The following is a 267,392-nucleotide window of genomic DNA, read 5'->3' as shown; positions in this document are numbered from 1 at the left end:
TATAAATAAAAATTTGCCTCCTCTATGAATCACATAACTATGATGAGACTTATGACATAATTAATTTTTATAATTTGTCTCTTGAGCAGTAGATTGTGGACTTTTGCATGGCCTAGGCCCAATTTCATCAATCTGCGTTTACAACAATATTGTTAAAAATTAGACATCCAGTGTACATAAAGAGGAAACTAATGCCAGAAGATTGTTGTTCAATGAAATACAGAATGAATGTAAAAGAATATGTGTTCAGCCCTAGTTGTTCATAATGTGCTATACACACCATCATGTTATTGCCCTTATTCTTAACATATATTTTTTCCTAATTCAATGTTTTATATATCAAATAATATAGTCGGTTTTCATTATTGCTTTCAAGTTTTATATTGTATCATTGTTTTCAAATATCCACCAGTGAGTAACCAGTAATCCAGTAAAGGTTCTTGGGAGATCTGCGAGACCCCAAGAGGGGCATAACTCTTAGGATTAAAGTTAGTGCAAAGTAAGACTTTCTCAACTCCTAACCCCAGCTCCCGCCTGGTGGCCAATTCCAGGTTGTGGGCAGTGGGGGTGTTCGCAGCCAGGCCGGGCCAGGCCGGGCCGGTGTACTGGTCTTCACCGGGCGCGACGATCCAGACCGACCCGGTTCTGCGGAAGGGCCTCGGGTGGAGCGGTGAGAGCGGAGTCCTGCGTGTCCGAGCCGGGCAGCTGCTGCTCCGCACAGTGCCCCGCCTCCGCCCGGTAGTTTGGAGAGAGAGCAAGAGGGTGTGTTTTCGTTCAGTGAAAACATTCTGTTGCTTAAGGGAAAGTGTTTGGTGGGGAGAAAGATAAAGCCGGTTCTAAATGTTGTTTGTTCTGTAGGCTGCGTTATTTTGGGTCTTTTAGAGGGATGGTCCCTGGGTGACCCAACTTGAAGAGTTTTCTTAAACTCTCAGGTGGAGGAGAAATTTAGTGCAGTTAGTGGATTGTGGAAACAGTGGCAACCTTCCACCCCACCCCACAGGTTGGCGTTAAAGTTTGATAAAGCATGTAATTTCTTGATTACTCAGGTTTTGAAGATGATTTTTATTTCCAGTGTGTTCCAGGACCAGCTGCATCATTTGGTTGCTGTATAAAGTGCTTTATTTTAGGTTAGCTTTTTGACTTCCCCATAGTGCAGTTAAAGACCTCAAACTGTGTTTAAAAGCTTTGGATTGAAATTTTTTCCTGAATGTTTTGGATGCTTATAGACTAATTTGATAATTTAGAAAATATCCGAGTATTTCATGTCAAGGATGGTTTCTTTTCTTTCCTTTGTCCCTTTGACTTATGACTGTGGAACCAGGCGTAGTTTTGTCCCGTCTTCTGTTTGGTCTGGATGATACTTTGTAGGTAGAATTCTGCTTTACACTTCATAGTGTTCATTTGCCAGAGAAACATTTCAAGTTAGGAGTTTCTAGTAGATGTTTAGTTTAAACTATTGTAGATACAGACCCTCTATAAGGGCCTTTCCTTTAATGTCTGTATTTATGTTCTACATATGGCTTTAACAAATCACTTTTCTCTCTGTTTTCACTTTTTGTTACACACTGATTTCTATGAGGTGGTAAAATAAGACAAACCACGTGAGGCAGTTTAAACTGCCGATGAGTAATAGTATGTATGACATCCTTTGTTTTTCATCATGAAACAGTAAGAACAGAAATTGGTGTGGCCTGATCATCGAAGAAAAGGTAAGTTTACTTTTTATCTTTGTGGGCTAAGATCCTTGTTAAACAAAAGTTTTCTAAATTCAGAACTCTAGAGTCATCTACAAAGTATCATTTTGAGTTAAACATTGGTTAAAAGGCTACTTAGTTTTTGATGTTTGTTTTAAGCAGAATTTTTTCAAAAAGATTTAGAACTCTTCCATTTTAAAATTAGTGGTTAAGGTTGTAGCTTTTGGGTACATGGAGATAACTGTAATTTTATTTAATATATAATATTTTTATCTACAAGTCAGAGCTATTTATGGTCCAGTTTGCAAGAAGTTTATATGAGGGTGATGTGTAGAATAGAACACATTCAAGTTCTCATATGAGAGGATGAACATGTTTGTGTAGATTAGGAGACACTGTAGTGAATTTTTAGGTACAGAGTCCTTTTTCAGTTGTTCCACCATCCAATTTGTCAATCACTGAATTGCATTCATTTTTCTTGCACTTAATGTGAGGAGGGGGAAGATGGAAAAGAGAATTAATGTGTTTAGACTCACAAAACTTAACTTCCCTAATGCCTCCATTTCTAGCACATGCCCCAGCCTGTGCTGCATTTGTAGGAAGACACCATAAATTTTCTAGAGTTCAGTAAGTGTCTGTATAGACATGTACTCAAATATTTACAAATGCTTTTCTTTGTTATTTATAACCACATTAGAAATGTATTGGAACTGCCATGATTAGGTGTAGCCCAGTTAATTTTTATGTATGTGTGAGTATTACTTTTTTAAAAAATACATTGATGAGTTACTGTCTTTTCTTTTTCTCCTTAAAAAAATTAACTTGTGTGTTTGAGAGGTCAAAGGGTATTTTAACTGTAGCAGTAAATTCAGTCCCATGTTTTGGTTTAATGAAATCATACTTTAAATGAACTTTAGATTATGATATTTTTTTTAGATTGAAAAATCTGGATAAATGCTTTGCTCCACGCATTATATAGAAATCCATTTTCTGGAAGTTTGGCCAAAAGTTAGAAAAGTATCAAAGCTTAAGTAAGCTGTTTCACTTCTACCAGCAAGTAAGGGTCTGTGAAATTACTAAGAGACAGACTTTTTTTTGTCTTTAGCTTTAACGGGCTTGGACTCTTCAGCTTTTTAACCTGAGATTGACAATCCAGTTAGCTGTCTCATTTTAAGAAGGCCCATTTCAAGCCATCCCCTACATTAACAGTACCTTCCCTGTGTATGTGCAGGGCCTCTCTGAGTAGCAGGGTTTGAGGGAAGTGGGCATGACAAGCACCTCTCAGTTTTCTGATCTACTTTTTATAACTTGCTGAAGGTTTTCCAGGGTGTTTATTATCTGATATCTTTTAATTTATCCTACAGACTTGCAGGGTAGGGCAGTCAGTGTAAGGGACATTTCTATGATGTCTGCTGTGTATCTGGTACTGTGTTAAAAGCATCACTTTTCAACATTTATGAGAGAGTGGTGATGTTTTACATTTGAAGGAGCAGGCTTGAAGAAATAAGTTTTCTATCATCATGCCCATGCTAAGTGGTGAACTAGACATTCAGACCCAAACCAGTTTTATCTCAAAGGCTGAGCATTTTATTCATTGCCTCTCATACCCCTTTGAAAGCAGTTTTCATGTTTTAGCCTAAAGGTGGCCTCTGGACTGAACCACCTTAGAGATGTGCTTTGTTGATATGCAATGTCTTTGAATTTCAACTAGTGATCAGCATTGAAAAATTGGAAAATTTCTCGATGAGGCTTATGGATTTCTGTATTTTTAGGGATGATTTGAAAATCCAGTCACTGGCCAGCTGTGTTCCCACCGTTTGGAGCAGAGAGGTGGGGCAGTAGCTGCCCTTTGTAGATCGGGCTCGTGCAGTCAGCGCGGTCCCCCTCGTCCTCACTGGTGATGTGCTTGGTCTGCGGCACTGATGTTCTGTTACCTGCCTCACTGTTTGTAGTTGTGTTATTCACGTCTCTGCCCCAGCTTCACCTTGCATGGGTGATTCCAACCTTTAAAAAATAAGTTTTTGGACTGTCACCACTTATCCAACTTCTAATATATTGTTTGTAATTCTCAATTTTTTCAGAAGTCCTAAAAATTTGTTAATAAAACTGTAGCATACATAATGCTTTTTACCCAGCATTAGGTTATTAGATATTTTTAAAATCTTTGTTTTTATAGTAGTAACAATTTAAAAGTTCTAAAGAATGATGATTATAATTTTTCCACATATCTTCATCTAAGTGAGCAAATAAAAAACCACTTCTTTTTTTACTGGGATGAGACTCACAAAAAAAGTAATTGATTGAAGATTATATAAATATTTGTTTCTTTTAAGAATGGGTTATAAAGATATCACCACACACTAGTCAGAATGACCATCATTAAAAAGTCCATGAATGATAAACTCTGGGGAAGGTGTGAAGAAAAGGGAACCCTCTTACACTGCTGGTGGGAATTCAGTTTGGTGCAGCCACTATAGAAAAACAGTATGGAAATTCCTCAAAAATACTAAAAATAGACTTACCATGTGATCCAGCAGTCTCACTCCTGGGCATGTATCCAGAAGGAACTCTAATTGGAAAAGATACATGCACCCCACTCTTCATAGCAGCATTATTTACAATAGCCAAGACATGGAAACAACCTAAATGTCCATCAACAGATGACTGGATATAGAGGTTGTGATATATTTATACAATGAAATACTACTCATCCATTAAAAGTGATATAATAGTGCCATCTGCAGCAACATGGGTGGCCCTGGAGAATGTCATTCTAGTGAAGTAAGCCTGAAAGAGAAAGAAAAATATCACTCATATATGGAATTAAAAAACAAAACAAAACAAAACACAAATGAACTAAATGTAAAACAGAAACAGGCTCACAGACATAGAATACAGACTTGTGGTTGCCAGTGGAGAGGGAGGTGGGAAGGGATAAACTGTGAGTTTGAGATTTGCAGATATTGACTGGTACATGTAAAATAGATAAACAAATTTATACTGTATAGCACAGGGAACTATATTCAATATCTTGTAGTAGCTTATGGTAAAAAAAAAGAATGTAAAAATGAATATATGTGTATGTTCATGTATGACTGAGGAATTTTGCTATGCACCAGAAATTGACACAACATTGTAAACTGACTATACCTCAATAGAAAGAAAGAAAGAGAAAGAAAGAGAAAGAAAGAAAGAAAGAAAGAAAGAAAGAAAGAAAGAAAGAAAGAAAGAAAAAAAGACAAATAAAAAGGGTTGAGAGAAAATCATGTAGAAGATGGTCAGTGAAGATCTAACACACATATCATAGACATCCCTGAGGACAAAAACCAAAGCAACAAAATGGAACAAATATTAAAAACGGTATCTCAAGAAAACTTTGATGAAATGAAAAATGGAGTGTATATATATACATAAAGCCTATATCACATGCCTGGAAAAACTGACCCAAGGTGGCCAACACCAAGGACTATTGTAGTGAAAGTATTGGACTTTAAAGGAGAAGGAAAATCCCCTGTGTGTCTGAGCAGTGTGATCAAGGACAGAAAATCTGATCGCCAGCGGGAAGGAAGTGCAAATGAAGGATTCTGTGCCATTTCAATCTTCCGAGAGTAAAGGCTGCGGGCAAGAACTCCAGGAAGACTGTTCCTGAGAAGCAGCTTCTGGGGTGGAGGTGTCCCCTTGGGGCGCCCTCTGAGCAGAGAGCATCTCTGTGGGGTGGGGGTGAGTGAGCCCTCCAGCGCTTCCTCAGGATCCAGCGGCTGTCTGGGATCGGAGGCCCCCAGGGGCCCTTCCTGCAGCCTGGCTTGTTCTGGGTCACATTATCTTCATTGTCCTTGGTCTTACATGCTTCAGATTAAAAACATTGGTTGAGGCTTTGATCGAGACCCATGCTGCCCAGTACAAGTAGAATATGGCCATCGAGATTGTTTTAAACATCACATTAGAAAAGGAAAAAGAAATAGGGGACATTAATTTTAATAATCTGTTTTATTTAACCCACTATGCCCCCAAATGAACAGTTCAACATACAATAATTATAAAAGCACACTGACGTGGGTAGCTTACGTTCTTTGTTTTCACGTTCAGTTTCTGAAATCTTGTGTGTGTCTCACACACGGTGCACCTCAGTTCAGACCAGTCATGTTCCCGTTGCTGTATGTGGCCAGTGGCTGCCGTGGTGGCTAGTGCAGACCTGGACAGGTTTCTGGACAGTCAGTGTGACAGCCTGGGAGGCTGGCTCTGAACGTGCTGGCCTCTCTGTGGTGAGGCTATGCTTTGGAATACCTTCAGGCACCTTAGGGATGCTGACTCAGGCCAACACCTGAGGACACACAGCCTGCCAGCAGGTGGCTGTGGACACATCCCAGTGCTCTCTGCCCTGTGAGGAGGTTGGACGCCAGCAGTGGACAGTGGGGAGGTGACCACAGTGGTGAAAGGACAGTGGCCCCAGGGGGCAACTGTGAAAAAGAGGGCATTGCAGGAGCAGTGGAGAGGACGTGCTGAATTGGGATGTGGGCAGCACGCGCAAGTCCCCTGCCAGGCCCCCGTGTGCACTTGGCCTAGCCCTCGGGCCGCACAGTGCAGCCCTTCACCACCCACACCCTGGTCTGTCCACCCCGCCCCCCACCGCTGCTCATGTAGGGGATGGAGCCTGCTGTGCCAGGCCCGGTTCTGTCCTCACACCTCATCTCTGGTCCAGTAGGAGCTGGATGGCCTCCTGGAAATCAACCGCATGACCCACAGGCTGCTGAGCAGGTACCTGACTGGACAGCTTCGACGCCGTGTTCTGGGAGGCCAGCCACAACGTGTCGGCGCCCCACGGGAGAGCCACCCTCTGCATCCTCCGCATCTTCTGGGAGCTCAGCTCTGGCTTCCCGCCCAACTGCTGCTACAGTGGCTCCGCCAGCCCATGAGCTCACCACCTCAGGGATGGTGCTGGGTGCCCCTGCCAATGGGCACCTAGCAGGATGGTCCCAGGGTCTCCACCCTGCCCCCTGTCCCCCATCATTTCCCACATCCAGGGTGCTCAGGCCCTCCTGGTCTCCCATGTTTTCAGGTGCAGCCTTGGGCTGGCCCTTGGGAGTGTGGCGTGGTCATGGCTCGTGCAGACCACGTGGCGGGGCTGGGGCTCCCGTCCGGAGCACCCCCCGTGGCTCAGGGTGAACCCTGTGCTGCACGCTGACGGTGGCTGCGGGGTCGGCACTGCCTGCACACTTTGAAGCCTGCAGATGTTGGAACGTCCTGGGTGCCTCTCTTTCCGTTGGTTCTACTCTGAGATGTTGGGGAACGTGAGGATCAGCTGGTCAGCCACCATCCCATCCACCTTCCATTTCACTCATATTGAGCAGCACAAAGCGACCCACTAGGTGGGTGGCATGGCTGCTGGCCGCAGGGTCATGCAGTCCCACCTTGTGATGTGGCCCACGTCCTGGGGTGGCCCTGGGGTGGCCCCTGCACTCTGGACGTCCACTTGCCTGAGGCTCGTCCTCTCTGTGCCCTGTTCTGTGTCAGCACATGCAGGAATGTGCGTGTATGTAAGAGTGTGTGAGTGAGTAATAGTGAGAGAAGTGGGGAATATGAGTGATGGTGGGTGTGTAAGAGACAGTGTGTGTGTGTGTATGTGAGCGTCTGTCTGTCACTGCTTAAAAATAAGTGTCTTTGGCTTTTACTTTGCTTCATTACTGCATCTGAACATCCCACCACATGTTGGCTTAATCACGGCTGACTTCTAGGCCTAGATTTTTGTGTCTTGATCCAGAGAAGCTGAGCTTTGACCCTGAGGGCAGAAGAGAGTCTCTCCTGCAGCCTGATCATAACTGTTGGTGCCCTCGTCTGTCTGGGACCCAGCGTTGCTTTCCTTGTGGGGAGGCAGGCCTGTTCCTGGTGTGTGGAGCTGTGCATCAGAGCCGTTGGCCCAGCCCCGGGCAGCAGAGGGGACATGTGGCTGTGGCCACAGGGGCCACAGGTGGAGGAGCCTCCTTGGGTCGGGGGTCCCCATGCCTGGCTGGGCATAAGCCACAAGAACCAAACTTGAGAGACCACTCATCCCTGTCAGCTCCGAGTGCCCACTTTTTTTGAAACAGGTGTTTTTAAAGTTGTTATAGAGTTAGAATTAACTGAAAAAATATTTTTATTATACAAGTAATTCCCCATAATTATAGAAAAGCTAGAAATCATATATATATTTATATTTATATTTATTTATATTTATTTATATTTATATTTATGTAGATGGAAATAATTAAATTACTAATGATTTCCATTGTAAAAATGTCTTCTAGAGTTTTTGCCATATGGTCAAAGAAGATGTACATTTTTTATTTTGCAGAAATAGTAGTTATTAGGCATACTGTTAAATACACATTTTTTTCCCACGTGATCTCAAAGGAGAGCACACCCTGATAGCAAGGGTATATACGTGCTTGTTGTGCTTCTGAATATCTGTTTAAGTCATGGGCATTGTTTGCAAGATGTTCATTGCTTAGGTTAGTCCATTTGGAACCTTTGGAATGAATTTCTATTATGTCCCTTAAATCATTTTTGCCCAGTGCTTAGAACCAGCATCTCCAAAGGTGAAACACAACAGAACCCAGTGTTGGCAAGTCCAGAAAATACGTTATAGTGGGGGCAGGGGGTGGGGAGCAGAATCAGGCAACACGGGAGCTGATTTTTGGGTATTACTTTCAGTTGCATTTTTGATTGTCTAGTGTTTTGTCTCCCTTTTAAGGGATTCCCAGAGATCTTGCAAAAGGAACAGTTGAAATGTTCCCTGGGCCCCCTTTGTGCCCATTGCACTGCATGCACACATCGCCCATCTGTCCTGGTCATCTTGGTGACAATGATTAAGAAGGGCTGAGTCCTCATAAACACCAGGAGCTATGGAAGGACTGCGGGGTGGTGGTGGGGCAGGTGAAAATGACATAAGGAGGAATGTTCAGCACGTGCTGTAAACTCTTCTGTTGAATCACTGTTTTCTGAAAGATACTTCGGGCATCTGGATGAAAGCTGGGTAAGGAGTGTGGAGTTAGGGAAAGAGATTCTGAGGCTCTGCCCTCTGAGCTGGGCCCACGTTGGTGCCCTCACCCCAACTGTGGCTGATGCTAGGGAACAGCCCCGCTGTCCAGGGCCGCCTGTCCTACTGGTGGCAGGAGCCCTGATGTCAGAGCCAAGGTGGTCAGAACTCAGGTCAGAACCTCTACCCTCAGTTCCCTGAGCCTGCCCAGCATGAGGTCTATGCCATGTTGGTGAGCAGAAGGCTGCCTTCACCTGGTGGTGTGCTGGGAGCCCGCGGGCGGGTCTGCAGAGCCTGCCCAAAGTCCAGGCACCTGGAGGCCAGGTGATTGCTCGGGAACCCAGTGTCATGTGTGTCAGAGCTGCAACCTTGGCATGTGTGCTGGCTGGGACCAGTGTGATATGACCTCGGCCTCCTCGGGCCCAGAAACCTGGGATGCAGTCAGGCAGGCACACAACAGAGCAGCTCTGGGGTCCTCTCCCTTCCATCAGTGTCGTCAAGAGCCATTCTGTATTTTTAGGTCTTCTGGTGGAACCCTTAACACTTCATTAGCTGGAAAAGGCGTTTTCTGTGTCCAGGCTGAAAACAGCAGTTTCTGCCTCAGAGTTTCCTGAGAGCTGCTTGCAAAAGACCAGGGCTCCCTTTCTTGTTGGCATGTCTGCTTGTTTTGCTTCTCATTCCTGATGCATGAGTTATGCCTGGTGGCTCTGAGAGGATGCTTAGGTGGCCTGAGACTTCAGTTTAACCTGTACAGCATCTCACTGTGACAATACTGTAGCCTTGGCAGTAAGCCAGCAGTTGGGCTCAGAGTCGCCCTCTGGCTGGAACAGCACCAAAGGATGATGTGTCCTGAGTGGGGTGTGGTGCACCACGAGGCTGTCCCACCACTGGCCATGCTCAGGATGGTGGCTGCCAAGTTTCTCTGCTGGCGTTGTACCATTTTTCTGTTTGAAGTTGATAAGTAATTTATAAGGAGATAATTTGAGACGTTAAATAACTTGCTCCTTGTTAACACTTGACCCACTGATTTCAGCACCTGTTGGTGATTCTCACACAAAGCGGTTGTCACTGCGGTGGCTGAACAGTGGTGATGTGGGGGTGTTTTCATTCCATCTCCAGGTAGTAGTTGGCATTCTGCTGTGTGCACTTGTCAGTGTTTATTTGTTCATTTATTATGAGCGAGGACTCAGGGATCCTAATGCGGGGTTATAATCTGTTACTGGCAGGACTTGATTCTGTGTCTCAAGTCAGCCGTGTTTTGGCTGGTGGGATCCCCTCTCGCCTCGTCTCTGTGTCTTCTGGGCTGTCCCCAGGGTTCTGAAGCCCTGTCCTACTTTCTGCACTGCAGGAGCTTCCAGGTTCATCTTGGAATTCTCCTACCTTATCCTTGAAATCTGCAATTCACCAGGACTCCTTTTAATGGAGAATATTTTAAAATTAAGCCAAGCCTGGGTGTTAGGTGTGTCCTCACCTCTGGCCCCTCTGGGATTCTGGGAAAGGACTTCTCTTGACTTGACTTGTGGTGTGGCCAGCGGTCCCTGGCCTGCAACCACATCACTCCAGCCTGTCTCTGTCTCTGTCTCTGTCGGTACATGGTGATTTCCTTCTGTGTCTCTGTCCTCTTCCAGTGAGGACATGAGACCTGTTGTATTGGATTAAGGGCCCACTCTGCTCCAGAATGACTTCATCTTGACTAATTACATCTGTAACAACCCTGTGTCTGAATGAGCAGATTCTGGGAGGCTGGTGATTAGGGCTACAAGTTCTGTTTTGGGGGACACAGCTAACCCCCTAATGTTTACGTGCGTCTCCTTCTGTCCTGCTTTCTGTCTGTCGAAGCCATGAATTCACACTGTGGTCATCAGTTTCCACTCAGCACTGCAGGCTTCAGTTCCATTTCTGTAACTTCCTTCTACACTGAGGTTTCTTGTTTCATCATTCTTGGTGCATTCCCTCATTTGCTCAGTTCTAGACGTGCAGAAAGTAGCTTCAGAATTACTGACCCTACCCACTGCAAAACACAAACCTACTAACTGGAATTCAGTATTTGTTTCCATTTTTTTTGGTCTTTCGATTTAGAAATACATATGGTCAAAATATGGTGTTTAACAGTTGTCTGGGGGGAAGGGTATAGGTCAGTGGTAGAGTGTGTGCTTAGCATGCCCGAGGTCCTGGGTTCAATCCCAGGACCTCCATAAAATAAACAAACAAACAAGCAAACAAACCTAATTACCCCCAAAAAATGTTGTTTAGGATATTGGAGTAAGTTTGGATTTACTCTTTTTGCCTTAAAAAAGTGAGACCCTGGACACAATTTATGAAACAACTGTTTTCACCGGATGTTCCCCTGAGGCAAAGGAAATGAGGGGTGTGAACTCTGTGACTTCCCTGGCTTTCTGCCTGGAAGCACTTTGGACATCTTGTTCAGTGGAGGAGACAGATTGGAAATTGAGGAAGCCAAAACAGCTGGAATTTGCAAGGCAGAGTATGGGAAAGGACAGAGGTACACAGAGAAACAGCTCCTGAGACCAACCTAGGTGCCCTTTTAAGTCTTTGCTTGAATTTTAATCTCCATACACAAGACAAGGAGAGGAGGAGCTGCTGTAGATGGACTAGTTCCCAGAGCTCACTGGGCCTTGCCCGCAAGAACAGAGAAACCTCACTGAGTACCCGGGCACTCAAGAGAGTTGCCAGAAGGGCCTGTCTTAGTACCAGCCCTAGGGGAGTGTCTGCTGCACACCCTGACAGGTCATGAAAGGATCCAGCTGACTTGCAAGCAGTTTAGCCATCTGCCCACAAACACTCAACACTCTTTAAAGGGTGAGGACAAAATCCAGCCACTCAACAACATGCTGCTTCTGTGCAAATGTTCTCAGTGCTGCGGGGCGCTGTCCTCCCCTCAGATGCACATGTTCATTTTGTGCGCTGGTGTCGTTTTGACAGTTACATCCTTGGTTAATTTCTAAAAGTGAAATATGTGTTAGTCAAGGTCTTAGAATTTAGTAATGAGCACATCTGTATTTTTGTAATCGATGTATAGTTGTTTTGCAATGTGCTAGTTTTCAGCTGTACAGCATAGTGACTCAGTCACATATATGTTTATTTATCTGTTCTTTTTCAGATTCTTTCCTACTATAGGTTATTCTAAGGTATGAATACAGTTCCCTGCATTATACAGTAGTGCTTTTTTGTTATCTATTTTACATACAGTAGTTAGTATCTGCTAATCCCAAACTCCCAATTTGGCCCTCTCCCCACTTCCCCTTGGGTAACCACAGTTTGTTTTCTATGTCTGTGTGAGTCTATTTCTGTTTTGTATATAAGTTCATTTGTATCTTTTTTTTAGATTCCACATATAAGTGATATCATGTGACATTTGTCTTTCTTGACTTCACTTAGAATGATGATCTCTAGGTCCATCCATGTTACTGCAAATGGCATTATTTTATTCTTTTTTATGGCTGAGTAGTATTCCATTGTATAAATATATCTCATCTTCTTTATCTATTCATCTATCAATGGACATTTAGGTTGCTTCCATGTCTTGGCTATTGTATATAGTGCTGCTATGAACACTGGGGTGCATGTGTCTTTTCAAGTTAGAGTTTTCTTCAGATATATGCCCAGGAGTGGGATTGCTGGATCATGTAGTAACTTTATTTTTAGTTTTTTAAGGAATCTCCACACCATTTTCCAGTGGTTGCACCAAACTACATTCCCACCAACAGTGTAGGAGGGTTACTTTCATATTTTTTTAATCATGCTTCTTTGCAAAAGTTTTACATGTTTAAACAAACCCTTCCAATTTGAAAGTGTTAGCAGATTTTGACATTTCTGCTTTAAAATCCAAGCATTTGATTTTCAGTGGCTCCTAATCCATTACAAAGCCACAGTCTCTTGGCCCAGCAAGTGTGGTTATAGACTCACCTTCTGCTAGCACATAAACAGTGACCTGAGTGACCACTTCACTGCCCAAGTCTGCCTTCCTGCTCCTGTCCCCACATCACTGCTATGCCCAGAGGATTAGCCAGGCCCGAGTGCCTGGTCATTCCCAGTTGTCAAAGGACTGAATTAGGCTTGAGATGTTCTGGTGCCACTTTTGGAGACTGTTTACGTGCTAGACGGCCCTGGTGTTCTCACTCTGTTCCTCGACTTTGGATACATTTCTCATACGTTAGAGTATTTGTGTCTCAGAACTTTCCTGTGTGATTATTACATCAGTTAATTGGGAGGAAGCTTAATTGATGAGTGATAGGAAAGTTTTGAATTTTAAAGAACTACCATTAAACTTTTGGTTTCCTTCCTTCCCTTCCTTCCTTCCTTTCTTTCATCTCTCTTGTCTAGATTTGTTTAAATAATATTACCATTCTCTCAAGAATTTCAAAGAGATAAACAGCCAAATGCACAACCCCAGTATTTGCATGGATTAAAGTTAGGTTCTTTTGTGTTTATATTTTAAAGTTTAGTTTGAATCATTTTAGTTGCAGTAATTTAAACTTATCACACCACATATTAAATGTTACAGTTCCCTTCTGTTCACCCCTTTCTGACAAGTAATGAGCTGGGGCAGCCTTCTGGCCATGGGGTGGGTGGACCCAGCCTCACCGCCGGCACTAATGGAAGTGAGATGATTGGCAGATTTAAAACTTCAGAACATCAAGCCAAGAAAATGTGTGAAAGAGGCTTGGGGACACATCTGTGACAGGGGGGTAGGGGGCCCAGCCAGGCGTGACATCTTGAAGGGAGGAGATGAGGTGGGAGAGGGCAGGTGGGAAACAGCTGACACCCAGAGACCACAGGCAAGCAGGCAAAGGACACCCACTGGCTCCTGAGATGAGGCACGAGTCTGGGCTGAAGGTGGCCAGGTATGCAGCAGCAGGGATGACATTAAGCATTAGTATTGTGAGTATTTAAAGCCCTCTTACAATTGATGAGAGACATTCTGTAGTAAAATAAAGAGCCAGATGCAATGAGCAGACCTTTCCCCAAAATGTAGCGGAAAAATAAAAATAGACCTCTAGCCTCACCAGTGATTGAAGAGAAACATATGATAGCAGTGAGAGTAATTTTTCCTCTCAGACCAGAAAAGGCTAGGGGAGTAAAACTGCCTTAAGTGTGGCCGCTGGAGTGCATGTGAGACCGTGTGATTCGGGGCAGCCATCTGCCAGCGCTCACCAGTATTTAAATGTTCTCTCTCACTGGTGGGAATCCAGACCCCTGAGGAAATAACTCACTCAAGTACAAAGTAAGATCTGTTACTGGTGTAATATACCACATCCTCAGGAAAAACATGGTGGCAAACTCACTGGCCACCAAGAGCACTAGAACAAGGTACTGTCCAGGGGATGCAGCTCCATCACTGAAAAGGAGCATGCAGACCCTGCTGACAGGTCATGGGGCGCAAAGAAGTCAGCCTTCAAACAGAATGGTCCTGAGAGGAGGGTGCCGTCAGGGAAGGATGGGCTGGTCGGTTTCCCCAGGTCTGCACAGCCTCTGGCTGGCATCCTTCAGGTCTCTGGAGGATGCAATCCTGGGGAGAGGGCCTGTGGGGTGGTTCTGAGAGGCCCCCCAGAGCTGCTGCCCACCGTGGGGTGAAGGGCCCCTCGGCAGCATCTCCAGGAGCGCTTGCACACAGAGACAGCAGTGTTTCTGCTTCTGTGAGACAAAGTCATGAGTCCACCAGTCCCGAGGCACTGGGGGTCCCCCTTCACACCCTCCGTGTCCACAGGTGGCACTGCAAGCCACCTGCAAAGCAGGTGTCCACCTGGAGGGAAGGAAAGAACAGATCGTTCTTTTTAAAGCAACCAGTGGTGACTGAACTTGACCTTAAGGATTCCAGCCTGTTTGAGAAATTACATTTGTGTCATTTGTATTCTCCCAACCTAAACCAGGACTGTTTGTTAGAGTGTTTGGACTCACAAAAAAGTCTAACAAGTTTGCATGAGCAACACTGATGTGGACTGTTCCTCTTACATGACACTTGTTTTGAGGATCAAAAAGAGGCGGAATGCCACAGCCCGGGGCCGTGGAGCTGAGCCGTGCTCCTCGTGAGAAGGCGCCGTCCCCGCCGGGCGAGGTGCGCCGTGCAGCTGCGGCGCTCGCCCCTGCGAGGCTGTGGGACACACGGGAACCCGATCCTTTCTTTTGTTAGGAGTGGTGAACTTGAGTTAGTGTCTCATGGGGATAAAACCGACTTAGCTGGGGGCCCCTTATGTGATGTCTGGTTACTTCTTGGTAGTGGCACCGCTCTGAGTGAGCGCTCTTGAGCGGATCACTGATCCTCTTTCCTGTAAGTGTCCGCAATTCCCAGTTGAAGACGCACAGTGTCGGGGCGTTAGAGAACCCAGGGCAGGTGGCTAGTGAGTCTGGAGCCCGCGTCCTCTGGTTTCCGGGAGAGACATTGGGCGTGCCAACACTGCTTCTTGAATTGAGCTGGGAGGTTCCCCTCAGAGTCTGAGTGTTTTACAGCAGACGTTTTAGAATTTCACCCTCTCCAGAGGCGGTGCCTCCTTCCCTCCCTCTCAGTAGTGACATCTCTCTGGTTGTGTTGTCCCTGGGATGTGCCATCCTTGGGGTGACTGAGGTCACCAGGAAGCCAGAAACTGGTCAAGGGGAGTGGGGATTAGGTGTCACTGAGCCCCAGGTCCCAAGCAAGTCAAGGTGGCTTTGGGAGTGAATTTTCTCACTTGTAACACGAGGCAATTTGATTTCACTCATGGTTTTGCTTTTCAAGCATTACAACTTATTATCAAGAAAAACCTGACCCAGAATCCCAGCATTGAAAGCACCGTTGTGCTTTGAGGAGGGATGGGGGAGGTGGTTGTGTCTGAGCCCAGGATCAGGACATGGTCCTTATGAATCTAATAGGGTCATAGGCGTGGGTGTGGGACAGGTGTTTGACAGTGTTTCCGCCGTGGTCAGCCTGGCATTTGATCATTGGTTTAGACTCAGACTTCATGTTGTGGGAGTCCCAGGACCACCTGTACATTTGATAATTCTCCACACGGACTCACAGCTGAGTTTATTATGACAAATGGACACAGAACAGGCTCAGTGAGGTGGAAAGATGCAGAGGTGGTGACAGAAGTGGATGCAGGCATCCCGTGGTCCCTCATAGGTGTCACATGGTACCAGGGATGCAGAGTGTTCCTGCCCCAGAAAGAGGAGCCCACAGAACACCTGGGGCCAAGGCTCTCACTAGGGGGCAGAGGCACAGCCACCTGTGTGACCAGCCCACATCACTGAAACCCCGGAACCCCCAGAAGGAGAGGAGCTCCTAAACAATCACTGTTTCTGTGAACAACGTAGACAAGCTTGTATGGCATGGCTGTGTCCCAGGTGTAGAAAACAGCTGTCAGTCGGTAACAGAGGCAAGAGTCCATGGGCTGAGTTCCCAGGGGTTGCAGGCTGGCATGTTTGGGACTGAGCAACCAGGCCTGCTGTGCTGAATTTTTATAATCCTTGCTGTCCTGATGGGACTCTCCGTGTATGTAGAGGAAATATTTAAGGCAGTTATAAAAGGGGAAGGGGGAAACATACAGGGACCTAAATGGAGGTCAGAGTGCTACGCTGCACTTAAAGTGGTACCATGCTGATAGCAGCGGACTGTGGTGACTTACATGATGTGTGACGTAATAGCTGGAGCACCCCAACAGACCTGTGCCAGAGGTGCTGTCAGAAATGCCACAGGCAAGCCAAAGTGGAGTCTCAGATGTGTTAAAGTGACCCGCAAGAAGACTGAAGCAGAGCCTACTTAAATACCAGTAATCACGTTGTGTGTAAATGTATTAAATGCCAGTGGTCTGAAGACAGTTACAAGGTAGAGATGGGCAGACTGGATTAAAAACATGACTATATAAGAAGCTCACTTCAAGTTAATAATACACATAGGTTGGAAATAAAAGGGTGGAAAAGATGTATCATGCAGACATTAATTAAAAGAAAGCAGGAGTAGGGGAGAGGGTGCAGCTCAGTGGTAGAGTGTGTGCTGAGCATGCATGAGGCCCTGGGTTCAACCCCTAGTACCTCCATTAAATAAAGAAACAAACAAATAAATAAATCTAATTACCTCCCCACTAATAAAGAAAGAAAGAAAGGATGGATGGAAATAAGGAAGGAAGGAAGCAGCAGTAACTGTATAAATGTAAGATAAAGTAGATTTTAGAGCACAGAATATTACCAGGGATGGGGGAATATGACATAATGATAAAAAAAAAAAAAAGTCAAGCAAGAAAATACAGCAATCCTAAATGTTGATGCACCAAACAACAGTTTCAAAACACTTGAAGCAAAAACTGATGTAAGTGGAAGGAGAAGTGAACAACTGCACAATTGTAACTGGAGAAGTCAGCCTTCCTCTCACTTAGTAATTGAAAGAGTAAGTGCACAGAAAGTCAGCCAAACACCTTCAACCAACAGGATACTATTGACATATACAGAACACTTCACCCAACAACAGTAGCACGCAGATTCTTTTTAAGTGCCCATGAGCATTCTCCAAGATAAACCATATCCTAAAAGAGACCTCAACAAAATTTTAAAAATTGAAATATTACAGAGTGTATTATCTGACTACAGTGAACTCAAACTAGAAATCAGTAACAAAAAGATGACAAGAAAATCTCCAAACACTTGCAGATGAACACATTTCTAAATAAACCTTGGGTAAGAGGAAGACTCAAGGGAAATTTTTTAAAAAGACATTGAACTAAATGAAATGCAAATATATCAAAATGTGCAGGGTGCAGCTAAAGAAGTGTGTGAGGGAAATGCCTAGCACTGAATGCTTGCATTAGGAATCTCCATGCTGAATGTGTGCTCATGTCCTTAGACAAGCTTGGAGGTCCCCTCTTATAGGAAGCCACCCTGATTACCTTTCCTACTAGCCCACTCTGCATCCCTGAGAATGCAGCTCCCCTACCCCATCAGAGTCTGTCCTGGATGTCTCCCCAGGAGACTGGGAGGAGTTCCATGGGGGCAGCAAGGAGGCTGTAAGGTAATTTCATTTCTCCTTGCAGGACCTCAAAATGCTTTTGCAGGACCAGCAGTTTAATAAATGTTGAAAACCAAATGGTTTTGTTTTCCTTCTGTTTTAGCAAGTTTGTTTTCATGTTTTCAGGTTGAAATCATAGATACCAGTAAGGGGGGTCTAACAGGTTCTCCAGATCCCTCCACCCAAGGGCCCTGCGTACTCATGCACTTTGCCAAGCAGTTCCTCCTCTTCACATGCACGTAGGGGCTACTTTGAATTCCCCGAGACTTCATCAAGCACTGACTTTCTCTGTCCCCAGCCTTTGAACCTGGCCTACTCGGGCATTTACGGCAGCTGCCGCAGCTTCGTGGGGGCCCCTCTTCCAGATCGTCTGCCAACTGCGGGCTTCCAGAGCATCACAGTGGTCAGGGAGGAGCTGCTGCAGGGGGTCAGGAGCCTGGTGTGTGCCCCTCGGGTGTGTGGCCTTCCTGGGGGGGGAATTCTGCACCCATTTCCTGGGGTGAGTGTAGTGGGGCTTTCCTTTGCAGCCAGTGATTCTCAATCCTGGGTCATCATAGGGCATTTTATGAACAGACACCTTTTCCCAAGTCCCTGTCACACCTTGGCCCGTGGGGCAGTGGAGGCTGGTGGCTGACATAGCCCTTCTCTCTCAACTGCAAGGCACGATCCTGCAGTATGAAGAGATGCTGATGGAAGTGATGTGCGAAGTCTGCCAGCTGCCTCGGCACAAGTATGGCTCTCCCAGTGAGCACAGCACCTCCTTGGGTGCATGGGGGGCAGGGGCAGTGTCAGCCTGGCTGCAGGGAGGGAGACCGAGTGGGCAGTCACTGACAAGTTTCCGATCTGCTTTCCCTGCTGGGAGGAGGTGGGGGCCAACCAGAGCCTGAGTGTCTGCAGCCTTTCAGCCAGGAACAGTCATGCAGGAGAGTGTGTGGGGGTTGTGGGGCGGGGGTGACAGGGCTCTGAACCCTGTACACCTCCAGCTCTTCTGCAACATCCGGATCTTGAACATCACTGACTAGGGAGGGGTGGGGAGCTCAGCTGCCAGGTCCAGCTACCCACTGGGCTTGACCGGCCCAGGCCTGGGGGCAGCTCCACGCAGGGTGCAGCCCGTCTGTCACACTGATTGGCTGGCTATAGTGCCCTGGGGCAGGGGTGCCCTGCAGGGTGCCAGACCTGCATGGCCTGAACAGCACTGGTTTGGGGGTCCCCACACAAACAGCCTTTCTTGATCTCAGAAAGCCTCGTCCTTGATAAAACTGGACTGCAGGAACCCTTGTCTTGTACAAAACTGCCTTTTGTCTCATATCCATTAATACTTCCCTGAGAGCTGGATGACTGCCTTGCTAAGTGACTTGGGCCCAAATGTGGACCACCCATGGGAGACTGCTCTGACTGGCAGTCGTCTGGTGAGGCTGAGCCCCCAGGGCTGTTGCTGGTGTCTTGGGAGATGGCGAGGTGACCCATTCGGCCGTTGGGGAGGGGAAGGACCATCAGTGAGCCTGGCTCAGGAGCCTGAGTCCATTGTCAGAAACAGATGGTAACACTGGGGTCATAAAAGTGGTGCTCAGATCCTGGCCAGAGGGGGACATTTTTAATGTCGGAGATGAAGCCATTTAGGCCAAATCCAGAGCTGGTCTGGGGCAGAGCTGTGGACATCAGGGCTATTCCCTACATGTCCTCATTCCACTGTGTGGCCAGGCCCATGGCACCTTGTGCACCTTGTGTAGATGACACTGTGTTGCTGGGGACACCCTGCTCCTTAGTGCCCATTGGGGGGCTACACATGAGAAGGAACATCCCTCTGGGAGGGTCTGAGCTCATGCTGGGTGATGTGGAGATCTGGGGGGTGGATGGGGTGGGTGGTGGACCACGAGAAGAAGGGATGGCCTCTTGGGTGGTCAGGGACATGGGTCCTTGTGGATCAGCACTCAGGGCTGACTTGTTGGGGTGAGGGATTTGAAACCTCTTAAGTCTCTGACTTTGTCCCTCTCGGGGTTGTTTTGGCTTTTCCACATCTTCTGTGTGATCACCCATTCCGGAGTCAGCTCGGGGAGTTCTGACTGGGTCAGCACTGAGTGTAGGACTGAGTCAGGGGCACTGACTCTCTGTCCAGGCTTCACGCCTTGTGTCTTTTCCTGCCACATCACAACATCCAGGGCCTCCAGGACAGAAGCGGAGATGTGCGGTCTTGCTCAGGAGCCCTGGGGGAAGCTGTGCGGATGTCACCACTGAGTAGGAGTTTAGCTGCAGGGCTTTCCTGGATGTCCTTTATCGGATTAAGTGCACACCCCTCTGTGCCTGTGAAGTGAGTTTTATCAATTACCTTTCCTACCTCTGCTGGACACGATGCCTCCTTGGAAGATACAGGCAAACCTGGGAGACATGGCGGGTTTGGCTCCAGACCTCCGCAAAGAAGTGAGCCCCATGACTTGTTTGGTTTCCCAGGGCATGTAAAGTTATGTTTACACTAGACTGTAGTCTGTTAAGTGCATAATAGCATTATGTCTTAAAGAACGTATACACCATAATTAAAAAACACTTCATTGCTGAAACATGCCAACCAACATCTGAGCCTTCAGCTAGTTGTGACCTTTTGGCATAGTAACATCCAAGACCACTGATCACAGGTCACCCTAACAAATATAATAATGAACTTTAAAATGGGGGCAGGGTACAGCTCAGTGGTAGAGTGTGTGCTTAGCATGCACGAGGTCCTGGGTGCAATCCCCAGTACCTCCACCTAAAAACAAACTAAATAAATAATTGCCTCTCCATTTGTCTAAATAAATAAATAAATACATTTTAATTAAAAAAATAGAAAAGCATTCAAAAATTAAGGGAGGAGGGTATAGCTCAAGTGGTAAAGTGTGTGCTTAGCATACACGAGGTCCTGGGTTCAATCCCCAGTACTGCCATTACAAATAAATAAATAGATAAACAAATAAGTAGATAAATAAGTAAATCCAAGCCCTCAAAGCAAAAACAAAAAATAATATAAGAAAAAAAACAAAAAAAATTTAAGTTTAGTCTATTGTAAGTATGACCACGATGTGTCGCAGAGGCGGGAAGTGAGCAGATGCTATTGGAAAAATGGCACCTGTAGACTTGCTCGATGCATGGTCACCACAAACTTCAATGTGCAAAGCACACAGTGTCTGCCAAGCACAGTAACACGAGCTCTGCACAGGGCTGACAGAGACAGAGGCTCTGGAGCTGAGGCCCAGCCCAGGTGGTGCTGGGGTCAGGAGACGAGTGGCCATGCCCATATGGGCATGGTGGCCATGTCAGAGAATGCTCCCAGCCAGGTACCCCAGGTGGCACCCTGGGGCATCTCCTGCTCCTCAAGCCTTCCCCAACCCCAGACTCACCCTCTACCAACACAGGCATCCTGGAGTTCTTCCAGCTCCAGCTGAAGGACGTCGTTGAGTATGCGGAGCTGAAGACAGCATGCTTCCAGAACCTGTGGGAGGTGGGCGACGCCATCCTCTCCTGCCTGCCCGGCCAGCTGAGCCTGGTGGGCGCCCAGCCCTGCCCGGGTCCTGCCAGGCCCCACCCCGGGGGTGATGGGAGAGGGAAGGATTTAGAGGCTTGATTTATTGGGATCATTAATCAGGGAAGGTGAGCAAGTATTTTCTTCTTGACTATTTAGACTTTAATTTGAATTTGTTTCCTACAATCGAAAAACAGAAAAACATTCAAATTAAAAGTAAACTTTTTTTTCCTATTTGGAAATAGAATTTTTAAGCTTTAACAAATCATGGCATCATTTCTTTTGGTTCCTGTGCTATTTTTATCTCTACATATGATGTTATATTTCTCTCTATATATATTTCTAAAAACTACTACTGAATTTTTTCTATTTGTTCTATTCAAAACCCATTTTATTAAATAAAATTGGAAATTTTGAAAAAATCATTAAAAAAAGAAAAACAGGTATGAAATGGAGCTCATTGTTAAAGAATGGTTTACTCTGTGAGCATCAACAGAATGTTTTATTATACAGTAATTGCTGCTTCTAAATGAACCTATGTGACATACACGTAATGTGTAGAGCACCGTTGCCCGGGAGCGCTGTCTGTGATGTAGAGTTCAGAGCTGAGGCTGTCGAGCCCTCGAAGTGCGGCTCCATGTGACAGGAGAACTGATTTTTAAATTTTATTGAATTTCAATTATTTTACGTTTAAATCGCTGCACGTGCCCCATCCCTGCTGTGTAGAGAGACTGATAAAACAGACACTAGGAGCCCCCCATCACTAAGAAATCACATGTGGGACACCTGCTTTCTCCACTGATTGCCTCTGGTGTCATTTAGCCTGTCCCTCTGTCCCCTGTAGGTCATGTCTGCTGACAGCTCTGAACTGAGGGCCTAGTGAGTGTGACACGGGCTATCATGGGCTTCACTCTGCATTTCCCTCAGGACTGAGGAGCAGGGCATCTTCCCTGCTGCTAAATGCTCCCTTCTTGTCATGTGTCCATTTTACTATAATTTGTGTATCTTCTGTGTTACATTTGATGCACACACCTCTCCCATTTGTGGCTTGAGTTTTCACTCAATGTATTTGATAAACTGACACTCTTTGAATATAGTCACTTTTTTTCATGGTTAACACATTTTGTATGTCTTAAAAGAAGTCCTTTGCTACTTAGGAGCCATGGAGATATTCTTGTGTATTTCCATCTACACATTGCAGGTTTTGCTTTCTACATTTCAGTTCTAATCCTTCTGGGGTTGGTTTTGGTGTCAGATATGAGACGTGGAGGGAGTTTTTTGTCCCTCCCTGGGGGGTGACCAGCTGTCCCTCCTCCAGCAGCTGAAGGACAATGCCTCTCCTTGCTGGTCCCTAGGGTTACTCTGTCACCCTACAGCTCCCAGTGGATATGCTGCTCTGTCTCCTGGCTTTCTTTCATGTCCCACTGGTCTGTGCATCTGTCCCTGGCTTCCAACTCATAGTCATGCATTGTAGCTCTAACTTCAGTCCTGACGCCTGACAGTACTTGTTCCTGACCATATGTCTTCAAGCACCTTCTGCCACTTCGTGGATCCTGTTTCTGCTTTGGAAGGATTAGAATCAGCTTGCCAAATGGGTTAAAAAAAAGCATATTGGGATTTCAGTGGGAATTGTGTTGCCTTTCTAGACCCATATAGGGAGGTCTTTGCTCTGTTGCTTCTTTGGTGTTTATTTGTGGGGAGGTAATTAGGTTTATTTATATATTTTTAGAGGCGGTACTGGGGACTGAACCCAGGACCCTGTGCATGCTAAGAACATGCTCTACCACTTGAGGTGTCCCCTCTCCTCCTGCTCTGTTGCTTCTTAAAGCAATCTCTTGTCACGAGGGCCCTGTCATATTGGCAGAGGCAGGGTCGTGTTGTGCAATGACTGAGACAAGTGTACCCTGTACGCTGTGCTGGACATGACAGTCATACTGCCAGGCCTGTAGAGGCTGGCTGTGCCACGGTACTGGCCACCTCACATGTGTGTCTGCAAAAATCAAAGTGTGCTGGGTACAACCTCTGGTCAGGATCCACATCTTCCAGGTTTCCTTCTGCGGCTCTGCTCCCAGGAGACCCTTTCCAGAGAGAGGGGACTCCCAGGCCCTCATTGTCCTGCCCCCTGTGACTCGCATGGCCACCTTAACCTGCAGCACCGGTGGCGGGGAGGTGGCGTGTGGCTCCCTGAGAAGCTGCTGTCCAGGGCAGCCTTGCCCCAGGAACAGCTGAGGGAGAGCTGAATCTTCATCCTAAATACATGTGAATGTTTTATAACCAAATAAGTTAGGGAATATTCCTTTAAATAGTAGTCACTTATCATGAAATTGAAATGTTAAATATAGGAAAGTTCCCCTCACATGTGGCTTTTGTGAACACACACATAAAGCACAGCCTCATCCATGTGTATCCAGATCTGAAGGAGCCCCTCGGTCACTGGCCCCAGGGCAGGGCTGGGGCCACCCTGTGGAATTGATCGGATTAGTGGTGGGGACTCCTTAGAGGCTGCTGTCTCTTCTGGTCCTGCTGCCCTTTTAGGAAATAAGATTAACTGTCAAAAGCTTTTCCTTTACAAAATAGACAATGTCAAGGATGTCTTGTATGAACAAAAAATAATTATGGAACCAAACTCCTAAATTAGGTGTTTGGGACTAACAGTTGCACATGGCTATATCTAAAATACATAACCAACAAGGGCCTCTTGTACAGCACAGGGGACTGTATTCAGTCTCTTGTGATAACCAATAATGGAAAAGAATCTGAAAAAGAATAGAGATAAATATGTATAACTGGGACCCTTTGCAATACACATGAAACTAGTGAAACCTGTAAATCACTACACTTTAATTTTTAAAAAATTCTAGCTTTCAGATGATTGATTTTCTTGAGCAACTCTTTTCTTGCTGACGTTTCATTGTTCTGTCTAAAATAACTGAAGATGGGTTGGGTTCACTGGTGATTAACCTACAAATGGGTAACCTTGATGATAAAATAATCTTTGTACATCTCATTACAGTATAAGGTAATGTAATATAGCACAATAATATAATACAATAAAATAATTATATTCTGTTCCACAGTAGAAAAATACATGGAACCACAGGAGTTTGAAGCTGGAGGGGCAGAACTCATCACTTATCAGCTGAAAGGAGTTGTCAGAGAAACACTTGGACATTTGTTGGCTTCTGGAAGGAGTGTGATCCTGTATTAGACACTTCAGAAAAGAAGGAGGAGGGTATAGCACAGTGGTAGAGTGGGTGCTTAGCATGCAGCAAGGTCCTGGGTTCAGTCCACAACACCTCCAGTAAAATAAATAAATCTAATTACCTCCCCAAAATAAATAAATAAATAAATAAATAAATAAATAAATAAATAAATAAATAAATAAATAAATAAATAAAATAGTAATGAAAAATACTTTAAAAAGAAAAAAAACCTTGGAAAAGAAAAATCTGGGACCGATGAGATCCTCACCTGCCCAGACCCTTAAATTCTCGTTGTCTATCCCTGTACACAAGCATAGCCTTTCCGAGGTGTCTGGGACTCTCAAAGGCCCCCCAGCCTTGGGAGACAGGCCCCCACAGTGGATGGACCTTCCAGCTCTCAGGAGGTGAATGAGGTCTGGGCTTCGCTACCCACTGACACACATCCTTGATGTCTCCTTCCTTATGACATCTGGGCCTGGGTCTCAAGTCTACACCATGTAATTACTCCCCTGAGTGAGGAACTGGGCATCTAGAAAAGATGTTATGAATAGCTGTCAGTTGATCTTAAAGCTTTGACTTATGAGTGGATGGCTGCTTCCGAAACATAGATAAAAAGACGGCCTGCAGCCAAGCTGAGTACAGTCTCCTCAGCTCCAGTCTGGAATTCTGCACTGTTGCTTTGGTCCTTATAGAAATAGGGGTAATGTCTTCCAGTTGGTCCACCGGGTGGACTTTGGAAGGTGGAAGATGCTTGGATCCTTGCACTCCATCCCATCACATCCAGACTCCAGACACTGACCTCTCCTTGGTGGTTATTTTCATGTCTCCAAGGAAAGTGGTGGTAAAGTACGTTTGGCATCCACGTGGGCTCCCACTAATATAGATGGAGATGTTAAGGGTGGATGTGGCCTTCTAATTGCCACAAATTAGACAAATGGGTTCACCTTCCCCCAGCTGCCGGGGACACCATGCCTGTGGTGAGACCCCAGGGTGGTTGTGGCCCTGGCTCACACCGGGAATTTGTTCAGTAACCAAAAATGTCGATCTTGCTCTGAATCTCTGCCTTAGATAGATGCTTCTTATAGCTTTCTAGAGAAGGGTTGTTTCATTTTGTTTTTCAAATTCTGCCATCTAAACCCAATCTGAAATTTTTGGTAATGTAGTTTATTCTTTTTAACTTGTATGTGTGTATACTTGTTAAACTTTTTGTTTTACAATAGTTTTACACTGCTTTGTTTTGTTTTGTTTTAATTGATGTATAGTCAGTTACAGTGTGTCACTGTCTGCTGTAAGGCATAGTGTCCCAGTCATACATTACATACATATATTCATTTTTATATTATTTTTTATTAAAGGTTATTAGAAGGTATTGAGTATAATTACCTGTGCTGTACAGAAATTTGTTTTATCTATTCTTATATATAGTTAATGTTTGCAAATCTCAAACTCCTGAATTTATCCCGTCTCAGCCCCTATTTCCCCACCACCAGTAATAGAAGATTGTTTACTAAGTCTGTGAGTCTGTTTCTGTTTTGTAGATGAGTTCATTTGTGTCTCTTTTTTCTTTTTTTAGATTCCACATATGAATGATATATGGTGTTTTTATTTCTCTTTCTGGCTTATTTCACTTAAAATGATGCTCTCCAAATCCACCCACATTGCTGCATGCTTGTTTGTTTCTAATGCTGACTTTTATAGCCACTCACTATCTTTCTGTGGTTTGGTTTGGGGGCAAAAATTTGAGATTGTTGGCTGTGGCAGCAGGAAGCAGCTTAGATGGCTGGATGGCCCGTCTGGTGGGGCACTGCTGGTAGGCAGGTGCTTTACCACCGGTAGAGACCCCTGTCTGTGTGGCACTGTCCCTGTGATGCCACCCATTGGCCGGGCCACTTTCTTGCACTCAGTCACCTTCCAAATGCCCTCCTGCCCTGTTGGTGCAGGCTGGCCGATCACCCGTCTCCACTTTGCATTTTTCGCTTGACAGTAAGTATGTCCTGGAGATCATAGCACATGAGTGGTGACATTCCTCTACCTTTCTGTAGATGCATCGGCTCCCACAGACACCACCTTCATTCCTGTTTGCAAGCTGTGCCTCACCATCTGACGCTCTCCTTCCTTGAGTATGTCCCCCACAACGCACACACACTCCTAGTGTGGGAGGCCCAGGAACAGCTCGTGTTCTGGTGGAGCTGGGGATGGCTGGCTGAATGCTGCATTAGGTGTCTGTTAGGTGACAACAGGACCCTCACCTGTTGGGGACAGAAAGCCTTCTCTCCCTCCTCTTGGTCTTAGCTTTGCTGTCACCTTGGGGGAGCTCCTCAAGGGAAACTCTTGACAGTCATAAGTTTTGACTCTCTGATTTCTGTTTAGTAAACTGCTTTATTATGGTTTCAGGTTAGATGGAGAGTTGAGCCCTGAGGTGAAGTCATCATAGTCGGGGGAGCCCTCCCCTGTTTGTGGGTCCCAGACTCGGGAAGGGTGCCCTGTGCTTGACCATCTGTGGATGCACGGTGGGGCTTTGGGAGTTCTGTCACCCCTATGATGCTGGAAGTAAATTTTTCTCCACATTGGGTTCTCCTGGATGTGCCTTGCATGGTGTAGAGTGTTATCACCTATCTAAAGGAGCTGGTGACCCAACAGCACATTCAGGGCCACTGCTCAGAACTTTGGGGCTCTAGGGACACTGGTGCCATCCCTTCCTCCTGCCTCCTGCCCTGTTTGCACAGAAAGTGCCTTCTTTCTACCTGTGCAGGGATGGCTGTCGGACCATCAATTCTGGAAAGCAAAGGCCACGTTCGGGGCTGTGTTTGTGCATGTCCACATTGAAATTAGTCAAAAGTAAGTAAATTGAAAATGCAATTCCTTAGCCAAGGACTTGATCACCACATGTGGCCAGCAGCTACCTCAGTGGACAGCAGAGAACATTTCCACCAGCCCCAAGACTCCATTTATTTTACACTAAATGACAAAGATGTGCCTTGTTTTCAGCACTGATTTCTTTGTCCATCTTTGCTGTGAGATAAACTACCTAATGCGAACTTCTCTGTTCTGGTCTTTAGAAGTATGTGACCTGATGCACACAGCCCCTTTCCAGAACATCTTGCCAAGAGTCCACATGAAAGGTGAGCCAGTGTCTTCTGACTAGGGTGGGGACATACATCTGTGTGGCCAGATGACTCAAGGCCAGTTTTGTTTTGAGTTTAGTGCCTGTTCATTGGGGTAATGAGGAATTTAATATAGTTAAGTGAGTACTGAATAACTGAAGTAGTTAGGGCTGAAATGATGTATTGGGTGTGTGTCAGAAAAGCTTGGGTAGGGGGAGACGGTACAGCTCAGTGGTAGAGTGTGTGCCTAGCCTACACAAGGTCCTGTCTTCAATCTCCAGGATCTCCATTAAAATAAATAAGCTCCCCCAGGAAAAACCCACACAGAATCACATAGGAGCAGGGATGTTGAGTATCTGTCCAACAAGAGTGGCAGGAGCTAGTGATCCTTGCAGCAGATGGGCACTGAGGGTTCACTGTCCTATGCTCTGCGTTTGATTACTTTGGATTTTTCAATACATTGCTGGTTGGATTTGCATTTCTCTAATTATTGGTGAAGTTGAGCATCTTTTCATATGCAGTTTAAAAAACAATGACAATAACAAATACTGGTGATGTAAAAGAAAAGAGTAAATCTGACTCCACCTTAGATCTGTTCCTTAAGCTTTAACCCTGTGCCCGGTCTCCCAGGCTTAGCCTTGCAGGCTCTGCACCTTTTGTAAAACAATGTTGCCTGTAGCCTGAAATAGACAGCAGAGCCTGTTCTTGGGGTGCTGACCTTTAAGGATGTTGGCACTTCTACATTCCTATAAAGATAACAAGCTGCAGACTAGAAAGCAACATTTGTTTTGTTGGAGGTTTTGCAGGAGCACCATGACCTGGCACACGTGGACAGCTGCAGGAACAAAGTATTCCTACACCAAGAAGTTTACAACAACTAACACACATCCAACCCTGCCTTTTTTTTTTTTTTGGTATAAAATGATCCTGTATTCTGATTAGGGGAGGATAGATCTCCAAGGCATTAGTCCACCATCCTCCCAGTCTGCCGGCTTTCCAAATAAAGTTGCCATTCTTTGCCCCAACACCTTATCTTTTGATTTATTGGCCTGTCATGTCATGAGCAGAGTTTGGACTCAATAACAGTTTCACATGTACAGCAAAGCGATTCAGTTATACATATAAATACATATATATTTCTTCTCTTCAGATTTTTTCCATTATATGTCATTACAAGACATTGAACATCATTCCTTGTGCTCTACAGTAGGACCTTGTTGTTTATCTTTTTATATAGAGTCATATGTATCTGTTAATCCCAAACTCCCAATTTATCCCTCCCCTACCCTTTGCCCTTTGGGAACCATAGTTTGTTTTCTGTTTGCAGGAGGCATTTTTAGAAGCAGATCCAGTGAGCTACAGGGAATGCACATTTAACACTCTGGTAGATATTGCCAAATGGCTCTTCAAAAAAGACCGCACAACTTCACACACCCACCAACAGCATATGGGAGTGCCTTGCCAACACTGTACATCATCAACCTTTTCCATTTTTGATAATCTGAGAGGACAGGTTCTCACTGTTGCTTTAATTTGCCTTTCTTTTGTTAGGATTGAGGTTGGGTATCTTTCTGCCTCCCCATCCCAGAACACATACACATCCTTGTTCATTGGTAAATGCACATACAGAAAAAACAAATTTCTACTGTATAGCACAGGGAACTATATTCAATATCTTGTAGTAACCAATAATGAAAAAATACGAAAAGGATGTATGTGTACATGTATGGCTGAAACATTAGGCTGTGCACCAGAAGTTGACACATTGTAACTGACTATACTTCAATTAAAATTTTTTTAATTAAAAAAAGAAAATACACATACAGAAACGTGCACAAAGCTTTATTTTACATGTGCGGCAACCATCAGGCCAAGAAACATAACATGGAATGTGACCAGCACCCCAAAGTACACCTTGCCACCAAGCTCCTCTCTGATAATAAGCCCCTCCCTCCCACAGAGGTAACCACTATCTTGTGGTCGCGCCCAAACAATACAGTCTATTTTGGCATACATTTGAATTTTATATGGATGAAATCATATTACACACGTTCTTTGGGGTTGGATTTCTTTTGCCCCGTGTTATGTTTGTGAGATTCATACACTGTTGCATGGTGATTTGCTATCATTTCACACGATTAAAAATCATTTCAAATTCTCTCTCTATACTGGGGGCTGGGGGGGTCTCCTCTCTCCCTTCAGTGTTTCATTGGTGTTGTAAAGTCTCCCCACATTTCTAGGCAGAGAAGTGAAGAAGGTGGGAAGGGGGATGCGAATTGGGAAGAAGCTGAGGCTAAGAGATGCCACATAGCCAGTAGGTGCCAGCCCAGATTCACATCCATGACTGTCTGACACCAGAGTCCAGGCTCACTGCCCCATCCCAAAGAGATGAAGCAGCTTCATACAGACCAAGAGTGTCCAGGGTGACCTGGGCTCCATACAGGGCACACCCCGGACAGCAAGGATTTTAGGGATGCAGAAGAGAGAGTTCAGGGAAGGCTTCCTGGAGGGAGCAGCAGTTGACCATTGCTCTAACCCTTCTTCTTCCCTAAGGCCTCTGCCTCTAGCCCAGGGTGGGGGGCTCCAGATGCTCTCACCTCTGGGCAGTATCTTCTTGGAAATGACTTCTGTTTGCCTGGTCCCATATGGGTCCTGAGACAGGTTAGAAGGTGGATGCCATGCGCCTGTGCTGGGCTCCTGGGAGCCCTGTTGTGACTTACCCTCTGCCCTCCCTTTGTAGACACAGCCCTGGACTGTGACCTGAACTGTGAAGTCAGGCAGGATAGTGGATTTGTGGACAAGGCAGGGGATCTCTGGCTGGGCCCAGAATGGGGGATGGAGCTTGGAGCTGCTCTAGGCTGGGTTAAGATGGATGAGGCCACTCAGGCATCCCCCTGCCTCCCGGCTGATGCTGAGGTCAGGGGGGCCAAAGAGGAACCAGGCATGGCTGGGCGTCTTTCACTGGGAGAAAAATCATCACCAAGAAGCTTCAAGCACACAGGTGCCCAAACCTTCCTTTGAAGGGAAAAGTCATTCTGGATTTTCAGTCTAGATTGGGGGTCAGCAAATATTTTCTGCAAGAGCAAGCTAGTAAATATTTGAGGCTTTGAAAGCCATACTGTCTCCACTGCAGTTACTTGGTTCTGCCACTGTGGGATGAGAGACCTGCAGGCAACATGGAAGCAAAGGGATGTGACAGTGTTCCAATAAAAGTTCACTTAGAAAAACAGGCAATGGCTGAGCTGAATGTGGCCCTTGGACAGTATCATGTCATGCCCCTAATCTAGGTGAAAAAGGAAATCTACCAAGGATGAAACTAAAAGCTTTGGGCTGGACTGTGGTGGCACTTAATGCATTAGGAGTTCAGAGAAGAAAAGTCAAGATGGCCTTTGTGAGGAAGGAGGACTCACTTGAAGTCCACTTGAGCTGGACTCCAAAGCGAGGCCAGAAGGAGGACATTCCAGGTGCGGGGACAGCAGGCACCAAGGCCTGGAGGGAAGAATGGATCTTACAGTCAGGAAGTTACCTAAGGAAAGAGGATGCTGGCTGGAGACATAACATGGACATCCATGAAAGACAGCAGTGTAGTTGGACTTGATGGTGTGGGCACTAGGAAACCATTTCCATTTCTTGAGCAGGAGTGGACCTATCCTCAGAGGGTGGGGAGAAGATGAAGAGATGGGGTTCAGGGACTGGCCAAGGGGACACCGGGGATGGGTGCTGGTCTGGTCTGAGACCCCACCACCAGCTCTGCTTTGCCATTGGCAGCAGAAGTGGGTCTGGGGGCCTGGTGGGTATGGAGCCATCCTGCTGATGGGCTGTGCCAGGGACAATCTGAACTGTGATGACCAGGACAACTGTGACCAGCATGTGCACTGCCTGCAAGGTGAAGGGGGTGATGGGGCAGCTTGCGTTCCTGGATTCTCAGCATCACTGCTCAGCTACCCTGCAGGGATTCTGACCTACGTGAATGGCTCTGAAGGCAGAGCTCAGGGCCAGAGTTTCAGCTCCTGATACATCATGATTTTCCTTCAAACCTACCTCAGACTGGCAGCTGGCCCTCCACAGTATCCCCAGTACCAGTGGGCACACACGCCAGGGCAGAGCTCTGGACATGGGCTGACTCACCTTTCTCATCCTCTAGGGGAGTGGAGAAGGCCAACATTACTTAAGCACCTACCATGAGCTGGACCTTTTCCCAGAACTCCCTAACCATCCAAGCTGGAGGGCAGCATCTCCCCAGTTCCGAGGTGAGGATGCTGAGGCCCAGAGGGTAGGAGGTCCCTGGAGGCACTCAGCTAGTCTGTAACAGATCCAAGGTTTCCTATTCCAACACCAAATCCAGCCTCCTCCCCGGGTGCTCTAAGTTCCTTGCTCTAAGGATCACAGGGATTGAGGATGGTGGTCAGAGGGGTCCTCAGTTCCTCCCCCCCGCTTTTGGCCAAGATTCAAGTAATTGCCTGTGGTGAACATTGCTGGGGCTTGGCACATGGGGTCTAATAACTACAGGATTTAGAGGCTCTCAGGACTGGAGGGGTGTGTGGCCCCTACAAGATCCTGAACCTTCTGGCTGAGATGACAACATCAGAGCCAGAGAGTGGAGGGACCCAATGCAGGAGGGAATGTCCAGGAGGAGAGCTGGGGGACAAAGGGGCTTTGATGCATCTGCCTGGAATTGCTTTCTCATCACCCACAACTTCAGCCTCACCTCTGGCAGGTATTGGGTGCCTACTGCAGGCCAGGCACCATGACAGGCATGTCACATGGTTCTGTCTTTCATCCTCATAGCCTGAAATCAGTCCTATGGAAATGTTATCATCCCCTCTACAGCTGAGGAAACTGAGGCCCAGCGAGAACAGTAACTTTTCCAGGGATGTCCTCACCTGGTAGATTTTGAATCCCAGCCCAGGCTGTCTGACTCCTGAACTTTGCACTAACTCTCTCTAATAACAGGAGCTGAGAGTTCTTGGGCATTTCCTATGGGATCAGTTTTTTATGTGGATTGTTTCAGAGCTACATGATCATCCTCTGATGTATGGACCTGTGTGGTCCTCATTTTGCAGGTGAGGAAACTGAGGCAGCTCAGAAAGGTGAAGGGCCTAGGCCAAGGTCACAGAATCCAAGTTTCCTAGGCTCAAGTTGAGGCTTATTCTGAATCCTGCCAAGAAAATAGAATCCCTAAAGCCTGCCCCGTCCAAACTCCTCATTTGATGACTGGTGAAATGGAGATGCAAAGGGGAGTGGAGGCTCACCCAAACCCTACAGTAGTCACTGGCCACAATGGGACACAGGTCTCCATGGGGTCCCTCACATATAGTTCCCACTTTACAGATGGGCCAATTGAGGCATGGAAAAATAAATGACACAGAGAAGACTAAAGGAGGAGTCAGGGTGGTAAACCCAACTTCAGTGCACAGAGATTCCTGAGGTCTCCTCCCCTCCCTGCCAGATCCCCCAAGACCTGTTTGGGGGCAGGCTCTTGGCTTCAGCCAGTTTGACCCTGGGCCAATTGCTCTACAAGTTCAGATTCTTTGCCATTCCAGCCATGAGACCCTGCCCCTGGCCTATGTGGTGCTCTACCTCACCTGTGTTGGTAAGTTGAGGGGTATTGGCCAAGGGCAGTGTGAAATTGGTGCAGGGTTAAATACAGACCAAAGGAACAAATAGGAAACCAGGACATAGACTCAGGCTCATCTGATTGTCAGGTGACATTCAATGAACTTGCAGCCTCACCTCATATCATACTGAAAAATAAATTTTTCTAGTGATTACCAGTAGGAAGAGGGAAGGCAGAGGGGCAATGTAGGGGGGGAGATTAAGACGTACAAACTATTAGGTATAAAATAAGCTACAAGGAAGTAAAAGGCTTCTGTCTTGGTGATGGTTTGAGCATAAACTCACAACATGGCCCAGTCTCTGTGCCAAGGGGTGAGCACTGTGAGCTTTCAATGTGTGTTGCTGCTTTAAACATACACCTGCATTTTACCAATGAGCAGTGAAGGGGGTCATGCCTCAGCCTGGGGTGCTGTCACAGTGACTCTTGGCCCAGAGCAGTGGGACCAGATGGCCTCCCAGGTCTCCACCCCACCTTGGGATTCTAGCTCTGATCCTGAGCCCCAACCAGCATTCCTGACAAGGAAGGAGTCAGAATGTTCAATAGTGCTGTGTAAAATGCTTTGTACATAAACCAAGTTGAGATCAAAGGCCCCTTGCTGACTCCATCAAAAGAGGGGTTCAGACTCTCCTAGCCCATCAAATAAGGTTTGGGACTCCAAGCACCAAAGGTCCCCAGACTGGGCTCTCAGATGAGGTGCCAGCTTCTGAAAGCCAGCCAACAGAAATCAGAAAATCAGAGGGCCACAGTGACCCATGCCTCCCCATTTCTGGCCCCACCTGCTTTCAGTTTTTCCAGCTACTCCCTCCACAAGCCTTATTTTTGGCCTGGACATAGAAGCACTCAGGACTGGTCCAAGACCCATTGCCAGAGAAAGAGGTGGCCTGGATCCAGGCCAGGTAGTTCCCTGCATTGAGCTGGCTCAGCTTGGCCCTTCCATACTTCCTGTACTTCTGTCTGAATACCCATTCCCACTGATCCTGGTGAAATAAAACACATGTGTCAATTTCCCACAAACATGTGAGGACCAGGCAACTTCCCACCTAACAGTGACCTTGATTTGCAGTAAAAGGGGAAAAGCCAAGTCTTACATCGTGGCAGTCCTCTAGTAACTCTAAGCACACCCAAGTTAACCAACTCTTATCTTTTTAACCAAAAAGAGTTCCAGAAAGATTAAATTATTAAGCACAATATAGTCTAGGTTGAAAAATCATTTTATGCAACAAAGTAGTGCTTTGAGGGTGAGAATAAGCCAGCTACTTGCACACTCTGAGAATTCCTCAGGGAGTGTGGAGCCAGGAGGAAGACCTAAATTCTGACAGACTTACCTCCTTACTTTATTGTTTAAAGTCCTAAGCTAACCAGGTGCTCTGTGTCACAGTATAATATCTGATACCACCTGTAATGGAAACACCCGGACACGGACCACTGCCCCTGTCTTACCTCAACTTATGGTCCATGTTTTATTTCATACACTAGAAGCAATCCATTGGGATTCTCAGGTTCTAGACACTTTAAGAAGATGGAGTTCTCAGGCCTTGGCTCCCAGGTCATCAATCCAGGAATGTCATCTCTTCCTACTGTGCAATAACTGAAACAAGTGATAAAGCAGGATTCTGGTCCCCAGGGAGGAACCGAAAAACACCAGCCTAACTTAAGAATACCCTCTGCACCGAGACATGCAGGACTGTGGACAGTGGCCACGTTGATGCCTCCTGACTGGCTGTGTGCCCACAGCAGGGGTTTTGGAATTGGAGCGATCTAGTAACCTGTCAATCTAGTGACCTAGCAATCTAGTCTCCCCTACCCAAGACCCTCCTGTCCGCCCCTCCAAAGAAAAACCTACTATCAAGTATAGGAAAACAGTCTCAGCAACTTGAGTCACTTATCTCTGGTCCTTGGCTTCTATGTGATGCTGTCAAAGCCAAGCAGCATTGAAAAAGTGCTGATAATGACAGGCTGTAGATTAAACAACATGCTACTAAAACACCAATGGCTCAATGATGAAATCAAAGTTGAAATTAAAAATATACCTTGAGACAATTGATGATGAACACACAACCACACAAAATTTATGGGACAGAGCAAAGGCAGTGCTAGAGGGAAGTTTATAGTGATACAGGCCTTCCTCAACAAAGAACAATCTCAAATAAGCAAGCTAATCCACCAGCTAAAAGAACTAGAAAAAGAAGATTGAAAAAAACCCAAAACTCAGCAGAAGGAAGGAAATAATAAAGATCAGGGAGGAAATAAATAAAATAGAGATTTAAAACACAACAGAAAAAATGAATCAAACCAGGAGCTGGCTTTTTGAAAGAGTAAGTAAAATCAACAAACCTCTGGCCAAGCTCACAAAGAAGATAAAAGCAAGAGCACAAATAAGCAAAATAAGAAAGGAAAATAGAGAAATTACAACAAATAACATAAAAATACAGAATATCATACAAGAATATTATGAACAACTATATGGAAACAAAATGGATAACCTAGAGGAGATGGACAAGTTTCTGGAAACATTCGGTCCACCAAGTTTGAATCAAGAAGAAACTGACCACTTGAACAAACTGATCACTAGAAATAAAATTGAATTAGCAATAAAAAACCTCCCTACATATAAAACTCCAGGGCCAGACAGCCTCACTGGAGAATTCTACCAATCAAGGAGGAACTCACATCAGTCCTTCTCAAACTCTTCCAGAAGATTCAAAAGGAGAGAATACTCCCAAACGCATTCAATAAAGCCATCATCACCCTGATACCAAAACCAGGCAAAGACACTACCAAAAAAGAGTATTATAGACAAACATGACTGATGAACATAGATGCAAAAATCTTTACCAAAATATTACCAAATAGAATCCAACAGCACATAAAAAAGATTATATACAATGACCAACTGGGGTTCAATCCAGGGATACAAGTATGGTTCAACATACGCAAATCAGTCAATGTAATACATAACATCAACAAGAGAAAGGATAAAAACCACATGACCATCTCAATAGATGCAGAAAAATCATTTCATAAAATTCAACACCAATTTATGCTGAAAATTCTCACCAAAGTGGGTACAGATGGAACATATCTCAACATAATAAAAGCTATACATGACAAATCTACAGCCAGCAGAGTACTCAATGGTGAAAAACTCAAAAGCTTCTCACTGAAACCTGGGACAAGACAAGGCTGCCTACTATCACCACTCCTAATCACAAGAGTCTTGGAAGTCCTAGCCACAGCAATCAGGCAAGAGAGAGAAATAAAAGGGATCCAAATTGGAAAAGAAGAGGTAAAAGTCTCACTTATGTAGATGACATTATACTATATACAGAAAACCCTAAGATGTCCAGACAAAACTACTAGAACTAATCAAAGAATTCAGCAAGGTAGCAGGTTACAAGATTAACATTCAAAAATCAGTTGCATTTCTTTACAGTAATGATGAATCAACAGAAAAAGAAAGTAAAGAAACAATCCCCTTTAAAATAGCACCCAAAGTAATAAAATACCTAGGAGTAAATCCAACCAAGGAGGTCAAAGACATATACATGGAGAACTATAAAACACTGATGTAGGAAATTAAAGAAGACTTAAAAAAATGCAAAGATATCCCATGCTCCTAGGTTGGAAGAATCAATATTGTTAAAATGGTCACACTGCCCAAGGCAATCTACACATTTAATGCAATCCCTATCAAATTACCCAGGGCATATTTCACAGAACTAGAACAAATCATAATAAAGTTTACATGGAATCACAAAAGACCCAGAATTGCCAAAGTATTACTGAAGAAAAGGAAAGAGGCTGGAGGAATAACTCTCCTAGACTTCAGAAAATACTACAGAGCTACAGGAATCAAGACAGCATGGTGTTGTACAAAAACAGACATACGGACCAATGGAACAGAATAGAGAGCCTAGAAGTGAACCCACAAACTTTTGGTCAACTACCCCTTAACAAAGGAGGCAAGAACATACAATGGAATAAAAACAGTGTCTTCATCAAATGGTGTCGGGCTTGATCTCCAGAATATATAAGCAGCTCACACAACTTAATAGGAAAAAAAAAACTCATCCAAAAATGGGCAGAAGACCTAAACAAGCAATTCGCCATTGAAGAAATACAAATCAATAGACACATGAAAAATGCTCAGTATCACTAATTATCAGAGAAATGCAAATCAAAAGTACGATGACATATCACCTCACACCAGACAGAATGGCCATCATTCAAATGTCCACAAATGAAAAATGCTGGAGAGGCTGTGGAGAAAAGGGAACCCTCCTACACTGCTGGTGGGAATGCAGTTTGGTGCAGCCACTGTGGAAAACAGTATGGAGATTCCTCAAAAGACAAGAAATAGACTTACCATATGACCCAGGAATCCCTCTCCTGGGCATAGATCCAGAAGGAACCCTACTTCAGGATGACATCTGCACCCCAGTGTTCATAGCAGCACTATTTACAATAGCCCAAACATGAATACAGCCTAAATGTGCATCAACAGATGACTGGATAAAGAAAGAGTGGTATATTTATACAATGGAATACTATTCAGCCATAAAAACCGAAAACTTAACGCCATTTGCAGCAACATGGATGCTCCTGGAGAATGTCATTCTAAGTGAAGTAAGCCAGAAGGAGAAAGAAAAACACCATATGAGATTGCTTATGTGGAATTTAAAAAAAACCAAAACCAAAACCAAAATCAAACCCATAAATACAAAACAGAAACAGACTCATAGACATAGAATACAAACTTGTGGTTGCCAAAGGGACTGGGGTTGGGAAGGGACAGACTGGGTTTTCAAAATTTGTTGATACTGACAAGCATATGTAGAATATATAAACAAGATTACACTGTATAGCACAGAGAAATATATACAAGATCTTGTGTTAGCTCACAGCAAAAAAAAAATAACAATGAATATATGTATGTTCATGTATAACTGAAAATTTGTGCTCTACACTGGAATTTGACACAATATTGTAAAATGAGCATTACTTAATAAAAAAAGTTAAAAAAAGAAATACATAAAAAAGAGTCAACTCTTGCAGCTTTGCATGAATGTTCTATTGTTTCTTCTATGATATTAACTGATATTTATATTTTGTAGCTTGTGCACTGAGGATATTGGGATAATTCTCTTTCCAAAACACTGAAGCTTTGTATGAGAGTTTGTGTTTGTTGTCTCTGTAGCTCTCAATTTGTATACTTGTTTACATCCTTTTTTCTGGATTGTCTCCTTTCTGTCTTGATTTTTTAAGTATGCAGACTTTACCATATGTATTTACCTGATTGTTATACACAGCAGATGATTAATTTGAGTAATGAATAACTGAATAATATAATAGCTAAAAGGTTTTTAAACAATATATTTTGAATTCAAAATGTCTAATTTTAAGATATATGTGCCTAATCCTTCATATGATGTAATACTTAACTGGGAACTTTCATTAATTTAAAGGATATTTTTGGCTCATTCAAACGTTTTGCAGCTTATGCATTTTGACAGTTTATCTCATACTTGTCTGCTAATGATCATTGAATGTTGAGAAAAATTCAAGGGGGTTATAGCTGATCACAGACATAGCATTCACAAGGTCCTGGTTCAACCCCCAGTACCTCCATTAAAAATCAATCAATCAATCAATCAATCTAATTACTTCCCCCCAAAATTAATATAAAAAATAAACAGCAACATAAAAAGGAAAGGAAGTATGTTTTAAAAATATTGAGAAATAAGCAACATGTAATATTTAGGTCCTATTAAAAGTTTAATTAAAACTGTTATTGCTTTATGGTTAGATAGCTGTACTTTTCCATTTACATATATCAGCTTTTTGGCTTGTGAGGTCATTCAAATTTACAATGACAGTTTAAATCTCCATGTTCTACAGTTGTGGCTGAGAAATACAGTCAAAAAAGAAGGAAAGCTTTTCCATTGAAATAATTATTGCAGGAGTTGATGATTCTTGGGACTCTAATTCGAGGTTAATAAGTCATAGGGACATATTTTTGAAGTTTTTAACCCAAATCACCTAGCTAAGCCACAGAGCTGAGACAGTTGACACCGAGTGTGTGAGGGTGGCAGAGGTTTGGCTAGGAAGTCACCCTACAAAGGACTTGCTCCTGATTCTGTGCTGTCTTACAACTACCACATCAGGGGTGGAGTGTTTGAAGGGCTGAAGCAGACATCGTGTTGCTGGTGGACAGATCATGGACTTTTGGCTGAGCAAACTTTAGAATTGTGAAAAGTTTTATTTCTGGCATTGTGGAAGTCTTTGAGTTTGGCCCCAAAATAGTGCAGGTTGGTAGGTCTGACAATATTGAAGACATTTAGATATTTCCATTATGCTCTTTGATATACGCTAACACCAATGGTGTCACTTTAACCCTTGCTAAGTATAGTGGGGGTCTCAGAACACAGTGTCTGTTAAATGCTCACAGAGACAAGAAGAGCTTGTTGCAAGCTGTAGCAAACTTACCTTGCAAAGGAGGCAATACCCTCACAGGTGAGTCAAAGTGATCTGGTGCACTTGGAGCTCTTGCTTGCAGTCAAAGCTTGTGGCTAGATAACCATGTGATGGATTATCTTTTAAAAATTCAATGAGGTATGATTTTGAACTTCATTCACCAACAGAGCTTCAAGACCCAAGCTGGCATGAGGGCTCGAGATCGAGAAATTGGTGTTCTCATCACTGATGGAAAATCCCAAGGTGATGTTGAGACATCATCAAAGAAACTGAAGGATGAATGTGTGCAGATGTTTGCTATTGGTGAGCACTGAAAAGACTAGCTGTGCCCTCAGGGCTTGCACATGTGCTGAGGATCATTGTGTAGTTAAAAATATTTTCTGAAGCATGGGCGAACAAGCAAATGCATTTTCCCTATGACATAATTTATCAAAATGCTGTGCCAGGAAGTTAATGAACTTTCTTCTTTTCTCCTTGTAATGGGCCAAAACTCTGTGGCTTATTGGAAGACAATAATGAATCAAGAGAACAAATGTACTATTAATAGGACTCAGGAAAATTTCTGTTCATTTTTCCACAGCACCATGTTTATTTTTGATATCTGTTTTTTTACTTTCCAGAAAAAACATTGGAGGGACATTTTTTGGTGGGTAATTGGTGCTGGAAGCACTTAGGAGAATCTAAACAAAGTTGTCTTTGGTTAATATTAATTTTTGTTTTTATTATATAGCTATAAATATACATATTTATAGGTATGTAATCATTTGATTATTGAGGAAAATCATATAAACATTCTTGTTAACATCAAATATATAGGTATAGCCCATGAAATGTTGGCTTTATTCCATTGATTTTTTTCTTAGACTTTTTTTTAATTTGTATGCATCTATTTTTTACAAGGTGTTAAAAATGCTGATGAAGCTGAGTTAAAGATGATTGCAGCAGATCTCAATGATACCCACACATACAACATGGCAGATTTTGAGTCCCTCTCCAGGATCATGGATGACCTCATCATCAACTTGTGTGACAGTGTCAAAGGACCAGGTCAGATTAGCCCAGGGTTTCTCATCCTCAGCACTATTGGTGTTTTGGTCCAGATAATTCTTTTTTGGATGGAGGGAGTGGATTCTTTCGTGCATTGTGAGATGTTTAGCAGTTTCCCTGGAGTCTGCCCACTGGATACCAGTAACATTACCTGAGTAGTGATGACTAAAAATATCTTCAGAATTTGTCAATGTCTTCTGGGGAGAATACTGCCCCCAGTTGAGAATCATTGGTTTAGTCCCTGCCTTTTTTTTTTCTTTTCCTGTTGGCATCAAACTATAAATGACTTCTAGCTTATTTGAGGGTAATTTCTTTGCTGGTATGTATCTACTTTCTGGTAAAGCATCTTCACTCTATGTAACTCTTAAGCTAGTATTGGTTTTTCACAGATATTGTTTTCTAAAACTTGCAACCTTTTGTTTCTGATTAGGAATGGAAGTGGGATCTTACATATGATTTGTTTTGCCCCAACTACTGATGACCACATTTGAAACTTTGCACTTATAACCTCTAAATATAAATACAAATTATAATTTTAGAGCTTGGACTTTTATAAAGGATGTCATCTCTCTTTATCAGTGAAGAAACAGATTTCAGGAAGTTAAATTACTTACTCAGGGTCAAATTGTTAAAGTTGTTTATAGAATTCCTTTTAAAAAAAAGGTAGCTACTGATAAGGAATTAAGATTTAGAAATAAAATTATAGAAATGAATTTGTAGTAACAAAGGGTAGTGTGAAATGATTATTTTCTGTGTAAATCATTAGACAAAACATGGTAAGTACCAAATTGAAGGTTTTTGGAAAATTAATGATAAAAATCATGGCTCATGTTATATGATTATAATTTCTTTTAAATATATGTAGATTATAGTAAAGGCTGTCTTTCACTAATTTATCCTGGTTTTGGAAAGTTGGAATGCATTTAACAAAGTGGGAAAAAAGGGTCACATGCTTTGGGTACTGAGGATAGATTAATTTGAATGTTTCTTGTAATTCTGTCTCCAAAATTTTGCAGATTTTCTTTTTGGACTTTGAACAACAGACTGACATTTTCCCTGGAAAAAACATATCAGCCAAGAAGCCAGATACTGTAGGTTTCTGGCCCTAGATTAGCTAAGAGAACTATAGTTTTATTTAGTTAGAGACAACTTGGAGTGTCAAAGAAAATATCTTTTATCTATTTTCCTTTTTTTTTTTATTATCTACTGCGTAATAGTGCCATTCATTTAGTTTCCCACACAGTAAAATTGCTTGATAATTTTGTGCAATTAAGGTTAGGATACTAAGAATGGAAATGCTTTTCCCCAGTTTTGGCTTACAAAAAAAATAGAATGGGCTTATATGAGAATGAAAGTCCATGCTTATGGAGTCATTGGATTAATTCTCCTATAATTATTATTTGGAACATCTTTCTAATGGTCATATTTAAATGAATATTTCCATTTTTCATTAATATTTATTACAAATATTTTTCTGTATTAGTCATTTTACCTATGATGGTTTCCACAGAGAAAACAATCAAAGGCAATAGAATCTTCCCAAGTTTTAGGAAATGTGGTTATTCTTCCTCTGTCTTGAATGAGAAAATGGTTAGCTTCCTTTATCACGGAATTAGATCTTGTCAGGGAACTAGATATGAATAAGAAATAGTTCTGTCCTCATAGAGCATAAGTTATAGTTAAGGAGATAAGACATGGATATAAATAATATTCAAAATGCCCTCAAAATGATAATGAGTGTAGTGAACTTGGGTGATGCCAGTAGTGATAGAGGCAGTGTAATTGTCAGGACTCCAGTTGTCATTTATTGATACATGTACCAGGTTAGATAGAGGAGAAAGTATTAAAGGATGATCCAGAGGTTTTGAGCTCTAGGTGACTGGTGAACTTGTGGTGCCATCCGGAAAAGGGGGAGTAAGCTTTAGGGAGAGAGAGTGAGCTCAGGGTTGAGTCTTCTGAGGCTGAGGAACCCTTTGAACACCCATTCAGAGAGGACTTCTGGGCATTGGGCCTCTAAACTGATTTACTGTGACTAATTAGCATGTGAAAGAATGTGTGTAAAAACTTCAAATATGGAGAGGAAAATATTTTAACTTAATTTTTTTTGAAGTATGATTTTTTAAAAATTGTTCATTATTTTGGGACTTTTTGGTGGAGGAGGTAATTAGGTTTGTTTATTTATTTTAATGGAGGTACTGGGGCTAGAACCCAGGACTTTGTGCATATTAAGCATGAGATCTACCACTGAGCTATACTCTCCCCCCACTTCAACCTAATTTAAGTGTCAACACCTTGCTTAAAACTGAAAACAATGTTTGCACTTTATTTCCATGAGTAGGTGGCTTGGAAGCACCTTCTAACTTAGTCATTTCTTAGTGAACCCATCATACTTTGAGAGTGAGCTAGACACCTACTTCTGATAGTGTGCATAGATATGAGGTGGAATCCTACTCAGTTTCTGGAGGGAAATGGCAAGAAGTGAGTAGGCACCACCTACAGTCCCCTTCTTCCTGATCCAGAGATCAGGTCCTCCTTGTTAGGACCCTGAGAACAGTGCTGGATGAGGAGCAAGAGGAATGGGGAGGGGGACAAACTGAGTCCAGGGTGCTTTGCATTTCTTGCTAGGCAGGCACTTCTAATTGGGCTTAATTAGAGGCAAAGAGCTTGGCTTAAATTCTTATGGTTTCTAAGAATTGCAGAATAGCAATACAATTTTTAATTAAAATTTTATTGAAGGATGCGTAATTTATTCATGAGTTTATACAAGAATCATAGAAGAGGAAGGGAACATTGAAGATGATCTAGTTTTACCCATGCATTTCACAAATAAAGAAGCAACAGCTGGGAGAATAAATTGTGTGAATTGTCCAAGATCTCATTGTAATCTGGTGGTTACCAAAAAGAAAAGACAAGGGCCTCATTAAAATCTAATTTCTAAGCTCATTGCAGTTAACAGCTTCAATGTGATTATAGTAGAAAAGAGAAGTGATGATAACCTAAGTTGTTTTTATTTTTTTAACTTTCCCCCTAGTTTTATGAGAACCAGTTGGAAAGTGATACAGTCATGAAAGATCTGAAGCCAAAAACTGATTATGTTTTTAGTGTGTCTTCAGTGGTAGAAAAATGAATACAGTGAGCCTCTGAAGGGCATAGAAGAAACCTGTTAGTCTGATATTTAAAAAGATCTTCTCCTTGATTTATTTTTTAAGATAAAGAAGTGGAAGCCTATGTGGGATTTTTGTCAGAATTCTGAAGCATTCTTTTATTCAATATCCATTCAACACACATTTACTGAGTGTGGTGTTTGTGCTCAATAAATACTGTGTGGTTTCTGCTTTTACTGTCTGGTCTTGCAGTCACGGGTCCCCACTGGTGGAATGGGTAGTCATGGCCACAGATATCTCACAGGGAACAGTACCTTTCTCAGTTATTCACTTTTTCCTTAACATTTTTAGAATTACTTATAGTTTATTAATGAAATCAGAGCTGTTAACACCCAAAATCTCATTTGCTCAGACATCTAAATATATAAATTTTACTCTCACCATGATCTATTTACAAGTAGTTCTCTACTTCTTAACAGAAGATACCATGTGGGGAGTGAGTCTAGGACTGTCTGGAAGAGCAGCTGTGCAGGAGTAACCAGGTTCAGTGCTGCACATGGCCAGATCTTCAGGCTGGCAGTGAGATTTCCCTCTTTATCCCCTGTGTTTTGGACTTGGGCCTTTGCTAGAGAAGATCTGATGGATTTGGCTTTGAGTAGAGCTTTGGGGCAAGGTGTTTCTCACTTCTCTTCCCAGTAGGGTTTCTGAAGCCATATGAAAATACCCTTTTCTTCTCCCATCTCCTTGTCTGGTCTCCAGGAAGGAGGGAGGCCACTTATAAGAAGGAGTGGATGTAACTCTCTCCAAGGCAAGAACTGACCCTACTCACTGCCCAGTCTGTTAGGTCCTTATCTCTTATTTCCTTTCATATTAGACCATCAGAGGTGGAAAATAATGTATATCATAATGGACAAGATTAATCTGATAATTCCTTAAAACTTTAAACTTAAACTTTGAACAAAAAGTAGAAAGATGTGTGGGTGTTATGTGGAAAGGAGACTGTAAACACTTTACTCTGCCTCATGGGCTGATCTTCAAAAAGCCCATCATCCCCTAAGTTTCACTTATTAGTATAAGGTGCTCTCATTTAAAATGTTTTAAAAAGAAAGATGAAATGAAATATTGTATTGTTTTTTTTTAATGTATGAAATCCTATGATTGAAAAACAAAAATCATCAACTTAAAGATTTTCCAGAAAAAGGGATTGATATCTCAGGAGGTTGGTCTCTGTCTGCCATATGGACTCACTGGAATGCCATTTTAAATTTAAACTTCTTTTCTTTATGAAATAGTTATAACATGCTGTCCCTGAGTATGAGGTGGAGATAAACAATGAGCTTGGGGTTTTGTTAGCAGAAAGTAAAGGATTATATTAACTCCCACTGATTACTCACAGCAATCCCTTCTCTATTTTGTGCATACAAATATCAATAATTAAGTGAGGAAAAAAACAATTTAAAAGTGAGCAGAGTAAAAGGAAGTAGACTGATATCTGCTTTTGCATTCCTACAGTGCCAGTCCCTGTAGTCAGCCTCAACCTTTATGACATTGGCTCTACCACCAGGCAGGTCCAGTGGCAGCCAGTGGGAGGGGCTACACCTTGTTATATGAACTCATCAATGCCACAGAACTGACCAAACCCAAAGAGGTGGGAAATGTTTATTTCTTTATCATTGAGTCTTCCTGAGACTTCACTGTTTTAGAGTCTCCATGAAATAGCAGTTACTTACAAACTCATTTATAACTTTACATGCAAAATAGAAAAACAGCAGGTTAGATTTATGGTCTGTGACACATCTTAGCAAATATTAGCACAAAAGAGGAAAGGCAGTTCAGAGAAGTAAAAAATAAATGTTGTGTTATGTACATGTTTATGGACAGATAAATGGATAAAGAAGATGTGGTATATATACACAATGGAATATTACTCAGCCATAAAAATAATGAAATAATGACATTTGCAGCCACATGGATGGACTTAGAGATTATCCCACTAAGTGAAGTATGTCCGACAGAGAAAGATACATATCATACGATATCTCTTACATGTGGAATCTAAAAATGATACAAATGAACTTATTTACAAAACAGAAATAGACTCACAGATATAGAAAACAAACTTATGGTTACCAAATGGGAAAGAGGGGAGCAATAAATGAGTTTGTGATTAGCAGATGCACACTACTATATATAAAAGAGATAAACAACAAAGGCCTACTGTATACACAGGGAAGTATATTCAATATCTTGTGATAAAGTATAATGGAAAAGAAAACAAAATTCTACAAATCAGTGTTACTGGCTGTCTCCAATTAGTGGAAACATTTAATTTGAATATGTTATTTACTTTCAATATGTCCATCTGCAGATGTGTGTGTATAGCTGACAGTGAATGATGTGCAGCTGAGTGAACTATTTCCCAACAAAGAGTACATAGTCATCTTCCAGGCCATCCTGTATGATCTCACCAGTGACCTTGTCACCACAATGGAGGTCACCTGTAAGACATCACTAGCTTTCCTTCTTCCCTTATTTCTGTGAACATAATGTTCTTTAGGCTTTTTCTTTCACCCAATGATGCTAATAATAATTTGATAATGTGTGCATAAGTTATAGGGTTATTAATTACTGCAATCAAGTTTGGGAATTAAGACTATCTCTAGACTTGTGGCAGCATCTTTCATTGGTTCTAGGATTTGCATTTATCTTTCCATATTAAACACACTTGATTTTGAGATGTATCTTACAGTCAGCAGTGTCTTACAATTGTTCTTGGTGAGGTGTCGATCAGGGAGTAAGATAGAAAAGAATGGTGTATCTTATAATCAATTTTGTTGTAGATACATGAAAGATATGTATGTAGCACTGGTGAGGCAGGAATGTTGGGTGAGTGTAATTTTGGTGGAAGACATTAAGTTTAAGATCAAGGTGTTCCAAGTTCTTCTTCTTGAAGTAGAAACTCTATGGCCCATATGAATAGTCTCTTTCAGTTAAGTAAATTATCAATTAATTAAATGTCAAAGTATATTGATCATCTATGATACTCCAGTCCTGTGCTTAGGTGTTAGGAATGAATAATACAAAGCAATATAGAAGATGCAGGCTCCTTCATGATTTGCACTTCTTGTCTGTGTGTTATTCAGCCCTTTTCATGTTTCTGGTTTGTTTTAGTAGCATTTAGGTTATTTTTCTTGAAAAGTGACAGTGATTATATTTAGGACCCTTGCCTTGCCTATTTTTGTTTCTTGCTTCTTGAGGTGGGCACTCTGGGATGGCTGACTTGGCTTAAATGTTGAGAGTCTCAGTTACATTTCAAAGGAAATTAAGATGTTGGAAGGAAACTTCAAGAAAGATAGGGGATGATACAGAAGCATGATGAAGCAGAAAAGAGGCACCTGCAAGGTGGGGCAGGAGACATTCACTGACAGCAAATAATCATCTTATATATGTTGGATCCTGTCAGGAGCTGATGGTTTGTGGGAATGGAGTGATGGCAGGTGGGAAGAGTGGGGAGCCAGCCAGGGATGGAGACATTTTCTGGGAGTGCTGGGAGAAAAGTCCCAAGAGTCATGATGGGGTTAAAGTTGAATGTGGTTCTAGATTGGGATATGGGGCTGGACTGCAACAGCAGAGGATGGGAGGGCACATAGATGAAAATATGGAAGGGATGGAGGTGCAGAAACATGAAGGTGTAGACAGAGATTCAAGAAGAGAGATATATAAAGCTGAAATGAGAGAAAAAGAAAATTGGTCAAACAGCCACCTTGAAAAAGTAGGATATGTTTCAGAGAGCAAAAGAAAATCTCCAAGAGGTTCAAATTTCAAACTCCCAATGAAATGTTAGGTATCTTGATTGTGGTGGTGGCTTCATAGGTGTACATACCTGTCAAAATTCATCAAATTATGCATTTAAAATATGTGTAGTTTACTGTACAGAAATTATACCACAATAAAGTTGTGGATTTTTCATTGGGATTTTCTTCTGTTTAGGCATCTGTGCTGAACTCCAGCTCATCTTCATTCTTCACTCTTGTAACCATTTGTTTTTCTATCACATTCTTAAGGGAGCATATCACTGATTTTGATTTCTCTCTTAACTGCTTTAACTATCTGATAAACATGGGCTATACACTTATAGTGAATTATGCTTTATTAGAGCTGAGCAGAAAGTAAGAACTTATTTAAATACAGTAAAAGAAATTTAACATAGAGAAGTTAGAGTTGTAATAAAAATTTAAATTTATCCTATTTCTAAGAAGCCTTCTTAAGAAGAATCCAGCTGCACCTGGTAGAATCATGGTACTTGTATAATCACAACCAGTTTGTTATTTTGCTGCACACCTTGGTATTTTCTCCAAACAACTTTTTGAAATCTTATGTGGATGCTTTAGAGCTTTGTCATTGAGAACCACATCTGCACCTAATTTGTCATGCATCTCCAGTGCCTTTGCCCAGTGCTTGAGACCTGAAACTCCAAGATGTGTCTCACAGCACCAGGAATGTTTTATGGGAACCTGCCCCTGGAAAAGTGTGTAAATATATTGTCCACTACAAAATATCAGAAGAGGATGTCAAAGAGGTAGGTTGTGATTAAAATGGGTTTAGAAATACTTGCTTTCTTAGTAGGTTTAACAAAAGAATCTAAACAAGCATAGATGACAGCATATTTTGCATACTTGTCATTTTGTTGATCTAGTGTTGAAAACTTGTTATATTATACATTAATAAAACACTGTTTGAGTATTGATACTATATTGGGCTGTCTCACATTTTGTTTATAAATGTTTTGCTGTGTGATATTAATCTCAAAAACATTATATAGATGGAGTTATAGAATCTATAGATAGAGTTATAGAATCAGGATGGTGTTTCCCTGTCATCCAGATGCCTATATGGTGCTCTGCCATCTATGAATGACTAAAAATTGTCATAATGATGTTTCCAAAAATGAGAGCTAGTAAGGGGATACTGGAAAGAGGTGGAGTGTGTCAGGTAAAAGAAGGACAGAACAGTTGAGTAGGACAAAGGGAAAGCATAAATAGAATATTTGAGGAAAGTCCCTTTGGGACCGAGCAGTTCTGAGATGATAATGGGTGTGGAGAGCTGTTTCCATGACAACCTGCCTCCAAATGGGAGCAAACTGAGGGGCTCCAACAGAGAATGGATTTAAAACTCATGTTTGCCAGAGGGGCCATTCATGTAAAGGTCTCAGAAACATTTTTGGAAGCTAGAGGTAGTTTCTGTAATCACTCAGTTATGGACTGTGTTGCTCCTTTGGATTGTCCAAAAGCTCATTTATGCATGTGAACAAGTTCATCTCATTCTGGGATTCAATTTCAAAAGCAGTACAATGACCATTGGGTCACACAGGGTTCTTGTGCATAATAAATAAGCTAATGCACAGGAGAATTTCTCAGAGAGAAATAAGGCAGTGATGTAAAGGGAGACAGGGGCAGTCATCATTTACCAGACAATAGTGCCAGGCACAGCTTTAGTCCATGCATTTTGGGGCTCTCTTATAGGTAGAGGTGGACAGGCCATAGGCCAGCATGAGTCTTAAAGACTTCTTCTCACAGACCGTGTACACAGTCAGCATTTCTGCAGTGTGTGATGAGAGGGCTCCCCAAGGGACTGCCCAGGAAACCACCCGTGAGTTGTGCTTGCACTTTATTGATCATTGGGAAACTATTGCTAAACCTCCTTGGTTACTTCATTTCTTAATGTTATTTTTGCTTGGATTTAATAATGTTTGGTTCCTAGACTTTTTTTCCCCTTATTTTCTTCCCATCTTCTATCTTTGTTCCTTTTATAATTTCTCTCCTATTATTCTACATGCCACTGCCACTCATTCTTCTTCTAGATATTTGACTGGTGTGTGTGTGTGTGTGTGTGTATGTGTGTGAGTTGTGTGTGTGTATTTGTAGGGGGGTGGAAAGAATATTCTTGATGTATGTTGGACATTACCTCTGGAAACCATGAATTAGTTATCAAATGTTTTGAGATCTTCCTATATGTGAAGTGTCATCAGGACTAACAGAATCTTAGAATCTTTGCCCTCAGTAGTTTGTGATTTTGTTGTGGAGATAAAAGGTAACAATACATAAGATCATGTAAAAAAGGTGAGATGCATGAAGCTTAGAGAGAGGGGAGACTTCCAAAGTGGAAAGGTCAAGAAGATGCTGGGCACATTCCTGGGCCCCACCTTCCCTGCTCCATTCTGAGGCCACTTCAAGGAATGTCCCTTTCTCTCCCTCTCAGGGTGCTTGCATGGAATTTAACCTAATTATCATTACCTGTTGGTCTTTTTCTATCTGTTTGACTTTCCCCTTCTAATGAAGGCAGAGACTTGTTTATTTTTCCTCAATTTGTGTTTCCAGTTTCTGTCCCAGTGCTCAGCATATAATTTCCTAATTCAATCATGGTTAAGAAATTGAGGTCCAGAACCAGCTAGGTTCCCCAAGATATATCATGGAGGCCACAAAAATAACTCAGAATTTTCTAGTAGCCACATTAGAAAAGGTAAAGAAAAAAATGAAATGAATTTTAATAATGTGTTATATTTTACCCTGTATATCCAGAATATTAACATTTTGACATTTATCAGTATCGTAATTATTAATGAGATATTTTACATTTTTTGGTAATAATTTTATCTTTGAATCCACTGTGTCTTAATTTGCACTTAAAGCACACCTCAATTCAGATGCCACATTTCAAGTACTCAATGGCTACATATGGCTGGTGGCTCCGTGAACAACACAAGTCTACAGAATTTAAATGATTTGCCCAGTTTCACCCAGGAAGCTAGTAGTGGGATCAGTGCTATAGTCTGGAACTTTTCCTTTCTATCAAGCAACTCCCTCATGGAGGCTTAGAAACTTCTCCTTTGGTGCCCAGCTGTCTACACATGATTAAGATATCTTGTCAGGTGTCCCAGCCTGCTCCTGAACATCAGACAGTACTCACTTCTGCTCTTTTCTGACTGTATAATATCTCTTAGCAACTTCAATTGCCTTCTTGACAACAGTTCTTACCTGAAAGGGTAGTGGCTAAAGATGGAAATGTGTTCACATGAGAAGACTGACAGATTTTTCATAAACATATCAGGGGTGGTCAAAAGAAGAAAAAGTCAGGAAGAAAGACCAGTGGAAGCAGATCATTTAACATACCAAATGGTTAGTTTCAATGTATGTTTGTAATCCTCAAGATTGCCTAAGTACTTTTAGATACATCCAAAATGCATTCCTAATGGCTGGTTTGCTTTGCAGTTGTGCTCATGAAAGTGGTACCAGCCTCTTGATCTCAATGGGCCTTTTAATTGTAACGATTAGAAACAAAATTTTTGATGGCTCTGGGTCTTGCGTATTTGGCTTTGATTACCAGGAGGTGGAGAAATAATTGACAATGAAAGCTCTGAACTGGTGGCAGACATTCCAGATTGCTTGAGCTGCAAACTAACTAGACAACTGGTCAGTGTCAAGGCTCTTAATTGGGGTTTCAGCTGTCATCAGCACTGCAGGGCTATTCCTGTCTCTAGATAGAGTCCGTACAGTCAGCTGCACATTGTGTTTAAGGTGAGTGATCTATAGGAAAAGCTTATGTGAATTACTTAGATCATAACATTGTATGGACCATGAAGGTCCATGCACTCTGTATATTGTGGGCTAAAGTTTGCACTTAATGGGCATTGTGTGAAGGAGTCCATGGTTTTTCTTAGATTCCCCAAAAGTGTGAGGTGCAAAGTGATTAAGAACCACTGAGTTAAAATAGTGTGACTAAATGCAAGTTTTTAAAAAAAATCACTATTTTTAGTAGAATATAAATAGTAACCTATTGTATCGATAAAATGCTTACAATTTCAGAACTCTGTCTTATATTTAACTTTCAAATGAACTGAATTGGTAAGATACTTGGTTCTAAGCCATGTCATCAGCCAGTTTCCCTGTGTCCATTAAAAGAGAACAAGGCAGTTTGATTAAATGCAGTTTGTAGATCGCCTCCAAAAACATCATCCTGCCTTTTCTCATAACAAGCACTGTGCCAGCCCCAACCAACCTGCAGATTACTGAAGTAACACCAGAGATTTTCAGAAGGACTTGGGATCATGGAGCTTCTGATGTGTCGTTCTACAGAATCACCTGGGCCCCTTCTGGAAGCTCAGATAAGATGGGGTTAGTGTTAACTTTTTCTTTCTCTTCCCTTTTTCTTTTTTTTTTTTTGAATGAATTGAGTTATTCTTAAACATTTTTTATTGAGTTATAGTCATTTTACAATGTTGTGTCAATCTCTTTTATTTTTAAGATCCCATTTCATTATAGAAAAACTTGTTTGAAATATAGATTACCTCTGTTGTCTGAAAAGCTGAATGGAGCTCTTTCTACTGTTTTTGGATTCATGCAAGAACTATAGGAGATGGGGAGTTTATCACAAGGGAGTGGTGAAATCCCTGGGTACAGTTACTCTGACCTGGTTACAGTTCTTTTATACCCCTCCCTCCACCCTCATGGGCACCATGCTCACAGACAGGCAAATAACTCTATTGTGTTTATTTATTTAGGATCATGCAGTGAACTCAGGAATCTGAGAGTCTTTGGGGAGACAACCAAAAGCCTTTCTGTAGACTGGGATCATATTAATGGGTCAGTTCATTAATACAGGGTCATTTTTTCTTCTGCCATTGGTGACCCAGGTGATGAATATGTGAGTCTGATGTTCATCTAAGCATTTTGTAACCTCTTGCCTGATTGGAGGGTGAAATTAAGGTTTCTTCTTTAGGCAGTCCTGTGATGAGAGTTGAGTCCTTGACTCATGTGACAGTCACATTTTATATGACTTTCTCTGACCTGGACAATCAGAATCCTCCCCAGCTTGAAGATGGTGACATGTGGCTCTGGTTGACGATGCAGTGGGGGCCAAGGCTGATGCAGGAGGCCTGGAGCCCCCATCGGAAGTCCTGACCAGGTACTCTCCCACAGCAGGGGGTACTGTCACCTCACTGATGGTTCTACCTCCTGCATCCTGTCCTGGGGCCCTGCTGGGATGCTCTAATCTGGACCTGTATCAAGTTAGTTGCCTTTCAGAAGGTCTGTCATCTTCCAGGGCTTATTTTTATTCATATTCTCTGCTTATTTTTCTGTTGGTTCTTTGTGTTTTTCTTACATTGATTTGAAGATCTATTTTTAAAATTTCTATTACCCAGAGGCCCTGGGCTCAGAGGCACGGGATGCCTGTTGGCCAGGGCCAGCATGATGCTAGTGCCAGCTGCACAGGGAGGCTGATGTTGGGCCCCTGCCAGCCTGTGCACATCACACTGCAGCCTGGGTTGGACCCAACCTGGCTGGGGAGACCTCTCATCCCCTGAGGTGCAGGTAGGCCAGGCCCCATGAGGCCTAAAGAATGTTTTTTAATGTGGTATAATTTAGTCTTTTATTGATTCTTATCTCCTGCAGATACTTGTTTCCCAGTCTTGTGTTTGTAGGTTAATTTTATTTTCTGTTTGTTTCTTGCTCATGCAGAATAATCCAGGTGATTTTATATACTGATACTCAATCCAGTAACCATGGCTTAATTTATTTACTAATTGTAAATGTCTTTGGATTATGGTGGATTTTTCATGCATATAATAATGCCATGCACACACAATGACAGTTTTCTTGCTTAAAATTTTATTTTTATGTCTCCTATTTTGTTGTTGTTGTTATATTGCATTATTATTCCAACAATGTCTTCAGTATAGTATTGAGTAGAAAAGGTGAAAGCAGGCATCTGGTTCTGGTTACAGAGAAAAATATTGAAGAGTTTTCTTCAATATTTGCATATTAATTATATTGTTTGTTATTTTTACCAAGTTCACACTCATTCTGTTCTTTGCACAACAGGCCAATAAATCAAGAGACAAGTTGTTGGGGGCAAGGAATAGGGACTTTATTTGGAAAGATGACTGACTGAGAAGATGGCCAACTAATGTCCTAGAGAACTCAAGAGGAGTAGAGATACACAGAGTGAACTTTTTAGCAGGGAGCTGGAAAATATAAAAATATCCAAATAGAGTTGAAGAATACAATCACTAAAATGATTTTAATGATCACATACACTAGAAGGAAACAAGAATAGACTAAATGAAGCAGAAGAATGGATTAGTGAGCTAGAAGACAAATTAGTGGAAATCACTACTGCAGAACAGAAAAAAAAAAAAAAAAGAAAAGAAATGAGGATAGTTTAAGAGAACTCTGGGACAACATGAAGCACACTAACACTTGCATTGTAGGGGTCCCAGAAAGATAAGAGAGAGAGAACCTGAGAAAATTTTGGAGAGATAATCACTGAAAACTTCCCCAACTTGGGAAAGGAAACAGTCACCCAAGTCCAAAAAGCACAGATTTGCACACAGGATCAACCCAAAGAGGAACACACCAAGGCACATAGTAATCAAATTGACAATTAAGGATAAGGATAAAATATTAAAATTAGCAAGAGAAAAGAAACAAAATACCATACAAGGGACCTCCCATAAGGTTATCAGCTGATTTCTCAGCAGAAACTCTACAGGCCAGAAGGGAGTGGCATGACGTATTTAAAGTGATGAAAGAAAAAAAAAATTACAACCAAGAATACTCTATCCAGCAAGGCTCTTGTTCAGAATTGATGGAGAAATCAAAAGCTTCACTGATAAACAAAAGCTAAAAGAATTCAGCACCACCAACTCAGCTTAACAACAAATTTTAAAGGAACTTCTCTAGTCGTGAAACCATAAGAAAAGAGAACAAAAGAAGGAAGAGAATTAAAAAACAAAACAAACAAACAAAAAACCTACAAAAGATTGCTTTGGCAGTTTGGGGCCTTTTATGGTTCCATATAAATTTTGAAATTGTTCTAATTCTGTGAGAAATGTTGTGCATTTTATCTGTAGATTGCTTTCAGAAGTGCAACAATTTTTATAACGTTGATGCTTCCAATTCAAGAGCACAACATATCTTTCTGTTTCTTTGCATCATCTTCAATTTCCTTCATCAGTGTTTTACAGTTTTCAGAGTATAGATAACCTCTTTGGTTAAGTATATTTCTAAGTATTTTGTTGTTTTTGATGCAATGGAAATATTTATGCCAGTTATATAATTCTGGTTTTTGAAGTGAAAAAAAAAGTGAATGAAAGGCCACAAATGGCAAAATATCCTTTCTTATGGGTGAGTTATATTTCATAATGTATATATGGTGCATCTTCTTTATCCATTCATCTGTTGATGTGCACTTGGGATGTTTTTGTGTCTTGGCAATTGTAAATAGTGTTGCTGTTAATAGCAGGGTGTATGTAGCTTTTTGAATTAATTCTTATTTTGTATTATCTTTATTCCTTTAATGATTATGTAGGTTTAAAGTGCCAAAGCTCTAAACAATCTTAGAGATGATGAACAGTACATATATGTAAATTTATACATATATATATATCCATTAAAAACAGCTGATAGTCTTATGAATGATTTCCTTTTATGTGACACTTTCCTTTTTTCTTGCTACCTTTAGAATTCTGTCATTGTCTATAAATGTTGTTTTTTGAATGATGATATATCTTGGTGTGGGTCGGTTTGAGCTGATCCCATTTGGGACTCAATGATTCCTGTGTCTGGATATCTGTTTCCTTTTTCAGATTAGGAAAGTTTTCAGCCATCATTTTATCAAATGTTTTCTTACCCTTTCTCTCTCTTCCTTCAGGGACTCCTATAATGTGAATGTTGGTATCCCTGATGCTGACTCAGAAGCCCCTTAAACTCATGTAACATGCTTTTCTTCTTGTATTTCTGATTGGGTGTTTTTTTCTGATTGGGTGTTTTCCATTATTCTATTTTCCAGTTACTAATGGATCATTGGTATTGCCCAATGTTCTATATTACCTACAGTTCTCCCCTGATTGGTTCTTTTTTATATTTTCTAGTTCTTTTTAAAAATTCTCTGTGTTCATCTGTTCTTTTTCCCAGTTCAGTTATCATTCTTATTACTATTGCTTTGACCTCTTTGTCAGGTAGATTATTTATCTCTTTTCATTATGGTTATTTTCTGATTCTTTCATTTAAAACATGTTCCTGTATCTTCTTATTTTAACTTTCTATATCTCTGTGAAATTAGATGAAACAGATACCTGTCCCAGAATTAAAGGTGTGTCCTGTGTGAGAGCATGACTTTGCAGTCTTATGTGCCCAACAGATTTTTGGAGAAGAGTTGGATATGAAGTGAACACAGGCTGTCATCTTCCACCAGGATGTGCTGGCAGCACTGAAAAGAGTTGGTAGGGCTGGAGTTAGGGAGACTGGAGCCAGTTTCAGGTGCAAGCAGGGGTTTCTCTGCTCAATGACTGTTACAGTCCTAGCAGGGGTCACACAGGGTCCTGTGGGGCTGGAGCAGAATCTCCATGGTAGTTGGGTTCTCCTGGGGTGATGGCAGTCTCTGCTTTGGTTTGGGATGTGGCTGAGGCCTGAGAGCTTGCAGTGGCCCCGTGTACTGGTTTTACATTTTTCCCACTGTGCACGCCTTGCCTTGAGGGTGGGTCAGGGCCAGAGAGATTAGGGACACACCACTGAGCTAGTCCCACCCCCTCTCAGTTGTGGAAACACAGGAAATTGAGTTCTCATGATGATAGTCTCTGCCCTGGTGCTAGTATTGCTTCTTCCAGAGTGTGTGCAGGGACACTCTAGCAGGCAGTGACTGCTTACTGTCTTTACAGAGGCAGGACCATATCCAGGCCAGCACAGTTTTCTCCCATTGTGTGCACTGTTATTGGCAATGGAAGCCTCTGCCTGAGAGGGAAGCAGCACCAGAACAGGGAGGGCTGGAGCCGGAGCCTGGTGTAGTCTGGTGGGCCCGCTTGAGCCACCCCTGCAAGCTGGCCAGAGCCCCAGGTAGTGTTCAGTCTGCTGTTTACCTGCTGTGACTGGCAGTCAGCAAGTCTCTGCAAGGCTCTTCAAGAGCAGAGCCTCTTTTTTTACAGTGCTCCAGTAAACCCACTGGGTTTCAAACCAGCTAAAGGGCTCATCATCTCAGTATTGAACCCCATTCCTGGGTGCCTGATATATGGTTCAAACCCCTTAATCCTCTGGGAGGACCTCTTAGCCTGTGATACCCTTTTATCATTAGGTTCCCCACTATGAGTGTTGGTACTGACCAAATCATTTCTCCTCCCTTTTCACCCGACTCTGTGTGGCTCTTTCTTTACAGCCTTGGTTGTAGAAGAGCTGTTCTGCTAGTCTCCAGATCAATTTTTTAGTGAGATTCACTCTATATGTAAGTGTAATTTTAATGTGTTGGTGAGAGGAGGTGAGCCCAATGACCTCCTACTTTGACATCTTGATCTTTTTCCTCCACAATCTAATATTTTTATTAAACCATATTTACAGTATATAGGCACCTAAGTAATTTTGAGGTTAAATGATAAAAGTAAAAGGAGTAGTAAAGATAAGGTTATGAAGTCATCTTTTTGTATAAATGATGGTTTACCATTATTAAAATGATACATTTATTTGCCTCATTGTATAAGTAACATATAAAGGGAATATAGATGAGTAATACCTTTATTAACTCCCATTAGAGTAGTAGCAATGTTAGGCCATGAGAGTGATGTCAATACAAATGGTTCTCCAATTAAATTGTTTGCTAGGAGCCATCATGCTGCTACTAGTGGAAGGCATATTTGTGGTCTACAAGCTAGGATTATCGTTCAGCTGTAATAATGTTCATAGTTTGAATATGCTAGGCCAAATGGTATTGATAATGTAAGGCTCTGGGTGATTATTAGGGCTGTAGCACACTTATAATTTCATGCTGTTTGAGTATTAATGACTACAATAACTAGTGCTGGGGGGCTGATGGAGGACTATGCGATGAGCAATTTTAAGTCTGTTTGGAATAGACAGATAGAGCTTGTTATGATTATTCCTTATAAAGATAGTATAAGAAAAGGATATGTCATTAATTTTCCAAGGGCTTTAATACTATAAATTGTAGTATGCCACAACTGCCTAGTTTGAGTAGTATAACTGCAAGTGCTGTGGACCCAGGAATGGAAACTCTAATTATGATTTTGTTAATCAAAGATGTAGGTCCTAAAGGGGTATACTTACCATAAATGCTTTTATATATGTCAGTCGTAGGAAAATGCTAGATTAAAAAATGGATGCTGTCTAAGGTTAGTACTGAGTTACTAGAAAATGTAGTGAACTTATAAGATTCTGGATAAAAATTAGTGCAATGACAAGTGGAAGTGATCCAAGTAGTATATACAATAAGAAAATCTTGAAGTTAATCAGCTTGCCTGATTTTCTCAGTGGGTAAAAAATGATAAGGGTTTTGACAAATTTTTTTTTATTAAACTACATAATGTGATCAATTGTGAAGTGTGAAATTTTAAGGATATTTATAATAAGATTAGCATTGTGATAATAGAGATTTGGTGGTTAATAATTCTTTGGATAGATGAAATTGGCTGGCTATGTGTATTTGTGGAAGAAGACAAGTTGTTGATGCAAGTGGAGGCACTAATACATAGGAAGGTTAATGAAAAGTGAAGGCTAGTATCATTCAGTTGATTCAGAAAGAATAAGCTGATAAGGCATGTTAGTAGGCCAGAAGATGTAGTATTAATTCAGAGGATATAATTTTTGATAATCATATTAATGGTATTAATATAATGTTTGGAATAATGAGTATATTTTGTGGTTGGCTTTATTCCTTTAATAACTATGTAAGTTGAAAAAGCTAAAGTCCTAAATGTCCTTAGAAACAGTGAACAGCACATATATGTAAATTAAGAAATATATGTACAGTAAAAAAAATAAGAAATGAGATATCAAACCATGAAGGACATGGAAGAAACTTAAAAGACATATTACTAAGTGAAAAAAAAAACAGTCTGAAAAGGCTACAAACTGTACAATTCCAAACAAATGACATTCTGGAAAAGGCACAGCTACAGAAACAATAAAAAGATCGTGGTCTCCAGGGGTTTGGGGAGAGAGAGGAAAGAGGGAGGAATGAATAGATGGAGCACAAGAGATTTTTAGGACAATGAAATTATTTTGTATGATACTGTAGTGATGGCTACATGTCATTGTCATTATACATTTGTCAAAACCCATAGAATGTACAACATCAAAAGTGAATCCTAGTGTAACTATGCACTTTGGTTGATAATAATGTGTCCATGTTCATTCATTGATTGTACCAAATATTCCACACTGATGAGGGATGTTGAGGTTAGAAGTGTATATTGTTGAATAGTTTTTGTCACTTATATTATTTTATTTACAGGAAAGATGCAATTCATTTTTCAAAATACCACAGTGGGATCAATTCAAGAATGATAGGTATAAAACTATGGTTTGACATGCAAATTTTGCAATATTATCCATAATATAAACCTGGTCATGTAAATATTAGGGTTGTTTGATTAAGGTATCATGAAAAGGCATCTTTTTTAGGCCTAAGAAGAAAACTGCCCATGAATGTATGACATCTTCAGATGAAATTAATATTTGGATTGTTATTTCTGTAGCTAAAACTGGTAGATTATTCACCTGCAGTAGTTATTATTTTCATAGATTTAAGTCTGATATAGAAATTACCTAGGAACTGAGGTTTAAATCCTAATTTGTATGTCATAGCTTCATCATTGATGACCCTCATAGTAAAGAAATTAGTATTAATTCTGTCTAAAATATGAAGAATTTCTAGTGATATTTGTGTAGTTAAGATCAGGATAATGGCTGTTAGAAAAATTCAAAATGTTTTACTTCCTGTGCATGTAGTGACCTTTTGATAGCTAATTTTGTTGTTAACATAAGTGAAATAATGTAAAGGACTAAGGAGCTATTCAGGAAAACAATTATTACTGAATGATCATGAAAGTGCAAAGGTGTGCATCTTGGAGACATCGCTGCAATGGATATGCCATAGAGATGTAAGAGTTTGAACCTATGCTCTAACTTTAACCAAGTATATAATTCTTACTAGAATCTCAATTTTTGAGAAAAAGTGGTTATGATTTTAAGTTGAAACTATTTGTAGGAGGTTTTAATTCCCTAGTTTCTTATTTTAAATTTATGTAAGTAGGCCTTTCAAATGTATGATATGGTGTGGGATAGCCATATTTTCATTAGAGATTAGTAGTTGTTAATTCTACTATTGATATTTCTCCTTTAGAAGCAAATGCCTCTCAAATGTTACAATTATTAATATTACTGCTGTGAATGAAATGAATGAACCTACGGATGAGATAGTATTTCATATTGTATATGGATCTGATTAATCAGAGTAATGTCATGGTGTTCCTGAAAGTCCAAGAAAGTGTAATAGGAGGAAAGTTATGTTAACACCTACAGATAACATTGTAAACTGAATTTTTGCTCAGGTTAAGAGTATAGTCTGAAAATAATGGGAATTAGTGAACAAAACCTCCTATCATGACAAATACTGCTCCTATTAATAAGACATAATGAAAATGTGCTACTCCGTAATTTGCATTGTGGAGAACAATGCCCAAGGATGAATTAGATAGAGCAAGTCCTATCAGATATCCTAATGTAAATCAGAAAATAAAGCCTAAGTCTCATTATGTGGCTCATGATCATTTAATATCACCTCCATTGAGGGTTGCAAGTCAGCTAAACACTTTTCCTTCTGTAGAAACATCAACAATTAAGGTCACTTATGTAAAATATGCTTCTGTGTCAACATTGATGTCTACTGTGAATATATGATAAACTCATACAATAAAGCCTTAAAAAAAAAAGAAGTGGATATTATAGCTAAAACTTTAACTGTATGTCCAAAAGGTTCTTTTTCTTCTGAATTATATGTAACAATATATGAAATCATAAATGTTGATATAAAATTGCATCTCCTGTACCTCAAAGAAAGTAGGATTTAGATTGTGGTCTATTAATAATATAGAAATTCCAGCTGCTAAGCCTGGGAACAATAGTAGTAATGATAAGACTGTAAGTGGGACTGGTCAAACAATTAATGATGTTTGATAATGAGATAAGACTTGTGGTTTAACATTAATAATTGTAATAAAATTGATAGCAGCCTTAATTCAAAAATACATCCTAAATGTACAGAAAAATTGTTAGGTCAGTGGAAGGTCCTGCATGAGCTAGATTATCAGCTAGAGGGGAGTGTATGGTTCAACCTATCCCACACCTGCTTCAACCATTGATGATGTAAGCAAAAGTCCAAATGATGGAGAGAGTATTTGAAACAATCAGGTGCTCCTATTATTAATGAAACTTAGTTTATGAATCCTCCAATTATGATAGGTATAAGTATGAAGAAAATTATTACAAATGTGTGGGTGGTTATTACTACACTATAGATTTGGTCTTCTCCTAGTAAAGCTCCAGGTTAACCTGGATTGGCATGGATTAAAAGGCTTAAGCCAGTACCTGCCATTTCAGCTCAGACACTAAATAGTGGATAAAAAGTGCTGATATCCTTATGATTAGCTGAGAATAAGTAAAATGACTGAAAAAGCAGACTTTACATTTAAAGACAGAGATTGAGCCTTCTTTTTGCCATGCTCTGTAGTGAGTGTAATTGAACTGCAATTTCAAAGGAGCAGATTCAGTTCTGCTAAGGCTTCTCTTGCTTTTTTCCCCTTGAAACCAGTTGATTAGAGTAATTATCTATTAATTAAAATATTGTGGAGTCAAAATCAAGAACTCTAGCAATGATTTAGCTAAAGAAAATGTTAACTTTGTATTCAGTTTGTGCAGGATAAATTTTAAAATCATTTTTCAGAAATTAATTGGATTTGCTTAGAGTTTGAAGGCTCTTGAACTATGCTAACAGAAAGTCTTAGACCATTACTGATAAAAATTGATTTTAGAGGAAGAAGTTATGTCAGTATTAAAATTAGTGGTGATAAAATTATTCCTTTCATTTTCCCAAATTGCAGTTGATCTTTATGTTGTTTATTGATGGAGATATCTTTAATGATGTGAAGTGGGTTAATTTATGTAGAAACATGTTAAGTGGTACTGTAATAAATGTTAATGTTGGTAAAATGTCCCTATGTTTTGTTGTTTCTTGAATGATTATCCAGAACTATTAGATCTGGGTCTGTGATCATGATGATCTGAAGATCACAAAGATCGAGTGAGGAATGAGTGATCACCAAAGGCTTTCTTTCCTTTATGACACTGAGAATGTTTAATGCAGTGAGAGTCTTCATGTCCTACAAGTGTCTCTGTATGGGTAATCGACTTCCAATGTGTAATTGGCTGAATTGCTTCCCCATTAAAATTTTTTCAGTGTAACCTGAGTTTCCTTCTCTAAATTAAAGCTGTTCTCCCCACTTTCTGCAGTGAGAATTAACCTCTGTATAGTTTTCTTTTGCACACTAGGTCTGGAGCTTTTCTGAAGGCCCATCCAGAGTGACTACAGACCTGTATTTTCTTGACAATGGGAATGTGTTCTTGTTGAAGGGATGCATTATCAATGACATATTTTTGTATTGATTGAAAGTAGTTTCTTTTCTGTGTAAGTTCTTTGGTTTAAACAAAAGCTAGCTTTCTACCTGCTGCTTTTCTTACATGTGTTACATTTATATGATTTCTCTACAATTAGATGGATATGGATATTTTTCTTCCTTCAGGTCAGTTGTGTTTTGATAAAAACCTAGTTGTTTAAGGTAAGGTAAAACAGTTTCTCTTGAGAGCAGGACTTAAGGAGAACAGAATATTCTGACTTATTTCAAAATAGTTACTTTCCTTCTCCCCTGCTTGAAGCGCAGCTCATTTTCTCCACTTTTCAGTGTGAGAACCTTGTAGGAAAGGATCCTGGCCTCACAGAGGAGATAAACCTCACCAATCAGCTAGTCCACAAATTTGGTACTTCTCTTGTCTTTGTGCTGATCCAGGCTGCCATCTTCATTCATAGTGGCCCCCAGGGAATTACAATGTAACAAGACCCATCAATGCCTTGAGGCAGATAAGATAGAAGTCACTCTGTTGTATAGCAGCCAGAAAAATGAATGTTCTAAGTGTGTTACTGAGTCTAAACTTGTTCTGTTTGCCAAATGACAGGCCTATAAAACAGGGGATGAAATGTTGGGGCAAAGAATAGTGACTTTATTCAGAAAGCTGGCTGAGAAGATGGCCAACAAATGTGCTGTGAACTATCTTCCCCATGCCAGAATTCAGTCTCCTTTAATACTAAAAACAGAGAGGGTATGCATGGTTGTTGTAAACTTCTTGGTGTAGGAATTCTTTGTTCTTGGAATCCTTTGTTCTTGCAGCTGTCCTTGTGGGTCAGGTCATGGTGTCCCTGTAAAACTCCAACAAAATAAAAGTTATTTTCTATTCTGCAACTTGTTAACTTTATATGAATGGAAAAGTACTAATATCATTAAAGGTCAGAGCCTTGAGAATAGGCTCTCCTTTATATTTCATGCTATTGGCAACATTGTTTTACAAAAGGTGCAGAATCAGCAAGACTAAGACAAGGAATAAGAGCACAGGGTTACAGTCAAAGGAACACATCTAACATGGAGTTTGATTGTTCTTTTCTATTACAAGTGTGGCCAATTTTCTCTTCTCCTTAGGTAGAGGCTGGGAACCAGAATTTTTCTCCCACTCACTCTGTATTATGGTGGGGAGAGAATCTGTGAAAAATGCCTGAACCCTTGTTCAGACTGCACACATTTTCAAAACAATGATTTGTGCTTTGTCACTCCTGGGGGCCTAGTGATTGTTGGGTTCTGTCATATCGCAGATGTGGGTAGGTTAGCTGGAGGCTTGAGTCTGTCTCTGGAGCTAGCTGGGGAAAGAAGCTGCATTAAGTACCCACCTGCCCCGTCAAACTCCCAGGGGGCTAGGGATTGACTTTCTCCTCATTTCCAGAGATAGGCAAATTAGAAGAGAGATCCTTGCACAGCAGCTGGTAAAGTTGGAGCAGTAGATGTGAAGTGAAATGTCTTCCAGGAATGATCTGTGATCTTGAATTTATTCTTGGATGAGTGAGGGAGAGGAGTCACAGGAGAGTGATTGAGACTGATTAATAAAAATGAACAAACAAAAAGTTTGATTCCTTCTCTGTAGACACTGAATGTGACTAGTGAATGTGGGGCCCTCTAAACTCCAAAGAAACAGGTGCCAGAAAAGTCAGAGTAATAGGCATATGGACCTTCTCATTCCAGGATAAGCTGGAAGACTTTTCCCTTCCCCCTCACCACAAACACATCCCCACCACACTGGAGCATGCTGGAGGAAGGAAAAACAGAAAGTGCCTGCTTGCCCATTCAGGCTCCCAGAGGACCCCGACTGCTCCCAGATACAGGCAATTTGAAATCTGACTTTCAGGGAGCATTTGGGATAGTTGGAACATTCCATGTGCTGTCTGCACACATCCAGGGAAACACTGGAACCTGAGAGTTTTGCCCACTTGCTCGGTGCTGAGTTAGGAGGAACGGCCCTTGGATGTGCTTGCACACCCATTTAACACCACTGCTTTCTTACCTGTGGTTCCCTGGGGTACACATGAATGATGAGCCCACTGAGCTCCTTGAGTAAGTGATTTAGGGACCAGTCCCTCAGAAGGCAACTATAAGTGTGGGCACCAGAGATGCTTTGTTCCAACTCTGTGCTCTGTGCTCCTTAGAAGATGAGAGTTGGGGCTGCATCCTGAGTGTAAGGCTCAGTGCTGGGCACTGGGATTATGGCACAGGTGTATCTCAGTTTTTCCTAACATTTGGATATTTGCCCAGCCATCCAGTGTGTAGGAGAATGCACTAGTTTTTAGATGTCTCTCACAGGAAAGTGATTCTCATGTAGCTTTTATTTAATACATCCATGGGAGTGGAGAGGAGACTCTAATTCCACCATTGTGTTGATGTCCCAAATATACATTTTTAAATGGTTAACATATTGAATTTTATGTTATGTGATTTATATCTAAATAAAAATAATTTTAAAAACAAATAGAAAACAAAGTTCAAACCATTGTTGCCAGTAATGGGCACCAGCTTATAGATGTAAACATAGCAAGAAACAGTAAATTAGCATTAAGGAAGTGACATTAAGGTGACAGAAAATCAACCAAGTGGTATTGGTGCTTTGCACTCACCTTGTGGAGCCAAGAAATAACTCATTTTGGCTTCAGATGTGCATGTGGTGCACTTCTCCATCATCAAGACTTACATGTCACTGGCAGTTGACAAAATTGGCAACATTTTTCTCTGGAAAAACAAAAGGAGGGGGAGAGTATAGTTCAGTGGTGGAGTGTATGCATGCTGTATGCAAGAGGTCCTAGGTTCAATTCCCAGTACCTCCATTAAAACAAGTATATAAACCTAATTACCTCTCCCTCCTCAAAAGAGTATTACAAAATATATATGTATATAAATAAAAGGAAAAGCAAAACATCAATAACATATTGACTTTTATGCTAAATAACAATAAAAACTAGACCCATTATAATAACTAACATAATATCAAGTACTGGAATGATATAGAGCAACTTGAGCTCTTAGATTGAAGATAAGATGTTATAATGATACAAGCATTTGGAAATATTAATTTAATCACACACCATTTGTGTGAATCAGTAATTCCTGCCCCCCTCCCCAGCTTTTACCCATAGAAAAAATAGTTTCACAAAAAAAAATGATATATTTATAGCAGCTTTTTCCCTCATTCTTTCCAAACCTGGAGACACATTAAATATCTGGTAATAGGAGAATGGGTAAACATAGTACAGCCCTATATAGTTTTAAAGTGGAACATTCAGGGTTGAAATGGGTCATAATTTTATAAATGATTAAATCTCATAAAAATCATGCTGAGAGCAAAGGTGAGTTAGGGGGATAATCTGTCTTATTGAAAACAAGAGCCTTATTTACAAATTTTAAGCTGAACCCCCACCTCTCCTTTCCTTGTTCAGCTTCCTGAATCCTGGCAGCCATGCTCAGTATTGCCAGATAGGAGGTTGCAGAACACTTGTGGGATATCTGGAGCTGTCCAACTCAAAGACATTCAGATCCATATGCATCTCCCTAGTTAATACAGAGTAGAACCCTGAGAGATCCAAGTCATCATGCAGGCACATAGCTTTCATATTCAGCTGATTCCTACCAAGCACACAAGCACGAATGGGCAGGAGAGGACTATGTGACATATGCGGACCTCTTCTAGCATGAAAGGGAAAGGGAAAAAACATGGAAGAGTGGTATCAAAGGAACAGGAAGAAAATGAATAGATCATAGAAAAATATGAAATAAGGTTTATATTAATATATCTTAAGTAAATAGAAAAGATAGTGTATCCAATCAGAACTATAATTTACATATAGAACAGCTATACATCAGTAAATATACTTAAATGTATGTACAGTTATATGTGCATATATAATATTCATAAGTACATGGTTGCACAACCACTCAGAAACTTCCACCAACAGGCTTGTTATGCTCATTTGCAGCTCTCCATATCTGCATGGAATAGGAAACTCCTGATCTATTTGGAGAATTTGAACACAACCACTTGGATTTATGCTCCCTAGAAAAGGCTCCCAAAATGCACTCTCAATACATATATCATCTTCAGATATTCCCATAACACAGCACCACAAATGGTTTTATTAACAACTTGACTTTTAAGACAGTTTAGAAAATCTCCCTGTGCTCCCTGGCCCACTGTCTCCCACAGGATACATTAGATTAAAATTCACATGCAGTGTCATCATCTTAGAGCCCTGGGAATACTGGCCTTTTCTCACAAGAGTGGTTAAGTAGCAGTGAGTGCATTGTCCTGCATCTTGGTTTTCACCTTGGTTTTATGTGGTAAATATATTCTTGTTTTGAAGATTGAATGAGAAAATCCAAAAAATGTATGTGTTTTTATTCCCTCCTCATGCCTGGGTTGGGCAGTTTCTGGGTACTTGCTGGGCAGTTTAGGGAGACTCTTGCCGCTTGCATGGGCTCTGGCATTCTGGCTAAAAATACTGAAACCCAGCATTGGGAAGTGGAAGGTAATGGATGCAATGATTCATAGGATGATAGTGCTGGAATTTACTCTCAGAAGCATAAGGAAAGGTGGGTTTTCTTACCATCCCAACAACACTGGATAGTAAAGGAAAAACAGCACCTGGAGGAAAATTACAGAGTTAAAACCCAGTCAAAGCCTGAATCTCCTTGTCAAACATGGATTGACATCATTTTACAAGAGCCAAATGAAGATAAGTATTTCTTTTACCATGACTGTATGTAATGGTTCAGACTATGTTCCTCATTTCTCTCAAGGGCCCTGTAACTACCTGAGATGTCTCTTCCTTTGTTGTGAAATGGGACCAGGGTGGAGATTCTGTACAACTCAAGCCCCAACACCTGGGGACAGACACAGGGAGTGTGGCCATTTGTTTTCTTGTTGATGCTGGGAAATCTAATTTGACCTGTGAGCACAAACAGGTCCCTGGAGTTTATCTTGTGAAATTGACTGAGTCCTTGGACTACTTCTCTGCTAAAATAACTTTACTCCCCACTGACCCTTCATATAGATAGCTGCAGTTGTGATGAATTCCTGAGCCTGAGACCTTTGTAATAACCTCAGTACTCGGAATTTTTACTCTACTGTCATGGGACCTTGTCTAAAGTCTCCTTCCAAATAGTCTCATTCCACTTCCCATCTAAATTTTCTCCTCTGCCTTCATCTCCATTTCTCTGGATGACACAATCTCTAGTGCAAATGCTTACATAGGAATTCTCATGGATCATGTCTCATGGTCTCTGTCTATATGATTTTTCCTGGATCCAATTCCATCTCTCTGTCTCCAACTTCACTGCTTGCTTTGGTACAGCCACCACTGTCTTCATTCTCAAAACGTTGTCTTGGCCTTCCACCTGATTTGCCTTTTCCAAAGTGGTAGCACTGTCCTTTTAAATAGAAATAAAATTTTTATTTGTAATGTCAGCTCCCTCTTTCTTCTGACCCCTGATGGTCTATACCTCCACTTCTGCCATATGCTCATTGCATTCTTGCCCTCTGGATTTTGGCTGACACACCCAACCACGATGATCAGTGTTATATGACCTGTATTGTCCCAACATCACACGAGGCTTCTCTCCAAATGTATACAATGATTAAGTGTCCCCTGGTCGTGGGCACCTTAAAGAGCCACTTCTACCAAGACTACCCCCAATTCCACTGTTTCACCCTTCCCTGTTTCTATTATTAGTAAAACTTATCACCTCCTGACATGCCATGTCTCCTTTTTAACTTGAGTGCTCAGAATCTTCCTTTCCTCCCTGAAGTGTTAGCAAAATGAAGATGTTGATTTTCTTTTTAGTTTTAATTAATCTTCTCCAACTCAAGCACAATTTTATTTATCAGTTTTGAGGCAATATTATTTACTTTATCTTGATGTTGTCTCTGTCATTTACCCATGTGATTTCCTCCAGGTCTAAAGTATTATGTCCTGCTTCCCTTCTACCATAATCAAATCTGGTTTGTGCTCAATGCTTAGTGAGAGGACATCATTTGTGAATAAAGATAACAACTGTGAGGCTCAGACTTAATTATGTGAGTGAAAAACCCTTGAGAATTCCTTAGATTGCACTGAGGAGTGAGTGCAAGATAGTGAGTGAGAGATGGGGGCCAACATTGTGGAGGTTCCCCCAAAATTGTCCAGTTGGATGTCTTCTTCATCAGAAAACTCATATTGCAGAATTCTTGCAGTGAAAGGAAACAATCTCCACGTAATTTATCAAGTTTATTTTTTTATTTGTAACAATTGTTACATTAGAATATAGATTTTAAATAAAAATTTCTTTTTATGAAAACCATTTAATTCCATTTGAAAGGTAATTATTAAGAAGGGACAAGATGGCAGAGTAGAAGGATACTCTTAGCTCACCCTCTCCCACAAATACACCAAGACTGACATCCATGAACCCACCTAACCAATCAGAAAACCTGCTGAACTTTGACAGAACATCGCCTTCTTCAAAAGACAAAATATGCCACTAATCTGCTAGGAGAAAAGGAAAAAAAAAAAAAAGAAAGAAAAAGCAAAATAGTGCAGGACCTGTCCCATGGGAGGGAGCATCAAAGGAGGAATAGTGCTCACTTGCTGGATCTCCCCCTCTCCAACAGAAGGGTCAGCAGGATGGAAGAGGAACCCCAAAGTCTCAGATCTGCATGGAATAGCCCTTGTCTGACAGAACTAAGTTAAATGGGCACAAAGGGTCTCTGCAACCCCCATACATAGGTGCAAACTGACAGGGGCGGGACAGGACAGAATGCCCAAGCTGGGAGGAGGACTCAGGACAACTGTACAGAGGCAACCTCAGGGGACTGCTGTGTGCTGTGCCATATGGCCAGGAGGGTATACAGAGCAGAACAACATGGGCCGCCCATAAAATACAAAAAAAAAAAAAAAGCAAACCATCACTGCTGGTGTGCCCTGGGAGGAGGGGTGCCATAACGTTTGTCTACACAGACCTGCAGCACCATTATTGGCATGTTCTCAGGAGAAGAGAGGTAGGACTGAACAACACCCAAAATATCCCCAGGTGTGCACTGCCCAGGTGGAGGCGGGGTCAAAACCTGAATCAGTACCTAGGGGCTTTGCAACCACATAGGCGAGCTGAGATTTGTTTACAGCCCCAGGCAGATAGAATCACTCTGCCCTGGTGCCTCTATGAACTCCGGCCTCTAAGACAAACCAACAAGTAGCAGTATTTTGGCACAGAGCAGGGACAAGGGCTGGTGCGGCTATTTTCCCTGAGACCGTCTAAGGACCTGACATGAAGTGGGGAGTGGCACTGATTGGGGAAGCAACTTTCCCGCCTAACATGCACAAGGGCTGTGCTGGACCTTGGCTTCCAGAGGGAGCTTGACCCACCTGTCTACCATGCCCTAGCGTAGCACAAAGATGAGGAATTGGGAGAAGATGGGACCTGCCTGCTGACCAACTAGGGGAGCAGCACAAACAAGGGGCCTGTTTTGAGGGCCTCTAGAACCAGGGAATGGAGTTCATGCAGCAGGCGGAAGATGGGGTGACAACAAACAAAAGAGAAAGAAAGCCCCATTCAGTAGCCAGGGCAGGCTCTGGCTACCAGATCACTGGCCACACCCACAACCAAAGGGATAACAGGCAAAAGGCACAGAAGGAAGACCTGGCAACCACCCATACTTAAGAAGGAACTCTCGACAAAATTATTAAGAGCACACAGTCTCCATGGGAATGCATCCTTTTTTCTTTTCTTTTCTGTTTTCTTTTACTTTTTAAAATTTTACTTTCTTTAAAATTTTTTATGTCTCTATTTTTAATCCCTTTTAAGATTTTCTTTAAAACATACAATTATTATTATTATTTTTAATTTTTCTCAAATTCATTTTTATTTCTATTTGTTCTGTTATGAGTCATACTCTATATTCAAACTTTTATTACTTTTTTGTTTTTTTTTAAGTTTCAACTTGATTTTTATTTCTCTTTGTTTTATTCTGCTATTGAATATACTGTTTTCAAAAAAAATTTTATTCTAATTTTTTTTGGTTTTATTTCCACCTTTCCTTTAGATAAATAAATAAATAAGCCAAGCAACAACCCCTTAAGGGCCATAGTAGATAACTGATACTCAATAAGATAGTGCCAGAGAGATATAAGTAAAATGAAAAAGCAGAGGAACCACTCCCAATTAAAAGGACAAGATAAATCTGGTGAAAGAATGATCAATGAAATTTATTTTGATAGTCTAATAGATCATGATCTCAAAAAAAAATGAGTGATTAAAGTGCTGAAGGAACTAAAAGAGATTGTGTACTGAGACATAGAATATATCAAAAAAGGATATTGAAATTATAAAGATGAGGCAAATTAAAACTGGAAAACTCATTTGCTGAGATGAGAGCTGAGATAAAAGTTGTAAAAAGTAGGCTAGATAATGCAGAGGAATAAATAAGTGACTTAGAAGACAGGACAAAGGAAATCACCAAATCAGAACAGCTGAGAGGAAAGCAAATAAAAACCAATTAAAACAATATAAGGGACTTATGGGATGTATAAAATATATCAATCTATGCGTAATAGAGGTCACTGAAAAAGAAAGAGCAAAAGGGGTTGAAAAGGTATTTGAAGAAATCATGACTGAAAACTCTCCAAATCTAAAGAAGGAATCAGATATACAAGTACAGGAAGCACAGAAGGTCCCAAACATGAAGAACCCAAACAGACCCACACCAGGACATATTATAATCAGGATGGTCAGGATTAAGGATAAAGAAATGATTCTAAAAGCACCAATAGAAAAGCAAAGAAAGAGTTAGTTACAAAGGAACCCCCATAAGGCTTTCAACTGATTTCTCTACACAAACACTACAGGCCAAAAGGGAGTGGCAAGATATATTCAAAGACCTGACTGAAAAAAAGATGCAACCTAGGATACTTTATGCAGCAAAGCTATCCTTTAGAATAGAAGGAGAGATGAAGAACTTCACAAACAAGCAAAAACTAAAACAATTTAGCAACACTAAACCTATGCTAAAAGAAATATTGAAAGGTCTACTCTAAATAGAAAAGAGGCAGGCTGCTACAGAAAGGAGAAAACCATAAATGGAAAGGTGAAAACTACAATGACTTACAACAGAATAAACATGAAATTGTAAAAGAGGACATCTAAATCATTAAGGGTGGGAGAGGGGAGAATGAAAATATACAGTTCTTTTTTTCTTTTTACTTTTCTTTTTTTGTTTGTTTTGTTTTGTTCTTAGTAAGATGGGTTTGAGCATATATTACTACATGTTTAAAACAAACAAAGTAACGAGTTAATATACATAAAAAACAGAGTAACCACAAGTAAAAAACTAACTATAGAGACACAAAATCTAAAAAGAAACCAAGATAATACAAAGGAAAATTATCAAAACACAAAAAGAAAAATAAAAACAGAAAAAAGAGGAAATAAAAAATAATCTGCAAAACTAAGTTCAAACTGGTAATAACACACATCTATCAATAAGTACTATAAATATCAATGGACTAAATGCTCCATTCAAAAGACATAGAGTGGCAGGCTGGATAATCTACAGTATGCTGCATACAAGAGACCCACTTTAGGGAGAAGGACACACATAGACTGAGAGTGAGAGGATGGAAAAAAGATATTCCACATAAATGAGAATGACAAGAAGGCAGAAGTAGCAATACTGATTTCAGACAAAATAGACTAACAGGAAGGCCATAAGGAAAGATAAAGGACATTTTACAATGAAAAAAGGAGTAATACAAGATGAGGATATTATAATCATTAACAAATATGCACCCAATATGGGATCACCTAAATACATAAAGCAAATACTAACCAATTTAAAGAGAGAAATTGATGAGAATAGAATCATTGTAGGAGATTTTAACACCACATTAACATCACTGGACAGATGTTCAAGAGAGAAAATTAATAAAGCAATAGAGAAATTAAATGATGCCATAGAAAAATTAGATTTGGCTGATATTTTAACATTATCCCCCCAAAATAGAATATACATTCTTTTCAAGTGCACATGTAACATTTTCTAGGGTAGATCATGTTCTCCGGAAAAAAAGAAACCTCAACAATTTTAAGAAGATAGAATTATTTCAAGCATCATTTCTGACCACAATGCCTGGAAACTAGAAAACAACTACAGAAAAACAAAGGAGGAAAAAATGACAGCATGGAGATTAAACAACATGCTACTAAAAAATCAGTGGGTCAATGATGAAATAAAAAATGAAATTAAAAATACTTTGAGACAAATGGCAATGAAAACATAAGCACACAAAATCTAGGGGATGTAGCAAAGGCAGTGCTAAGAGGGAAGTTTATAGCGATACAGGCCTTGTTCAAAAAAGAACAATGTCAAATAAACAATTTAACCTACCATCAAAAAGAATTAGAAAAAGAAGTGCAAAAAACCCAAAAGTCAGCAGAAGGAAGGAAATAATAAATATCAGAGATGAAACAAATAAAATAGAGATTTTTAAAACACAATAGAAAAATATCAAACAAACCAATTATTTTGAAATAGTAAACAAAATTGACAAGTTTCTGTCCAAGCTCATGAAGAAGAGAAATGACAAAGCACAAACAAGCAAAATAAAAAAGGAAAATGGAGAAATTACAACCAATATCACAGAAATACAAAATATCATATGAGAATGCTATGAACAATTATATGGAAACAAAATGGATAATCTAGAAGAAATGGACAAGTTTCTGAAAAATACAGTCCACTAAGACTGAATCAAGAAGAAACTGACCACTTGAACAAATCAATCACTAGAAATGAAATTGAATTAACAATAACAACAACAACAATAGTAATAATAAAACATTCCTACAAATAAAAGGCCAAGACCAGATGGCTTCACTGGGGAATTCTATCAAACATATAAAGAAGAACTCACACTGGTCCTTCTCAAACTCTCCCAAAAGATTGCAAAGGAGAGAATATTCCCAAACTCATTGTATGAAGCCACCATCACCCTGATGCCAAAACCAAAGACTCTACCATAAAAGAGAATTGCAGATCAATACCACTGATGAACTTAGATGCAAAAACCCTCAACAAAATATTAGCAAACTGAATCTAACAGCACATAAAAAAGATCATACACCACGATAAAGTAGGGTTCATCTCAGGAACACAAAGATGGTTCAACAGATGCAAATAAATCAGTGTAATACACCACATCAACAAGAGAAAGGACAAAAATCACATTATAATCTCAATAGATGTAGAAAAAACATTTGATAAAATTCAACATCCATTTATGATTAAAAAAAAATTCACCAAAGTGAATATAGAGGGAACATATCTCAACATAATAAGAGCTATTTATGACAAACCTACAGCCAGCATAGTTCTCAATGGTGAAAAACTGAAAACATTCCCACTAATACTGGGACAAGAGAAGGTGGTCCACTCTCACCACTTCATTTCAACATAGTCTTGGAAGTCCTAGCCACAGCAATCAGACGAGCAAAAGAAATAAAAAAGATGCAAATTGGAAAAGAAGAGATAAAATTGTCACTATATGCAGAAGACATGATACTAGAGGCCAGCAGGACAGAGGGGGAGCACCTGAGGCTCAGATCTGTATGGAACAGGCCTTGACTGGCAGAACTAAGTTAAACGGGCACAAAGGGTCCCTGCAACACCCAGCCCGAGATGTGAGTCAGCAGGTGGGGGAAGAGACAGGCTGCCTGAGCTGGGTGGAGAACTAGGACAGCTGAACTGAGGCAGCTCCAGGGGACTGCAGGGTGCTGCACGCCATTGATGAGTGGGTACACAGGGCAAAACAACGTGGGCCCTCCATAAAACAACATGACTGACGTGCCCTGGAGGGAAGGGTGCCATACCCCAATCTCTGAAAACCTGTGGAAGATTTTCGGGTGAAGAGAGGCAGGGCTCAGGCACAGCTGCCATATCCTCCTGTGCTTAGTACCCAGGCAGGGGCAGTGTTGAAACCTGACTCCAAGACTTGTTTACAGCCAGAGGCTGATAAGATCTTTCTGCAGGGGTACTTCAGAGAACTCATGCTGCTAAGACAAACAAGGAGCTGAATTTTGGCATGGAGAAGGGGTGAGGCTACTCTGTGGTCTTCACTGAGCCCACCTATGAAGCATGGACCCGAGGCAGACCAGGCAACTTGACACAGTAGGGGAGCAACTGGCACTGACAAAGGGCAGGTGGCCACCGGTCTTCCTCGCAGGAAAGCAGCACCTGATCATGGTGTTGGGAGGGGGCATGATCTGCTTGCCTACCTTGCCTGAGTGCAGCATTGGAAGGGGGAGTGACCCATCCAACCACTATGAAAAAGAGTAACACCTGACCACAGTGTTGGTAGGGCGCATGATCTGCTTGCCAACAGGCACTGGGAGAAGCACAGATGAGGGGCCCAATGGAGGGCCTCTGGAAACAGCAAGCTGAGTTTGTGAAACAGGGCAAAAACAGAAAGACATCTATAAAATCATTAAGATTACACAGTCTCCAAGAGAAACTCACCTTTTCTTAAAATCTTTTTTCTATTTTCAATGACTTTTTTAATTTTTACATTTTAAACAATTATATATGCATCCAGTTTTAATCCTTTTTAAAATTTTCTTTTAAAATATTTTCATTACAATTATTTTTTAAAAATCCACCCATTTCATTTTTATTTTTCTTGGTTTTGATCTCCTGTTATTGATTATATACAGATATCAATTTTTTTCTCTTTTCTCCTTTCTAAAAATTTTTAAAAGAAGTATTAACCCATTTGCTATTCTGCTTCAATTTGCTCTTCTATTATTGAGTATACACTGTTTTCAAAGCTTTTTTCTTCCTTTCTTATAAAATTCTCTTTTTATTTTATCCTTTTTTATATGTTCCATTTACTATTACCATTTAAGTTTTTAATTATTAAACAGTTGTATATGCTTCCAGTTATAAAACCCTTTAAATATTTCTTTAAAATATTTATAATATTATTATATTTAAAAATCCAACTCATTTCATTTTCATTTCTCTTGGTTTGATCTCCTGTTAATGATTATACACAGGTTTCAAATATTGTTTTGTGCTATTTTTCTTTTTTTTAAAGCTTTTTCAAAAAGAAGTCTCAACTCGATTGCTAGTCTGTTAAAATTGCTCTTCTATTATTGGTAACACATGGTTTTTAAACGTTTTATATTTCCCTTATTTTAAAATTCTTTCCCTCTCTTTTTCTTAAGTTTTATTCCTGCAGAGGTGTTAGATAAATAAATAAACTCCCTAAGGACCACAATAGATAACTGATAATCCATAAGCCACAATGCCAGAGAGATATGAGTAACTTGAAGCAGAGGAACCACTCCCAATTAAAAGAGCAAGAGAAATTCCCTGAAAGAACAATCAATGAAATAGACATTGATGGCCAACTAGAGTGAGATTTCAAAAAAGGAGTTATCAAAGAACTGAAGGAACTAAAAGAGATAATGTTAAGAGATATAAAATATGTCAAAAATGAAACTGAAGCTATAAAGAAGAGCCAAGGAGAATTGGTAAGCTCATTTGGTGAGATGACAGCGGATCTAAAGTCTGTGCAAAGCAGATTAGATAATGCAGAGGAATGAATAAATGACCTAGAAGACAGGACAACAGAAAGCACCCAATAAGAAAAGCTGAGAGAAAAACAAATAAAAACAAATGAAAACGACATAAAGGAATTATGGGATAATATAAAGCATGGCAATCTACACATAATAGGGATTCCAAAAGGGGAAGAAAGAACACAGGGGATCGAAAAGGTATTGGAAGAAATCATGACTGAAAACTTTCCAAACTTAAAGAAACAGATATCCAAGTACAGGAATCTCAGAGGGTCCCAAACAGGAAGAACCCAAACAGACCCACACCAAGACATATCACATTAAGATGGCCAGAGTCAAGGATAATAAAATGATCCTAAAGGCAGCAAAATAAAAACAAAGAGTGAGTTACAAGGGAACCCCATTAGGCTCTCAGCTAATTTTTCTACACAAAAACTACAGGCCAGAATGGAGGGGCAAGATATATGCAAAGTCCTGAATGAAAAAAAAGATGCAGCTTAGGATATGTTATGCAGCAAGGCTATACTTTAGAATAGAAGGAGAGATAAAGAATTTCAAAAACAAGCAAAAACTAAAAGAGATTAGCAAAAATGAACCCATGCTAAAAGAAATATTGAAAGATCTACTCTCATTAGAAAAAAGCAGGGTTCTACAGAAATGAGAAACTCATAACTGGAAAGGTGAAAACTACCATGAATTACAAATAGAAATAACACAAAATTGTAAAAGAAGACACCGAAATCATTAAGAGTGGGAGAGGGGAACAAGAAAATATAGAGTATATTTTTCTTTCATTTTAAAATATTTTGTTCATTGTAGGATGAGTTTGAGATTATATTACACTCTGTTTAACAAAAAGTTATGCTAATGGGCTAATAAACTTACAAAAAATGGTAATCACAAGAAAAAACTTATAAGGGAGTCACAAAAACTAAATAAAAGCCAAGATACAAACAAAAATTACCAAACCACAAAAGGAAGAAAGGAACAAAGAGGAAATACCAAATCAACTGCAAAAATAAGTTCAAAATGACAATAAACACACATCTATCATTAATTATAGTAATTGTTAATGGACTAAATGCTCCAATCAAAAGACATAGAGTGGCAGACTGGATAATAAAGCAAGAACCTTCAATATGCTGCATACAAGAGACCCACTTTAGAGAGAAGGGCACATATAGATTGAGGGTGAGAGGATGGAAAAGGATATTCCATGCAAATAGAAAAGCCAAAAAACAGGTGTAGCAGTACTAATTTCAGACAAAATACATTTTATAACAAAGGCCATAAAGAAAGATAAAATGGACATTTTATAATGATTAAAGGAGTAATACAAGATGAGGGTATTACATACATTAATATATATGCACCCAATATAACAACACCTAAGTACATACAACAATTACTAACAGAGATAAAGGGGGATATTGATGGGAAAACAATCATAGTCAGAGATTTTAACACCACATTAACATCACTAGACAGATCTTCCAGACAGAAAATAAATAAGGCAACCAAGAAATTAAATAGTACAATACAAAAATTAGAATTGGTGGATATTTTCAGAGCATTGCAATCCCCACAAAGTAGGATAGACATTCTTTTCAATTGCACATGGAACATTTCCTAGGATTGATCATGTACTTAGGCACAAAAGAAGCCTCAACAACTTTTAGAAGATAGAAATTATCTCAAGCATCTTTATTGACAACAGTTCCATGAAACTAGAAATCAACTACAGAGAAACACAGAAGAAAAAAAGGAAAGCATGGAGATTAAACAAATTGTACTTAAAAAAATGGATCAATGATGAAATCAAAGTTGAAATTAAAATATATCTTGAGACAAATGAAAATGAAAACACAACCACGCAAAATATATCGGACACAGCAAAGGCAGTGCTAAGAAGGATGTTTATAGTGATACAGGCCTTCCTCAAAAAAGAACTATCTCAAATAAGCAATCTAACCCACCAGCTAAAAGAATTAGAAAAAGAAGAGCAAAAAAAAAAAAAAAAAACCCAAAAGACAACAGAAGGAAGGAAATAATAAAGATCAGGGAGGAAATAAATAAAATAGAGATTAAGAAAAAATAGAAAAAAAATGAATCAAATCAAAAGATACTTTTTTGAAAGAGTAAATAAAATCGGCAAACCTCTGGACAAGCTCACAAAGAACAAAAAAGAGAGCACAAATAAGCAAAATAAGAAAAGAAAATGGATAAATTACAGCAAATAACATAGAAATACAGAATATCATATGAGAATATTAAGAAAAACTATATGGATCCAAAATGAATAACCTAGAGGAGATGGACAAATTTCTGGAAACATACAGTCCACCAAGACTGAATCAAGAAGAAACTGACCACTTGAACAAACTGATCACTAGAAATAGAATTGAATTAGCAATAAAAAACCTCCCTACAAATAAAAGTCCAGGACCGGACAGCTTTCAATGGGGAATTCTACCAAACATACAAAGAAGAACTCTCAAACACTTCCAGAAGATTGAAAAGGAGGGAATACTCCCAAACTCATTCTATGAAGCCACCATCACCCTGATACCACAACCAGGCAAAGACACTACCAAAAAATAGGATTACAGACCAATACCACTGATGAACATAAATGCAAAAAATCCTCAGCAAAATATTAGGAAATAGAACCCAAAAGCACATAAAATATATTATACAACATGATCAAATGGGGTTCATCCCAGGGAGACAGGGGTGGTTCAACATACACAAATCAATCAGTATAATACATCACATCAACAAGACAAAGTACAAAAACCACATGATCATCTCAATAGTTGCAGAGAAAGCATTTGATAAAATTCAACACCCAGTTATGATAAATATTCTCACCAAAGTGGGTATAGAAGGAACAAATCTCAACATAATAAAAGCTATATATGACAAACCTACAGCCAGCATAGTACACAATGGTGAAAAACTGAAAAACTTCCCACTAAAATCTGGGACAAGACTGCCCATTATCACCCCTCCTATTCAACATAGTATTGAAGGTCTAGCCACAGCAATCAGGCAAGAGAGAGAAATAAAAGGGATCCAGATTGGAAAAGAAGAGGTAAAAGTCTCACTTATGCAAATGACATGATACTATATACAGAAAACCCTAAAAGGTCCACACAAAAACTACTAGAACTAATCAAGAATTCAGCAAAGTAGCAAGTTATATGATTAACGTTTATAAAATCAGTTGCATTTCTTTACATTAATGATGAATCAGCAGAAAAAAAAAGTAAATAATACTCCCCTTTAAAATAGCACCAAAAGTAATAAAATATCTAGGAATAAATCTAACCAAGGGGGTGAAAAATTATACACAGAAAACTAAACCATGGTGAAGGAAATTAAAGAAGACTTTAAAAAATAGACAGATATCCCATGCTCTTGGATTGGAAGTATCAATATTGTTAAAATATTCATACTGCCCAAGGCAATCTACAATTTTAATACAATCCCTGTCAAATTACTAAGGACATATTTCACAGAACAAGAACAAATCATAATAAAATTTACATGGAACAACAAAAGATCTAGAATTGCCAAAGCATTACTGAAGAGAAAGAAAGAGGCTGCAGGAATAACTCTTCCAGACTTCAGACAATACTATAGAGCTACAGTCATCAAGACAGCATGCTACTGGTACAAAAATAGATATATAGACCCATGGAACAGAATAGAGAGCCCAGAAATGCACCCACAAACTTTTGGTCAACTCATCTTCGACAAAGGAGGCAAGAATATACAATGGAATAAAGACAGTCTGTTCAGCAAATGGTGTTGGGAAAACTGGACAGCAGCATGTAAATCAGTGAAGCTAGGCCACTCCCTTATACCATACACAAAAATAAATTTAAAATGTATTAAAGACTTAAACATAAGACAAGATACAATAAGCCTCCTAGAAGAAAATATAGGCAAAACATTATTTGACATACATCTCAAAAATGTTCTCCTAGAACAGTCTACCCAAGCAATAGAAATAAAAGCAAGAATAAACAAATGGGACCTAATGAAACTTACAAGCTTCTGCACAGCAAAGGAAACCATAAGTAAAACAAAAAGACAGTCTACAGATTGGTAGAAAATTTTTGCAAATGAAACAGTTCATACTACTTAATAAGAAAAAATCAAACAACCCAATCCAAAAGTGGGCAGAAACCTAAACAAACAATTCTCCAAGGAAGAAATACAAATGATCAATAGGCACATGAGAAAATACTCAATATCACTAATTATCAGAGAAATGCAAATCAAAACTTCAATGAGGTATCACCTCACACCAGTCAGAATGGCCATCATTGAAAACTCTACAAATGATAAATGCTGGAGAGGGTGTGGCTAAAAGGGAACCCTCCTACACTGCTGGTGGGAATGCAATTTGGTACAGCCACTGTGGAAAACAGTATGGAATTCCTCAAAGGATTAGGAATAGACTTAACTTATGACCCAGGAATCCCGCTCCTGGGCACATATCCAGAAGGAACCCTACATCAAAAAGACACCTGCACCCCAGGGTTCATAGCAGCACTATTTACAATAGCCAAGACATGGAAACAGCCTAAATGTCCATCAACAGGTGACTGGATAAAGAAGAAGTGGTATATTTATACAATGGAATAGTATTCAGCCATAAAAGCTGACAACATCACACCATTTGCAGCAACATGGATATTCCTGGAGAATGTCTTTCTAAGTGAAGTAAGCCAGGAAGAGAAAGAAAAATACCATATGAGATCCCTCAAATGTGGAATCCAAAGGAAAAAAAACAAAGCATAAATACAAAGCAGAAACAGACTCATAGACACAGAATACAAACTTGTGGTTGGCGAGGGGGTGGAGGATGGGAAGAGATACACTGGGGTTTCAAAATGTAGAATAGATAAACATGATTCTACTGTATAGCACAGGGAAATATACACAAGATCTTATGGTAGCTCACAGAGAAAAAAATGTAATAATGAATTATGTATATGTTCATGTATAACTGAAAAATTGTGCTCTACAATGAAATTTGACACAACATTGTAAAATGATTATAAATCAATAAAACATGTTAAAAAAAGAAATTAACATTGTTACAATACTTTTAACTAAAGCATAGACTTTTTTTAGGCTTTACCAAATAAAATTTAATTTCCCCAAATCACTAGCTGTTTTTACTAGGGTTCTTTTTTCTTTTTCCAGGACCTAATACAGCATACTACATAGCATTTGGAATAGTGGAATGTTGTTGTTCTTGTTTTAGCTTTACATGACAAATTTTTTTTATATTCCAAGTAACATACTAGCTTCTGAGAATACATTATAGAAACATCTGTGGTCCCTTCTTTTAAAGAATGTCTATGTATTTTTATATTTGTGTCTTATAATAAGTGGGCATTTTATTGAAAGGGATGTCAATTTCATGATACTTAAACAATGGATGTTAGAAATTTATCAAAATACTTGTTGATGGAAGAGCAGACATTAAAATATCAATACAAGTGACAAAAGCTCTGGAACAAGAGGACAGGTTTGAATAGTTTTATGAGAAATGTTTGATTTGAAGCTGTACTTCACATAAACTTAAATTATTTACTAATCTTTCATTCTTTTTTGCTTGTATTTTGTATATGAGCTACAGGATGGGAAAGTAGTGACCAGCCAGGATCATAGGTGGGACAGGCTGGTGCTGCAGAGCCTTGTTCAGGCCATTCTGGAGACACCCAGTGTCTCCCTTCTTGGAAGAAAAAAAGAGCACTATAGGATGAATAAAGAATTCATAAGTAAGAAAAAAATGAAGTTTTTGAGCTTAGAGGCTTGGACTAAAAGTTTGATCCTGGTTTCTTATTTTTTATGCTCTAGTGTCTCCTTTCTGAGAGAGGCCTTGAGGCTTAGAGATTGAGAGTGAGGACCAGACTAGGGCCAAACCCAGCCCTGCCACTGAGTGACTGGGGTATTTACAATAAATCTCCTTTTCTCATATGTAGTGTGAGGAATAACTCCTGCTCTCTCTTTGGAGGGTCAAATGTAGTCATCTAAGCAAAGTACTTGGCCCACAGTAAGTGATAAGCAGAGTCAAATTTTTGTTATTGTCATTGTTTTATAGTATTGTTATTATTAATATTGCTCATCTGGTCTGCATATTTACATTTCCTTTTAAGGTGTTCCTCTGACTACCAGCTCTTTCTTCTTGGCTTAGGCAGGCAGAGGTATTAGTAAAGGATTTCTTGATGTGATTAAAAGAGTTCTTACAAAAATCTCTGAATTCTAACTGGCATCTAAGGAGAGAGGAGAACATGCTTCTGTTGTTGCTGCACCCAAATTCCCTGGGAACCTTGGTGTTAGGTAGGATGGAGCCCATTAGTCAAGGACAGGAGTCAGGAAGAATGATGATGGCATTCATGGCTTTGGAGGGAACTTTATACTCAAGTCTATGGAACTTTAAGAAAGATAATGATATCTCTGGTTTCCAGTGTTGCATTACATTGTTCACTAGAGTTTTGAAACCATCTCTAGGAAATAACAATTCTTTGTCTCCTTATGCTCTTAACCAAAAGGTGTTTTATATATATGTAAAATATATATATAAATATATATATACACAAATATATATACAAAATCTCTGACATGCATTTATTGCAGAGAGGAGTACACAGGCTTCATCAGCAGTGGTGTCGGTCCATATATATCTTTTATCTCTTGGTTTGAAGGTAATTTCATTAGTAGCTGTATTTGTATATTATATTACAAAAGATAATCTATTGGACAAGTGATAGACAATAAAATGATAAAGAAATTTGATTAGATTTGCAGTGCTTTTAGAAACTTCTAAAAGCAGAACCATATGTGGACAAATAAAAAGCAAAAGTCATTTTTTTAATATTTGGTAAAATTATTATTATATTTTATGATGTTTTCTGTTTGACAAATAGAAAACTTACTTTTTATAATTTCCTTCCAGGTTTCTTAGATATATTTAGTACTTTACATGCCTCTTGCTTGTATAGACAACATTCAAGAACTCTTAAAAGAATTTGTTCAGATCTTCAGTACTTGCCAGTATGAAGCAACGATTATTTTATTTTGAAAAAAATAATAGATTGACTTGATATATTCAGATTTGTCTTTCCTAATTATATTAATGATTTTTAATATTTATTTGTGGTTCACTCTAGAACTTACAGAATATTTGGAATCAATTATTATGGGTATATCTGTAATTTTTAATCCAGAAAATATCAGATAACTGGATTTTGAATGTGAGTGATCAGTGCCACAGTTAATCAAATTCTAAAACAATCAAGCACATTTGTTTACTTCCCTCATTTTCAAAATCCTTTTGCAATGAAAAAGTAAACAAATAAAAATGAGGAAAAAGGGCAGCAGCAGAAGGGTTTCATAAATGGGCCAGAAATTTGATGACCTTGTAAGTTCTAAAGTCAATGAAATCACATTGATATCAAAATCAAATATATATTCTTGCATATTTATTTAGTACCAGGCACTAGTGATGGGTGTTAGGTGATAGGGATAGTTACATACCTGAAAAAGACATATGTTATCACCTTCATGAAACTTAGAACAGAGTGACATGAAAGAGGTGTGTAATGCTGCTTCCAGTGGAACTTAGAAAATCCCCCAAGTTCTGAGTCAATAATAGTCAGTTCTGGGGTGGCTGATATAGTAAATGGTTGCAAGAGTGTGCAGAGTGGGTGTCAAGAGTGGTCAATCACAGAACAGATCTGGCCTCCATCTTCTAGGCAAAAAACACATTTGTAATAAGTTCTCTGTTGTCTTGAGAGGAGACTCTTGGTTTGAGGATTGATGCCAAAGAGAGGAACAAAATAGTAACCTGGGTTACTTTGAACTTGAATCAAACAATAAAGGTATCTGCTCATTTCCTGTATGTCCATGTTTTGTAGTCTAAATATACTTATCACCTTGGTGGTTTTGAGGACACCTATCTCCAGTCAGTACACATCACTGTATTCTTTACAAATACAAATGGATTGGCAAGAATCTCCACAGATTTGGGAAAAAAAAAACATTTCTAGCATGGAAGAGAGACACCAATTTAGGCAAAGAAGTCTTCTTTGAAGTCCTTTCAAGAAATGGTTAGTACAGAAGACAGAAGAATATTTCAGAAGGATGGTACACTAATTTGTCAGTATTTATGAAAGAAAAAACTAAGCGTGTATCAGAGTATAAAGAAAATCTTAATAAATTTTTAAAAAGTTATATCTCAGAGGTCAGTTTATTTGATCATATGATAAAACTGAAATCAAAGAACAGAAAAGATACCTAAAAAATTTCCTAAAGATGTGGAAAATTTTAAAGATACTTTTCTAATTGTCTTGTGGCTCAAGGGAATTGAAAACAAATTACAATTGCTAATGAACCACAGTAAAATTCTGCATATCTAAATCTTTGGGTTGAGGACAAGCTGATGCTGAGGGCATTGTATTCATTTTAGGAAATAAGGAAGGTGGGAAATAAATTGCTTAAATATTCATTTTGAGAATTTCTTTAAAAGAATGTAAGAAATTAATATGGATAAGACACATTAAATAAAATAAATATAACAATAAGAAATTGTTTAACTTAAACCAAGAGCAAATTTAATTTGAAAGGAAAAAAAATACTTAAAAAGTTGTGCTGAACACTGGAATTTGACACAACATTGTAAAATGATTGTAAATCAATAAAAAATGTTAAAAAAAGGAAAAAATAGAACTAACAATCTGATTATGAAGTGATGAGAAAATGCAATGTTAAAAATGAAAAGTGGATTTACACCAAATACTTAACACAGCACTGTAAAATGACTATGCTACAATGAAAAAGAAAAAAAGTGAAAAGTGGGAACTGTCAAGAGATAATGATAATTTTAAAATTATAAGATAATGTGTATAATTTATATTGTAAATAAAAATGTATTGAAACAGATAATTGACTTATAAATTATTAGCAAAATCAACCCAAGAAAAGAAAACAAATATAAATTTTGAAACATAATATCTTTCACATATGTTTCCTTTGGCCCAAAGGCATTAGACTCAGATGGTTTTAGGGCTCTATTCTCTTTTCCAAGGTCAGAAGTTTTCCTATTATTTAAAACTTTTTAGATAAAGATAGAATAAAGTGCCCTGTTTACTCCATGAGACTGTTGATACTAAAAGATTAGTACAAAAAAAAAAATACAATGGATTAATTTCACTTAATACAGATACAGAAATCCTAAGTAAAATCTGGAAAAGCAAGTATAGAAATATGCTAAAAAATATGATTAAGGAATACAAGAGTGATTTAACATTAAGAAGTATATTAATATATCATGTTAATTGATTAGAGAAGGAAAGGATGATTATTCCAGTGTATGATGAAAAGGCATATGATGTATCTTAGTGTTATGCCTCCTAAAAGTTCTTAGTTTAGAACTTTTAAAACTTCTTAGGGATATTATTAGGTTCTCATTAATATGAGAAACAAGATGTCTAGTATCCTGTTTTTGTTTAGTAATTTGGAGGTCCTGAAAAATGTGATTAAAAGAAAAAGAAAGGAGTTTTACATAAACTAAAGGTAGGGGCAAAATTATAATTAGGTGATACAATTGTTTACCAGAAAATTCAAGAAAATCAACTGAAAGCCTGGTCTGGTACCATAGAAGATAAGTATGTAAAAACCAATAACTTTCTTATATCCTAACAATAGGTTGTTTTCACAGTTTGTTCAAAATCCATTAAATTTTATATCCTAACAAGAAATATGAAGCATGATATATGTATACAGATGGATATGTGAATGCATATGAAATCTGACTGATGGAAATAAAAGAAGAGCAGAGTAAAATAAAGTGAGAGAATACTGTCAGCCTTTTGGAAGAAATTGGTGTTATAACATTATCAATTTGCACCCAGATTTATTAATTCAGTGCAACTCCAATCAAGACTCAAAACATTTGTTAGGAAAATCAGGAAGTTCATTTTAAACTTGGGCATAAAATGAGGGGGATGAGATTTTTTTTCTTACACCTTAAATGAGTTCCAAGTGCCTAAAGAACTGAAAACAAGCAAGAGTATTAGATGAAGTCAGTAAACTGCCTTTAAATTCCTAGTTTGGAGATGAGACTTTCTAATCAAAGCACACTGCAGAAAATACTAAAGATTAAAAGACCCGATTTCTTCTGTTTCAAACCAAATAGTAAAGATATTGTTTACAAAAAATAGATGTGGTTTTCATTAACTTTACAAATTATTGTATCACTTAATTAAAAGACAAAGACATTAAAATAAGTGTTTGAAATATACATGGCTAAAAGTGTACATAACACCCATATTCTACAAATGAAAATGGAAAAATATGAAAAGTCATGAATGGTCAATTCACTAAAGAAATAAAGATAGTCAAGAAAAATAAAAAAGTTTTCAAAAATTTTCCTCACTTCTAACCTGAAATGCAAATTGAAACATGATGCTATGTTCTGTCCATCAGATTTTGTACAAATTAAAAAGATTTTTATTTATATTCAGTGCTGCAAAGAATGTGGAGAAAAGGACACTCATATTCATTGGTGGGTGTATAAATTCTTGATAACAACCATTTAAAGGGAAATTTCTTAGCATTAGACAACTTAGGTCTCATAGTGTGACTTTCAGGAATTTAGTCTTCATATGGTGAAATATAACATGTGCAATAATTTTAACTGCAGTGTTATTTTTATCAATAAAAACCAGAAACAGCTAATGCCCATAGAAGAGAGGTAGTTGAATATATTACCATACTCTGATGTATCAGAAAACTGTAAACAGCCATTAATCTTGTGAAGGAAAAGCCGGGCTGGTCTAAGAAGATAACTCACAAATCTAAGTATCGGAATACTGATCTGAGTTCTGCTGGACTAACTCGTAAATCTAAGTTAATTAGTGTTGGTTTGCTGTTCATGTTTTTATTGCTAGCCAGCTGGATTTTCAAAGATAACTATCTGGCTTTGGAATGTTGGTTTGCTGCCTCCCTGCCTCCACTTTTGTGATAATGATGCTGCTAAATCTGTTCCATGCCTATTGGCCGAAGACCCCAAGCTTGTACTTTACCTATAAAACCTCACACGCATGTCTTGGAGGTGCTCAGAGCTTTGGAGCAGAAGCCCCTCTGAGCCCGCCGGCATAATACATCTGAGTACTCCAACCCTCCGAGTGGTGCTTGTTGCTTGGCTGGCCTGTCATTTCCGTAACAACCTGAATGCACTTTCTGACCTGTTCTGAGAAATGTTCATAATACACTGTTAAATGAAAGGCAATTGCAAAAAGTTATGTACCATTTTAATAGAAAAAGCGTGTATTTAAATACTTAAAAGTGTAGTCATGGAATTGTTAACAACCATTACTTCTGGGATGTAGAATTGAGGTTTGAGGAATAGACACTAACCTTTTATAAATATTTATCAACTTTTTTGTTGTTTTTACATTTTAAAATTAACAAAAAGGGAGGAGGGTATAGCACAGTGGTAGAGTGTTGCTTAGCATGCTCAAGGTCCTAGGTTCAAACCTTAGTACTCCCATAAAAATTAATAATAATTAATAAATAAACCAATTATTATCCCCAAAATAAATTAAATTACCAAAAAATGTAAATTTGATTTATAGATTCAATCCATTTTAATGACTTTAATTACAAGTGCATTGAAATGACAGGCAAAGAACTTTTAAAAAATAAGACTATAACTAGGATATAAGGGAACAATGTCAGAATTTTTATTCATAGGCACTTTCCTTGTAAAAATTTAAAATCAGAAATGAGCATGATATAGTTTCATTCAGTTTCATATAGTCTTGGGGTTTTAAAATTTTGATGTCAAGGACAAGACATCTACAGTCCACCTCTGAAAGATTAGCAGATACATAGCACACAGCACCACCATTCATGAAGGTAATTAGACCTTTTTGGTTGTTGTTCAAAAAAGCAGTAATTTTCATGTTATTAAAACAACCTTCAAGATCTGTTTTCTGTTGTTGGCTAATTTTCTTCCATCTTTGCATTCATGATAAAAGATTAACAGTCTATGTAATCATAATACTTACAATTCTCCTGAGTGCCAAGCTTGTCTTTCCACTAGCCTATTATTTTTCTCTTTCCACCCCAACAATCTACACCTGCTGATGTCTTCTTATGTTAATAAGTAGCATCCAACCAAGCTAGAAGCCTGGTGGTCAACTATGATTTGTCCATCTTCTCTCACCTCTCACATCCATTAATCACCAAAATGCTGTTGATCCAGCCTCTTAAGTGTGGGTTCATCACCACTTGTGAGTTCTGGCCAGCAGAAGTCCCACTGAGATGGAGTGAATTACTCAAGACTGTGGAAAAAGTCAAGAGAGTGAGAGGGAGTCAGAAGCCAACTCCAGGAGCCTCTCAAATGCTATCGTATTTATTGAGTACAGTCGAAGGAGGAATGCAGGAATTTAGGGAAGGACAGGGTGGGATCACAATGAGTACAAAGGCTTTATTTATTGCTGGTGTTTGGCTCAAGGTCAGAAGACCCTTTTTGGTGAATTATGTTCATGTTGAGCCTTTCAGCTTATCAGAGCAGAATTTATGATAATCTGCTGCTTAGCAACTTGGACTCAGGCAGCTGTGCCTGTCTTAGGTTGCCCCCTCAGGGGATCTTACCTGTCATTGGCTAATCAGCTTTCTCACATTCTGAGTCTGCAGCTTTTTACCATTCCAGCCCAAGGCTGTTTTGGGTATAGAAGACTATCTAACAGCAGGCACACCCAGCATTTATGTTCAAGGGCCTGGGTCATTGCTAAAACCTCAACTATGCAAGCAAGGTGGTTACTTAAGCACATCTTTAAGGAGATAAGCAGCTGGGGTCTGTTACAATTTGTTAACCCAATCATGGGCTCCCACACTTAAGTATTTCTTAAATTATTAACTATAATTACTTATTGCCTAGATTACTCTACTAAATGCTTATTTAGTCTCTTTGCCTTTAGTTTTGCTACTTTTAGTCCAGCCTTCAGCCAGCCACTGGATTGTCTAAAATGTACTAGTGTATTGTCAAGACTTCTGCCGTGGTACATAGGGCATCTTGTCATGTGGCATGCTGCCTACCATTTTTCTGTTCTCATCTTTCAGTGTGCCACTTCCTCTGTCCCCTTACCCACCTTGTGTCTTGGTGTTTTAAAATCCTGTCAAACAAGACTGCTTATAGTTCTTGAGCTCTCTAAAGGCTGGTGTTTCATGACCCTGTCAGATTGTTCATGCTGTGTGTTTGCTCTCCCAGCCCCTGGAATGCCTTTCCTGAATTCTTAGCTGTTTTGCCACCACACCTAGTACCTCTAACATAATGTCAAAACGGTTTCAGAAACTTAGTTCTTTGTGTATCTCTTTCCAATATACTGAAAACATTCAGATTATTTATATTTATCTTTATATCTTTAGAACTTATATGGGGCCAAGTATATGAAAGGAACTCAGCAAACATTTAATAAATGAATAAGGTTTATCCTGTAGCAGAAATAAAAGACTGTGAACCTCAAGCCATTAGAACCCTAAGTCAACATGTGACCTATTGACTTTTTTTAGTATAGTTAGTCTTCTTTAAAGAGTTTCTTTATGCTGACTGATGCAAGTATAGGGCCAAGTGTTGGTTTCCTAGCCTTTGATTATTGTTGAGTCTTAGCCTTATTCTTCACATTGAAAATAAAAAATGTATATTCTAGAATCTTAATGAATTTTTTGTGAGTGGTGGTTGTATCTTTGGGGAGTGTTTTCTATATAGCCAACTGATATGGATGTGTTATTTCTGTATTTAGGGGTCTCTTTTGCAGGACAGGATCAGACATTGAGAGTTTGGACAAACTCATGAAAACAAAAAACATACCTGAAGTTCACAAAGATGCATTTAAAACTGGTTTTGCAGAAGCTTTTCTGGAAGCTCAAGCACTAACACAGAAAACCAATGGTAAATTGATTTGACATCATCCACATCTGGGGAAGAAAATCTGAAAGGAAGTCCTAGACCTACCATTAAGTGTTATAATTCATTTTCTAACAATTATCCAACTTTTTATTGGTTATATTTTGTTATACTTATATCTTCAGCTGTGTGGAAGTGGAAATGCCCACAGCACTCTCACTTTTTCAAGTGAGAACACAGAGTCAATGATAGAAGCACGAATGGCTTCATGAAGATTTTGGTAATAGGTGCTGAAAATTCCAAAATTATATGTGATGAAATGTGATTGCCATCAGAAACTTACTATTTGCATTTCACTGAGCTGTCATTTCTCATTGCTGTCACTTGATTTAAGGTGGTTTTCTTTTTTCTCCAGATCCAAAAAGAACTCACTTGATTGTGTTTATTTTGCTGGTAATTGGCACTTACGGACTCAAAACTATTTTTATCTGGTAAAGTTTCTTTTTATTTATCTGGCTTTTTGTATCTTTTATATGCTTATTTCTTTTTCATAGTCTAAGGCTTAGAGATAGGAAACATTCATGTTTATAGTTCACAGATCTAGGTCTTTTACACATAAGTCAAGACTTCTGAGATTGGGTTGCTTTGAGATTGTTTTTTGCACTTAAATAGAAAAGTTTTAATCTCTTATGATTCTGTACCATCTGTATTGTCAGAGGGCTTATTATATTTGCATTGTTTTCTGTATTACAAGAAAAATTCCTTCAGACACTGAAAAATTCAAGTTATACTTGTTTTGAGAAAATAAGTGATTTTTTTTAGAGTTCCAAATATTATGTTAGAGTGAAAATGTTATATCTACTTCTAGTAATGGTTGGTTCCCCAGATATTTAGAAAATGATATCTGTCCAATAATAAAATTCTAAAAACATGTAGAAGAATTTTATGATAGCAATACAAAATGAAACAGTCATCTATTTCAAAGACACAATAATAAATGGAATTTTTAAAAAAATGATCTTATGTAGAAATTTACTTTAAATGGAGTCCCATATTTTCTGTTTACCAGTGTAAAATGTATAGAGTCAGGTTTAAGCCATTCCAATTGGTTTTTCAACTACCATTCATGTTTTTAACTTTTTCATGATGGATTACCTTGAGAGAAAAAACTGATATACAATTAAGAATATTGGGTCACTTGGATCAGGAATTTTCCCCAGAATTTTCATGTAGCCTTAGTTATTTTAAAAGTTATTACTGGCATCAAAACTGAGATGAGGTTTTAACATTCAGGAATAGCCTTTTATAGCTAGATCTGCCTTCTCTTGTCTCTCTTTTTTTCTTAAAAAAAAGAAAAAAAAACCAGTAAAGGGGTGATAGGTGATATCAGCAGGGTAGTGGAGGGGTGGGATGAGCTCTGATTATTCACTTATGATTCTTAATTATGTAAATGAAGTTTGAGAACCATTGGTTTAAATTTCTATTATTACATATAAGGAGAAGAGGAAAATTCTTAGTTTTAATTGAAAAGGTAAAGACATCATTTTAATGTGAACATAGTCTCAAAATCCAGAAGACCTAATTTTTACTCCTCATGCTGATTAAATATATGTGAAGGCTTTCTTGCATCTGAAAAATAAGGTGTTTAAAATTTTATGAATCTATCAACTATGTGAATAGTTTTTTTCTTCCCTTTAGTCTGCTTCCAGACAACAATGGGTCTTGGTTCTGCTGTGGATCCTGTGCAGATGAAAATGCTACCTTTGAATGTGTTAAAGGAATAAGTTAAAAAGTTTACCTTGATCACTTTAAACATTATCTTCATTGTTTTTTTTATTCTTAAGGTTGAAATAATAGAAAATATGTTTTGATCTCTGCCCTTAGTTCCTGAAGAGTCACTGCTTTTAGGCAGTGAACTCTAGCTTTTTTTTTTTTTTTAAGTGTAGCATTTGATATTCAGAATTTCTTCCAGACTCATCTCTCTACTTGTTTCCATGTATTTTGTACTTTTCCTTCCAAGTTCCTCAGGTACACCGAGATGCCCTGTGCCTAATCTTTGTGCTCACATTCTCATCTCTAAGTAGAATCATTTCCTCCCATTTCTTTTCCTCATGACCGCCTGTTTATTTCCCTTCTTCTGTAAAGTAAAGCCTTCCTTATGCTCTCTTACTACTTCCCATATACAGCTCTTACATATCACATTGTATCATAATTGTATATCTGTCTTTGAAGCAAGAATTTGTATTTCCTTGCATATCGTTGGTACTTCATAACTGTTTTCTGAATTAATAAATGACATAAGAAGAGTAAGACTTGGAATTTTCAAAAACTGTGCTGTTTCTTTTTTAATGTTATCAGTAGAATTATTTTAAAACATTGGCTTTTTTCTTATTTTTTTCTTTTTTTAAGTTTATTTTGTTGAGTTATAGTCAGTTTACAATGTTGTGTCAATTTCCAGTGCAGAGCACAATTTTTCAGTTTTACATGAATATACATATATTCATTGTCATTCTTTTTCATGGTGAGCTACCACAAGATCTTGTATATAATTTCCTGTGCTATACAATATAATTTTGTTTATCTATTCTGTATATGCCTGTCAGTATCTACAAATTTTGAACTCCCAGTCTGTCCCTTTCCACCTCCCTCGCCCCCACAACCACAAGTTTGTATTCTATGTCTATGAGTCTGTTTCTGTTTTGTGTTTATGTTCATTTGTCTTTTTCTTTTCTTTTCAATTCCACATATGAGCAATATCATATGATACTTTTGTTTCTTTTTCTGGCTTACTTCACTTAGAATGACATTCTCCAGGGACATCCACATTGCTGCAAATGGCATTGTGTTGTCTTTTATATGGCTGAATAGTATTCTATTGTATAAATATACCCAATTTCTTTATCGATGGACATTTAGGCTGTTTCCATGTCTTGGCTATTGTAAGTAGTGCTGCTATGAACATTGGATTGCGGGTGTCTTTTTGAAGTAGTGTTCCTTCTGGATATATGCCCAGGAGCAGGATTCCTGGGTCATATGTTAAGTCTATCTGTAGTCTTTTGAGGAATCTCGATACTGTTTTCCAAGTGGTTACACTAAACTGCATTCCTACCAGCAGTGTAGGAGGGTTCCCTTTTCTCCACAGCTTCTCCAGCATTTATCATTTGTGGACTTCTGAATGATGGCTTTCTGACTGGTGTGAGGTGAAATCTCATTGTAGTTTTTATTTGATTTCTCTGATAATTAGTGATATTGAGCATTTTTTCTTGTGCCTATTGATCATCCATATGTCTTCATTGGAAAATTGCTTGTTTAGGTCTTCTGCTCATTTTTTGGTTAGATTGTTTTTTTCTTATTAAGTCATATGAGCTGCTTATATATTCTGGAGATCAAGCCTTTGTCAGGAGAAGAGGAAAATTTTCTTTTGCAAATATTTTCTCCCATTCTGTAGGTTTTCTTTTTATTTTCCTGATGGCATTCATTGAAGGATAAAAAATTTTAACTTTGATGAAGTCTAATTTACCTGTTTTTCTTTTTCACTTGTGCTTTTGGTGATACTGAACTTAGTTCTTAAAGAATGTCTCAAAGCATCAATGCATTTTTGAATTGTTAATGCTTAAAAATTCATTGTATTTTTCCTGCAATTTGACATATTTACTATACTTTTAGGGAAGACCAGTCAACATTTTTCTACATGCTTTAAAAATATATTTTATTTATTTTGTTTGTGTGCTTTTTGTTTTATTTCATTTTGGGTTTTTCTAGGGGGGAGGTAATTAGGTTTACTTATTTACTTAGCTATTTTAATGGAAGTACTGGACATTGAACCCAGGACCTTGTGCATGCTAAGCATGTACACTAACCACTGAGCTATACACCCCCCCTTTTCTATATGTTTTGAGGAGGGTGCAATTCATACTTATTACTTAGGGCTGGTTTGAATTTAAATATCTTTAAAAGAAATACAATGGAATTTTTTTTTCTAACAAGAAAAATAAGAGTGACCAGGAAATGCATAACCTTGGAATCAATCCCAGAAAAAAAATATTTGGTTGCTGATTGGCATCTGATTATCTTGGGTAGTCAGACTAGTAATACTTACTAATCTGGGCCCCAGGTTGGGCTAAGTACTGTGGGAGGCTGACAAGCAGGAATAGCTCTGTTCTGTTTATGATCTTACAAAGTAGGTGGAAAGGCTTATCTAACACTCAGGAAGCAATTTATGAACAATATTCCTAATGCCCAGAGTACCCAGTTTAATGTGCTTTGAATAAGTCTTAAATTAAAATTTAGACAATTAGCTAAAAGATATCATAGAATCAAGGACTAAATATGTGATATGGATTATAATCATGGTGTGACCCTGGGCAAGTCCCTTCACCTTTCTGAGCTTCCATTTATTTATCTGTAAATGGGGACCATAATTATGCTTACTCAGAAGGTCATAAGTAGGGGCAGAGGAGACCTTGCTGATGCCAGAAGCACTTAAGTGTCACGACTCATGGTTGCTATGAATGTGGGAACAGAGGAGTGGTTTTGACCTGGGGTTTGTAATAAAATAAAATTGGGTGAAAATTTAGTATGTGTGCTCTGGGACAAGTCCTTATCTGTAAAAATGACTTCATTAGATTGTTGTGTAGAGTATTTTAAAGGAGGTAAGATATCCTCAGGACTGAACACAGGAGGATTTTCTAGATGAAGGAGGCAACAAGTACAAAGCATAGTTCTTCCAGAAGGAAAGCATAGGTTCTGAACTAGCAAAGTAGGGTTGAGAATACATTTGGGGAAGGACTAAAGACACAGAGAGCTTAAACTGGGCCCAATAGGGTGACACCAAAGGACTTTGATCAACAACTATTTTGCCTGACACTAGAGAGAAGGCAAAGATGACATTGGGAAAAAACAAAAAACAGTTCTGGGAAACGAGGCGAGGTTTAGGTCTGGCTCTGCTATGAGTTGGCTGCAGGTCTCAGACAAGTCATGTAGAGTCCCCAGGCCTTGTCCCAAGTAAGCTCCCCAAAGTGCACTGTGAAAAACAGTAGGCTCCAGACCGACAGATCTGGTTTTCCTATTGATGCCGCCATCAGACTGCTGCCAGAGTTTAGGGAACAAAGACTGTTTGGTCATCTGGGACTCATGGCAGTTTTCTAACACAGGCTGACTTGGTGCTTTGGAATATCCTTGATGATTTGTAGCAAAACATATATACTCAGCATACATAGACACTCAAATCCAATCCAAAGTTCTGCTTGGAAAATCATACCAGATTGTTCATGTGCCTTTCTGTAGTGTGGCAGCCATTCCCATGAAACTTCTGCAGCACTTTTCTTGGTTTATTGATGATGACAGACATAGAGAAAATCTCTCTAATCTGAAGCAACCTGCTCTCAAACTGAGCACATCTGATGAATCAGTTTCCGAATCAACAAACAGAACATAACCATGAGGCACAGAACAGAACTTGCCAGGTCCTTATTTAGAGATCTTCACATGTAATTCAGAAATCTAATCCTTTGCTGGTGCCTGGATGAACAGGTGCTATACTTTTGGAAAATAGTTTGGTACTGTGTCTCAAGATCTCTCAACACATTTATTCTTCTATTCTTAGAAATTTAGCCAAGGAAAATCTGCTTAAGAAAGGGTGATTTCATATTCTTGAATATTTTTACTTTACAGTTTTCTATAATGATTAAACCAGAAAGTAGCTCAGATATTCAACAATGGGTGAATCACTAACTAGTTTATATACACAAACCATAAAATATTAAGCAGATGTTAAAAGGGAAGACTATAACAGAGAAAGTATTTATCTTGTAATGTCCAGTAAAAAAATGAAAGTTCAAAATTGCACTATGCTAGAACTATATCTTTATAAAACCCAAATGCATATGAACAGGAACTGGAAAGTGGTTATGGAGAGATGTTGGTTGCTTTCTGTATCTATTGTGTTGTAAAATTGTTATTGTAATAGAAACCTGATGAGCAAAACAAGAACATGTAAGCTTTCTATTTAAAAGTAGTACACGAGGACTTTTGAAGCATAAAGGATTAAGAAATTACATATATATATTTTTAAATCTAAAAGTCAACAAACAGCTATGAGAATGACAAAAATATTAAAGTACATCCAATGTTGGCAATGATTCAAAAAAATAGGTACTTTCATACATTTTCATGACTGGTTTCCATGATGACACTAAACAAGTCCCAGCTGCCTTGCCCACCCCTGCTGTGTCCACCTGACTCCCAATCTTTTTGGCTGCTCAAGAGTTGACAGTCCAGATGTGCAGGTGTGATGGGCAGGTCATACATCTCAAGATGGGCAGCCCTGTCTTAGGGAGGAAGTCCAAGGGGCTTGGACATGGGGAGGGAAGACTCTGAGTTCTGGGCCTGGGAACCTGGGGATCAGGGTACTTGTGATGTGGAGAACAGGACACGGGGTCTAAGAAGCATAGATGGGGGTACAGGGATGGAGACATGCCAGAGGGAGACTTGATGTTCCTGTGTCCCCAGGGGCCAAAACTATGACCGGCCCAGGAAAGACACAAGAGAGGAATAAATGGGGCTCCATCTATATAGCAGGCTTTTGTTGGTGGAGTTGTCTTACAGTTGTTAATTTGTGGAATTAGTCTGCAGACTAGATGATTCTTCCAAGTGTCTAACTTGGACTTTTGTCCTTCAATCTTGTCTGCCATAGACACGTTGAATTTTTTCCTTGCAAGGCAGTATTAATATTATTGAGTATTAGACAAATAAATAAGACTGTTTAATTCCAGCCTCAAAGTCAGAACCAAACTGGGTACTGACCTTTTGAAAACACTAAGTTCATACCATGGTTCAAACCTCCTGCACAGACACTAACAGATGCTTATGATCAGTTTCCACATTATCACCTGCAAAATGCAAAAGAGGATAGTATTGAATTATTAGCCTCGATGGAGTTCATATGTCTTACTGTTTTTCCAAGCACACTGTTTAGTTCAACTGAATTTTTCCTTTTTTATAATAAGGCTCTTTCAGTGAAGAAAACAGTACTTGATTTGCAATCTGGACAAACTCTTTACCCTGGATAATTATTGAAGAACATGGTCCTACTGCATTCAACAGTTATTTAGTGCCTACCTTCTGTGTCTCATCACATGAATCCCTCAACATCCAGTTTACACCTGGTTCAGGAAGGCAGGGCCATCCACTTAGATGCTGCAGCACAAATAGCTATGAAAATTTCTAAACAATTACTGTATTTGTCTCATTCCACATATGTAATGAAAATTCACTGGTCAGCAGTGGTGCACAGACCACACTTTGAAACTTATGTAGACATTATTTTCTTCCCAAAGATGGAGAATCTCTAGAAGTGACACTTTCACAGCTTGCACAAGTCACACTATGGCATCCTGCACTGCTTTTGGCTTGCTTTCAGTATTTATCACATAGAGTTCTACAGTAAGGCTATGTCATACTATACTCATGATAGGTCACAACCTTCTACATCCAAAGAGTCTTTTTCCATGGCTGCCTTTCTTTGGATTCAAATCCAGATGGAAATTTGTGCTGTTTTTGTATTACTTTGAGTGTGTCTTTCCTTGATTGGGACTCAGCAGCAGGAGGTTGAATTTATCTGAAGCTCCACTCAAAGCACAGTATAATTATTGATCCCTCAAAGTCTTTTTTCTTATTTTATTCATTTATTCCAATTTGCCACCCACTTTTCTCCTTACCTCCTCCATAGGAAATCATTGTATATTTAATATTTTTTTTGTATGAGTTTATTTAAAATGTGTAGAGTTATAACATATGCCTATGTTTTAATTTTAGTAAATGCTACTGTGTTTGATCTCATTTTGTTTCTTGCTCTTTTAGTCTTAACATCCTCTAGACAATGCCAAGAACATGGGCCTGGCTGGCACATTAATGTTCTTTTTTATTAAACAAACAAACAAAACAAAACAAAACAAAACAAAACAAAACAAAACAAACATACAAACAAAACCAGAAGGATCCAACTAGATTAGTGGTCAGGCAACCAGTGCTGGCAGGTCAGATTTGACCCAATGCTTTTTTCTTGAAAATAACTTCCGTTGGGACACAGCCATGCCCATTTGCTTATATATTGTCCGTAGATGTTTCATGCTTCCACAGTCAAGTCTAGCAGTCAGCACAGAAATCATATGAACTTGGTGTATGTTCTCCCTGATCCTTTTCAGAAAGTTCACAGAGCCCCAAGCTGGGTGACCCATTACAATCTCCACACTCTCCTTTTCCAAAGTCTTCCTTTCTACTGACATTCTTACTGAGGAGGATTTGAGCCAATGGAAGGAGGATAAACAATGAAATCTTTACCACGACTGTAGAGATTTTCTGAAGGCAGCTTTCTGTTTCAGAAACCTTACTTGTGATTATGTGACGGAACCTCAGTGCTGGCAGAACACATCACACATTGGAAATGCTCCTTCAGCAACAAGCTTCATGCGTGGAGCATGTGAGCTAGAATGTGGCATCTAAGACTGCTTTTCAAATCAGTCCCTTAACTTATGCTGGCTGGAAAGAGAAGCTGATCTCAGTGAGAAGTGTTTCTCATTCTTTATTGTGCTTTTTTATTAATGATAGACAGCCTTGTTATCTGTATTATAGGTTATTGTAAAAGGCTCCAGGTTATCAGGAAAAAAAGCATTTGAAAATATAGAAGGCACAAATGCTTGGGTATTAAGGTAGGGCTGGTGAGGACCTGAAGCTCTGAGCATCAAACAAAGGTCTATCAAAGCATCATTACTCCTCATAGTGCCCTAGCGCTCTTTTGTCTTTCTATCCTGGTCTAGGCAGCATCTCTTATTGGGGTAGTTTAATAAAGACTCAATTGACAGCGGTTGTAGTACAGCGCTGGGCACACAGTGGGCACTTATTAAATGTCTGTTGGATGAATGAATGGGCTGTGGTGGGTGCTTTCAACCAAATCCCAGCCCTCTAAAAACTTTAAATGGTAAAGAAAATATTGCCATGGTCATTTGGCGATGGACAACCAGACCACAATATAAAAAGAGCCCAGGCATAAATGGACAATGCATTATAATAAAGACCTGCACATTGGCCATGGGGGAGAGTGTTGGTGGACACAGCAAAAAAATGAAAAGCGCTTGCTTCACTGCAGTCATATTCACACTCAGATGGTGTAATTAGCTTCAAGTACACTGTCTTGCTATCATCAACCCTTGGACTGTCTGTTAGTACATTCTTGCTCCATGAATTTTCACAGTGCATTTGGATTTCACTTGTGTTCAATTCCTTTGCAAGGATTCAAATGGAATCGAGACATCATTACATAAAAATTGTATGTTCATGTCCAAGGGCCAGCTTGCAAAGTTAACAGATAACTATTTTTCCCAATAAATATATGAAAACCTGATCCATGTATACGGTATTTATTCTTCACTCTTGCTATTTGTTGCATTTTTTTTATTTTGTTGTACAGTATTTCATATTTGCTAAATGGTATAAATACTGATAGGACAAACACACATTTACACACTACCCACATTAACAAGTGAAACACTTTCAGTCCACTTGAAGCCCCTCATGATTTCATCCCTGATGACAGAATTCTTTCTCCCCATTAGATGTAACAGCTCTCTAGACTTGGGTATTACTCCCATGAGTCTCTTTATTCTTTTCTACATATATATTCACCACTAAAAATATACTGTATTGTCTATATAGTTATAACTTACAGGTAACTGGTATCATTTAGGTATTTTTGTAAATCATTTTACCTTAATCAGTACTATAATTTTTAATTTTATCCATATTGATACATGTAGCTGTTATATAATATTCCAATGTGTGAACATAGCATGATATTTTTACCCATTCCATTTCTGAATATTTAGATTATTTCCTTTTTTTTTTTTTTTTGCTATTACAAACAATATTTTTGTGAACATTCATGTACCTGACTCCTTGTGGATATGTGTGAGAGTTTCTCTAGGGAGATATCTGATAAGAAAAACACTCATACTGCTAAAAACAAAATCTGCAATTTATAGAGAGCTAAAAATATAATTTCTAAGTATTTCACATACATGAAATGATTTATCCTCACATCAGTCCTATAAAATAGATCATTAGCTTCATTTTACATATAAGAAAGCATAAGTGGCCATGTGATTTGCAAAATTTAAATTTTAGCAGATATAGCAAATTATCCTTCAAAGTGTTATAATAATGTCCATTCCTATTAGAGGTATATGTAAGTCCCCATAGTTCCACATTCTTGAACCATTTAATAATGATAGATATTGAAAATCGGGTTTCAAAAATTTTTACAGAGATAAATAATACATATTCATTTCTTTTTTCTTAACATTTTTTATTGATTTATACTCATTTTACAATGCTGTGTCAAATTCCAGTGTTCAGCACAATTTTTCAGTCATTCATGGACATATAAACACTCATTGTCACATTTTTTTCTCTGTGATTTATCATAACATTTTGTGCATATTTCCCTGTGGTATACAGTGTAATCTTGTTTATCTATTCTACAATTTTGAAATCCCAGTCTACCTCTTCCCACCCTCTACGCCCCTGGTAACCACAAGTCTGTATTCTCTGTGTGTGAGTATATTTCTGTCCTGTATTTATGCTTTGTTTTGTTTATTTGTTTGTTTTTGTTTTTGTTTTTTAGATTCCACATATGAGCGATCTCATATGGTATTTTTCTTTCTCTTTCTGGCATACTTCACTTAGAATGACATTCTCTAGGAGCATCCATGTTGCTGCAAATGGCATTATGTTGTCGGTTTTTACGGCTGAGTAGTATTCCATTGTATAAATATACCACCTCTTCTTTATCCAGTCACCTGTTGATGGACATTTAGGCTGTTTCCATGTTTTGGCTATTGTAAAAAGTGCTGCTATGAACATTGGGGTGCAGGTGTCTTTTTGAAGTAGATTTCCTTCTGGATACAAGCCCAGGAGTGGGATTCCTGGGTCATATGGTAAGTCTATTCCTAGTCTTTTGAGGAATCTCCATACTGTTTTCCAAAGTGGCTGCACCAAACTGCATTCCCACCAGCAGTGTAGGAGGGTTTCCCTTTCTCCGCAGCCTCTCCAGAATTTGTCGTTTGTGGATTTTTGAATTACGGCCGTTCTGACTGGTGTGAGGTGATACCTCATTGTAGTTTTGATTTGCATTTCTCTGATAATTAGTGATATTGAGCATTTTTTCATGTGCTTTTTGATCATTTGTATGTCTTCCTTGGAGAATTGCTTGTTTAGGTCTTCTGCCCATTTTTGGATTGGGTTGTTTGTTTTTTTCTTCTTAAGTCGTATGAGCTGCTTATATATTCTGGAGATCAAGCCTTTGTCGGTTTCACTTGCAAAGATTTTCTCCCATTCCGTAGGTTGTCATTTTGTTTTACTTCTGGTTTCCTTTGCTGTGCAGAAGCTTGTAAGTTTCAATAGGTCCCATTTGTTTATTCTTGCTTTTATTTCTTCTAGGAGAAAATTTTTGAAATGTATGTCAGATAAAGTTTTGCCTACATTTTCCTCTGGGAGGTTTATTGTATCTTGTCTTATGTTTAAGTCTTTAATCCGTTTTGAGTTGATTTTTGTGTATGGTGTAAGGGAGTGTTCTAGCGTCATTGTTTTACATGCTGCTGTCCAGTTTTCCCAACACCATTTGCTGAAGAGACTGTCTTTATTCCATTGTATATTCTTGCTTCCTTTGTTGAAGATGAGTTGACCAAAAGTTTGTGAGTTCATTTCTGGGCTCTCTATTCTGTTCCATGGGTCTATACGTCTGTTTTGGTACCAATACCATGCTGTCTTGATGACTGTAGCTCTATAGTATTGTCTGAAGTCTGGGAGAGTTATTCCTCCAGCCTCTTTCTTTCTCTTAAGTAATGCTTTAGCAATTCTAGGTCTTTGATGGTTCCATATAAATTTTATTATGATTTGTTCTAGTTCTGTGAAATATGTCCTGGGTAATTGGATAGGAATTGCATTAAATCTGTAGATTGCCTTGGGCAGTGTGACCATTTTAACAATAATGATTCTTCCAATCCAGGAGCATGGAATATCTTTCCATTTTTTAAAGTCTTCTTTAGTATCTTTCATCAATGATTTATAGTATTCTGTGTATAGTTTTTTCATCTCCTTTGTTAGATTTATTCCCAGATATTGTATTACTTTGGGTGCTATTTTAAAGGGGATTGTTTCTTTACTTTCTTTTTCTGCTGATTTATCGTTAGTGTAAAGAAGTGCAACTGATTTTTGAACGTTAATTTTGTAACCTGCTACCTTGCTGAATTCTTCAATCAGCTCTAGTAGCTTTTGTGTGGACCTTTTAGGGTTTTCTATATATAGTAACATGTCGTCAGCATATAATGACACTTTTACCTCTTCTTTTCCAATTTGGATCCCTTTTATTTCTTTCTCTTGCCTAACTGCTGTGGCTAGGACTTCCAGGACTATGTTGAATAGGAGGGGTGATAGTGGGCATCCTTGTCTTGTCCCAGATTTTAGTGGGAAGCTTTTGAGTTTTTCACCGTTGAGTACTATGCTGGCTGTAGGTCTGTCATATATAGCTTTTATTATGTTGAGATATGTTCCCTCTATACCCACTTTGGCGAGAGTTTTTATCATAAATGGATGTTGAATTTTATCAAATGCTTTTTCTGCATCAATTGAGATGATCATGTGGTTTTTGTCCTTTCTCTTGTTGATGTGATGTATTACATTCATTGATTTGCGTATGTTGAACCAGCCTTGTGTCCTTGGGATGAACCCCACTTGGTCATGATGTATAATCTTTTTTATGTGTTGTTGGATTCTATTTGCTAAAATTTTGGTGAGGATTTTGGCGTCTATGTTCATCAGTGATATTGGCCTATAATTCTCTTTTTTTGTAGTGTCTTTGCCTGGTTTTGGTATCAGGGTGATGGTGGCTTCATAGAATGAGTTTGGGGGTATTCCCTCCTTTTCAATCGTCTGGAAGAGTTTGAGAAGGACTGGTATGAGTTCTTCTTTGTATGTTTGGTAGAATTCCCCGGTGAAGCCATCTGGTCCTGGACTTTTATTTGTAGGGAGCTTTTTAATTGTTATTTCTATTTCCTTTCTAGTGATTGGATTGTTCAAATGTTCAGTTTCTTCTTGATTCAGTTTTGGTGGACAGTATGTTTCCAGAAACTTGTCCATCTCCTCTAGGTTATCCAGTTTGTTTCCATATAGTTTTTCATAATATTCTCTTATGATATTCTGTATTTCTATTTTGTTTGTTGTAATTTCTCCATTTTCCTTTCTTATTTTGCTAAGTTGTGCTCTTTCTTTTTTCTTCTTTGTGAGTTTGGCCATAGGTTTGTCAATTTTATTTACTTTTTCAAAAAACCAGCTTTTGTTTCAGTTGATTTTTTTCTATGGTCTTGTTAATCTCTATTGTATTTAATTCCTCTCTGATCTTTATTATTTCCTTCCTTCTGCTGCTTTTTGGGGCTTTTTGTTCTTCTTTTTCTAATTGATTCAGGTGGTGGGTTAACTTGTTTATTTGAGATTGTTCTTCTTTTTTGAGGAAGGCCTGTATCGCTATAAACTTCCCTCTTAGCACTGCTTTTGCTGTGCCCCAGAGGTTTTGAGTGGTTGTGCTTTCATTATCATCTGTCTCAAGGTATTTTTTAATTTCAGCTTTGATTTCCTCATTGATCCATTGTTTTTTCAATAACATATTGTTTTATCTCCATGCTTTTCTTTTTTTTCCTTTGTTTCTCTGTTGTTGATTTCCAGTTTCATGGCATTGTGGTCAGTAAAGATGCTTGAGATAATTTCTATCTTCTTAAATTTGTTGAGGTTTCTTTTGTGCCCAAGTCCATGATCGATCCTGGAAAATGTTCCATGTGCACTTGAAAAGAATGTATATCCTATTTTTGGGGGGTGTAATGCTCTGAAAATATCCACCAAGTATACTTTTTCTATTGTAGTATTTAATTTCTCTATTGCCTTGTTTATTTTCTGTCTGAAAGATCTGTCTAGTGATGTTAATGCAGTGTTAAAATCTCCAACTATGATTGTATTCACATCAATATCGCCCTTTATCTCTGTTAGTAATTCTTGTATGTACTTAGGTGCTCCTATATTGGGTGCATATATATTAACGAGTGTAATATCTTCATCTTCTATCACTCCTTTAATCATTATAAAATGTCCTTCTTTATCTTTCTTTATGGCCTTTGTTTTAAAGTCTATTTTGTCTGAAATTAGTACTGCAACACCTGCTTATTTGGCTTTTCCATTTGCATGGAATATCCTTTTCCATCTGCATGGAATATCCTTTTCCATCTTTTCACTCTCAATCTATATGTGTCCTTCTCCCTAAAGTGGGTCTCTTGTATGCAGCATATTGAAGGTTCTTGCTTTATTATCCAGTCTGCCACTCTAAGTCTTTTGACTGGAGCATGTAGTCCATTAACATTTAAAATAATTAATGATAGATGTGTGTTTATTGCCATTTTGAACTTATCTTTACAGTTTAATTGGTATATCCTCTTTGTTCCTTTCTTCTTCCTTTTGTGGTTTGGTAATTTTCCTTTGTATTATCTTGGATTTTATTTAATTTTTGTGATTCCCTTGTAAATTTTTGACTTGTGGTTACCCTTTTTTGTAAATCTATTGACACATTTCTATAACTGTTTTTATTAAACTGATAGTAACATGATCTCAAACCCATCCTACTTTTAAAAAAATTTAACAAAGAAAGGAAAAATATTCTATATTTCCCTGCCTCCCTCTCCCACTCTCAGTGATTTGTATGTTTTCTTTATTTGTAATTCATGAGTTATCACCTTTCCCGTTGTGAGTTTCTCATTTCTGTAGCATCCTGCTGCTTTTCTGTTTAGAATAGTCCTTTCAGTATTTCTTTTATCATGGGTTTAGTGTTGCTAAACTCCTGCAGCTTTTTTTTGTGTGTGAAACTCTTTATTTCTCCTTCTTTCCTAAAGGATAGCCTTGCTGGATAAAGTATCCTAGGCTGCATCTTTTTTTCATTCAGGGCTTTGAATATATCTTGCCACTCCTTTCTGGCCTGTAGTGTTTGTGTAGGGAAATCAGCTGAGAGCCTTATGGGGGTTCCCTTGTAATTCACTCTTTGCTTTTCTCTTGCTGCCTTTAGAATCATTTCTTTATCCTTGACTCTGGCCATCTTGATTATGATATGTCTTGGTGTGGGTCTGTTTGGATTCTTCCTGTTTGGGACCCTCTGAGCTTCCTGTACTTGGATATCTGATTCCTTCTTTAAGTTTGGGAAGTTTTCAGTCATGGTTTCTTCAAAAACCTTTTCAATTCCCTTTGATCCCTCTTCCCCTTCTGGGACCCCTATTATGCGAAGATTGGGACGCTTTATATTATCCCATAAGTCCCTTATGCTATTATCATTATTTTTTATTTGCTTATCTTGTAGTTCTTCTGAATGGGTGCTTTCTATTGCCCTGTCTTCTAGATCACTAATTCATTCCTCTGCATTAACTAGTCGGCTTTGCACAGCTGTTAGATCATTCCTCATCTCTGTCAATGAGTTTACCCATTCTACTTGGCTCTTCTTTAAAAGTTCAATTTCATTTTTGACATATTTTATATCTCTAAACACTATCTGTTTTAATTCCTTCAGCAACTTGATCACTCCTTTTTTGAAATCTTGATCTAGTAGGCTATCGATGTCTATTTCATTGAGCTTTCTTTCAGGGGGTTTCTCTTGTTCTTTTAATTGGGAAAGGTTTCTCTGTTTCATCTTGCTCATACCTCTCTGACACTTTGGTTTATGGAGTATCAGTTGTCTATTTTGGATCTTAAGGATTTTATCTATCTAATGCCTATTTAGGAATAGAACTTAGGGAAAAAAAAGAAAAGAAAAAAAGAAAAAATAAGAGAGAGAGAAAGATTTTTAAAAGAAGGGAGAAAGAGGGTTTGAAAACAGTGTATAATGAACAATAGAAGAGCGAGTTGAAGCAGAGTATTAATCGGGTTGAGATGTCCTTTTAAAACCTTTAAAAAAAAAGTGGGGTGGGGAGATGTATATATGTGTTTGAAGCCTGTGTCTAATCAATAACAGGACATCAAAACCCAAGAGAAATATAAATGAATTACGAAGTAAAAATTAAGAGAGTAATTTAAAATGGAACAGGTAAAAACAGATTTAAAAAAAATTAAAAAAAAGGTTGTCGGTGTTCTCCTGGAGTCTGTGTGCTTTTAATGTGAAGTCTTTCTGTCTTCGTCCAGTTTTGGAAGCTCAGCTTGTTTTCATAGGCCCTCTGTTGGCGCCCTCTTTTGTGCTGCTCCCAGCACCTGTCGGCAAGCAGATCGCGCCTCCTCCTAACACGGGGTCAGGTGCAGCTCTCCTCTGCTGTGGGCGGGCGGGTCACTGCCCCTCCGGATGCCGCAGTCAGATGTTGCAGCCTGGCCAGGTAGGAGGGCGGGTCGTGCCCCCTCCCAGAACCTCGGTCATGGGCTGTGTTCATGCCCGACAGGCGAGGGGCCACTCTCCGTCTCCCTGCGCCGCCGGTAGCTCCGCTGCTCTGTGCGGCTGCGCGCTCCGCCCTGGTTGGCGCTCCGCGGGTGGGCTCAGGGAAGACCGAGGGACAGCCTCGTCCCTACTGCGAGCCAAGACCCAGCTCCTTGTTTGTCTTTGTGGAGCAAGTTCTCTGAGGGAGCAGGATGGAAGGATCCTATGTGCCCCGGGCTGTAGGCCCGTCTCAGTCTGGCCTTTGAGGCTGCTAAGCCCTTCGGTTCGGATGCAGGTTTCGCCCCCGCTCCCGCCTGGGTGCTCAGTGCCAGAGGATATGGCGGCTGTGCCTGAGCCCCGCCTCTCTTCCCCTGAAAATTTCCGCGGGTTTTCAGAGATGGGGGTATGCACCCTTCCCCCGAGAGCACATCAAGCTTGCTGTTTTATGGAGGGCCCAGGTTGTTCTGCCCTGTGCACCCACTGCCACGGCACCCAGCCCCTTGCTGTCCCCCGGGGCTGCCTCCGTGCAGCCGCCCCCGTCCTACGCCCGGCTTGTGCAGCCTGGCCCTGCCCGCCGCTGCCGGCCCGCGTCTCAGGCTGGGTGTCGGGGGGACGCTCTGTGCCCATTTAACTTAGTTCTGTCAGACAAGGACTGCTCTGTACAGATCCGAGCCTTGGAGGCTCCCCCTCCGTCCCGCTGGCCTCTCAGTTGGAGTGGGGAGACCCAGCAAGCGAGCGCCAGTCCTCCTTTGCCGCTCCCTGCCCGCGGGACCCGTCCTGTGCTGCTTTGCCTTTTATTCTTTCTTTTTTCCTTTTATCCTACCAGATTTTTGGCGTCTTTATCTTTTGAAGAGGGCGATGTTCTGTTGGAGTTCCGCAGGTGCTCTGGTTGGCTGAGTGGGTCTGTAGATTTGGGTCTTGGTGTATTTGTGGGAGAGGGTGACTTACGAGTGTCCTTCTACTCCGCCATCTTGCCTCTTCTCTGGGCCCCTCTTTATAACTCAAATACCAGAAAGAGATACTAATTTCTCTAATTTTCCCTACTACATAATCCAGTTTGATGTTTGAAGAAGTCAGAGACCTTTTCAAAATGGGTGGGACTGAGAAACAAAGGAGGGAGCTTTTGTTGCTACTGTTGATGTTTTCTCTGTATTTTGCAGAATCAGGAGGCGTGGTCCATGGCCCCATAAATCTTTTGTAAAATTCAGTAGGGAATTAGAATTCTCAGAGTTCTTAAGTGTTCTGAGGATTGGGGGCTAGCATTTTATGGAGGTCATAGTACCTCAAAGTTTTCCATAGGAAAGGGATTTATCATAAAAACAAGATGTGTGATAGAATAGTTTGTTTTGTTGCTGTGAGCATATCCTGACTTTTTATGGCCTGCATTTTTATTTCTTTGCAAAATAAGTCTTAATACTCCTGCTCATTTGAGAGTGTTTGCCCAGCTCTCTGACAAAAATGCTGGGGTTTATTAAGTCTACTGAGCACATAGAGGCCCTCTGTTGAGTGAGGAATCTGCAGTCCCTGTGGTGAGAAGACCATGTCCCACACTGTGGGAAGTATCCATTTGGTTGGATTCTAATGTCTTCCTGTGCTTTAAAGTGTTAATATAAGTGTGTTTGTGGGAAATGGCATTTCCCACAACCTCCATGAACTGGAATATTTTATTTTCACCTACTTTGAATACAGTTTTAAAGGTCTTTAATCTCCTTGTGTTCATTATTTGAGTAGAACACTCCATCAATCAAACATACATAACAAACCTTTTTTTTTTTTGTAGGAGAGATAAGAAAAGTGAATCAATTATGGGGAAAAGTAAACATTTTTGGTTTTAAAAAGGTACTGATTAAAGCTATAGTAATCAAAACAGCATGATGCTGACACAAAAACAGACACATAGATCAATGGAACACGATAAAAAGTCCAGAAATAAACCCATGCACTTACAGGCAATTACTCTATAACAAAAAAGGCACAAATATACAATGGAGAAAAGATAGTCTCTTCAATAAGTGGTGCTGGGAAAACTGAACAGCTGCCTGTAAAATACTGAAATTAGAAATTCTCTAACACTATATAAAAAAATGAACACAAAAAGGACTAAAGACTGAAATATAAGACTGGATACTGTAAAATTCCTAGAGGAAAACATAGGCAAAATACACTTAGACAGAAATCATAGTAATATATTTTTTTGAACCAGCTTCTGGAGTAATGGAAATAAAAGCAAAAATAAACAAATGGGATCTAATTAAACTTAAAAGCGTTTGCACAGCTAAGGATACCATCAACAAAATAAAAAGACAACCTACAGAATGGAAGAAAATATTTGCAAATGATGAAACTGACAAGGAACTAATTTCTAAAATATACAAACAGCTCATACATCTTAATATTAAAAGCAAAAGCAACCCAATAAAAAAATGGGCAGAAGATCTAAATAGACATCTCTCCAAAGAATACATGCAGATAGCCAACAAGCACAAGAAAAGATGCTCAACATCACTAATTTTTAGAGAAATGCAAATCAAAACTATAATGAGATTATCACCTCACATCAGTCAGAATGGCCATCATTCAACATTATGTAAATGATAAATGCTGAAGAGGGTGTGGAGAAAAAGGAACCCTCCTACACGGTTGGGAATATAAGTTGGTGCAGCTACTATGGAGGACAGCATGGAAGTTCCTTAAAACACTAAAAATAGACTTAACATATGATCCAGCAACCCCACTCCTGGGCATGTATCTGGAGAAAAATAAAATTCAAAAAGGCACATGCACCCCAATGTTCACAACAGCACTATTTACAATAGCCAAGACATGGAGACAACCCAAACGTCCATGGACAAATGACTAGATAAAGAAGACATGGTATATTTTTACAATAGAATACTACTCAGTCATAAAAAGAATAAAATAATACCATTTGCAGCAACATAGATATCCCTAGAGATTATTATTCTAAGTGAAATAGCCAGAAAGAGAAAGAAAAATACCATATAATATCACTTACATGTGGAATTTTAAAAAAAAAGGACATGACACAAACTCATCTACAGACTCACAGACATAAAGAACAAACTTATGGTTACCAGTGGGTAAAGGGGGTGGGAAGGGATACACTGGGAGTTTGAAAACTGCACCTCTTGGGGAGTTATGGAAATGTTAGCAATCTTGATTGTGGTAGTGGTTTCATTGGTGTATACATCTATCAAAATTCATCACAATGTACATCTGAAATATGCGTAGTTTACTATACAAGAACCATACCACAATAATGGTATTTTAAAAAGGTAAATATAATTAACTGAAAGAAAAGGATAGAACAATTTTGAAATTATTAGAAGACTCTTTGAAATATGGATTTATATCACCATTCATTAACAGTGAACTTCAGCCTCGTGAATAGTCTACTAAAAAATAAATACTGATTTTCTCTGTGTTATTTGAGTCATTCACAACTAAAGAAATTGTGAGGGTGTTTAAGACCCATTACTCACTATAAAGTTATAATATTCAAGCTGAGAAAGAATTGAAAGTTAGAGATGAGATTTTCTATACTCTGATTTTTAGTTTGAACTTTCCCTTTAGTGTTCAACAGTCCTGTGAGCATTAGGAAAACAAAGACCTCACAGGTGTATGGCTCCATTCTTTGAACAGGGTTGTACTGGATGATCAATAATGTTTGACTCTCATAGGGGAATTTTACTGTGTTCTCAACTACCAACCTCTGTGATCTCTGTACTCATCCACACTCTTAAGACAAAAATTACTTTGATCTCTTTCTTTCTCACTTGAGTTACTGGCACAAATCAGGAATGAATATGTGTAACCATCAAAGACCTAGAATTGCCAAAGCATTACTGAAGAGAAAGAAAGAGGCTGGAGGAATTACTCTCCCAGACTTCAGACAATACTATAGAGCTACAGTCATCAAGACAGCATGGTATTGGTACCAAAACAGACATATAGACCCATGGAACAGAATAGAGAGTCCAGAAATGAACCCACAAACTTTTGGTCAACTCATCTTCGACAAAAGAGGCAAGAGTATGCAATGGAATAAAGACAGTCTCTTCAGCAAATGGTGTTGGGAAAACTGGACAGCAGCATGTAAAACAATGAAGCTAGAACACTCCCTTACACCATATACAAAAATCAACTCAAAACGGATTAAAGACTTAAACATAAGACAAGATACAATAAACCTCCCAGAGGAAAATGTAGGCAAAACTTTATCTGACATACATTTCAAAAATTTTCTCCTAGAAGAAATAAAAACAAGAATAAACAAATGGGACCTAATGAAACTTACAAGCTTCTGCACAGCAAAGGAAACCAGAAGTAAAACAAAATGACAACCTACGAAATGGGAGAAAATCTTTGCAAGTGAAACCGACAAAGTCTTGATCTCCAGAATATATAAGCAGCTCATACGACTCAATAAGAAAAAAATAAACAACCCAATCCAAAAATGGGCAGAAGACCTAAACAAGCAATTCTCCAAGGAATACATACAAATGATCAAAAAGCACATGAAAAAATGCTCAATATCACTAATTATCAGAGAAATGCAAATCAAAATTACAATGAGGTATCACCTCACACCAGTCAGAATGGCCGTCATTCAAAAATCCACAAACGACAAATGCTGGAGAGGCTTTGGAGAAAGGGGAACCCTCCTACACTGCTGGTGGGAATGCAGTTTGGTGCAGCCACTTTGGAAAACAGTATGGAGATTCCTCAAAAGACTAGGAATAGACTTACCATATGACCCAGGAATCCCACTCCTGGGCTTGTATCCAGAAGGAAATCTACTTCAAAAAGACACCTGCACCCCAATGTTCATAGCAGCACTTTTTACAATAGCCAAAACATGGAAACAGCCTAAATGTCCATCAACAGGTGACTGGATAAAGACGATGTGGTATATTTATATGTTGGAATACTACTCAGCCATAAAAACTGACAACATAATGCCATTTGCAGCAACATGGATGCTCCTAGAGAATGTCATTCTAAGTGAAGTAAGCCAGAATGAGAAAGAAAAATACCATATGAGATCACTCATATGTGGAATGTAAAAAAAACAAAAACAAAAACAAACAAAAACAAAGCATAAATACAGGACAGAAATAGACTCACAGAGAATACAGACTTGTGGTTACCAGGGGGGTAGAGGGTGGGAAGGAATAGACTGGGATTTCAAAATTGTAGAATAGATAAACAAGATTACACTGTATACCACAGGGAAATATGCACAAAATATTATGATAAATCACAGAGAAAAAAATGTGACAATGAGTGTGTATATGTCCATGAATGACTGAAAAATTGTGCTGAACACTGGAATTTGACACAGCATTGTAAAATGATTATAAATCAATAAAAAATTCTAAAAAAAAGAAAGAATGTGGAGAGATAAAAGGAAGGGAAAGAAAGTGGGGAAGGATGGATGGGAGACACAGAAGAATTGCACAGTAGAATGAATCTCATCTTTTAAATGATTTCATTCCTCCCTGATAAATCAATACATTGGGAAATCTATTTTCCTTAAGGGAACAAACATCTTTGTTACCTTTAACACATTCTAAATTCTAAAGTTCTTTCTTTGAGGTTATAGTGAGTTCCAAAGAATTGGTATTTTGGGAAAGTGAAGCAACCTAAGTGACGCTAAACAATAACAATTCATTTTAGAAAGCATGCGAGTGAATATATGCATGTATCAACCAAGATAAACTAGCACCCCATTTCCAACCCAGTCTTATCTCCTTTGATTCTTGGTCTAGAGCAAAGACAGTAGAGGAAATTACTATTGTGATGAGGCAATAATCCAACTTTGAGTCAGAAATTGAAGCCAACATTGTTCATCATTTTCTTGGCTTGGGATCCCCCAGAGGTGGACACTAAGACAGCAATTAGTGTATCTGAGAGGTGAAGGAAACGTGGGCTGGACAGTCAAGAAGTGGGACAGAGAAAGGAAGCAACCCCATAACAGTATCAACCAGTTACCACTGGAGTAACTAGTGTTCAATCCCACTGGAGAGCTCTGGGAGGCAACAGAGAACCCACAACTCAGTGTCCTGTCTCTCCAGGGGCAAGGGAGATGAGACACTGAATGAGTGCTCCTTCCAGTCCCTTCCATGAGCAGGCAATGACAGCCTCACTCACTAGAGAAAGCCCCCCAGCGCAGTGACACAGGAGCTGGGAGTTGGAATTTATGGGTGTGCCCTGAAGTGGTGGGAGGGAGGGAATCATAGACATGAACCAATGTCAACTACAGTTGTGCAAGGCTGAATGTAAACAAAGGATTATTGCACTCGTTCCTTGTATCATCCCCAGAACAGTTGAATTCTACTTAGCACAGTCAATTTTATAGACACATCGCTTTGTGTCCCAGATTATTAAGCATCATTAATCAGGGGCCAATTGAGCATTAACATTACCAACACTGCTTCTTTAGACCTTCTATCAAAGTTCCAAAACCCCAGAAATATGAGGTTACCATGGAGTCACAGAGCATGTATATGTGCTGTCTTTCTTGTCTCGTATTCTGTCTTCTTTGGTGATCTGCAATCACCAAGTGGTGTCTCATAAGTGCAGTTGGAGTGTCCTTTATTCTCACAAGGCTGAGGGGTGGTCAGATGTGAGGATTATCTCACTGGTGAGGAAGTAGCCTGAGCCATTGTGTTGTTCACCTTACAACTGCTAAGAACTACAGACCTGACCCACCTTCTTCCTTCTCTTTTCTCCTTTCCACTAGACCTTGCCATATAATGAGACTAATGCCAGTTTGGGGAAGATTTTAGACAAAGTTCATTTAAGACCTCCAAGGACATTGGAAACTATGTGATAGTTCCAAAAATATGACAAAATAACAATAAAATATAAGAAATGAATTTCAACTACTGACATGTATAGTATGATAGTACAGGTGTATCCCATATTATTGGTCTTCACAGATGCTGCATTTTTTGCGAATTGAAGGTTTACAGCAACCCTGCATTGAACAAGTCTATCAGCACAATTTTTCCAACAGCATTTGCTCACTTCATGTCTTTGTGTCACATTTTGGTAATTCTCTCAATATTTCAAATTTCTTTCATTATTATTATATTTGTGTGTGTGTGATCTGTAATGAAGCAATCCTTGATGTTACCACTGAAGAAAGATAAAGACTTACTCCAGGCTCAGATGATGCTTAGCAGGTTTTAGCAATGAAGCATTTTAAATTAAAGTACTGTTTTTAGGTGTAATGCTATTTCACATTTAATAGACTACAGTCTAGTGTAAGCATAACTTTTATATACACTGAAAAACCAGAAAAATCAGTGTGACTTGCCTTATTGCCTTGGTCTAAAACCAAACCTGCATTATCTCCAAGGTTTGCTTGTATGCAGATATGATGACTGATTTCTTCATTTTCTGTCACCTGAAATCGATCCTATTGAACTTATCTCTCTAGAGAGTATTAAATATAGAACTAGCCCAAGTTTTTTTCTTATTGTATCCCTGCCACTGTATCTGCAGAGTCTTCCAGGTCTCGGGATCTTTTGACCTACTTTCTTTATTGACAGCACATGAAATGAAATCACACATTTACTCACACTGTACTCAAATGTATGAAGAAAGGTAGCATCTTAAATTTCTTTAAAATTGATTTTTGCTTCTCACTAGTGCCCCCCGCTGGGTCATGCCTCTGCTTGCAAATGTGCATGGAAGTTCAGAGGCACTAGAATTTTCAAGCAAACTTTTGTGTTGAAGTATAATATACATAAAAAAATGCACAAATATTTTAAGTGTACAGCTGCATGGATTTTCACAAAGTAAACATACCTATGGAGTGAGCAATCAGATTAAGAAATAGAACATTACCAGGACCACAAAACTACCTCCCTCATGCCACCTCCTTCTTACTAAACCTGGTAATTGATACAATCCAATCTGGTAATCTCAGTTCAATTCCATAATGGCTGCAACAAACTGCATTCCCACTAGCAGAGTAGGAGTGTTTCTTTTTCTCCACAGCCTTTCCAGCATTTATCATTTGTGGGCTTTTGAATGATGGCCATTCTGAATGGTGTGAGGTGATACCTCATTGTAGTTTTGATTTGCACTTCTCTGATAATTAGCAAAACGGAACATTTTTTCATGTGCCTATTGGCCATTTATATGTCTTCATTGGAGAATTGTTTCTTTAGGTCTTCCGTCCATTTTCGGATTGGGTTGTTTGTTTTTTCTTATTAAGTTGTATGAGATGTTTATATATTCTGGAAATTAAGCCTTTGTCAGTTGCATCACTTGCAAATATTTTCTCCTTTCTCATAGTCTGTTGTTTTGTTTTGCTTATAGTTTCCTTTGCTGTGCAAATGCTTTTAAGTTTAACTAGGTCCAAGTTGTTTATTTTTGCTCTATTGCCTGGGTAGACTGCCCTAGGAAAACATTGCTAAGATTTATGTCAGAGGATGTTTTGCCTATGTTTTCTTCTAGGAAGTTTATCATGTTTTGTCTTATATTTAGGTCTTTAAGCCATTTTTGAGCTTATTTTTGTGTATGGTGTGAGGGGATGTTCTAACTTCATTGATTTGCATGCTGCTGTCCAGTTTTACAACACCACTTGCTGAAAAGGCTGTTTTTTGTCCATTTTATATTCTTGCCTCATTTGTTGCAGATTAGCTGACCATAGGTCTGTGGATTTATTTCTGGGGTCTCTATTCTGTTCCATTGATCCACATGTCTGTTTTTATGCCAATGCCATGCTGTTTTGATTACAGTAGCTCTCTAGTATTGTCTGAAGTCTGGAAGAGTTATTCCTCCAGTTTCATTGTTTTTCTTCAATATTGCTTTGGCAATTCTGGGTCTTTTGTGATTCCATATAAATTTTAGGAATATTTGTTCTGTCTCTATAAAAATAAAAACTGTCCTGGGTAATTTGATAGGGCTCACATTAATCTGTAGATTGCCTTGTGCAGTATGACCATTTTAACAGTATTGAGTCTTCCAATCCAAAAGCATGGGCTATCTTCCATTTCCTTAAGTCATCTTTAATTTCCTTAATAAATGTTCTGTGGTTCTCCATGTATAAGTCTTTCACCTCCTTGGTCAGATTTATTTCTAAGCATTTTATTGTTTTGGATTTTAAAAGTGATTGTTCCTTTACTTTCTTTTCCTACTGTTTAATTGTTAGTATAAAGAAATGCAACTGATTTCTGCATGTTAATCTTGTATCCTGCTACCTTGCTGAATTCCTTTATCAGCTCTAGTAGTTTTTGTGCGGAACTTTTAGGGTTTTCTGTATATAGTATCATGTCATCTGCATATACTGGCAATTTTACCTCTTCTCTTCTATTTTGGATCCCTTTTATTTCTTTTTCTTGCCTGATTGCTGTGTCTAGGACTTCCAAGATTATGTTGAATAGAAGTGGTGAGAGTGTGCATTCTTGTCTTGTTCCAGATTTTAGTGGGAAGACTTTCAGGTTTTCACCATTGAGTATCATGCTGGCTGTGTATTGTCATAAATAGCTTTTATTATGTTGAAATATGTTCCCTCTATACCAAGTTTGGTACGAGTTTTTATCATAAATGGGTGTTGAATTTTATCAAATGCTTTTTCTGCATCGATTGAGATGATCATGTGATTTTTGTCCTTCCTTTCACTGATGTGGTGTATCACATTGATTTCCATGTATTGAACAACACTTGTGTCCCTGGAATGAATCCAATTTTATCATGGTGTATGACTTTTTAATGTGCTGTTGGATTCTGTTTGCTAATGTTTCACTGAGGATTTTTACATTTATATTCATCAATGATATTGGCCTGTTGGAGAGTGGCCAATATGGTGGAGTAGAAGGATGCTCTTAGCTCACCCTCTACCATGAATACACCAAGAGAGACATCCACAGACCCACTCAAGCACTCAGAACACCAGCTGAACTTTGACAGAACATCGCCTTCTTCAAAAGACAAAATTCCTCATAAATCTGATAGGAGAAAAAAAAAGAAGAAGAAGAAAGAAATTAGTGGGACCTGTCCTGCAGGGAGGAAGTAGCAAAGAGATGAGCACTTTTAAGCTGGGACTCCTTCTCTCCAATGGAGAGGTCAGCAGGTGTGAAGGGGGAGCCTCTGAGGTTTAGATCTGTGCACAGCAGCCCTTGGATGACAAAGCTAAGTGAAATGGGCACAGAGGGGCCCTGCAATCCCCATCCCTAGAGGTGAGCCAGCAGAGTGGGCAGGGACTGGCTGCATGAGCTGGGCAGAGGACTCAGGCCAACTTCACAGAGGCAGCCTCAGGGGACTGGAAAACACACCAACCTACACATAATAGGGGTCTCAGAAGGAGAAGAAAGAGAAGAGGGGATTGAAAAGGTATTTGAAGAAATCATGACTGAAAACTTCCCAAGCCTAAAGAAGGAAACAGACATCCATGTACAGGAGGCACAGAGGGTCCCCAAAGAGAAGAACTGAAATAGACCTACACTGAGACATATTATAATTAAGATGGCCAAGGTTAAAGACAAAGAAATGATTCTAAAGGCAGCAAGAGAAAAATAAAGACTTAGTTACAAGGGAACCCCCATAAGGCTTTCTGCTGATTTCTCTACATGAACACTGCAGGCCAGAGGGAGTGGCAAGATATATTCAAAGTTCCAAATGAGAAAATGTTGCAACCTAGGATACTCTATCCAGCAAGACTATACTTTAGAATAGAAGGAGAGATAAAGAATTTCGCAGACAAGCAAAAACTAAAAAAAAATCAGCAATACTAAACCTATGCTAAAATAAATATTGAAAGGTCTACTCTAAATAGAAAAGAAGCAGGACACTATAGAAAGGAGAAAACCGTAATTGGAAAGGTGATAACTACAATGAGTTGTAACAGAATAAACATGAAGGTGTAAAAGAGGACATCAAAATCATTAACAGTGGGAGAGGGGAGCAAGAAAATATAGATTTTTTTTCCTTTTTTTAAGTTTATGTTTGAGTTATATGACTGTCAGTTTAAAACAAACAGATATAGTAATGGGTTAATATACTTGAAAAACAGGGTAACCACAAGTCAAAAGCATATATACTGTCACAAAAACCAAAAAGAAACCTAGATAATACAAAAGAAAATTATCAAACCACAAAAAGAAAAAGAAAAGAAAGGAACAAAGAGGAAATACTAAATCAACTGGAAAACTAAGTTCAAAATGGCACTAAATACACATCTATCAATAATTACCATAAATCTCAATGGACTAATTGCTCCAATCAAAAGACATAGAGAGGCAGACTGGATAATAAAATAAGAACCTACAATATGCTGCACACAAGAGACTCACTTTAGGGAGAAGGACTAAAGAAGATTAAAAGTGAGAGGATGGAAAAAGATACTTCATGCAAATGGAAATGACAAAAAAGCAGAAGTAGCAATACAGATTTCAAATGGACAACAGGCATATGAAGAAATGCTCAATATCACTAATTATCAGAGAAATGCAAATCAAAACTATAATGAGGTATCAGCTCACACCAGTCAGAATGGCCTTCATTCAAAAGTCCACAAATGATAAATGCTGGAGAGGGTGGGGAGAAAAGGCAACCCTCCTACGTTGCTGATGGGAATGCAGTTTGGTGAAGCCATTATGGAAAACAGTACAGCGATTCCTCAAAAAGCTAAAAACAGACTTACCATATGATCCAGAAATACCACTTTTAGGTATACATCCAGAGGGAACTCTAATTTGAAAAGATACATGCACCCCAATGTTCAAGAAGCGCTATACACAATAGCCAAGACATGGAAGCAATCTAAATGTCCATCAACATATGACTGGATAAAGAAGTCAAGGTATTTATACAACGTAATACTACTCAGCCATAGAAAAAGAATAAAATAATGCCATTTGCAGCAACATGGATGGACCTGGAGAATGTCATTCTAGGTAAAGTAAGCCAGAAAGAGAAAGAAAAAATACCAATATGATATCACTCACATGTGGAATCTTTAAAAAAAAAAAAAAAGACACTATGAACTCACCTACAAAACAGAAACAGACTCGCAGACATAATAGATAATCTTACAGTTACTGGGGAAAGGGAGGGATAAATTTGGAAGTTTGAGATTTGCAAATGTTAGCCACTATATATAAAAATAGATTTAAAAAAAAAAGTTTCTTTTGTATAGCACAGGGAACTATGCTCAATATTTTATAATAATCTTTAATGGAAAAAATATGAAAACGAATATATGTATGTATATGCATGAATGGGATATTGTGCTATACACCAGGGATTATACGTCAATTAAAAAATAAGATTAATAACACTGAATTTAGGGTTATTGTGAGAATTTGGGATTTTGAGAGAATCAGGGCAAGTTCCACTTTGTCCTTAGTTTTCTCAACTGTAAAATTTAAATAATAATCATCCCAGAATTGTTAAGAATTTGTAAGAATTAAAATAAAAATTGTAATAAGTTACTTAGCATTTTGTTTAATAAAAAGAATTAAGGATCAGTATAGACTCATTTGGTTTTGAAAAGAATCATCTTTCTGAACTACTTGTGTCATGACAGGTATAACAAACAATGCCCCATTATTCTTTGGGTAACTGAACATTGGCAACGAAATCCAACCTGAATCCAAATGCTTCAAAATGAGATGATAGGTTCCTTATGTTTAAACACATGACCAGCATGGCTGTGGGCAGGGCCATGACTGAAGAGCTTATGTGATGGAAATTCATGCTTCACCGCCTCACATGGGGACCAGAGGCAGTGTTCAGGGCCTCCCATCCTGGAGGGCATCAAAAACTTGCACTTTTTTGGGGACAGAGCACAGGCCCCAGTACCTGGCATCACACCAGGAGCTATGGCCAGTACAGAAATCAAAGGGAAAGGGCGGCAGCTGATGAATTCTAGAAAAATGGAATTTAAATTTTCCCCTTTGTTCAAGGCAGTGTCCGTAAGTTATCCTCAAGTGTCAGGAAAGTCTCATTCACAGCCCCTGTAAGTTATGATGGACGGGATCACCTTTGTCCACATTCTTTGGCAGGACAGACCTGAGAGAGTAAGGACAGCGTGGGAAAGGGGGCAGAGACCAGCAGGAGGAGATGGAGGGAACTGAGCCTGAGCCTGGAGCATGAGGTGCGAGGGGCACAGGTGGGCTTGAGGAACTTTCTAGCACTCCTTGGAGTCCCCAGAAACACCTGTTGGCACCCACAGGAGAAGCACTGAACAGGAAAGGGGACCTCCCATATACTGGAAATTAATTGGACACAAAGTCATTTTGGGGGGTAGATTTTACTTGTGTCGCTTAGATTAGTCAAAAATAAATTTTAGCCTTTAAATTCAATTAAATAATATCACTATACAATCCGGAAAAAAAAATGGGTTTTATTATTCTCTAGTCTCAGGGCACCGCTCTTCCCACGCGTTCTCCACCTGCGGGAGTCACTTCCCAGAGAAGCGCCTATTTCGCAGTCAGCCACCAGATGTCAGGCCAAGCTTAGTCACCTCGGAAGTTTCCTGCCTACGAAATAAAGTTTCTTTTTTCTGTCAGTTGAGGGAGAACTTAGAGATTCCTAAAACCCTCAGGGACAAGTACAGTGACTACAGCGGCCGCTGGAAGCTCTTCATGGGTGAGATCCTCGCCTTCATGTCTCTAAGAAGGTGAAGACTGTCTGGATGTCGAGCACTAAGTAAATCTCCATTATTACCTTGAATTCTGGCACTTCAAAGAGCCGCCCCTCACTCACCGCAGTTTGCAGCCTCAGGAGGAGCCGCCCCCCCTTCCCACCGCCTCGCGGAGCCCCGAGGCCCCTGGGCTGGGCCGAGCACCCGCCTGCTTCCTGCGCAAGGGCGGCACCCGCCGTCCTGCCGCGGAGAGAACGCCGCGCACCTGCCTCGCGACAGGGCCGCCGAGCGGACTCCAGAGCGGGCTCAGCGATGCGTTCGCGGGGGCAAATGGCCTTCCTTCCTACAGCGCGTTCTCCTCCAGTGTGTCATCAGAACTTCCCTCGTCGATGCAAGATGCCTGCGGAAGCTCCAAGAATCACGTTCTGGCCCAGCAACAAAGACGACAAAAAAGAGGGCGAGGGACTGCTTCCACCCACTACCCCCACTCTGGTGGATTTTTGTGAGGGCAGAAATAACCTCTTCTAGACACCTCCCAGCAGATATAGCCTTCCAGCTCCCTCCCGGGTCCTGGGAAGGTCACCAGCAAGAGGAGCTGGGACAACCACGATAGGTGTAGATGGGTTAGAACCATCCCCAGGGGCAGGACACTACCCCAGACTCGAATAAAACAGGGCTCTGTTATCAAGGCTGTTGGGAGGTAGCTAGCAGAATCTGCCTCACCGGATGAAAACCGGCTCCAACGCAGACAAAAAGGCCTGCCAAAATTCATATGAGAATACATTCTCTTCTTCGGACATCACTTAAAAGTGTGTATACTGTGTAGGTAACTTACAGTGAAACCTTTTAAATTTCTGTGTATAGCAGTATTGACTGCTTGCAATGGCAATTTACAAACATTTAATTATTCGGAATGCATTTTTGCCCAGTTTGTTATATCTCAACATAGTGGGGTAAAAATAAAAGTTGTTTTTTTTTTTTCCTGTTTCCCACACTATTATTTTCCTTGGAGCGTTGCTGGCTTCCCTTATCTATTCTTTTAGATGCGTCTTGGGTGGATTTAATGACTTTCTATTCACTTTCAATTACCAAGATTCCTTAAAAATTTTTAATCTAAAAATCTATTTAAATGTCGCCTCTCCTTTTCTCCAAGCTAAGGTTCCAACTTCAGGATGGACCAGATTGTGTTCTTTTCCTTTCTTCTACTCTGACACCTTGGAGCTTGTGGATGGGAAGACACAGTTGACATCTGGGATTGCTCATGGTCCTCTTCTAGCTGAGAGCTACTCTGATGTTGGGTGAGGAAGAAGGAAATAGGGAAAATGGTTAAAAAGCCTTTTTATTAGGTGAGTTTGTCATGGTTTCTCTGCAGTGGCCACTGATTCTGACCTACCACGGACTGGCCACCAGCACAAAGACTTTCCAGCGCCGGCTCTCTCACAGATTGCATGCATAAAATATTTTGAAAGCCTTATTGAGGTCTCCCAACTACTCAATTTGCTGATATGATAGCTCTCTTCAACCCCTTTCCTCTTATCTTCCTTTCCTGGTGAAAAATTCCACACGCTGTTACTGATAGGCAGCCTTTTCTCTAAAGCAATTATCTTCAGTGGAGATTTGATAAGATGACACAAAACTGGCTCTTTGCTGTCATGCTGCCGTGGGCAACTCTGCATTCCAGTTGTGGGTGTGCCAGTCTCTCTACCAGTGGCCTTTGCTTTCTATCCTGCTGCCTTGTCTTTTCTCTCCCTCTTCAGTTAGGCTCGGGCAGATAGGCCAGCCCTCTGGCCTGGGGAGATGTCCATCTGGGGAAGAGATCCAGCCTGTCACTTTTGCAGGCACCCCTAGTCCTTACAATCAGTTTTCTCAGAAACCCCATCACTTGGCTCCAGAGATGGGAAAACATCACTGTCATGCACACTTGCTTCCCCAGGCTGACACCCACACTTCTTATGAGCCCCCCACTTCTCTCAGTGCTTGGTTAGTAGGCTGGGAAGGGGCACTTTCATGGACAGTAGGGATGATGTGTCACCCTCCTCGTGGTAAGCTTAGGGGAGGACCTAGTCCAGCAGTTTTTATGTAACTCACTTTGTCCTTAATACATCATGCTATTAAAGAAAAGACAATAAATCTAACATGTTTTGAGTACTTACTTCATTTCATGTAATTGTCACAATAAGACAATGGATTGTCACTTGATAAAGGAGGAAACTTTAAGCTCAAAGTATTCAATGACTTTCCCACTGTCTTACAGCTGGTAAATGGGACAGAAACACAGGTCTGTCTGATCCCAAAACCCATACTTTTACCATTTCTGCTGTTTTTTATACCAGTAGTATCTGGTGAGTGTATCTGATAACCTCTCTGAATAACTCATTTTAAATAAGCTGACATCAAAGTAAAATTCAATTGAAAGGGAATGCCCACCACTGGTCGTAAATAGCATTCACCATTTTCAGTCCGACTCACTCCACTTATTCCTTCCTTCTGTTAAGAGTTATTGAGGGCCCACTGTGAACAGAGAAGGAATGGAATGTAGCATGTTCTCACCTTCAAATGAGCTTGCAGCTGAGAAAGGACCTAAAGGCATAGAGAAAATGAACTATAATAAGAAGTGAAAGTGGAAGATCCCAGAACAAAGGCAAAAACCAAATTCTAAGGGGATTCTGAAGTTCAATGTCATGTTTGTGGGAGTGGATGTCTTAGAAAGTTACAACCTGAGCTGAATCCTGGGGAATGGGCCATCTATGGAGATAGGAGATGTCAGGACAACTTAAGGGTAGAGAACAGCATGAAAAAAAGCAGAGAGGCAGGAAATCTTTCAGCAGGTTTAGGGAAAGCTAGTCTGGCTGGAATGTATCCAGTAGAACTTATGTATTAGAGATTGGGAGATAAAATTAGAATTTAAGTAAGGGCCAGCTCTCCAAGAACTTTCACTGTCAGGCTAAGGTGGTGACTGGGATACCACTGAAAGAATGTAAGCTGAGTATTATTTCACTAGAGTTGAGCCTGAGGACAGCAAGCCTTGAAAAACCATGTAGGATCAGTTAGAGTGGGAGAAAATTAAAAAGTAAAACTGAAAGGTAGAACAATCAGGCAACTATTACAATTGTCATGGGATGCATTATAAGAGTAAATACTGGCAAAGATGTGTAGCATGTGGAATCTTGGTACACTGCTTGTTGGAGCATAAAGTGGAACAATCATTTTTCAGAGTTGTTTGGCAAATTTCTTATAAAGTTTAACCTTACCTTATGGCCCAGCAATTTAATTCCTCGGTACTTACCCAAGAGAAGTGAAAACACATGTCCACAAAAAGGGTTGTGTAAAAATATTTCCAGAAGCCTTACTCAAAATACTGAAAAACTGGAAACAATGCTATGTCCAGCAACAAAAAATTAGATGAACAAATGGCAGTATATTAATATAATGGAATGCTCTTTAACAAGAAAATAGAATGAATTCTTGATATACACAATAGCATTGTTGAATCTAAAAATATAATGTTTAGGAAGCCAGGTAAGAGTATTCACATGTGATTCCATTTACTTGAAATCCAAACTCAGGGGAAGTCAATCTATGGCAATAGAAATAAATGGTGTTGAAGGAGGGAAAGAGAGGGAGGAATGGAAAGTGGGCTGGAGAAGTGCATGAGGAAACTTCCTGGGTGGTGCAAATCTTCGGCATCTTATTTTTGGTAGTGGTTACACATATTATACAATTGTCCAAAGCTTATCATCTGAATGTGTGACAATTCTGCATTTCATTTTATATTAATTATATCTCAGTTTAAAAAAAAATAGGGCATTGAAAATGTAGCACCCACTTAACCTCCCTAAAAAAAAAAAATCTAACAAGTCAAAACACTCAGATATATTCTCTGAGGAATCAATCAAAATAAAATGGCAGAAATAATGGTTGAAAAAGACTTAAGGGTGAGCAATAAAACCAATAAAAACCTATAGTAAAGATAAGTTAATATGCTGTGATTTAAAAAATCAATCTTGTGACCTGTGCTAGAGACAATGAATGTGATAAAATTAATACTTAAAATGCTAAATTTTGGCCCAAAATTCCAAAAGGTCAGTAGGAAAAGATAAAACAATGAAATATTTAAAGAAATTTCTAATTAAAAGGACTAAAGTCCTGTTGTGGAAAAAGCTAGTATTATGCTCACATGTCATATTTATATATTCAAAAGTATTCATTGTAAACTCTTTGTAAGGAATACTTTTCACTGAAGTTCATGGTTCATGAAATTTGCTTTAGGAATGAAACTAATCTGGCTGCATTTATTTCTCACACTGAGAAGTAATATAGTCTTACTGAAGTGTGTCCTTCTATCTTTTGGGTAGACAGAACTTATATAAAAAGACAACATGTAGCTTTATATAACTAGCTTAGGAAGCAAAATTAAATTACTGTTAATCATCTTTCACCCAATAAGTTCTAAAAAGTGTATACTTAAGGTTACCTGTTTGAGAAGACAAAAATTGTATTTCCTGTTTGAAACCAAGATAGACATCTGTAGAATCTGTTATTCTTACGATTTGCTTGAGGAGTAAAAGTCAGTTAAGGGCAACAGAAAGTCCAACTGAGAAGGGTAATGTTGCCTTGCACTGTGTCTAACTCATGTACCTCTTTTTAGAAGGAAAGCTAAGCTGTTACCTGGGGGTGTATTTTCCAGTTATAAGTAGATGATGGTTCTATGTAGAAAGACCAGAATTCTGTGAACATACCATGTAGAAAGTTGATACAATAGAAAGCAAAACACAGAATGCAGCCTCTTATTTTTAACTGAAGTACAGTCAGTTACAATGTGTCAGTTTCTGGTGCACAATGTCACAGTCATGCATATGCATACATATATTCATTTTTCATATTCTTTTTCATTAAATGTTATTACAAGATATTGAACATAGTTCCCTGTACTATACAGCAGAAACTTTTTAAAATCTATTTTTATATATAGTGGCTAATATATGCAAATCTCAAACTCTCAAATTTATCCCTTCCTACTGCCTTTCCCCAGTAACCATAAGATTACTATGTCTTATGTCTGTGAATGTCTATGAGTCTGTGTCTGTTTTGTAAATTAGTTCATAGTGTCCTTTTTTTTTTTTGAAGATTGATATCATGTGGTATTTTGCTTTGTCTTTCTGGCTTCATTTAGAATGACAATCTCTAGGTCCATCCATGTTGCTGCAAATGGCATTATTTTATTCTTTTTTATGGCTGAGTAGTATTAGGTTGTATAAATACCACAACTTCTTTATCCAGTCATATGTTGATGGACATTTAGGTTGCTTCCATGTCTTGGCTATTGTGTATAGTGCTTCTATGAACATTGGGGTGCATGTATCTTTTCAAATTAGAGTTTCCTCTGGATATATACCCAGAAGTGGTATTTCTGGATCATATGATAAGTCTATTTTTAGTTTTTTGAGGACCCTCCATACCATTTTCCATAAAGGCTTCCCCAAACTACATTCCCACAAGCAGTGTAGGAGGGTTCCTTTTTCTCCATAGCCTCTCTAGCATTTATCATTTGTGGATTTTTGAATGATGGCCATGCTAACTGGTGTGAGGTGATACCTCATTGTAGTTTTGATTTGCATTTCTCTGATAATTAGTAGTATTGAGCATTTCCCCATGTGCCTATTGGTTATTTGTATGTCTTCATTGGAAAATTGCTGTTTAGGTCTTCTACCCATTTTTGGATTGGGCTTTTTTTTTTCTTATTAAAACTTATGAGCTGTTTGTATATTCTGGAAATTAAGCCTTTGTCAGTCACATCATTTGCAAATATTTTCTCCCATTCTGTAAGTTGTCATTTTGTTTTGCTTAAAGTTTCCTTTGCTTATAAGTCTAATTAGGTTCAATTTGTTTATTTTTGCTCTATTTCTATTGCCTGGGTAGCCTGTCTTAGGAGAACATTGCTAAGATTTATGTCAGGGGGTGTTTTGCCTATGTTTTCTTCTAGGAACTTTACCATGTCTTGTCTTATACTTAAGTCTTCAAGCCATTTTAAGTTTATTTTTGTGAATGAGGAGATATTCTAATTTCATTGATTTACATGCTGATGTCCAGTTTTACAACACCACTTGCTGAAGAGACTGTCTTTTCTCCATTGTATATTCTTGCTTCCTTTGTCAAAGATTAACTGACCATAAGTCTGTGGGTTTATTTCTGGGGTCTCTATTCTGTTCCATTGATCCATATGTCTGTTTTTATGCCATTACTGTGCTGTTTTGATTACTGTAACTCTATAGTATTGTCTGAAGTCTGGAAGGGTTATTCCTCCAGCTTCATTCTTTTTCTTCAATATTGCTTTGACAATTCTGGGTCTTTTGTAATTCCATATAAATTTAAGGACTATTTGTTCTAATTCTGTGAAAAATGTCCTGGGTAATTTGATAGGGATTGAGTTAAATCTGTAGATTGCTTTGAGCAATATAGCCATTTTAACAATATTGATTCTTCCAGTCCAAAAGCATGGGATATCTTTCCATTCCTTTAAGTCATCTTCAATTTCCATAATCAATGTTTTGTGTTCTCCATGAATAAGTCTTTCACCTCCTTGGTCAGATTTACTCCTAAGTATTTTATTGTTTTGAATGCAATTTTAAAAGGGATTGTTTCTTTATCTTCTTTTCCTGCTAATTCATTACTAGTATAAATAAATGCAACTGATTTCTTTATGTTAATCTTGTATCCTGCTACCTTGCAAAATTCTTTTATCCAGTTCTAGTAGTTTTTGTGTGGAACTTTTAGAGTTTTCTATATATAGTATCATGTCATCCACACATAGTGACAGTTTTGCCTATTCTTTTCCATTTTAGATCCCTTTTATTTCTTTTTCTTGCCTGACTGCTATGGTTAGGACTTCCAAGACTATGCTGAATAGAAGTGGTGAGAGTGTTCATCCTTGTCTTGTTCCAGAACTTAATGAGAAGATTTTAAGTTTTTCATCACTGAGTATTAAGCTGGCTGTAATTATGTTGAAATATGTTCTCCCTTTTGTAAGAGTTTTTATCTTAAATGAGTGTTGAATTTTAATAAATGCTTTTTTCTGCATCTATTGAGATTATCATATGGTTTTTGCCCTTTTAGTTTTGTTAATGTGGTATATCATGTTGACTGATTTGCATATGTTGTACCATCCTTGTGTCTCTGGCATGAAACCAATTTGATCCAGAATGCAACCTCTTGAATTACACCATGATCACTTGGGTCTCCCCAGCTCTCTGCTCTGGATACTTGTTAATTATCTTGGCTTCTACTACTCCAAGAGACTAGCACATGGTTATTGGAAATAAATGGAATGACTCTTAAAGGACAAGTGGCTGAATAAATTGTGATAAATGTTTCTAAGGAAATATTAGACAGCTCAGAGGTGGAGTTAATTAGATCCATATGGACATTGTGTACTTACCTCCAAGGACATAGAATCCCCATTATGAGGACATGTCCTAATGGCCTTCCACTTTAGGTGAGCCTGAAGATTTACCTCCTGTGTGCTCTTTCCCAACATACCAAATTGAGAAGCTCAATTCTCCTTGTTTCTTAGAAACTCCTGGAGAAGGTCTAGCTGTAGCACTTAATCTAATTCATAGAGTTTCTGCTTACACTTCAGTTTAGAAGCCACAAATGTCTTTTTTTTAATGCCAGCTCAATAAGGCACTTAAATTTTTTAAAAAATTCCATCCAATATTTTCCTTGTTTCAATCAGGAGTGTTATTCAGTATATCTAATATAATCTGGCAAGTTATGTAACCTCACTTCTTTAATCTTTACCAAAGAGACCAGCACTGTCCAACAGAACTTTCTGTGATAATAGAAATCTTCCATATTTCTGTTGGCTAATATGGAAGCCACTAGGCACATGTGACTGCTGAGCACACAAATATGATTCATGTGATTAAAGAAGTGAATTTTAATTTTCATTTAACTTTTTGAAATTGTTTTAATTGAAATTTAAATAGCCTCTTGTGGCTAGTGGCTACCATATTAAACAGCAGAGAAATATTTCTTTATTCATCCATACATAAGTGCTATTTTATGGTATAACTATTAGAATTGTATATAAACAAGGAGATGAAATTCTTGGCTACATAATTCAGAATGCTGGAGCCAAAGAATAGTCTAAAAGGAAGTTTAAATGAGATCCAGTCATCTTCCTGAATGTACTAAGCTTCTGGCTTCATTTTCTTTTTTCTTTGTTTTCTTTTTCTTCCTTTCTTTTCTTTTTGTTTTGTTTTGTTTTGGCAAAGAAGAATTATGTTTGTGTGGTATCCACCTGACTATATTACAACAAAGTGTTTAGCATAGTTTGTGGGACTGCACAAGTCAAAAACATTTACAGTACAGGAAATGGCATGAGGCACTCCCCAGAAGGTTTCATTAGAATAATCTTATCTCAGCTGCAGTGCCTTGCCTGCCAACCCTAATGAGTGACTCTAACTCAGACTGGCTCTTAAATCCATGCCAAAGACAGTACGTATCCACAGCTGAGCTGTCATCATGCAGCTTCTTGTTTTTGTTATTTGTGGTACTGGATCTCTCCTTGAATGTCAGGAAATCAGCCATTTAGCGCTAGAATCATCCTTAAGGCCCATCCTTCTCCCAAAGTTGTTGCCACTAAACACACAAAATTGATATTTCATCTTAATAATATGAAGGAATAATTAAACCCTTCCTCTTTTAGATGTATATTCTGCATAGGCTAGGCATAGTCTTGGGGAAAGAGCACTGGGCTTATGAGAAATGGATTTTAGCCCCAATTCTGTCATTAGCCAGTTGTGTTCTTCACTGCAAGTACAAGTCACTCAACTGCTCTAAGCCTCAGTTGCCCCAACTGCAAAAGCAGGGCATCCCACTCCATCTGCATTAGGATCCTTACTGCAGTCTAACTGGGAAGGTTGAGTTACCCAGAAGAGACCCATGTAGATAAGGAGATGCAACAGGGTGAGGCTTCTGTTTCCATGCTGCTGGGTCCCCAATTTCAGTCGTCCCAGTAGAAACAAAATCAACCTTCTACCTGGTGACTTGATGATGTTAGGGACTTCAAGGACAAAATTCTGTGTCCAGATTAAGTAATTTCTCACAGCAGGACACTAATCAATGACATGTGGAGAAAGGCAGTACAGGTCTTGTAGGCCTGATGGAGACTCTACAGGCTGAGAGCTCCTTCCCTGCTATGTCTGGAGCTTCTCAGCCTGGCCATGGTTGGTGTTGGTTTTGAGCTCTCAGTGTCACTGTGTGCATCTTACTTCCACACTCATCATTAGCAACCTATTTACATTTGGTCCTTTCCCTTTTACCCTCAGTAGCCTGTTTTCAGGTATAAAGAAGACTAAACACTCATAGTTCCTAAGAATGTTTCTGAGTCAGTTTGGGGGGGTCGTCCATGTCCTCTCTGTAAGGACAATATTTTATTCCCTATCCGTATGCATTACACTTCCATAAATGGAAACCCCTTGCATTTATAGGACATCTGAAAAGGTGGAAAACATGGAATAAACAAATTTTCAAACAGCATTCTAGTTTCACTGTCAAATAATAAAGTTTAGAACAATGGGTTTGTTAGTTGGAAAAATACAATAAATACACCACAGAATGTCCAAAAGTCTGGAAACATAGGAGAAACAGTGTATTTATTGTACATTATACAGATGGGGAAATTAAGTCTCTAGATGACTGAGAGCTCAGAGTTAGTAAGAAGTAGATCAGATCCAGCATCCAAGTCCATATTGATCTACCTCCAAAGCTCTGTATCTCATCCCAAGCTATGTATTTATATCTCCAATTAGAACCAGCTGCCTAACACATTTGTTTATTTTTTTTTTCTCATTGAAAGCTTATAAATACCAAGACAGCAACCAACCGACTTTGAAGGTGGTTGGATGAAGTGGTCTGGACGTTTTAATGTATGGTGGAAGAATCTATTTGAGCTTTGGTGATTCAAGACTTAAAAAGATATTTATTATCTTTTTATTATTTTATTTGAGGAATTTTCTGAAAGTATTTGTATACTTTTCAAAAGAAAATTTTTTATCCTGAAGCTCATTCTGTGTATAATGAATGTGTCTTCATTCTCTGACATTAAATATACATGCATGTGAATGTCCTCTGCTTAAATCAGAAAGCTAATTGCAGGATGTGTCATGTCAAACCTGTGTATACAGCATATGGCACAAAACCCAGGGCAGCTATAATGATGAAGACTTAAAGAATCTTCAAGTGTTTGGACTAAACACGAACTTATACTAGGCTCCTCCAACCTCCTCACTTCACTAATGAATAAACTGGGCTCATTCTTTCACTCACCACACCTTTGTTGGACATCCATTGTGTGCCTTTCATAGGATTTAATGCAATAGATAAGAAAAAGATGAATCAGCCCAGAAAAGTCAAATGATTGCCCAAGAACATTCACAGCTGCATGCCACATCTGGGACAAAGGCATCTGGGGCAATGGTTATCACAACACCTAGGATTTAAATGAGCTATCACATGCCTGACATCACTTATGAGGAGGCTAGAGATGAGTGGCTCAATGGAAACAAACTCAGTGAGTAATAATGGAAGTAAGTCTGGGGAATGTTTATAAATATTAAGATCTGAGAACTTCAAAGAAATATTTATGAACTCATACAGCAATGTGACTTGAGTTGGAGAGACAAGACCTAATGGAACAACTGAACATTTAACAGAGTCTTCAGAAAAAGCCAAGCTTTGAGGTAGTGTGATAATGTGATATTCATTAAGTACCAGTGGAGCCCATTAGGCCCTCCAGCCTCCAGACATCAAAAAGTCATGTCTGCCCTGGGGAGAGACAGACACTCCAGACTCACATCCTTCTCCATTCTACTCTGCAAGTGGAAGCTAAGGGCATTCCTGCTGAAACAGATATCAAATTACAAATGGAATCAAGCCTCCTTGGGAAAACCAGGAGGTTATGGGGGTGAAAAATAAAAGCAAATCCAGTTCTATATCACCTCCCTGCCAAGGCAGCAAACTCACAATAAGAACATAGAACACTGAAGGTTCTAATGAAAACCTCCCACACTTATCCTAGAAACAACTAGAAGAGACACTCCAGGCCACCATGGCCCCCAAGACATCACTGATTCCCCCATGAGGTACTTGGCTTCTGGACAGACCCAATTTATCCTTCAAGAAGAATGAGATCCTTAAAAGACTGAATCACCATTGTGTGTGCATCCAATGTCTACTCACTATTAATTCTGGGGAGCAGGGTTTCTACTAGAGAAACTCTTCCTTTAAACTATTGATGGCCTCAAGAAGGTTGCCCTTGGAACTGGAATGCTTCTAATGACTGAGACTCTAGTTCATGAAGAAGGGGCCCAGTTTGAGTTTAAGCTGTATATAATCTAAGGATCCCAGTGTATCTTAACATGTTTTGAGGGCTTTTAAGGGAGATCCACAAAGATAAATTTTAATGGAGATCTGAGCAGGTCTAAATCACCACTTTGGTTCCAGAATGCTGGAGTAGTATCACAGGATCGTGGCCGTACAGTAGTGACGGTGACACTTCAGTGTAGCTTCTGAGTATGCTGGGGACCTAAGGGTAGATAGAGACCCTCATAAAAGAACAAATGGAAAGATAATGTCACTGGATAAAGAAATTGTGGCATATTTATACAATGGAATACTACTCAGCCATAAAATGACAACATAATGCCATTTGCAGCAACAAGGATGTCCCTGGAGAATGTCATTCTAAGTGAAATAAGTCAGAAAGAGAAAGAAAAATACCATATGATATCACTTATATGTGGAATCTGAAAGAAGAAAGAAGACAAATGAACTTATATATAAAACAGAAACAGACTCAAAGACATACAATACAGACTCGTGGTTTCCAGGGGTGAGGCATATGGGAAGGGATTAAACTGAGAGTTTGAGATTTGCAGATACTGACAGGTATATATAAGATAGATAAACAAGTTTATACTGTGTAGCACTGGGAAATATATTCAATATCTTGTAGTAGCTCATGGTGAAAAAGAATATGAAAATGAATATATGTATATTCATGTATGACTGAAGAATTGCGCTGTACACCAGAAATTGACACAATATTGTAAACTGACTATAACTCAATAAAAAAATAAACATCAAAAAAATGATAATGTCAACTCAGTGTACTGTCTGTGAGACTGAGAGAAAAATTAGCCAACAGTATCAGGGCCATTAGCATAAACTTTGGCTCCCTTGATAGCTAGACTCAGGTGCTTCCATGAGGACATTGCCAGGCACTGGAGCAGGGCAATGCCTTGGGACAGATGAGGACTGATTACCCTAAGGAGTCAAGGAGAGGAAACAGGAAGTCTGTCCTCACCCTTCCCTTTCCTTGAAACAAGAGGATTTATTTGCAGAATGCATGTGAGAAACCTAGAAGAATATCTCAAAAAGATTCAGGAGAAATTTGAAAGAAGGTATTAATCTTGCAGAGACATTGGGAGGTGAAGCCAGAAAAATGCTCTTTGTTGATGATTGTCATGAACTTATTAATTCCTGTGCTGCTGCAGCCTCTAAAATACAGGTTAAGTAAGAAAAAAAAAAGCTGTGCCTTTTTTTCCTTTAATAAAATGTATTTGTGTGATTCTATAGCTTGATAAATTATAAAATAGCATTTCAATCCTTCCAGTCTTCTGGTGGCTCCTCTTGCATCTTCTCTGTATGTTGCCATGTGAATTTCCTCACAAAAAGACCCAGTCTGGATGAGAACAATAATTTCTTTGAACAGAGCAATGTCAGTAGACTTCGAAAAGAAAGTAGAGCATTCCTGCTTCATTGAGCTGCCACCAAAACAGCCACATAATTTACTCTGTCTGTTACCATCAAAACATATCTGCTGGCCTTTAAACGTTCTATTTAAAAAGTACCTCTGAATACAGCCTTTACTATCTCTTCAATTAGGGTCAGTTTTTATGTGACTATAAATGTGTATACGTTTGAGAGAATAAATGCCATTTATATTTTTTCCTTTAGTGAGTGGGTTTATTCAGGCAATTTCCAATGCAAACTACACCACAAACTACCAATACATATGAACATGAAGCAGACATTTAGGTGTGGAATGCCATAACTTCTTCCTCCAATTCAAGACACTGATGGAGGTTCTGGGCCTTATAGACAGAGAATCAATAACTGATCGGTGTACAGAAATGTCATTCCTTTCCCCATAGGCTACTGTGTAGGGAAGATGACTATTCAAACTCCAGGCAGCAATGCATGAAACTCATTCACAGGGTGCAATCCTGGGCAATTAGCTTAACCTCTCTGGATGCAATCTTTTCTGATTTATGGAATAAAAATAAAATTTCTGCCTTTCTCTCCCTAATAGAATTGTGTAAGACATTATCACATAAAGTAGAAAATTTTGACACATATCTTTCTGTTTTATTAAGCAATTAGCCTCATTTTAAAAGAAGAAAGAACTTATCACTTAAAAGTTAAATGACCCTGGGAGATATCTTCATGAGTGATGTAAGTAAGAAGGCAGAATAGGAAGTCCCAGTCCTTGACTCCTCACAGAAACATATTGCACAACGGTATATGGACCAAAATACCCTTATGAAAGGTCTAAGGTATAGTACTCAAAATGCAGTAAAAGTTTACAGTAAAAGGTTGCAGTACTCAAAATAAGCACACCTGTTAGAATGGCCATCATCAAAAAAAATTTAAAAGTAAATGTTGACAAGAGTATGGAGAAATGAAACTTCTTCTATACAATCTCACTTCTCAGTATTTATCCTAAAGGATTAAAAACAGGAGTTTGAAGAGGTTTGTACATACCCCCATTCATTGAGGCATTATTCACAGCAGCCAAATGTGGAAACAACTTAAATGTCCATCAAGGGGTGAATGGATAAAGGAAATGAGAAATATGCATACAGTGGAATATTATTCAGCCATAGAGAGGAAGGATATCCTGCCATATGCAACTGCATGGATGAGCCTTGAGAACAGTGTGCTAGGTAAAATAAGCCAATCTCAGAAGAACAAATACTACATGGTGCTACTTACATGAGGAATATAAGATAGTCCAACTTAAAGAGGCAGAAAGTAGAATGGTGGTTGCCAGGGGCTGGGGGGAGGGAGAACATGGGGAGTTGCTGTTCAATGGGTAAAAAGTTTCAGTTATGCCAGATGAATAAGTTCCAGGAATCTGCTGTACAATATTGTGTTGATAGTTAACAATGCTGACCTGTCCACTTAAACATGTGTTAACAGAGTAGATCTCATGTTATCTGTTCTTATGACACAAAAAAATTTAAGTATCAGCCCTTTTAGGATGACTCCTCCTCACAACCTAGAATATTGTAATGCTGAATTTCAAAGTCATTAACAAATAAACTTGGGAAAACAAAATCTGTGTGGAATATTTGGTGCGACAGGAGGAAGAGGTTTAGGTCAAATGCTCCCTGAGATCCAAGGCAGTAACTCCTCTTTTTCTGTAATTCAGGCACTTCATAACTCAGTATAATGCACAACTAAGTGTGTGCCCTACGATTTGGAAGAGAAAGAGGCAGAAATAACAAGCCAGAGTTTTCTCAGCTGAATAGTAAACACTGGAAAAGAAATGCACGTTAGGAAAAAAATTCACCAAGTTTCGCCCATAGGGAACAATTTCTCTGGTGCATCAACAGTGCTCCATCAGCTCCCTTGGCTGATGGCATGAGGCCCATGGTCACTCTTATCTTTTGGCAAGAGGAACATGTGAATCTTAGGACCATTGCCCGGGAGAGAACCTAGGGTCCACACACCCAATTTCTATGCATCCGAAAAGTGTTTCCTCTGTTCTGTTTATGGCCCCAATACTATACTTGCTGGAGAACTAAGAGCTTTTATCCCACACATCATCATGAAGCAGGTGGTTGCTAGGGGCAAAGATGACGGGAGTCCTGCTCCTCCAGTAAAGCAAGTTTGGAGGATGTGAGCACAGTTGAGAACTGGGGAATGCCAGTGGCCACACCGGGATGCTGACACCCCATCCCATGCTGAGTAAACAAAGGAGAAAATGGAAGTTTTCTAGGTGAAAGTGAGGCTCAGACGTTGGAAGACGTAAGCAATCAGGAAAGACTCCTCACGCTCACTTTATGCCATGATGTCGTTTTTGAACAATATTTAGGAAAATAGTGAAATGTTAGGGAGTTATAGTCAGTTTACAATGTTGTGTCAATTTCCAGGGTAGAGCACAATTTTTTTGTTATGCATGAACATACGTATATTCATTGTCACATTCTTTTTTACCGTGACTTACTGCAAGATCTTGTATATATTTCCCTGTGCTATACAGTATAACCTTATTTATCTATTCTTTATATACCTGTCAGTATCTACAAATTTTTAACTCCCAGTCTGGTAAGTCTATTAAAAATCAAAACATTAAAAAATTAGCCCTCATAAACATCAAAAATGAGCAATCTATGAAAGGAATAGTCATAATTTTACATTTATTCTAGAAGTGTTTGGATTCTCCAGGAAACTGCACAAGAGGATTATTTGTAGATTCTTGTAGGTCATTTGGTATTAGATGAAATAGCCTCATTAGTAATAATTGTACACTTAACAGTGTGTTACATCAGAGAAATCATTGATCAGTATTCAAGTACAAATGCTTTGGGGAAATCACTAATTTAAAAAATATTTTTATTCAATTTCTTTTCAGAAATTATGCAATGACACCTACTCAATAACCTATTCAATTCATTGATGTAAAGATACATTAAGAAAAAAGTTTATCTTCTTCCCATTTTCCCAGGTAACCAGAGGATAATTTCATATATTTCTTTTGTTTATGCACCACACGTGTGCATGATATTTTGTAATGTTTTTACAAAACAAATTAGTATTATTCTCACTAGTCTTCAATCTCTTTTTCTCACTTATTATTATTCAAGGGTTTTCCTTCAAGTCATTCTTAGAGATTTAAGCTCTTCCTTATCATAACTGCAAAATGATTCATTCTAAGAATGTACCAATTTGCCCAATCATTGTACAACTGATGAACAGTTTGTGTCCAGGTTTTTGTTTGGGTTTTTTTGTGGCTGTTTGCTTCTTTTTCTATTGAAAACAATGCTGTGAGTAGCATATACTGATTCAGTCAATCCGAGGGTCCATAGACCTGACTGGATGCCTGCCTGTGCCCATTTATTATACCCAGCACTAGAAGGAGAGGTTAAGAGCATGAGGTAAATACATTTTCCTCCTTAAACCACAAGAGATTTAATTTTCCCAAAACCCTGTTGATAGAAAAATGCACATATTGGAATCTTAAAGTTCAAACAAGCTTACAGATTGACAAAATTTATTGAATTGTACCCTTAAGATTTGTGCATTTCACTATCTGTAAATTCTTCCTTTTAAAAAAGGAAAACAACAGCAAACAAACAAATCATAATGAAATACCACTGTACATTCACTTGAATGGTTGAAATATTTAAAAGACTGACAATACCAAGTGCTGGTGAGCATGTGGAATCACTGAAATGCTCATGGTACAAACACTTGGAAAACTTGTCACTCTCTTCCAAAGATGGACACATGCACACTTTATGTCCCAGTGAACCCACTTCTAGGTTCATACCCAACATCAGTGTATATATCTGTTACCAAAAGTTATACCAGAAAATTCACAGTAGCAATAACTTTAATAGTTAAAAACCAGAAACATCCCAATTGTCCACAATAGAATAGATTTAAAAATTACGTTATGTTCATAAAATGGAATACTATATACCAGTGAGAATAAACTTGACTATTATACATTACTACATGGAAAACTCTCAACACAAGAATTCAATAAAAGAAGCTAGACTCAAAAGGATATATTCTGTGTAATTCTATTAACATCAGAATAGGAGGCAGAACTAATCTATGGTGATAGTAATGAGGACACGGGTTATGGATGGGGGAAGAGAACAATGAGTGGGGCAGCCATGAGACAGGCTCTGGATGCTAGACAAGTTCTATAGGGCTGGTTCTCAGGCAAGTTCGCTATTGGAAAATACACTGAAGTGTACACTTAGTTCTCTTTTATCTATGAATATTAGACTGTGATAAGAAAAACTGCTTTAAAAATGTTTGGGATGGTCACTTGCGGATGAATCTATGAAAGCATTAAAAATACACATTTACTATATTCCTTATAAAATAAAAGCAAGAAAATGAAGAAATCCTCTGTGATTTTTATACATTTTAAGCTAATACTAATAGGTACTGTGGGAGGCAGACTAATGGCCCACCTGAAGTTGTCCATACCCTAATCCCTAAACTTGTGACTCTGTTCTTGTCCAGGGAAAAAGGGACTTTGTAAATGTGATTGAGTTTATTCTGAGGTTATCTTGAACGATCCAGATCATCACAATCTAATCATATGTTTTCTTGAAAGCAGAGGACCTTCCCCGCTGTCGTCAGAGATGTACCACTGAAGAAAGGTTGGAGAGATGTGACGTAGCTGGCTTTGGAGATGGAGGAAAGGGGCCATAAGTCAAGGAATGTGGGTGGTGCTAACTAGAAACTGGCACTTGGCATCTGCCTCTACAAAGATTGGATCATGTTGGCATTTGCCATCTAACTCTGCTTGGATTAAATTATGAGCCATTGCAGCCACTAACCTCCAACACACCCTGAACAGAGTTCAGGATGGAGGTCAGGAGTGAGGCACTCTGTGCCCTCAGAAAACTGGCTGAACAGACCTTCAGGTAGCTAGACATTTTCAGGAAAAGATTTTATGGGCCCAATTCTTGCATCTCCTCCTATCTAGAAAAGCACTAACACCATTAACGGTGACATCTGCTTCTCATGACCAGCAGCAGCCTCTGCCTAAATGTGTGCTTGACTGCATGTCTCCCCTTCACTGAAACCATATATAATACTGAGTTTCCCCCTGGCTCTTTGGAACAGTTTCTCAGAGTTTTCTGGGATGCTGTCTCCTGGGCTGTAGCCTGCATTTTGCCCCAAATAAAACTTAACCCACAATTCTAATATTGTGTGATTTTTATTTCAGTCGACAGTGGCTTCTAGAAGCTGTAAATGCCAAGGAAATAGATTCTCCCCTAGAGCCTCCAGAAAGGAATACAATCCTGCTGACTTCTTTATTTTAGCCCAGTGAGACAGAGCTCTATGGTGAAGAATATGTGTTTCAACCGAGTTTATGAGAATTTGTTACAGCAGCAACAGAAAACTAATAAAGATACTGAGCATATAATTTCCATTCCCTTGCCAGCTCAAAACAGAAGGGTTTCTTTCCATCAAAGCTTGAAAGAAAGGACAAGTTAGTTTTACTTTTTCTGCAGATAAAACACATTCTAAAAGAATTTGTGGAGCCTGTTTCTCATTCAAATGTTTAGTGTTCTTATGATATTATAACTCAAAATCCATCACTTTCCTCCCCTAACTAGAGTGCATACATCCCACAAGCCTTTCCTGTGGGGACACAAGAGCTTTCTTGTCTCTCTCCCAAATTTATTGTGGTTTTATTCAATGAACATACTATGTTTTTTCACATGCTGTCTCTCTTTATCTTCAGAGCAATATATTAATCATTCAAAAGACCCAATTAGATTTCTGACTAACAGATCTGATGGACTGCTTGGGGCTTGTTTGTCTCTGTGTATGTTTTCCCAAAATAGACTCTGAGACAAGGATTTGGGTGCAGGCAGTGTGTTTTGGAGGGGTTTTCAAGAAGAGTGGATAAGTACAAGGAAGGGAGGAAAGCTAACAATAAGTGTTTTCACATGAGGGTTGTAACTGAGCAGGATCCTGCGGGGCCTTCCAGGGTCAGACCTCTACCCCATGTCCTCTGCTGTAGCTCCTCTCTGAAGTACCCAGGTAATAGTATCTCATGTAAATTTCCTGAGTTTTTCAGATGCTAAAAAAAGCCACCACCAAAGGGAAGAAATTAACTACTTGATGATTGAGAGCACCTGGCTCCCAGACCTTCTGGCACCTAGGGGTTGATAGTGTTGACCACTCTATTACCTCAGCATTAACCAGAGAATTGTGCATGAGCTGATCACATACCTGCAACCCCTCTCTTACCTGGCCTTTAAATATGCTTTGTTGAAACCCTTGGAGTAGTTCGGGGTTTCCTTGGGCATGAACCACCCCATCCTCCTTGCTGGGCCCTGTAGTAAATCTTTCTCTGCTCCAAACAGTGATGTTTCAATTGTTTGGCCTTGTGATGCTTCTGGCACATGAACTTCCCTTTGGTTACAGGTTACTGCTTAGGGGACGTGATCCCACTGGGGACTCTAGAGAAACTGAATGCACCTCAGAATTGTCCCATAGAGAAGGAAAGATATGGGGTATTTCTAGACCATCTGCTGTCCCCCAGTGTTTGAGGACTGCTCCCAGGGATATGCGTCCCCAGCACGTCTGGCCTCACTGCACAGGCAGAGCACACCTCCTGGTCAGAGAACCTGCACAAGCACAGTGAGATGTAGGAGGGAGCTGGGAAGTGAGGGGACTGTCTGTCGGGGACCCCAGGGAAGCCAAAGGCTACAAATGAGGCACTGACCACGTTCAGTATGATAGGTATGATCTGTGTCAGCGCAAAGGTAAGTGGTGATAAATTTGATTATTCTGGACTTTCCTAATCACAATAGCGCACAAAATCCAGAGGTGTAAAAACTAAACTTAATTTGATCTTGGTTAAAAGTAACACGTTACCAAGCTTCTGAACACCCGTTTCTTGCCTACCCGTAGATGCTGGCATCTGGGGATAAAAAACCCCTTCAGGAAATACCACAAGGTCATCATTATTTAATTAGATCTTTGCTTTCAATACACAAATGGCCGGGTTTTTTTTTTTTTAATCTTCAATAAGGAGACCTCTTGAGTAGAAGATATGCAGGCGCTACTAACTGTTAGTTCTGTGAGGGTGGAAACTACTTATGTCTTGTTCATTATTGTGTAAAGGAAAGCTTAGCAAATACCTTAATATATAGCAGTTATTCAGCCATTTATTGAGTTTGCTGGTTGATCTGAAATACATTTAGTTATTTAGAGACAGGGAATCATATTCAATAGTTAGTCTGTGTTTTAGTGTTGATCAATGTACTAGCCTATTCAGGGTAAACTGGGTAGCTCATAAACTGGGTAGCTCATAAACAACAGAAGTTTATTTCTCACAGTTCAGGGAGCTGAGAAGTCCAAGACCAAGGCATCAGAAGATTTGGTATCTGGTGTAGGATTGCTAAGAGATAGACCCCTTTTGAATGTAACCTCACCTGGCTGAAGGACTAAGGGCAATAATTCTATCATCAGGGATCTACCCTCCTGACCTAATCATCTCCCAACAGCCTCACCACCTAAACCATCATATTTGAGAGTTAGGATTTCAACATGTGAATTTGTGTGTGTTGGGGGGGTGGCATACGAACACTGAAACCAATAGCAATCAATATCTTTACACTCAAAGCTCCCACTCAGGCAGACCTCGACACTTATTTTGACTGGACATGACATGAAACCATAGCCATCACTGTTTGTCCATACCCACAGTACCTGATGTCAAGTGTGTGGTGTGTTAGGATGATTTTGGGCACAGGGAAATTCACATCTTCCAATATGGCAAGGAGAACAGTTTCAGAAGTGAGAACATGTAGTGGATACTCCCTGAAGGTCAGTGTATGATGATCTACACTTGGCAACTCAGATTAGGAAGAAAATAAAAGAAGCAGATTTTAGCTGTTTTCACATGTTTCCTTTATATGGGGTTTTTGTCCCCTTGTTAAAAAAGAAAAGGAAAAATAAAAGAAGATGAGAAGTAAAAGAGGAGGAAGAAGGGTAGGAGGAAAGAAAAAAGAGGAAATTCAAAAGACAATTTCAAAGACAAATTCAAAGAAAAAGAGAAGAAAAGAAGAGATGGAAGCATCTAATATTCAGAAGTTTTATCTCAAAATCCTGATTCAAAACATAACCTTCTGTGGGGTGACAGAGCTCAGTCAAAATAACACCATGCCTTCAACTTGTCTTTCTCAGCTGAAACAGTCAAGCCAACAGATATCAGCACCCCCTCTCCTGTTTTCTTCTCTCTTTTCTGTGAGTCTAGAAAGAAATAAGCCAGATCCCAGAGTAGCAGCCACAGAAGAGACTAGTGAAACGCTCCTTCTGCTCTGATGACAAAGGTGGAGATAAATGCAAGAAAAATTCTGATCTTGAGACACAAAATGGAGGATGCACTTGATTTTAATCCCCTCATTTGCCCCAAGACCATATTTTATTCCCTCAGGTCTCTGGGGGATGGGAAAAGTGGACACTGTCACAGGCACATCCTGGCTGGGAGAAGCCTTATGACCTTCTCCTCCAATAGCTACATATTCCAGGAGGGGAAACAAAGCTTGCCCAAGGGAGCCGAGCACTGAAAATGAGACTCTGACAACAAGGGCTACTTCTGTCTTTTTGTTGTGCTTGTTTGTTTGTTTGTGTCATTGACCCACTAAATGGGTTTCTTTTCTAGGTGCCTGATATTCAAGGAGCCTCAATTCAGGAGAACCAGGAGAGTGGTCATGGGAGGACTCGACAGGCTATAAATGATTGACACTGCCCAACAAACCGTGTCATCACAGGCCTTTAGATGGTGAGAGGGGAAAACAGACCTCTGGGGATGGATTCATGGAGATAGTCAGAGATAATGAGTAAACCAAAGGTTCCTAGAGCTAGGCTGCTGGAGTCACCATGTGCCTCACAACACCTGTGTCCATAACAAACTCGAGCCACTATCTGCTACCCCATCCATCATGAGCCCAGAAAAAAAAATTATCTTATTTTATAGCTGGAGGAACCGAGGCAAAAAGGGAGAAAATAGCTTTCCCAAGGTCACGTGTTAAAGGTAATGCAGCCATAATGAGAAACCTGATGTCCTGTCTCCCAGCCTTCTGTCCTGTAATTCTTCAGGAGTTAGTTCCTCTCATATATGTCACTGGTTTTAACATCAGGTGGGCCCTGAATTTTGGGGGGGTCATTTTCATATTATGGTAAAATATACATTATATAAAATTTACCACTTTAACCATTTTGAAGCATACAGTTAGTTCAGTGGCATGAAGTACATTCACATTGTCATACTCACCACTATCCATCACCCAAAATTTGTCCATCTTCTCCAACTGAAACTCTGCACCCATTAAACAGTAACTTCCCATTCTCTCCTCCCTATCGTCCCTGGCAACCACTTCTGAATGTTATTTTACTCTAAAGAGAAATGTTGACTTTGATCTTAGTTTACCATCAAAGATGTAATTAGATGCAGGAGGGAGGTGCGGGAGGGATGGAAGTAAATTCTGCACTGACTGTATGGAGAAGACTCCACCTGAGCATGCAGAGATGTGTGTGTGTGTGTGTGTGTGTGTGTTTAAAAGATTTTCCATCTCCCCACAGGCCTACTTGCAATTTGCTTCTGGGGTTTGCAGCCTCCTGGTTGCCTCAGTCAATTCAGGGACCCAGCATGGGCACCTCCTTTGTAGTTCCAGGAGCAGTTTTGTTGCCATGCAGGCCACATTCTGAGTTGAGGACTGTAAAGGTACCTGTTAGTTTTTAGTCTCGAAGATTAGCCCAAAAGATAGGCTGTTGCTCCCCTTCCGGAAAAGCCTGATTGGTAGGATTCTTCCAAGAACTCAACAGACATGCTTTTTCTCATCCCCTCACCAAATTCAAAACTAGACCTTATCACCTACAGCCAACATAGTACTCAACGGTGAAAAACTCAAAAGCTTCCCACTAAACTCTGGGACAAGACAAGGATGCCCACTATCACCACTCCTATTCAACATAGTATTGGAAGTCCTAGCCACAGCAATCAGGCAAGAGAGAGAAATAAAAGGGATCCAAATAGGAAAAGAAGAGGTAAAAGTGTCACTATATGCCGACGACATGTTACTATATATAGAAACCTTTAAAGTTCCACACAAAAACTAATAGAACTAATCAAGAATTCAGCAAGTTAGCACATTACATGATTAATGTTCATAAAATCAGTTGCATTTCTTTGCACTAACAATGAATCAGCAGAAAAAGAAAGTAAAGAAACAATCCCCTTTAAAATACCACCCAAAGGAATAAAATACTTAGAAATAAATCTAACCAAGGAGGCAAAAAATTATACACAGAAAACTATAAACCATTGATGAAGGAAATTAAAGAAGATTTTTAAAAATGGAAAGATATCCCATGCTCTTGGATTGGAAGAATCAATATTGTTAAAATAGTCACACTGCCCAAGGCAATCTACACATTTAATGCAATTCCTATCAAATTACCCAGGACATAGTTCACAGAAATAGAACAAATCATAATAAAATTTATATGGAACAACAAAAGACCTAGAATTGCCAAAGCATTACTGAAGAGAAAGAAAGAGGCTGGAGGAATAACTCTCCCAGACTTCAGACAATACTATAGAGCTACAGTCATCAAGACAGCATGGTATTGGTACCAAAACAGACATATAGACCCATGGAACAGAATAGAGAGCCCAGAAATGGACCCACAAACTTTTGGTCAACTCATCTTCGACAAAGGAGGCAAGAATATACAATGGAATAAATACAGTCTCTTCAGCAAATGGTGTTGGGAAAACTGGACAGCAGCATGTAAAGCAATGAAGCTAGAACACTCCCTTACACCATATACAAAAATAAACTCAAAATGGATCAAAGACTTAAACATAAGACAAGATACAATAAACCTCCTAGAAGAAAATATAGGCAAAACGTTATCTCAGAAATGTTCTCCTAGAACAGTCTACCCAAGCAAAAGAAATAAAATCAAGAACAGACAAATGGGACCTAACGAAACTTAGAAGCTTCTACACTGCAAAGGAAATCATAAGTAAAACAAAAAGACAACCTACGGAATGGGAGAAAATCTTTGCAAATGAAACCGACAGAGGCTTGATTTCCAGAATATATAAGCAGCTCATGCGACTTAATAAGAAAAAAACAAACAACCCAGTCCAAAAATGGGCAGAAGACCTAAACAAACAATTCTCCAAGGAAGACATACAAATGATCAATAGGCACATAGAAAAATGTTCAGTATCACTAATTATCAGAGAAATGCAAATCAAAACTACAATGAGGTCTCATCTCACACCAGTCAGAATGACCATCATTCAAATGTCCACAAATGACAAATGCTAGAGAGGCTGTGGAGAAAAGGGAACCCTCCTACACTGCTGGTGGGAATGCAGTTTGGTGAAGCCACTATGGAAAACAGTGTGGAGATTCCTCAAAAGACTAGGAATAGACTTAACTTATGACCCAGGATTCCCACTCCTGGGCATATATCCAGAAGGAACCCTACTTCAAAAAGACACCTACACCCCAATGTTCATAGCAACACTATTTACAATAGCCAAGACATGGAGACAGCCTAAATGTCCATCGACAGATGACTGGATAAAGAAGAAGTTGTATGTTTATACAACGGAATAGTATTCAGCTATAAAAACCAACAACATAATGCCACTTGCAGCAACATGGATGTTCCTGGAGAATGTCATTCTAAGTGAAATAAGCCAGAATGAGAAAGAAAAATACCATATGAGATCACTCATATATGGAATCTAAAAAAAAAAAGAAACATAAATACAAAACAGAAATAGACTCATAGACATAGAATACAAACTTGTGGTTGCCAAGGGGGTGGGGGGTGGGAAGGGATAGACTGGGATTTCAAAATGTAGAATTGATGAACAAGATTATACTGTATAGCACAGGGAAATACATACAAGATCTTATGGTAGCTCACAGAGGAAAATTTGTGACAATGAATTATATATATGTTCATGTATAACTGAAAAATTGTGCTCTACAATGAAATTTGACACAACATTGTTAAATGATTATAAATCAATAAAAAAATGTTAAAAAAAAATACTAGAGCTTATCAAGAGCCTCTGGAGGAAAACCTACCAGATCCATCATTTCACACAAATGGCTGATCCTGGAGGTGGTGCTGTTTGCAGTGGGACTCTTCACAGTCAGAGTGATGGCATCACAGTGAAAACAGCACAGGGAACAGGACAGAGAGAGAAGCCCAGGTAAGAGCCCGGCCCCCCTTGCTCTCAATGACCTGAACTTTTCAGTCTTACTTAGCAAAGCTGTTTGAAGCTCTCCTAACTGAAAAGCCATTTGGGGAAGTGTTTTTTGTGTTTTGATTCACCACTTAAGCTAATTTCAAACTCTTGGCTACCAGAAAGTTTGGGCGTGGCTTAAAGAGGGAATGTCTTCTCTCAGAGAGAAAGGACACACAGAGACTCGAGAGCCTTAAACACTCAGCTGCACACATCCTGGCTAGACTTCTATTTTCTCTCAAGTGTTTTGGGGAGCATGGTTGTGAAGGCTAAAACCCTTCAGCTAAACTTTGGTCCATCAAGAAATCACACCAGACTGAATTCATCCTGCTTCATAAGAGAAAGAGAAAGTGAAAGTAAACACAGCTGAGATCCTGGGGGATGGGGAGTGGATGGCATCTCCCCTGGGACAAGAGGAATGCCTCTCTGTTTGAAAAGAGACTTCTTTTTGGTGTTAAGTGGGGCATTGTTATAGCTTCCAGCTTGATTTAGGGCCACAGTCTTTCTTTGAAACTTGACATCACAAGCATTCTTTTCTAAGACACTCCAGAAAGGGTGGCTTACTGTTACAGGCTGCACACAGGAACCTGTCTTTGAGTTGTTTCCCCTCTTGATACTGTAAAAAAAAATTTGGCTCCTGCTGGGACAGAATGTTTGATGGGAACATTCTGAGGAGGAGGAGGAACCCGAGAAATGTTTCCAGCTCGTTCAAAGAGGCAGCTGGTCTGCTGGCCACTGGTAAACAGGCAGTCTCCACTTCCCACATGATGCCCAGGCCCTGGGCTCCACGCAGCTGGGGTCAGCTCGCCTGCTCCAAGAGCAGATCGGCACAGCCACACAGGTAGCTTCACTGGTGGAACTGAGAAGCTGGGCAGGGGACCCATGCCATGCTCCATCACTCATCCATGCCCAGAGAACCAGGGGAAGTCAGAGTATCCTGTGAAGAAAAAGTCCTGAACTCTCATCATTCACATGAGGACAACCATGCTAATACCCACCACCTCTCTATCACTGCTTTGAATCAGACCACTGCCACTGCAGACACCCTTTGCCCTTGAAATGCCCGTAACACTGGCCACTGGCCGACTCCTCCTCTGGAGCTCCTCTGACCTTGAGGGCTCTCATTTGGGTAGTGATGTTCTCAAAGCCATTCTCCTCTCTCCTTTATCTTCGTTTTGCCACCACCTTCCAGTGTCTGAGTCAGACACTTAGCTAGATGGTTGCAGCCACTCCTAAGTAAGGACAAAAGCCAGGATACTAAAGGCTCATTACTAAGTGCTCCCACAAGATTGTAAGGAACTTTGGACACTGAAGCTTCCCAAGGATCAGCAGGAAGTATCAGGGCAACTGCTGCCTTTTCTGACAGTTCCTTCTGGAAGGACATCCAGAGCCTGTTGGCTCAGATATATTTAGGTATTCCTGAGTTGAAACTGGCCTCCACTGAGAGCCTCAATTATGGCTTAGAAAATATTTTCTGGAAAGATGAAACCCTGCTGTTTTTAGTTTAGTCAGACAGACAGAGGCCCGTTTTCTCTCCTGTGATGTGGATGTAGTTGTCTTTACTATCATGGTCCTTAGTCACTGGTTTTAGTTCATTTTGCTTTGGGGACCTTAAACAAACTAGATCTTGACCTAAAACCTTGCAGTTTAAACCTAGTCCTCTTAGAGCACTCACTCTTGGAACCCAGCCACCAGGTTTGAAGGAAGCCCAAGGTGCCCAGGAGAAGCCCAAGTAGAGAAACAAAGTGTCCTTGCTGTGCTCCTAGCTGAGATGCAGCGCCAGCTTGTGTGCTGTGCGAGTCAGCTGTCTAAGAAATGGGTCCTTCAGCCTGGAGCTCTGTTTGCTCTAACTGAGACTTCCCCACTGAGCCCCGCCCACATTACAGATTCTTAAGCAAATTATTCCTCTAAATATGGTGGTGGTCTGTTAAGCAGCAATAAGTAAGCGAACACATAGCTATTCTATTTCATTAAAAATGTCTAGAAAATCAGTTTGCAAACTCCTTATAACCATTTTCAGTGCTGAGGTTTACGTTTTGAGGAGACAGTTTGTTTTCCGAAGATGCCTTTCCCTGTACTTTATGCTTCTGTTCTATTTTGTGTTTTGCATAAAGCCTGTTTGCTTAAGATGAGTGTCTGGTCTAGTCAAATACAATGAACTCAAGTATCAGCACTGCAAAAGTTCGATCATTTGAGTGCTGTCAAGTCTGTGTGATTATGCAGTCTGAGGAGGATGGCAACTTATGTTATCCATGGAGAAATAGCAAAGAAGCTGTGTGTGTTTTCAGATAATTTGTACATTAAATGAATACTTGTGTTTAAGTATATCACTTATTAGAAATTAATTTTAGCTGCTTGTAAATTTGTAAATATCAATTTTAAATTAATTTTAGCTCTTTGTTTCTCTTCAGAAACACTATTAGAGGTAGATTGACATTGACTTAATTATTCTCAAGGAATCCACTAAATTTATTTTGAAATAGACTTAATTGAATATTTTACTAAAATTTTTCACCTCTGTCTCATTTGGCCTGAACTAATGTAGTTTTCCTGGAATTCTAAAATTTACCAACTTGTAAATTTGTGTGAGAAGACATGGTTGCCACCATATTAGAAACAGTCATTGGCTTGCTAATTCACACTTTAGATTAAACATTTGGGGAAGAAAACAACCAAACAAACACTATGAGCATAGCTCCAGGAAGTATTCAGAATTGTTCTCCACAGTCTCCTTCATCTGTCCCATTCAAGAGTTTTGCCACATTGAAGATCATTTGATTGCAGCAGAGGCTGAGATTACAAATGCCTTAGAAGGCTGGCAGGGCCAGGTGTGGACAGCAGGAAGTGGTAAGAATGGGTTTACCTGAACAAAGCTCATTGTCACCTGAGGGAACTCAGGCTCCGTGTTGACAGATCTTTTAATTTTCACAAGAAGCTGAAAATCTAGATGGGATGGGATTTTTAGGTGTTTACATCTAATCTTTCAAAATTCCAATTGTGTAGATTTCAAGGAGACATTGCTTCCAGCCAGAAATCTGTCATCTCTGAACTACAGGCAAACAGGGTGAGAAAAACAAGAGATGATAAGTAAGGTTCTATTTTCTTATACACATTTAGAAAGAATGATTCAGGGAATTTGGACCTTCTTAATTCAGACTTTATATTTTTTAAAAGCAATAGATATGTCTTACATCTTCATTTCCCTGAACGGTTGTATGAATACATGATCCTGGAGTGTGCAAGTTTAAGGAACAGTTATGACCGACCACTTGTACTAGGTTTCCCTGACTAGCCCTGATTTCAAATATTAGGTGCAAAATTGTCAAAGAACTGCACTGTTTTACTGCTCAAACTTCATTCGTTTAACCTCATAGGAAGTGACACACAAACCTTTTGTTAGACGATGGATTTGTGTAGCTTGGTCACCATTATTGTTCTCCAGATGTGGTACAACTGGGCCTTCAAAAGTTGCCCGGGAGGATGGCCACATGCAAGTCATGATTGCCCTGTTACCTCCAAGCCATCCCTGGCTGTTCTTCCTCTGCCATGTGAAGCTTAGCTTTTGGAAGTCAAAGGTCCTTTGAGAAGCTGATAGGCGCTGCCATAGAAAAATGAGTCTGTCTGTGTTACAAAATTTTCCATGTAGAGGGTCCATGTCTTTCCAGACTTTCTGGGCTCCCCAGGTTAAAAATCTCAGCTCTCACAACCCAGTTAGAAAAACCAGCAAATCACCGTTTCCAGAGAAGATAAATTCATAAGCTGATGTACCAAGGAGAGAAACCCACACATTAGCCAAAGTGACTCAGACAATAAGCCCACATGTGTTACTCATTTATTTAAAGATTTGTATTAGAATTCTGTATTCCAGTTTATAATACATTCATGTTTCTTTTACTATAAAGCTACTTTTATATCCTCCCTTAAAACCTTTAGTTAAACTTGAACTCCATAGAAAAATATTTCTTTCGGGATGGCTTTTCACACCCCAGAACCCCTCAGGATTTCCCAAAGAACTGCTTAAGGGAAAATGATAGCCAAAAGACCACAAGTTTTGACATTGGCTAGAACTGGGTTTGAGTTTTAGCTTTGCCCTTTACTAGCTGTGCTGCATCAGGAAGGTAGCTTCATATCTCTGATCCATATACCTCACAAGGCAAGGTGAAGATTAAATGAGATTGCATATGTAAGGCTCCCAATAGCTATCACATGTAGAGTAGATACCCAATAAATGGCAGCTATTATCAATTAAAGTTAGCCTGCAACTCTCTCTTCCTCCTCTACTGCTATTATAGATGAGTGTTCAGGACAACGCCTGGCATATAATAGGCACTCAGTAAGTGACGGTCTTAAAGCCCACCTCAGTCCTCATTTCTCTTGGCCTGTCAGTAGCACTTGACACAAGTCATCACTCCTCCTCCTTAAAGCACCTTCTCTTGGCTTCCAGGTTATGACCCTGCTATATCACTAGCCGTTCCTCTGCAGTTTCTATTCCTGGTTTTCCTCATCTCCTTGACCTTTAACAATGGAGTGACCTATTGTCAGTCCTTGTACCCTTTCTCTTTTCTAACTGTATATCTCTCATGATGATCTGACCTTGTCTCACTCATCACTATATGTTATATATATAATATACACATGTATATATATACATATGTCATTTCTAACTGCCTACTTGATCTTTCCACTTGGATGATCAAAAGGCATCAGCAGTTGAACACTGGACCTCCAGATACCCCCTCCCTCTGTCCCAAACCTGCTTCCCTTATAGTTTTTCCCATCTCAATAAATAACAATGCTATGCTTCCAGGGGCTCACACCAAAAACCTGGGCATGGCTCATGATGTCTCTCTTTCATTCTACATTCAGTGAGTCACCAATCCATGATCCTACCTTTAGGCACCTCCCAAATCTGACCATTCCTCACCTTCCCCACAGCAGCAACTCTGGTCTCAGCCACCACTACCTCTCACCTTGATTGTTACGGGAGCCTCACTCCTCCTCCTGGTGCCCCAGTTACTCATTGCTGCATAACAACCCATCCCAGCTCAGAGCGGCATTAAACAACTACCACTTTGTTATGCTCATGGGTTCTGCTGTGCAGGAATTCAGAACAAACAGTGGGACAGTGGGACAGCTCTTCCCTGTTCCATGATATCTGGGGTCTCAGTTGTCTTGGCTTTGAATGGCTGAACCAGGAGGATTTGCCTGCAAGATGGCTTCCTCACCCTTATGTCTGGCACCCAGGCTGGGATGGGTGAGAAACAGGACAAGCCCGGACTGTGGACTGTGTGCCCCGCGTGGCCTCTTCAGCAGGGAGGGCTCCTCGAGGGTTTTCTAGTAAATAAAGTGGAGGTCTCCAGGCCCTTTATAACTTAGCCTCAGAGGTCAGCTTCACGTCCACCCTGCTCTATAGGTTGAAGCAGCTCCAAACAAGCCAACCACCTCTGGGGGATGGAATCATCCCACCTCTCAGTGGGACTATGATTAAAGAATCCATGAACATGTTAATCTGGCCATACCCCACCTCCACCTCCACCTCCGCCCGCCCCTCCGCTACCACCAGCAAGACTCTCTCAACACAGCAGCCTGTGTAACCCTGCTGAAATGACATCGAGATCTCACTCTTCTGCCCGAATCTTTCCCATGGCTTCCATTTCAGTCAGAATAAAACCTCAAATCCTTTCAATGGCCTCAAGGCCCTGTGGCTTGGTCCTCTGACTCACCTCCTGCTCTTTCCCGGTGCTCCCTGTATTCCAGCCACACTAGCGCCCTCAACCCTGCATCCTCCCACCTGGGGACGCTGCACTTGTTTCACGTTTGCAATTCCCAGACTTCCCAGTGCCTGTGCCTCCCTCCTTTCAAGTCCTTTCTCAGATGCTACCTTCTTTGTGAGATTAAACTCACAATCCAATGAAAATTGCAAACCTCCTTGCTTCCAGCTCTCTTTCCTGCTTGTTTCCTTTAGTATTTAATACTATTTACACACACACACGCACATACACATGTGCACACACACGTGCATACATTAACTTATTTCCATCTGTTGTCTGCCTTTGGCTCTAGATTGTGAGCAGAGGTTTCTATCTTACTGACCACTGAATCCCCAGAGCCTAGACCAGAGTCTGCACATAGCTGCTCAGTAGTAGTTGTAGAATGAATAAAGTCCATCTGTTCTTACTAATCTGTTGTTTGTAAGAACTCTGATTTCAGCTTGTTTTGTTTGTTGTTTAAATTGCCATTTGCTGTCCGCAGGCCTGGTTCTTTAAAAGACTGAAAAGGCTGTGCTCATATGATACATGGGCTTCTTGTAGACTTCTAACATCTGACGAATTGATATATTAATTAATTAGTAATTTAATTAATTAGTAATTGAAGGTTTCCTATCCTTTGTTGGAGAACATGACCACTACTCACTGCCTTCTTTTTAAAAATCACTAAATCACTAGACTATTTTGTGTGACCAGGTAGCTACATGGTTTTATATCGATATCCAGATATTTTGTATATGCCAAGCCTATAGTCAAGGAACATGCTTTAAGCAAGTGGAACTTTTGGAAGAAAATGAAAATTTGAATTAAATATTATTGATTTATCCCAATGGTTCTACTGTCTCTTAGCAAGAGATGAAGTGTGCCTGGATTAGAGGGGAAATAAATGACTAATACCCCGGGCTATGTAAACCTGTCATCTAGTCATAATAAAATTCTGCATTCTCAGGGTTGAGTGTCCAATAAAATTCATTATAATCTGCTTTCCCACCCATGACCCTGAATATGAGATTAATTTTTAAATTTTGTTTAATAAACTTTTGTATCATACTCTATGCTAAAACTTTTATAAATACAAACTTACGTGATCCTTACGAATGCATGTGTTTGATACTGTTCCTGTCCTCATTTTTTTATGAGACAACTGTTCATACAAAGGTTAAGTCAGTTTGCCTGAGATTAAACTTCTAGTTAGTAGTACAGATGGCCTAGGGTCTGTATTTTTATCACTAGAAAAAATGCCTTTTCTTCAAACATTTTATTGTGACTATTTGCCAACTTACAGAAAAATTAAGAGTTCTTCAGTGATTACTTATATTCCTACCACCTAGATTCTACAATTAACATTTCTCTATGTTTATTTCATCACATGTCTGTCTGTTCCTTCCTCTAGCCAGCCATCAAGCCATATGTTTAGTACACTTTGAAGAAAGAGGAAAAAGTAATACACTTCACCCTCAAACTTTTCCACATGAATGTCATTAACCAGGCTTCAATATTTGCCCATAGTTCTGTTTTTTTTTTCTTCTTTTGAGGCAAAATTTGCATATAATGAAAGACACAACTCTGACATATATACCATTCAATGATTTTTGACCTTTTGGTTTCTCTTGTGGGGTTTCACATATAGTTTTAATGGTTGAAAGATGTTACAAAACCATTCACCCAACATTGAACAGTTTAATCTCTAGATAAAAGAACTGAATAATATATGAATTGGCATCTAATGAGGTAAAGGAATAGTTTAGTAGAAGACTGCCTCACTTGTGAAACTCTCCTGTTGTACACCTATAAGTCCAAAGGGATCAAGAGCCATTTTCCACTTTGGTCTTTAGTCTAATCCAGCTAGCAGGCAGGGAACTTACTTTTGAAATTCTCATGTTCTGCTTCAGAGCTGGGGGAAGGTCAGCGTCCTGCTTCTCTAGGGGGACATACCAGCTCTGGGTAGGGAAGTACCCTTTGGCCTTCCCGGCCTTCCTATTCCAGCATGGAATCTCCACCCTACTGGTGAGCTGGGGCAAGGGCAACTGAAGCCCCAGTATTCTCAGCATGCCATGCCTGGAGTAGCGCCTCTGCCCTAAAAGTGGGTGTTGAGTAAAGGGAGTGAGCCCCCAGTCTTTCAGTCATGCTTGCATGGAGGTTATGGCTTACTCCTCTCAAGGAAACAGCATAGTCCTGGAATGGAGCTGGGGGAGTTGAGCCCCATCTTTGTGACCATACCTGGACAGAGTGGAACTTCTGCCATGCTGAGTGAGTGGAGGTGGGGGAGGGAGAGTCATGGCTCCAGATCCACAGGGGCTGCAAGTTGTTTTCAATACTTAACAGATTTTCTTCAATAAATGTTTCTTCATGTGCTGTGTGCCCTTAAGACAATGCTCTGATATTTTAAATGGTTATATTTTTATCATTTGTGCCAGTTATGTTTGTACAACATAATCTCTAGAAAGGTCTCATATTCTGTATTACTCATGGTGGTTCCATTTCCCTGTTAAAAATCTAACAACTTCAGTGTAGATACTCATTTGCAGAATGCCAGTATCCTTGGAAGTTTGTGTTCTTCCCAGGAGACCTTAGAGTAGTATCTTCCCGACTCTCAAAATGTGGAACATTCTGTATTCATTCCACTTCAGAAAGGAAGGTGGCCCTCTCCTTACCTCCAGTGCTCTAGGTTTCAACCTTCAGCACTTCATTATCACAGGGGCTGCCTTATTCCCAAACATCCTACTCTTGTAGTGACAAAAGCCTGAAAGCCTCTACATTCTCACCTTAGCTTTTCTTTCCATAGATCAACCCAACAGCATAGGCGGATGTGCCATGTCACACAGGTGACCTCAGTCTGAAAACAAGAATTGGCTGGTGAATGGGTGATTAATCTGCAGAATGAACTTGTTTGCAGATTTGCTCATCCCTTTTTATCCTGCCCCGATGAACTAGAACAGAACAGTGGTCTTCAGCACAAGCTTTTCAAGTTCTGGGCGGGGAAATGCTACTGAGGCCATCTGTGGCATGATGGTGAGAATAATCACATGGGCTATTCATCCCACTTCCCTCAGGGCCCTTGTTCCAGGAATTACGTCACCTCTGACCTTTATCCCATTACCCTAATCTATTGAATACTTTCTTCAGTTCCTAAATATGCTCAGTGTTCCTTTGTTTCCAAACATGCGTCCCCCACTATAAGTATCTAAATCCCCCACCTTCTCTCTACCTCACTTTCATCAACTCACTTGTTTAATGAGTAGTCACAACTCCCTGTTCCATTGTCTCCACACTCCCTTTCTTCTTAAATCCCTGCTGTCTGATAAACCCACTGGGAAAAAGAGCTGATAACATCACTTGGTGTTTTCTCATGAGAGTCCTCATACACGATGGGCTTTCTCAATCTCATCGTCTCAGCCCCCCGTCCATGCCTTTTACTCACCTCTTCCTCCCCTCTCACTCTGTCTCCCAGTGGGTCCTCATTCTCCTGCTTCTCCAGATGTGTAAGTATTGGCCAAGGCTCTAGACATATTCTTTCTCTTCTTTCCCTTTCTCTAAAAGTGGCAGCATCTATTCTAAGAGTTTCATCTATCATCTCAGAAGATTTCATGAAAATCAGAACATTTAATGAGTATTTATTCTGGGGGAGGTACTTTGCATATATTATTTCATTTCATTTTCAAAAGAACCTTATTTGCTCCATTTTACACTTGCAGCATTTGAGGGCAAGAGAAATTAAGTGACTTTTATAAGGTCATAGAGTCAGCAAGTGAAAGTGCCAGGATTTGAACCCAGGCAGTCTCCCCATTGCCTAAGCCCTCTCCACCCTCACCCTCTACCGCCACCAAGACTGGGATCAAATGCCACCTCCTTCAGGAAGCCAATCCTGATCACCCAATGGGATATGGTCCCTCCATTTGTGTTACTTTTGGGACGTCTATTTTTGCTCTGTGTTATGGTCATTTACACTGCTCCCTTCCTCCCACCACATACACCGTTACACTATCAGCTCTGGGAGAAAGAAACCATATTAATTGATTTCATGTCCCCTCTAACGTTAACCTAGGGCAGTAAAAATAGGCAGCCAGTAAAAGACTGGCTAATTTGAATGGAAGAGTAATGGTCCTCCCAGCACATCCCAACACCCTGTGTATGTCTAGATGTGTCATGAATGCAGGAAGTAAACACATCCCTGGGGTGTCACAGTGTCCCAGATGACCAGGCACCCTGGGAATGAATGGGGCTCAGGATCGATTCATTTTCAAGACTCTGAAATTAAAAATAGAACATGGAAGGAAAAATGAATTACTGGTAGACAGAACAAAGAAAGGAAGAGTGTTAGAGATCACCGTGCTGTGTTGGCCTCGGCCAGCAAACTTATCAAGAAGATTTAGGCTTCACTGACTTTGATAGGACTAAATCTCATAGTTTAAAAGAACTATCCAACTCCAGATTGAGAAATTCTTCTCAAGAGGTGTGACTGACATCAGTTTTAAATAAAGACATATGGTAAATGAGTCACTTTTCCTCAGTTAAGAAAGACCTGTGATTTCCAAATAGCTTTGATCTCCATGAAGGCATCTCATTTTCTCTCTGCCAAATAAAATTACATCACATTAAATTTAAAATAATATAGTTATAGAAGAGTGAGTAAAGTAGATATTGATTTGGGTTAATGGACATTGTTGGAAAATTCTCCTATGTGATATAACTATCTTCCAGAACAAGTCATGGGGCAACAAAAGAAAAAGAAATAGTTACACAGGCCCAGCTTATGCACCCAAGTGAGGGTCTGATTTGCATCTGTAGACAGTCTGTTACATACAGCACAGGTTTGCCTCAGAGCCAATGCAAGCAGAAAGTTCCCATAGATTTCAGGGGAGATGCCCTGCTTGATTTGGCCACATATGGAGCTCTGAAGTAGATATAGGGCCAGAGAAGGGAAAAAGGAGAACCCGCTGAGCCTCCTAGGATGGCCTTGAATGTCCTGCAAGTTTCTCTTCCACGTGTGCCAATGGGACTTCGCCATCCTCTATGTCAGCCAAAGGGGTTAATTTGGGTGAGGGGCTAAGTCAGGGTTCTGAAGTCACCCACCCTGGGCAGCCTTCACTCACCCTTTGTCTATGGCTCCCTTACAAGGGGGGAGTCCTGAAGCTTCCTGCTCTTTTTATTTTGTGCTTTATCACATTCACCTTCAACTGTGGTGCACACTGGGCCTCAGAGTCATTGAGGCCCAGATCTTGTATTTCAGTGAGGCCTCTCTTACTTCCTGCATCTGTAACTGCCCAGCAAACGTATCCACTTATGTGAGCAATCACGACTCCAACTCAGCAGGTCTCATGCATTCTCATCTTCCCCCTTGTAAGCAGTCCTCCTTCTAAGTCCCTCTTTCTTCTGACCAACACTACAATGATGCTCTTCAAAAATACTTCTATATCCTCTTCCTTGACCTCACACCTAACCAGTTACAACATTTTATCACATCTTTTTCATGAGGATCTCAGTCCTTTTTGTTAGAGTCTGGACACATATAGGAAGTAAGGAAGCCCCTTGCACAGATGTGGAAAGAACCAGGAGGTGGATTTTAACTGGGTCAGGAGGTAACCAAGAATGCTGGAGACAGCTGTGGTCCAAAGGTCATGCACAGAACAGAACCAAGAAAGGGAGCCAAAGCTTGGCACTAGAATACAAAGATCGCCATCCATCAGACCTACAGGACTGGTGTGAGGACCTGGAGGGAGGTCAAGAAGTCAGAAGCAGGGACGGGGTCTGTCTTGTTCATACTGGAAACTAACACGTTGCCAGTTCATGGAAGACATCCAGTAAGTGGCCTATATTCCCAAATACACAGCATTTGTTATAACCTTTCCTTCACCTTCCCTTCAAGACTTCACATTAAGCAATGCTTTCTCATTTTCATCATTCTAAACCACCAGGTAGCATTTGGGGAAGACACATTAGACAAAAGCAACATCCGTTAATGTTAGTGTGGCTTGTCTAGAGAGTAACCTGGTATAATGGATAAATAAGGAGTCAAGGAATTTTAATAAGATTTGATAATATTTTGTGAGGTTTAACTTAACAATTCAAGTGTAAAATGTCATTATAAAATGAGTTTTTGAAATTGTTTTAAAAACATGTAGATTAAAAATATTCATCTACCAGATAGATTTTTTTTTGATTACCACATATTTTGTGGCTTGTGATAGAACTTCCAGTGACTAAGTCACAAAGAGGTTCCAAAAATACTGCATCTCAAACAGTGTGGAGGAATGAAAGCAATACAGTCTAGAAAACTGTTGGTGGAATCAAATGGCGCTTACAGTATGAGAGCGGGAAAAGCAGTATTTCTAATTGGCATCATTTTATATAATGCATCATTCTAAAAATTCATGTGTAAGCTAAATTAATAAAGTAAGTATGAGTAGACATTTGACAATTTCCCCTAAATCACTAAAAGTTATACATTCCAAGTGGTCAAAACACTTAAGGATCATCTTATTGGGAAACTGGGAATCTGATGACTGCATTATATTTGTTGAATAAAAAAAATGAATGGATGTGTAAATATTTATTAAAGATAAAAACTTAATTAGGAGCTTTGGGAATAATTTATTCACTAATGCACTGAGCAAAAATTGCGCTACTATGTGTAAACCAATTAAACAGGAATAAGAATGGTTTGATATTAAAAGTCTACTTTCCACTGGAATGTTGGCACCTAGAAAAAAAGAGAAATATTTTCTTTAACTTTATATTATGAAAAATTTTAAATATGCCGAAAAGCAAAAAATATATGAGAATAACCCATATAACTCCCATCTGGATTCAACAGTTATTAACATTTTCACAAAATTGCTTTTTTGTATATGTATAATTTTTGATGAATCATTTGAAAGAAAATTGCATCTTTACTTCTCTTAATACTTCAGCATGCATCTACAAAGATTAAAACATTCTCCCATGTAAGTATAATGCTATTATCACTCCTAACAAAATGAACAATTCCTTAATAATATATTTTTTCAGTCCACATTTGGATTTCCAGTTATTCAAAATATGTATTTTTTACCAGGTTTTTTACAAAAACCAAAAAAACTAATGAAAGAACTCACAGTAACTTTGTTGTCTCTTAAGTCCCCTCCCCACCCTTTTTTCTTTTTTCCAGCTTGATTGAGTTATAATTAATATATAAAAACTGTATGTATTTGAATTGTATGACGTGATTTGATATATGTGTACGTTATGAGATTATTACCACTGTTAAGCTAATTGACACATTTATCACTTCACTTAGTTACCTGTGTGTGTATGGGAGGGGGGTAATGAGAACATTTTAGATCTACTGTCTCAACAAATTTCAAGTGTACTATACAGTATTACTAAGTATTGTCACCATGTTGTACGCCAGATCCCTAGAGCTTCTTCATCTCAAACTGAAGGCTTGTACCCTTTGAACAACATCTGCCCACTTTCCCCACCCGCCCTACCCCTGCCCCTGGCAACCCCCACTTTTACTCTCTGTTTCTATGAGTTAAGCTTTTTTAGATCCCACCTATAAGTAAAATCATGCAGTGTTATTCTTTCTGACTTATTTCACTTAGCATAATATACACTGAGTTCACGCATGTTGTCACAAATGACAGAAATTTCTTTTGTGTGTGGGAAGCTGAATAATATTCTAATAACTATGTGTGTGTATGTATACACAGACCACATTTTCTTTATCCATTCATCCATCGATGGACACTTGGGTCGTTTCTGTTATCTTGGCTGTTGTGAATAATGCTGTAATGAACATGCGAGTGCAGTTATTTCTTCATGATACTGATTTTATTTCCTATGCATATATACCCAGAAGGAGATTGCTCCATCATTTGGTAGGCCTTTAATTTTTTGAGGAATTTCCATACTTTTTTCCATAATGATTTTAACAAGTTACATTCTCACCAATAGTGCACAAGGGTTCCCTTTTCTCCACAGCCTAATCAATGCTTCTTACCTTCTTCCTTTTTGATAACAGCCAAGCTAGTAGGTGTCAGGTAATATCTCTTTGTGACTTTGATTGGCATTCCCTGATAATTAGTGATATTGAGCGCTTTTTGTGTACCTGTTAGCCACCTGTCTTCTTTGGGAAAATGTCTGTTCAGGTCCTTTGCCTATTTTTAATTGGGTTATTTGGCCTTTTTGTGTTGTATGAGTTTTTTATATCTTTTGGCTATTAACCCTTTATCAGATATGTGTTTGCACATGTTTCCTCTCATTGTGTTTCCTCTCATTCCCTTTTCATTTTGTTGATCATTTCTTTTGCTATGCAAAACTGTTTTATTTTGACGTAATCCCGTTTGTTTATATTTTGCATTTAAGAACCAGGCTAGTTGTGACGTAGAAAGTTGCACATTGTGAATTATCTGATTGTTTCCTCATGAATTAATTTACCTGGTATTTCTTGTGAAATAGAATTTAGGTACTAGAGTTTGCTTAAATTCAAGTGAAATATTTCATCAGTGTATCGAATATCACATCATGTTAAGGGCACAGAATGGTGAGCTTTTCTAACACCTGTAATGTAATATAACCACCTGGTTAAGGTTGTAACCCCAGGTTTGTGATTGGGGGAGTAACCTACAGAGTCACAGTTTGGCATCTTGCAAAAGCCCTACTCCTTATTAACTTTTTCACTTAATGGATTTGGAATCTGTTGATAATTTTTGCCTGAATCAATTATTTCATTAGGACTTGTAAAATAAAATGGACTTTTCTGATTAGCCTCTTCAATGATCAGTATCTACTTTTCTCCAAGCAGCTTTTACAATCTTAAATTAAATGTGTTCTTGAAATGTAAAAGGTTGAAAGTCCAAACTTTGAAGGATCAGAGTTTATTGTAATGGGGGAGTTCTAACCTTCAATTTTCTTTTGTCTTTCCAGCAAAATGGAAATTCCAATTTCTATAAGCCAACAGTTGAATCCTTTGAAGAAGTACTTCTTTATGCTGTGGTTTTAACTTACATGGGATATGGAATTAGAACACTGTTTAGCGATCTCAGAGATTTTTTGAGAAACTATGGTATAGAAAAATGCAAAGCAGCTGTAGAGCGAGAAGAACCAAAGGTAGCACCTCCCTGGATCTCTGTCAATGCCTGTGGTTCTTGAAAGTGTTCTCACAGTGGTGAGCATGTTCACATCCTAAAAAGAGTGACACACTTAGGAAATATTTAGTTAATTTTACTACTCTGTACCCTCTAGAACCCTCTAAATATCCCTTGTGTATTCATGGACTTATTTTTCACAAGTATGTATTGAGCAACTACTATTGGCCAGATTGAACTAAGGGTTTTCTTGTACATTATTATATTTATTTTTTATAATAACCTCATGAGATATATATTATAATACCATTTTAAAGATGAAAAGTGGAAATATAAAAAAGGGCATATCAGTGCTCAGATCTTCTGGTTGTAGGTTGAGTATTATGTTCCTGGAATAGAAAAGTAGGTTTGAATGAAATGTGAGATTGTAATTTCATCTACATCAGAGTTTCTCAACTTTGGCACTATTGACATTTTAAACTGGCTAATTCTTTGAAGTGGGGGCTGCCCTGTGCACTGCAGGATTTTTAACAGCATTCTTGACCTCGACCCACTAGATGCAATTAGCGCTCTGCCACTTACTTATAATCAAAATAATCAAATAATAATCAAAACGCCTCCAGACATTGCCAAATGTCTCATGGAGTGCAAAATCACCCTCAGTTTAGAACCACTGATCTAGATCCTTTCAGTAGTTAACTTATAAAAGCCTACATCATCTCTTTTTCACACAGAGCTAACAGGACAATCTGGAAACTACTCAGAGATCTGGGAAGAGCCTGTGTCCTATTAACATGTTTTCCAAAATTGGTTCATATGATTTATGATGACATGAATCTCTTTTTCCCAAAAATTGCTTTGGAATATATGACTATGGGCATGGATTATCCTACGTGATGGAGCCGTGAGCACATCCAAGCAAAGAACATAGGTGAGACATGGACTTCCATGTAATGAGAGAACCTCAAATCCTGTAACTTAGTGACTAGTACCTGCAGGAAGATAAACTCCTGCATAAAGTAACACAACCATGAACAAATCATGCAGAACACTTATTTTGAAAATTAGCTTAGGTCAAGCACATCGCCTTCACAAGGAAATCAGGCCCAGTTTTATCATTTCACTCTCTCCTACCTTTAGCTGGTATTTGAGCACATGCTCTACACCAAGTAAGGGGTGCTAATAGAGAAGAAACGAGAAGTCCTTCATCAGAGAATTTGAAGCCTGCTGTGTAAAAACAGACTCTTGAGCAACACAAATGATAAAAGTGATGATGAAAGGGAAGGTGATATGGGAAAAAAGGATCTGTGCCCTGTGATTCCTTTAGGAAGTCAGAAAGGCATGATGCTGAGACTTTAATGTGAGCAGGAGTCTGCTGAGTAAGCAAAGGTGCAAAAAAGACACTCTTGAAGAGTCAAGTCAGATTTGTTTTGAGCATGTATTTTGTGCAAGACACTGTGCTACAGTCTGGAGATATAAGAATAACTAAGGAGATATGGTTCTTACCTTCATAAAGTTAACTATAAAAAAAGCAATTGCAACAGAATTTGATAAGAGATAACATAGAGGTAAGTAGATGACATCAAGGAAGCAAAGAAGAGAAACATTTAACCTGAACTTGGTGTTCAGTGAAGGCTTCTGGGAGGAAGAGGAAGTTAAATTGACACCTAAATGCTGAAGAGTAAGTAGTAAGATAAAGGGTGAGGCAAGACGTGATGGAAGGCGTTATTAGGGAGAGGAAATATGGTGCAAAAGAGCCAAGAAGTAAGATAAAGCATTGTCCACTTAAGGAACCAAGGAATTCTAATAACCAGAATGTTGCGAGCGAGGGTGGGAGGGTGTGGGGAGAAAGATTGTTTGAGAGGCAAGCAAGAACCACACTACAATGGGTTTTTATAAGCCATGGTCCTTTATTACAAGAACAAAGGGAAGGCATTGAAGGATTTCAGGCAGAGGAGTGTAGATTTGCAGATTAGAAAGATCACGTTCCCTGCCCTATGAAAGATGGATTACAGGAGGACAACATAGGGACCAGAAAACTAGCTATGAGGCTGAAGCAGAAATCCCAGTTTAAAAACAAACAAACAAACAAACAAACAAACCTGCGCACACGGTAGTGATAATAGGGATGGTAATAATAGACCAAGCCAAGAGATGTTTAAGAGATGGATTAGGGATGATTGACTTGACTTGGGGAATTAGGGAGATGTACAAATCAAAGACCCCACTAGGTTTATGACTTAAACAACTGGGTAGAAAGAAGGTGGTTTCATTCGTTGAGATGGGGAATAGAGAAGGAAGGGTCAGTTGGAGGGGAAAAATGGTCTATTTAGTTTTTCACGAGTTGAGTTTAAAGAATTGGCAGCTGGATATAGAAGTCTAGACTTTCAGAGAAAAATCTAGAGATGCCCAGAGATGGACACTGCGGTACCTTATGCATATCTGAGCATGTTAACAGTAATCAAGGCCACAGAAGCCAATGAGATTTCCCAGGGAAGTTTCATAGAAGGAAAAAGATAAAGGGTGAGAAGAGAACAAAGAACTTTAGAGAATTTAATGAATGTTAGAGATGGAATTTCAATTCAAGACTGAAAGCAAAGTGATGATAAAAAGCCTTATAATTGTCTAGGAAGAGAGAATTTGTGCTTGAGATGGGGAAGAGGGAGATGGAATGAAGGAAAGGGAACTAATTAGATACATTGGAGGTAGAATCAAAAAGTTTGGTGCTGGACTGTATGAGAAATAAGACAGTGGGAGGAGACCAGGACAATCCAAAATTTCTACTTGGGTCAGACACAAGAAAGAATGGTTGTGGCACAGCCACAGCCTGTATTTGGCAGAAAGATAGCCACAGGTAGTTTTGAGAATATGAAGGTTCTTTAATGATAAAGGACTGAAATTGTTAAAGCAAGCTGGAGACAGCCCAGCGCACTTCCAGAGAAGAATGCAGGTTTCCCAGATCCTAGCAGAGCTGATAGTGAAACTGGAGAATTGGGATGAGAAAGTAAGTTCCTTTTGGCCATTTTCATAAGGATCTCCACAGCCCTTCCCTGCCACTAGCTGGTGTGTTCTAGAAGCTCTCATCACCAGTCTGCCTGCTCCCCAGGCATAAGTAACTGGTGCACAATAAATCAGCACATTCTAGAATACTTACTGGAGCACAGGATAAGTCAAATGTACATTTCTCAGACGTAGCATCCTTGGCAGGAACAGGCTTTATAGCTGCCATCTATTTTCCAATATATTGCAATATTTTTGCTCTATCAGCCCAGCAGGGCTTGTCATTTTGGTTTTTCTAAAATGTTTCTTACATTTCAAGCAGAGTGCATGTGTGTGTGTGTGTGTGTGTGTGTGTGTGTGTGTGTACGTACATATAAACATACATGTGGCAAGCTGGTTGTCAGGAAACAGTCTCTGAGATGGAAGGCTGAGGGCTGAGAGGTGAATGGGTGTGCTCCTGGAATCTACACTTAGACACCCATAAAGAATGAAAGGGGCAAGATGAGGCAGGTGAATTGTGACACAGTCCCAGCGGAAGCCCCAGGGGATCCCACAGGGCTCTCTGGTGATGAGAGGGCCTTTCAGAAGCATTCTTAGTTAAAGGAAGAGGTGGAGCCTTCCATGATGCTAGATGGGGATGCCACCAGAGAGGGATGTGATCTTGAGCCCGGCAGTTCCCTGCAGTGAGCTGTCAGGTTCCACACTCCCCGCATCTGGGGGTGAGGTGCTTGAGTCCTAAATGATGGACGTACACAGTGCACAGCTGTCTGTACGCAACACCTGTCACTATTACCTCAAGAGCTGTTGAACCACTTCCCAGGAAGAAGGCAATGCATTAAATAGACCTGTGTCTCATAGTTCTTTACAAAATGAACAATTTCCATCCTGTTTGATCTCTGTGAGGTAGAGAGCATCAATCAATTGTCTTGCCTTGGTAAATACATCTTCTGTATAACACACTTGTTATGATGTGTTCTTCCCTTTTGAGCTGCTTTAGAGATTGAGAACCATTCGGAGTAACAGGTTCTAACAATCAGCCATGGCTGCAATCATGTGTTCTTTTTGGCGAGACTTGTCTTCAGAGTGGGCTTCTCCTTGTAATGCTGCCCCCAGGCTGGACTTCTTGCTGTATGCTAACAAGCTATCTTAGGCGTATCTTGAAGTCTCTTTCTTGAAACATGGAATGTGCTGCTTTACAACGATCCCTGGTTTTTTGTAGCAGAAATGAGTGTTATTTTAGTCTAAAATCTGGACACTGGGCATGCAGAATAGATTTTCCCATCAGACAAACCAGCCCTGAGCAACGTGACACCAGGATAGAGAGCGCCTCCAGGAAGGGCTGGTGGAGAGGAGCTCACGGGTGTTTTACAAAGACCGTCACTGGATGCTCTCATGTCCTATGACACTCATTTACGCTCATTCTTTTCATTTTCAAATTGTTTTTCATAAAGTTGTATAGATTTAGTGTGTACAATAGGATGTTTCAAAATACACATATGCAACGAAAAGGTTACTACAGTCAAGGTCATTGTGATGTCTGTCTCCTCAGTTCTTTTTCTTAATCAAATAGAAGAATTTATGAATCCACTTTCCTTCTTGTCTCTCTCATTGTGATGACTCCTCTCATACCAAACCAGCCATTCAAGTAAAATGTTGCTCAAATTTAGAATCTATTTTTCCTATTTCTACTCTTTGATCTCTAGCCCAAACACCTGGAAACTGATTCCAAAACATGAAAGCCTTGATAATCGTCTTTATCTGAATTACTTGATATCTGATTCACTCAGTTTTTACTGAGTCAACCAGTAATGCTAAGTAAAAAGAATAGACAAACCAAAGTCTCCCTCCAGGAGAGCACTAAGCAGAGCACAGAGAGCATGCATCCCAGAGCCCCTGCTGCCTCCACAGACTTCAGAGGTAACCAGAGCATACTAATGAGGGAAAGGACAACACAGACAGATACAACATTAAATATTTTGCTTTAATTTTTCCTTTAACCCTTCAAAGGCAACTCTAGAGTTGAATTGCACTTTATTAAAGACGTCTAGATAAGTTACTTTCTCAGTGATATAATGGCCCAACTTTGCTTAATTCTTCAGAATTAAGAGGAGGTCAGCAAATATAGTCAAAGGAATGTCAAGCATCATCAGGGATTTTATAAACTTCAAGTGCAGCCATGTTTCTTAGTCCCTACGGTTTGATAGCAGGTTCAGTACAACCCAGGACACATGGCACCAGCCTGGTGTAAAACATTGCAGTTGCAATTCCATGTTCACATTAGTTCCAAATAGTCTCAGTGTCCCTACAAGTAAATTTCTGGCCCATCTCCAGAGATTGTTACTCTCACATGAAACAAAGGGGGTTTAGAAAGTTGTAACTGTAGAAAATTTGAAGACAAACCTCCAAATACTTGCATGAATTAAAACTTGCTCTTTTGCACCCACACTTGGTAGCTGAAGCAACAGCAGGATTTTCCCAGAGGAACATTTTCTGAGGAATTTGAAGCATGGGGTCCATAACTGGGTATGAGGTATGGTTTTGTCCAGCGCAAACAGATGGCCCAAGCATTGGCTTTCCTGTTTGGATCTGGGTGGGTCCAAATGAGAGAGTTTTCCCTGGGGTTTCCCTAGGAACTGAACGTACTAGCCAGCAGCTAGTGGGTGATCATACTACTTGGTTACATTCAATCTCTTCTCAACTAGCAGCCAACGTGATTTTTTTAAACTAAAGTCAGTTCACAGGACATGTCTGGCCAAAATCCTTTCGTGCAAATATATGCCTCTTACGAGAAGCGTATAGATTTATTTTTATAACCAGTGTGGAAGCTTCTGTGTTTTAATAATATTGTCTATGAACAATTACTTGAACCATATGAATTTGCTGTTTTTATAGGTCAAAAACAGTCAAACATTGACAATCCATATGGCTAAAGCTAATATTTTAATTATTCATTGTTTAAACTTATTTCTGCCATCTGTATATTTTACATTCACATTTTCTGTTGCTTATTTTTAATTTTAACTATTTCTCTTTTCATATTTTTGGTACATTTGATTGAGTTTTCTTTGTTCTGCATTTTTTCCCCCTTGTCCTGTTAGGAAGTTATATATAATATATCCTCTACTATTTTTTTTCAATGACTCTCATGAAAATTTAACAAATATATTTGGAATTTAGCTAATATCATTTAGAAACTAAAGTCTTCCCCTGACCAGGAGAAGAATTTCATAAAGTTTCACTTTCTTCCTCCCACATACTCATTCTCCTGGTTGTCATTTATTTATAAATTTTAGTTTCTGTTTCCTTATACTACATATGTAGACCTGCTAGAGCCAAATCATATTTGATCAGTTTCTTCACTCACTATTTTCTCTGGCATCTGTCGTCCTCCACAGTTATTTCATTGTTTTATTGAGGCACATGCTCAGTTATTACAGAAAAGGCCTGTGGGAGTTAAACTCATGACCCCTTACATATATCTAAACCAACTGTTAACTGTATTTTGAGCAAGATTCCCCATAAAATCTAAAACTCTATTTCCACTCAAGAGTCCAGAAATATTACTTACAGACTTACATCTCTCTTTCCTCTTGACAGGGTGAGTTTATGTGATGCCATTTCAAGTAAGAAATTAAAAATTAAAAATAGAAGGACGCAAACAAAGTTTGGAGATATAGAGTAATCCACCAATTAGTAAAAAGTCTGGGGAAAATGTTATTACATCAAAGAGGAAATTGGAAAATATTTTCCTAGAATTACATAATTTCTTTTTATCTCAAAAATATATCCGTTCTCCTGTTAGCATAAAAGGGAATAATTGATTGTCATAATGCTGCGATATTTAGCTGTTTGAGAGAAAATGCATTTGGTATGAGATATTCAAGTTACAAGTGTAACCAGTTGAGTTGCTTAACCACCCTTCAAATTCACATGCAGTAGATAGCCCCCAGTGTGTGGTTATGAGCAGTCTTTCTTACAGATAATCACAGTATTCCTCCAAATATGATGCCATTGTCACTAAAAATCAGATTCTATCTTTTCCTTCTGGGCTGGACCAGCTTAGAAGATGAGCGGGCCAGACCAGTAGCATAAGAAGGTCTTCCATAAAGCTTTCCCCAGGGTCTTCTTTGTTCCTTCAGTAAATCAGCTCCCTTTTCTAAGGGGAAGGAAGCACAGAACTCAGAGAAGATGGGAGGGAGGATGGGAAGCTCACTCCCAATTATTCATTGGCTCCCTGCGGCCTCCAGGATAATGCCCAAGTTTCCCCTGTGGACACGTACACCTCCCATTCTCTGTGCCCGGCTGACATTGCAGGCCCATCCATATCACAGGGAATAGTAGGGGAATGAGAGAGGAAGCAGGGACCAGACCAGATGAACCTTGGCTTTAGCTCCAAGTGAGTTGGGAGCCATTATAGGCTCTAGTCAAAGAATGACAGGCTCCACCTTGTATTTTATTCTACTCATTCTTCTCAAATACACCCCACATTTCCATCAAAAAGACCCATTCACTCCGAATGCCCTCTCCAAGCATCCCTGCCCATGGAAACCTCATTCCACCTTCAGGCCCCATCTCCAAGGCCCCTCCTACAGAAAGCAACCTTGATTCCTCCAGCAAAATGTGCCTCCTCCCCTGGATTAAATCTTAACAAACACCCCCAAGTACTTCGCTTTGGCCAAGATTTTGCATTCTCTGCCTTGTACTATTAGCGGTTGACTGCCAAAATCAGATGTGTCTTGCTCTGAGCCTCAGCTGGACAGCAAATCCCTTGGACATGGATGAGCCTTTGTACAGCAAAACAATTCTGTGATGTGAGAGAAGCCAGGTGTCTCCATAAGCTCTGCAACTTGGATTCTGGGCCATCAGTCACCTGCCAACAGTGATGCCAGCAGACCCAACAGTTCAAGTTCATCCCCATGTCTAAAAACATAATGAGTGGGGAGACTCGTGGTCAACAGGGTTAAGACCGAATTATCATTCAATCAATTTTTTCCAAGTAAATTGCTCTAGACATAAACACCTCCTGTTATACTTCTGGTGTCACTGACAGGGGCTCCTTGTCTCCTGCCCTCATTTGGGGACTTGTATGGTGCTGTCATCTTTGTGATCCTTGTTTGTCATGTTTTTCACTTCAGGGTGAAGACCTCACAGAGGTATTTGTGGACTTCACCTGTCCCCTTCCCCATAGATCCTTGCTCAGAATATTTTCAGATGAAATATTTTCATAGCTTCTCCAGGTCTGTTAGCCTTCAATTGAAAATAAGCAACAAAAAGTGAGGGACCAAAGGTAAACTTCTGCCTCTGTTACAATAGGATTTTGTGCCACTGTATCAAAACTTTGAAAATGTTTATATGTGGAAACTTTACATGAGAGTCAGAGACAACTGGAACAGGCCCATCTGCAGTGCCTGGAATTCTGTTCGATGTGATGGAGAGGGTTTCAGATGACTACAGCAGGATGTTTAGGTGAGGCAGCCACCTGGAGGGGATTTGTTGAAAATAAATCCTTTCAAAGAAATTCTAGCATGAGCACCAGATTACAGATCTGAAAAAAAAAAACAAGGCATGGAACAGCAGATCTTCCATCATTCAGCCCTTTACAAGCCCTCCTGAGGCCAGTGGGGGAAGTCACAGTAATTACGTGGCCAAGGGAGGCTTGTTTGTATTGCAATGAGAGATCTGTGTCAGAGGGTGCAGGGTACACAGAGCCAGCTGGGAAGAGTTCTTTTCAGCTTTATTGACAAATATACCCTCCTCCTTCTTGCTGCAGGAAACTGTGATGACCACGATGACCATTTCTTGCTGCAATTTAAACCAGAGTGCAGATGTCATGCAAGCAAGCACCCAAGGGAGATCAGGGCCAAGTAATACTCCATGACCTGGATACTTTTTCCCGATTCTCTGCCCAGCTTCATGATGGGCTTACTCTCTTTTAAGGGCAAAACAGTTTGTGGTGACAACAATGTAAATCAAAATCTAAGACAAAGTAAACATGTGACTTGGGCCAAACCTAAGATCTCTTTGTGAGAGTCTTTTATGGGCACTGGGATGACATCATGTGAGAAAGCGCCTTATGTTCCCTGGCCCTAATCTCTGCAGGTTTACTGGAAGAATCATCAAAGATGTCATCAACATGGCTTCCCATAACTTCCTTGGCCTGGCAGCCAAGTGCGATGAATCCATCAGAGCAGTAAAGGATGTGTTAGAGACATATGGCTTAGGTGTGAGCAGCACCAGACAAGAAATGAGTATGTGCTGTCAGTATTTTGAAATTTTGTCCGGTTGGGTCTCAAATTCCTTGTGATTACTTCTCAAATCCAGATCATATATAGACTGTGTGCCTCAAAAAGCTGTTAGAAAATGAGAAAAGAAAAAGTTGTGTGAAGGTCTTTTTAGAAATTTTAAACACAATCTTGTTACCAAGTAGCTTATTAAGATTTTAATTCTCCATAATAAATGAAAATGGTTCTTTTTCTGAACACATTATCTAAAATAGCAGCTATTGTGCCTCTTCCACCTGGTCCTTTTCTGAGTTTTTTTCTCCCACTTCTCTTTTTCTTTTTTTGACAGCTTTGTTGAGGTATTAATTGATATTCCGAGAAAAACACTGTACTCATTTAATGTACATAATTTGATGAGTTTGGACATATTCATACACCTGTGAAACCATCACCATAATCAAGGTAATAAACATATCTATCACCCCAGGAAGTGTCAATGCCCCTCTTTTTTGTGATAAGAACACTTAACATGAAATCTACCCTTTTTATCTATTTTTTCCTAAATAAAATTTTATTTCTATTTATTGAAGTATAGCTGACTTTTATATTAGTATATTAGTTTCAGGTCTATATCTAGTGATTCTATATTTAGAGATCTACCCTTTTAACACATGTTTCAAGTGCACAATACAGTATTGTTAACTACAGTCTCTATGTGGTAGGGCAGAGGTCTAGAACTTATGAAACTTTGTGCCCATTGAACAGCAACCTCCCTTTTGGGATGGGCCTTTTTCCCATTCTTCTTAATGATGCTCATCGCTGATCTTGCTTTTGTTCTTCTGTATCGCCCATCTCTGCTACTAAAACATAAACTTCATGAAGGGAGGAAGCGGACTTGTTGACTGTTGTGTTGAATGAATGAATGATAAATGATGAATGAATGAATGGAAAAGGAGAAGCAGACTGCCTACTTATTTCTCTTTTAGCTGAAACACTTTTCTCTTATTCAAAGGAGCAAAATCTCTGAGAAGCAAACTTCTGCTCCCCCCACTTCGGGGAGGATGAGCAGACAAGCCTGTGCTTGTAGAGAGCTTGGCTCTTCCAGGTACCTTGTCTCTCATACAGCATCTCATTCATTCCTCACAAAACCCTGTGCTGAAGGGCAGCACAGATGGTGTTGTTCCCATCCTCAAGGAGGACACTGAGGGTCACAGTGACTAAGTGACGTGCCCACAGGGCCGGATTCCCCTTCCTAACTCTCAGTCTAGCTCAGCTTCTCCACTAAGCAGTTTCCCATCCAGTTTAATCCATGCAGGGCTCACCAGGTCAGTTTCAGGCCTGTCTAAGAATCAGAGGTAAATCTGCTAATAATGGATTTACCATTAATGAAAAATAAGCCACATGCTCCTCTTAGATAACCAGTTGACTGAAGGGCTTTAGAAACATGTGCAACAAATAGCAGTTCAAATTGAACAAAGTAAAATTTTACCTACATATCAAGTCAACACTTTGCTAAAACTCCAGAGTGTATAAGTGGTTGCCCAGATTTCTTAAGAAAGACACTGTATCTTTATTTTAGGCATGAGGGCTGCAGAAATAAGGAGAAAGCAGAAGGGAGGTTCTACTCTTTTAGAAGAGCTAGGTCGCCATCAGGGCCGCATTTGGAGATGGGGCAGAGCCTGGAAGGGTTCCCCAGTTGCAGAAACATGAAGTCAATAAACTTTGGGGATGTTTTCCCTGGTGTTGGTGATTGTTCGTCAGAAAACACATTCCTAATGATGATGACTCCCCAACTCACTGAGAACACTCCCCAGTCACAGCCACCAAAAACTGAAGGGAGGCAGCTTGGCAGTGGAAGACAGATGTAGAGGATGGGCTCCTGAAACCACAGGCTCCACAAACCCAGAGAAACCAGGCAGAGAGGAAGAGCTGGGTTTGGATGCCTGCTGCCTAGATTCTTTTTCCACCTCCACATCCTTCTGAATTGCTGGGCTTTTAATATTGCCTTCCTTCATTGAGCTCTCCAACTCAAGCTCTAGTAAGAAGATTTTAACACTTTTTAAGTAAATAATGAGAGGGAAAAATAAAACCCACCCACACTAATTTTAGGCAAACAGAAGAACTGAAAACAAGGATACAAAGGATCACAAAATAAAGGAATAAACAAAGTACATTTGAAAATATTCTGCAGGATATATAGTAACCTCAACATAGCATGCACAAATTGGTAGCACAATTTGAATGCCTTTTATTTCAATAAATACAAGTAACTTTTGGAAAATGTATGCTACATAGTCTTAAGAAGATGTTTAACAGGATCAACGAACTAACAACGAAAATTTTGGAATATAGAAACTTAAGAATTTCTAGTAACAAAAATAGCTTCTTGAGGAATCAAAAGTTTAATCACTTTAAAGGACTTCCCTGATCTTTTAAAAATAGTTTCCAATGTTCTAGAGGAAAAAGAACACAGAAATTTTGTTACAAAATAGGGAAATTAAACAAAAATGAATTCAATAGGAAGTATTTAATATACAGTAAAAAGTAAAAATCACACATTTAATTTTGACCAAAAATATACAACTAGAACATACTTGCCTACAGAAAGCAAAGGAAGGAGATCTGGCCAAAAACTAAACTCAGTCATGCACTGTACTAAAACAAAAACAAAAACAAAAACAAAAAAACAAAACAAAAAAACCCTAAATTAAAATTATTCCGATGGGTGAGAAGCAGAAAGATAGGTCCCAGCCAGGCACCTGGTTCCTGTCTCCCTGCTGAAAACAACATGAAATGCCCTCAGTGCCCAAGAGGGAGGTCAAGTCAGTGGAAGGGGCAGCAAAAAGAGCCCAGGAGTAGGGTTGTTTGCTAAATCTGCACCTACACATGTTAAAATTAAGACGAAAGTAGAGCTGTAAGTGACACACTTCCAGACAGATATGTACAGATTTGCAAGCAATATTTTAAGATGTGAAATGATGTGTACAACTGAAAGATGGCAGGATATGGAATTCAGGGAGACTCTGACCTTTGAGTGGATCAATTTAATGCTCCACAAGCTGACAGGGGTAGGATGATTGTGCTATTCTTTTTTCTTTTTTTAAAACACGTTTATTGTGATATGCTTTCTGCAGAGTAAACTACATATATTTCAGATGTACATGTTGATGAATTTTGATAGATGTGTACACCAATGAAACCACTAACACAGTGAAGATAGCACCCCAGGAGGTGCAATTTTCAAGTTCCCAATATATCCCTTCCCACCTTAACCCCTGGTAACCAGAATTTTATTCTCTATGTCTGTGAGTCTGCTTCTATTTTGTAGGTAAGTTCATTTGTCCTTTTAAAAAAGTTCCACATAAGTGATATCATATGGCATTTTTCTTTCTCTTTCTGGCTTATTTCACTTAGAAAGATGATCTCCATGTCCATCCATCTTGCTGCGAATGGAATTATTCCATTCTTTTTTATGACTAAGTAATATTCCACTCCATTCTGATTAGTCTGAGGTGATACCTCATTATAGTTTTGATTTGTGTTTCTCTGATAATTAATAATAGTGAGCATTTTTTATGTGCATATTGGCCATTTGTATGTCTTCATTGGAGAATTGCTTTTTTAGGTCTTCTGCCCATTTAAATGTCCATCGACAGATGACTGGATAAAGAAGTTGTAGAATATTTACACAATAGAATACTACTCAGCCATAAAAAATAATAAAATAATGCCATTTCCAACAACATGGATGGACCTGGAGATTGTCATTCTAAGTGAAGTAATCCAGAAGGAGAAAGAAAAATACCACATGGTATCACTTATATGTGGAATCTAAAAAAAAAAAAAAAAAGAGAAATGAATTTATTTAGAAAATAGAAACAGACTCACAGACATAGAAAACAAACTTATGGTTATCAGTGGGGTAAAGAGGTGGGAAGGGATAAATTAGGATTTCAAGATTTGCAGATACTACTATGTATAAAATGGATAAACAACAACTTTATACTCTACAGCACTGGTAACTATAGTCAATATCTTGTAGTAACATAATGAAAAAGAATGTGAAAATGAATATATGTATGTATATGTATGACTGAAACATTATGTTGTACACCAGAAATTGACACAACATTTTAAACAGACTATAGTTACATAATAATAAAAAAAGAAAACAAGAGCTTGAAACGTCTTGCAGAAAAGATCCCTGATTCCCAGTAGGACCATCCCAAATAATCCAGCATGGGATTGAAAAGCCCCAGCAAATCCACAACCCACCAAAAATCATACTAGTTTTCCTGTCAAACATCAATCCTTTATATGCTACCTGGTGCTTAACCAAGATCTTGAATGACATTCTCTGCTGAAAACGATATGCAAATGTTTCAGAAAGATGCTATCCCTTAAAAGAATCCCCATCTCCATCAGCTAATTTCTCTAGAGGACTTTATCCATATAGACACCAATTGAACTCTTGGCCTTTTAAAATTAAAGAGGGTTTGGGGAATCTGTGTTACACATCTTGAAGTGTCTTCCTGTTCCCACATGTGTTTTCCCTTCACTTTATTGGCCTGTGTTTTGTGTGCTTCTTTTCCACACAGGGGTGCCTCATTTTAAGTGATGAGTTAAACCACGCATCTCTTGTGCTCAGGGCCCGCCTCTCAGGTGCAACCATAAGGATCTTCAAACACAACAGTGAGTATCAATGTCTTTATCCAAGATGTACTGCTTGCTTTTAGATGAAAGTAAAGATGATTGATGGATGTTTGTCCTTGCTCTTCAACTGGGAGCTTAGCCTACTGATACACAGTTATGTTTATATTCACTACTGGCTTGTTAACCTCTGATGACCTGGGACAAATGGTTAAAATGCATTAAACACCCATACTGCTTAGTGTAACCCAAACACATTAGTGTTGCTGTTATTAGGGGTCTTGTGATGTTACTTCTGAGAACATGACTGATCTATTAGGCTGTGTGTAATTATCATAAATGTAAATTGCTTCCTTTTTTGTAACTCTGTCTTGGAAAATTCTGAAGACTTAAACTTTCTGTAATAGGTAAAAAGTGATCTTGTTCCTTAACATAAATGCCTCCTTTACCCCCCACCCCTCCACACACACACACATACAAACCATCTAGTCAAATTCATTGATGTGCCCTTTCAGGCTCCAGGCTGTGAGGCTCAGTGCTGAGGTCAGAGCAGCATGGGAAGTGTTAGGAAATACTTAGATGGAGGTGCTGGTGGACACCTGAGATCTCTCGCCCAGCTCTGCACCTAATCTGATTATCGCCTTGTGTAGATCCTTTCGTCTTTCTTGTACTCAGTTTTCCATCTGTGAAATGGGAGTATTGAACTATATGATGTGTAACAATCCTCCTAGTTCCAAGTTCCTGATCCTAACTCTTCATTTTTGTCATCAGAACTGTTCCTTCTCTCTGTGCACATGCACATGTACACATGAACAAACATGCACACACGCACACACATGCACACACGCACACACATTTCCTCTCTCTTCCTTCTCACCCCTTTCTCTCCTGCTTTCCCTTTCCCTCTACTTTTCCTTGTTCCTCTTCATCGACACTCCTGCCTTGCTCTCCAGGGAAGTAACAAAGATTGAAGTGAGAAGAAAATAAAGTGAGGGGGAAGGAGTGTTGCCGTCTGCATGTCACCTCACAGAAATCTCAGACCATGGACAGCTGTCCTGTGGAAGAGGAGAGCAAATGCATGGGAGCATTCTAAAGTGAACCTCCTTTTCCAGCTAGTAGAGTTATTCTAATGAAAAATCTCCCCTCTCACTGAGTGGGGTGAGGTCTGGCTACACATTTACTGAACCGCCTTCAGCAGCTGTGCAAAGATGAACTCTTTGGAGTGAAGGTCAGGGTCAGGTCCTCTGCAAGAACCACACGTGAGACCCCTCAGACCTACAGCTTGATGATGACATTTAGCTCAATGTTAATTCAAAATACGTTGGCTCCATTTCTTAATTTTGCATCAAACACTCAATCTTAGCTTTAGTCTTTGATAAACCAAGTTCAGTTCCTCCACTTCGGTTTCATTTATCACCAATTGTCACTTCCAGATTCAAATTACTTATACAGTGTGGGCAGTAGATATCTTTTAGGGATTCAGTAAGTGAATTTGTTAGGAGATGAAGGAAAATGCTTTTGATATTAGCACAATGCCTTTTTGATTCTTTGACAAAGCAGGCAGTTGGTGATTATTCTACTTGGGGAAAGATAAAGGAAATAGTTGACAATTATTCAACTGTAGTTCCATCCATGGGTATGGTCAAATGTGATAATCTCCCTCTTGGAGGGAGACATCTATCAACGTCAACCTCTCATTTCTTCACTCCATTCTACTGAGAGCAGTGGAATGCCATTATTCTAGATGCACAGTAGAAGCATCTAGGGAATATCTATGAAGGATCAATGACTTAACTCCCCTCCAGACCAACTGAATCCAAATTTCTGGTTTGGGACTAAGGTAGCTGCATTTCTTCAGAGCTCCCCATGTGATTCTGATACATAATGATGGAAACAAACCCTAGAAATGTATTTTCTAACCTCACTTATTCTAGGCTGACCCTGTGTCTTGCCAGTGTGCCCTGAGATATATCAGCAGAAACACATTGTCATATAACTATCCTCACTCTTCCTCTCTCTGTGAGGAGCACTGTTTTACACTCCTGGTCCAAAGTTGGCTAAAGTTGGCAAAGGAAGTCACAAAATGCAGAAAAATGGTTCTAAAACAAAACTTGTTGAGCACTTATTGAACACCTCTTCTGATTCAGGCACTATATTAGGCCTTTGGAGAACCAGAAAAATGATAAAGTAGTATCTTAGCTAACTGAGAGCTTATAATCTAGTTGGAGAGGCAAAATATACAAAGGTAATTATCATAGATTGTAGTGGGAAAGGACCACAATGGTATCACGCGGTGGTTAAGAGTAAAGGTTTTAATCACTGTACCTTTTCACACCCACTAGAATAGCTAAAATCCAAAAGATGAGCTAAAATCCAAAAGATGACATCAAATGTTGGCAAAGATTTGAGCAACTAGCAAATGAGAGCAACCAGAACTCTCACCCATTGCTGGAGTGTAAATGGCACAACTTCTTTGGCAAACTCTTATAAAACTAAACATATTCCTGTACTATGACCCAGAAATCCCACAGTTCAGAATTTCCAAGAGAAATGAAATCATATGTTCACAATAAAGGCTTGTACAGGAATGTTCAGAGCAGCTTCATTCAGAATAGCTCAAAACTGAAAACAAATATCTATCAACAAGAGAAAAGAAAAAAATTATGCCTTATTCATATAACAGAACACAATTCTACAATAAAGAAGAATAAACTACTGACACACACAACATGGATGATGCTCAAGAAGCATTATTTTTGATGAAATAAACCACACACAAAAGGGTACATACTGTATGAGTTTGTTTATGGAAAACTCAAAAACAGATGAAACTAATCTATGGTGATATAAATCATAACGATACTTGCCTCTCTTTGTATGGGATGAATTGGTAAGAAAAGGCATGAAAAACTTTTTGCAGTGAAAAATACTTGATATTTTGACTGGGGTGATGCTTATATTCTTATTAAAATTCATTGAATTCTACACTTAGGATCTGTACATTTCCTTGTAAATAAATTTTCCTAAAATGGTAATTACCATAGAGCATACATGAATTTAAAACCTTTGACTTGGCATTTAAAAAGAAAAACTAGGCTTTGACCCAAGCATTTGTGTCATTGTTCTGTAGACTATTAGCATGTGGTCCTAGGCAAATTACTTAACTTTCTTGGATCTCTATTTACTGATTCCAAAAATGAGGATAATTATGATGCCTGAGTCATAGTATGTTGGAGGAGGACTATTAATTACTTAGCACATGCATGGTTATGGAAACCACTGAATTGATTGTGCCTGCTGTGTTACTACAATTATTATTACCCTCATCATTGTCATCACTGGTGTCACTGAGGGATAACAGAAAACATTATGGTGAGCCAGAAGAATGCAGAAGTCACTTCATTCTGGGGATTGCATGAAATGGATAGAATTTGCCATAGACTTTGAAAGATTAAGAGAATTCTAATCAGGGATGTGAGAAAGGACGTTTCATACAGAAGACTAATCTGGAGTGTGCAAAGACAGCAAGACTTTCGGTGTGTCCTGAGTGTGGGGCTGAACTACTGGAGAAGAACTTTGAAGCCTTGGCCAGTTAACATAGGGCGACAGAGACATGTATACGAGCTAAGATGTATGTACTTCAAGAAGCAATGAAAGGTGCCTGGGCAGCTCTGCTTTGTGACATGTTGTTCCTTGGAGGAACCGCCTTTGCTCAAAGCATTTAGAATCCTTCCCATATGTTCAGAGGAGATGTAAATAGAGATATAAGTGGCTTTGAGTTAAGTTAAAGCTTTGAAAAGCATCAGATGGAAAAGACTTTTCTTTATGGATTGTAAAGATTGGCTCACCTCACGGCATTTCTCTTACAATGTCTAATAATTTAGGAGCCAATTCCAATGTGTGGAGGGTTACCTCACACCACCAAGCAATTCCACAACACCAGCTGAGCGTCCTGTAATTCAACTCACTTCTGCCACTACCTACCTGGAAATAGCACTAGACTCCACAGGTTAAAGGCTTAGTCCCTCAAGACTGTCCCCACTTCAGATGCCAATTGCAATTCCAGGTTGTCACTTGTGCTTCAGACTGACCAGCTAAAAATCAGAGGTTCTCATAACCCCCTCCTTGGGTTCAATTAATTCGCCAGAACACCTCAGAGAACTCAGGAAACCAACTAACTTACTGAATTACCAGCTAATTATAAAAGGATATAACTCAGCAATAGCCAGATGGAAGAGATGCACAGGGCAAGGGAGGTGGAAAATTATGCAGGCGCTTCCATGCTCTCTCCCTAAGTCTCCATGTTGGTGTTCATCAACCTGGAAGCTCTCTGAACCCCATCCTTTGGGGTTTTACAGAGATTTCATTACATAGGCACAATTGATTAAGTCATTGGCTGTTGGTAATTGAACTCAATTTCCAGCCTCCTACTGTTCCCCAGAGGTTAGGAGGTAGGACTAAAAATTCCAACCCTCCAATCATAGAGCTGGTTCCCCTGGCAACCAGCTTCCATCCTCAGGTGCTTTCCAAAAGTCACCCCATTAATATAACAAAAGACAATAAAGCTGTCATCACTTTAAGAAGGTATGTACCAGGAAGAGTGGATGAAAACCAAAAATATATATTTCTTATTATAAATCACAGTATTGCACCTTCTTTATCCTGTATTTATTACTGTTTGGAATTCAGCCCAAGTTGTACCATTCATACTAGTCTTCCCTTGGAGGTTCTATAGAGATGATGATGATGATGGATAAGTAGATAGATAGATAGATAGATAGATAGATAGATAGATAGATAGATAGATAGATAGATAGATAGGTCAATCGATCAATAGGTAGATACAGTGATGAAGCAAGTGGGATGAAGTGTTAGTAGATGAATCTGGGTAAAATTTAGCTGGGTGTTCTTTGTAGTGTTCTTATTCTTGAAAATTTTATGTTAGGTTTGAAATTATTGTCAAATAAAGTTTTACATCCTTAAACTTTTATTGAAATTACAATTCAAGAATTTCATTTTATCTTCTAGTTTTACAAAGCTCTTAAAATATTTAGTAACTTATTCCTCATGCTCTCTCTTTGTACCCCCAGCTAATCAATAATAGTTCTTATCTATATCTTTATAATAAATGTGAACTGTGGTTATTCTATACCAGCAACTAGCACTTACTGAGAATTTACCCTGTGCCAGATGCTGAGCTAATGACCTTCTTTTATGTACTTATTTAACCCTAGGGACAGCCCCATGAGACAAGTACTAGTTTATAGATGAGGAAATTCAGGCTTACACAGGTTGTTTAGTACCTGTCCAGGATCATAGCTGCTCAGTGGTGATGCCTGGAACTGAGCTTGTGACTGAGCATATGACTCCAGGAACTGGAGTCATAACATGTAAGGCATCAGTTACTGCTGGCTCCCTTTTGTGCTTTGCTACTCCCAGGATCATACTAAATACCTCAGTAGAAAATGATATGTTAATTCCTAATGTGCATTCATACAGATTGGAATGATAATGTGGAGATTTTTTGAAGGATCTGCAGAAAATGTCGCCTTCTTGTGTGTGTAGGAAGGATGCAACCAGCCCAGACAGGAGCTTCAGGTGACTTGTGAGATGGGTTCCGAAGAATGGCCACCTAAACTGGAATGTTCATAAATATCAGGATTATGGGATTTCATGCAACTACACTTGTTCTGCTTTCTTGGACTTTGCTCCGCCTATGTCCTCTGCTTACACATTAAGGATACACTCCTGTCATCGGGGTAGAAAAGGTCCCATTTTGATATAGATCAGTACCAGAGGATACTGGTTTGATATTTAGAGCAACTGTAAAGAAATTAGAATTCTCGATCTTTGCAAATATACCTAAAGTTCAGTTAAAACTATTCAGACCATCATAACAAACTTTGAATCCTATGTGAACAGCCTTAACCAATAAATTTGAACTATTCATCATTTCTATATTTCCCAGAAAATCAGAATGAGGAGCTGAAAAGACTAAAAGAAGGAAAATTCTGAAAGGGAACCAAATCAGAACACCCAAGGCCTGTACTCTCTAAGAAAAAGTAGAGGACTCAGAAGTGCATTTCTAGCAGAATGTATCCCCAAGGATTAGTTCTTGGATAATAAATACGGACAATTGCAGTCAGCTCTCCATTTTTGCAGGTTCCGCATCCACCAGATTCAACCATCCACAGATCCCAAATACTTGGAAAAAAATTCTAGAAATTTACAAAAAGCAAAACCTTAATTCATCACATGCTGGCAAATACTGACACAGCATTTACATTGCATTAGTCATTACAAGTAATGTAGAGATGATTTAAAGTATACGAGAGGATGTGTGTAGGTTATATGCAAACACTATGTTATTTTGTACAAGGGATCTGAGCGTCCACAGATTTGATGTCCACAACGGGTTCCTGGAAGCTACCCCCATGAATACCAATGGACAACACTATTGAGATCATAACTATTGTTCTTTCAGCATTCACTGTTGCCAAGCACTACTTCAAGATCTTTATATAATTAATTCATCTAAATTTAACAAAATCCAGATTCATATTTCTCTTCATTATTCCCACTGATTGAAAGAAAACCCATCCTCAAAGTGGTTAAATGACTTCCCTAAGGACACAAAGGTGACATATGGTGAGAGTCAAAATTCAGACCCAGGTTGGTAGCTCTAGTCTTTGTTCATTTCCCCAGGAGCAGATCTGAGACCTAGATGTAAGGATAAGTCATTTATTTGGGAAGTGATCCCCAGGATGCACCAGCAGATGAGCAGGGGATGAAGACAAGGGAGGGGAGACAGCAAGTAAAGGGTGTGCTGTGAAGCAAGTTACCACAATACACAACTGGAGCTACGGCCTACTCGGAAATGCTGGACATCAGTATACACATGCCTCAGTGTTATCCCACCTGAGGGGCGGGAGCTGGGGTATTTATCCACCAGTTCTGACCTGTGGTTTGTTGAGGGCTGTCTGTACTCAGGCTGAGTATGCTCCCACAGCTAGAAATAAAGCCTCTTGGACAAAGAATGGTCTGTGTTAGAAGTAAGGAGCTGGGCTGGGAGGTGTAAGTGTGATGTACACAGCTGGGGCTGATGCTGTCATCCACTGGCTGAGTCCAGCCACTGCCAGGACACATGCAGGACCCAGAGAGCTGCGAGTTCTTGTGTGAAAACCAATCTAGTGTGATGGCTTGTCCTGTTAGTAGCCTGAATTTCAACCAACAAGCTGAAATTTGGCCTCTGAATTCCTCTGGCTATGTGCTAAGGGATCTCCTTGCACTTTCTACCATGGGCAAGCTCAGTGAAATGGTCAGTCCTCAGTTTGCCTTCGTGACTTATCAGTGCCTCAAAACAGACTCTCCAGCCACTTGACAGCACAAGCTAAGGGGTCAGCTCCAACCAGGGACCCACAAGTTCATTTTCCTCAATGGTTCTGGTGCATTTGAGGAAATGAGTGTGAGCCCATGGGGCACCTGGAGGTCTTTGGTAAGCACATCCTTGGGGCTGAGTTTATCAGCACCCTGACCATTCCAGGACCTCAAACCCTGAGTGAGTTTTCACTCTCTGGAAAGCTCAGCCTCTCTTACAGAGATTTGGGGAAATCAGAACTGAGTTATTATTTTGCCTGAATCTGTTCACTCTCTTGGTAATAACATATGATATAGATTCCAGAACAATGTTCACAGACTTAAATATATGCAGGCATCACTGTAGTGGGGGGAGAAGTCTTGTAAAACGCAGGCTGTGATTCAGAAGATCTGGTGGGGCCTGAACTTCTGCGTTTCTGAGGCGCTCCCAGGTGCTGCTGCTGCTGCTGCTGGTGCAGGACCACATGTGCACCAGGGGGCTGTGGGTAATCACCTCACTCAGGTGAGTCACAAGGGGCTTCCTGAGCTGGCCTGGAAGAGGAGAAGCCATCTTTTCAGCTAGGAGAGTTTCCATGAGGTCAGAGGGCTGGGCAGGCCAAGAATTTGGGGTGGTTTGGGGGGGGAAGTGCAGAATGGAAGAATGAATATTCTATCTAGAGGCAGTTGAAGGCCGAGAGGAGGAGGGACAAAGCGCTCAGTGTTGGTGGGAACACCCTGAGCTCCACCTCTTCTGCGAAATGAGGGCTCACAGGTGTTTTGGTGAAAGGTCAGACCTATACACATCCCTTCAACCACTTTACAAGCCATGACCTTTTAGATCTCAAGGTATGACTCGGGCTTCTGAACCAGGTTGTTTGCTTTAATAAATAAAACAACTGCCTCTGCATCTTCTAATGATAAAGCCTTGAACCCTCATGGAATGAAATTTTCACAGGCACTGACTCTGTTTACCTCACAGCCACACAACAAGGCACCTGCTGATTATCCCCTTTTTGCAGATGAAGAAACAGAGGCACACATGGAGAGGTGACTTGCTTAGAGACACAGAGCTGGAAAGAGGCAGAGCTGGGGTTTAAATCAAGGAGGTCTGACCTGAGAGTTCCCATTTCTAAGCACAGTGAATTTTTACCTCCTTTCAACCCCCTGCCACCCCCAGATGGTAGCATGATGCGTGCAGGACGTGGTACCCTCCGTCTCCCAGGCAGCTCTCCTGGGTCAGGCAGTCGGGTTAGGCAGGCACAGCCAGATTCAGTCGTTGTCCTTGCTGCACCTGGACCTGAGCCCCTGAGCCCTGGGCTCCCACAGTGTCCCTGAATCCCGGCTCACCTCCTGCACTGACCCCACTCACTCTGGGTCCCAGCTCAGTACTCTGTCTAGTTCCGCAGGCCCTTCCCTGAGGATCAGAGCCCTCCGTGTGACATTGGGCCCAGAGCCTGAGTGCACAGGACACTCTGTTCCCATGCGTTAGGCTCTGCTTGTTCTTCATCTCATGTCCTCAAGGCCAGAACTTTCTGGTGTGACCCTCTCCCCTGGGGAAGCAGGCCCTGCCCGCAGCACCTGCCTCACCCCCTGCCCAGCCCAGCTTTGCTGCTCCCAGCTGCCTTTTGGTCTCTTCCAAGGTTACCTTGCTTTTTAACCTACCAAAGGCCATGTGACACCTGCCTACATATTTACAGACCCATCCAGAAAATCTGAACCAATCACTTCTCGGCCTTTTGGCTAAGATCAAGTGCAGAAAGTCTGAACCAAAGTATCTACCCAAACTGTTTTACAAAACTTGAGGCACCGTATTTTCGATGCATCAGAAATGCCCTCATTGATCTCAAGGGAAAAAGACTCTATAAATGTGACTTTGAGAAAAATATTTGCTTTGCTTGCCAGAGTTGGCCACTATGATGATGTTTTCCCTCAAAGGCTTAACAAGAGGGAAGTCCCTCCACAAACGTCTTAAAAGGAAGAATAATTTATCACCATTCACAGTTATTTAAGTACCTATGGCTTAATAGTTCACATTTGGGCTCAGTGTTGAAGGATGAAACTGAGTATCTCTGAGGGATCAGGAGGGATTAGAAAGACTAATGTGGCATTTCTTCATCATTCAACCTATCTTTTCACTTAATAAGTAGCTGTTGGGTGTCTATCATGTGTAGTCATGAACACGGTTTTGGCGAGCTGCCACGGAACAGGGAAGCCGAGGATGTATCCAAGTGCACCTGGAGGTGGGTGTCGCCGAGCTTTGGATGACGTAGGGTGAAGCAGAAACCACACTGGACAGCACATGGAAAGTGGAGGCTGAAGTTGAGCCTGACCGGGGGCCGGGGATCCGGAGCTGGGAGGGAGGTTCTCACATATTGGCTCGCATACTGGCAAAGCTCAGTTGCACAAGAGATGAGGAAACAGGCTGCCAGGACAGAAGAAACAGTGTTGCTACTTTGCAGTTACTTCGGTTCAAGTTTTCTGGATGGGTCTGTACAGGGAAGCAGGAAAGAAGCCAGAGACCTAGTTCTTATCTTCAAGAAGACACTTTTTGAGCTATACCGAGCCCCCTTTCCGAGAAGACTAGAAGATTACTTTTCATTGTTCGCCTGCGTCCTCTTTTCACAGGACAGTTCCTGTCGTTACCCCAGATCCTAGGGGCTTGCTTGGAATTTAGGGACAGGCTGGCGAGGTGTAATTGTCACCTAAGTCTGATAGCAGCTTTGGGCACAAACCAGCCTCCCCTACTATTTAGTAACCCATGATCCAGTTAGCCGTGCCTGTGACAAAACAGGACTGCTCTGCACCAGAACATAGCCCCCAGGGCATGATCCATCACCCACCGCGCCAGCTCAGTCCTCTCCGTGTTCACAAACCAAAGGGACCAGCCTTGGTGATCCAGACTCGGTGGTGAATAATGTCTAAGGCGTTGGTGATACTCACATTGGTGGTGATTACAAGTGCACAGGGTGTCTTTATAACTTCACAACAACCTTGTAGTTCTATGTAGGTGCGCCTCGATGGATCAAATTTGTTCTTTTAATTTTCATAGCTCAGAATTTTCTTTATAGGCCTACAAGAAACTGGTTTGTTTGGTTGTAGGGACTTATTTGTTTGGTTGGTTTTGGTTTTTGGTTTTTACAAATCTTCTGGCATTAGTTTGCTTATCCGAAAACAAAAACACTTCATGGTTCTGTACTTTTCAGAGGTGTCAGGAGGATGAACATAATGCCAGGATAAGTGCTTTACTAAGCATCATTACGTAAAAATCCCCTGCAGTTGTGAGCATGCGCTTTGCTGAAACAGATGAATGCCCTAAGGCCTGCAGAATATGATCCACAGTCTCCAGAGCCCTGCAGGTCTGTGCCCCACACACTGGAGAACCATAGAGCAAGGGCCTAAGAACCAGGGAGGAACTACTGGATGTTAACACGAGTCCAGATCCCACGGTGAGTGAAGTCATTCCTTTCTCTGTCCAGTTTCTGTGATTCTAAGAGGCTAGTGAGTTTGTTCCTCAAGAGGAAAACCAGCTGATTGATTTTCCTTCTGCTCAGGGGTGCCAGTGTGTGGACGCCAGAGGTTTCTGAATTTCCACTGAAAATTTTTCCTCATGGAGTTCTCATTTCACATTGGAAACAAGTCCCCTACTCCATTTCCATCTGCAAAATACGTAAAACGTATCAAGATTATTTGAAGGCTGTTTTCTATCCTGCCTTTATTTTAGTTAGTGAGCTTCACTTAAACTCCCGAACTCAACCTTTAATATGTATGTGACTGTTCTGATTGCATAAACAGTACAATAATCTCTGCATGAACAGATTTTTCAAAATCTTATACTATTCATTATTAAATGACAGCTAATTAAGTTCAGTGGGTTTGCTTTAATTATTGTGGCCCTGGAACTACACGAATCATGTATCATTTCTGTACAAAGTCTTATAAATTCCAAATTTCAGGAGGAAAAACTCTTTAAACAGGAATATTTATATTCATCATCTCTTTATTCTATTCAGAAACTAACAGGCCTGCAGTAGATTATAGAAAATGGAGCTGGTACCCCCAATCCATGGATTCCTGTAACACTTTAGGAACCCAGCCTAAAGCAAAACGTCAATAAAGGTGAAGGTTTATCATCCCTGAAATTCTCAAAATGAGAACGCTGTTTCCTTGGCTGCCATCTAGTGGTCAATGGTGTAGGGTCACTAAGACACAGCATCTTATGTGAAGACTCAGAAGATGTATCTGCCTGTCCTTAAAACAAAAGCCAGGGGAAGAGGCAAGATGGCAGAATAGAAGGACGCTTGTAAGTCACCCTCTCCCACAAATACACCAAGACCCACATCTACAGACCCACTCAGCCAACCAGAGCACCTGCGGAACTCCGACAGAACATCGCCCTCTTCAAAAGATAAAGACGCCAAAAATCTGGTAGGAGAAAAGGATAAAAGAAAGAACAAAAGGCAAAGCAGCGCGGGACGGGTCCCGCAGGGAGGGAGCGGCAAAGGAGGACTGGCGCTTGCTTGCTGGGTCTCCCCACTCCAACTGAGAGGCCAGCGGGACGGAGGGGGAGCCTCCAAGGCTCGGATCTGTACAGAGCAGCCCTTGTCTGACAGAACTAAGTTAAACGGGCACAGAGCGTCCCCCCGACACCCAGCCTGAGACGCGGGCCGGCAGCAGCAGGCAGGGCCAGGCTGCACAAGCCGGGTGTAGGACGGGGGCGGCTGCACGGAGGCAGCCCCGGGGGACAGCAAGGGGCTGGGTGCCGTGGCAGTGGGTGCACAGGGCAGAACAACCTGGGCCCTCCATGAAACAGCAAGCTTGATGTGCTCTGGGGGGAAGGGTGCATACCCCCATCTCTGAAAACCCGCGGAAACTTTTCAGGGGAAGAGAGGCGGGGCTCAGGCACAGCCGCCATATTCTCAGGCGCTGAGCACCCAGGCGGGGGCGGGGGCGAAACCTGCATCCGCACCGAAGGGCTTAGCAGCCTCAAAGGCCAGACTGAGCCGGGCCTACAGCCCGGGGCAGATAGGATCCTTCCATCCTGGTCCCTCAGAGAACTTGCTCCACAAAGACAAACAAGGAGCTGGGTCTTGGCTCGCAGTAGGGACGAGGCTCTCCCTCGGTCTTCCCTGAGCCCACCCGCGGAGCGCTGACCAGGGTGGAGCGCGCAGCCGCACAGAGCAGCGGAGCTACTGGCGGCGCAGGCAGGGGGAGAGCGGCCCCCCGCCTGTCGGGCAGGAACACAGCCCCTGACCGAGGTGCTGGGAGGGGGCACGATGCGCCCTCCTGCCTGGCCAGTCTGCAACATCTGACTGCAGCATCCGGTGGGCCAGTGACCCTCCCGCCCACAGCAGAGGAGAGCTGCATCTGACCCCGTGTTAGGAGGAGGCGCGATCTGCTTGCCGACAGGTGCTGGGAGCAGCACAAGAGAGGGCGCCAACGGAGGGCCTATGAAAACAAGCTGAGCTTCCAAAACAGGACGAAGACAGAAAGACGTCACATTAAAAGCACACAGACTCCAGGAGAACATCGACAACCCCGTTTTTTTTTTTTTTTAATCTGTTTTTACCTGTTCTATTTTCAATTACTCTCTTAATTTTAACTTCTTAATTCATTTCTATTTCTCTTGGGTTTTGATGTCCTGTTATTGATTAGACACAGGTTTCAAATACATCTATTCATCTCCCCACCATTTTTTTAAAAAAGGTTTTAAAAGGATATCTCAACCCAATTAATATTCTGCTTCAACTTGCTCTTCTATTATTCATTATACACTGTTTTCAAACCCTCTTTCTCCCTTCTTTTAAAAATCTTTCTCTCTCTCTCTTCTTTTTTTCTTTCTTTTTTTTCTTTTTTTTCCTAAGTTCTATTCCTAAATAGGCATTAGATAGATAAAATCGTTAAGATCCAAAATAGACAACTGATACTCCATAAACCAAAGTGTCAGAGAGGTATGAGCAAGATGAAACAGAGAAACCTTTCCCAATTAAAAGAACAAGAGAAATCCCCTGAAAGAAAGATCAATGAAATAGACATCGATAGCCTACTAGATCAAGATTTCAAAAAAGGAGTGATCAAATTGCTGAAGGAATTAAAACAGATAGTGTTTAGAGATATAAAATATGTCAAAAATGAAATTGAACTTTTAAAGAAGAGCCAAGTAGAATGGGTAAACTCATTGACAGAGATGAGGAATGATCTAATAGCTGTGCAAAGCCGACTAGTTAATGCAGAGGAACGAATTAGTGATCTAGAAGACAGGGCAATAGAAAGCACCCATTCAGAAGAACTACAAGATAAGCAAACAAAAAATAATGATAATAGCATAAGGGACCTATGGGATAATATAAAGCATCCCAATCTTCGCATAATAGGGGTCCCAGAAGGGGAAGAAGGATCAAAGGGAATTGAAAAGGTTTTTGAAGAAATCATGACTGAAAACTTCCCAAACTTAAAGAAGGAATCAGATATCCAAGTACAGGAAGCTCAGAGGGTCCCAAACAGGAAGAATCCAAACAGACCCACACCAAGACATATCATAATCAAGATGGCCAGAGTCAAGGATAAAGAAATGATTCTAAAGGCAGCAAGAGAAAAGCAAAGAGTGAATTACAAGGGAACCCCCATAAGGCTCTCAGCTGATTTCCCTACACAAACACTACAGGCCAGAAGGGAGTGGCAAGATATATCCAAAGCCCTGAATGAAAAAAGATGCAGCCTAGGATACTTTATCCAGCAAGGCTATCCTTTAGGATAGAAGGAGAAATAAAGAGTTTCACAGACAAAAAATGCTGTAGGAGTTTAGCAACACTAAACCCACGCTAAAAGAAATACTGAAAGGGCTATTCTAAACAGAAAAGCAGCAGGATGCTACAGAAATGAGAAACTCACAACTGGAAAGGTGATAACTCCTGAATTACAAACAAAAAAAACATACAAATCACTGAGAGTGGGAGAGGAAGGCAGGGAAATATAGAATATTTTTTTTCTTTCTTTTTAAAATTTTTTTAACAGTAGGATGGGTTTGAGATCATGTTACTATCAGTTTAATAAAAACAGTTATAGTAATGGGTTAATAGATTTACAAAAAAGGGTAAACACAAGTCACAAATTTACAAGGGAGTCACAAAAATTAAATAAAATCCATGATAATACAAAGGAAAATTACCAAACCACAAAAGGAAGAAGAAAGGAACAAAGAGGATATACCAATTCAACTGCAAAGATAAGTTCAAAATGGCAATAAACACACATCTATCATTAATTACTGTAATTGTTAATGGACTAAATGCTCCAGTCAAAAGACATAGAGTGGCAGACTGGATAATAAAACAAGAACCTTCAATATGCTGCATACAGGAGACCCACTTTAGAGAGAAGGACACATATAGATTGAGAGTGAAGGGATGGAAAAGGATATTCCATGCAAATGGAAAAGCCAAATAAGCAGGTGTTGCAGTACTAATTTCAGACAAAATAGACTTTAAAACAAAGGCCATAAAGAAAGATAAAGAAGGACATTTTATAATGATTAAAGGAGTGATAGAAGATGAAGATATTACACTCGTTAATATATATGCACCCAATATAGGAGCACCTAAGTACATACAATAATTACTAACAGAGATAAAGGGGGATATTGATGGGAATACAATCATAGTTGGAGATTTTAACACTGCATTAACATCACTAGACAGATCTTCCAGACAGAAAATAAACAAGGCAACAGAGAAATTAAATACTACAATAGAAAGACTAGATTTGGTGGATATTTTCAGAGCATTATACCCCCAAAAAATAGGATATACATTCTTTTCAAGTGCACATGGAACATTTTCCAGGATCGATCATGGACTTGGGCACAAAAGAAAGCTCAACAATTTTAAGAAGATAGAAATTATCTCAAGCATCTTTACTGACCACAATGCCATGAAACTGGAAATCAACAACAGAGAAACAAAGGAGAAAAAAAGAAAAGCATGGAGATTAAACAATATGTTATTGAAAAAACAATGGATCAATGAGGAAATCAAAGCTGAGATTAAAAAATACCTTGAGACAAATGATAATGAAAGCACAAACACTCAAAACCTATGGGACACAGCAAAGGCAGTGCTAAGAGGGAAGTTTATAGCAATACAGGCCTTCCTCAAAAAAGAAGAACAATCACAAATAAACAAGTTAACCCACCACCTGAATCAATTAGAAAAAGAAGAACAAAAATCCCCAAAAAGCAGCAGAAGGAAGCAAATAATAAAGATCAGAGAGGAATTAAATACAATAGAGATTAACAAGACCATAGAAAAAATCAACCAAACCAAAAGCTGGTTTTTTGAAAAAGTAAATAAAATCGACAAACCTATGGCCAAACTCACAAAGAAGAAAAAAGGGAGAGCACAAATTAGCAAAATAAGAAAGGAAAATGGAGAAATTACAACAAACAAAATAGAAATACAGAATATCAAATGAGAATATTATGAAAAACTAAATGGAACCAAACTGGATAACCTAGAGGAGATGGACAAGTTTCTGGAAACATACTGTCCACCAAAACTGAATCAAGAAGAAACTGAACATTTGAAAAATCAGATCACTAGAAAGGAAATAGAAATAGCAATTAAAAACCTCCCTACAAATAAAAGTCCAGGACCGGATGGCTTCACTGGGGAATTCTACCAAACATACAAAGAAGAACTCATACCAGTCCTTCTCAAACTCTTCCAGACGATTGAAAAGGAAGGAATACCCCCAAACTCATTCTATGAAGCCACCATCATCCTGATACCAAAACCAGGCAAAGACACTACAAAAAAAGAGAATTATAGGCCAATAACACTGATGAACATAGACGCCAAAATCCTCATCAAAATTTTAGCAAATAGAATCCAACAACACATAAAAAAGGTTATACATCATGACCAAGTGGGGTTCATCCCAGGGACACAAGGCTGGTTCAACATACGCAGATCAATGAATGTAATACATCACATCAACAAGAGAAAGGACAAAAACCACATGATCATCTCAATCGATGCAGAAAAAGCATTTGATAAAATTCAACATCCATTTATGATAAAAACTCTCGCCAAAGTGGGTATAGAGGGAACATATCTCAACATAATAAAAGCTATATATGACAGACCTACAGCCAGCATAGTACTCAACTGTGAAAAACTCAAAAGCTTCCCACTAAAATCTGGGACAAGACAAGGATGCCCACTATCACCCCTCCTATTCAACATAGTCCTGGAAGTCCTAGCCACAGCAGTTAGGCAAGAGAAAGAAATAAAAGGGATCCAAATTGGAAAAGAAGAGGTAAAAGTGTCATTATATGCTGACGACATGTTACTATATATAGAAAACCCTAAAAGGTCCACAAAAAAGCTACTAGAGCTGATTGAAGAATTCAGCAAGGTAGCAGGTTACAAAATTAACGTTCAAAAATCAGTTGCACTTCTTTATACTAACGATAAATCAGCAGAAAAAGAAAGTAAAGAAACAATCCCCTTTAAAATAGCACCCAAAGTAATAAAATATCTGGGAATAAATCTAACCAAGGAGTTCAAAGAATTGTACACAGAAAACTATAAACCATTGATGAAGGAAATTAAAGAAGACTTTAATAAATGGAAAGATATTCCATGCTCCTGGATTGGAAGAATCAATATTTTTAAAATGGTCACACTGCCCAAGGCAATCTACAGATTTAATGCAATCCCTATCCAATTACCCAGGACATATTTCACAGAACTAGAACAAATCATAATAAAATTTATATGGAACAACAAAAGACCTAGAATTGCCATAGTATTACTGAAGAGAAAGAAAGAGGCTGGAGGAATAACTCTCCCAGACTTCAGACAATACTATAGAGCTACAGTCATCAAGACAGCTTGGTATTGGTACCAAAACAGACATATAGACCCATGGAACAGAATAGAGAGCCCAGAAATGAACCCACAAATTTTGGTCAACTCATCTTTGACAAAGGAGGCAAGAATATACAATGGAATAAAGACAGTCTCTTCAGCAAATGGTGTTGGGAAAACTGGACAGCAGCATGTAAAACAATGAAGCTGGAACACTCCCTTACACCATATACAAAAATCAACTCAAAATGGATTAAAGACTTAAACATAAGACGAGATACAATAAACCTCCTAGAGGAAAACATAGGCAAAACATTATCTGACATACATTTCAAAAATTTTCTCCTAGAAGTAACAAAAGCAAGAATAAACAAACGGGACCTAATGAAACTTACAAGCTTCTGCACAGCAAAGGAAACCAGAAGTAAAACAAGAAGAAAACCAATGGAATGGGAGAAAATCTTTGCAAGTGAAACTGACACAGGCTTGATCTCCAGAATATATAAGCAGCTCATACGACTCAATAAGAAAAAAATAAACAACCCAATCCAAAAATGGGCAGAAGACCTAAACAAGCAATTCTCCAAGGAAGACATACAAATGATCAAAAAGCACATGAAAAAATGCTCAATATCACTAATTATCAGTGAAATGCAAATCAAAACTACAATGAGGTATCACCTCACACCAGTCAGAATGGCCGTCATTCAAAAATCCAAAATGACAAATGCTGGAGAGGCTGTGGAGAAAGGGGAACCCTCCTACAATGCTGGTGGGAATGCAGTTTGGTGCAGCCACTGTGGAAATCAGTATGGAGATTCCTCAAAAGACTAGGAATAGACTTACCATATGACCCAGGAATCCCACTCCTGGGCTTGTATCCAGAAGGAACCCTACTTCAAAAAGACACCTGCACCCCAATGTTCATAGCAGCACTATTTACAATAGCCAAAACATGGAAAAGCCTAAATGTCCATCAACAGGTGACTGGGTAAAGAAGAGGTGGTATATTTATACGATGGAATACTTCTCAGCCATAAAAATGACAACATAATGCCATTTGCAGCAACATGGATGCTCCTAGAGAATGTCATTCTAAGTGAAGTAAGCCAAAAAGAGAAAGAAAAATACCATATGAGATTGCTCATATGTGGAATCTAAAAAACAAAGACAAAAACAAACAAACAAACAAACAAAAACAAAGCATAAATACAGGACAGAAATAGACTCATGGACAGAGAATACAGACTTGTGGTTACCAGGGGGTTAGAGGGTGGGAAGAGATAGACTGGGATTTCAAAATTGTAAAATAGATAAACAAGATTACACTGTATAGCACAGGGAAATATACACAAAATGTTATGATAAATCACAGAGAAAAAAATGTGACAATGAGTGTGTATATGTCCATGAATGACTGAAAAATTGTGCTGAACACTGGAATTTGACACAACATTGTAAAATGATTATAAATCAATAAAAAATGTTAAAAAAAAAGCCAAAAACACAGTTAGTTAAAAAAATATGATTGCAGGCATGAGGCATTTATTCTTTCTCATATTTCCTGTTTAGATCTAAAAATGCCATTCTCTTTCTTGTTTCCTGGTCTACAATCTTCTACATGAAAAGAAAACATATTCAATTCATGAAAAGAAAAAGTATTCAATTATCAAATATCAATTTAGTGCTAATATTGGGCATCAGGACTAAGGCTAAAAGGATGACTAAGATAAGGTCCCTGCCTTCCATGGAAGGAAATGAGATCAAATAATGAGCAATGTCAGGGGAGGGTAGAGCTCAATGTTAGAGTACATGCTGTACCTAGGTTCAATCCCCAGTACGTCCATTAAAATAAGTAAATTAATAAACCAATTATCTCCCCCACAAAAAAGAAAAAAAAATGATGAGCAACGAAATGAGTGCTTAAAAAAGAAATAATCGATGAGTCATTAGGGACACTGAGAAGGAAGAAAATCTGTTTTGTTGGCTGGAAGAGTGTCAGTGGTGTGTGGAGTTTCTCCAGGCAGATGAGAGGGGAAGCAAAGAGGAGCGAGCACTGGGAGGCTGTGTGGTGGGGAACACTGAGAAACCACATCAGGAAGGTGGCCAGGGGTCAGATGGGAAGGGGCTTTTGAGATGGCATTAGATAGCTCTTACCAACCAACAACCTAAAACCTCAGTGACATCCAACAAATAGCACACATTTCTCACTCATGACTGCAGAGGGCTGGGCTGACTGTGCCCTTCTTGTCTCTCAGCCTCTCTGGGACTCTCCCAGGGCCAATGGGCTAGTCTGGCAGTGCTTTCTTCATATTACTGGTAGAAGCTTGAGAGGAAAAGCAGGAACATGTAAGTCCTCTTAGAACCAAGCCTGGGACTAGCTTGCTGTCTTCCCTGGCTTCTGTTCGCCTGAGCAAGTCACTTGGCTGAACCCACATCAGAGGCAGGGATACAGTCTCCACCCTTTGGTGGGAAGGACTGTGAAGTCACATGTCAAAGGACTGGAATGGGGGGTGTAGTAACTGAGGCTGGTGGTGCAGTCTGCCACAAGATCTATCTCGGAAATGCTGAGTTTCAGGTATCTGTGGGTTTGTCTAAAATGTGGTAGGAAAATCATTATATATTTCAAAACAGAGATCTGGCTTTGAGTGATGGACCCAGGGGTCCTAAGATCCTGAACATGCACACTGCAGAGCCCACCCCACACCAACTGGTTCAGAGTCTCTGGGAGTGAGCCAGGGAATCCACGTTGTAACTAGTTCCCCAGAAGATGACTCATGTTCACTGAAGTGTGAGACCCACTGGCAGGCAAATGACAAAACAGAGAAAAGGACCAGGAAGGAAGTTTCAAAAGGAAAAGGGTGAAAAAGAAGAAATGGCCCCCACAAAGGATACTGGAAGAGAAGGGGAATAAGAGAAAACCAAAGAATTTTCCAGACACTGGAAAGGAGAAGCTGAGAACTCAAGCGTGTGTAACTGTGTCACTTGCTGCCCGCATGTCAAGAGGATGAGGATGAAAAAAGTCTGGTACATTTTGTAATGAGGAAACATTGTATGCAGGACACAACACTGACTCCAGGAGTATCATTATGCCTGTTCTGCAGATGAAAACACAGGATAAAATAAAATGAAGACCCCTTTCTCTTCCATTTCTTCTTTCACAGCCCTTGTATTATCTTGGTGAAATGGATTGATTTCACATTCAACCTGATGCATCAGCTAAAGAATCAGTCTCTGGCTTTTGTTAAAGAAAGAGAAATGACATCTGATGTGTGCATTGGTTCCCATATCATGCCAGGTACTATCGACAGCATACTACACAGAAGCTATTTCCAATAACTATTCCTCTTCTTTATTACTTATATTGTTAGTTTTCTTGTCAGAGGATATCAAAGAGTATGCTATCACTAATGCTTGGATTTCCAAGAAAGATTCCTAGAACATAGCACCCCCTAATCGTGTCACACACATTTTCTCTGCTTCTCCTGCTGGTACCCTGATTTAAATGTAATTTGCTCAAATGTATTCAGTCAATTTTAAAATATTACATCCAAGTCCTATTTCAAAGAAATACCTTGTGGACTCATTGCAGGTGGAAGGTTGCAGTATGGAAATGGGAGAGCTTCCTGTGTGAAGCCTAGGACCCACATCATCTCTCTGGAGTGATGCAGGAAAAATGGATATGGGCATGAGGAGGGCCATGTCCCAGGTCTTGATGGAGCCCCTGGGACATGCTCTGTCAAGTCTGGGTCCTTGGCTTTGAGCAGGAAAAGAATTCAAGAGTGAACCACTGTTGAGTAAAGGTAGATTTATTTAGAGAGATACATACTGCATGGAGTATAGGCTGTTTCAGAAGGCAAGAGAAAGGCCATGAGGTGTGGGGGTTGGGTGCTCAGGTTAAAGTAAAAGTAGGTACACACTCCATAGAGTGCAGGCCGTCTCTGAAGAGGACGGAGCGAGAGAGATGACCACGAGATGCCGTGTTGCCAGTTTTTATGGGCTTAATAGTTTCATATGCTAATAAGTGGGAGAACCATTCCAACTACCCTGCGGAAGGGGCTGAGATTCCCAGGAAGTTGGCCATTGCTCACTCTTTGACCTTTTGTGGCTAGCGTTGGGACTGCCATGGTGCCTGTGGGCATGTTATTCACCATGCTAATATATTACTATGAGCGTATAATGAAGCTTAAGGTCTACTGGAAGTCAAATCTCCCACCATCTTGAGCCTTAAGGCCTACTGGGAGTTGAATCTTCCACCATTTTGATATTAATTTCTGTGTCATTCCTTGAATGGCTGTGCCTGGCCCCCTTCCTTCTGTGTCAGAATGAGGGCTTAACTCCCAGCAAGGAGTGTGGCTGCAAATGATGCTGGAGAGCAGAAGCAGCATTTCTTTCAGGTAGCTGATCTAACCAGCCCTGAGTGCACCACCCAGGCAGGCTTGGCGATTCTCAGCTGACACAACTGCAACAGGGGACTCCTGGCATCTGGTGGACAGAGACCATGGATGCTGCTAAACCTCCCACAATGCACAGGGCAGTCCGCCAAAACAGAGAATTGTCTGGCTCCCCATGTCAAAGTGTGCAGGCTGAGAAACCCTGCTGTAGAAGAGTTTAGCCACTCACTAGCCCTGAACGTGCTCCTTTTGGGAAATAATCTCATCTTGATTTTTGGCTGCTGTAACCTCAAGCCTCGGTCTTTCTCCCTGGGTGATGTGTGCCAGATGCCAGTCTGGGACGGGAGCCCTTGTCTAAACACCCGTCAGCCAGGCCTGGGTCCACTGAGGGAGGGAAGCTCCTTTAACCAGAGGAAACAGAACCCAACTGCACATAAACAGAACTCGGCTCCACTGAAGGGCAGTTGGGTTCTCAGTCCTTTGATCATGGCTGGCGTTAAGTGGACTACCAGGGCTTCACTGTCAAATATCCCCACCAGTTACCCAGAGAAACCACCCCAGTGGCAGTGCTTCTTAATGGCGGTGCTGGGCCTGGGTCCTACTGTGATCCCAGGAGAACAGGGGAGCCAGGTCTGGGCTTTGGATCCAAGACAGTGTGGCACCAAACTGCAGATGAGGGTTCACTAGCAGTGGTGATTGCCCAGTGAGACGAACTACCTCAAGGCACTACAGTGAGTGAGGACTTCTCACGCCTCGGTGTGGTATCTGGACCAGCTGGGCAGTTCTGCTCCACTTGGCATGGCTTGGGGTCATTTATGGGGCCACATTCAATGAAGTGTTCAGCTGGGGCTGGAGCTTCCAAAATGACCTCACTCACACATTTGGGCTCTTGGTACTGGCAGTAAACTGAGGTGCCTTATTTCTCCTCTTCCTGGGAAGCTGTTGTCTCTGTCTTGCAGGCTTTTGTCATTCAGCAGTCTAGCTGGAGCTTCCTTACAACACAGCAGCTGGCTTCCAAGAGGATGAAAGCAGAAGTTGCCAGCACTTAAGGGCTAGGCCCTGAACTGGTACAGCATCACTATGCCATACCCTACTGGTCCCCAGGGCAGCCCAGCTTCAAGGGGAGGGGAAATAGACCCCACCACTATGTGGGAGGGTTGGCTTGTGTGTACTGGGCTGGGAAGACTTGCAGACAGCCACCTTTGAAGGCAATCTACCACAGCACCTCAAGCAACCTGATCTATATACAGAGAGATGTCTCCACTGTCTGTGGATGTGGTTCACAGAGTGGTTTCTTTTATGTCACTTGCACAGGAATCTTGCCTCTAAATGAGATTGTGACCTAAAAGACTGGAAACAAGGCACCTCTCAGACAGGCCTCCGTACCTCTTGTGGCCTCAGTTTCCTCATCTGTAGAATAAAGCTAGCCTAGACTAGAGCTCAGGAACATGTGGGTGTTCTTATTTGCTGCTATCACCGGAAAATGAAATTATTTCGCACAAAACTTTCCAAGGGGTCAGGTTTAGAAACATGAAATCAATGGTCCACAAATGCCCTTCTACTTTTTAGAGACGTTATGGACACATACTTTGTGGATGTCTACACAAAGCCTCCTCAGAGTTTTCCCTCCCAGATCTTTTTTATCTCTGACTTGTGGTTTGCCCCAATGGGCAAAGTCCCCCCACCACAGACAACTCACATAAATCAATTTTCAAAACTCGAAAAAAGAGCAACCAACCAAATCAGACATTTTCAGGTAGGTATCAAAATAGAAAGGCTACATACCAAGTCTGGGAAGGCAATAAATTCCACAAAAGCAGTTACAATATTAGTAACAATAATAATGTCACAATCCATAAATCATGTATGTATTATTATTTGTATATAGAATATAGGGGAGTCAGGATTTAAGGGGAGGCCTGGATCATGGGCTCAAATCCTGTGTTGCTGCCTACAGATATGTGCCCTTCATAGGGTTCTTTTGTAAGAATTAAATGAGATTATAGAAACTAGTGCTTGGCAGAAGCCCAGCCCACAGTGAACCCACAAACAAGGGTAGTTGTCTCCATCATTAAATTTATTTCCGGTTGAAGAAGTTGCAACTTGGAAGACAATAATCCATCTGCACAGTGAAACTGTTTGACACATGGAGGATGGGTGTCAGAGGACAGGGCTCACATTTATCATGTGTCTGCTCCTTGTTAAATATTTCAGGTGGGCCGACCCGGGTCAGCTCCCCCAGGACTCTTGAGGTTATTGTGAGGATAAAGACACTGAGGTTCCAAGGCCTAGAGAGCTTGCCCCAGCGGAGATAACTGAGATAAAACAGAGCTGGGATTCAAACCAAGTGGCCCTGCTGGGGCGGAGGCCCAGTGTAAACAGACAGTCAGCCCACATGTCGACTTCCAATGAAGTAAACATGGAAAATGCAAGGTCATCCATTTGACTTTCTCCATTAACCTCTCTAGGGCTCAGCTTCTGCATCTGTAAAATAGGGACATTGAAATGTGAAGTCTAGAGTTCCATGATTCCATGATTCCATGATTTGGGGTTTAAAAGTACAATAGCATTATTTTAGTGTTCTCAACTTCATTTCCCTTTGTGTTGTTTTAGCCACACTCTTCTATTTTTGTGTCTCTGAGAAGTCTAGTTGTCAATTCCTTGTGGCTGAGAAATCTCAATATTATTCAAAAATACACTAGAGATGGGGAGAGGGATCCCAAATATCCTGGGGTATAAACCAGCATACCGGAGCCCGAACTTTCAAAATAAAACTGATCGAGAAATACTATCCAGCCTTTTCAAAAAATACATATATAAACAAACATTGAAATCGAGGATTGAGAACCTCAGTGGTAAACTCTAACCCATATCTATATGTTTAAACAAATAAAGACAAAGAAAAAGAAAACAGTAGTTACTTTACTTTTAATCGATCTTAACTCCATTACTCCCTCTCTCTCCACCTCCCTTTCTTCTCCTGGATTATACTTCTGGCCACCAAGGAGATTTTCCCACCATGTAATTTGGCAAACCAGTGGTTTAATTCCCAACGCTACCAGTGGGTAATATGTTTTTTATATGGAGGAGAGGGTGGTGAGAGGGAGATTTCTAAAAGGAGTCTCGTCGCTTAGCTAATATGTTATGTAATAGAAAAGATATAAAGAAATTACTCACTGGCTTGCTGGTGTAAGAATAATTCAGGTTCCTACACAGGGCTTCAAATTAACTGGTGGAATTATCTTTACCTACAGTTGTATTTTAGTGGATTTTTTTCTATTGAAATCAAAAGAAAACACAAACTTCCAATCAGGAAGAAAGAATAAAATGCTGTTCTTGTTTTCTTTACCATTTTTGGCACAGTTATTTGACAGCAATCCACAGGAATAACACAGATAGCCTTGCTATGCACACAAACTCCATATCCCACTATAGGAAAAGGTTCAGTTCAAATCTGGTCACATTGAGAAAATGAAAACTTAGTGTGGGTGAATATAACTCTTTATAAAAACTGAATTCTCTCTGGACTCGTGTGCCCTGCATTAACTCCAGAAATTGGCAGTATGGTTGAGTCATTAATCTTAGAGGAAGAAATATAAACCAGGTGGGCAGACTCCTAACATCAGCTAGGCCAGCCCCAGCAAGGATGGCTAATTAGCTGCCCTGAGTGTCTGCAAACTGTTGAACTTTAACTCTGGCTCCTGCCAAACTCAGTTCCAGAACAAAGAGTGGCTATTTGCGACATGTCCATTTCTGGCCTGTTTGTGTTACCAACTCATAACATTTTAAAAGATGAGAAGAAGATTCTAGAATTTTGAAGGCATACAGCCGCTTACTCTGTAAGACACCCGTATGATTTTTCCTAGAAAATTCAACACAGAGCATTGGCAAGAGTTCCCAATTTCTCAGATTAGGCTTCTTTTTTGCAGCCACTTCCATCTGAACTCCTCCTGAGAACAGAGAGAACCCAATGTGAGCTCATCACGTGTCAGACACTTTACCAGCATTGTTTCTAGTCGTCCTTATAAAGACTTTAGGGACAGCGTGACCCCATCGTGCTTATTTTACATCCTAGGGAGCTGAGGCAGAGAACATCGTGTAAGTTGCTCAAGTCCTCAATTAGTAAGTGGTGTGGCTACCATCTCAGTGTGGGCCGTCAGACAGGTGAACCTCTTCCTTCTCAATGGAAACAACTTTTAACAAGCAGTTCCCTAAGGAAATACTGGAATTAACTTGCAAACTTACATAAGAGAACTCTATTTGAAGAGAACTCTATAATGCTATTTGATCTTCATTTCATTAAAATCTGAAAACAAAACAAACAAACAAACAAACAATAAATAAATAAATAAAATAAAATCTGAAAACAGCCATTCAGAATGACCTTGTGAAAACACAAATGCAATAAGCTGGTCTGGATTAAAATTAAGAACCTTTGCTCTGAGAGACAATGTCAAGAGCATTAGAAGAAAAGCCACAGACTGGAGAAAATATTTGCAAAAGATACATCTGGTATAGGAATGCTATGGAAAAGATATAAAGAACTCTTAGAACTCAACAATAAGAAAATAAACAACTGAGTTAAAAATGGGCCAAAGACCTTAAAAGATACCAAACCAAAGAAGATTTATGGATGGAAATAAACATGTCAAAAGATGCCCCACATCATATGCCAATAAGGAAATGAAAATTAACACAGTAAGATACCACTACACATCTATCAGAAGGTCAGGAACACTGACAACAGTAAATGCTGGCGAGGATGCAGCAACCTGGAGCTCTCGTTCACTACTGGTGGGGATGCAAATGGTGCAGCCACTTTGGAAGACAGTTTGGTGGTTTCTCACAAACATACTTTCATCTTACAATCCAGCAATCCTGTTCCTTGGTATTTACCCAGAGGAGCTGAAAACTTGTGTTTTCAAAACCCTGCACACAGATGTTTATAGCATCTTGATTCACGATTGCCAAAACTTGGAAGCAACCAAGATGCCCTTTAGTGTCAGTGAATGGATAAATAAACTATGGAACATCCAGACAGTGGAGTACTATTTAGCACTAAAAAGAAATGAGTTATGGAAGCGTGAGAATCCATGGAGGAAACCTGAATGCGTATTACTAAAGTGAAAGAAGCCAATCTGAAAAGGTTACATAGTATATGATTCCAGCCACATAATGCTCTGGAAAAGGCAGAACTATGGACACAGCAAAAGGATCCCTGGTTGCCAGAGGTTGGGTGGGGAGAGGGATGAAGAGCTGGAGCACAGTGGATTTGTGGGGCAGTGAAAATGTGGGATATTATAACTATGGATACATGGCATTTTACATTTGCCCAAACCAACAGAATTTACACCACCAAGAGTGAACCCTAATATAAACTACGAGCTTTAGATGATGATGTATGGGTTGGATGATACGGGTGTATCAGCTGTAACATACGTACCACTCTGGTGGGTGACGGTGATAATGGAGGAGGTTAGGCATATGTGGGGCAGGGGGTATGTGGGAAATCTCTGTACCCTCCACTTAATTTTGCTGTGAACTTAAAACTGCTCTGAAAAATAAAATCCTTTAAATTTTTTTATAATCATAACTGCTACATCCAACACCCATAGGTCTGGGTGACTATACAAAAGCCGGACTGTTTTGATTGAATTGACCCAACACTTATTTTTTTAATACATTAAATTTAATAAATAAACTAATTAAGAAGAAGGGAGAAATTCAACTCTCTGTATCAATTGACTAGTTCTTGAACTAAATCGATGGGTTGTCTGAATTGTTTGACAAGCCCCTTCGTGGGGTGAGAGTGCGAGTCTGTGTATTTTCTTAGAACTCACCTGTCAGGGCAGTCAAAACTGTGTGCGGTGTAGACATGGCTGACAAAGTGTTCTGAGAACTGATTAAAGACAAAAGTTCTTTTAAATCCATTGGGCTCCAGAGGTGCCATTTTTCGGTGCTTATTTACTCCCTATTTTTCCTTTTGCTGGAGGACTTGAAGTGTTCTTGCAATTTACAATACCATGTAAATTTACCAAATTACACTAATACCATGAAAAATAAGCAGCTGGGACTAAAACAAAAGTTTATCTAGAGCAGAGGTTCTCAGAGTGCTGTCTCCAACCAGCAGTACTAGAATCTGCCTGGCGCTTGGTAGAAAGGCAAATTCTCAGCCCACCTCAGGTCCTCTCAGTCAGAAACTCTGGGGGTGGAGCCCAGCAAACCATTCAAGGGATCCTGGTGCTCACTCAGGACGGAGACCCACTAAGGGAAGAGAAAGCAGGGACACTCCAGGCACCACAAATAAGCATTTGGGCTCCTGAGGACTGAACAGGAGGGCCTGGGGCATTCTCCTATGCTTTAATTAATACTGTGTTTCTTAAAGTTCTTTTGTGGGTTCTTCATTCATCTTTCTTTTTTTTTTTCATTTGTATTGTGTATTGAGATAAACACCAAAGGAAAGAGGGAAGAAAAAATGACCATATGACCATAATGGAGAAAATTACAATTTTGTTACAAACCTCTCCTCTGACACAGCCCTTCCTCCAACACTGACAAGATCCCTGGCCAATCCAGGGTGTCAGTTGCTGGCTGGGTTCCAGGTGGAATGTTGGTGTGTTCCCCGGGGCTTGTCGTGGCTGGGGGATCCATGGTAACAGGGCAGAGCCCTGTGGTGGATCAGTGCCATGGAGGGGCTGCCGTCCTCTGTGGAGCTTGGCTTAGGGCTTGTCTTTGGGAAGCTGAGTGAGGTCGTGGTGTTGCTGCTGCCCAATGGCCTGAGTTCATGGTTCTCTTCCCAGAACCTAGAAGGGCAGACATTGGCATGTCCACCTGTCATCAGCTTATTGGTGTGTGTCTTATGTACTTTCAGACTTGTTCCGTCTTATAGAAGTTGACTTTATGGAAGACATGAAGAGAAGTTGGCAAAAAACGCTGGCTGCTCTGATTGAGGAGAAATGCCAACTCATTGACAAGATTTGTGCGCTAAAAAGGAGAATGCTGGGATGGAGACATCTGTAGAGAATGCCAGGTTCGACAAAGATTCAGTAAATATACTTAGCCTCACTGATACTTACAGAAAAATGATGAGGGTCAACCTGAGTTTGAGGAAGGAACTCAATTCTCTGGTTAAAGAACTGAAGAAAGGGAGATTCCTGCAGTCTAAACAAGAGGAGATGGCAGAGATACTAAAAGTGCTCAAGTCCCTGGGAGAGGTCATGAGAATCCACACGTCCCAGGAGGCTTATGCTCTAGTATGGAATGTTCCATCGTGCGTCTGCCCCAGATTGTGGCCTTCAAGAAGAAATACAAGGCTTACCTCTACATAGATGAAGCTCACAGTATCGGATCTGTGGGCACCAGCGGTCGTGGTGTGGTGGAGTTCTTTGGAATGGACCCCAGAGATGTTGATGTGTGCATGGGCACATTCACCAAAAGCTTTGGAGCCTTAGGAGGTTACAAAGCTGGAAGGAAGGTAAGAGAGAGGTCCCTTGTGTCTGGGAAGGCAGTCTTCAGGGTTCTGTGATTCCCATGAGTGCTCCAGTTCAGCTCAGCACACCCCGATCCATCAGCGCAGGGTAGCCACAGCATGGTCACAGCCAAGCCAGGCCCAGAAGGTCGAGGAGCTCACCCTCTGCTAGAGCAGAGGAGCCTGTGATGAGTGATCACATGAGCATAAAAAGACAGCACTGTGTTCACAGGCACAGACTTAGTACAAAGGAGAGGGATGATGACCTCTGCTGGGCAGAATCTAAGAAGTCTTAGAATGAATGTCAGTCTTGCAGACAAATGATGGGGGGGTTATATTTCAGAAAGAGGGGATAATGAATATCACACCACAGAAGTGATAAGGGATGTCACAAAACTGTAAGTAGTTTGGTTGTGTGGCAAGAAAAACACAAGGTGGGTGGTAGAAACAGTGGTCAAAGGTGAGGTGTTAAGAAGGCAGATCCTGTGCTGTAAGTTGTGGGGTTTAAGAGTTTTAATCAAAATAGTAGCAAGATCAGAAATGTCTTTTTTTCAAGATTTTTCTCTGCAAAATAATTCTCTCCCACAATTTTGGATAAGCCATGGGTCAAGCCTTGTCATCTTCCAACTTCTTATCTACATGACTTCAGATTCTGATCTGATGGAATTAGACTGTTACCCCTGTCTTTCTAGTGCCAATATCACCAAGGGGGTTACCAATATAAAAGAAATGTTCAAAAGAATTTTAAAAGAAGAGGGAGGGGAAGGAGAGAAAGAAAACGAAATGTTAAAACCTAGGTTTGAGGGATAAAAGACGCAGTTATCTGCTCCCTTGTATGACAGTTTTGTCCAAATCCTTGTAGCTATCTCTACAGGCCTACACCTGTCCCAAGAGACTGTCAGGATGGTGTTGGTTCCACCTACAAGGGTACAGCAGCCCAAAAGGAGTGCATGCAGGTGGTGGCTAATGGCTCATCTGAAATTCTGAAATCCTTACTCATTGTCACCAGCAGGAACAGGAGTTCAGACTCTTGGGAAACCAGTTAGACAAACCAGTGAGTACAGCCAAAATCCATCTGATTGCCCATGGTTTAAAATGACAGATTTTATTGTGGCCACTCACATTGCCATGCAGTGCACAAATGCTTAAAATGTCTAGAGCTTTCAGTGGTCTTCACCCTTCCATAAGCATCACTATCTTCCGAGCTCAGCACGTTGTTGTTCATCTTCCCTCCTCTGGCCTGAAAGAGTTAGCTGGGAGATGCTAAAAACATAGGGGTGCCCAGGATGCTACAGAACTCGGCTGAATATGGTGAGAGGTTAAATGTTCCTCTCCTCGACTGTCAAAGCCATGGGATCAGAAGGTCTCGAACTTAGAAGCGCCCTCACCCCGGCTACTCTCCTCTGTTAGCTTGTGGTTTTGTGATGACTTTAGCAGCAGTTCTGAGCTACAGATTTTTTTCACCAAGTGTAACTCTACTTCCTGAACCAAAGGCACCTGAATAAACTGAAGTGAGTGGATCCTTGAAATGCTGTTAAATTTGGTAGCTGTCACAATTTTCCCCTTAGAGTTCCTTCATTGAAACCCGCTTGAAACAAGGACTCCTGACAGCCCGAAGTTCCGACCAGTTCAGTGTAGTTCTCTCTCGTACACTCCATCCTGAAGTCTGGTGGATTAATTTAAAAGTGTATGTGTTCTTGTTTATGTAACCTTTATTGATTTGGGGTAGATACTGAGCAATTGTGATTATTTACATTAATCAGGATGAAGAAAAAGTATGCAAAATATTTTTGCTCTTTAAAAACTCATTCTGTGCATACTTGGACCCAGAGGGCTGCATCATTCTTCCTCCTTTCCTTCCTTCTCCCCTCCCCTTCCCCTCCTCATCCTCCCTCCCCTACCGCCTACCCACTTCCTCCTCCCCAATTCCTCCGTCTCCCCGCCTCCGTGTTACACTGCAGTCTCTGAATTTACCACTAGGTGGCAGCAAGAATCAGAGCGCCTTTGGCGGAGGCTCTTTAGCTGGATCTAACTTTAACTTTTAACTAACTTTAGCTGGTACCTGCTGGTCTGAAGTAGCAAGACACAAAACCTAGAAAACGGAGCAATCTTCAAGATGTGGTGCATGCGCACGAGATAGGAGGTCCCTTGAGAAAATGTCTGCATATGTTGTTTGCTGGTGATTTTAAAATCAGTCAGGTAAACACCTGTCTGGAATCATTTGGTGAGACTGTGATAAACCCAGGGAAACTGGTTTCCTTCTAGCCTCAGGAGCCTATGAGTTAATGGAACTTATTCATCTGCTCCTCTGTGCCTTTAATTTGTTACATTATGTTAATTTTAACTTATGTGTAGTTTCAATTTAAATCATAGTTTTGATTCTCCTGAACTTTGAAGAATTTTGTGAAGAATTCTCACTTTAAGTTTGTTGTAAACTACGCTTTTGATAGGACTCAGGATTGGGGAAATGCCAAAGATCTTTGTTTGAAAAACTCTTCCTATTATATATTTAAATAATTAGAGTTTAGTTTTCCGAGTATCGTTATACATATTTTTTCCTGGATATTTTAAAATAAATGTTAAAGGACTTTCTTTACATTTCTCCAAAATCTTAATAATTCCAGTGTTCATAGGGTTTCTAGTAAATCTTGAGATCTGAAAATAATCACTTGGGTCCAAAAATCTAGAAAACTATAAAACTGCCTAGCTCTTCACTCTCCTTTTAACTGTCAACATCCGTGTTAGTGGTAGAGGGACGATATTCCTAGTAACAGTTTCTAGGAGGCTCTAGAAATCTTTATGGAGCAGATCAAGGTCGGAACTGCACCCATTAGCAACAAGATGTGTCACATAAGAAAATATATTTGGAAACACACAAGAGAAAAAGTGGTTTGGTGCTAAGATACGACAACAGAGAGGAGAGATTTTGTCTTGGCTTCAGCCTTCCAGTAACAAAACATCCTGCAGTTCATCTCTGCTCTTGGAGTTTCCTGCCCTGGCCAGACCAACTCTCCCCACGTCAGGGAACCTGCAAATACAGTCTCTCAAGAGCCAGAAAGGTTTTGCTGTTTTGCTCCCTGTGAGTTTGGAGGTGCTGGAGATGACCTGCGAACAACCCAACTTGAAGTATTCCGTTCTTTCCAGACCTTCAGTGAAATGCCAGGTCCCTACTTCTCTCCACCTCTCAGAGCTCCCCTCCATAAACGGCTTCTTTGAAGGAAGTCTGAGTTGACAGGGCTAGTTTCCTTATTTTATTTTTTAATTTGTGTTGCTCCAGTCTCTGAGATGTGGATGACACTGTGGACCCCAGGTTCTGGGTCCAGATTTGTCTCAGGCAGGATCCTGAGTCCTCTTGCCTGCCTGGGGCTGACCACTGGCTTTCACAGCCTCCACAAGGCCAGGCACTGGCGAACGAATGGGGACAAGGCAACCCTCCTGACTGCTGGGTTGCAGGGCTGGGGTTCTGGAGGAGGGAGGTGCGGCAGGGCAGCCAGGTTTGGAGTGAGTGTTACCCCAGGAGCCTGGCACCAGACCAAGGCAGAAGCCAGCTCTGCCCTGTGTGCTCAGGCCTGGCTGTTTTAAACAGCGCTTTGAAGTAAATGGGGGTCGTGCAATGAACACCAAGATGTTTATTCTGAGAGTCTCCTGTCTGATTTCCTCAGAAAAGCCACCTTTGTCCTTGAACTCTAGGCTCTAGTTTTGCACTTACTAATGGCCTTGGAAACTCGGTCTGAGGAGACCTGTAACACCCCCACCCCACCCCACTCCCAAAGGAAAACACAACCCAGACCTGCCTTGCCAGAGACCAAAGCCAACTCTTAACTGCTCATGGCGCCCAGTGGGTGAGTGACAGGAGGGAATCAGAAACCAGGAGCCGAGGGTCCCTTGATGCTCTGCAGAAGTTACTCCAAGAGACCTACTTTCTGAACCACACAAGCAAATTAGCTCCCATCCACACACTCAGACTCTGAGAGAAGGTGGACTCAGTCTGAAAGAAGTAAGATTAAGGACAATACAGCTGATGCAGGAAAACAGATATGGAGCATGAGAAGGGCTGTGTCCCAGGCTTCGGTTGAGCCCCTGGGATGTGCCCCGCCAAGCGTGGATCCTTGGCTTTGTGCAGGAAAGAATTCAAGAGCAAGCCACAGTTGAGTAAAGGTAGATTTATTCAGAGAGATACATTGAAAGGCAAGAAAAAGGCCATGAGGTGTGGGGGTTGGGTGCTCTGATTAGAAGTAGGTACACATTCCATAGACAGAATGCGGGCCTTTTCCAAAGAGAGGGAGAGAGGGGCGGCCGTGAGGTGCCATGTTGCTGGTTTTTATGGGCTTGGTGGCTTCATATGCTAATAAGTGGAAGGACCAGTCTAAGGGGAAGGGGCTGGGATTCCCAGGGAGTTGGCCATTTCCATGCTTTGACCTTTTGTGGTTAGCCTTGGGACTGCCATGGTGCCTGTGGGTATGTTATTCACCATGTTAATACTAACAATGGGTGTATAATGAAGCTCAAGATCTACTAGAAGTTAAATCTCTCATCATCCTGAGCTCAAGGCCTACTAGGGGTTGAATCTTTCACCATTTTGATGTTAATTGATGTAGCATTCATTGAATGGCTCTACTCCCTTCCATCCTGTCTCACAGTCTCAGTGTCAAAAGGAAGTGATACTGAGTTGATGAGGTACTAATTCAAACTAAGGATACACGTAACCTTGGCTTTGTGAAATTCCTTGATTTGCAAAGGAAAACTGGGGGCTGGGGACATAAGGAGCCCTTTAGGGATAAAAAGCAGCTTTGTTTTGCTTCTTTGATCTTTGTCAGTGATCCCCCTGCACTAGGAGAATATTGCTATGTTAGAGCAGGCAGGTAGCTAGATACGAGCAGAGAAAGGGGGGCATGGGCAAATGGTAGAAAACCGTACGTCCTGTAAACAACAGGGGTCCTTGGACAGACTAAGAAAAATGGAGTCCTCTGGACTGATAAAAAGCCATACCTTCTGGGTTGATAAGCATCCTGGAGGCAGAAGGGTGGGACAGGACAGGAATCCTCACCATCCGAATGTAACCTTTTGATCATTATGACCTCCATCCATATGTAACCATTTTGCTTATGAGAGCCCCACCCAAATGTAACCTTTTGTTCATTATGACCTCATCCAACTTCCCAATCAAGACTAAATAAAGACAAAAAAATCCCTCCTCCCCACCTGGGGAGGTGGAGCTGGGATGAAGATCAGGAAAGACAACCCCAAAGCCCTCCCTGCCAATGACTATTCTGCCCGTTCACTTTTGCACCCATATAACCGAGCTTGCCAAGGAAACTCAGGGCAGCTGCTCAACTGAGCCTGCCCACTCTCCCCTCGAAAGTGTACTATCCATCTCTTAATAAATCTTTACTTTCTTAACCTCTGTGTCTTGTCTCTGAATTCTTTCTGTGACAAGACCCTCTTGCCCACAATAGCTACACCTGTTCCTAAGAATGCAGCTTTGTGCCTCCTCTATAATTCAGGGACCCTCACTATCCTTCCTCAGTCCCTAAACCCCTCTGCTTTCTGTTAGACCATCAATATTTACCAGACCCCCACTAAGTGCCCATCTCTATGGGTTTAAGTGAGGGTGTAATAAAGTGTCTAACTCTGCTCCTTGCTCTCAAGGAGGTTCCAGTCTCTTTTCTGAAGTAAAAGTTAATACATGTGAAAACTTTTAAGACTGATGCAGTTCATTCTGTGGTTCGACTATGAATAGTTGAGTATATTAAGAATGCTCCCCTTCCCCTCCTCCTCCACAGGCACAGTCTGTGGATTAGGGAAACACCACAGGGGTAAGTAGCAGTGAAGGTGATCTCTGCTTTCCGAGTCTTCCCTCACTCAAGCCAAGCCAGCTCCTCTGGTCTGAAGAAGTCATATACTGTGGTGCCAAGGTGGGGTGGGAAGGGTTGATCTATAGCCAGACTCTCTGAGTCTAGATCCTTATTATCCAACCACATTTTGGTCAGATAATTTTCTAAGCTGTTCTGTGACTCAGTGATCCCACCTATAAAATGGAGATAAAAAATAGAGCCTACATCATAGTGTTACTGTGAAGCTAAAATGAGTTAATACATGTAAAGTTCTTCAAGTGAAGCCTCAAGCAGCCAATGAATATCAGCTCTGGGCCTGTCAGTGAATATATCAGCTCTCCTATCTCTGCAGAGTCATACAATCTGTCATCAGGTTTGTGCTGTCCTTTCTTTAAAATGCCTCTCTTTTCCTTTCCTTTCACTCCTACTGCTACTGCCCAATAAGGATGGAGGAAGTTCTGGGCTGAAAAATCTTTGCTTTGATCTCTAAGGCTCCCCAAGTGCAGTTACATAAGCTACAGCATCACCCTCTGCAAAATGAAGGAGCTGGAATAAAGACATTCCAACAAGTTTTTAGTTTTTGGTCCCCTCCTCCCACTCTGTGCTCCAGTTTTGAGAATCTCTGAGTTGGCAATCCATTAACAATCGTTGCCAACAGCGTCAGGTCTTCACTACGTACCTGCTGCTTTTCTAAGCACCGTATCGGTATAAACTTATTTAATCTTCATAATGTCCCTGAGATAAATGTTACCATTATCTCATTTTTCAGAGAAGACAGGTAAGGCACAGAGAGGTTTAGTAACTTGCTCACAGTCACATATCAGTAAGTGGCAGAGCGAGGATTTGAACCCACGTGATCCAGGCTCCAGAGCCTGTCTCATAACTTTGCTGTCAGATCTGCCCTCAAGGGAACAAGCCCTCATTACCTTTCTTGGAGGCAGTAGTTTCTCCCTCTACCCCCATTTGCCTCCTCCATCCTTTGCTGATTAAGGCATCAACTTCATTCCTAATTTTAGCATGTGTCCCTGCCCCTGTCCTCCTCTGCAACAATCTCCCCATCCTTCAAGTTCAGATCAGCTCCTCAAAACAGCCCTTTTCTGACTCAGGTCTACATGAGCCCCCATCATCCTGTTTTCTGTGTCCCACCCACTCCCTCCTCATTGACATTCCTGGCATCCTGTGGGGAGGCACCTGCTCTCAACAGAGAAAGAAAACCCTGCTGCTGCTCACGGAGGAGTCTGAAGGGCTGCCTGGCTGCAGCCACTCTGGAAAATGACCACCTCGCTCTCCCCAACCCCTCCCCACTGCCCCCCATCCTCCAAAGTGGGCTCCCTGGGTACCACGTGACCTGGGCCTCAGGTCAGGCCAAGATCGTGCACGTCCTTGTCAGATATGGTGAAACACACCCAACCGTTTTTATGAGATTCGCTAAATGAAAGAATGGACAGAAATTTAACCCTGATTTAATCAAGAGGAGGGCTGCCAGGGACCAGGCTTTCTGCCCTCCTCTTCTGGGACCCCTGCATCCAGAACAGAGCCCAGAGCAAGGCCTTGTACCAACTTGCTGGAAGGAAAGATGGAAGGAATGAGGTGAAGGGAAAGGGAGAGAAGAGAGAGGGGGAACAAAGGAAGGAAGGGAGGGAGGGAGGGAGGAAATACTTATGAAAGGAGAGAAGAAAGACTTAAATGGAGAATTTAAAATGAAAGGAAGTGAAGAGGGAATCAGAGTAGGCAGAATGGGGAAGGAAAGGTAGAAACAAAACAAGGCATGAAGAGTGTGAAATGAAGGAGAAAGGAAGTCGGGGAGGAAAGAGCGTGGAGGAGGGGGTTTAGGATGAGGGACTTGTTGGAGGAGGGGGCGACAGAGCAAAGCTGCCAGGTCCCCCCGGGGGTCCAGGTAGCAGCATCACATCACCAACCACCCGCGATGCAGGCCACTCACGTTACTATGAATGTTCAGTAAAATTCCTGCTAACCTTAGGTACTCTCTACTTACTGAGCTAATAACTTCTGTTACTAGTTCATACAAAGATGAATTATGAACATTTAAAATGTTTGGGTAACTAGGGTGGGGAAGGAATGGGTGGAGGGAAAAATTGGGAGTTTGGGATTTGCAGGTACTAATTACTATATATAAAATAGAGAAACAGGAAGGTCCTACTGTGTAGCACACAGGGAACTATATGCAATAACTTGCAATTGCCTATAAAGATGAGAAAGAATATGAAAAGGAATGTTTATGTGTGTATATATATATATATATATATATATATATCTGAATCACTATGCTGTACACCAGAAATTAAGGCAACATTATAAACTGACTACACTTCAATTTTAAAAAATTTAAAAATTAAAAAAAAAATGCTTGGGTAACAACCATGACACCCACACCCTCAGAGAGAGAAAAGTGAAGGCGGGCACAGTCCCAGGGGCAGAGGAAGAAGTGAACGTGGCCGGTGAAAGGGGGTGAAAGCAGAGCTCCCCCAAGTTCATCTTCAAGGGGATGATCAGAGAAGACATTTAAGTGGGATTCTCAGCTGCCTCGTTTTCCTGGAAGAGAAGGTGGCTGATCCTTTGCAGACCCTACTGCTAACTCAGAGCCATCATGGGCCGCTAGCTTTCCTGCAGGACAGCCCGAGCCTCCCAGGCTGTGGGGCAGTGCAGGTGCCCTGATAGATGGTCTGCCCAGCCAGGGCCAAGGGCCTCCAGATGTCAGGTCTGAGACCCTTCCTCCACTCCACTACGGAGAATTAGGTTATCGGAGCTTCTTTGGGCTCCTAGAGGGGTTACCTGGGACCTTATGTTTGGCCTCAGCGCCCAAGCCTGCGGGTGGAGAATCATGCCCACTACAGCACAGAGCAGAGTCCTGCAGGGGGTCAGAACTCCAAATAGTGTTGCAAGAAAATTCCAGTAGCTCCCTCCTGCCCAGGCACAACCAGAGTTCATCTGGTCCTCACCTCCACTCTGGTTTAACTTCTCACCTCTCCCTTCTGCCACTCCCCTCCCCTGGAAGTTTCTTTTTATCTTTATCTGCCTTCTTTCCTCAAGACTTCACTCCAGGTTCTCACTGGAGCCTCCCTTATCTACTCCCGCTGGCCATAACCTGTCTCTATCCCCTGCAGTCTCTTAGCCTCCCTGCATAGACGAGTTTGCATGTCTTGCTACTTTTCCTGCCATTATGGGCACAATCAACTGTAACACGCTCAGGGCAAAAATCACAACCTGTATTCTCTGGACACTCCTGAGTACTAACCTAGTGTTCCTATAGGCCAGGTACTCAAACAAATGTTGAGGAAGCCATCTTTCCTTTACACATCTGGTTTTGCCTTACAGACCTCAACTCCAAATTTGCAGCATCCCATTTTTGTAGATCTTCTAGGCTTTTAAGGGAGAGACTAAGAAGAAGGGATCGAGAAAACAAAAGTTTGGTGATGCCCATTGGAAAGCACATCATATTCAGGACTTAAATACCTTGTGCTATGATGGATGGAGACAGGACTAGATGTGATTCTCACCACCAACATGGAGAATCATTTGCCTTCTTTTTAGATTTCCCTCCTTTATTAAGGGACCTTGTGGATTATTTACGGGTTTACTTGCACAGCACTGCATATGCTACATCCATGAGCCCCCCGATAGCAGAGCAAATCATCAGATCAGTGAAATTCATCATGGGACTGGATGGGACCACGCAAGGTAAGAGGGTCTGCAGTGAGCACACCTCCCCTGAACTCCTTTCCTAGACCTTTTCCTGTCTCTCTTCTGCTCCATCAACCTCCCCCCTTGTCAAATATACACCTTTTTCTTGACATAACCAATTTGTAAACCACGCCATTTGTACATCAACAGTACATAATACATAATAGTAGAGGGAGAAGAAATGTACTAGAACTGCTCTCAGCACAAAGAGGGGGGTTTTGAAAGCAAAGAAAGCTTTCTAATTCACCACTTAACATGACCAGCAAATGTGGATAATCTTGTTTAGTTGTGTTAAAATGGAGCAAACCTTGGTGTGCTTGGTTGAGACTGTAAATTGTGTTTCCCCGAGAACAAACTAATCAGTTCAATATACATTTTTTTTCATCCACTCACCCATCTATCTATTCATTCATTCATCATTCATTACCAGTCAGGGATGGGAAAGAAGAATTCCACTGCAGCCCACTTAAGGACACATGGACAGAACACTCACAATGGTAACTTCCCAGCCATTTCTCTGATGTTGGGTCCCCACAGCCAAGGTGGCTACTTTTTTCAACTCAAATGAGCTTAAACTTTTATTTGAAAAATTGTTTCATCAAAGGCTCTGGGAACTCTCTTTCTATCCTACAGTTTATATCCTACTATAGTGATGAATAGTGATGAAAAGGCAATCTAGTGAATGCATTTGTGGAAGCAACAAGTCATCCCAGCCCCAGACCTGCCCGCTGGGCTGTAAAAGCCATGTTCTGCGAACTCCCAGCTGATGAGAAGCTCTGCCTTGTTTAGTGCAGACTTCCAAGTCTGCTATTTGAGCAGAAGTAAGGACGACCCATCATTTTTCAATTTAATTAAAGCAGCAGAAGGCCTTATTCACAGAAGCCTGCTGTATAAAATGGATTAGTACAGGGCTGGTCTGGATGAAGTTGTATCTCCACCTTCCTCCAAACTGATGGTTCCTGAAAGCCCTTTTCTGGAGCCACAGTGCTCCCCAGGTCACTGGGTTGAAAAAAAAGGAGAAACTTTTCTTTCTAAAGCAAGAAAATGGCTTTCAGGGTGATTTTGTTCCTCCATGTGAAATGAAACAATTGATTGAGCTCTGAGTTCCTTTCCAGCCTCGTCTTTTGGGATCTATGATTCTGTGTCTTACTGAATAGTCTGTGAGAAAAGGCAATCAGAACCCAGTTCAGGGAGGCTGCATGGTGCAGTGGTTACAGGCGCAAACGGAGAGCAGCTGCCTGGACTTGACCCCTGGGAGACTACTTGACTTGCTGTGTGGCCTTAGGCACGTGACTTAACTTATCTGTTCAACCCCGAGCAAGTTTATTTCTCTGTGCTTCAGTTCCTCCAGCTGTAAAATAAGAAGAGAATATCGAAGAGTTAAGGTTTTTGTGAGGCTTAGGTGAATTAAGACATATAAAATACTTTACATTTTGACTGAAAACAATGTTATATATCGTAAGCATTATATAATGGCCTGCTACATTACTTGGTCTTATTCCCAAGAAGTATTTGGGCTGTGTCTCAGGAATGCTGTAGGAAGGATTCCTCTGTTGGAAGTGAGGTAAGACTAGATTTCCTTCAAGCTCCTGGATCAGGGAGGATGAGTGAAATTAGGCCAGTGTAACAAATAAACCTTGACAATCTCAGTGGCTTAACTGAACCAGGGTTTACCTCTTGCTCGCACCAGATCTAATGCAAAGTGGACCCCTCTCTGCACACTGCCCCTCCGTGGGAGGTGACTCAAGCTGCTGCTAGCTTGAGGCTTGGCCATCTCTCCACGTGGCCCCCACGATGAGAAAGCATCAGCCTGGAAGTGACACTCACCACCTTGCTTACAATCCATTGTCAAAGCCAGGCACAAGGCCCACCCAAATTTCAGGGAGTGGAGGTAGTAAGGTAAGGGACATGGATATAGATAAGAATAAGCAGATAGCATTCAAACTTTCAAAACTGAAGCTAAAAATAGAGCTGTCTCCATTCCCACAGGAGCTGTCAGGTTGTGTGAAAAAACTGGTCTGGAACCACTGGCTTCTCACAAGGTCATCTTAATGATCTTCTCAATCTTGTGCATTTCTTAATGGAAAACAGTGATCTGAGACTTAAGCTAAAATGCAAGCTAGATATATTGTCCTAAAATGACCCAAATTATCCATTGGTCTTATTTTAAAGATGAATAACTAGAAAAAAAAGTAACTCTGGAAATTGTCTATGTCTCAATACGGATCACTAAGTTCTTAAGCCCTGTAGGGTGTATGTAATCAGAATCAGTTGATTAACATGTACCCAGTTAGACAATCATTTCCTTCCAGCCTCTGTGCTGCTTTACCACTTGATCACAGACAACTCACTCTGTTTATCTGATCAGAAAAGATCCACAGAAAAATTACATTTAAAGATGTGATCACAGGTCTGTTGATAGCTGTCTATCATCAGTTTTCCTTCCTCCATGGTGGGCGATACTTCCCTTGGTTCTCGCTCTTAGCCTGATAACTAAAGAATTGTTTGGTTATTATTTTTAACTTCCCATTAAAGTTTCTCTCTTCATTCTTCTTGCCATCTTGAGAGAGAAAAGAAATAAATAAACAGCAGGGGAAGTTATGTGCATACAGACTTAGGGTTAAGATAGGAGAATCAGGGAGAAAGATTGGGCAGTTTCTTTTCAAAGGAATGGACAAAAGAAAGTGGTAGGAAAGAAACTGACAGAAGCATCAAAGGCACACAGTGAGTGACCACGCCAGCCGCACTGACGACAATGCCTGCTTTAAATAAGATAAAAATGACTGGTGGGGAACTTTGCATTGACTCACCCCTTTCTACAGAGACAGACCAACTCTCAGGGCAAAGTTGCCCAGAGCTCAAAGGGGCACAGTATATCAAGCCAGAGCTGCCTTAGGGGACCTGCGACAGAGCCTCACCCCAGCCTTCAGCTTCCACCCTCTCCCCTGCAGCTGTGATTGGAGCCTTCCGAGGCTTTGTTTTGGGCTGAGTTTAGGGAGCTGTTGGCTGGATCTGTTCCTTGATGAATGTCTTCACTTTCATCTGCAAGGCAAAGCCATACGCTTCAAAGAAAGGCAGGCAACAGGAATAAGGTCAGTGTTCCTTTGAAGCCAAGGTTCAAAGATGAAATAGCAGTCCCGTGAAATGACAGTGTTTATGCACAAACAGCCACCCTCACCCTGCCGCCAGGCTGCTGGCAGCGTTAATGCACGTGAGCTGAGGGACTGCGATGGCCCGTGCCTTCCCCAGGCCCGGAGGCACTTTTAGTCTCCCTGCTGTCACCCTATGTAGCATGGTGAGTCCGAAGTGGAGACTTGGTCCCTCCATTCTAATGGATGTTGAGGGGGTCCACCAGCCAGACTAACACTGCAAACTCCTTAACAGCAAGAACTGTGCCTTGAATTAATTTGGGGTTCCTCTGAGTGTCAAACCCACTTGCCAGGCTTAATGAATATGTCATGACTCAACTTCCATCTTGCAGATACACCCGATTTCAGGTCTGTTTATGCTAAAAAGATGGAGGGGTGCTTCTCTCACAGGACAGGGTGCTGGAAGTCAGGCCCACACCAGTTGTGGCAGCTGCAGGGAGCCCTTGGGCACAGGGACCCCTCAGGGAAGGACATCACTTTTGAAAAGACCCAGAATGATGGCAGCTCGGTCATTTTCTTCATCTAGATGTGGCACAAATAATCACAGGAGGGTGAGCCCCAAACCACGACCACCACTCCCCTAAAGAAAGCACTGTCGGCGTTCGTCTTTTATCTATTTAAATCTTTGATGCATATTTTTCAGTTAATTATTCAACATTCTTTTTGAACCTCCAATTTTGGCTCTGTGTCCCTACCCTCCGTTCCCCCAACTCAGGGTAACCGCTCACTTCTCAGAGAAAATAAAAGTTGGACGGCGAGGAGGACTTAGGGCGTGTGCTTTGCAGCCAGACTGCATGGGGCCCAGTCTCTGACCCACCACTGGCTCCATGAACGGCAAGTTGCCTACCCTCTCTAGCCTCAGTTCTATGCTTGTAAGTTGGGGTTGTGGGGGGGATTAAAGGATGTAATATAGATGGTGAACTTCCTTTGATGCTGGATGCTTAGTGAACACTCAGAAAAGGTGAACAATTACTGTTACTTTTAATGCATCTTCCTTCTCCAATTTTTCCAATATTTTTTCCTCATCCTGGAATCTTCCTGTCTCTCAGGCTCACACCTACTCCACCAGCAAATCCTGCAGCACTACCTTTGCCATATTCCTGGAATCGGGTCGCCTCTCCCTGTTTCTGCCACAGCCTCCATCAGCTCTCCCCTTAATCCCTGGAGCGGCTCCTGAACAGTCTCCTCACTCCTGCCCTTGACTTGCTCTCTACACAGAAGCCAAAGTTATCTTTAAAAAAAAAAAGCTGCTCTGACCTCCACGCAGAACTTTCCACTGCTTCCCATCTTATTCAGTGTAAAGTCCAGACAGCCCTTCAGGGCTTCTCGGGGCGTGGTTTCCATGTTTCCCCCAACTCCTGCCCTTGCTTGGTCCACTTCCAGCAGCTGGCATCCTGGTTTTTCCTAGAACTCGGGAAACAGCTCCCACAGAGGGCCTTTGCACTTGCTGGCCTCTCTAGAACAGCGCGTCTGCCAACACCCATGTGGCCCACTCCTCACTGTCCTCCCATCTTTACTCAAAATCAGCCTTAGGAGCAGAGCAGCTGTATCCTTAATGGCACACACCTCTGTGTCTCGCCAACTCTCCTTACCTTGCTTCACTCTTCATACCATTTATGAACAGCTGATAAATCATATATGCCTCTGCTCACTTTCTGGTTTCCCTAGGGTATAAACTCCAGGAGAACAAGCATTTTGTCTGTTTTGTTCATCACACTGAGAACAGAGCCTGGCAATTACGAGTTCTTACCAAATATTCATTGACTCCTCTCTTTCCTTCTTAGCTCAGCAGATAAACCACCTTCATCCCCTTCACATCTCTGTGCTTGATTCTCTAACCACCTTCTAAAGGCACCGGCCCCTTTGCTCAACCATGAACTCGTTCATTTCCTTCATCCTAAAAAGCTGCACCTTATCCCTTCTTCCATTTCAACAGCCACTGAGTCACACCCATTTCTTTGCTGCAAATCTTCTCAAAAGAGTGGCCCATTCTGCCTACTCCCCCTCATCCTCCCCACTCCGCCATCAGCCCTCATCCTCTGCCTGTCTCCATGGGTCTGCTCCCTCAGAGGTCCCAGATGCCCACCTACCCTGCTGGCCCTCCTCCTTCCAGACTTGACCGAGCTCTTCATGTCCTTTCTCTCCTTGAGAACAGTCTTCCCTTCATTGTGGAAGATGCTCCTCTTTTCTGGTTCTCTATTTCTCTGTCTGTTCTTCCTCCCCTTTGCTGCTAGGTCCTCTTCCCTGTTTGCATTTGTCAGTATTCTGTCCTCTGCCCACTTTGCATTTCCTCCTGCACAAATTGCCCCTCTGTTTCCTTTCTGTTATGTAGAAACGTGCTTCTGAAACTCGAGCCTGTATCAGAGTCACTGAAAAGGTGATGAAAACCTCTCCACGTCAGAGCAGACAGAGGATCACTCCATGGCTAACACGTTCCTTATCTCACCAAAACGGCTGTAGGAAAATAATCCCTTGATTCAGTCAACTTTTCCTGCTGTGACTTCTGGGAGAGGCTGATGGGATAAAACCAACTTTGTGAATTGCAAAACCGCCCGTTGCTATCATATGCATGAACATGTTTGATTTGTTTATAATTGAGTGGTCAGCAGTGTTTTCCTGGAGAGGAAAATAGTGGTGGAAATACACTTACAAGTGAAAATAAATACAGAGTCCCAATTCCTAATGTATAGGATCCGATTTCAGTAGACTACACCTTCATCATCGCTTATAAAATCTCCTGTGCTTAAACAATGAAGTTAAGAAAAATAGAATTTTCTATTTTTCTTCAAAATCACACTTGCCCCTCTTTGCCCTTTCCTTAAAGGGAAGGAGTTTCTGGGTGGGAGAGGCGGGCAAATGTGTCTGCATGTTGTATAGGTAGAGAAATACTAAAGTTCAAATTAAGATGGAATAATGAATCATGTTCTTCCTGGATATAAAGCAATTAGGTATCAGGTTCCTCAAAAATATACAAATTTGACAGGATGGGACACAATGAGGCATTTTATCTTTTTAATTTAATGTGTTTTCTGAGTATAGTATTCTGGGATTATTGCTGCAAAAAGATGAGACATGATCTGAGGGGATTTCTAGCATCCCTCCCCCGTCATCTTTAAATTGTCAATCAAACTTACTATCTAGATAATTACCTCAATTCTCCACTTTCAGTATGAAGGAAAAGCTTAATTAGCCTGTCAGAGTATGGAGACCTAGGCTTGGGTGAATTTTAGCAGGAAAGCCAATAAGAGAAAGATGGGGAAACTGAATCAAAAATTAGAGCTAAAAACCCCCGTCCACTGTTTCAGTACAGGGGATCTTCCTCAAGCTGGACATCCGCTGCCCTTTGGAAAATCAGAATTGCATCAGCCCAACAGAGGGCCTCCTCACACGGACTCTAACTGAGGTTCTACTTCTTGTATGACTTGAGAAATGTTCAAAACATTCTGTCTGCGAAGAAGCTGTTACCTCAGCCCGAAAGAATCTGTCCGCATGTCCCAAGCTGTCTTTGTTGAGGCTGGGGAGCGAGGACTCTCAGCTCGTGGGATCACTGATCTTTTTCACTCTGAGTTTCAGCCTCTGGGATGGAGAGATTTGGGTGAGGTCTTTACATATATATATTTTTTAGTTGAAGTATAGTCAGTTTACAATGTTGTGTCAATTTCTGGTGTACAGCAAAATACTTCAGTCATACATGAACATACATATATTTGTTTTTCATATTCTTTTTCAACATATGTTACTGCAAGACATCATGTACAGTTCCCTGTGCTATACAGCATGAACTTGTTGTTTATCTATTTTATATATATCAGTTAGTATCTGCAAATCTCTAACTCCCAATTTATCCCCTCTAACCCCTCTTCCTCCCTGGTAACCACAAGTTTGTTCTCTATGTGTGAGAGTCTGTTTCTGTTTTGAAAATAAATTCATTCGTTGGGTGAGGTCTTTTAAATCCATGTTTGGTTCTATTATGGAAGTCACTACTTACCGTGATGTTGCCTATTCTAAAATTAAAACTGAGTATTCTGTCCCTTCTCTGCAAAATCCCTGGTTCTGGTCTACAAGAATATCCACAGGGTGAAAGATGACTGTGGTTTCTGTGCAGAAAGGAACAGCAGTGGAAAAGGGGGATGTACTGTTAGTTGAAGAAGTTCAGATCATGTTCAAACCCACAGATTAGTCAACATTAAAATCCTAGAAAACAATTGGTGTCCTCTCTGATTTCCTTCCCTCATTTTGGCCCCTTGACCACCACAAAGACCTTCCTTTCTCCTGACCCCAGACACAAATGCTCTTGTGTTTTCTGCTACTTCAGCTCATCTCTCAGAACAGGCTCATACCCAAATTTGGGGACCAAGCAAAATCTGGACTCAGAATAGCTTGGAACAGAGGTTCATGATAGAGTGACACTTCCAGTTCCAGCCACCAACCCAGAGAGACCTCCCCTAACCACCCTTTCTAAAAGGTCACCCCCTCCCTCATGGGTGACTCTATCTAGTCCCTTATTCTGCACCATTTTCCCTCACAGCACCGATCACCACCTGGAGTTATGTCCTTGGTTCCTTGGTTATTGTCTGTCCCCCTTAGGAGAACATAAGTACCATGAGGGCAGGTACACTGTCCCCAACCTCAAGCAGTGTATGTTGGCTGAATGAATGATTCCATTCAATATAAGCTCTGGCCTATCCCATCAACTATTCACAAAAGGCACTGGTACCGCCCTCCTGCACAGGTGTGGTATTTCCTCTCTCTGGAAGACCCTCATCTCTCCCCCTACAACACTCTAAGCACATTCTTTATCTCTTGAACCCCTGTTCAGCCTTCTCATCCCTATCTTAGTATCCTCAGTCAGGAAATAATCCTTCCCTGCATGTTTCATGCAAACTTTGCTCCTGTGTTCATCACACACTCTCTAACCCAGTCCTTCAAATAGTAGTGATTACTTAATGGTGTCTTAAGCATCAAATATGTGAATGAATGAATACTGAATGCCTGATTTGGGGCCAAGCAAATTTCTTGGACAAGGCTTGGAATCTAATCACCCTCTATAAACAATGACCATATCATTTCTTTAGAGGTTACCTATAGAATTATTATGGTTCAAATACTGGAGTTAAAAGCACTCCCCTGGTAAGTAAATGCATAGGCCAAAATCTCGAATTCCTCTTCTATTCTTTCAATAAGCAAATGGTTTTGCATTATTACGTTCTCTAAGGCTTTGTCTAGAACCATCTAAAACAGAAGTAAGCTGGATAAATCAAGCCAATGCTACTCAAATAGCAGAAACAGAAATGGAGTTTTTCCATTAATTATCCAGGCAGTTAGCTGAGTCCCTCACTTAAGATTTCCTATGGAGACACCATCCAAAGCTCAAAAGTGCATTTGAGTCTTTTATACCCAGTCATCAGCAAGGACTGGGCACCAGCTAATCCTCTCTGTTCAAGTTGAATTATATTTCCAAATAGAGGTGAGTAGGTTGATTCTTAAGCATCAAAAATGGCATTTCCCACTGAGTACACAGGAGGAACCTCCTTCCCTCCTCTCCCCCGTCTTAAAGATGACTTGCACTTAGGATCTTTTTCAGTCAAGAAACTTCATGTTTTCATGACATTACTGGTGACTAGTAATGAGAGGTTGAGAAACTAAAATTCCCACAGGAGAATTAAGAATTTACACCATTCAGCTACTGAAAAGTAAAAAGGCATTAGAGTCTTGAATCCTTGAAAATTTTCACGGTATCTTTCTTTACAAGGCCAGTATTGGTCAAGGTTAACTAACTTGTAACCAGGTTATTAAGCTGTTGTAACAGACAAACTCCAAGATATAACACAATAGATGCATATGTTGCAGATATAAAGTCCAAAATGGGTGCTCCTGTCAGGCAGATAGTTCTCTTCTAGGAACTCAGCCTCTTCCTTCTTGTGGCTCCTCCAGCTTCAACATATGGCTCCCAACATTGCCACCAAAGGGGTAAGGAGCATAGAGGATCATGTGTGTGATGTTTTCAGGGGCCATAAAAGCACATTTCATTTCTCCCACATCCTATTGGCACAACTCAGTCATGTGACCCTTGCCTAACCACAAAGGATCCTGGGAAATGAAGTTAACTGTCTTCCTGGGAGAAGGAAATGGCTTCGGTGAACAGTTAGCCAATCTTTGCCACAGTGCTTAACCTCAGTCCGGGACATTCTTTCCCAGACATTCTGATGGACGTAGGCTGTGGGAAGACGTCGTATATTTTAGACAGTTTCCCAATCTTTCTCTATTGACTTAGTAAATAAACTCTTGACCTGGAATGGAATAAAAGTAGCTAAAGGAAAAAAGAAAAACAATGTTCAAAGGATTGAAGATGAATCTCTTCCTTTTACAGGGACTCTCAGGGCTTCTTGGCTGGCTTTTACTACAAGCCCTTCTGCTTTTTTCTCACAGAACCTAGTCCCAGGCCATGGCAGATACTGAGACTGTTCCCATTATTATGGTGCTAAATTCCCCCAATACTGTGTACTTTTTGGAGGCAGAAAGTGGACCCTGGGCATAGTGCTTCCCAAGAGAAAATTTAAAAGACGAGAAATTGGAATAGCTCTGGAAGACTGGCCAGAACAGGAAAGAGTGTATATTTTGGAAGTAGTAACACACTCTCAGAAATTCAGGACATTTTTTTGGAACGGAGGATGTGATGAGACAGAAAGTTATAAATTGCATCGTTATCAGTAAATTGTAAATTACAATTTAAAACATGACATTTAAGAGCATGGACATTTAGGTTAGTTATCTGAATTGGATGGGGTTATTTTGAGTCGCCCCAACTCTCATTCAGCCACACTGTGGTTCTATTGAGACCATGGACTAAAAAGAGGCTAAGGGGCTTAAACAACTATCAAACCTCTGATGTTCATTACATTGGCACCCAGCACACGACTAGTCAAAGTAACAAAGTCAAGAGAGAAAACTGAATTCTGAGCCCAGATAGAGAAATAAAGCTAGCAACTTCATAGCGAGACTGGATTTAAATGAAAATATGATTCTGATCAACATCCCTCTGAGTATTTCATCTGCTTTGGGAAGCAGTAGAAGCTGTGTGCCTCTGTTGTTACGTCCACTCAGGCAAGTTCACTCCAGATAACTCATTCTATACCATTTCTGGGTACAGAATTTATTAAAAAGTTTTTATGTTTTTATACATTTATAAAAACTTTTTATAAATACAAAAGTCTTAAATTTCTGTTTTTTGTTAAATTCAGTTATTAGAAGGAGCTGAATAAAATGGCTAGGTCTTTCAAGTAACTTCATTAATTCATGTATCTCAATCATTTTTCTTTCTTTACCCTCTGGAGAGGAAATTAAGATAAAAGATTTAAAATATAATGCATTTGCACTGACAAATACAGCCAGACTTCCTTATTGCATTATTTTGTCTGGATTATTTCTTTCATCCTGATGATTTGTGAAATCTTATCATGAAATTGGCAGGTGAGGTACTGACCCTGCTTGTAACCCGACATGGACTTGGAGAAAGTGGCCCCCGTGCCTTCCAGCTGTGACCTTGGACCTTTGCTGTGATCCCTGGAACAGGGCACACATATTTTTACACTTGAGTTTGATAGGTTTAAAAAAATGTGAGTGACTGGGAGGATTTAGGGCTTTGAAGGGGGAAAGAAAAGAGTACACGGGGTGACAGCCGTTCTCTCTCCCGTGTGGAATTTTCTCACTTTCCTACTGTTTATATTTGACATGAGATCCATTCACAAACTACTTTCGTAAGATGATGCTCTTCTGCAGAGCCAGCTGTTTAGGGCTGCAAACTACCCTTTTCCATCTGAACCATCAAGCTTATCTTACAGATGGTCTTGGTAAGTTACTCTTCACCCAGGATCTCTGTGAAGAGGAGACAGTGAGGACCATAAGGACGGTGATCAGGAAGATGAAGCTAGGGTCATTAGACGCGGAGTTTTTAAAGGTCTTCTCAGCATCTACCTTGGTGGAGAGTTCAGTGGATAAAAAACAGAATTCCTACAAGTTCTTTTCTTCCCCCCAAACCCAGAAACATTGTTAGTTCTACCGCTTTGAAATCCCTCAATGAAGCAGAGGAGTCCAAATAGAATCCCACCCAAGATGGGCTGTCTGAGGCCCCCAGCATCCAAGGCTCACTGCATCATTGAGGGAGGACAGAGCTGCTGCTCCCGAAATATCTTTGTCACTTGGTTACCAGCTGGAGATGCAGAGAGAGGCAGAGAAAGAGACAGAAGGCACGGAGAGGGGCATTTTCTAAATCGTTTCAGGCCACTGGCATTTCAGCAATAGCTAATGTAAAACAGATGGTGGTGCTACGCTCTGCTGGCTTTCAACTGAGGGGCTCCTCGGTCCGTGATTAATCACCTGTGCTGGGGGTTAAAGACTTCTACCTGGTCTTTGTGTGTGTGTGGGGGGGACCTAAGGTGGGGGTTAGCAAGCAAAGGGACAGGCATTGCATCTTTGCCCTATTGCTGCTTATGTGCTTGTTGGACAACTGGGGTGAATCCCAGAAGCACAGAATGAGCCCACCATTGGAACTCCTACTAGGAGGGGAAGTTTGTCTGGTTGTGCAGAAATAGCTCAAAAAATGTTCCACAATGTTCTGTCAGTTCATTTACTTCATATGAAGAGTTAGCCAAGGGGTAGAATTTTATGTTAGATCAGTGAATTCCACACTCTCTTTGAGGCCTTAAAAAACTTCCCCAGCAAGAGTGTAAAGAGAATCTGTTTGTCTTTTAAATGGCACTAGGGCAAAAGGATAGCGTTGCCACTTCCTTCCTTCTGTCCTATGAACAAGATATCCTTTTACACCACATGTCCTACAGAAGTGTCCTCTTCTCTTTTATTTCCTCTGTGTGGACTCTGAGACAGGGCGTTGTGATGTAACCCACCTGGAATTCCCTGCTGGTTTAGTACAGTGGACAAGGAAAGGACATGATTCCGGCTGTAGGATCTTTGAGGGTGAAGGGGTTGGATCTCTGTTTCCCCACCACGGGTTCATTGTCAGCTAAGCAGCAAAACCCCAAATGCAACGGTGACCATGCCCCAGCTTTCCAATTGTCTGCAGAGGTTTGTAGAGAAAACCAGCTCCCCCACCAGCCACAGCTGGGGAGGATTAAGCAGGTGGATTTGTGCCTGGAGAAGCCCAGCGTGTGCTCTGGGCTAGGGATAATGTATTAGGTCTCTGTTTCTGCAGAGCAGACTGCCACAAACAGCGGCTTAAAACAACACCCATTTACTATCTGCCAGTCTCCTGGGGTTGGGAGTCAAGCAGGGTGATTTCTTCTCTGCTCAGGTTCTCACGAGGCTGGACTCACGCTGTCAGCAGCTGCCCTCTGTTCTGGAGCTCAAACTCCTCTCTTAAGCTCACGTGGTTGTAGCAGGACCCAGGTCCCAGGGCTGCAGAAGTGAGGTCCCTGCTTCCTTGTCAGCTGTCAGCTGGGGCCTCTCCCAGCTTCCAGAGACTTGAATTTCTTACCCCGAGACCCCTCCATCTTCAAACCCAGCAGTGGAGACTCCCCATGTCACATCCCTCTCTCTCTCCTTGAACCTCCTTTTGCAGGAAGAGCCTAGTCCTTTCTCTGGGCTCACCTGATTAGGTCTTAGGTTAATGTCCCTAAAATTGACTGTACCTTTGTAAAAGAGGAGGATTTAAGTAATGAGATTTCCAGGGATAATATACTTCAACTTGAATACTGATAATGAGAATCATTCTGGTGAACACTTAATTCTGGGAGACAAGCAAATATCAGACGATACGTCCTAGGCACCAAAACAAACAAACTGAGCAAGGTACAGGAACAGCCAGATTGGCTGCAGGTGCCCCAGGTCACTTCCACTGATCACGGAGACCCAGCCTTAGAGGGAAAATCCAAGCCCTAGGGGGCAAAACCACTGCAAATGAATTGTTTTCAAAATTATTCAACCACAAATTTTTTTTAAGAAGTTGTACATGGAAGTCCATTTTATAATTTTTTTTTAAATTTTAGAGCACTCATATAGGATTTATTGTGGCCAGACACTCTCCTGAGTGCTTAATACTGAATCCTCAACGGTATGAAATGGGCACTGTTATTATTATTGTTGTCATTGTTATTATTCGCACTTTACAGTTGAAGGACCTGAGTTGTAGAAAAACAACAACAACAACAACAACAACAAAAAGAAGACAGCTTCTGTAACACCCAGGCGGGGGCAGAGGCGAAACCTGCGTCCGCACCGAAGGGCTTAGGAGCCTCAAGGGCCAGACTGAGACGGGCCTACAGCCCTGGGCAGATAGGATCCTTCCATTCTGGTCCCCCAGAGAACTTGCTCCACAAAGACAAACAAGCAGCTGGGTCTTGGCTCGGAGCAGGGACGAGGCTGTCCCTCGGTCTTCCCCGAGCCCACCCGCGGAGCGCGACCAGGGCGGAGCGCCGACCAGGGCGGAGCACGCAGCCGCACAGAGCAGCGGAGCTACCGGCGGCGCAGGCAGGGGGAGAGCGGCCCCCCGCCTGTCGGGCAGGAACACAACCCCTGACCGAGGTGCTGGGAAGGGGCACTACCCGCCCTCCTGCCTGGCCAGTCTGCAACATCTGACTGCAGCATCCGGAGGGGCAGTGACCCGCCCGCCCACAGCAGAGGAGAGCTGCATCTGACCCCGTGTTAGGAGGAGGCGCGATCTGCTTGCCGTCAGGTGCTGGGAGCAGCACAGAAGAGGGCGCCAACGGAGGGCCTATGAAAACAAGCTGAGCTTCCAAAACAGGATGAAGACAGAAGGACATCACATTAAAAGCACACACACTCCAGGAGAACACCGACAAACCCCCCCTTTTTTTTTTTTGTTTTGTTTTCTGTTTTTTTTGTTTGTTTGTTTTTTACTTTTTGTTTTTGTTTTTGTTTTGTTTTTTTAATCTGTTTTTACTTGTTCTATTTTCAATTACTCTCTTAATTTTTACTTCTTAATTCATTTCTATTTCTCTTGGGTTTTGATGTCCTGTTATTGATAAGACACAGGCTTCAAACACATATATTCATCTCCCCACCCCCCCTTTTTTTTTAAAGGTTTTAAAAGGACGTCTCCACCCGATTAATACTCTGCTTCAACCCGCTCTTCTATTATTCATTATACATTGTTTTCAAACCCTCTTTCTCCCTTCTTTTAAAAATCTTTCTCTCTCTCTCTTAGTTTTTTCTTTTTTCTCTTTTTTCTTTTTTTTCCTAAGTTGTATTCCTAAATAGGCATTAGATAGATAAAATCCTTAAGATCCAAAATAGACAACTGATACTCCATAAACCACAGTGCCAGAGAGGTATGAGCAAGATGAAGAAGCAGAGAAACCTTTCCCAATTAAAAGAACAAGAAGAATCCCCTGAAAGAAAGCTCAATGAAATAGACATCAATAGCCTACGAGATCAAGATTTCAAAAAAGGAGTGATCAAATTGCTGAAGGGATTAAAACAGATAGTGTTTAGAGAAATAAAATATGTCAAAAATGAAATTGAAGCTATAAAGAAGAGCCAAGCAAAATGGGAAAACTCATTGACAGAGATGAGGAATGATCTAACAGCTGTGCAAAGCTGACTAGTTAATGCAGAGGAACGAATTAGTGATCTAGAAGACAGGGCAACAGAAAGCACCCATTCAGAAGAACTACAAGATAAGCAAATAAAAAATAATGATAATAGCATAAGTGACCTATGGGATAATATAAAGTGTCCCAATCTTCGCATAATAGGGGTCCCAGAAGGGGAAGAAGGATCAAAGGGGATTCAAAAGGTTTTTGAAGAAATCATGACTGAAAACTTCCCAAACTTAAAGAAGGAATCAGATATCCAAGTACAGGAAGCTCAGAGGGTCCCAAACAGGAAGAACCCAAATAGACCCACACCAAGACATATCATAATCAAGATGGCCAGAGTCAAGGATAAAGAAATGATTCTAAAGGCAGCAAAAGAAAAGCAAAGAGTAAACTACAAGGGAACCCCCATAAGGCTCTCAGTTGATTTGTCTACACAAACACTACAGGCCAGAAGGGAGTGGCAAGATATATTCAAAGCCCTGAATGAAAAAAAAGATGCAGCCTAGGATACTTTATCCAGCAAGGCTATCCTTTAGGATAGAAGGAGAAATAAAGAGTTTCACAGACAAAAAAAAAGCTGCAGGAGTTTAGCAACACTAAACCAATGCTAAAAGAAATATTGAAAGGGCTATTCTAAATAGAAAAGCAGCAGGATGCTACAGAAATGAGAAATGTACAACTGGAAAGGTGATAACTCATGAATTACAAATAAAGAAAACATGAAATTACAAAAGAAGACATACAAATCACTGAGAGTGGGAGAGGGAGGCAGGAAAATATAGAATTTTTTTCTTTCTTTTTTAAATTTTTTTAACAGTAGGATGGGTTTGAGATCATGTTATTATCAGTTTATTAAAAACGGGTATAGGTTAATAGATTTACAAAAAAGGGTAACCACAAGTCAAAAATTTACAAGGGAGTCACAAAAATTAAATAAAATCCATGATAATACAAAGGAAAATTACCAAACCACAAAAGGAAGAAGAAAGGAACAAAGAGGATATACCAATTCAACTACAAAGATAAGTTCAAAATGGCAATAAACACACATCTATCATTAATTACTGTAAATGTTAATGGACTAAATGCTCCAGTCAAAAGACAGAGAGTGGCAGAATGGATAATAAAGCAAGAACCTTCAATATGCTGCATACAAGAGACCCACTTTAGGGAGAAGGACACATATAGATTGAGAGTGAAAGGATGGAAAAGGATATTCCATGCAAATGGAAAAGCCAAAAAAGCAGGTGTTGCAGTACTGATTTCAGACAAAATAGACTTTAAAACAAAGGCCATAAAGAAAGATAAAGAAGGACATTTTATAATGATTAAAGGAGTGATAGAAGATGAAGATATTACACTCGTTAATATATATGCACCCAATATAGGAGCACCTAAGTACATACAAGAATTACTAACAGAGATAAAGGGGGATATTGATGGGAATACAATCATAGTTGGAGATTTTAACACTGCATTAACATCACTAGACAGATCTTCCAGACAGAAAATAAACAAGGCAACAGAGAAATTAAATACTACAATAGAAAAACTAGATTTGGTGGATATTTTCAGAGCTTTACACCCCCAAAAAATAGAATATACATTCTTTTCAAGTGCACATGGAACATTTTCCAGGATCGATCATGTACTTGGACACAAAAGAAACCTCAACAATTTTAAGAAGATAGAAATTATCTCAAGCATCTTTACTGACCACAATGCCATGAAACTGGAAATCAACAACAGAGAAACAAAGGAGAAAAAAAGAAAAGCATGGAGATTAAACAATATGTTATTGAAAAAACAATGGATCAATGAGGAAATCAAAGCTGAGATTAAAAAATACCTTGAGACAAATGATAATGAAAGAACAACCACTCAAAACCTATGGGACACAGCAAAGGCAGTACTAAGAGGGAAGTTTATAGCGATACAGGCCTTCCTCAAAAAAGAAGAACAATCACAAATAAACAAGTTAACCCACCACCTGAATCAATTAGAAAAAGAAGAACAAAAAGCCCCAAAAAGCAGCAGAAGGAAGCAAATAATAAAGATCAGAGAGGAATTAAATACAATAGAGATTAACAAGACCATAGAAAAAATCAACCAAACCAAAAGCTGGTTTTTTGAAAAAGTAAATAAAATCGACAAACCTCTGGCCAAACACACAAAGAAGAAAAAAGAGAGAGCACAAATTAGCAAAATAAGAAAGGAAAATGGAGATATTACAACAAACAAAATAGAAATACAGAATATCAAATGAGAATATTATGAAAAACTATATGGAACCAAACGGGATAACCTAGAGGAGATGGACAAGTTTCTGGAAACATACTGTCCACCAAAACTGAATCAAGAAGAAACTGAACACTTGAACAATCCGATCACTAGAAAGGAAATAGAAATAGCAATTAAAAACCTCCCTACAAATAAAAGTCCAGGACCGGACAGCTTCACCGGGGAATTCTACCAAACATACAAAGAAGAACTCATACCAGTCCTTCTCAAACTCTTCCAGACGATTGAACAGGAGGGAATACTCCCAAACTCATTCTATGAAGCCACCATCACCCTGATTCCAAAACCAGGCAAAGACACTCCAAAAAAAGAGAATTATAGGCTAATAACACTGATGAACATAGACGCCAAATTCCTCACCAAAATTTTAGCAAATAGAATCCAACAACACATAAAAAAGATTATACATCATGACCAAGTGGGGTTCATCCCAGGGACACAAGGCTGGTTCAACATACGCAGATCAATGAATGTAATACATCACATCAACAAGAGAAAGGACAAAAACCACATGATCATCTCAATCGATGCAGAAAAAGCATTTGATAAAATTCAACATCCATTTATGATAAAAACTCTCGCCAAAGTGGGTATAGAGGGAACATATCTCAACATAATAAAAGCTATATATGACAGACCTACAGCCAGCATAGTACTCAACGGTGAAAAACTCAAAAGCTTCCCACTAAAATCTGGGACAAGACAAGGATGCCCACTATCACCCCTCCTATTCAACATAGTCCTGGAAGTCCTAGCCACAGCAATCAGGCAAGAGAAAGAAATAAAAGGGATCCAAATTGGAAAAGAAGAGGTAAAAGTGTCATTATATGCTGATGACATGTTACTATATATAGAAAACCCTAAAAGTTCCACAAAAAAGCTACTAGAGGTGATTGAAGAATTCAGCAAGGTAGCAGGTTACAAAATTAATGTTCAAAAATCAGTTGCCTTTCTTTACACTAACGATAAATCAACAGAAAAAGAAAGTAAAGAAACAATCCCCTTAAAAATAGCACTGAAAGTAATAAAATATCTGGGAATAAATCTAACCAAGGAGGTGAAAGAATTATACATAGAAAACTATAAACCATTGATGAAGGAAATTAAAGAAGACTTTAAAAAATGGAAAGATATTCCATGCTCCTGGATTGGAAGAATCAATATTGTTAAAATGGTCACACTGCCCAAGGCAATCTACAGATTTAATGCAATCCCTATCCAATTACCCAGGACATATTTCACAGAACTAGAACAAATCATAATAAAATTTATATGGAACCATCAAAGACCTAGAATTGCTAAAGCATTAATTAAGAGAAAGAAAGAGGCTGGAGGAATAACTCTCCCAGACTTCAGACAATACTATAGAGCTACAGTCATCAAGACAGCATGGTATTGGTACCAAAACAGACGTATAGACCAATGGAACAGAATAGAGAGCCCAGAAATGAACCCACAAACTTTTGGTCAACTCATCTTCGACAAAGGAGGCAAGAATATACAATGGAATAAAGACAGTCTCTTCAGCAAATGGTGTTGGGAAAACTGGACAGCAGCATGTAAAACAATGAAGCTAGAACACACCCTTACACCATATACAAAAATCAACTCAAAATGGATTAAAGACTTAAACATAAGACAAGATACAATAAACCTCCTAGAGGAAAACATAGGCAAAACATTATCTGACATACATTTCAAAAAGTTTCTCCTAGAAGAAATAAAAGCAAGAATAAACAAATGGGACCTAATGAAACTTACAAGCTTCTGCACAGCAAAGGAAACCAGAAATAAAACAAGAAGAAAACCTACGGAATGGGAGAAAATTTTTGCAAGTGAAACCGACAAAGGCTTGATCTCCAAAATATATAAGCAGCTCATATGACTCAATAAGAAAAAAATAAACAACCCAATCCAAAAGTGGGCAGAAGACCTAAACAAGCAATTCTCCAAGGAAGACATACAAATGATCAAAAAACACATGAAAAAAATGTTCAATATCACTAATTATCAGAGAAATGCAAATCAAAACTACAGTGAGGTATCACCTCACACCAGTCAGAATGGCCGTCATTCAAAAATCCACAAATGACAAATGCTGGAGAGGCTGTGGAGAAAGGGGAACCCTTCTACACTGCTGGTGGGAATGCAGTTTGGTGCAGCCACTATGGAAAACAGTGTGGAGATTCCTCAAAAGACTAGGAGTAGACTTACCATATGACCCAGGAATCCCACTCCTGGGCTTGTACCCAGAAGGAAATCTACTTCAGGATGACACCTGCACCCCAATGTTCATAGCAGCACTATTTACAATAGCCAAAACATGGAAACAACCTAAATGTCCATCAACAGGTGACTGGATAAAGAAGATTTCGTATATTTATACAATGGAATACTACTCAGCCATAAAAACCGACAACATAATGCCATTTGCAGCAACATGGATGCTCCTAGAGAATGTCATTCTAAGTGAAGTAAGCCAGAAAGAGAAAGAAAAATACCATATGAGATCACTCATATGTGGAATCTAAAAAACAAAAACAAACAAACAAACAAAAACAAAGCATAAATACAGGATAGAAATAGACTCATGGACAGAGAATACAGACTTGTGGTTACCGGGGTGGGGGGCGGGGTAGAGGGTGGGAAGGGATAGACTGGGGTTTCAAAATTGTAGAATAGATAAACAAGATTACACTGTATAGCACAGGGAAATATACACAAAATGTTATGATAAATCACAGAGAAAAAAATGTGACAATGAGTGTGTATATGTCCATGAATGACTGAAAAATTGTGCTGAACACTGGAATTTGACACAACACTGTAAAATGATTATGAATCAATAAAAAATGTAAAAAAAAAAAGAAGACAGCTTCTGGACAAAATTCAACATGCAATTTTAGCTTTTGTCGCATTTTGAATAAAAATGGCTGGAAAAAAAAAAAACCTGAGTTGTAGAAAGATGAAACATTTTGCCCAAGGTGGCAGAGCTGATTCTGAACCCAGGACTCTGGGCTCACAGTCCTTGGGGACTTGGTCATGATGTTGTTGTAGTGGAAACAGGTTGGGGGGAGGGGAGGTTGGCTCTCCCACCTGCTGAGCCTCTCCCTCTGTCTTTCCCTGAACCCCATCCCCGAGGCTTCCTCAGTGCACCCTCCCCAGCAAACACTTTGAAAACCAAAGGGTTGACCTGTAGGCACTGCCCCACTGGGGCTTCCTAGTGGCCACTTTCATTTATGTGGTTTCTCAGAGCCCTTCCAGGGGACCCGGTGACCAGATGACTCAGCTGGGACCTGTGCTTGTCCTTGTTCCCACGGCAGGTGCTGACACTTCTCCTCTCCCACTTCTGCTGTCGCTCTGGCCCCCTTATCTATCCTGCTACCTCAAGATTCTCCCTCGTCCCACTCCACGCACCACATATTGTAAATCCTCTGCCCAAACCCCCTCAGAACACTGAGTGTCCTGCTGGTGATCCTGCCATGGCTCCCTGGTCCCCACCAACTCTCCAGTCAGCATCCACAGCTCTCAGGGTCCAATTCCACTGATCTTACTCACTACTGTAAACCAAACATTCTAGACAAGTGGGCTCCCCATTCCCCCAGTGCACAAGGGGTTAATTTACCACCTCTAGGTCTTTGCTCCAAATTCCCAGAACATTTCTTCCATAGGGCCTTTAGCTTTCTACCTTCTGTCATTATTACATTCATTTTTCTGTTCTGTAAGCTTCTTGGAAATAGTAGATTTCTTCATCTTTTCATCCTCCCCCAAGTCCTGGGAATTAGAAGGAGCAGCTGTCATCATCCCTATTGAACAGATCAGTAAATTAAGGCTCAGAGATGAATAACTTGCTCATCTCCATAGAAAGGAGAAAAAGGCAGGTGGAAACTGATACATGGATTGTGATGGAGCAAAAATATTTACAGATGAAATTGCTCTCTGGCATCTTCAGTTAGAATCAGCCTTATTATCTTCATAGAATCAACAACCATGATATAATTTATGACTTCAAGTCATGGTTCTAAAGTGGTGAGCACACCACAGTTACACAGGGTTTTTTTCCTAGATGTTTGACACCAGCCCTTCTGGAGCAGAACCTCTGCACAGGGGGTCTTCTGTGAGTTTTCCAGAAAAAAAAAACTCCCAGAAGCCTCTTGTGTGCACCCCTGTTGAAGAATCACCAACTCGCAGGGTTCCCTACCTGGTCCCCCAAAGTATCCCATTTGATGTGCAAAATTCCATAATTAGTGATTTGCTAAAATACTGCTCTCTATTTAAGTGCAGATTAACATCAAATCTTGTCACTCCTGTAAGTATTCGAGAAGTACTGCTATGAAATAGGCCTGCTAACTCTGTCTAGAGCTGTCCTCTGGCTCTTCTCATGTGTATGTTATCTTAAAACTGCACTGTCTTCTATTAGATTATTTCTTTCCAAACAGTCCCAGAAGTTGTTCACCCTCTGTTCCACCTTGGCAGGAGGCTCTGGTACATAGTGAATGTTTTTCATCTGTGAAGGATACGAATCTATGAATCATGGGACTCACACCTCGTCAGGAAGGAGTTTCCCAGCTTCTTTCTCAGAGCAGACTTTGATAGACCCAGTGGCACAGCCAGTGTCCAGGTCAGCTGGGTGATGCAGTCATGATCTCCAGACTTGGTTTCCTCATCTGTGAAAGAGGCCCCATCTCCTGTCTCACAGTAAGTGCACAGGAGATGTCCATTCTCATCCTTTCTTGTGGATTAGCCCACAGTAGTGTATTTGAGTGGTGGGTGGGAGTGGATGGTGGAGGCAGCATCGTGAAATCTGGCCATGTAGACAGCCATCCTCCCACGATGTCGGGCCTGGTGGCTTCTGCTCCTGCATGCACTCCACAGGAGCCCAACTGAGTGGGCTGGACAGTCCTTGGAACACGTGTCTGTGACTATAAAACATGCTGTAACCTTGGAATCCGGACATCAAAAGGGAGAGCTTCAGTGCGCAGTAAAAATGTGTGCTCCCTCAGCAAACCCCTGCAAACACTGCTTTCTCCATCCCACTGGGGAGCTCGTCGCTGCTAATGGGATTCTTACGCTTCTTGCCGCTCTGTAGCCTCTTGATCTTTACTGAGCTCCCTCTGCCCCTGAGTATGCTGGAAATAGAATGTCCTGTCTGGTGTCCAGAGCTTAATATAACAGATGCTAGTTCCTGCTGCCACGTTGAAATTTGACCCCAAGGTCTCTCCCCAGCACCCCTCACTCTCCCCAGGCCAGAAGGAGAAGCTAAGGGTGAGCATCAAAGAAGGGGAAGGAGGCCAAGGGCAGGAGGAGGCCTTCTCAGACCACTGCAGACACTCTTTAGGGTCAATTTGGTTGTTCAGAAAGGTTGACTTCATGAATAAGGTGCCAAGATGGCAGAGTAGTAAGACATTTTTAGCTCACCATCTCCCACAAATAGACAAAGAGAGACATTCACAGACCCACCCATTCACTCAGAACACCTGCTGACCTTTGACAAAACATTGCCTTCTTCAAAAGACAAATTTCCTCACAAAATCTGGTAGGAGGGGGGAAAAAAAAACAAAAAAGAAATTAGTGCAGGACCTGTCCCCTGGGGAAGGAAGTGGCAAAGGAGGAATAGCACTCTTACGCTGGGACACCCATCTCCAACAGAGAGGTCAGCTGGGAAGGAGGGGGAACCTCCAAGTCTTGGAGGAGCACACAGCAGTCTCGGGGCCAACAGAACTGAGAGAAACAAGCACAAAGGGTCCCTGAGATCCCCAGCCCTAGACATGAGCCAGCAGGGGGCAGCTGGAACTGGCTGCCCAAGCTGGGTAGAGGGCTGGGGCCAACTGTGCAGAGGTGGCCTCAGGGGTGTGGAGTGTGCTGTAGGCTGTGGCTGGGAGTGTATACAGAACAGAATATCCTGAGTCCCCCATTAAAAAAAAAAAAGCAACACTGCTGTTGCACATTGTGAAGAGGGGCACAATGCAGCTGGGCTGTAGCCTCTGTCTCCCCAGTCCTGTGGCACCATCACTGGCTAGAGAAGAGAGGCGGGGCTCAGCCATAGCCACCATATTCGCTGGTGTGCAGCTCCCAGGTGGAGATGGAGTTCAAACCTAAATCTGTACTCAGGGGCTCGGCAACTGCATAGGCAGGACAGATTTGTTTACAGCCCCAGGCAGACAGGACCGATTTGCTATGCTTGTGCCTTTGTGGACCCACATCTCTAAGACAAACAAGCAAGAAGCAGAGTTCTGGTACACAGCGGGGGTGAGTGCAAGTGTAGAGTTTTCAGCCGACCTGTGCACCATATGGGGATGTGGCGATGGGGACAGCACTGACCCAGTAGCCCACCATGATCCAGGTGTGTTACCCAGAAGTCAGCAGATCTGCACTAGTATCTCTGAGGGCAGAGAACCTGGGGGACACCAGAGCAGAGTACTGACATTCCTGCAGATGAAGTGGGGACAAGAGGAGCATCAACAAAGAGTACTTGAAGTGCTTCAACCCTGCCTACCATGTGCCACAACTCAGAAACGGATCTGGAAGCCTCCATTCCAAAAAAATGGGGAAAGACTCAGCTGCTGTCAGGGCTGTGACAAGCACAGAACAAAAAGGAGGCCCTGCTCAACAACCAAGACAGGCTCTGATCACCACAACACTGGCCACACATTCCCAAAGTGATAACAGCCAACACACAAAGAAGAAAGACATAGCAACCATTCATATTAAAAACAGACCTCACAACAAAATTACTAAAGGTGCGCAGTCTACAGAGGAATGCATCCTCTTAAAAAAAATCCCTTCAAGACCACAGTAGATAACTGATGCTCCATAATCCATAGTGCCAAAGAGACATAAGTGAAATGAAGAAGCAGAGAAACTACTCCCAATTAGAAGAATGAGAAAAGTCCCCTGAAAGAACTATCAATGAAACAGATCTTGATAGTCTACTAGATGTTGATTTCAAAAAGGGGATGATAAAAGCACTGAAGGAAATAAGAAAGACTATGAATAAACATGCAGAATACTATAAAAAAGGAAATAGAAACTATAGACAGGATCCAATTAAAAACAGAAAACTCAATGGCTGAGATAAGAGCCAAGCTAAAGGCAGTCAAAAGCAGGCTAGATAACTCAAGGGAATGAATAAGTGACTTAGAAGACAGGATAACTGAAATCACCCAATCAGATCAACAGACAAAAAAGCAAGTGAAAACAAATGAAAGCAATATAAGGGACCTATGGAATAACATAAAGCATGCCAACCTATGCATGACAGGGTTCCCAGAATAAGAAGAAAGAGAAAAGATGACTGAAGAAATCATGAATGAAAACTTCACAAACCTAAAGAAGGATCAGATTTCCAAGTACAGGAAGCACAGAGGGTCCCAAACAAGAAGAACCCAAATATATCTACACCAAAACATATCATAATTAAGATGGCCACAGTTAAAGATAAAGAAAGGATTCTAACGGCAGCAAGAGAAAAACAAAGAGTTAGTTACAAGGGAACCCCCATAGGCTTTCAGCTGATTTCCCCACTGCTGGCCAGAAGGGAGTGGCAAGATATATTCAAAGTCCTAAATGAGAAAAAGCTGCAACCTAGGATACTCTATCCAGCAAGACTATCCTTTTGGATAGAAGGAGAGATAAAGAATTTCATAGACAATCAAAACCTAAAAGAATTCAGCAATACTAAACCTATGCTAAAAGAAATATAGAAAAGTCTACTGTAAATAAAATAGAAGCAGGATGGGGAAGGGCCGAGATGACAGAGTGGAAGGATGCTCGTAGCTCACCCTGTCCACAAATACACCAAGGCTGACATCCACGGACCCACCCAGCCAATCAGAACACCTGGTGAACTTTGACAGAACATCACCTTCTTCGAAAGACAAAATATGCCATGAATCTGGAAGGAGAAAAGGAAAAAAGAGGGAAGAAAAAGCAAAATAGTTCAGGACTAGTCCCATGGGCGGGGAGTGGCAAAGGAGGAATAGCACTCGTTCGCTGGGTCTCCCCCTCTCCAATGGAGAGGTCAGTGGGATGGAGGGGGAAACTCTGAGGCTCAGATCTATATGGAATAGCCCTTTATTGACAGAACTAAATGGACAGAAAGGGTCCCCATGACCCCCAGCCCTAGTTGCAAACTGGCAGGTGTGGGATTGGACAGGCTGCCTAAGCGGGGCAGAGGACTCAGGCCACCCATACAGAGGCAACCTCAGGGGATTGCAATCTATTGTGCATTGTGGCTAGGATGGTATACAGAGCATAACAACCTGGGTTCCCCATAAAATACCAAGAATAAATAAATAGCAAGCAAAACAACACTGCTGGTGTGTCCTGGGGGGAGGGGAGCCAAAGCCTTTTCTCCAAAGACGCAAGGAACCATTACTGGGAGATGAGAGGAGGGGCTCAGCCACAGCCATCATATCCTCCAGAGCTTAGCACCTAGGTGGGGGCAGGGTTGAAACCTGAATCTGTGACTAGGGGCTCCACAACCACATAGATGGGACTGAGACTTGTCTACAGCCCCAGGCAGATAGGATTGTTCTGCCCTGGTGCCTTTGTGAACTTTTGCCTCTAAAAGAAACAAACAAGGGGTGGAGTTCTGGCACAGGGCAGGGGCGAGAGCTGGTCAGCCATTTTCTCTGAGCCTGCCTATGGAGCAGGGACCCAAGGCAGTGAGCAGCGAGCTGCATGGAGCAGGGGAGCAACCTGCCAGCCAACCATGCACAAGTGTGGCACGTGACCTGACTGTCTACCAGCACTGGGAGCAGCGCAAACCAGGGGCCCCACTGGAGGGCCTCTGGTACTAGCTAGCTGAGTTTTCACAGCAGGGCAAGGGCAGGAGCAGCAACAACCACAAAACAAAAAGGAGTCCTCATTATTCCATAGGGCTATTCCATATAGATCTGAGCCTCGGAGGTTCCCCCTCCATCATGCTGACCTCTCCATTGGCTACCAGATCACCAGCTACACCCCTAACCAAAGGGATAACAGGTAAAATGCATGGAAGGAAGACTTGGCAACCACCCATACTTAAGAAGGACCTCTTGACAAAATTATTAAGAGGGCACAGTCTCCATGGGAACACATACACTTTTTTTTCTGTTCTATTTTCTTTTACTTTTATTATTTTCTATTACTTTTAAAATTTTTAATTTAATTTTTTAATTTAATTTTTTCATTACTTTTTAAATTTTTTAATTTAATTTTTAAATTTTTACTTTTTAAAAAACTATTATGGTTCTATTTTTTTTTTGTTGGGGGAGGGAGGTAATTAGATTTATTTATTTACTCATTTATTTTTGGAGGAGACAACTGGGGATTGAACTCAGGACCTCATGCATGCTAAACATGCACTCTATCACTTGAGCTACCCCCTCCCCCATTATGGTTCTATTTTTAATTCCTTCTAAAATGGTAATTTAAAATATTTTTGTCAACTTTTTAATTTGTCTCAATTTTTAAAATGTGTCTCAATTTTATTTTTATTTCTCTGTGTTTTGTTCTGTTATTGATTATACTGTTTTCAAATCTGTTTTCTTTTAATTTTTAAAAAAATTCTCTCAATTTTATTTTTATTTCTCTTTCTTTTGTTCTTTTATTGATTATACTCTGTTTTCAAACCTTTTTCTCTTTTTTTAATTTCTTTTTTTTAGGTTTATTTCTGCATCTGCTTTAGATGAATAAATAAATAAATAAACTCCTTAAGAACCACAGTAGATCACTGATACTTTGCAAGCTATAGTGCCAGAGAGATATAAGCAAAATGAAGAATCAGAGGAACGATTCCCAATTAAAAGAACAAAAGAAATCCCCTGAAAGAACGATCAATGAAATAAGCCTTGATAGTCTACTAGATTATGATTTCAAAAAAGAAGTAATAAAAATACTGAAGGAAGAAAGAGATTATGTTCAGAGATATAAAATATGTCAATAGAAATTGAAATATTAAGAGGAGACAGTTAAAATTGGAAAACTCATTTGCTGAGATGAGAGCTGACCTAAAGTCTGTAAAGTAGGCTAGATAATGCAGGGAATAAATAAGTGACTTAGAAGATAGAATAACAGAAATCACCAAAGCAGAAAAGCTGAAAAACAAATAAAAACCAATGAAAACAATACAAGGGGCCTATGGGATAATATAAAGCACACCAACCTACACATAATAGGGGTCCTAAAAGGAGAAAAAAGAGCAAAAGGGATTGAAAAGATATTTGAAGAAATCATGACTGAAGAATTCCCAACACTAAAGAAGGAATCAGATATCCAAGTAAAGGAAGCACAGAGGATCCCAAACAAGAATAACCCAAACAAACCCACACCAAGACATATTATAATCAGGACGGCCTGGGTTAAGAATAAAGAAATGATCCTAAAGGCAGCAAGAGAAAAACAAAGAGTTAGTTACAAGTGAATCCCCACAATGTCTTCAGCTGATTTCTCTACACAAACACTACAGGCCAGAAGGGAGTGTCAAGACATATTCGAAATCGTGAATGAAAAAAAAAAAAGCCACCTAGGATACTTTATGCAGCAAGGTTATCCTTTAGAATAGGAGGAGAGATGAAGAACTTCACATATAAGCAAAAACTAAAAGAATTTAGCAACTCTAGCCTATGCTAAAAGAAGTAGCAGAAGGTCTACTCTAAATAGAAAAGACGCAGGACACTACAGAAAGGAGAAAACCATAATTGGGAAGGCAATAATTACCAAGAATTAAAACAGAATAAACATGTAATTGTAAAAGAGGATGTCTAAATCATTAAGGGTGGGAGAGAGGAGCAAGAAAAATATAGATTTTTTCTTCTTTTTTAAATTTTTTGTTCTCAGTAAGAGGGTTTGAGATTTTATTACTGTCTGTTTATAACAGTTATAGTAATGCATTAATATATGTACAAAACAGGGTAACCACAAACATAAAACTTACAATAGAGTCACAAAAACTAAAAAATACCAAGATAATGCATAGGAAAATTATCAAGCAACAAAAAGAAAAAGAAAGGAACAAAGAGGAAATACCAAATCAACTGCAAAACTAAGTTCATAATGGCAATAAACACACATCTATCAATAATTATTGTAAATGTCAATGGACTAAATGCTTCAATCAAAAGACATAGAGCAGCAGACTGGATAATACAACAATAACCTATAATATGCTGCATACAAGAGATCTATTTTAGGGTGAAGGACATACATAATTTGAGAGTGCGAGGATGGGAAAAGATATTCCATGCAAATGGAAATGAGAAGAAAGCAGGAGTAGCAATACTGATTTCAGACAAAATAGACTTTAAAACAAAAGCTATAAAGAAAGATAAGATGGATATTTTATAATGATTAAGAGTAGTTCAAGATGAGGATATTGCACTCACTAACAGATATGCCCTCAACATAGGAGTATCTAAATACATAAAGCAGGTATAAAGGGAGGAGTTGGTAGGAATACAAACATTGTCAGAGACTTAACATCGCATTAACATCACTAAACAGAACTTCCAGAAAGAAAATAAATAAGGCAACAGAGAAATTAAATTATACAATAGAACTAAACTTGGTTGATATTTTCAGAGCACTACACCCCTCCCAAAATACAACATACATTCTTTTCAAGTGCACAAGGAGCATTTTCTAGGATTGATCATGCACTTGTGCACAAAGAGCCTCAACAATTTTAAGGATATAGGAATTATTTCAAGCTTCTTTTCTGACCAAAATGCCATGAAACTAGAAATCAATCACAGAAAAACAAAGGAAGAAAAATGACAGCATGGAGATTAAACAACATGCTACTACAAAACCAACGGGTCAATGATGAAATTAAAGAATTTTTAAAATTACTTTGAGACAAATGACACACACAACCACACAGAATCTATGGGATGCAGCAAAGGCAGTGCTAAGGGGGAAGTTTATAGCAATACAGGTCTTCCTCAAAAAAAGAACAATCTCAAATAAATAATCTAATCTACCAGCTAAAAGAATTAGAAAAAGAAGAGCAAAAAAACCCAAAAGTTGGTGGAAGGAGGAAATAATAAAGATCAGGAGGAAATAAATAAAATAGAGATTAAAAAAATAGAAAAAATCAATCAAACAAAGAACTGGTGTTTTGAAAGAGTAAACAAATTTGACAAACCTCTGGACAAGCTCATGAAGAAGAAAAAAGAGTGTGCACAAATAAGCAAATTAAGAAAGGATAAAAGAGAAGTGACAATCAATACCACAGAAATACAAAATCTTATACAAGAATACTATGAACAACTATACGGAAACAAAATGGATAACCTAGAAGAAATGGACATGTTTCTAGAAACATACAGTCCACCAAGACTGAATCAAGAAGAAACTGACCACTTGAACAAGCATATCACTAGAAATCAAATTGAATTAGTAACAAAAATCCTCCCCACAAATAAAAGTCCAGGACTGTACACCTTCACTGCAGAATTCTACCAAACATACAAAGAAGAATTCATACTGGTCCTTCTCAAACTCTTCCAGATGATTGAAAAGGAGGGAATACTCCCAAACTCATTCTATGAAGCCACCACCACCCTAATACCAAAATCAGACAATGACACTATCAAAAAAGAAAATTATAGACTAATATCACTGATGAACATAGTTTCAAAAATCCTCAACACAATATTAGCAAAAGGAATTCAACAGCACATAAAAAAAGATTATAAATCATGATCAATGGGTTCATCTCAGGGACACAAGGATGGTTCAACATACACAAATCAATCAATGTAATACACCACATCAACAAGAGAAAGGACAAAAACCACACGATCATCTCAATGGATGCAGAAAAACTATTTGATAAAATTCAACACTCATTTATGGTACAAACTCTCACCAAAGTGGGTATAGAAGGAACATATCTCAATGAAATAAAAGCTATGTATGACAACCTACAGCCAGCATAGTACTCAATGGTGAAAAATTAAAAACCTTCCCACTAAGACAGGGGAACCCTCCTACACTGCTGGTGGGAATGCAGTTTGGTGCAGCCACTATGGAAAACAGTGTGTAGATTCCTCAAAAGACTAGGAATAGACTTGCCATATGACCCAGGAATCCCACTCCTGGGCTTGTATCCAGAAGGAAATCTACTTCAGGATGACACCTGCACTCCAACGTTCATAGCAGCACTATTTACAATAGCCAAAACATGGAAACAGCCTAAATGTCCATCAATAGGTGACTGGATAAAGAAGAGGTGGTATATTTATACAATGGAATACTACTCAGCCATAAAAACCGACAACATAACACCATTTGCAGCAACATGGATGCTCCTAGAGCATGTCATCCTAAGTGAAGTAAGCCAGAAAGAGAAAGAAAAATACCATATGAGATCGCTCATATGTGGAATCTAAAGACTCATGGGCAAAAAAATACAGACTTGTGGTTACCAGGGGGACAGAGGGTGGGAAGGGATAGACTGGGATTTCAAAATTGTAGAATAGATAAACAAGATTACACTGTATAGCACAGGGAAATATACACAAAATGTTATGATAAATCACAGAAAAAAAATGTGACAATGAGTGTGTATATGTCCATGAATGACTGAAAAATTGTGCTGAACACTGGAATTTGACACAACATTGTAAAATGATTATAAATCAATAAAAAATGTTAAAAAAAAAACCTTCCCACTAAAATCTGGGACAAATCATTCAAAAATCCACAAATGACAAATGTTGGAGAGGCTGTGGAGAAAGAGGAACCCTCCTACACTGCTGGTGGGAATGCAGTTTGGTGCAGCCACTGTGGGAAACAGTATGGAGATTCCTCAAAAGACTAGGAATAGACTTACCATATGACCCAGGAATTCTGCTCCTGGGCATATATTCAGAATGAACCCCACTTCAAAAAGACACCTGCACCCCAATGTTCATAGCAGTAGTATTTACAATAGCCAAGATATGGAGACAGCCTAAATGTCCATCAACAGGTGACTGGATGAAGAAGAGGTGGTATATTTATACAATGGAATACTGCTCAGCCATAAAAACCTACAACATAACACCATTTGCAGCAACATGAATGCTCCTGGGGAATGTCATTCTAAGTGAAGTAAGCCAGAAAGAGAAAGAAAAATACCATATGAGATTGCTCATATGTGGAATCTAAAAAAACAAACAAACAAAAAACCCAAACAAAGCATAAATACAAAACAGAAATAGACTCATAGACATAGAATAGAAACTTGTGGTTGCCAAGGGGGCGGAGGGTGGGAAGGGATAGACTGGGATTTCAAAATTGTAGAATAGATGAACAAGATTATACTGCATAGCACAGGGAAATATATACAAAATCTTCTGGTAGACCACAGAGGAAAAATGTGACAATGAATATATATATGTTCATGTACAACTGAAAAATTGTAGCTCTACACTGGAATTTGACACAACATTGTAAAATGATTATAAATTAATAAAAAATGTTAAAAAAAAATCTGGGACAAGACAAGGTTGTCCACTCTCACCACTCCTATTCAACATAGTCTTGGAAGTCCTAGCCACAGCAATCAGGCAAGAGAGAGAAATAAAAGGGATCCAAATTGGAAAAGAAGAAGTAAAATTGTCACTACACGCAGATGACATGAAAACCCTAAAAGGTCCACACAAAAACTACTAGAAATAATCAAAGAATTCAGCAAAGTAGCAGGATACAAGATTAATGTACAATAATAAGTTGCATTTCTTTACACTAATGATGAAGCAACAGGAACAGATAGTAAAGAGACAATCCTTTTTAAATTAGCACCCAAAGTAATTAAATACCTAGGAATAAATCTAACCAAGGAGGTGAAAGACTTATACACAGAAAACTATAAACCATTGATGAAGGAAATTAAAGAAGACTTTAAAAAATGGAAAGATATCCCATGCTCCTGGGTTGGAAGAATCAATATTGTTAAAATGGTAATACTGCCCAAGGCAATCTACAGATTTAATGCAATCCCTATCAAATTACCCAGGACACATTTCACAGAACTAGAACAAATCATAATAAAATTTATATGGAGTCACAAAAGATCCAGAGTTGCCAAAGCATTACTGGAAAAAAGAATGAGGCTAGAGGAATAACCCTCCTAGACTTCAGACAATACTATAGAGCTACAGTAATCAAGACAGCATGGTATTGGTACAAAAACAGACATATGGACCAATGAAACAGAAGAGAGTGCCCAGAAATGACCCCACAAACTTTTGATCAATTAATCTTCAACAAAGGAGGCATAAATATACACTGGACAAAAGACAGTCTCTTCAGCAAGTCGTGTTGGGAAAACTGGACAGCAGCATGTAAATCAATCAATTTAGAGCACTCCCTCACACCATACACAAAAATAAACTGAAAAATGGCTTAAAGACATAAATATAAGTCAAGGAATGATAAACCTCCTAGAAGAAAACAAAGGGAAAACATTCTCTGACATAAATCTAATAATGTTGTCGTAGGGCAGTTTACCCAGGCAATAGAAATAAAAGCAAAAATAAACAAATGGGACCTAATTAAACTTATAAGCTTTTGCACAGTTAAGGAAACTATAAGCAAAACAAAAAGGTAATCTATGGAATGGGAGAAAATATTTGCAAATGATGCAACAGACAAAGGTTTAATTTCCAGAGTGTGTAAACAGCTCATACAACTTAATAAGAAAAAAACAAACAACCCAATCCAAAAATGGGCAGAAGACCTAAATAAGCAATTCTTCAATTAAGACATAAGAATGACCAGTAAGCGCTTGAAAAAAATGCTCAGTATCACTAATTATCAGAGAAATGCAAATTAAAACTACAATGAGGTGTCACCTCACAACAGTCAGAATGGCCATCATTCAAAAGTCCACAAACAATAAATGCTGGAAAGGCTATGGGGAAAAGGGAACCCTCCTACACTATTGGTGGAAATGTAGTTTGTTGCAGCCATTATGAAAAACAGTATGGAGATTTCTCAAAAAACTAAAAATATACTTACCTTATGACCCAGCAATCCCACTCCTGGGCATAATATCCAGAGGAAACTCTAATTCAATAAGATACATGCACCCCCATGTTCATAGAGGTACTATATATAATAACCAAGACATGGAAACAATCTAAATGTCCATTGAGAGATGACTGGATAAAGAAGTTTTGATATATTTATAAAATGGAATACTACTCAGCCATAAAAAAGAATAAAGTAATACTGTTTGCAGCAACATGAATGGACCTAGAGATCATTATTCTAAGTCAGCCAAAAAGAGAAAGAAAAATATCATATATTGTCACTCATCTTTGGAGTCTGAAAAAAGGGGAAAAGGGACACTGTGAACACATCTACAAAACAGAAACAGGCATGCAGTCATAGTAAACAATCTTATGGTTACTAGGGAAAGTGGCTGGGAAGGGATACATTTGGGAATCTGAAATTTGCAAATGCTAGCCACTACATATAATAATAGATTTTAAAAAATTTCTTCTTCATAATGCAGGGAACCATTTTCAATATCTTGTATTAACCTTAATGAAAAAGAATATGAAAATGAATATATGTATCTATATGCAAGACTGGGACATTATGCTGTACACCAGAAATTGACACATTGTAACTGACTATACTTCAATTTTTAAAAAAGGAAAAAAAAAGAGAAAGATTGACTTCTTAAATTGTGAGATGTGTTATATGGAGAGTCTTCCTGCCTCTAAAGAAGGAATTACCTTTCCCAAGCAAGGCAGCCTAGGCACATGGTTGAGGTTTCTTGGTCTATTCTGCACTGGTGGAAAGAGGTGGTGTGTGTTTCTGAATATGCCTTTTTAAGTCTGGGGAGTAATCAGATAAGCACCCCCATGGTATCTGTTAAAGAATGAACTTCAGTGTCTGCATGGATAGAGCATGGCATTTGTACTGGCTCAGAAGCTCGTCAAATCTGCCTCCTTTACTCAGTCTCACGGGGCAAAACACCTTTCTCCTTTTTTGTATGCCAATGGTAGGACAGAGAAGAAATTTTCCTTCTTTAGCTTTGAACAGGTTATCCTCGGAGTGTCTACTGTCCACAATTCCTTCTGGCCCTCTGGAGATTGAGCTGTTCCAAGCATATTTTTTGAAACACCACAGATGATTGTTTTTATTGGAGGACTGCAGATCTTTGTAGTGGGATTCTTTGTGTTTTATTTGTTTTCCTTCCCCTGCCCCAGCTGTTTTTGTTTTAACAGCATTGGCGAGAAGGTTAAATCTAGTCCAGCTCTCAAGTTGGCCGAGCTAGATATCTGAAGGTGTAGAAGAGCAGCAGGCAGGTCATCTGCCCAGATGGGACCATCCATGATCTTATCCTGACTTGTGAGATGGTGACAGTGGGGTTGGTCTCAGGTTGATAACTGAGGGGAGCGAGTTGCCCCACAGGTGGACAAGTGGAGATCCCAAGCACTTAGTCACAGCTGGGTTGTGATCTTGCCAAACCAGAGGCTAGGACACATGCTCATCTTTTACTTTCCACATCCAACCAGGAGCATGACTCAACCAAGACACAATCAGGCACCTAACACAGCCACTCATGGCCTTGAGGGGACTGTTAAAGGCAACAGTTTCTGAGACACCTGCGTCTCCTTGGCTGAACCATGTGAAAACCAGAACTCATGCCTGGTCTCATCCTGGGATCCTGATTTAATTGATCTGGGGTATGGACTAGGCAGGGGATTTTGCCAAGCTCTCCAGACAATTATGAGGTGCCACTGAGGCATCTGAGAACTACAGCCAATGGAAAAATGTAACTAAACTTTCAAGCACCTACTGCATGCCAGGGACTGTCGAAATCTCTTCTGCATTAACCCCTTCATTTTTCCCAATCTTCCTGTTAGATAAGCTAATTTATCTCTATTTTACAGGTAAAACTGAGCTCTTAAAGGCCTTAAGTTATCCAAGTGGAGTTTGGTTCCTACTCCATTTAACTCCAAATCCTCTTCCTTTTTCAGAGAACCCAGAACACATCATAAAAACACTTGCATCAACTCTCCAGAACTCTATGTAAGAGATCAGCTCATTCATTTACTTATCTGTACAGGGCCTTCCCTGTCTTCTATGTAAAAGTTGGAAGAAGAAACAGATACTACTTAATTAGGGACTTTGAGTGTTGAGAGGGATGGTCACCACCATGACCCCTCTCCATGCCACTCTGGTGCAGCTATGACTAAACAAAAGGACAGGTGCTAAAAATTCCTTCTACTTTTGCAAAGAACTCTTCAAACAAGGATCCCAAGCACAATATAATTAATAAAATCACCCACATCCTGTCTAGATGAGTAGCATTTTATATGCACAAATTTCTCTCTGCCCCTAGGTCCTCCAATAGTAGGAGAATGTTTCCAATTTTTAAGAGTGAGCAATTGAGTAATTGAAAGGAGCTGTATCTTGGCCAACTCCAAAGATGTCAAAGGCATTTATAGTGACCCTGTAGGAGAAAATATGGTGACCACATAGTGTGTCATAATGGTTTCTCAGCCATGCTGTGCTAAATGGTTCAAAGATGGAAAAGACAGTGCAAGAATAAAACATTTAGTTGTTTAGAGTCAGCTGCCCCTGGGATAGATATTCTGATCTGGCCAACTATCCAAAGGATCTAGAAGCAGGAAAGTGATGACATCAGCTGGTGATCCAGTTACTTTGGGTTAATCAAGGCAGAGAGGACAGATGGGGCCAATTAAGGAGCTGGGCAACCCAGTGATGGATGAGTCATTACGGGCAAGGGCAAAGATAATGCCACTGGGAAAAGCAATTTAAGTCATTCGTGCCCTTCCAGGCCAGGAAATCCTTCTAGTCTTTGAGGGGGATCATTTAGGATTCATCAGACCCAGTCTGATTAAGTCGTTTATTCATTTGCAAACAACCATCAATAAAAAGAGCTGAACCCACAAGGGGACAAGCCAGATGTAATACATTTTGGTGAATGGGATGTAGATCTGTGCCTTCATTTGAATCAACTTCTTTAAAATGAGTCTTACTCCAGCCCCTCTTCTCTTTCGCACCTCTGGTCCGCAATCTCCCCCTACCCCTTATGTTCTCATCTTCCTAAACACACAGTCTCAATTTATGAAGTTTTTCTTTAAAGTAATGAAAAATACTTTCCTTCCCGATTTCTTGTTATGTTCTTCAAATAGGTTGTTTTCTCTACACATAAAATTTTCCAAGGGGACACTTCAACATGTTACAAAACAGTTCTCTTTTTTAAGCACAAAGGAGGCTGTGTCTATGCAACAAAATTCATGCAAATTGTTCTAAGCTTCTCCAGATCCCTTACTTGTAGTCATGTTGCAAATTTGGAATTTTAGGGAAGAAGACTTATCTTTTTTAAGGAGGTATGTAGGAATCTAAAAACCCATATGAATTGCAGTAAACTATATTTACAGCTACCTGTTTCTTTAAAACCAAAGTCCCAACCAAGGGAACCAAAGAAAAGGTTATCAATGACCGTCATGTTGATAACCCCAATGAACGCTATTTCATCTCCTGACTTATCTTCTCCCTCCCTGATTTCTCCTGTCTGCCTCCCTTTTAAGCTCATCCTCCTCATACCAACCTGTACTCCAGGTCTTTTTAGGCAGTCTACTCATTGCTTCAGTCTTGTCTTGCCTTGCCTTATACTCGACCACATCTTGCTGGTTCTCAGATACTCTGTTTTTCTACAAACCACAGGACCATTGCATCTCTTTTCTGTACCAGTTGTCTCCTCTGGTTCTTTGTCTTGCTAACATTTATCCATCCTTTAGATCTCAGTTCACTCATTATTTCCTGATTTTCTCAGACTTGGTCCAATCTCTTTACTATGGTCTCTCCTAACACCGCATAGTATTCTTTATGGCATTCATCAGAGTTGCAACTTTAATTCACTTGTGTGATTATTTGATTAATATCTGTCTCCCCCACTAGATTATAAAATCTTCCCTGTTTCTATTTCTTCTTTTCCTGTTGCTCCTGACTAACTTTGTAATGTCCACCATTCTTCTTCATGGGGTACCATAGTTTGTACTGACCAGTGGCTTCCTCTGTCTCATAGATTCTGATAATTACCTTTTCTTTCAATGATCCTTAATTTCTAGTCTTCTTCCAATCATTGGTTCTCTCTAAATTTTTTTGCATTCACACTCTACCAGCAAGATAATCTTACCAGTTTAATTCATATTTATTATTTCTTTGGCAAACTTCTTATGATAGACCAACTCATGGCTCCTGGGCCAACACTCAAATGGACTTCCTTTGGGTTGAGCTTGTCTTCCATCCATTGGCTATGGCCAGGATCATTGAGAAGTCAACTTTCCTGAGAAAGTACAATAAAGCAGATGCTTTCTCCATCACAATCTGCTTGTTGAGAATGGGCAGAGTGCAGGAAGGGCCTTCCTTGAGAACTGGGATTTGATGAAGGAGCAAAGAGTAGTAACAGAAAACAAGCAGGGACAATTGAAGCATTCAACAACCTCCTTTTTGGTTGGTGTTCCATGCAACCAAGTCTCCATTCCTTGGTGTACATTGTTAAAAAATTTAAGATTTCACAGAAGTTAAGTCCATCTAGACCTGATGAGCAAACTAAAATCTCAAGGAAAGATCTGAAGTATTTTGGGAGTGATGGAACCCAGGGGAAAATGTCAGATGATTAGATTTAAAAAGTACCCTGTGAGGGCCTGTCTACTTCTGGTTCATCCTTACTCCTTAAGGGCAGCCCTTCAGCCTCTACCTGAGGGGAAGGGGAATCACCAGTTCTCCCATGGCAAGTCCAAGGTTCCAGTCCTCAATGCTGTACCCCAGGTGCTCACAACATGAAGCTGCCAAAATCTTGTTCAGCCCTTAACCTCTCAACTGCCCTACTAGAAAAAGTTGGTGTAACAATGATCTTAACAGGTGTTAAAAATAAGTTTTACTGAGCTTGAGGAGATGAGTTGGCCACCATCCATTATCTGGGTGGACATCATCAGTCGTTTCTATTGGGCAGAGCACCATAATGTAGGGGTTAATCACAGACTCTAGAACCCAATTGCCTGGGTTCAAATTCTGGCCCTGCTCCCTACCAACTATGTGAACTTGCGTAAGTGACTTGTCTCCTCGTGTATAGCATGAGATTGTAGTATCTACCTCGATACAGTTGTTGTGAATATTAAGTAAATAATTAAATGTCAAGTGCTTATAATAAAGTTGACATTACATATTTGTGAGCTACAATCATTATTGCTGATGGTATTACTGTCCTTTAGAGGTCACCTCATCCAATTATTGACCATGTATATTACACAGGACACATTTGGTTGTAGGTAGTAGAAATTCAGCTCAAAGTAGCTTAAGTAAGAACATAAAATGCATTGGTTTACACAACATGGAGGGTCTAAAGGACTGAATCATTTAGGCACTGCTAGACCCAAGAGTTCTAGTGATGCCACCTGGACTTTTACTGTCTTGAGCTTTGGCTTTCTTCTGAGTCAACATCATTCTCAAGCAGGTTTCCTCCATATAGTGGCAAAAATTTAACTTGAGGATGACCTTGTTTTTACATTACTTCCTCAGTAGATCTGAAGGACTCTGGTAGGCCCAGGTTGTGTTTCATCACTGAACCAATTAGCAGGGACATGGAGGATTCCAATACGTCAGGTCTGAGTTAAATCCTACCCCTGTAGCAAAGAGGAAAATGGGGCCAACTCTATCTGAACATCATGATGCCCTGGAGGAAGGATGCTGAGCAGAAGATACCCACTGCTCAACCCTTTGTCAATGCATCTGGGGCCATATCTCTAAGAAAAACTAGAAGACTGTGATTGACATGATTACTGAAATTTTTCTTTATTTTCCATATAAAGAGTTACAAAGACCCAGCAGTGATGTACAAAATACTGAATAACTGGTCGAACAAGAGCTGGTCAGTTTGAATGGATGCCCAACCAATCAGAATGAAGATCAGCTGTATCAGTAAATTCTTGTTGAATAGCAACCCTGCATCAAATGCTTAGCTTAGACCGATTTCTAAAGGACTTAAATATCCAGTCCTAGTCAGTCTTCCTTATTGAACAACTGCTCTCTGGCTTTACCTACTCACTTACCTGATTAGAGGCAGAACTGAGTAGACAGGTGTCTCCTGAACTCTTTCTACTCTTCAGTTCCCTTTGCCATCTCATGTGTGTGACCTCCCCACTGGGATGCACACTTAAGACAAAAGATAAGCTTTTGAGCTGAAGCACCAATAACCTTGAAATGAACACATGTACCTTGCTTGATCTTCTGTTTGGGGCCAACACTCATTTTTCTGGCTGGGGAAAGTGGAGGTCCCCTCTTCCCTTTTCTCTATTATTCTACCACCACCAAATGCCTCACAAAACCGTCTTGGTCTCTGCTGGATCTATCTTTATCCAAGGATGTACTACCCCTTCAAATTCAGATTGGATGAAGTGTTATTTGATGAAAGACCTAGATGAAGGGCAAATTAATGGGCCAGCTGAGCTTGGCTAAAAAGCCTCAATCAACAACTGGTGCAGAGTGGAGTGTGTGTGAGTGTGACTTCTTGTCACACTCCCTTCTCCTAAACTGATGTGTTTATGGCAATCAGCACAGAGTCCATAGATAATAGATATCTAGTAAATGATAGTTTATCTCCTTCTTGTTAGGCACCCTTCCTACTGCCCTGCCACCTAGCCTTGTTTTAGTTGCTAGCAGTACCTAACAGCACCATCCCCCCTGGATCCTTTCTTCCAGGCTTAGAGATGGTCCTGAACATCAGTGCCCACACCTGCTCACCAGGAGGTACTTTTCCAACTGACTTTGTCCCCCTCCCAGCTAATAATGCAGCCTGCACAAAGACTTGGGAACAGTTGCCAAGACAATCTGACCTTTGCTTTCCTTGTCCAGGTGGGAATTGATGGATTTCATGCCTGTCTCCTTTCACGGTTGCAGAGAGTACAGCAACTTGTCAAAAACACAAGGTACTTCAGACAGATTGAGAGAAATGGATTCATTATCTATGGGAATGAGGAATCCCTCATGGTTTTCCTGCACCTTTACATGCCTGCTAAAGTAGTGTGAGTATCCAAGGACTCTCAGAAGAACACCTAAGCCCCAGGACATCTGACTGATGGTGCTTTTGACACCAGGAGGCTTTTTCAGCATAGGTATTGCTTATGCACATTGGATGGGATGCCAAGTTCAGAATTCACTTGTCCAGCTTCTCAGAAGCCATGTGCCAGCTCATCAGCAAGTGCTTTCCATGGGCCTTATGGGAGGGGAACCAGATGAGAAAGCCCATCATTTTCAATCACTGTGAACTGGGGAGGGTCATGTACCACCTGAGGCCTCATCTGGAAAGTAGGGATGATCCTGTACCTCTTACTACCCCAAGAGCTTCTCAAGGAGAATTTCAGAAAACCAACTCTCCCAACATTTAAAATCAGCATTGCCAGGCTCTGTGCTTTCTCCATGGCCATCCTCACAAGAAGGCAGCCTCATCTCAAGTGTGGGGAAACTTAGGCTGAGAGCAGTTAAATATAGCTTCCCAGTGTCATACAGGTCAAGCAGTAGTAAAACCAAGAGGCAAACCCCAACTTAGACTCACTCTAAATCTCTTGCTTTTAACACCAAATTTTAATGCCTCTCCTGTAAGCCTACTTGGGGTTGTTTTCCACTGACTGCAACTCAGGAGTTGAGCATCAGTAACAACTGCATAAAGAAAAAAATGTCTTTTTCTCAGTAGGTACAGGTGATTTTATACATGAGCCATTCTCCAGCCTGCCAGAGACTCCAGCCTGCCAGAGACTGTTATTAAAGGAAAGTTAATTAAAATCTATTCTAAATGTAAAATGTGTCTTATGGGGATGGGGTGTATAGCTCAGTGGTAGAGCATGTGCTTGGCATGCACAAGGTCCTGGGCTCAATCCCCAGCACCTCCATTAAAAAAACCAACACATAAATTCATATGAACAGACAAGAGTGGAACACACACACACACACACAAATTTATGCCTGACCAAGCGCCTGGTGGAAAACAATTTTCAACATGTTTATCAGATTCTCACATCTTGATTCTCCCTTAAGCCCATTGTTGATACTTTCTGTTTGATTCTATAACAGCCTAAATAGGTAGTATAGAGAAGAAGTTCCAGGGCTATGAGTTCAGAATCAATGATGTGTAGGATTGAGTTATAATATTCCCAAAAGACTGAGTCTTCAGAGTACACTCTTGTGTCCCTTACCCCAGCAAAATAACCAACAGTTAAAATACATGCATGAGTTATCTAGTGCACCACAGCATTTCCACCACTCAACCCTTTGTTCATGGATCCAGACCTAGAAATCAGGAGTGGAGTGGCCAAGAAGACTGTGTGCTACAGAAATGTCACAAGACATTGCTCTGTGCTAATGGCAGGGAGGAGTGACAGTGGTGATTCAAAGTGGTAGGTAACCCAAACCCTTTACCATCCAATCTTGGAAGACACAAAGGAAAACCCATGTTTACTCAGAGTGGTTGTGGAAATGGTGTGTTGTGACTCTACACTTAGCCCATGCCTCTCTAATATTGTATGATTAGCTGAAATGGAGATACTAAAAGTAAACTTATTTTTGAGAGTGTAAAGTACACAACATTGGAGGGTGGAGGTCAGGATTGTGCTGGATAGTTCCCACTTTGATGATGGAAGCTGGGATTAGAATCTCAACAGACTGGGAAAATGAGCCCATCCAATGAGAAGAGTCCACAAAGAAGAAAAACAAATGCATTGAAATGCAAGAATTCAGCCGCAGGTTAATGGAAAGAGGGAAGGAGTTCTCCTCCTTCTCTGTATTCCAGGGGTCCTGCCTAGACAAAGCTAATGTGAAAAATGAGAAGGAAACTGCAAAGGAGTTTCCTGGAAAGTTATGTTCTAGGGCATAATGAGATGTTTGGAATGAAAATGACTTTTTGACTCTGCCTTTTACTAGCTGGGGAGGTGGGGTCTGGGACAAGGTTACCCAACCTTCTGAAGTCCTGCTTTTCTCATATTGAAAATAGGACCTATTTCACAAGATCATTCAAAGATTAAATAAGATTACATCTGTCACCATTTGGCATGTTGCCTCATATAAGAGCTACTCAGTGTTGGCTGTTATTATTAATAGTATGAATAATCCATATAAAGCACTTAATATAGTGCTTGTTATACTGTAAGGACTCAGTGTACCCAATGTTATTACTAAGACTTCTACTCCTACTGCTGCTACAATGGTGATTATTATTAGTTTTAACTGAGTGCAAGGTTGAGTCAGCATGGTTGTGTGGTTTTTCAAAATAACTATTACAATATTTGGTTATGTTAAGAAAAATAGAACTTCAGGGAAAATAGTAGGAAAAGATCCTGGTATGCTTCCTGTCTCAATTAATCTATGTTGGATCCTGGGTGGTATTTCAAACTGTCTAGTGACTTCCTCTTTACGATGGTTTTTAAGAAGAAGCTAACATTGCTGATGTGAATTATACGCTAAGGAAGGCTCCCAGACCCAGTGACCACCCCTGAAGGCGGGATGCTTTGTCTCAGTTTACAAATGAAGACACCAAGGTGCACAAAAGTCAAACGACTTTCTCAGGGTCCCTCACGCTGTAGGTAATAGAGCCCAGAATTCAAGCCAGTTTCATTTGCTTCCTAAACCAGAGCTCTTTTCAATGCACAGAACACAATATCTCAAGCTTTAATCTCCAGGGGAAAATACACATCTCATTAAAGCAGTGCAGAGCATGAGCTTAACTCTCTTTAATGTCACTGCTGGTGAATCAAAAGCATCAATTACTACAATGTGGGAAAAATTTAATTACTTGGCTTGTCTAAGGAAACAGAACAGGTGAGTTACAGCAGGTAATATTACATGTTGTTGGCAGGAGTTGCTGGCTACTGCTGGCCTGCTGCCTGGCCCTGTTTCCTTCTCTGATATTTCTTCAATGGAAAGTTACTATGCAGAGAAGCTTGGGAAACAGGAGTTAATCGTATAAGAGAGTGTATGAGCACTTTCTTCATTTGTTCATTTAAAACCCTTAGGTTTTATTAAAGAACTGTGATTTCGCCCCATCTCCACCTACTACAGAATGAAAATATCATCTCTCATCTGTTATCCTTTTAAACAAAGTCCTATTGCAACTCTACCACTGGAATCTTTTATAGAGTTTAGTATAATGTGATTTCACCCATAAAACATTCACTTAAATAATCAAGAATGTATTGGATTTACTATTCGGTACAGGGTTTACATTTTCAATCCACGAGCCTCATCACACACTTGGAGGATGGCGATGCATGCAATGCAGTGATGCTGTGTGCAATGCAGTGATGCTGTGTTCAGTGCAGTGCTGGTGTTTTATTATTGTTAATCATATACTTTAGTTTCTTTCCACCTAGGCTGGCTCTAATTTGCTTTAGGGAGTACCAACCCAGAAGTTCATTATACAGAATGTTCAAGGAAATCATATTCTTTAACTGAAGAAAGCTAGGTTTGGTAGTGTAAGTTTTAACCCAGAAGTGCCCCAGGAGGCCTCAGATTAGCCTAATGAACCAGCAGTCATGTATTTTGCTCTACATTCTTTGGCAAAACTCTCTTCCTCTGCTACAAAGAGAAAAGTGCAGATGGTGAAAATTGTCTCTCAGGAGTCTCGAAAACTGGTTCGATATCATGGGTCAGGTGGTTGTACTCTAGTAATGAAAGCACTCGACTTGCTTCTCAGGCAATTATGAGCTCTTATCCCATGCACAGCTTTGTGTAGGCTGATAAAGAAAGAGAAAGAATGGCCTGTTTTCAAGCTTTCTCAGTCAGAAAGCTCCATCTCCTTGTAATCTCTCCAGTCCAAATCAGAGGATGAGTCTTCCTTGCCTGAGCCAGAGGGTCAGGAAGGCTGTGTGTCTGGTAGGTCTTGGAATCTCCACAGATTCATTTGAGAACCTGTGTGCTGCACAAGGCAATCCAAAGGCAGACAGCTAAACTGGAGGGAATGGAAGACCCAGCAGCTTTCCTCTCCACATCTGTGTCAAGGATTCTTTGTGAGTTTCCACTGGAAGGTATCTGTGGTGCTGTCAGCTTCCAGCCTGAAATAAGACACTAGAAACCTTAGTGCGAAGAACAGACCCGAGACATTTACTGATATTGCAGGCAGAGCCTCTGTGTGATTCAGGATCCCTGCAGAGAGTGACAGAGCACAAAGAGGGAAAAGCTCACTTGGGGCACATGCCTGGATCTAACATTGGATCTTGGCATCAGAAATTTACAGACTTTGAGAGCTTGATATTCTAGAATCATTACTGAAATTAGCTTGGGAATAAAAAGAGGCTAGAAGCAGCTAAGGGGAAGGATTCATAGCTTAAAAAGGTTTTACTTTGCATCAAAGAGCTTTATTTTTCTGATCCAAACAACACTGAGGTGCTCGTGAGTACCCAGGTCTGTAGAAATTAGACCTGTGATTCTCTTAACAAGTTAATTCCTGTGGAATATCTGGCTTGGAAGAAGCACAGAGATGTCATCTAGACAAACACGTCCAGACTTTTGGGATCATGCACTCTTATCAATACAAAAATTTAAGCACATCTCTTACTGTAAGTACAAGAGAAGGTGAAAATTGACCCCTTGAATGTCAGGGCATTAAGGTAGGAACTGAACATAAACAACTAGGAACAATGCTCACAGTAAACAGACAATGTAGGCAAGTCCATTCAGTGACCTTGTTTGGAACAAGAAGAAACAAGGCCACTTTGCAAACACAAAATGACTTGAAATGTCCCTCCTCTAATGTGAGTGACAGCTGCTCCTTTACTGAAGACAGCTCTAACCCCACTTTACTCCCCCTGCCTTCTCGGTAAGAAATCTATAATAACAAATGCTGACCTTCTCCTGCTTTCTGACAGCATCCAGCTCAGAACTGGTGCCCACTTCCCTAGAATCATCTGGTGCACAAGTCCCAGTGTGATAAGTAACCCTTCCCAGCTGCCTGTTACTAAGACGGTTCTTCTAGAGTATGAGCTGCTGTGATGCAGCAGTCAAGTAAACCCAACTTTGCTTGAATTCAGGTGTGTTCCAGGTAGTCAATCTGTGGGCTTCAATATAAATCCATGTCTAAATTATATATGCATTACCAATATGTAATGTGCATTGTATAACAGACACAAAAATAAGTTTAAAAGGTTGAGATATCACCTCACACCTATCAGAATAGCTACCATCAAAAAGTAAACAAATAACAAATGTTGGCAAGAACTGGAGAAAAGGGAAACCTCCTACACTGCTGGTGTGAATGTAAATTGGTGCAGTCAATGAGGGAAACAGTATGGACACTTCTTAAAAAGCTGAAAACAGAATTGTCATATGACCCAGCAATTCCACTCCTGGTTATATGTCCTAGAAAGACTAAAACACTACTTTGAAAAGACACATGCACCCCAATGTTCATAGAAGTATTATTTACAATCACCAAGATGCAGACGCAAACTTAGTGTCCATCAACAGATGAATGAATAAAGAAGATGTGATGTACTCTCTCTCTCTCTCACACACACACACACACACACACACAGGAATATTACTAAGCCATAAAAAGAACAAAATTTCACCACTTGCAGCAAGATGGAAGGACTTGAAGGGTATTATGCTAAGTGAAATAAGTAAGACAGAAAGACAAATACTGTATGATATCACTTATATGTGGTATCTAAAAAATACAACAAATTAGTGACTATAACGAAAAGAAACAGACTCACAGAGAGAACAAACTAGTGGTCATCAGTGTTGGGGGGAATATAGAGAAGGGGAATGAGAGGTATGAACTACTGGGTATAACATAGGCTCAAGATCATGTTGTACAACCCAGGGAATACAGTCAATATTTTGTGATAATTGTAAATGGAAAATATCCTTTAAAATTGTATTAAAAATAATTTCCAAAAAGAAAGTTTGAGATTAAAATAAATCAAAATCCTATGTTTTCCTCACATATCCTCCATGAATTAACTTCTTTTTTAACATTTTTTTAATTGAGTAATAATCATTTTACAATGTTGTGTCAAATTCTAGTGTAGAGCACAATTTTTCAGTTATACACGAACATATATATATTTATTGTCACTTTTTTTTTTTCGCTATGAGCTACCACAAGATCTTGTATATATTTCCCTGTGCTATACAGGATAATCTTGTTTATCTATTCTGCATTTTAAAATCCCAGTCTGTTTCTTCCCATCCCCTGTCCCCTTGGCAACCATAAGTTTGTATTCTCTGTCTATGAGTCTGTTTCTGGGTTTTTGTTGTTGTTGTTGTTGTTGTTGTTTTTAGATTCCACATATGAGCGATCTCATATGGTATTTTTCTTTCTCTTTCTGGCTTACTTCATTTAGAATGATATTCTCCAGGAACATCCATGTTGCTGCAGAAGGTGTTATGTTGTCAGTTTTTGTGGCTGAATAGTATTCCATCACACAAATACACCACTTCTTCTCTATTCATTCATTCATCGATGGACATCCAGGCCAACTCCATGTCTTGGCTATTGTAAATAGTGCTGCTATGAACCTTGGGGTGCAGGTGTCATTTTGAAGTAGGGTTTCTTCTAGGTATATGTCCAGGAGTGGAATTCCTGGGTCATATGGTAAGTCTATTCCTAGTCTTTTGAGGAATCTCCATACTGTTTTCCACAGTGGCTTCCCTTGCTTCTCTCTCCCACTCTTAATGATTTAGAAGTCTTCTGTTACAATGTTGTGTTTATTCTTTTTGTAATTCATGGCAGTTATCTCCTTTCCAGTTATGAGTTTCTCATTTTTGTACCATCCTGCTTCTCTTCTATTTAGAGTAGACCTGTCAACATTTCTTTTAGCATGGGTTTAGTGTTGTTAAACTCTTCTAGTTTTTGTTTGTCTGTGAAGATATTTATCTCTCCTTCTATTCTAAAGGATAGCCTTGCTGTATAGAGTATCCTAGGCTGCATCTTTTTTTTTTCATTCAGGACTTTGTATATATCTTGCCACTCCCTTCTGGCCTGTAGTGTTTGTGTAGAGAAATCAGCTGAGAGCCTTATGGGGGTTCCCTTGTAACTCAATCTTTGTTTTTCTCTTGCTGCCTTTAGGATCATTTCTTTATCCTTGACTCTGGCCATCTTGATTATGATATGTCTTGGTGTGGGTCTGTTTGGGTCCTTCCTGTTTGGGACCCTCTGAGCCTCCTGTACTTGGATATCTGATTCCTTCTTTAGGTTTGGGAAGTTTTCAGTCATGATTACTTCAAATACCTTTTCAATCCCCTTTGTTCCCTTTTCCCCTTCTGGAACCCCTATTATGTGTAGATTGGCACACTTTATATTATCCCATAGACCCTTTATATTGTTTTCATTGTTTTTTATTTGTTTTTCTCTCAGCTGTTCTGATTGGGTGCTTTCTGTTGTCCTGTCTTCTAGGTCACTTATTCATTCCTCTGCATTATCTAGCCTGCTTTGTACAGCCTTTAGGTCAGCTCTCATCTCAGCAAATGAGTTTACTAATTCTACTTGGTTCTTCTTTATAGCTTCTATTTCATTTTTGACATATCTTATATCTCTAGACACTATTTCTTTTAATTCGTTCAGTACTTTGATCACTCCTTTTTTGAAATCTTGACCTAGTAGGCCATCAATGTCTATTTCCTTGATCGTGCTTTCAGGGGATTTCTCTTGATCTTTTAATTGGGAGTGGTTCCTCTGCTGCTTCTTATTGCTCATATCTCTCTGGCACTGTGGTTTAAGGAGTGTCAGTATCTAGTTCTCCTGGAGACAGTGTGCTCTTAATGATTTTATTGAGAGGTCTTTGTGTCTTTGCCCTGTTTTGTGAACTCAGCTTACTGTTTCCAGAGGCCCTCTGTTGGCGCCCTCATCTGTGCTGCTCCCAGTGGTTGTTGGCTAGCAGATTGTGCCCCGTCCCAGCACGGGGTCAGGTGCTGAGCTCTTACCTGGTGAGTGGGCAGGTCACTCCCCCTCCAGATGCCGCAGTCAGATGCAGCACTCAGGCAAGGCAGGTGGGCAGATCGTGCCCCCTCCCAGCACCGTAGTCAGGTGCTGCGTTCCTACCAGGAAAGCGGGTTGCCGCCCACTCTCTCCCAGCGCCGGTCACTCCACTGCTCTGTGCAGCTGCCCGCTCTACCTCGGGTTGGCACTCCAGAAGGTGGGCTCGGGGAAGCCCACAGAACAGCACTGCCCCTGCTCCATGGCAAATCTCAGCTTGTTTGTCTTGGTGGCACAAGTTCTCTGAGGTGCCAGGGCAGAAAGATCCTATCTGCCTCTGGCTGTAAACAATCTCAGTCCTACCTAGGAGGTTGCAGAGCCCCCAGGTGTGGATTCAGGTCTCAGTCCCTTTCCTGCCCCTGTGCTGCACACAGAAGGAGATGGTGGCTGTGTCTGAGTACTGCCTCTCTTCTCGTGAGATGTGCCAGTAATGGCGGTGCAGGTCTGAGGAGACAAAGGCTACAGTGCCCCTCCCCCCAGGGCACACCAGCCATGTTGCTTTGCTTTTTTCACAATTTATGAGGGACTGAGGTTGTTCTGCTCTGTCATGGCATGCAGCACCCTGCAGTCCCCCGGGGCTGCCTCAGTGCAGCCACCCCAGTCCTCTGCCTGGCTCGGGAGGCCTGTCCTGGCCCCAGCTGCCAGCTCGTGTCTTGGGCTGGGTGTCACGGGGACCCTTTCTGCCCATTTAACTTAGTTCTGTTGGTCAAGGGGTGCTCAGGGTAGATCTGAGCCTCAGAGGTTCCCCCTCCATCCTGCTGTCCTCTCCATTGGAGAGGGGAGATCCAGCAAACAAGTGCCAGACCTCCTTTGCCACTCCCTCCCCATGGGATCAGTCCCGCACTGTTTTGCTTTTTCTTCTTTCTTTTTTCCTTTTCTCCTACCAGATTTTTGGTGTCTTTGTCTTTCAAAGAGGACAATGTTCTGTCGGAGTTCCACAGGTGCTCTGGTTGGCTGAGTGGGTCCGTAGATGTGACCTTTGGTGTATTTGTGGGAAAGGGTGAGCTACAAGTGTCCTTCTACTCTGCCATCTTGCTTCTCTTTCCATGAGTTATCTTGCTTCTCCCCAAGCTTGCTTTCTACACCACGTAGCTACTCCATCCTCCACCTTCAGCAAAAGCAAAAGAAACTATCCCAGATCGATGCCATTTAAAATGTAACTTCTGCTACTTTTTCTTAGTGCTTATATTTGGTATAAAAACTAAGAGAATACACCGAAGTAAAAAGAAAACTTTAATCACCCATAATGCTAACAGCCAGAAAAAACTATTCTTAACATGTTCGTAGATACCTTAACTGACATCAATTTGAAAGACTTCCCAAAGGGGAGCATCCATAAGCCACATGAGTCATTCATTCTGATGTTAACAACCCTCACTTTCCCTTGTCAAAACACTGGAGTCTAAAATCCTCTTCCTTCTCATTTGACTGGTTAAGTTAAACAGTACCAAAAGGTTAAAAAGGCATACCCAATACCCTAGAATTAGTGATAAGAGTAGAAGGAAAAATTACATTTTTTAACATTTTTATTGAGTTATAGTTCAAATTCCAGTATAGAGCACAATTTTTCAGTTATACATGAACATACATATATTCATTGTCACATTTTTTTTCGCTCTGAGCTACCACAAGATTTTGTATATATTTCCCTGTGCTATACAGTATAATCTTCTTTATCTATTCTGCATATGCCTGTCAGTATCTACAAATTTTGAAGTCCCAGTCTGTCCCTTCCCACCTCCCACAAGACATGGAAACAGCCTAAATGTCTATCAACAGATGACTGGATAAAGAAGATGGTATATTTATACAATGGAATACTACTCAGCCATAAAAATTACATTTTGCATATTCTGAATCTCAGTTGTTTCTTTTGTAAAAGGGGGATACATTTACCTGACTGGATTAAGAGAATTGAAACAGATGAGTTCTTGGTCCCTTGTGGTTTTAAGCTCCACTGTTCTCTGGAGCATAGAGATGAGTATTTAAAAGCTGGGGGTGGGTGGTGTGGGGGCAGTGGGAAGCATAGGAGAGAGAGGAGGACGCTAATCAGCCCCTATGGTGTTCCATTTTCTTCCTGGCCAGGTTGGTTTGCTGGGTCATGAAGACACAACTCAAATGTAATCTGCAAACTTATCTTTTTCTTCCACAAGTTTATATATGTCATTAAACTTTAAAATAAAGCCTTCAAAGGCAAGCATGGTTTGGGTCCTTTTATTCCTGTCCTCACATTGCAAAAATAAATGAAACGTTTATAGTGTGGGGTTAGACTATTAAAGAATATGAAATAAAATGTATTAGCCTCTGACATTCCTCCAGGGCTGGCTTATGAACCACAGATTAATGATTTAGTTCTTTCTCCTTTATTTTAAAATCAAATAAACTAACAAAGAAGACTATGGTTCTCTGTGAGGCTCCAGAGAGCAAGCCACTTGGGGTTTAAGAGAACTGATAGGAGGCAATCTCTTTACAGATTTCGGAAGCCCTTTATGAGATAAGTGACCTTCTGCAGTTGAAATATTGCTGGCACAGGAAGTCAGCTCGCCCAAACTCTAGGATGAGACGAGCTTTGAATTTGAGGATTGAGTTTCCTGGTCCCAAATGGAACCTAAAAACTTCATCAGAAAGACCTCCCTCCTTTCCTCAGAAGGAATATAAATGGATTTCTCCTCCTTCCAAAGGACAGTTTTGGTTTCCAAGACAACTTTATGGAACCAAGTGAGACACAATTGTTGTTGTGTTTTTAATGTCTCTACAGAGACTAAACTACAGTTCAAGAGTTTACCTTTTTCCTCTCCCAAGTGTCTTGCTACAAATACACACCTGCACTTCTTAGAATATTTTTAATGGCAATGAGCCTGTGTTTTAGCTGCTACTGTGTGGCCTCTTTGGTCCAGACCCTTTTAGGAGTATGATTTTTAACTCAGTAGATCTCACTAAGTGTTTACTTACTTCACCTGCAGACAGGGCAGGGTGGCTGAACTGCTTGCTACCCATGACAGCACCATTTTGGGGGAAGTCCTAAGCATGAGGGTAAAGAAACATGGCTTCTACCATTTGCCACATTTGGACTTTTTCCAAGGGCAAGTGTCAAATGCTATATAGTCAGTGTTTCGATGGAGAGAAAAGACCTGGCCCGCAGTGACCAAAGGCATCTTTAAAGGAAACTTTCCTTTTCCTCCTGTTGGTCTCCTACAGTTTTACAGGCACACTTTTGAGGTTTGGAAAATTCAAGACTTTTGTTTCATCAGGAAGAGGGCAGAAAACAAACCAGCCAATTTTAGGCCTTAGACTAAAACCATAAAGTGATAACAACTTCAACAATGTTTGTGCCATGTGGACTGAATGTTCAGCCCACATGGCCTTTATGACTTCAAGGAACGAGTTGTCATTTTCTTATTTAATTTGGAGTACATGGTGAAATTCAATGTCCTTTAGAGCTGACTCTCAATACTGCACTTGAAAAATGTATTGATTCAAAAATGACATTTGAAAGTAAATTCCCTTCAACTTTTTCAATTCTGACACCCCTGTTCAGGCCTATTAAATGGCAGTCATCTGGCATGAGCACTCCAATTGGGTGCTGGGTGGGCTTGTACATTATTGGGCAACCAACTGTAATTTACCTGAGTTTTCTCTGTCTCTCTGTCTGTCTGCCTGTCTGTCTCTCTCTCTCTCTAAGTATAAACACAAACTCTTCTGCAAAAGTAGCCTTTGTTAATTGGACCTGGTTGGTATGGAAAAAGCCAGTGGAAAACCTTATCTTTAATGAGCTCCCAGATGGTGCTCAGATTGAGAAACTTTAAAAAGCAATGGTGACCTTTCAGCAAAGCTCTGTAATAATTCAAATGAGTTACAGAACATTCCACTCCATCAAATGATACTATAAACAAATCACTTCAAGAGACGTTTGACTTTGCATGACAGGTGGGCCCAGACTTCCATGCTGGGTGTTGAGATCAAAACTCTGCCCATAGCACAGCGTTGGCTGGAGCAGGAGGCCTGGATGCTCATAGCTTATTAAAGCATAAAGGTGATAAGTGTGGAGAACTTTTTTATGGGGAAATGATAACCCTCAGTAGGCACATGAGCTTAAAAGTGGATCACAATGATAAAGTTCCTCATGGATGTCTTCAAGGCACCCCATAAGCAGAAGAGGAAAGGAAGTGGGTTCTGAAAATCCAGTTGCCCCATCCAAGGACTGGTTTTAATACCTCAGTTTCAACACATACTAAATTCCAACTCTTCCTGAACTGGTACAGCATTCCTTGTGGAAAGAAAATCTATGTTATATAAATGTGCTAAGAAGAGGAAGACATGTCGGTCTTTTCTCTTGAAAATGTACATTTAAATGAAGTTGATCCTAGTTAATTGTCCAAAATGCATCTTCATCAAGATCCCAGAGTCCTGGTCAACTTGTTATATTCTCCAATACAAGATAAAGGATCTATCTGTTTCAGAGAGTCTGTTTGAGTATACACTTAGAAGAACAACTGGAATCAAAGTGGAATGTTTGGTGAGCACATTAGAGGTGCCCAGGTCCCAAAGGGCTGGTAGTATACAAGAATATACATTATACAGAATGTGGTCGGTTAACACAGTGCTTGTGAGAATTTTTAATTTTTATAAGAAAAAATCTACTGCAAGCTTACTAAAACCATGATTTCAGCTTAATAGGTATTACTGGGTCTCACTAACTATACCAGAGCCAAAACATCCCTTTGGTTGGTTCTGTTCTGAAAGACAAATTTCCAACAGAACCATTATGTTATTCACTCCCAGCTCTCCCAGTTGTACACACACACACACACACACTTTTCCCTTCCTTTACAGAGCAAGCAAGAATGTAATGGTACAGAGATGAGGATCTGGTTGGTTGATTGACAGATGGAAGATGTTGTTCTAAATAATGACCTCAGAGAAGCAGAAGATAAAGGACCCAGATGGATGTGCATGAGGAGGATACATTTGCACATTAGGGAGATGGTGTGGACACCTTCCTGGTCTTGTCATGGAACAGCAATATCCTGGATGTTTGTCTGTATTGCCTTTCAGCATGCTTTGGTCTGATAGAGACCATGAGCTTCAGACTTTACTAGGAAGCTTGTTAAAATGCACATGCCAGGGCCCCATACCAGACCTCCACTGAATCAGACTAGCTGTCATGTCCAGGAATCTGCATTTTAGCCAGACTTCCCAGGGGGTTCTAATACATGTCATAGTTTGAGAACCACTATTGGAACGTTTGTTTTGGTAGATCAGTTGGCTCTAATAACATATCGGGAATTTTGTTCTGATTCTCTGTTGGCAGTTAAGGGTGTTTATACTCTTGAAATAAAGTGAATTATTCTGAAGTTTTCTCTTCAATGGGACATTTTGTTCCCATTTTTCAGATGTCCTCTCTTTCTACAAAAATGGATCCAATGTTAAAGAATAATCTGCCATTCATTTGGACAAAATTCTCTTCTCTAGTTCTCCTCTGTATCATTGCTGACAAGATGTCCTTTTCCCTTTTTGTCACCTTGTCTCGTTGAAAGTGGTGTCTTGTTTCTTTTCATTTTTCTGACCCCTCTGGTTATTTATTTATTCCCAAAACAGCTCTTGAACAGGGTGAAAGACTTCACAGTTCTTCAAACATGCAATGCTCCTCTGTAATTTTTCTTCTGAGGTAGCAAATATTACAAATGGGTTACTCCCACTTAAAAATTCTGTTGAGGAAAATTTAAGTCTCTGAAATATATGCTTTGTTTATGACAATAATAACAATTGTAATTTGAACTTATCTGATGATTTCTTGGCAATATTTCCTGAACTCAGTAAGCACAACTATTTGAAGTCTGTTTTCTCAGAATGCCATATGTAACTGTGTAATGTTTAGGAAATTAAAAGGAGTCTATATTTTAAATGGTTCTAGGCAATTATTGTGGGACATTGTCTTATACTGTGGTGTGTTGTGTGTGTGTATATATGTGTGTGTGTTTCACTGAAAAATTGGAGGTGACCAATTTTATTTCATTCTGCCTGTGATGTGTCAATTTCTTTAATAAATAAATCACCAAAATAAATGATGATTTTTGTGTTGATTTAGTTTGGGTTACCCTAAAAAAAAAAAAAAGGTCAAAGTAGAGATTTGCTTTTAAGAATTTCATGGAGGAAAATTGGCCAGGGGTGGCTAGCTCTGGCTTGTACCATGTCACCAGAACAAATTGTGCTCCTCCCTTCTCAACTCTGCTTTCAGTGATAGCACATTGGTAGCCTGAAACAGGTCATCGTGGGAGCATTTACACCATGGAAATTGGCAAACACTGCAAATTAGGGATCTGGAGAGCTGGCTGTTAAACATTTACCAGCACACCACTGAGACCACATACAATGGTACAATATCTAGGCTGGAGGGAGGGAAAAGGTTTGGAAATAGGAGAAGCTGAGCTGTGATGTCATCATGACAAAGGCCTGTGTCAGCCCCAGGGGAGCTATGCTGAGATGGGCCTTTAGCAGTATCTCAAAAGGAGGTAAGGGAGCCAGGTCTTTTTCTCTTCTCCCAATGGGCTAGTCACTGGATGCAAGCCACCAGGGTCTAGAGGTGTGGAGGAGAGCATTACCTTGGGCAAGACAATCCTATTCAGCTGAAGGCATTCTTGGGGAGGGACTCAGCTTTGAGTTGATAGCAGTCCACCCACTTAAAAAAATTATTTCTAATCTACTTAATTTAAAAAAGTTTTATGATGGAAAAATGTAGACATACAATAAAATAGAAAAGTATCATGGGCCTACATATGCCTATTACATAGCTTCAAACATTATCAATTCATTGCCAGTCTTTTTCATATATTTCCCCCAGCCACTTCACTTTCCTCCCACCAGATTACTTTGAGGTAAGCCCCAGAAATATTATGATTTCATCAGTATATATACTTCACTGAATCTAAGAGATGTCTTAATTTATTCCTTACTTTGTTTTAACCTCATTAAAAGGCAAATCTTCAGGAAAACAAAGGCACCAAAATGAGTTGAATTTTCTTTCTCTATCTCATACCTTACATGCAAAATTTCTGGGTCAAGACTAGAAATTAT

The 267,392-nt window shown here is 40.3% G+C and overlaps 1 protein-coding gene, 1 long non-coding RNA gene and 2 pseudogenes across 2 annotated transcripts; 3 read left to right on the top strand and 1 right to left on the bottom strand.

The window, feature by feature from the left end:
* The first annotated feature begins 6,402 nt into the window (after nucleotides 1-6,402).
* LOC102527572 (cytoplasmic FMR1-interacting protein 1-like) lies at nucleotides 6,403-30,519 on the top strand (annotated as a pseudogene).
* Nucleotides 30,520-32,073: 1,554 nt separating this feature from the next.
* LOC140687505 (collagen alpha-1(XII) chain-like) lies at nucleotides 32,074-91,549 on the top strand (annotated as a pseudogene).
* A 53,294-nt stretch (nucleotides 91,550-144,843) lies between these two features.
* LOC102527056 (serine palmitoyltransferase 3) lies at nucleotides 144,844-252,470 on the top strand. Its single transcript, XM_015240833.2, is given in 11 exon segments — nucleotides 144,844-144,950; nucleotides 147,987-148,047; nucleotides 159,659-159,841; nucleotides 168,133-168,224; nucleotides 168,226-168,285; nucleotides 168,919-169,067; nucleotides 181,499-181,569; nucleotides 184,115-184,155; nucleotides 202,561-202,791; nucleotides 212,180-212,315; nucleotides 252,251-252,470. Coding segments are annotated over 11 exon segments (1,260 nt in total). The 3' UTR covers nucleotides 252,380-252,470.
* Nucleotides 197,363-201,902, bottom strand: LOC140687370 (uncharacterized). Its single transcript, XR_012061625.1, has 2 exons — nucleotides 201,828-201,902; nucleotides 197,363-197,790 (listed from the first exon to the last, which is right to left on the bottom strand). It is a non-coding gene; the product is annotated as an uncharacterized lncRNA (long non-coding RNA).
* Nucleotides 252,471-267,392: the final 14,922 nt, after the last annotated feature.

Source organism: Vicugna pacos, chromosome 19, assembly GCF_048564905.1.
Source record: "Vicugna pacos chromosome 19, VicPac4, whole genome shotgun sequence".
In the NCBI taxonomy this organism is placed as follows: Eukaryota; Metazoa; Chordata; class Mammalia; order Artiodactyla; family Camelidae; genus Vicugna; species Vicugna pacos.
Note: the sequence above shows the minus strand (reverse complement) of the source record. Positions and strands in the feature narration are given on the sequence as shown.